This window comes from Falco punctatus (genome assembly GCF_963210335.1).
Source record: "Falco punctatus genome assembly, chromosome: 4".
NCBI lineage: Eukaryota > Metazoa > Chordata > Aves > Falconiformes > Falconidae > Falco > Falco punctatus.
Genome location: NC_137583.1, coordinates 69,061,659 through 69,317,076, shown reverse-complemented (window position 1 = coordinate 69,317,076; position 255,418 = coordinate 69,061,659). Strand labels below are relative to the sequence as shown.

Here is a 255,418-nt window from a genome sequence, read left to right as displayed (position 1 = left end):
TTCTGTTGCTTTGTGGAACCCAGCAGCAGATGCTTTTTGGTGGGACCGTCTTGAATGAATCTCTCACCATGTGGAAACGTACATATGAGTGAGTCGTCTTTGGACCCTTGTATGGTCAATGGAGATTTATTCAGTATGCTCACTGGAGTCGATGGCGTAATTCGTTTCACACTAAGACAATGCCTACAGATGGTCTTTTAAATGGCACCCTAAAGCTGCCATCTTTCCATTTTCCAAGGGAGATTAGGATGACTAGCTCAGATCTAGAAGTAACCAAGATGTGTCATCCTAGGTGAGATGTGGGATCCCACATAGGACATGATTCATCCAGAATTGTACATATTGGCACTGACAATGCCTTAGCCTTCTTTCCAGCCTCCCAACTTTTCATCTGGCAAGGATCATTCAAATAGATGATCTTACAGTACTGGTGACTGTCTCAGTAAGGCAGAGCAGACAAGGCTAGACAAAAAAAAATCTTTTAGAACAGAATACATAGTACTCCTTAGTGTTCAGTATAGAGTGGTAATGCATACAGAAATAATATACTCCTTATCGCTAAGAGGTAGCTGATCTGTTTTGATCTCTCCCAGGAGCTGAGTAGGGATTTCATTAAACTGAAGTGTCTCCATTTGGTTATTCATCACTGTTTATTGCACACTTCGTATCGTTGCATGTTGCATGTATACTCTCACGCAATCCCTTGCACCCAGCAAATGAATAACAGCCTACCACTGGGGGGTCAACAAACCCTGATCCAACCAAGTCCAAACAATAATTATTCCATGGTTTCTGCAGTGGGGAAATTCTGTGCTTTCTGCAGTAAGAGACATCTGAAGGAATAAAATGTAATTACAGTTCCACCTAGAGCTTGGTCAAACTCCATCTGTTTTGCTGAGATGAACGTTGCAGCTACGAACTGTGCCAGAAGCTGATATGTAGGAGTCTGCCCAAGTTATCAGCCTGTTGTCTGCTCCTTTCATGAGTGTGGTTCTGTTATTTAGTGGCAGTCTGATATGAAGCCCAGTGAAGCCACAGGGAGTTTTTCCACTGACTTAAGTAGGTTTAAATCAGGCCCCAAAATAAAAATTCTCTCTTTAGAAGACAGGATGTAACAGAATGATGAGGAGCTGTGAGTGGCTTAATCATTACATTTACTCAGCTTTATGACTAATGCCTGTGTCAGTTAACAAGTTTTATTAACAATATAGTGACCTTGAAAACTCTGCATCTGACTAACTCATTCTCTTTTATGAGTAAGTGCTCTATATATTGAGCAAGGATGTAATTGAAATGATGTCATATAAAGTGACTTGAGGCTTAAAATGACTTAAATAATATATGGATTGTAATTTCACTTGAAACCGATGTAGTTTTTAAACATTGAAAGAATACCTTAAATTACTGAAATTAAGGATGGCAGCATAGTATCAGTATCAGGTAAAATATATGTGTATTGTGAGGTGCATATTAAGGCTATTAATCAGAGAGGTATGAAGTGCTTAGGTAGTAAAGGATTATTCCAGCACTGGAAACTATTAAATGTGGATATGATGAATTTGGGGTCTATAATTTGCCAAGTTTGAATATTTGTTTTGACAGTGAAAATGGGTATCTATGAAGTGTATGGATCATAATGTTAATGTTGTGGCAGGTCACGCTGAACATGAAGTGAGGGTTAGAAGATGCTTCATACACAAGCAAGTGCAGAGAGCTGGACAATTACTGTATAGTTGCAGGGCATGGCTGAGATTCACTGTATCAATGGTGAGGGTGCAAATGGTACATCACACTCCAACCCACTCAGAAATCTAACCACCCCTTCTTTCTGGCCCCAAAATGTCACTTATCACTGAGCTAAATCAGCACATCTACTTAGCCATTTAAGTTCTTTCTCTTCCTCAAAAATTTATATGCCGTAGCACAGGTATGATATATGCAGTGTAATCACACCTCCTGAGATACATAGCTGGCCTGCCTGCTGTTGAAGCCAATCTTTTACACCACCCAGCTAGATATCATACCCTTTCTCTGAGAAATGAATATCCATACATTCCTCTGCGCATGCATGTTGTGTTTTGCCCTGCATTATAAATCTGCAGCCCATAGCAACCATCAGTGTAATAAACTATATGCATCAGTAATGCACCGTGGTTGAGCACCATGACTTCATATTCCCCTTGATGGCCTCATTCATGCAAGAAACAGATACCAGGACCCACGTGCAGGTGAGACCTGACCTCCTTCCAAATGCTTTCTTAGTTAAACCCTTTATTGAACCCTGCTTAAATGTGCAAGGACAGTACTCCTGTGTCAGTTCCCTCATTCAGGAGCGCAGTCACGGCACAGCCTTTCCAAATGACAACATGACTCTACCTCCTTGAGGCACGCTTTTTCACCACAGTGCCCAGCTGCATCTGCCCAGGCTCCTCTCATCTCTTTCAGAGATCTAGCACAGGCCTGTTGACATCATGTCGTGGTGAAAGGGCTGAGCCCAGTGTAGGCAAATAGTCCCTGTGAGTACCGGAGCCTTCTGTCAAACCTGCTGTGCAGATCACAGTGGTCTACCAAGATGACCGCCCTTCACACCACGTTCCAGCCAAATCCTATATTGGGAACCAAGAGGAGCCATGATTCTCCTGTGCTGCAGCAGTTGGGGGGAAAAGCAGCAAGAGAGAGAATTCCACCATGGAAGGTGTGTGGGAGGGATGAGTGAGGGAACTGAGGAAACCTGGGAAGTACCAGCAGCTTTCTTTACAAAGACTACCCAAAATAGTATCTGCCTGAGTAAGAGGCAGTGTCTCTATCTGTAAGACTCCTTGGGTCCCCTTTATAAACAGAGATTGAATCAATATAGTTGAGGGAGTCTGGGACACAATTATTCTCCTGCTGAACTCCGCATCTAAGAGATCAATTAAAACACACCCCAAAATATCTTGCAAAGCACTGGAACAGGCTGCCCAGGGAAGTGGTTGAGTCACCAGCCCTGGAGGTATTTGAAAGACATGTAGATGTGGTGCTTAGGGACATGGTTTAGTGGTGGACTTGGCAGTGCTAGGTTGATGGTTGGACTGAATGATCTTAAAGCTGTTTTCCAACCTAAATGATGATTCTGAGATAGTGTGATTCTGTACTGATTCTCTCTCTTGAACATGAAGGAAGTTAAGGTTCAAGTTCAAACATCAGTGTTGACCATATACGTGTCTAAAATATAACCAGGGTAAGAGCCACCACTTTTGTCTTTACTAGGTGTGCTGGTTTGGGTCAGGAGAGTTCATTTTCTCCACAGTAGCTGGTACGGGGCTGTGCTTTGGATCCGTGCTGAGAGCAGCGCTGATAACGCGGGGCTGTTCTCGTTCCTGCCGAGCAGGGCTTGCGCAGCCCCAAGGGCTTTTCTGCCTCTCACCCCCCACCAGCGAGCGGGCTGGGGGGGCACACGGGGCTGGGAGGGGGCACAGCCGGGACAGCTGACCCCATCTGACCGGAGGGACATTCCGTACCACATGGCATCATGCTCAGCATGTAAAGCTGGGGGAAGAAGGAACGGAGGGGTGTTTGGAGTCGTGATGTTTGTCTTCCCAAGTAACCATTACATGTGATGGAACCCAGGTTCCCTGGAGAAGGCTGCCCATGGGAAATGGTGAATGAATTCCTTGGTTTGCTTTGCTTGTGTGCACAGATTTTGCTTTACCTATTAAACTCCTTATCTTAACCCATGAGTTGTCTCACTTTTACTCTTCTGATTCTCTCCCGCATCCCACCAGGGGTGACTGAGTGACTGTGAGGTGCTCAGCTGCCAGCTGAGAAAGCTACATTTCCTTCCCAGAATACTGTTAAGCACGATTACTAATTATGAGTAACAAAGCCCGTGTATGTCAGGTATGTCGATAAATGTAATCGTTAAGCATTCATTTAACTTCTTCTGAGTATACTGTAATTTTTTTCCTCCTAATATTCCATAATTATAGATCTCCTTTTTAATCTTCTTATCTTGAATAGTCTTGAAACACTTCACTAAAAGTTTGGGAGAATCTTATGTTTGCACCAATTCAGTTTGCTGTCAGGAGGCAGGTGAAGTCTTTACTCTGAAGTCTGTCCCTGTGCCTACAGTTCCTGCAGCTGCCTGCCGGCCGCCCTTGGCTCTTCACTGACAACGTGCATTCTTGCTCCATGAAGGCTGCTCTGACTTCAGCCAGAATCCCTTTGGGAGCATCAACAGTAGGTAGGAAGCAACATGCCACGAGTCTTCAAAATCCCTCTTGTACCATTCTTTCATGAATAGCCAACCAAAGTAATTTCTGTAGAAAAATAGTTTATGCGTGTGTATGTACATATATAATGTATATTTGTATATATATATATACATGTATGTATGTATATATCTCTGGAGGGAGGGTGTGTGTTGGTGTGTGTATACATATATAATGCATGTAAATACACACATAGGCACACATACACAGGTATATCCAGCTATTCCTGATTTGTCTCCTAGGTGCTGCATAAAGACCCTGACATATAAAAGTAGTTATTTACAAATACAAACAAAAGCTCTAAAAGCAGGAGGCTGGTACTGTATGTTAACTTTATTGTTATGCATATATATTCCATCACCACTGCAGCTGCAAATCCATTAGGCTATACCTTCCCTCCAGTAATGTTTATGCAATGCTCCAGAGTTTAATTGATCAAGTAAGATGACAGTCAGTCCACGTACATTGAATAGATGCTACTTCAGAGAAATGTGACTCAGAATACAAGTGCCGTTGGGGAGATTTTCTGTGTTATAGCTACTGAAGTGAGTCACTATGGAGTGAACTGCTACTTTTTGCAGGCAGACCTTTAGACAAGAGACTGTGAAACATCAAGAAGCTCTGCAACATCAGCCTTGTTCTAGAAATCCTTTAATGTAAAAAAATATCCAATCTACTCCAGCCTACTCTGACATGAGATGCCAATCCAAGTCTTCTTCTGTCTCAGTTTATTGGGGTTTACTATCTGGCAGTGTTTTTCCCAGAGTGCAGGAATGCTCTGGTGGTGTTAACATTCCCATTCAGAGGTGTCCAATGTACAAAATGCTTCTGCTTTCTGTACCTGAGTGTTATAGATGACTAGGCTGTTGCAGCTGTAGTCCTGATTGTTGCTGGCAATATACAATATCCTTAATATCTTATTGAACACAGTTAAAGTTCATCATATACAGCAGCAGCCTGAAGAGAACTAAAATGTTTATGTTACCAGAAAACGTGTAGCAACTTATGAATTCAGCCACAATTTAAAATCTAAAAGAAATTATGAGCATTTTTGAAAGTAAGGAAATGCATAGCTTAAATACCTTGGAAACCCCAGCTCTGCCGCTCTAACAACATCAATCCAACTTCCTCCTGGCAGAGCTTCTCCGAGACTTATGTTCTTTGAGCCAACATACAGTGTGTTGCCATTAGGGGAGGACTAAGGAAATCTGGAAAAATGAAACTGTTCTGTGGAGAGTGTCATTGCTTGCTTACGTGGTTCTTTTAAGTTTAATAAAAAAATCTAGGAAGCGTGATGGTAGCTTGGAGGTCATGGCGACATTGGTGCATCATGGAGAATTATCTTCTCTTTGTTTGACTAGCTGTACGTTATGAAATAAAGAAGCTATTGCTGGGTAAAGGTACATCACTACATTGCCATGAAAAGTTTCAATGGGAGGGCACATTTTCTGACAGCAATATGAAAGGCTTCATGAAAAAAAAGATCTTAACCAGCTCCAGTGAGGGTATCTGTGCTATTGTCCTGGCACAATAAGTGTCCTCTGTAGTTTACGTTGCTTTCAGAAGGGCTTAAAAAAATCTTCCTGTAGCTATTGCTGCTATCTCCCACTAAGCCAGACCACTGTATGGTGTTACTTCTCTTCCTCAAAGTTATTGCTGAGGAAGTCAACAATAAGATGAAACAGTGATCTTAAGCTGCATCTAAGAGCATTGTTTGCTAGGAAGGGAGCTGCAGAAGTGGCTTCATTCATGGTTTGCACATCTGTGGATGAATCAGAAATGCATTCTTCTCTTTCCCCCTCCTCCTACACCCTTAAATAATAATGCAGGAAAACATCTGAAATAAAGAGCTAGTCCTTTGATAAAAATGTGTATCTTTAGTTTCCTTACTTAAACACAGGGACTTTATTAGGTAGAGAAAATCAGCTTTCATTTATATGAATTTATATGAATTAAATAGCTGCAAAGAGGATCATAAAAACATGAATCCTAAAGACTCAAACATCAGAAGGCAATTAAACCTTAAAGCTTTGCACATACTGAGAGAAAGAGCGGCTATACAAAAATAACTTTGAGGAGGATACTTCCATGGCAGAGGAGCAGCTAACTCCTACATGCAGCAACACATACATGCAGCCTACTTTTTGTTAGGAATGGATTCAAAGGTCCCCAGGGGTCCTGTGTGAATACTGTCACTCTGCATTCACAGCTTCAGGCACAAGAAAACCCACTGCAATGTGCACTTAATCCTTCAGAGGAGCCTGGGAAACCCAGCCTGGACTTTGTTACACTCTTCATGTCAGAAATCTTCTTACAAATCCATACCTGCCCCACTTCAAGTTTCATGGAGAGCCCTTTCCTGGGCAGGTGAGTTAATTCTTCTCATTTCCTCCTCCTTTACCAGCAGCCACTGGTCTCTGGGAGTAAGGATGCAGGCAACCATCACGATCTTGGGTGGACATACTTGGGTGAGTATGTAGGCCACCTAGCAATATGAAACTGCACTGCATTCTCCCAGTCCTTTCCTGCACAACTGGGCCATCACTGGCATTGGTTGCTGAGTTTCCAGGGTCCCTAAAATACTCTTTTTACAACACCAGTTTAGAAAAAAACACAATGAGCACTTCAAATTCCATGTCTGATTTAAGTATTCCTTGAACTCTATTTAAATCAGGTGCAAAACAAAACATCTCCAACATCAGTGGCCATATCAATTAGTAGAAGATGATATTTTAAGCAGAATTCTCCATGGGAGGCTCCATTTTCCCATTAGAAACTTCCTTCTCTTTCTTGATTATTTCTCCGTCATCACTGGTGTTTGCAGTTCTTCTCAATTACTGAGAACACCATTAATGTTATGCACCAGATACGTAATAACGTGACTAAGAAGGGGTAAACTAGTTCACAGTAGGAAGCCAGAAGTGTACCATGCTGTGGATTAGCCTGTGAAAAGGAGCTCCAAGTGTGAGGCCAGAACCTCACAGCTATATGGGTGGATGTATATTTCATACAACTGCCTCTTACTAATTTATTTCTTCTTCCTCTGAGCCTCAAGTAATGTTACTCCACTGGGAGGCTATGAATGCATTGTGTGGGCATGAGCTAGGAAAAAAAATTGGGCCCAGCACGTTTCCATCCAAAGATGTGGAAAACTCTGATCATTCATTAGGCAAGAAAGAGCAGTATTAAAATTGTACTAAAATTAAATCCAAAGTGCAGAAATGAGTTCTGCAGCCTGCCATCAGCCTGATCCCCCTGAGGGCTACAGTTTAGGCGAACATTGTGGCAACTGTATTTGCCTAATTCTGATAGGAGAGTGTCGGTCCATCAGGGCTTGAGAATTCAGTCTTCTTTACATACTGTTTTCTTTTTTTTCCTCTGTAAATTCATTACATTCAGGTTTGGATTGGAAAACTTTCCCTGTTTCCGTGGTTTTGTATATTTCAGGTGGTTTTGTTCAATGAACCTTCCTGGAGTACAAAGGTACTTACAGCATTACAAGGAAGCGCTTGATGCTGTAAGAAATTTGGGGTAAAAGCAGCTCCTTCTTATCCTTGGGCTTTCCACTTTGGTGTTACAGCGTTCTTCCTCCCCTGCAATGGGGAATACTGAAATCCTATGAATACCATGTTTGGGTCATGTGCTGGAGGAAGACAATCTGGAAATGCGAAGTATCTCTTTAGTGTCTGTAAGCCAAAACAAGACTGGCAAAAGATGTGAGAAACCATATCTCTGAGTAAAGGCAAATGTAAAACTTAATAACTAAGAAGGGTTTACAGACGGGAATAAAAATATAATGCATCTCTGATTTGCAATTGTCTCTTTAAGTCCTCCCAAATAAACTACCTGTATAGATAAAGTATATTGCATACATGAGGTCAGTGAAAACATACAAAACAGGCTGGTAAAGTTCATTCATGTTTTATGATTCCTTAAGAGTTAACATGGATATTATCTTCAGAAAATAGAGCATAAGGCACGTATCGGTCAAAACTGTAACAGTGGTTGGATTAATGTTGTTAAACATGTGAGTGAATCTTAATATAGAAGCGTAAGTATTGTCGTACTGGTTTCCATATGTCTCTGGCTCCCATATACCTTTCATCCAGTAGGCTGGCTCAGTAAAGAAGCATGTGGAAGATCCTCAAGGAAAGATGCAAATATTGCTTTAGTAAGTCTTTATGGAATACACAGCCTTTTGCAAGGTGGCCCACTTACTCAGAATAACTGTATCACTGATGTTCACCCTCCCATTGTTGAACCCTGCTTTGTTGTGGTGACCAGATTTTAAATCCTTTTTCTGGTCACAGACAGATTGCTGGTTTGTGATCTGCAGCAATGGACCCTCAGTGTAATCTCTTATGCCATTTCTTCTCAATCTAATTCTCCCTATGCCTTTCCCCACGGCCAGTGCGTGCTGAGTGGCAGAGAGGATGCAAGTGGTGGTTCAGCCCAACGATGCTAAGGTCCTGGGAAGTTGTGGAGCTCTGAGGGCTACTTAGAGCACACAGGAGAGGAGCTACCACAGGCCACTGACCATCCACCTCAGGCATCTGAACTACATACCTTTTTCTACCTGGCAGTATTAAATTAGACTGCCATTATCCCTAATTACTCCTGCCAGTCACCACACTGCATGCCATCTCCCACCTCACTGCTCGCCCAGCTTTGCTGCAGTAAGTCTTCCTGGACTCTTCTCCGTGTCTCATATTTAAATGCAAAAAAAAAAAAAAAAATTGGCAGCGGGGGTGGTGGGTGGGGGTGGGGGTGGTGTTACCTCCAAATTATCTCATTTTACTGGACTTTTTCCAAAGTAATTAGTAAGCAGAGTACATATTCCTGTAGTGAATACTGTAGGCTCACCTTGTGCCATGCTGAAAATGTATTTGTTCTGATTGTTTGCTTCGCTAACTGCCATTGATTCTGCTGAAGAAAAGCCTTGCATAAGAGATTAGTGAGGGACAATTTTTCTTTGGCAAAGTTACAGCAAGAACCTCATGATATCGTGACTACCCAACAGTTTTCACCATTTCACAGTTAAAATTCTTGTTAGAGCCAGCTACATACTACTGAAAATAATCCTGGGTGATGTATGCTTTTCCTGAGTTATGTCTATTAACAAGAGGGCAAACACCTATTGCTTTCTGTTTCTCTCTTAGAGCCACTGCATTTTAAGAGCTGAAAAAAACAGACAGTGGGAAGTAGGAAATCCCAACAGCATGGAGGTGTTTAAGCCAACAACTCATTGCAACCGCGTGTCCAAAGTGAGCCTATAGGAGCACATTTGGTGGAGAAGTTACAGATGATGATTCAGACCTTGGTGACGTAAGTTACAATAGTGGGTGTAACACGAGGGTATAAAGGAACTATGCAGTGCCATAGATTTACCTTACCGCTCCTCAATACAGCTTTAGGTAGCCAAAATGTAATCTTGGGCTCTTTAAAATGAGTTGGAGACACTTGATGAAAAGCATGGCAAGATTTACAAAATGGGACCTTTACGTCATTCTGTTTGTTCTGCATTTATTGCTAGTTGAATAAAGCGAGCCTAAGGCAATATCCTACAGGAAAAAGGCTTGTTTTCTTGAAGGTTAAGTTCATTAAATCAAATTATGACCTTTTAGAGTTTACTCTGGCTGAGCTTTTCTGCTCCCTGGACCTCCAAACGAAACTGTCGGTCCACAGATCTCACTTTTCCACAAATATTGCCCATCTTCCCGACTATTAAATGCCCCTCCTTGTTCTTAAAGTCTTTGCTGCCGTTCATCAAAATGCAAACAACTAAAGGCCATCTATGAAGCAACTGTTAAAACAACATGGCTTCAGTTCTAAAGGAAATACTTTGCAAAATAAAACCATTTCTGCAATCACAGCAAATCAGCACAAATGTATAGTCAGAAGAATATCTGCATGCATTTATACATGCACATACCTATTATATTTTTATAAAGATACATGTACACACATGCACAACTTAAGCAGGTAAGACACTTTTTAGCTTGCTGTGGCGGCTGTGCTGCGGCCCTCACCTGAATACATCATGTTCCTTTAACTCCAGCCAGAGATGAACAGATTGCCAGCTGAATGGAGTCTTTTTATATCGCTAGTCCATGGGGAGATTCTTCAATAAAAATGCTTTTCTGATCACATTTGCAATTCATATATGCTATGAACAGGATTCTATTAATTGAACATTGAACAAAAATCCTAATTATTGCATATATTATTAATGACTTTCATGCCTCTACAATAAGCAAAACAGTGATGTTCAGTACTGATGCACATTCTGAGAGTTTTCTCCCTGCGGTTTCTGTACAACTGCTCTTCGAATGGTTATTTTTTTCCTAAGGATTTCTACATTTAGATGACAAATCAAGCTTCTCTAATTGCCAAATTGTATCTGCTCCTTCACCAAGAGACACCTCACAGAGCTTCTGAGTCAGAGTAACCAGGCAACCCCAAGCCTCTAGACTAGGAGACAAAGAAAAACCTGTACTCCTACAGTAAGAAGAAAAATGATCATTTCAATCTCTATTCAAAATTTTGTCATAATAGATAAAATGTTTGCTATGACTCAAACATTTTAAAGGGTGTTATAAATCCTCAGGTTCCCAAGATCTCCCAGACAGAAGCTGAGGGGTTTCTTGCCAGTTGTCCCAGTGCTGCTGGGCAAACTGGAGCCCTGGCAAAGAGCTGGCCAGGCAGCACTGAGCCTCTGAGCTCTGCCATGGTAATGCCTTTTGATTTCTGTTAACTGTGTAAAGTCGTATCAGGAAGATAGGAAATGCCAATCTGTTGTCTTTCCTAGTGAGAAATCCCCTGGTGGCCTGGTCAAAGCCAAGTCTTTATAGTGCAGATTCCTGCAAACCCCAGTGGTGGCCTTCCACCAAGGGCAGCTGCGTAAGCCCAGCTGTGCTTTGAGTCTCTGGGGTTCATCCAATGACCTGAAAAAGACCACAAAATCTGAATTATTGTGGAAACCTCCACCTTATAAATAGCTATTTATACACATCTTGGACTTCTAAGCACTCTGTCATCATTTATCCTCTGTCATCTGAAAAAGCAAATCTCACAGGTCAAATGTTTGTCACACCTTCTGCTGGGACTATCTCTGTTCTCAGTTTAGCAGGTAACATTTTCTACAGCTATCCACTGCACTGTTCCAGGAACACTTTGCCCCACCAGGCCAGACCAAACTGGGTTTCCACTGCAGAGGAGCTGGGAACATATCTGCTATCGGGCCTATGGGGACATACCCTGTGGACTCTGAGAAAGCCACCTTTCCATGCCATCGTATCTGTCCCATGACTCTGCAAAAGCATGGCTCCCATGGTAAAACATGGAAGCTAAAAAATAGATAAAACGTTAAGTTAGGCATAGTTCCTGTCTGAAATACCATGTGAAAGGGTGTAAGTGAGAAACAATGTTAAAAAGAGTCAGTGATGAAAAAAAAAAAAAGAAGAGGCCAGAGGAAAGGGCCATCATCACTGGTCATGATGTGGGAGGTGGCTAAAATGGGGACTCAAGGTATGTCTCGGGGTGCTCCCCCATCCTGGGAAGTGTTGTCCTGTGCCGAGGAGTGCTGCTATGGCTTCAACAAGGAAAGCAGCAGGCTGGAGGGCCAAACATTCAATGGTGATTATGTGCTTGTCCCTCTCTCAGAGGCAGTCATCTCCCACAGCTAGGCAGGCAGGAGGCATAGATGAAATCTGCTTTCTATCGAAGTGTTGGTTTAGGCCAGCAAATCCCTGTCCTGATTGCTTTCGGTCAGCTTGGTTTCTGTATGCAGAGTGCTAAAATAGCAGCAAAGTGACAGATACTCCTCCTCCAAGCTTCTAACCTTCCCTTCTCTTAAAGGACGTGTCTGTTTGCTGATGCACAGCCTCCTCCCTACTCACTTTGTACAGCTTTTGCCCCACTTGTGGTTGTTAGTGGGTGACCTAGAGGCTAGCAAGTCTCTTTTCCATCAGTGACTATGGTTTGGAGACTTCAATCACAGTCCAAAGGGATGATCTTCTGCCTTTAAAAGACTGACATGACACCCCCAGATTAGTCAGCAGCACTCAGCCACCATGAGATGCCTCAGGTTCAACTATACAAGACCACAAAGGTGTCAGCTACACTGTGGGTACACAGTTCCCAGGGAAACAATAATTTCTGCAGGTTAGTATCAGGACTTCCTGGTATCTAACGAGGAAGAAAAAGAAAATCTAAATACTGGAATTATCTTTGCATGTATGTGTTGCATTTACTCTTCTGTTTCCAATGCTGGAGAGTTGCCTTCTGGCAGATACTTCTAACAAAATCCTCTGGGACTATACTCTTCACACATACTTGTTTCCCTGCTCTCTCCTCAGGGGCTGGAGCAGCAGGGAGCCACAGACCCCAGCTTGGCTGGTCCCTCTGGCTTCCTCCAACAAGGCTCTTTGAGAATGTTCTCAGGACCCTGGAAGAGCAGGACTCATCCTTTTTTCCTTTTCCTTTTCCTTTTCCTCCTCTTTTTCCTTTCTCATGCCAGTCCATTGGTTTCTTCCAGCCACTTGCACTTTGGGCACTGGCCCCAGGGGCTGCCACTGAGGACTCTGCACAGAACTCAACAGTCTCACAAAGAAAAATGCTTTTGCTCAGAGCACTTGCCCTTGGCCCCACTAGGTGAGACGAAAGAGGAGGAGGAGGAGAAGGAGCTAGAGGGGGACAGAGCAGCGTTCACCGGCCCCAGTTATGGACAGGAACCAGCTGCGTGCTGAACCTCAGCCATAGACTTTAGCCCCATTGATTTCACTGGGACATACCTGGACGTTTCTGTGATTTGCTGCAGTTAAAGGGATTTAGATAGTTGTTCAAATGCATAAATTAAAGCTTTAATAGTCCATTTGTATTAGCTGCTCCTGGAGTTAGATGTAGTTTGAGGCAGTAAGAGATGTGACTGGGCCCCATACTGGGTAATTTTTCATTTCTGCCATTCTTAGAAGCATATTGGATTACTGTGTTGGTGTTTTGTGAAAAATCACAGCATGAGAAATGCTATAATCCTCATATCTGAAGTGCTCTGGGCAGCCTGGCTGGAGAAGGCTGCACACACCGGCAGGCGGGTGGGAGAGAGGAGCATCCACGGGGCAAGACCGATTAATGGGCAAAAAGCACCAGGGCAGTGCTGGGTGCTTCAGCCGTGACGCGGGGACCGGTCAGCAGAGTCACCCGGCTATAAATGAGGGGCACAGGGCCTTTCCTGAGGGCCTTGTCACCTCTTTTGGAGCTCCCTGGGTGCTGCGTCTCCCAGCCCCCGGGAAACCACCAGTGCTGGCAGCTCTCCCACGGCTGGGGCTGCCGTGTGCCCACACTGGGATGGGATGGCTGGATCAGCCCACTGAAAGCATCCACTGCAGGTAATGAAAGTGTCTAATAAAACCTACGCTCCTTCAGCAAACCGCCAACAACCATCGCAGATGTCCTCCCACCTCCCACCTGGGAGCCTTCCCCAGTGCCCCTTCCCAGAAGAGCCTCCTTGCAAACTCCCCCTCCCACGGGCCCCGGACCACTCCCTGTGCATCCCCCGGATGGGCACAACAGCACCACACAGCTGCACGGTGTTATTTGGCATTGAAAATTTAATTCGAGGGATATTCCTTAAAATCTGTATTTGGTAAAACGTGCGTCCTTACATATGGAAGACGTATGGCTTTACATTTATAGGGAGGATTTTCAAGTCGAACAGAGGGGCAGAGCTCCACCTGGTGATATGCTGCTGCATCTCTACCACGCCTGGGTGGGACTAGGACACTAGTCCTGCAGCTCTTTGCTGTTGATGAAGGCTCTTGGTGCTCTTTCCAGCTTCCACTCGTAGCTTCTGCTTATGAGGACCCAAACAATATTTTAAATGAAGGAGTTTTAAGGGGAAAAAGCCTTTGTGTTGAACCATTTCTAGCATGACATTAATCTAACTGTTCAGAGTGGTTATCTTACAGCACTACAAAATCCTATTTAGCAACTAATTAACAGTTTCCTTTTTTTGTAAGTCGCAATACAGTCCAAGACTTTGGTCTTTCAGTGCCGGTTCAATGCTTAATTAGGCACTCACTCAAATCCAAATTTCCCCAAACTATACAACCAGAGTAGGGAATCTAAAGAGTGCTTTGTGTGCAAGTGTCCTAAGCATTTGACATTTCTCAGTGAAATCTGATGGATTTCTATGATATTCTGTGCTCATAAAAGCAGCTGAGTCAGATCAGTAGGTATTTGTTGCAACACAATTTCTTTATCTATAATTAACTGCAATGGAAAAAGTTCCCCCAAGTGGTTTCTAAGCCTATTGCAACACAAAGTAGAAGATGTGGATGACTGTGGAAGGAAAAATATCATGGTTACAAAATAATAGAAAAGAAAGATGCAAGGTGAGTGAATATGTAAGGATGATATGCAGTATTTATGCTTCTCCCCTTTACTATACGACCCAGTTTCTTATTTCCAGGTAGTGTTTTGGTAAACAGAATAAAAGGATACACCGGTGCTTCCAGCAAGGTGTTTTACACCTCAGTTTTAGGAGATGACCATGCAAGAGAAATGCACTGCTCCAGGCGGCTGCCCCTTGGCCCAGGCTGCAGCAGGTGGGCATGGCCACTGAGAGCCAAGGGCTCAGCCCCAGTGCAGAGCACTGCATGGGCAAGCACTTCGTCACACCCATGGGGCAGCCTCCTCTGAGCAGGCGTGGGAGGGGAAGAGCAAAGCACCACTGTGTACTGCTGGGTTTGTCAGCAATGAAGAGCAACGGATAAAGAACAGGGCAAAAAGCGAAGGTAGGGGCTTAAAAGACTCTTAATAACTGCAGCTTTGCTGCAGGTGCTGCCTGCTGCTTCTTTTGCTCCTGTGAGCAACTCCGTGGACTTCCCGAGCCCCGCACGGGTGCAAGGTGCGTGAGGCTTGAGGGAGCTCATCACACAGAACAAACCAGCAGCGTCTAAGCTCACGTCTTGGTGCTTTTTGAGTCCCTGCAAATAAAGAATGCTAGCAAAAAAAGTTTGACATCTGTGATAACATGTCTGCAAACAGACGTAAAGTCACATTAGTTGCAGGCAGTGGGAGGAAAGGCACAATTTAACTGTATCTGGGCTAATGAGCACCACATTTCCCACCCCCATAAACTCATTTTCTCAAACAAGGGCGGATGCAGAGAGAAAAGGAAAAGCATCTATCTGAGCATTGCATACAGCTCTGGGGTCTCATCATAAAAGCAAAAGCTGGTCTTTGGCAAAACACACAGAATAAAGGAATGAAAAGCAGAGCAGAGACAGTGGGAATGTCACACCTGAAGCACATCAGCTCCTCACGACTTCAATACCAAGTTATCTACCTATGCCCAGAGGCCATTTAGCCTACAAGTTAGTGAGGGCAAATGTGGGATTGAAAAATGGAGGATTTAATTTTCAACAAATAGCCAAAATTGTGATGCCAAGCTGCCGATAGCAGTAAGGTGCCAGACCCTGGAGGGGCCCACACAGTCCTCTCGGACAATGCGGGTGGTGATGTGCGACTTGTGCAGCAGAGAGGGAAGATGAGCAGGAGACAAAATCCAAGTTGCAAACATAAAACGGCCCCTGAATAAGTGAGAAAAAGGCCCCAGAGTCCTAGAAACACTTCAACCCTGTGCTTGATAGCAGCCAAAGAGGAAAACTGAATATTGAGGATTTAACAGTGGGAGAGTAGTGACTAATGCAGGCAATGCTGCATGCCTCAGCGTAAGTACTGTAGTTATTATTTGGAGCCACCTTCTTTCCCCACACTAAAAAAGCGTATTATAGGCCTGAAAAATTACTGTTTAAGATGGTCAGTGTATCTAACAGCTACTGTTTCAAGAGAGTAAACAGCCTGAAAAAATGATGACCAAAGAGACACACACTAGCAATTATTTTTAGAATAGTTTCTACACATAGTTTCTACACAGCAAGCAGTTACTTGGCATGGCTCCCCCTACAAGAGCTGGGAGTCACCCTGCAAAGTTTGTGCACAAAGGACTTAAAATAAAATTAAGGCTTTGTAAAAATCTTTTATTCACCACTGTGGGAATGGCAGCGCAGGTGAGCCGAAGAGCAGTCCTGGTTCCTTGGTTGTTCCTTCCATGGCCGAAGCCCTCAGAGCCACACACATTTTCTTCATATTTGAAATTCAGCCCCTGGATTCAGAGCTGTATTTTCCACAGCGGCTGCTGTTTCTCTCATAGCTGTTATATCCTCTTCCCATATTAGTTTCAGAAACTGCACTTTGTATGAGATTAGCAAAATCAGAATATTTTTAATGCTATATGAGATGCAGATGAGCAGGTTTGGGTGGCAGAGGTGGCCCTGGCAGAGCCACGGGGTTGCTGTCTGCTGAGCCATGCACAAAGAGCAACTGAACACTGTGGCGAATAGACATGGCGTGGGAGGCAGTGGGGAAGCCCGAGACCCTGGCGGTGCGTGTGTCAGTCCCCCAGGGAGGCACAGGGAGCTGGAGGGGTCAATGAGCCTTCAGACAGCTGGGGGAGAATATTGGTTTGGACTTCAAGGTTTTGTCTTTGAGCCAAGAGCATGAGATCATTTGCATTTTGGTCATGTTTTGAGGGGGAGACGTGGGCTTATGATAAGCACATCCAGTCACCTCTGAAGTTGGTTTTCCATGGAAAATTCATGGGGAATATTAATTTTCCTTCAGCCCGCCCTCAAAGTTATACTCCAAATCTGCTTTGTTGGAAAGCAAAATATCCTCAGCAAATCGGTTCTTCTTTCTCGGTGGGATCGCTGAGGGAAGACTTATTATTTAATGCTGGCACAGTGAGATCTGCCCTCTGCTGTGAATAAAAAATGTTTATTCCCAACCAAAGGCTTCCAAAGAGCTAGCTGCTCTGTGACACTGTCCTAATTTTTAATTTCTTCAACTCTGTTTATGAACAGCTCCAGTTCATTTGGTTTACTTCAGTGTCTGTGGTTTATTGAATAGCATTCGCAGTATGGTTTTTGTTGATTTTCCCTAAGTATCTAAATTATTATGACTTGCAGTTAATTGTGCATTACTTTCTTTTCCTTTCTGAGAACAGGCTTAAAAAATATGTTCTCTTTTTGCAAAACTGGTTTATTAACCAGTGAAGCCCACACAGTACAGAGAATTTTAGAAATTCATGGCTATGCATAGGCTGGTATTTACTCTGGGAACATTTCCACTGCTGTGTGACGGCAGGATGGAGACATGGAACAGCCTTGTTCCCTCTCCCACGGGGCAGAGGAGGAAGCAGGAAAGTACAGGTATGTGAAGAGAGGCTGTAGCACATTTTCTGCAGAGTCTCTGCCTCCAAGGGAAATTTGTACCTTTGGGAGATGCCTTGGCCGGACAGAGCCAGCAGGTTTCCTCCTCTGCTCACAGGGTCCACGGGGGCTCCAATCCAGCATACAGGTAGTAGTTCTTCATGGAGGTCACTGCCTTTCTTCATTGTGATAAATAATATTCCCTGAAGGACTAATACTTGGAAAAAGTTCTTTAGAAGGGAGAAAAAATTGGAACAGATTTCCCACAAGACTTTGAACAGGTTTTTTCAACATACTTACTGTCATCATTTACTACGGAAATAAAAACTTCTGAATTAAATGTCTTTATCTGTTGAAATGACCCAAAAGCATGTGGTATCAGCCCATTGCCTCCTGGGATGTGTAGCAGATGTGGGGCTGGCTGCTTGGCAGGCCAGCAGCTGCCATGGGGCACCCACACCTACGTCACTCTCAGCAGGTACCACAGTAGCTGAAGCCACCAAATTAGTCATGACTAATTTCTTGGTTATCTACAAACGTGTGAACTTTTCTTTTAGGAAACGGACATCTGCTGGAGCTTGCAACCAGTGGAAGTGCCTCTCTATGGAAAATTTCCCTCTATAGAGTTTTTGTAAACCATGTAATGAAAAAGAGGCACCAAAACCACTGTTAAAATTACATTAGTTATTTTCTTACGTTGGGAAAAGAGCAATGGAAATACCCAAGATATGTTAGTTTCCAGGAAGAAAGGAAAGAAGACACTAAGAGGGGCAAAGGAGGTCCCTAAATTTTCCATGCACGTATAATTTAGAATGTAACACGGTGATAAATTAAATCAAAAATACTTTTTAGATTTAATTTCAATATACATGAAAGGAAACATATTAAATGTTCTTTCCCCTTTTCCCACACAGAATGCCTCTCTTCACTCATCTCAGAAAAAGGCAGGCATAAATCTTTTACGTGACTAGAATAAAGGATGTGGGATATTTTATTCAAGGAAACTTCTATGAAAAAGAAACCTAAAAGCATCAACATACCTCAAAAGGATGTGTTGTTTAACAAATGTCCTCATTATGTGTAACTCAGTTCAAGCCGAAGAACTATGTATAAAAGCCTGTGCCTGAGCAGCTGTAAAATCAGAGCCTCACCTAGGCTGGAGGGGACCTCCAGAGGTCCAACGTGTGGTGGCTGGAGGGCCGGAGAGAGCAAATGTTGCACACTTGCAGCGCAGAAATGGAAATCACAGCACAGCTGCTGGTCTTAATTGTTTCTACCTTGTTCCCAGCATTCTAATAAGATGTTGCCAAGGCAGAAGACAGCATCTTTAAGAAAGTTTAGATAAAGATTTCACTAAGAGACATTAAGCTGAGAAGTTCAGTCAGAGGCCAGAGTGGGAATAACCGAAACCCCATTTTCTCATCTTCATCTGTCACCCTTATAAATTCTGATGCCAAACAAGAATACCTGGAAGAAAGCAGTTTTTAAAGGCCACTAAACCTCCAGGCCATAATGTAGAGGAATTATAGATGAATGAGGCAGGTTAATTAACATTGATAATATACAGCTGTGGGCTTGCTTCAGGGGTGGTGGGTTGGCTGATGTGGATAAGGTGCAGCTGTGGCTGGTTCCTACTAAGTAGTTCAATAGCTCTAAGGGGTATAAAAGAGGAGGAGTGGATGAAGAGAGACTCAGAAGGAGTAGAGAGAGTATGTGTGCTCTGGATGTAGGTGAGGCTGGAGAAGGAAGAATCTGGATGCAGCAGAGGCAAGAAGCAGGGTGGGTTGGCCTGAAGAGGATGGAGCAACAGCACGGACAGTAGATGAACTTGAAACCTTGTGGGGGTTGGTGGCTGTGCTGGGGCAGGGTGTGGGAGCTACTTGTTGGAGTTAACCTGGTGTGGGATGGTAAAAGCCTTGTTGCAGCTGGCTAGTGCTGCAACACCATAACAATTGCAGAGACAAGCAGTTACGTGACAGGGCAAGCCCTGGCAATGTGTGTGACTGCCCAGGAAGGTGTGAGCCATTTCCCTAAAGCCTCCATTGGTCTATGGGGCAAGAGATTGAGTAAAACAAGTTGTGCTCTGAAGTATATGCCAGACAGCAAATGCTGGCTGGGTGGCTAGTGCAGGTTTCCTCTCTCCTCTGGCACAGGAGAGCATCACAGGGTGTCCCCCAGGGGAAGAAGTGCGGATGCCAAGGTTAGCTCTGCTTTGGTGGCTGCTGCCTCTCCTGATTTCTCCTTTAGTTTACATTTGATGTTAGAATTGTCTCTAATCTAGATCTGGGGAGAATTATACCCCCCACAGTCATGTGCCTATCTTCTGCCCCTTCCAGTTTAGTAGTGAAGAAAAAATAGAAGTCAAATAGCAACAAATTCTACTTTAGAAGGTGAAGTCTGGCCAGATCAGATGTGGTTTTGCCATAATAACATGTGAACTTGCCTCATTCGCTCTTGTCATCACAAGATGGATGTCACTCTCATAAGGTGATGGCAACAAGCTGTGGCAGCACATCTGCCACCTTCTTTCTCCCCAGGGGAACATTAACTGTCTCCTGCTGCTGTGGATGATGCAATTTAAATGACAAAATGCCTGTCTGGGCCCCCAGACATGCCACGGCTGTGGGCTCACCATGCCAAGGTGGCTCACAGCTGAGGGGGACCAGCGGGCAGCAGCCCTCTGCCTCCCCTGGTCCCTCCCCGGATCTGCTCCTAAGGGACTAAAATTCACGTGCAATTGCCCTCTCTGGCTGCTTCTTCTTGCAAGGGGAAGATGTTTTACTCAGGAGTAGATTAGCAGAGAAAGTTGTGGAGGAGTGCATGCACCTCATTTGGACAGCGAGCAGCATCTCACCTGATGCTAGTCCTCAAAACATGGTACCTCTGTAGCAAGGAGTTAGCAACCTGTCCTCTGCAAATGCCCACCTTAGCTGGCAGTGAACTGCCTTTTTTAAGACCTGTCTTGATCCACTGATTCTTCCTTAAGTGGTTGTTTCAGAACGCAGTTGCCAAGTGAGTGTAAGTGATCCCAGCTGCAAAATATTCTATGGCACCAAATGCTCAGCAATGAAGCTGGATGCTGATGGGACGGAGGGGGAGTCCTCATGGCTTCAAAAGGGGATTGTGCTAGCTATTAAGTCATCATTTTAAAGTAGCCCCAAAGATATATTAAATTTCATTTTCTATCTTAAATATTTGCTGTGCCACCAGTAAAATGGAACCAGATTAGTCAGCTTTTCCTTTTGACAGCCCGTGCCCTTTCCTGCAAAACACAAATAGTATGGTGTGCTGTGCCTCATACAAAAATAATTTTAAAAAAGCTCCTCCTTAAATCTTTGCTCCTAAAATTGGCGCATCTCTGTAGAAGTGCAAAGTAGGTGACTAAATGTTATAGGACATGTGGTATGGTGACAGTGTAAATTAAATGCTATAATCACCAATTTGCTTATCTTTATGGGTATGCGATATAAGTGAGTCCACATCCTGAAATGTGCCAGCTGTGAACATGGGCACCTTGCAGCTCTAAAATATGGATTTCTGATGCATTTCTGTTTCATTCTTGTACTGTATCACCCAGGTGTATAATTGCCATTGCTGGCTGCCCTCTCAGCACTCTGGTACCATTTACCCATTTACTCTTTGGCTGAAGATAAATCACAGCAAACATGTCAGAGCTCTGTCAGATCATACATGTGTGTTTGGATTCCTGAGCAGGTGAAATTGGTGATAAAATTGCAGCTCTCATGAACCTCCTGTTCTTTCACCAGGCAGCATCTGCTGATATTTAAGCAGTATCTACCTGTCCACCATATCTAGGGCTATTTGCTTCAGGCTTATGTACGTAGCAGGAGGAAAGCAGAGCCATCAGCAGATGGCACTCATGAAGGTGCCGGTTCCCCTTCCCCTCTCCTGGGGAAGAGATGTGAACCGTGAGGTTCAAAAGACCAGACCCAAAGGGCAATTCCTGTGCCTCAGGCCTAGATGGGTTGATATAAACGTTATACCTCTTGTCACCTGTTTCAAGCTGGATAAAGGACGTTCTTTTGTTCAATTAAATCTGCTGTGATTGAGTTAGTTACCTAAGCCTCTCTGTGTAGACTGGTGTGTGCTTCTGAAAGGTCACCTTGGGTGGGGAGGAGCGAGGCAGGGGGTGATGGAGCAGGGTAGACAAGCAGGACCTGCTGTAGCACCCAGCAGAGCTGGCAGAGTGACACTGTCCCCCTGGCCCATGGCTGTGTCCCCTGGGGCAAAGGGCAGCACTGGCTCTGGGCAGCGGTGAGACTGCCTGGCCACCACAGAGGCACTTACAGTTACGGGATAACTTATAGTTACCTCATGGCACAGTTTTTGTAAGTTGTGCATTTCCTCTCAGCTACTGCTACAGGCTGGTCCTGACTTACTGAAAACTTCATTTCACTCCGGCTAAGAAATAAAAATTGTCAGTTATTGGTGTACTTGAGGATACTCTCGGGTTTATTACCTTCATTCGAATGCTGAATTGACTAAAGGATGTCTTCAAAATAAACAGAACTTTAGGATCATTAAAATTCGTGAAGGGAGGAAAGTTATCAATAGTATTGCAAACGTTTAGAGCAGACTACTTAGATACAGACTGATACTTACACAGGGCTGTATATGCCACCCAGAACATAAAACTCATACTTGTCATGAAAGTCAGTGTTTGAGGATTTCAGTCCTTTCTGCAGTATCAATATAATACTGTGAAAGTTAAGTATTGGAAAATATGGTGTCATCTTCCAAATTATGAGAATGCATTTCAAATATTGCACTTGAGCGGTTTTGAAATAATTTCTGGCTAAGATTTATAAAATAAAGCAGAAACTAAAATGCTGAGGATGTCCCTTACCTCCAGTGATTGAGATTTTAGAAGAACACAAAATATTAGAAGAAACTGGGAAAACTTGTGAGAGTTAAGAGTGTCCAGGTAGAGCACCATATAAACCACATAAAGCTGTACTAACCTTTTCAGGCTGAGCAAAGTGCTGTTTTGACAAGCTAAGTTGTTAAAATAAATTGCGCAAAGCAGTTGAAAATCTTTTCTTTTAGGCTGTCATATCACTTTCATGTCCTGGAAATGCAAAAATGAGGTAGTTCATTAGCTCGCCATGCACTGTGACATCAGTTTCCAGTTCCTGCCACCAGCTCCACCATCCCATACACCTCCCTGGTCAGCCTTTCACTGCTCTTGGACACTTCACTCAACAACATTTCTCATAACTACCAATTAATTATATAGTTCCCATCAAAATTTGTGCTGAAATGCCAGTTTCTGCTTTGAGATCTTGGGGGTTCAGTTTGTCCCCCTGCTCTGCAGCGATCTGGTAGCCCCCATAGGGACCTCCCAGCATCGGGTACTGTCAAAGCCAAGTACTTTGTGGAGGCAAAGCTGCTTTGATAACATGGCATCTCCCTCTGGGAAGCTTCTTTCTGGTCAGTGGTGTAAAGGAAAGCCCTGTTAGTGTCATTCCACCTGGCACACAATTTATGTATCACTTGAACAGATTCATAGTGTTAAAAGAGCTGTTTCTGTGTGTTTTGAGCAGGTGGATGTGGAAGAGAAGCTCCCACTCCGGGCTTTTGCATCTGTAAGTGGTAAGAGCAGCATAGCCCTGCTGTTGTGTGCCTGGGTGAGGGTGATGCTGATATCTTACACTTTAATTAAAAGTGTCTGACCCACTTTTCTTTGAAGGGATGCTTTGAAGACTTACTTGCACTTGGCCTGCCATTTGCTTACAGCTGTAGCTCTGTGAGGAAATTTTCCTGCATCTATATTTTTCCTAGGGGCTATTTATGACAAGTAAATCATAAGTGAATACCAAAGATGGGACAGACAGAGGCAGATTTCCTCGCAGAGTTTATGAGTAGAGAGGCCACCCATGCGGTCTCTGGTGCAGACTAAACCCAAAATTCCCCAGGCTGGCTCTGCCAGCAGGGGTGGTTCCTGGAGGCATTCAGGCAAATGACATGATAGAGAAAACATGTCCTGGGATGGAGAAACTGTGAGCTAGGATGTGACTTTGGTGGCAGTGTGCCCTGCCCAGCAACCCACCTGCTCACGATCCCCTGTCCTACACCAAGGGTGGTGGCCTGGATGGGTAAATAATGAAGCTCAGAGCATCCTCCCACCCCAAACCTACTGCTCACAACAGCTGAACTAATTTTGGCCAGAGGTGGTTGCATGAAATGTCCTTTATTTTCTGCTAATACTGCCTTAACACCCTGTGACATGAGCAAGGAGGGAACTGTATCCTTCAGCCACCTCTTTGAAATGTCTGGGAGAAGTGTGATCTCTTTAGCACTGCTTCCTTAGGACTACATAGAATGGCATGAATGTTGCTATAGCTGTGAGACCTGGCTTTACTGTGAGCTCTGTGACATGCAACATGCTTCTTCCAGCTCTTAGAGCAGTAGAATAAACAAACATCTCAGCTTTCACCTTTTAAAAAATTGCTACAGTTGTGAAGACAGGCGTGAAAACATGATGCAAGAGCTGTCTGTATATACAAAAATGAAAATACCCATCATACTTCCATTGAAAAGGGAATAAGTTAGTTCATTTTAATTTTTGTCTATTAATGAGTCAGTTTGGCAACTTGGCAGCATTTCCAGGCTTGGAAGGGCAGGGAGGAGAATCTGTTCCAGGAAAGCCTGAGCTGCTGGAATGATGCTGGTGAACTCAGTGGTGCAAATGAAGGTGAAGGTTTGCAAAATCAAACTTTCCTACCACACACAATCAAAACAAGTCAGATTTGTCATCCCTTCAGGGTCTCTCTAAGGGGTTGCCTTTTCTGTGGTGAACATCGTCTATCCTGAAATCTCCCTTCTTTCCATGAGAAACAATTGATTTTTTAACTCTTACCTTCTTCCTGCTGGCATCTGATCATACTGGTTCCTTACAGATCAGCAGCTGTGCTGTAGGTAATAGCATTCACTGCACCTCGTGTAGTTTCTGAGACAAAGACAATAATTAAAGAGAATACAGAGCATGAAGCCTATATCTCTTGGCTCTGCTGTCAAAACTGACTTCATTTTTTTTCACCTTAGTTGCATTGATTGAAATGTGAAATTGTGTTAGTAAGTGGCTCTCTCCTACCTATTTATTAGGGTTCATTTGTTCATTAAGGCAGGCGATGGCCCGTATCTAATGCTGAATCCTCTGTTGCTTCACGCAAGCTCCTCCTTTGGCAAAAGGAGGATTTTTACCCTTAGAAATCATTTTGAGAACTGAAGTAAAGCAGTGCAGTACAATGAAATATCTGATTAAGCTAATTAAATACTACAATTGGATTAACATGTTTGCCTGAATGCAGGAAGCCACCGTTGTTACCGAAATCTCGAAATGAAGAACTTATCGACACCAATGTGATGTAGATAAGCAGACACTTCTTTATTAATGGCTGGGTGCGTGAGTGAGTCTTCTCATGATCAACACACACCAAGTTTCAAAATCAGACACCATATATAGAACGTATTCATGCATACTCATTAAGTATTCATACATAATCATGATATTGCCCGAAAATCATTAACATATTCTCCTCCCATATCCGATTCTGCGCAGTAAAGGTTAGAAAGGTCCAGAAATGGGTCTGGGGTACGATTTGGGTAGGTGGTATATGAGTCGGTGGTCGCAATCTCCCCCTGCTGGAATTACCTTTTACTAAAGTTCATGGTTTCTTGGCAGGTAACTAACTACAAGCTGTTCCAGTCGACTCTCCCCAGTTCCCATTAATCCTATATTCTGACATTTCAATACCCTTTCTACATACGGAAGACTAGTTAACTACAAAGAAACCTTTCAAACCCTAAATTTATTACCTAAGTTTTAAACACTGATTCTAGCCCATCTGGCCTTGGTACGGGACTGTACAAAGGATTTCATAACAGCTTTCACTGTGCAAGTATAAGTTTCATTAAAATATATTTCTTATCCCTCTATATTTCTATTAAAAATGATTTTATAAAATCAAATAAAAAGTCAATCAATCTTAACTTATTAGCAAATCTGTAACACCGTGACTATGACATCTTGACTCTTGCACCGCTCCTGGGCCAGATTTTTCAAATTGCCAAGTTCGTTTCATGCTGTGCAAAAGGTGCAAAATTCATCTGACACCAGCTGACACGTGGACATGAGAACTTGCCTGTGCGTGTTAGGTAGTGATACAGGAGGGGAACAAGCTTATGGCAAGGGACAAAGAGCTGTATCCGTGGTAGGAATGGGAAAGAAGGCAGGTGACTTTCTACCTGGATCCATTCAGCTAAGGAAAGAGCATGCCACTGAAGACATCGTAATACAGCACCTGCTAGATAAGCCCCTGTGAGGTCCAGGAAGCCCTGAAGACACAGACCCAGGTGGCAGGCAGCAGTGGCAGCTCGATGCTGCAGCCTGTGCTGTTGCCTGAAACGAGAACAACCACTGACCACCTTGTGTCAGCAGCTAACAGCAAAACCTATGTAGAGCTGCTTTCACGTCCCACGGCTGGACCTTTGAAATAAAAGCCCTCTCATGTGTTTTCAACTACAGCTGAGAACGAGCTATGGTGGTTTCCAGAACCGGGGAGACAGAGCACTAAAAGTCTAAGCACCCAGAAGGACGCTACCAGTTTCTGTGTGTTGTGGACTTCGGGGATGTGTGGCTGCAATGACGCAGTGCTGCCAGTATAAGCAGCTGCCTGCGTCCACCAGGACTCCAAATCCAGCTTCTGAGAAACTTCAGCTCTGTGAAACAGTGGTGTGTATTTTGGGTGCCCAGCCTGCCCTGGCACTGCACATCAAAACTTCCACCCCAGCATTGCTCGTCTCTGGGTGAGTGCAGAGATGGAGTTTCTAGGTACCATAACTTTTTGGCACCAAATGTCACCTTGACTGCACTAAGCTGAAGATTACTCATTACTTCTAATGACGCTGCACATACAGACGCTTGTGATGCAGAGCAGCAGACATGCAGCTGACATGGAGGCATGGGGCTCCCACCTGCAGCAGGAGTGCCCACCTGGCATTGCCCATCCCCATAACATCCCCACCCGCCCATCGGAGCTGATGCGGTTGCAACTTTGGCTCACTCTGTACTTACAGCTCTTACTTCTAGAAAGTTATTTTGATTTTTTAGCAACTGGTTTGAAGGTGGGTTGCCTGCATTTCCATGATAATAACTACTATCAATTGTTTGTGTACTGCTGTATCCCATTTCTAATGCAGGACCCAATTATATTTATGAAAACGAATGTGTCAGAAAGTACCAGCAAATTATGCCAAAGAAATCTCAAGATGGTTTCACAAGTCGTTATTATCATCATATGAGGTCAGGAGCAAACTGGTTTGTTTAGTGACACATTGTTTGATTTAGCAGCTGAGTGACTCACACCAAATTGAAGATTTGTTGCTACACTGAATGCCTAATTGCAAAGATAAGCCATGCTGTTAGTTCAAAGATAGTGTGTAGGCTGGGACGAGCAGATGCCAAAATCATGAAGACAATTACTGAAGTTTAAATTATAAAGTCTGAATTTAAAGCTGTGATTAAATATGGACTGTTCTTCATTAATCACTGTTTAGGGTTTTTCCCTCTTTGTTTCATTCCTCACTTTGACAGAAGCAACCCTATATAGAGGACCTGAAGTGGAGCTAAATACCAGTGTCTGATTTGAATCTAGCTTACAGGGATCCTCTGTTTCCACCACTTAATTAAGACCAGTGAAGCCACCCAGGTGCAAAAGTAATCAGAATTTTTGCCTCATCCATTTTGTCTGAAATGAGGTGACAACACACAGACCTCTCCCATCACCTTTGTGCCCTGTGCTCGGCCCAAAAGGCATGTACGTGAGCCTCACATAAACTGTTCCATGTAATTACCGATGCTCACTCCTTATTCACTGTCTGGTGCAAAGCAGGGCAGCCAGCTGAGCACCTGCTGTGAGTGCAGGCTCAGAGGCAGCAGAGGGTCTGCAGGGACCAGGAAAAATGGGGTGCTGAGGGGGGTGCAGCTGGAGCCTCCCTCCCTGGGGCTGCCTGGGGCTGCGCAAGGGAGAGCTGAGAGGGGGAAGAGACACTTTTCATCTCTAAAATGTCAGTTTTAAAAGTTCTGGAAGAGGCACTCCCTGTTTCTTAACTGGGAGCTGGAAGTCTTGTCTCAGTGTCTCTGGGGGATTTAGAAGGGAGGCACCAGAGATGAAGCTCTGTCTGAGTGGGGTGTCAGCTATGTATATTTAGTTTGATAATCTTCACTTTTCATCTGGTAAATCCACAAATATCATAAACTGTGGGGGCAGGAAAAGTGTGTTTGGTTAAAACTGAAGCTCCTGGCCTTGTCGCCCCTGCAGCCAAGGGGTGACCACCAGCTGCAGCCCAGCATTGCTGCTACAACACCCCAAGAGCAGCCTCATCTCCCACCATGCGTCCCCTGTGAGGGCCACCTCCCCCGGGTCACCTGCCCACCCTCCACTTGCGATGTCTTCCCTGACTCTTCACTTCAGGACGTAGCAGCAAGACCATCACCTTGGCATCATGGTGCTTTCATTGCATGGGATGGTCGTGGTCCCCCTGGCACGTTCTGGGGTGCATTTGGGTTTGGCCCCTCTCCGGTGCAGCGGGTGGAGCACAGGGATCCCCGCAGCGGGCTGGCAGGGCAGGGCGAGGGGTCCCAACACCTCGGGGGAGCCTCGGGCACCAGGAATGGCAGGGACACCCTTGCGACACCTCCTTCCCGCGGGGGGGGGGGTATGATGGCAGAAATCCTCCCTCGCTGACGTGAGCTCGTTCGCTTAGCTCACCAGCAGATGGTGTAGTCTCCGGTACCGGCAGCCGCTCAAGGTACAGAAGAGGAAAAGCTGAATTATTCCTGCCAGAGAGCCCGTACGCTCCCCCCCCCGCCCGCCGCCTCAAGGGCTGCTGCTGGTGCTGCCTTCTCGGGCACAGGCACACGTGTTCGCTGTGCCCACACGCAGCAGAAATGACTGTGGCCGACAGAAACAAAGGTAGAAACTATGATGCAATGATGCGGTAACTCCCATCGCTGCAAGCAATGCCGTGTTTGCAGTGATGTTGCTCACGCTCATTACTGGGGCACGAAGTCCGGCATGGGGCAGTGGCTCCGCAGCCAAGCGCCTCCATCCATCCCACCGCTGCTCTTGTGTGATGGCAGTGGGATAACCCCCTCCTGTGTGTGGGGAAACGTGTCTGCCAAAGCACTGCCCACTTGCCTTTCTAGGTGGAGACCGGTGTAATAATACCCACCGCACCTTCCCCAGCCCAAGGGAGACGGTGCGAGGTGCTAATTCCCAGGGCTGCCCAAGGAGCCACAGCTGGGTGCCCGGGTGCTCTGACAGGCGGCTGGCCCGCTGAACCCCCAGCACACTCGCGCGTTTTGCTGGGGGGAAGCTGCAGGATGTATTTGAACAGGGTAAGCACGCAGCAAGAGGACCAAAACAGAAATCGTCAATAAAATAATCCCCAAAGCTGTTGGCTGAAATCCCACAAGATAGGCACGCTGAAAGGTGGAGGTGTGGGTTTGTGATGCTCTCAGCACGGCACTCTATGGGTCTTGCCATGAGCCAGGGCAATGCTCGGGGGCGGGGGGGGGGGGGGGACGGACGGGACGACAAGGTGGTGCACAGCACTTGCACAGCTTTCCTCCCTGCCACCGCAGCCCCAAACCTGCACCAAGGAGATGACAGAGCCTTTAATCTGCAGAGGGCACCCTGAGCACACCCCATTGCTCTCATCACACCCCACATTCAGAAGCCAAACAGCTGCAATAATTTTATGGAAGTTACAGAAAAAAAACAGTTATCAACACAGAGCCAATAGTCATCTTTTCTCATTGTTTTGGGGAAGATTAAATAAGAACCCAAGCAAAGCAATAATTGATTTGATTCAGAAATCATGGGCTTGGGGGGCAAGTTAATCGCAAAGCAAAGCTTTTCCCACTTCTGGGAGGGGGCACAACTGCACGGGATGAATCATCACTCCCAGGGGGAAAATAGCTGGGTAAAATCCTCCCCACTGCACCTAGTTGTTCCCGTGGAATAACAATACCAGCTGCAGGGCTTGTTCTCCCTTGCAAACAGATTAGGCTGCTGCCTCGTAAGCTTATTGGAGATACTGCCCCTGAGCGCGCAGGATTACCTTATCAGCAGCAACCAGACACAGCATATCAGGGCCGTGCCAGTCATTCCACACCTGTTGATCCTACATGGGACCCAAAAAATTAATTGCTTGGAAATGTAAAAGCAAAAGCTTAGAATAATGAAAAGAAAGATTAAAGGGAAAAAGCAGGGAGGACAGGGAACTTCTTGCTGATATTGGTATCAGTGTCAGCACATTTTGGAGAATGATTTACGTGGCATCTGATGCAGTTTGCAAATGCAAGAGAGGCGGAGACCCCAGAGAGCAGATATTTTTGGCAAGAAATACCTCTTTAGCAGCTACCAGCCATATTTAATTTGCATACATTTAACTCTTGGAGATAACAGCAAATGCAAAAAGCTTTCTGAAAGGATGCCGCACAGGCAATGCGATTAGCTTCCCGCTCCTGCTCAGGGTGTCACTCCCACCCAAAGCACCCCCAGCAGGACCAGGGCTCCCTGGCACGTGGCTCTCAGCACACGAGGAGCCGCGAGGAGGAGCCCCCGTGTCAGCGTGAGTCCTCACACCCGGGCAGGCTGTGTCTGCCTCCAAGCCTCCCTGCACTGTGGAGCATGAAGGAACAATGTTTCTCAGCTCCCTTCCCATGACAATCTCCAAGTGCCAGACCCACAAGAGTGAAGCCGATTACATCTCCACGGGCACCATGGGAATGTGTACCATGAAACAGCTTGGGAAGCAAACACATGCAAGCTCTCATGGGCAGGATCAGGCTTGTTCTATCTTCTGTGAGTCCCTAGTCATGCTGCGGATGACGGGAATAATGGCAACAAATTAGGGGAAAATGAATGTAAAGATGTGAATGAGAAAACTGACTTTTTTTAGCCTTGCCTTCTGCCCTGACACTCCCAGACCTGGGGAGGAGTTGAGGTTGTGGGGGTGTTACCCCCTGCACCCATGGGGTCTCGTGCAACCCCTGCAGCACTGGAGGAGACAGAGAGCTGTAATCTCACCCTGCCCCACACCTGGCAGCATCTCTCTGAGCGCTCTGCATGCTGCTTAGTTTTATACACATAATCCATATGCAGCCCTGCCTGTCAGGCACATGGCCTGTGGCCGGGCAGGCAGCACAGCAGCCGTGGCTTGATGGCAGCCACCAACGGGCAAGGTGCCTGTGGGGCGAGCAGCGTGCGCTCAGCTGCCTGGCCTGCCCACGGCTATAGGGGACGCTGGCTGGAGCCCTGGAACGTCACACACCTCCAAGGAGCGCCCTAGGTTGCCTGGCAGGTACAAGCCTGCTGGTGCCAATCAAAATAAGACTCAAGAAGATGCAACTAGGGTGTCTGTGCACACACCAGAGGGACAAGTTTTCTTCCTCTGTCTCTGTAGGTACCGGTAGCCCAAAGATACAGGTGATAGCAGAGGTTTGTGTTGTGGAGAAATGGGAGAATCACCTGTCACACCCCAGAGAAACCCCGCTCCAAGCAGTTACTCCAGAAAGCCTAATTTTTGGAAATGTCATACTGTTTTGATTCGCTGAGACTAATTTTGCATGATTCACACATTTTGCTGTGCCCTATTAAATGATGGCACAAAGAAAATTCCTTTATTTACAGATAAAGAATGAAAATAGCATTGCTAAACCCAACAGTGACCGAGGAGTGCTCCTATTTAATTTGCACAGCATGCATTATTGCACCTTGTGGTTTTGGCATGATTTTTAATTAAAATTGGCAAACCTCTTAGGCCAGCCTGTATTCATGACCTGTAGCCCCAAATTTGTCCTTCCTTGCTAGAATAATTAGGCTTTAATTCTCAATCCTTGCCTCTTCTTTTAGTTCTGTTCTATTAAGTGATTCAGGAAACCATCAGAAATTTCTTATTCTCCTTATTTACACTGTTCAGACTTGCCTGATCTCTTAAGAGGACCTGGATTCTGATACACACTTCTGCACAGCTGCTATCTCATTGCATGGACCATTCACGCTGGGTGAGGTCACTGAAGTTTTAAAGAAGTCCCTAACAGTGTTGCTTGAAATTCACATGGGTGTGAGGTGGAGAACAGCTAACAGAGCCAGTCTATTTACATGCAAAGAGAGGACCACTTCCTTAGCATTGTATTTCACGTCCTGCTGTAGTAACAACAGTTCTGTTTTCCTCAGTGTAAGCCTTTGGGAGCTGGGGACTGGGCTGAAACTGGGATTTATGCACCTGCCACCAACAGGAAATGTTTTTTACACCTAGACTGTAGCACTGGTAATGAAATGGCACTGGAAGACTTGCTGGGCATGGGAATGCCACTGCCCATACTGCTAAATTGTCAGATCAGCTCCTGGTGTGTTTTCGGCAGGTGCTAACGAGGGCTCTCTTGAACCACTTTCAGTCCCGGGGAAGGATAGCACAGTTGCTGGGGGTTACTTTGGGGAGGGTTATTCAGCATCATGTGCTTCTTCTGGCATGTTTAGCATTGGGGAAATATGTAGAATAGTGGAGTGAAGTTTATGTAGGAAAGATCTACACTCTGTTTCCAAAAACCCCTGCTGCAGAAGAAAGGGGTAGGATTCTGCTTGTCTGATGAGTCTACCCTGCAGCTGGTCACTGAAGGCTCCTGCAGCATCAGCTGGCCGAAATAGGTGCCTGTAAGTCTTTACCTACCTGACCTATCTGCTAGAAGTGTTCTTTCAGATGGAATGGATTGCTTTCCTGGAATTGCCTGTTTCTCTCCGTGGTCTTTAAAGAGAGTTCTATGTCTTCATTTGGCCAGCTGAATACCACCTCAGGCAACTGATGGGGGAAAAAAAAGCTCTTCCCTTTGTCAGGAATGGGGTCTGAGTTTCTCACTGCCTCATAGTACAGGAGGTGCCTGATTTCGATTTCGGGTCAGAGGCTCTGCACACTCCTCTGTAAGGGTGGAGGGACGCAGACACCTCCGGGTAACCCTGATTTACGGGCAGCGCTGCCCCCTGCAATGCCTGCCCCCCCCCCCCAGGGCTGCGGGCAGATACAGCAGATGGATGATGCCTCTCACCAGCAGCTTGCTCCTCTATGCGACCACAGCTGCAAGCAGTCCAGCTGAGGTGAGTTACAGTATTTCCCAGGAAATAATACAAATGGAAGCAAAAAAATCAAAAATACAGTTGAAATGCATTATGGCAGCCCTGCCGCATGCTACATCTACCACAGCGGAAAGCAATCCTTTACGGGAAAGATGGGCCACAAAAGGACCCATAAACACAATCGTTGTAAAATAGTTATCGAAAACGTGAGTGAGAGCTAGGGGGTTGCACAGTGGTTCTGTAATTTCGATCCTTGTGCGCAACAGTTGCGGGGGAGGGAATATAAATACGTATCTATTTATTTATTAAACATTATCTGTTAAAAAGCTGTCAGTAAGATTTTGTCTTTCATGAAACAACAGTGACATCCAGTGGTACTGTACGTGTAGCCAGGGGAAGGTAAAGCCGCCTCCCCCTGGGACGGGGTCCCTCGCCCTGGGACGGGGTCCCTGCGCCGTGGCCCCTTGGAGGACACTGGCAGGACACAGGCAGCTCCAGCTGCTCACAGCTTGGGGTAGCACTTCGGTAATGGATGAACCTGTACATGAGAAAGAGGGGTGGAAAAGGCGCGTGGAGTGAGAACACATGCATTTCAGAGGCTTTGTAACTGCACAGGGGGGAAAAAAATCAGCCTGTTTTTGAAAAACAGTATCTGCATGTCAGTGAAAGTCTACTTCTATGTAAACAAATGCATTGTAGAAAAATTATTCCTAGGCACTTAATTTCACTTGCTCTAAGACATAATTAAAATTGTCTCTTTCTTTTCTTGTACCCCCCCTTCCATTTTGCATATTGATATATAACCTTCTCAAAAATATTTTTGTTGGTCTTTCTTTTTAATCTCTTCCAATTTCCCTTTATTTCCCTATGGTTTAGATTCGGATTGGCCCAGTTAAATTTTCTTTTCTACTCTTGAATAAGCTCTCAGACAGCATCTGTCTCATTCTGCTGTCATTTTGACTTACTTCCTTAGAGTTTTCCATTTATTTTCTTGTAGGACTTAATTTTAATCCAATTTATAGTGTCGGTAATCTGGGTAGCTTCTTTTAGTTAGATTTAGATTCCAACCTATTTCCTTTCCATTGACAAGTGTCCGACTTTCTCAATTTAAATCATTGTACTCACTCTGTCTTGGCCAGGCTGTTCTCTTTCTGGCTGGGGCTTTGCTGGGTCTTGCCTGCTGCTGCCTGGAAAGCAGAGTGAGGGACCGAATGGCTGGGAGCTCAGGTGGCAGAAGACAGAGTGTCAGAGACAGGCACCCTCCTTACCGTGGGTTTCGGTTATTTAGTTGTGGCAAGAGCAAGGAGAGGGAATGCAAATATTTCCTCTGCGCCAGCGTCCCCAGCAGTCACGGTGGAGAGTCCCGCTGGATGCAGGAGTGCAGTGGCAGAGGTGATTGCTTCTGGAAGGTCCCAAGGGATGTCAAATCCAGCTTCCCAAGGACTCATGGACATTGATGGGACTCTGGCTCCATTCAGATGGTTCTGCTGGTCCCTCGGTTTGTCGAGGAAGGGTCGTTCACCAGGGGCACATGTAAAGAGACATTAACTAGCAGTGTGAAGCCAAGAGTCAGTAATCACAGCATTTGAAACCCTCCCCCTCACCCCCTGAGCACAGATGCATGGGGGGTTTTTTTCCTGCAGTAAAATGGTCAAAATCTGTTGCACTTTAATTGCCCTTTGTCAGGCATGAAGCAAGAGTGAGCTGTGAACACTCTCCTCTCCAGGATAAATCTAGGAGGTATTTGTAGCTGTATGATGCGCTTCTTTCTTTGGTTTCTTTCTTTTTCTTCTGCCTTATTTTCTTTTCTTATATGATTCACCCATCCAATTGCTTCTTTGAAATGTAAATGAAAAAGCTATTCCATCAGATCTATGTAGAAAATCATCAATGCTCTTATCTCAAATAGCCTAACCACACATTTGGGGAAGAAAACCTCACATTATAATACAAGTATATTTTTCTCTGAGAAATGTACTTTTTAATAATATTTAATTAAAAATAGAAAAATAGTCTTTCCAGTTATTTTCCAATAGATTTGCCTTTCATTTCTTCTGTAGGAACAGCGGACAGACTCTTAAAAAGGAATTAAAAAGTAGCTGTGCTTGACAGGAAAGAAGCAAAGCTGCAGTATTTTCTGCTACTTACATTGACCACCACCACAAACTCCACTGCATCTATTAGGAAACATTATGTGCTCTTTCCCTGCCATGCACCCGTCTTTTGTCCAGTTGCCAACTGGCTTGATTTTTCATCAGCAAATAATTTCCACTTAATGAGAATTTACTCTCAAGTGCCTTCTCCCTCAGGAGCATGCATTTCCCCTTTGTCCAGCACGAGTCTTTCTATGCAGATTGCAGCAGTTACTGGAGCATGATGAGACTTATTACAGGTATTGATTTGTCTTAGGCTGCTGTCTAGACAACTATTCGCATTGAACCACCACCACCACTCCCCCCCACCACCACCCCACCGCCCCCACTGATCTGCCTTAATTTTTCCGTGGCTACTGGCTGGGGGATAGGCAGGTTTACTCTGACCAGCTCAGGTGATCCTCTGAAGCTGTGCTGCTCCATAACTTGTGAGGGCACAGCGAGCAAAGGCAAGATGGAGGCTGTAATGGACTGTCACAACTCACAGACCGCACGGGTTTATTTTTAGATCAGTACATCAGACACGCATTTGAGCGATGGGAACTTGCTCTCAGCTGCTCCTTCTCTAAGTGACTTTTTGAAGTAGCTCAGTGCTCCTCCCCACAATGCCTGCTCCAGGCTCTTCACCCCTGAGAGGCAAGAGAGGGGCTGCTGGCTGAGCACTGTGGGGGGGAACAAGGGAGTACAAGAGAGGTACTGAAGACAGCGAGGGTAGCACCTCGCTATAAACACGGGCAGGGTTGAAAGTAGTTACAAATATCTTCAGGATGCCCTATAATGTTCTTACCTTTACATGGGCCCACTTCTTGCTACGCTCCTTGCACTTGCATAACTTTTAGCAAATGGAAGGTCCCTGGTGGGGGGTCTTGGAGCCCAGATTTTGTTCTCTTATAACATACAAAAGCACTTGAGGGAAGTTGCATGAGCAACATCCTATTGTTGTCTTGCATTTCTGCATTGATGCTTGCTGTGTTGCATATTGAGCATATAAACACTCACTTTCAGAGTACGTTTCGCTTCCGAGGAAAACCGCCATGATATCCTGAGTGCTGCTGCTGCACACAGGCCTAGTCCAAACTTTCCAAGGATCAATTTGCAAAAAAAAAGGGGTTATTTTCCTTCAAAGAACTTCTCTGGAAAAGATTGACCCTGTTTCTTTACTGTCTCCAGTATTATGCTGGGGCTGGTTTTCATGTACTTAGAGATCTTTACTGAAGTGCTGGGCAGCTGTTCAGTATTTATGTCCTCATTTTTTTAAGGGCCTTAGTACTATTTGCACAGTTTCCATTTGGCTGCTTCTTTTAAAGGGGAAGAACGAGCACCACAGTCTCTATTTTGTCTGGCAAAAGATGAAAGAAGGCTTGCTCTAGACCAACTTTGAATTCAAGAGGCTGTAAGTTTTTCTTTAACAAGGTATGTTAAAGCAACGATAATGTTATGCTTTATCCCCAGCTCACATCTCCTGGGCTTCTGGTCCCAGCTTCCCATTGACTGCGTGGGACCATCAATGAATGAAGAGCCAGCCAGGCTGGGAACCTGGCCCCAGCTGCCTGCGTCAGGCAGCCAGTGTCCTCCTCTGTGGGCTTCATCAGGCTACATGGCTCAAGGGTTGCCATGCAGGGGATTGCACTTAATAGAGAAGTTATTTCAGCAGTGCATCCCTTGCTCTTGAGGGTTCAACACTCTGCTAAAATATGAGAGACAATCTGATCCATCCCAAGTTAAGCAAGTCCTGCAGCCCTGAAGAAGTGCCCTAACTACCACACAGCCCTCACAAGAGGTCCAGGCAGACCAAACCCACGGGGAGTTATGGCACATACTATACCCTGCTGACTATTAGTGTTGGAATCCCCCACTGCAATGGCCTGGAGGACCCTGCGGTCCCTCAGACCTCTCCAACCAGTCGGTGCAGGGAGCAAGGCTCCCACGTGGCGTGTGCTGGGTCTCTACCTACAGCACCTTTCTCCATGCGTATACAGAAGTTAGGAAGAGTCAGCAATCCTCCTCCTCCTAAAATTCTGGGGACACAGTGCCCAAATTAAACTCCTAAAGGAAAGGCCAAGTCTGCCTCACGCTTATCCTAGAAACAGGGAGCTGCCAGATACACTTCCCCTTCTCTGCCGTGACCCATTTATTGAGTTACATTAGGCGTAATTAGTTGTACTGCTGCATTTGCAATCAATTTAAAATTAACAACTTCAGTTTGTTTGTTTGTTTGTTTTCAGTAAAACTATCTCAAGGTCTGAAAGTACGTGCAGATTGAGAAATAATTGAAGAGATTTACAGTTCAAGTCAGGCAATCTCCTTAAGGATTCGGCAGCTGTTCAGAAGATAGCTGTTGTCAGTCACCACCAGACCCTGATCCCACCAGCACTTCCATGCACGCAGTCAGCAGCTTATGTTTTTGGAAATGACTAGTGCTCATTGAAGCTTAATATGAAGGAATTGCTACCTGACTGTACACACCTATTACAGTGCCTGAAATTAGACCTCAAAAATGCAGACCTGGGAGCCCACTGCCACTTAGTAAACACAGGGCAAGGTGTGTATGTCTTTTTCAGATCTTTGGCGTATATATTTAGTTCCTTACATTTCATGGACTATTTGTAAAATAGGGTAATAGAATCATGAGTAAATCTGAGATGCAGCTGCAGCAGAAGTAGGTATCTGAGTGCTCAACCCTGAATAAAGGAGGTCTTTTTAAAGAAGTCACTTAACAGACATCATTTGTATGCATGTTTCCTTAAAAATTTTACCTTTAAGGGAAATTATCCAGAGAAAGACTATCCTGCATTGACGTAGAAACAAAAGGAGCGATTTCATGACACTTGAAATCATGGAAGCTCTTCCCATTGAACGCGATGAGAGCAGAGCCTGTGTTTCATGACTCTCACATCAGTGCGGCTCAGACAGGCTTGCAGCTCTGTTACCATAGCATCAGAGCTCCTCTTGCAGCACATTTCCCATTAAGTGCTGGTTAAGATTTTTTTCTTAAAGCCCATAATTCAAACCAAGTAACATGTTAATGAAATATTTTAAAAAGAAAATATATGGCTGTTAATATTATATTGTAATAAGGATGCTGAATCTGCAAGTTTCCCTTTGATTTTTCTGTCTCCTCTTTTGCAAGATATTGAATTATCATCTTCCATCAATATACTATGATTTCCATTGGCTAGAATGGAAATTTGCCATGAACTATGGAAAATGGGTGGGAGAATAAATGTAGGTATGCCCTCTTAACAGCACTGTGGATTTTGTTCCTTATTATTACATGTATTATAAATACTGCACAAACAGATAGATAGTAAGGAAAAATCCTTGTCCAGTCTTGGTCCAAGACGCAATTAAACAGACAAAATTAAGAAGGAAGGGTGAAATGGGAGCGATACCTCCTCATATTTTCAGCCTGTGGCTTGGATTTAGGAACTTCAGGTGCTTTTTTGGGTTGCAAAAATTAGAAGCCCAGGATCCCTCAATCCTGCCTGAAGAAATAGTCACCTTCAGAGCACTTTTGATCCCATTGCTCCAAGAGATACCCCAGGCTGATGAGGGTCAGCCAACTGTCATAATTAACTAGGATAACTTCAGTTCCATGTTCACAGTTTGTAGATATAGAGAGATTTTTTTAGTGCTCAGTTTGTGTTTCTAGGTCCAGGATGTAGTTCATCATTTACAAATATCTAAAATCATATTCTTCAGCTCCATCAAATTACTTTTGACTCAACCTGAACATTTTTTTTGGCTTCTCAGCTCTCATAAACCAGTTTGCTCTCATTAGAAGATGGGAAGGCCTACCACTGCTGCCTGCCTATAAATCTAGTACCTTTTAATCAAAGAAGGAAGCTTTGTACTGTAGCAGGCAGCTTATAAAGTGGCTTTTACCAAGCTGAGCCACTTATTTGTAAGCCTCTCTGTTAGGGAGCTACAGATAAGCCATTCGTGAACTGAGCAAGGTCTGAGAGCTGGAAACCACGGTTTGCTCTCAGAGTCACCGATGCAGATTTGCAGCAACCTCCCTGAAGTCCATAGCTGGATGTATATAAGTTGAAAAGACCTCCAGCCATACTTTTGTCCACTCCAGCGTGCAGGTGTTGCTTCTCTGGAGCTTCCAGTTGTTACTGAATGAAATATTTAATTCAGAGGGAAACAGGAACACTGGTTTGTTTTTCAGCACCCTTTTAATCTTGCAGCAGGATTAAAATGCTTTTTGGTTTAATGCTTATCATATGCCCCCTGATTTTAGAGTAGCCTGGAGTTCCTCTAAATTGTTCATGAGGCGTGATGAGGGTGTTTCTGAGAGGATTAGAGAATTGTGCATGTCATTTAAGGTCAAAAAGGCCTCCTGTTCATTTTCAAAATACCAACACTTCTTTTCTTAAAAATTCAGTTTCCCTGCAAATACAACCATATGCATAATGCTGAAAATTAAAGTATCTTTTGTCCACTTCAGAGGCCAGCCTGGTGAGGGAAGCATCCCGCATGCCATCAGCAGTGGTTACTCTGGGCTCTCACTTCCAGAGGGGATGTCCTGATGTACCCCCAACACTTGGCTGGTGAGTGAAAATCCCCTTTGGCACCCCAGTGTCACACCAGTGGGGCGTACCCCAGGCATGTGGCTGGTTTCTCACTAGACTTCTCCTCCTGCCAAGCTGGGATAGTGGTGTTTGTAGTATTACTGTTTCCTTTACATCGTTTTGCCCCTCAGGCAAGGCCACCAGGGAAGCTTGGGTTCAGGATTGCACAAACATGAATTAAAATCTCATTAAGGATCAAAATATCTGTCTGCAGATCTACTGCGCATTTTGTTTATGCAGCCTGCTAAGTTCTGATACACAGTGATAAAGGGCAGAGAGACTAAATCACCTTGGAGAATTAAATTATTTTCTTATAAATTAGCCATTGTCACTTTTCTAGTTGACAAATTTAGCAATGTTTTACAATATCTCTTCCTAAAGTTCTGTTACATTTAAGTGCAAATTTTTAGTTCGTGTAAGAGCGTGATGCAAGACATTTGAAGGTTTGGGGTCTTTGTCAGCAGAATTGATTGGCAGCCTGAGGTGAAAATAACTCATTATAGTCGGAAATATATGGAATATATTAATTTCTTATTGCATTCAAATGATTTGCGGGATGGAATTTTCTATGCTAGCTTAAACTCCTGCTTCTTTTCCTCCTGCCTCCTCTTAACGTCTCCCACACATACTTAGGTGGTTCCTGCTGACATTTTTACTTCTGCTTTATTGCAATATTTATATTTTCAAATCTTCGAGTGTTTGAATTTGTTGCAAGACCAGAGGACTAAACAGTGAAAATAATCTTAGCCATCTCAGCACTATCTGAACTGATCTCCATCTTCAAATAGTTATTCTTCTTAGGCATATTAGCTTTATTTAAAAACATTTCATTAAGTTACTTGATTTGCTAATCAGTCATTTAACATTCAAATCTTGTCTATGGGAATATATTCTGTACAAAATCAGCTTAAAGAAACGTGACTCAGGAGAGAGAAGATAGAGAAGTATAGAAAAGGTGAAAAATTAGTGACTCTTTCTCACATGCAGCAACTAAAGGGCATTAAATGACATTTCCAGTAAGTCTCAAAAAATGAAGCAATTTGACATAGAATGCATAATTAAACCGTGGAACTCGGTTGCTGCCACAAAACGCCAAATGTGGATACCCACACAAGGCTGGGTACTGGAGATAGGATAATGAGCTAACCTGAGCTTTCATCCAGCTCAGCATGTTGGGTCTTACGGTCTCAGGTTCTTGTTGTATTTCTTACCCTGCATCTAGAAAATTTAGAAATTCATCTAATTTCAGAGTATTAGATAACAAGTAAGAGCATTACTAATGCATGAATGTAGTGGGAATTCTTACCGTATACACTGAAGGCATAACTCCCTCAACCCATGGGGGCAGGACTCACGGTTCAGGATGACTTCCCGGCCCTAGCCCCATGGCCCGTTCAGCATGTGGAACAGATGCACCATTTTGTTTCTCAGCCCTCAAGGAGAGTGATCACATTCAGATGGTAGATGGCTTTTTGAAAATAAGAGAACAGAATTTGAATAGACACGACAAGCCATGATGCACCGACACTTTGGCAGGGAAAAATGTTCCCTTTCTGTGCCAGTCCCTCATTGTCCTCTCAGGTAAATACATTGCCTGCCAAGGAGATCTGCTGCTTGCATATACACAGGAATATGCAAATCTTCAACGCTGTGTTTCAAGGGAAAGCAAGAAGAATGAGGCAGCCTGGACTCAAAAAGTCTAGTCACTGTCAGGTTTCAGCTTCATGTCTTTTTCTCTTCCTTTAAAAGAGAAAGAAGACGTCTGTGTTGCTTGGAAAGTTGTGCCTGAAAGCTGCTGGCGACAAGTTTTTTGTATCATCCATGGCCACAAGCGAGCCAGAACCTTGGCCAGGGGAGCAGTGCACAGCCCTGGGATGTGGCTCAGCGCAGAAGCCAGCTCAGGGCTGCTCCTCCCCAGGCTCTCTGTGGTGGTGCTCCAGGGGTGGAGAGTTTCTGAAGCTGCAGAAGGGCATTTTTTGGAAGAGCTTGAATGCATTTAAATAACCACTGGGGGTTACCATATTTAAATAACCACTGGGGGTCAGCTACGTAAAGCACCTCAAGAGGCTCTGCACTTTTACATAACCTATGCCTTGTTTTTCTTTTGTAAACTGTGCACCTCTGGATTAGCTGAACTGAGGACCTGACCCGAACTCCCTAGTCATAAACTCCATGGTCCTGACCTCAACTCCATGATCAAGCTAGGCTAGAAAAGGTACATGGCATTTTCTGTAAAACAAGAGAGATTACGTGGCTTGGTGGCCTGTTTTAAGAGAAAGAAAGATTTGATCTAACTCTTTGAGTCCTTGTGTCCTAATGATTTAGAAATATCAGTGTTCTCAGATGGGCTCCTCTTCCTTCGGAGTCAGAGAGTACTGTGATCCTCTCCTCCCTCCTACTTACAACAGAGGTTAAAAAAAAAAAAAAGAAAAAAAGTATTGATAGCATTTTCTATGTATAACTTACTCGTGCATGTATTTTTTGCAAGGATGGAAGAGCATTTGACAGCTCACAGGATGAAGCACTTCTGTCACTATATGGTTGCCCATGTTGTCAATGCCCATTTGCACAGCAAACAGGCAGGATCCCCTTTTGCAGAAAAGAGGGTCAGACAATGCAGTGTAGAAGCTCCACAGCATTTCTCCAGCCCTTCAGCCTTTAGAACTCCCTGAAGAATCAGTATGCATCTGTTTGGTGTTACACTGGGAAAGATACAATTCTCCTTTATGGTTATCCTAACGCTGTTTTTCTAGGCTGATGCAGTATTTCAAAATCATGCAGCTTCACGTGGCAGCGCTTTGGCTCCTTTACTACTTCTGCTTGAGTTTTTTGTTTCGTCCATCTTTGCAGCTCAATAGATCAGCTCCGTTTAATTTTAAATAAGGCAATGGATCTCAGCACTGAAAATTTCCACTCTTTGAGAGGAGAAGAAGGAGTCAATAAGCAGCTGCCACGTGCACAAGCCTTCTGTGAGGGCTTTTCTCAGACTCAGCAGGGGAAATGAGATTCAGGCGGACTGTGTAATCAGTGATTCTCTCCAGCTCCTGAAAAAGGGCAAATAGACTTAAACATCCAAATTAAAAAATGCAGCTGAATGGGCCATGAAATACAGTATCTACAAAACTAGCCCTCTTTGAACGGTGCTCGCTTTGCAATGCGGCTTCTGTGTATGAGTAGCTGTGGGAATAAAAGGAAGAAAATAGAAGACAGCTGTGCAACATAAATATTACTTTACTTCTGTTTTAAGCATAAAATATCTCTAAGCTCATCAGGGTTTGTAATAGAGGGTTATTATTTTTTGTAAATGAAAATGTCAGAAGTCCAATGTACACGTTCGTGAGTTTAATAGAAATGGTCTCTGTTGTAACGGTATGCTTTATATTCTAGTCGTGATGCATCAGCAGTTTATTCTGGAGTTCATTCTGAGGAGGTAATGACTAGGAAAATGACAAAGAAAACTGTTACTGACCATTAGTGAGCAATCACTCTGTCATATTACCAAGATAATTTAGATAAATGTGGGGTTTAGCTGTCTCCAAGGGAGACAGGATGCTGATATCTTAGATAGTGCTGCTTTTTAAAGCTTTTCCATTTGATGAATATATATTTTAGCCTCAAAGACACAGACTAGTTTCCCATATCTTCCTGATGGAAATAGTAATAGCTCATTTCAGTGCTGTCATCTTTGCTTGGTTGTGTAGAACACGAAGCTACATAGTTTTGCGGCAAATATAGAAAGCTCTGTTTGGAAACATAAGGTATTTAATAAATGAATGTAGGCCATACCATGTTTTTTCTTCAATTGGCTTCCATTATTTTAGCAGCTGCTAATTATGCAGTGTTGATATTTAGAGAAAGAGTAACAGATTTATCTGTTCCGTCTGGATAGTCAGGCTTTTAGACCATGTCCTTCTACCAACATTGGACTTAGCTTTTCCTGTTTCTTTTTTCCTCCTGAGGCCATATCAGGTTAAATTAAAAGGTGCAGAATTTCATTTAGCTAGACGTTTTTTTGTTCTAGTTTTTGAAAATAATTTCACTGCAGTCATCACTGGCATAAGATGACTTACAAGGAGCTGCATTCGATCACCTTGGTGTTAATGTGCGGATTCACAGCATGGAGGCCAAAGACTTTCAAGATCCATCTGCCAACACTAGGTTTAAGCATCCTGTATAATATGGGCTTTTCCATGTTGTACAAAAAATAGCACATCCTTCTCCAAAAGTATACAGTTTTGCAGGAAGATTTTGCAGCAGTCAAATGGTTGCCCAGCTCTAAAACCTGATATGCAGGTGCAGGGTACCCAGAGAGCCACATTTACACATTGTGCATACAGTTGAGCTACACATGCACAAGGCAATCCTACAGAGCATGTGAAAGTGCTGTAAAGCCACTTCTGTGAAGAACTCAGTTATCATTGTCCCCACAATTGCCGTATGTCCATGAACAGCCCTTAAATGGATGTGCACCTACTCATCTTGTTTGGCAGGAGCCACTCAGCTGTTGTTCCACAGCCCGAGCTTTCACCTTTAAATTGGCTTCACATTCTTTAAATTGATGCTCCACAGGACAAGAGGCAATGGGCATGAACTGCAGCACAAGAAATTCTATCTGAATATGGGGAAAAACTTCTTTACCTTGAGGGTGACAGAGCACTGGAACAGGCTGCCCAGAGAGGCTGTGGGGTCTCCTTCTCTGGAGACATTCAAAACCCACCTGGATGTGACTCTGTGCAATTTATATCTACAACTTCAGTAATCTTTGAACTAGGGATCAAACTAAACAAAAGGAGGGCTATTATAGTGTCAAAAACTGATGTTGTAATAGCGTTAGGATTAGACTTTGTTACTCCTGAACTTGTGGTCAGTTTTTGCAGTACAGCAGGATACTTTTGCCTCAATTTAAGTGGCATAGCAGCTGAATATTAGAAGGCCAACATTAAGTGCATGGTTGGAATGTGGGGGAGCAAAAAAGGCAAAACTGGTGCAGTGGGCTTGTCAATGGGTGGGCTGGAGACGCAGGCTACAATGTCTTTGACTTTGATGGGATAGAAATGGTACCTGGACAGTGCATTCAGATTAATTTGGCGTGCAAAATAAACTGCCATAGGCTTTCTGTGGGGCTGAGATTTTGTTGGGCTGATGTTTTGTGGGGCCCTGCCAGTCTGTGAGAATAATCAGCAGCCCTGACTGCAGCCTGCATGCATGCAGTCCCCTGGAGCAGGCTGCCTTTGCTCTCCAAAAGCTACTTAATTTTTGCAGTTAAGTCATGATTTCTCAACCCACGGTGTCAGCACCATTGGGTGAAAGCCAATACGACCACCTCAACTAAATATATACTCAGCAAAATAGTAAACTCATTTTGGGTGCTTGGGTGCAAGTATTTCCTCTCTGCTGTAATCCTCTTGCCGGGGGGGAGGGGGGGGGGGGGCAGTCCCTCTCTCTGCAGGTAAAAAAAGCCAATGAAAGCAGAATTAATAAAGGCCAAATTTTATTTTCACTATTAATGTATTGTTGATACAATTCACTCGATTGGTGTACTCTGTTGACTTGTTTTACCTGGGTCAGAGTTTTCTGGTTTTTTCAGCCTGTTTTTTAAGACAGCAGAAGTCGTATTGAGCACACGATGCTGTGGCTATTTCCATAGCAACAAGCTCTTCTAAATCTTGATAAGGATTTATTGGCCGAGCTGTTTTCTCAGTGCCTGGTTTTTGAAGGAGAAGGCTTTAGTCAAATACAAATATCTGAAGAATACATATACAAAGAAAACTTTTTATGGAAAAGCTCTTCAGAATTTGGTAGGATGTGTTTCCATAGGGTTTTTGAACCTGCAACAATTGTGAGATAAGATATATGCTACATAAATCACATGGTATGTGGTGCCAAACGATGAGTAAAAAGATCAGCCTTGGGACAACACTTGTTTCTTCATATCTAAACCATACATTTTTCCCCCCAAAAGGCATGTTGCAGCACCTCCTTTCTTTACAACAGATCTTTCTCAGTGTCAGTGTGCTGGTTCCTCTTTCAAGTCAGACATGTTTTCACCAAGGCTGCCTGGTCTTTATCTGGGGACAAAAGAGAGTCTATATGCTTTTGAAGTCACTTAGCAGGTGCTCATTTTTGTTTGTTTTCTTTTTTCCCCTAATACATCTCTACTTTTCTGAACTTTTCAGTCTCCATGTGTTTAATTCACTGAAAGTGCAGTTCCTGAAGGGGAAAAGGAAAAAATATATGCTTGTTATGTAGTCAAAAAACTCAGACCAAAGATACTGATGAACTGGCATAATCTCTCTAATACTATGTAAAGGTTTCAGGAGCTTTCTGATTAATCTGAATCAATCCTAAGAAATAACAGAAGAATAATGAAGCCCCAGTGTACTTTCTGCAAACAGTAGCATAAAGGCCAGCAATGATTTAATTTAGTAATCTTATATAAGCAAATTTTTTTTATTTATCCTAGCTGGTAAATATGAGCATGGTGGTCCTCTGGCCTCCGATCAGTTCTGTACCAGCAGAGCACGGTCACGGAGCTGGGTCAGTTATAAAATACCAATTTTGACTCCCTTTACCAGGATGACAGTGCAGGTTCACTCCCCAGAAAGTCCCTGTTTTTTCAGTCTGATCATTAGTGAAAATGTTCAAGCTTACCATAGATGGACAAAACTTATAGAAATGTATCTCCCAGGCAGACTCTACCAGAACAGCAACTACTACAGGATCCATTACTGCACTGTAAGATGTTTGTCAGTTTGCCACTTTTTCAATTATTTTTCAATATTTGTATTTAAATAATTGTAAAATGTGGAAACGTGTATTTATTGTTTGATACTTTTTCTCACAAGAGCGGTAATAACGGCCAGACCCCAACCACAGGTAGCCCAGGACTTTGCCCCGAGTAGTGCCCAGCGGCTAGAGAACAGTAAAACCACCACAAGGCAAGCTTGGAATGAGGCATCCTGGCTTTACCATTCCAGCCTCTGAAAATTTTCACCTCAGACACTTCTTGAGACAAAAATAACTTTGTATTTAATAACTGACAGTGGATTTTTCTTCCTGGAATTTGTCTCCTTGGTCCTATGGAAACAACGCTTAGAAGCCACAGTTCTGCAGCAAGGAGTATCACAGTTGTACTGTACATCATGGGAAAAACAACCTCATTTGATTTGCTTTGAGCCTATGACTTTTTTCATCTGAAGTCTGTCTACTCTTTCCTCACTATTACATCCACCCTGTCTAGGTCATTTATGCTTTTGTAGAGTACCTTTGTCATGTATTACTACTCCAAGTAAAAACATCCTAGTGTATGTAATCAGTACTTAAACGGAAGCTACGCTATATCAATAACCATCCTTCGCCCTTTCTCTGAACTTCTTCCAGTTCCAGTATGTCCCTGTGGGCTGGACTCTGAGGACCAGAACTACATAAACAAGTCAAGATGCAAATGCATCATGCATCTATACAGAAGTACAACCATGTTCCCTGAGTTGTTCTCTGTTCCTTTCCTGTAAACTCCTCGTTTGGTGCATTTCTTTGACTGCTATTGAACTTTGAGATGACAGTTTTAATGGGATACTTCTAGCCCAGGTTTTGCCCAAGTCAGTTTAAACATTTTCATTGTGCTTTACATTCAACCTTATTTCCTACTTTGTTTCCCCAGTCCCTCAGCACTTGCAGGTTCTTCTTCTGCTCTTAACAATCAGCCCTTGTCTTTTTCTCCCTGAATAACTTTGTGTCACCAGCAGGCCATGTCACCTCCCTGCTCATCCCTTTTCCAGATTGTCTATGACGGTGCTGCACCACTCAGGCCCCACTGGCAACCACCTCTACTGTTAAAACTGACCATTTATTCTCATCTCCTTTTTCCTATCTTTTCAGGCCAGAGCCATCTCTCTTCCTCCCTGACAACGGAACTACTTGACAAGCCCCTTGATAAGGAACCTTGTCAAATAACTCTTGGGTATATACATGACATCATGTGTGTTAATGTCTAGATCTATTGATGCTGGCTGGACGTCATCTGGCCTCAGCAAGCTGTTGCAGTTCCATTTGTCCATATTTCCTCCATAACTTTCCCCCCTGACCCTTCATGATTACTTTTTTCCCACGTATTTGGTACTAGATGTCTCTGGTACAGTCTGATGGTTCATAAGCAGCACCTGGAGTGCAGGCTGTACAGGGAACATGCTATACAAGAGCACTGAAGGTAAAACAGCCTGAGCATTACCAGGGCTCTCATTTCACATCTTATTTCTGCAAGTAATTCTAACACTTGTCCTTTCATGTCCAGTATGGATACACTCCCTAACGCACACTCATTCTTTGTTAACAGTTTGATATGTTGTTCAATGAATACAGCAACTGTCCTGTTGAAAAAAAAGAAAAAAAAAACAGTGTGAGGAAAATGCTACAAATCCTCCTGTCCTCCTTGGAACAGGGTAAAAAAAGGTCCAGTAATACCGTGTGTCTGCTGGTACCCCACATAAACAAAAACAATTCAACAGAACATTGGTGGGATGGAAAAACTACTCAAATGGTGCCAAAGTGAAGGTCAGCAGTGCCTTGCTGAGAGCACATCAGTGGTGGTCTCCTTGCTCCTGCTGAGACCCACCAGGCTGAACCCCACCAGGCACTGGGACACTGTCACATATGCCCCATGGACCCTGGGGCTGCAGCACACCTGTCTTACTCCTGGTTTGGAGACCTCTTCCACAGTCTCATTGCCCTTCATGCCTCTGACATCCCCAGGTGTCTGCCTCTCCACCCCCCTCTTCAGCAGCATTATGAGAGGGTGCTGACCCTCCACCTTTATTGCTCGCTGCTCTTCTTCAGCGCTGCGTGTCACAGCAGGAGCCATACAGTAACGACAGCCCCAGCGAAGGCAAACCACAGGATCCAGTGTCTGTTCCGTAGCTGGAAATGGGCTCCCCATGACTTCCCTGGTGCTTACAGAGCCACCCCTGCAGCCACCCCTGCAGCCTCTGTGTGCTCCTGCCACCCCCCCAGCCCCGCACAGCTGAACAGCCGGTCTGTTTTAACAAGGGAGGAGGAAAAACACAGGCTGAAACACCAAAGCTGCCAGCAAATCGCCTTCCAAGATGTTATGTTTCCCTGAAATGGTGATGCTCTTATACAGCCTAGGGAGATTTTTAAATTGCTGTTTCTCACAGCACCATCATTCAGGTTGTGGATACCCGATAGTATGAGGGGAAGCAAACTGTGCCACTGATGGAGGAACATGGGCTGTCCACCTGTGGCTGGGGAGAGATGTGACCTGGTGTTGCAAGGCAAAACCAGAGTCTTTGTTTCCTTCCATTTTTAATGATGAAAACGATTCTGTGTTAAATGTAGTAAGAGACACTACAATATTATTTCATTTTTCTGTCAACTCACACCCCCCCTGCAAAACCTAAATTTTCCAAAACCAGGAGGAAAAAAGTCAGCTTTCTGTCACAATTTTCTAATGTTTTGTAGTCAGCTGCTTGAGGTCACCATTAATTCCAAGCCTTTTTTTGAGCAGGGATTTCAGTTATCATAGCAAGTGGTTATAAGCTTGGGCTTGTCTATTTGGGGATAGAAAATCTATGCAAGATATATGAAGTAAAAGGATCTGGGGGAAGTAAATGAGTTCCTCTTCTTGCTGGATCGTGCATAAGATAAGGTCACAGCAAGACAAAACAGGGTCACTTTCAGATAAATTATATGTAATAATATCAGCAAGGAGTGTCTTTGATTAAAGATAACTTCTAGAGGAATTAAGTGATGTTATGAAAGTGATTTCCAAATATAGTTGCAAGATAACCTTTACTGCACTGCCTTTATGGTTATCAATTAAAATACATATTCCCATGAAATTTAATCTGTCAGTTATAATAGCTTTGTAAATCTTAATGTTCTTCCATGTGTAGTTCAAGAGGTAAATCCATGACACAAAAAGAGGACATATTCTTTACTTCAAGCAAGTATCTGGTACTCCACAGGCATACCAAGCATAAAGAAATATAAACTCTTACACATACCAGACACATGTATGCATATACATACATGAAAGTTATTTAAAACCTTGTATTTCTTTTAAATGTGCTGCATCCATGGCGCTCCATGTTGAACTGGGTGCTTAACTCCTTTATCTGGGGCAACGTGGCTTCAACATTGATCACATTGTCCTTCAGCCACTAACCAATAAAAATGAAATAATTCAGCATAAACTAGACAGACATGGACCCCTGATGTCAAGTCTGCTGGAACCAAGACAAATGAATAAATAAATAGATGTCATTCTTTGCTTAGGTTCATTCTCAGGCAGCAGAGCCCCGCGCAAGCCAAGCGGTCATTTTTGCAGTGCTGTTCAGGGCCCAACACGGTTTTGATGGTTTCAGTCTCCAGTTTCCTTTTGCCAGCCTAAGGCATTGCAGCTCTTAGGGGCTAAGCGTGGCTTCCTAGCCCCACGTGTTGCACATCAAGCTACCTTATGTCACCAGAGTTGCTTTCGTCCACCATGTTCACTAAGAGGAGGGTAGGGTGACATGGTGGCATGCTCCTGCGCTGTCTTTATAAGTCTCCCCGTCTCACACTACCCCAGGGAATTACCATCAATTTTTTCAAGCTAACAAAAGGCAATCCTAAAAAGGACCTCACTGGTAAAACCTCAGGAAAATTCAGCATACTACAGAAAATAACGCTTTGTGAGACAGACACAATGCAGCATGCTTAGCTGTATTGCTTCGCTCTCCAATAGACTCCTTTCATTATTATATTATGACAACCTGAATAGGACTACACGTCCTCTTTATGCTTAATGATCACATGCATTTAACTAATTTTGCCTTCAAGATACTGGTAGGGACCAAGAGCTGTACCATGGACATGCCATACCCTTGACTAAAGCAATATATATTACTCAAGCAAAATGAAACATGTTTTAGGTTTGGTGAGGTGCTGAACATCTCAACCATAAATTGAACGTGAACGTTTCTTCAAAATAATGTGGATACCTCAGGTAAATGTTGCCACTGTTATTACAGAACCTTTTATACTCATATAGCTATAGAAGTTTTATTATTAGGTTTTCTTCCCTCAAATCTCCTCAGCCTGCTGTAGGTGACAGGTATAAACCCAGAAGACTGACCCTCCACAAATGCCAGGCAAATATAAAACAACTGCAGTGCCTTGTACAAATGCATCAGTCACTCATATCTTAGCACACCAGTCACTCACCTCCCAAGGCTGCAAGTTTTTGATCTGAGTCATTGCAGCCTTTTTTATTTCTTGTTCTCTCTGTCCTTTGTCGGGTTCAGGATTGTCTCAAGCCCTGAGTGAGTGTGCCGTTGCTTGTCCTCCTCCAAAAATCAGCTGGTTCACTTCCAAAGGGAGAAGATTCTTTGGCTTTAGTACAGTTATCCTGCTTCCCTCAGTAGGTGCCCTGGTGCAGCCCAACGTACCTTCACTAGGCAACAGTGAACTAAGAGGGTGCATTTTTTTCCAAGTTTTGCCTACTAACCTCAGACCCCAGGTACTTCCCTTGGGAGTATGATTTTCAAAGTATTCCCTCCCATTGTAAGAACTTTCTAGTAAAAAAAAATCTCAGTAAATTATGTTCAGCCTCTGCTTTTACAGGATACCCCATTTCAGCAAGATGTTCACCGCAAAGTATCTTCTTAGTCCTAAAACTGGTCCCCTTCAGTCTGGTGGAAACATAAAGAGTTGACAGTACATTTTACAATACAACAGGGCACAAATCCGTCTGTTCAGTGCTGTGATTGACTTTTGGATCCTGATCTCTTAGATGACATTGATTACTCTGCATCCAGCAATTTAGTAGCAATCTTGCTGACATTCTGGGGTCTCCATAGATAGAGAACTCAATGCTTTAATTTATTAGACTGACATTTTGTTCTGCTATTAAACAAAAGAAAAGGAAGAGTTGAATGTTAGGGTTCATCAGAACAGTTATTTCTGATTCAGTCATTGACTAGCTGGAGCATAAATACGGTTGTTTTATGTAGGAGCAAGATGTATTGCTTTTAGCTTTGCCTTTAGGGAACAGATCATTCACTTCCCATTGCATTTAATTTTTACCATAGGGAAAAACTTAATGTGACTTATGAATAAAATCATTATAATCATGATTATTAAGCATGATGAGAAGAAAGTTTGCCAGGAACTGAGCAATTTCTGTTCCTTGGCTACATATTCTATTTACTGAATAATAATGTCATTTGGAAAACAAATGAAGACTAAGATTAGCCTTGCTAAAAAGAAGACAAGAACTGCTATTAAGCAACATTTTCTCTCAGGTTGTTAGAAATAATATTCCATATGGTTTATGTTTCAGCATTTCTACTTTTGCTGATGTAAATATTTTTCTTTTTACATAACTGACTTAAAAAATATGTCCTAGAGATCCACAAAGACACATGTCCCTCATTCAGATAGCTAGATCTTGCTTTCATGTCAAGGCTGATTAAGTCCGAGTCCATATTAAAGCATTACGCTATTGGCCATGGGAATCATAAGATGTGGCTTTTCCTGCTTCTCAAGAACGTAGAGCTGATTATTGTTATAGGCAAGGCTTCTCCTTGGCTGGGGCATTTCTGTGCCTCATTCGTGGGTGTGTGTCCACATCATCACCGTGGTTCTGACCAGGAGAGCGCTGTTTAAGCTGTCACCCCCTATCATCCAGTGTAATCTGACAGCCTGCGAAGTGTCTCCCTTTTGGGTGAAGCCAAGCAGAAGCTGGGCTCTGCAGCCACACCTCGGGTGCTTCGGCTAGCCCTGGGTGTTTGGAGGTGGCCCAAAGTGGCCCCCAGCTGCAAGTAGGGTGGACATCTTGCCCTCAGCACCAACTGCTTCTCTTATCAGCTCTGCTGCTGCCGTGCCGCTCTTCCTAACACAGACAGTGGTTAGTCATTCATGCCACATGTCAGGAAAAATGATGCTAGATGAGCAACTGAGAGGTCTGTTTGAGACGTGGCTGGTAACTGATGGGTGTCACGGGACTAACAGATCTGTCTATTGTAAGGGCAGAAAGAGGCTGCTGTGCTCTCTTTTTTATGACTGTGGATATTGCAAAGGAGAAAGATAACCCCGTCATTAATATTTGTACTACCCAGTCATAACACCTGCAACAACTGGAGGAAGCAGGACAAACATTTCAAAAAGAAACCCAACTTATTTACATTTTCAAGTGGTGGCAGCAAGGACACGATCTGTAATGGTTATTGCTCTCCCTATTTAAAAAAAAAAAAGGCCTTGTTTCAAATTGTTCAGTTTGCTGAGCTTCAGCTGCTCAGCTCCGCATGCCTGTAGCAGCCAGCCAGTGCTGGATTGCTGCAAGACTGTCTTGGTGAGGGTGCCCCCCATCCATGTCCCACCACTGCCCCATTCAGCTCCTCTCCACAGCCCCCAGCCATGTCTGTACGGCTTATGCACAGGCCATTGCTGTGCCCTGGCCTTCACCATCCCTGCCACATGCAGCACGTGAAGTTTTTGGGGAGGAAGGAAGCAGTTTGAGGACTAAGCTCTTTTCCCTGAGCACCACAGCAAGAGCAAAGGTAGCGCGTTATTTCTGAAGGCAACTAGATGGTTTCCCGGCTGTTTCACCAGTGGGGCATCCTTGTGGCATCATCTGCCTGGATGTCCAGAGCAAAACAATGTGTGTAGTTGACAAAGTGGTGCTACCACCATGCTCTGTGACATCCATATAGATGAAGACCTGTCTCTCACCCTTAGAGCTGGGGACTGCCTGTGTGAGGAGCTGCTACCTAACATGAATAACCCCTCTGGACTTCAGCATCAGTGCCCACACATATTTCTAATATAAAGCAGATGCCAGCTGTGTATTGAAGAAGTTTAAAAAAAAAAAAAAAAAAAGAAAGAAAACACAAGAGGTTAGACAGTTGTGTGTCATACTAGTTTTAAGTGTCTCTTATTTGGCATTTTCTCCCATAAAGTGGCCTTTGGGTGAGGGGTGGAGGGGTGTGTGTCTATATGGAGGGAGAAGAATGGCTTTTTTATGCTCAAAAAACTTGTAGCCAGATAAGATAAAATTTAATAATCTCACCCAGCACAATTACTTGGATTCTAATAAAACATGTAAATATAGTAAAGATTAAAATCCTCCTGTCAACAAAGAACATGAATCTTTAAAAGTTCACTCTGAACCAGAGGGAATGTCTCCTGACAAAAGCCTGTCAGTTCAGCAGGATGCTGTGACTGAAGCTTTGCAGTGGAAATCTGGCCAAGAAACTACTGTTCTGCTGTTCCCCCTCCATCCTCCTGGACACACAGTAACATCAATTAGCTGAAGGGCTTGCAAGGCTTTCACTGCTTGTGTGCCCTCATTTCAGTTCTGCAGGCACATCTGGCAGTGTCACACTTCACTAAGTGGTACCATATAAATGGGTGAGAAACAAATGGAGGAATAGTATCAGCCAATATGAAACTGCATCTGTCATGTTAAGATACATTAAAGTAATAGCTAATGTAATTTTAATTAGGAGAAAATGCATACCTTTATTAGTATTTAGCAGGAAATTGTAAATAGACCATCACCAGGAATATGTTATGCCTATTGATTTTGCATGGTATCACTGAAGGTGGTTTTAACGCTTTTTGTGTGATTGTGAGAATGTGGGACATTTTACTTTCTTCGGTTAATTTTTCTGTTACAAAAGAACAAATATATTTGTCTTTTTACAAACAGGATGATGCCAATTGCTGGACAAGGACTCTGTGAAACCACGTGGTATATGGCATCTATTTTAGCTCTTGTATTGCCCTAGCACACTCAGGGTGAAAGCTTCACAAAATACAAAGCCCATAGGTCTCCACATCCAGTAGCTGCTCCTGGATTTCCACAGCCTACAGAACAGAGCTGAGTGAAGAGGCTCTTCCATGCAAACAAGCTGCTTCCCAAATTCAGGATAAAGGTGTTCCACTTCACTGCTAGGAAGGCTGAAGCTGCACAGCGTCACTGGGGTCGATGAATTGTCTCTTTATGAATGACTGCATCTTAGTGAATGGTAAAGAAGTTATTTAAGGAGAAGTTTGTCAGGGAAATGCACTGGAATTTTATTGTGATGGTCTGGCTTTGGGGGACTCACACCATTAAATCACCGAACAGGTGAGAAAATGAATCCCAACTGACTGTAAACACAAAGCAGTGGGGTGCAATCGATAGCAACCCATCCTTGGTTCTTACTGCCTTTCTCTTTCTAAGCTTTAACTAGAGTACCTGTTTCTCTACTAAAGAGAACAACATAGGAGCATAACTACTGCTACTAGTAACATACAGCTGACACCTTTTATCTTTAAAGTGTTTGCAATGATAACTAAATAATCTTCAGAACTTCCCATCATGTATAGCCAAAGTAATTTAAAGTGTTTTCTAGACCTTCAAGGCAGAATTTTCACGTATTTTGGCAAGATTTCTGGTTCTCTGCAAGCAGCTCAGATGGAGCTTTAGAAAACACTGTATTAAGAGGAGGGATTTCTCTTACACGTGAGTTCTGGTTTGATCTTGTGAACTGTCTGTGTCCTTAGGGAAGTAACTTTCAGGACCCCCAAAGACAAGGTAAGTAACTGCCTGCGTCGCTGTGAGGCTGTCAGCCAGCCATGGCCCTGCTGCCTGCTCTGCCCATGCCAAGCCCTAGGACCCAGCCTGCTAACTGCTGGCACTGAGGAAGGAAGATGTGAAGACTGGCAGAGAAGTAATTACTTTCAAAAGAGTTTTGATACATTTTCCCAAAAGCACTTACTACCCTCTTTCACGTATCAGCAGCAACAGAGCAGCTGCATTAATGACTTTTCACTGTTCCTCTTTCCTCATTCCCAAACTCAGCCATACCTTCATCCTAGTTCAGATGCTTCCCCAACACCTTCGCTAGCCCCTCTCCCTTAGAGGGGTATTAAATGTATGAACTTGCCTGTGCTGCGATTGTCAGCTATGCTGTATTTTATACTATACACCCCCTGTGCTTGTGTTGACAAGACAGAGAAATTGCACACCACAAACAGATCTTGTTTGGGAAGAAAAAGGCCACTGGCAGGACAGCAGCAGGAATGGAGCACAGGAAAAGTTCAGAGGAGAAACTGTATTTTGGTGCAGGACTCCAGGTACAGAGTTCCCTGGTCATATACTGGAGCAATGAGGGCACTGAGACATAGATCGCACATTTGTGCCTTACCTCTTTGGTAGAACAATACATTTTAAATGTATTTAATGTAATCTGAAGTAAATAAAGGGCATTTTGCAAAGGATGGAGCCATTCCATTCCCAAGTGCTCCTGAATTGCTCAGCTGTATCCTACAGCAGCTCTGAGATTGGAGATCCAAGGAGGACTACACATGAGCAACTCACATCTAGGAAGGGTACCTGTGCTGGGCTGGAGCATCCCATTTTCCAAGAAATGAGAAAGGGCAGCCAGTACTCTGCTCAGGAAGGATTCCAGAGGCTGAAATGTGAGATAATTCTAGAAAATCTCCCCAAAATCTGGAGATATTTCAAAGCAAACTAAGACAGCTGCCTTGAGTAATGGCTCTGATATCTTGACTGCAACCAGCTATCGCTCCTGCATAGCTAGTTATGAAACCAAGGGAAGGACCACTTCACTCAAGTATCTATTTAACATCAAAATTCAAGAGATGACATTTCTGCAGTGTGAAGCCAATTCAAACACGCAGAGAAGGGGACCACCCTGTACCAATGCTGTTGAACTGAACACCAGCCAGCCAGCGCCCTGGACCGATGCACCTTCACTAACTGGCCTCGTACTGCTGTAAATAGAGAGTCCTGAAAACCTGCTTTGCTGCAAAACGTTCCCTTGGGTTCAAAGTAAAACCATCTTGTTTGGGTACATATGAGAAAAAGGGAGCCTTGTGAAGGGGCAGCAGCACAGGGCAGCTGAGGGAAGAGGTGTAACATTTCTGGGTTATTAGAACAGACATGTGGCCGAGGTCAGCAAGGTTTGGTGGTCTCCTCTGCGTGGATTTAGAGACTGTTTTCTAAAGTATTTATCACTAGGGAAGGAGTGAGAGCAGGAAGCCCATTTCTTACAGATTTTTTTTTCTTAACATTTGCATTTCCTCCCACCCACACAGAAATAGACTGAGAATGATGCTCACACCTACTGAGCCATAGACCATTTTCAGTCATTTGTTTTTTGACTCAGTGAATCTTCAAGTATTTTAAAGAGGATGACAAAAGCACCTTTCACAAGGATAATTACCTAGCACACCTGCATCAGAAGAGGGCCTCATGTTTGATTGCTTTAAAGAAGAAAAAGAATCCGATGGCAAACAATAGTATTATAAATCTATTATTTGGAATCACTCCATGACAGTAAATCAATGACTGCATCCCTTAGTTCCATTTTCAGCCTCTGTAAACTTCTTGGTACCCTTAATTGGTTTGATTCTCCTATTGATTTTCACAGCTCGCAGGGTCAGCAAGGTTACGGAGAAGCTGCCTCCCTCCTTAGCCCACTCTGTGTTACCACCCACTGTATAATAAGCCTCCTGCTAACTTTTAAAATGCTAACTTACTCTCTTTCAATATTTGAAACAAAGTACCAAAAACCAGCATTAAGCATATAAAGAACTCATTGTCAGTAAAATGCTAGATTTTTATATAGTTTTGAATGTAGCAAAATATTGTAGAAGCTTATTATAAGGATTTTAGCTTGGCTGAGTTTACTTCTATATTTCAATATTTATGTCTGGAAGAGAGACAAAGAAAAGGGGGAAAAGACAGACCAAGAAAAAAAAAAAAAGGAAAAAAAAAGGAGTAATTATTCAGAACTCAGTTGCCTGAATTTCCACTCACAGTAGATACATGATGGTGTTCCTCCCCTGCATCATTGCCATCACCTGCAAAGATTGCTAATAGACATTATGAGGGTCTCTCAACTATAGAAGTGCTAATAGATGCTATTCTAATGCTGTCCATCATAACAAATTATAATCATTTACAGCATGTCCACAGAGAGGTAGGAACAAAGCAGAGATTAGTAATTGAAATAGTGCAGTGGCAATTAAAACACTTGTGGTTAGCAGCTGCTTCTAAATTGCTAGAAATGGGTATTTACATAAACAAGGGCTTTCCTTTACTGAAAGGGGCTTGTGTGTCATGTAGGGTTTGCTGTTCTCTTTTCTAGTTTCTGGGCATCTAGCAGCAAATGGAGGTATTCAGCTGCATGATCGTATTTACTCCTTCCTCCTGTAAAGAGCTGCTTTAGGGCATTTGCATGTCTGGGTGTCCCCTAGCAACAAAGCAATTAAATTACCCTGAGAAATAAAACACATTCTTAACTTGTAATCCAAATGCAGACATTTAGTTTTTCATATACTTTTTGAAAGGTCTTCCTTAGGTACTTCAAAATGCAATCCAAGACTGTCTTCTACAGAAATCTGTTTGGTCTTTGGACCTTCAAGGTAATACTGTTTGAAGGACAGGATTTGTCTGAACTCCCCCTCTGTGGAATTGCCTTTGGTCCCTGAGGATACACAGAGGGGTGGCCTTACCAGCTATACCACTGGCAAGTTTTCTTTTCTGATTGTTCTAGGTATTTTCTAAACGCAAGAAAAAATTAATAAGGAGAAGTTATTATTTTAACCCACTTAGTTACATTTGTACCTATTATTAATCAACCAAATTCCTCTCTGGTTGCAGAACCAGTAATTTCAAGAGAAATTTCAATAGCAAGTGGCCCAGGAGCAGCCTGTGCCAAGGTGTAGCAGGGGCTGGGGCCAGGGTTGGCTGTTGGTGCAGGGCACTGGGAGACAGGCAAGAAAACGGGAAGAAGGGTGATGCTGGCTGTGAAGGAAGGGATGCTTCAGCGCTCAGGTACCAGTGGGAGGGTGTGATGACAGGACAGGTATATGTAAGAGGCACGGCAGGGGCACACCTGTGCCCTGTCTGAGACAGGGCAGGCAGGGGAGGTTGGTATAGGGTCCTCCTATAAATAAGTTCTTGTGGTTGATGCTTCTAAGGAGACATGGGCAGCTTAAGGTAGAGAGTCCGTTTCAAAGATTATTTGAGAAAAAGGTAACCAGTGAGAAAATAATCAGTGAGCAAAGATGCTTGCTGGCTTGTGTGTTTGTGTCTCTAATGGAAGCAACAAGCTAGGGAGAAGGGGATGTTTCTAGGAAAAGGAAAAGGGATAGTATTAGAACATACTAGTTCACTTTATAAAGACATCCCCCCCTTTTACCCTCTCTGTATAGAGAGTGTTCTTATAACATGCATCCTAGGTAGGAAGGCTTTGCTAGTGCACAGAAATACCACCCAGAAACTTCTTGACAAAAGGCAATTTTCAATGTCTGCTGACAAGATGATGCACTAATGAGTTACCTTTACTTTCTTTTTTTTTCTATAGGCAAGTTCTGTATAGGAGGCAAAAAGAGAACTTCTATAGGAAAGAAAGAAGAAAGAAGAGAGAAAAGCAATTTTCTCTCTGGGAACTGAACACTGTCAATTAAGTTATCAGATACAACAATGTGGAACGTTATTATATTAGAGATAGGTTTTGTTACCTTTTACAGACCACTGACTATGACTTGACAGCTGTCTGTAAGCATCTGGAGGGGATGAAGATTTCTCACAGCACAAGGTTCACTTTTTTCAGAAAATAAAGATATTCAGTCAAAATGACATATTACAGATAGGCAATAGAATTTAACAGTGAGAAATTAAAACTGGACAATATCAACTTGATAAGGTATGTACCCTTCATGGTATGTGGCTGCTAATGATGCACATTAGTGCTTTAGAAAGGTAGTGGTTTCTCCATTATTTGAAGCCTTAACACTGCATGTTTTCCTAAAAAAAACCCTCTCTTGGATGAGAGTCTGTAGTTGTATTGGGCAGGAGGTCATAACAAAAGGAAGATAATGGTCCCTTTCTGCTTTTAAAACACATAATTCTATTAGCAATCTGCCATCTGGGCAGAAATATCAATTTGTTGGAAACTTCTTCACAGGTACTGGAGGATTCTGACACACACCTTTCATTCATTTCAATTCCCTTGCATGACTTTGCAAAGTCTTGACTAATATTGTTTCTTGAAAAACTAATCTTCTGAGCCATATGACATTTCAGTCATAAGCTAGCAATGATTACACTATGGAAAATATAGAACAATAGTTAATATTATAGATTTCTCTATCACTCTCTGTCACGGGTGTTATACCACTGATGCAGTCTGCACATGCTGAGAGCTTTCCACTGTTGTCTACCCAGACAGCTGTAACAGCCCCATTTGCCTGTTGCAGGAACAGTCCTTGTTCACTCCTCACAGTTTGACAGCGAGAGTCAACTGTGCTAGTATGATCCTTTTCTTTGGTTCCACACCCCCCCTTTTTTTCTATTAAGTGATATACCAGTCTTATGTGATAAAGTGTCAAAGTCATAATTCTGTTCTTTTTTGTCTTATATCCTTCCATTTCTTATCATTGATTAATGATTCTCATAGACTTTTCCTTTTGACTTCTTTTTTTTGCCATTTTTCATATATTATGATGCACACAGGTATGTGTGATAAAGACTCATCAATGTCAGCATTGTTCTACATCTGTTTCTTTTTGAAATATCACTCTATTTGCCTGGATCTGTCTGCTCCTTTCAGAGACAGACTACTCAGGCTGCCTCTCACTGATGCCCTGCTTCATGCTGGCTGTAATTTTTGTACCCAAAAAATCTAAAATGTAGCATTTGGGGGGTTGGCAGATTGTTTGTTTTGTTGGTAGGCTATGTCTCAAAATGAAGGTGAAGCGATGTCCTGTTACAGCTGACACGGCATTAAGGTTTGGAAAATTTCAGTGGAAAAAAGTTCTAAATACCTGTCTTTATTACAAATCCTTGCTGCACCTACTGGTGCTTGTGGCTTCCTCACACAGTGTCAGGGAGGCTGACTAGATGTCTCTCTAACCTGACAGCTGCCTATGTGGTACCTGCACCTCGGTCACTGGTAACTGATGGCAGCTGCTTTTCTAACTGCCTTTACATGCTGCATCTTCCAACCCTACAGTTTTCTTGGTCCATTTCGTTTCTTTTCTAGATGGCAGCTAAGATTTTCTTCTTCTCAGTGATGGCCTCCTCCGTTATGTGACTTGCCCATTACCAGTTTTGCTCATTCAGACCTATTTTGTACCTTCAATGTAATATCAACTATTACCGTGCCTGCTGTGCTGGTGTACTTGCCACTTGACAAGACCTGTATCACCAGGTGACAAAAACTTGCTCGAGGAGCCAGCCTCACCAGGGCACAGGCTTCCACCTATCAGTCCCAGCGCCTTGACAGTTTGTATTGCCTGCGTTTCTTCCCCAAAACTATGAAAGAAATTAAATTTCCATAGGTTTTGAGTAAAGATCCCTTTACAGGTGAAAAGCTGAGTAAGGAGCAAGAAGCAAGTGGTGGTTTTTAACAATCACTTTTCAGGATGGGGAGAAGTCTGCAGTGTGGACCAGACCTCGGATGAGCTTTGTTCAACATCTTCATCAGTCACAGTGAAATCTCCAGGTTTGGACAAAGCTTTACTGGGCAGTGACATACAATCTAAACCATGCCAGATGCTGGTGAATGGAAGTGGCACGTCCAACACAGGAAGGAGGTCTTCAGGTGCTCTGAAGCAAGCACAGCAGCAAGCAAGAAAGCCAATAAAATGTTGCACGTCAGCAGGAACACTGAGAACAAGATGGAGTGCTGGTGCTACATGTTTTTCATGTTAGCACATCCACATCTTCAGCAGCACATGCGGTTTGGAGTGCACATCTCAGGAGAGACATGTGGAAGGGGCAGGGGCAGCTCAGGAGTCACAGGTGTGGGACAGCTGCCCTACAAGAGAGGTGAGAACACCCACTGTTCCAACGGGGCACTGGAGAAGAGCCCAGCCTTTTAGTCTGTCCTCATGAGGCAATTGCAATTCCCCCACTGAGGGTGTGCTCAACATTTACAAGATTGTGAAGGTCATGGGAAAAATGAATGTGGGCCGTTATTCACAAAGTCCCACAATTCAAGAATTGTGAGGCTTCATGAAATGGGTAGGAGGTGAGTTTAAAGCAGAAAAAAAGCAAACACTTCCTTAACCAGTAGCAACTCAAAAGTTGCCTCCTTAAAAGTAGCAACCAGCTGCAAGAACCTGCTGCCATGGGAGGTTTCAGAGGCAAACAGTGTCAGTAGGTTCAAAAGCACTTACACCAATTTTTTAACAAGTCCATAAGGAGTTCTTAAAAGGATTAGGCTGGGATAGTCCTTCTAATATCCCTAATTCAACAGCCATGGATGCTGAGGGAGGTGTGAGAGGATGGACTGCAGAATGGGACCAGGCCCACATGTGCCCCCCAGACAGCAGCTCCAGCTGATGCTGGCAGAGACAGGAGGCAGGTCCTTGGGCTGTGACCCAGCAGGGCATCTCTTCTGTCCCCATAGGTGCATGTCTGTGACACAGTAGGGCAGCCATAGCCACTGCAGCAGCCAGGACCCTCCATCCCATCCAGCAGCAATCCTGGTCCCCCATCGCCCCGTGCCAGACACAATGGGGCAGACCCGCTGCAGAGCAAGATAAAACGTGGCTTATCTTCCATGCATGCTGCGTGCAGTAATATACCCTGGCAAACTGAAGATAGATGCTCATATCTGTCTGTTCTGAATTTCTGTTACCTGGAGAGTTAGGACAGCGATTTTTTTTTTCTTCACACAGCCAGGTCCTATCTGGCACAAGCAGAGCATGCTCGTATCTAACAGACCTTCTAGATTCAACATAATTCTCACTGAGCAACTTCAGTATCTCTCCACTGTACTCCCCCGAGCCCTAGGCTGTTGATTAATTACTCATATAATGAAGAGTTAACAGCAAAAGAATTTCCCATGAGGCTGATGTTTCAATTTCTGCGAGTCTGAGATGTGGATGATTCTGTTTAAAAAATGGAACAAATAAAGTAGCAAAAGATTTTGTATGGTCTTTATCAGAGTAGGAACATTGAAGAATGGGAAAATAAATCTCAAGGTCACAAGCACTGTTATCATACGGTCAATGCTATTTTCATTCACAATATTTCTAGTAAGAACGTACTTCACGTGATGCTGCAGGAGTGACACAGATGTTCTTCCTACCCTTGAAAATCCTGCCCTGCAGTGCTCAGAAAAGGATCAGATACCTCACCAGGAGGATGGAGTCAGGAACCGCATCAGTCAGGATGTGTCTCAGCAAGTAGAGACAGATTTGACCCAGGAGCAGTGTACCAAAGCCCTTCAGAGGCCACACTGGAAGAATGATAATAAAAGATTGCTTCCTCTTTTTTTAATAATCTGGGGAAAATATTCTGAGTCCAGATGGCTAAGGGAAAAGAGGTTAACTCCTGTAAAAAAGCCTGCAGTTTTGGTGTTCAAACACCTGTGGCTTCAGGAAGGAAGATCTCAATGCTGATTTAACTCCCAGATGTTCCAGATTTTCTCTTATGTCTCAAAATGTACATTTTTAAACCTGCCGGCAAAACCTTATGTAGTAACATGGAGCAAGAACCTGAAGGTCAGAAAGCCCAAACGTGAGCTGAACATATCTGACCGGGAAGTAAACTGGCACAGGCAGGAAAGCTGCTGTCTGCTGTGTCCACACAGGAGAAAGCAGAGGACGACATCTAATCAGAGGACAGATACCTTGAATCTTCTCTACTGTGTCCCCAGGGATCAGCTGTGGAACTTGGTAATACCTGTTCATTTAAATGCCATAATAAGCAGCTGTCATATACATGTTTCTCCCAAATGCCAATCGAGGAAATCTTGCAATTCATGGGACTCTGAGGAATAACTGCTTCCCATATTGTGAAACAGACTGGACTGGTGGTAACTCTTTTTCTTCCCTCTTTCTCTCATTGCAGCTGAATATCACATAGGGGAATCAGAAATCCGAAATTCAGCAGTGCCCTAAAAATTAAAAAAAAAAAAAAAAGCAAAAAAAAAAAGCTGGAAATGCAAAATCATTGGCATTACTTCTGCTTAAAGCCAAGCAGGCTGCCAGTTTCTACAGAAAAGGAGACTTACAGATGAGAAAATTACAAAGTTCAAAGGTAGAATACAACCACAAAACACCGAGCCCGATGACTGCCTGTGGCTAGGTCCTATGTGAAAACCGGGCAGTCGACCAGCTTCTAGCAGATAATTTAAGTATTTGACTGTATAAAACTAATGGAGGTTTCTGCCTAAATGTTTCTGTGCTTGGTGTGGTGCACTGCAGTAACTGTTCCCAGGCTGAGTGGCACTATGAAATACCCTCTGTGTTCCCTTCCCGTGGAAAGAGGGGTTCATAACAAAAGTGACACCGTCACTCAATTCAAAGCACTGAAATGCTTACTCTGCCCAAAATTGCCCCCCACTCCCCCAGTTAATTTCTTTTAATTGTTATTCTAACTTTTATCTGTATCAGATAGTACATTTCCGCACTAGATGGGAAAGTGAGTGTTTTCACTCACACCATTTCACTTACATTTCTGCCTCTCCTTTCTCCCTACAATGGTCCAAACTCACCATTCCTTGTTGTTCCCATTCTCCTTTCTGAACAGGCATCATACAGCCCACCCTCCCCAGGTTTGGACCATCCCTCCCTGATGCCAGGTACCTCTGCTCCAGTACAGATTACTTCAACTGTGGGTTGAGTCTGTGCTCAAGAGGCGGCTGCCCTGAAGGCAGAACTAGTCCATGGGGAGGAGGCATTTGCACTCGCCTTTGGATGTGATCCCAGCTGAACTGGGGTGGAGGATCTGATCTGCCTGGGTTTTGAGGACATGTGGCCCTACCAGAGGAGGTCATACTCAGAAACAAAGTGTAACGATCACCCTCTCAGCACCGGTAAGTACCCCTGTAGACACCACATGAAGAGGGGCAAGGCTTTAAGGCAGGCCACAGGAAGACCACAGAAGAGGACGGAGGTGCTGGGACTGACATGTTCTGCCCTAGATACGAGGGGCGAATCCTCAAGGGACTTTTGAGATAAGTATCAAAGATAGAGCTGTTTAAAAAATGTAAATGTGGTGTTTAGGGACATGGTTTAGTGATGGACTTGGCAGTCCTGGGTTAATGGTTGGACTTGATCTCAAAGGTCTTTTCCAACCTAAATGATTTCGTGATTCTGTGTTTGTTTGAAGGCAATTTGCCACTTAAGAGGACAAAACAGAGGGCAATGACCAAAGTTTCTTACACACTCTGTCAATGTGGACTATTGCTTCAGGCCATATTTGCTGTGAGGCCATTCCATCCATCCCTGCTGCATGGGCCACAGCTCTACCTGGCTGGTCTGGCAAAAGGGAGTACAGAGCGGTAAGCTGAGAAACCAAAGGTAGGCATAAATACAGTTTCAATCATTTTTTCTCCTGAAGGATATTTTGTGCAATAAGATGAAGTACTTCAGGGCCAACCCCTCAACCCAGCATGTCCGTCTGTATTAAAGCAGCTGAATTCTCCACTGAGAGCACCAGACACCACTCATTTCCCAGAGTCAGCACATCCACCAGACCTGTGTATTGCACGAGACACACAGGACTTGATGGCAAAGAGTTTCTTCTGTCCTGGCATGACAAGAACCACCGTCGCATGCCTCACTGTGATTAATATGAAGGAACTCAGAACACATCAGAAAACAGGAGCACTATGAACATGCTGGCCTGGGGAACAGGGCAACTGCACATGAAGAGGTGGCATGCAGGTGCCAGTCTTCAATTCTGTGAGTATACAATGGCTGGATGCAATCCAGTACATTTGTACATTTTTTTTTTTTTAAAAAGGAACATCACCTGAAAAAAAGCATTCCATATTGACCTGTAGTGGAATGAAGCTGGGTTAATTAGCATTGATAATATACAGCTGTGGGTTGGCTTCAGGGGCAGTGGGTTGGCCGATGTAGATAAGGTGTAGGTGTGGCTGGTTAAATTAAGTGGTTGAGAGCCAATGAAGAGAGAGCAGCCGAGGAAGAAGGGGAGAGAGAGCACATGCCTGGCATGAGGAGAAGGTAGTAGAGGGACTGGCATGAAGAGCATGCTAGTATGAGGTGGTGAAAGACCTTGTTGCAGCTTGATGGCTTGGAGAGTGCTGCGACATTGACCAAAAACTTTTTTTTTTTTTTTTTTTTTTTTTTTAAGTTCTTCACTTTTGCAGTGATATCAGAACAATGATTACTTTAGAAATTATAATTTTAATATAAAGAATCATGATTTGTAAATGCAAGTCTAACAGTAAAAATAATCCACCTCTGCTGTTCTCTGGAAAAAAACATGGCATTGGCAATAATCTGCCTGCTTTGAAGCTGTTCTTTGCATCCCTTTCCTTCCAATGAAAAAATGATAGTATTTCCTTCCTTGTTCTTTCAGTAGAGTGTGACAGAAAGTACCGAAATATTGGTATATATTTCCATGACTATACGTGTGGCCAAAATATTTTCTTGCTGTAATCCAAAGCCCTCAGTAAAAGTCACTGTACACCGCAAAATGGCATACACAGTGCATAACTACAAATAGTTCAAAACTGCGTGTTTGTATTATATTCATATTTCAAAATGATGCAGTCATTTCATTGTATCATTGACAACATCAGACTTTTCTTTGTGTCTCTTTTCCTAATTAGGAAAAGCCAAGATATGACACATAAAGCAAAAATATTTGTTTTGTTGGTTTATCAAAATGTTGTGAAGAAGTCTTCAAATATTTAATAGTTACATCTTGGAATAAAAATTACAGTGCAAGAGTTTACAAAACCAAGTTCCCTGTATATTTTTAATGTATTAGTAGTATTATTGATTTCTGCTATTTCTAGTAGAAATTTGATATTCATCTTTCTTTTTCTACTAATTAATTCAATAGCCAACTAATATCAAGTAAGTTCTCTAGTGATTATTTCCTTCTCTGTAGGGTTTATGAGATGGGCTTGATAATCTTATATGATTTTCTACCTCACATTAGGCTGACTGTGAAATGGAGTATTGCTGAATGAGCCTGCAAAGTGCCTAATCATGAACTCAGTTTTAAGCAATTCTTAAATCTCATTAACATTTGAATTGACTGTGCATTGATAAACATGTATCTGACATAGTGCACCAGGATGCTTAGGGAAACGATAATGAATACATACATTTTTATATATAATATGTATATCTATATATACATACATACATATTTGTAGGAGGGTTGGGGTAAGTTGTTATTTGAAGACTTGCATTTTAGTAGATTTGCTCCTAAAATGGGATGAAGAGTTCAGCAATTGCACATCTTTGTTAAGGGCTCTTGTGGATCCTACCTTATTGCTGTAGGTCAGAGGTAAAATATCAGAAGATGTACCTAAGAGAACATTGAATACTCCCTCCTGAACCTATTGGTGCTGTTGGACAAGTGATGGCCTGCATGACAAATCACACAGAAGAGATCCCTGTCCTAATGTTACAGATCTCCACTTCATGGTGCTTCCTGGAATCATCTATGCCCTGTCCAGCCTGCTTTTCTGCAGCAGCTCTTAAGGAACAGTACACAAGTCTGTGTTGCTGTTAATCACCTTTGGCTGGCCGGGAGACTGCAGACCTTACAGCATTCATCCATGACTCTGTCTCCGCCAGGTTTGTCTATTGTCGTGCAACTATTTTGAGTTGTTCACTGAGCAGTGTGCTGCTGATGGAGGGAACGCCAAATGCCTTCTTGCAAGATTACCTCAAATAGGTATGGTTTTTTTCAGTGATTTTTCTTGTATATTTATACTTCTAAAACAATTAATTTCCATTCTATATAGAAATGTGATATAGTGAGATTTGGTATTGCATGATGTCTGCGCTATCTCTGCCTTTCAGTGCTAATCAACTGCCTAGAATAACAAATACAGATGTAGATGAGCAGGAGTTTCCACACATTCCGTTGAATTATAGACAAAAAGCTTCTAAGTAGCTAATATGTTTTATGGTAAAACTGTTTGCTCGTAACAGTGTGTGGGAAACGTACGCTTAGCATACTTGGAAGTTTAGAAGGGACTCACTTCATTTAGTAGAGGAAATAAGTACCCAGAAACTGCCTGACTACTAAGCTGCTCCAGTTTTCTTTTACTTGCGAAGATTCTTCCAGGCAGACCTAAAAAAGATTTGAAGTCGTACAAGTGAGGTACACAAAAAAGAGAGATATTAACAAGGTTTAACTTACAGGCCTTCCAGGAGGAGTCTTTCCATATTCCCATGCCTGCAGAATCTGGCTGCTTTTCAGGGCTCTTCTTTCCAGCAGGGCTTGATCCCATCAATCTGTCAAAGCCCTACAAACATCAGAAAGGGGCAGAGCTCCTGAGGCCACAAGCTGACCCAAACCAGAGCACTGTGAGTAGAAAGAGGGCCATTCCCCTTGCTCCTGACATTCCTTGCTCCCAACTCCCACCCCACACTCACCCACAGGGCTGGGGCAGGCAGCAGAGGCAGGCAGCAGTGGCTGGGGCAGGCAGGGGAAGGGGTAGGCAGCTGGGACTGGTGCAGGGCTGGTGCAGGCAGGTGCAGGCAGGTGCAGGCAGCTGGGACTGGTGCAGGCAGGTGCAGGGCTGGTGCAGGCAGCTGGGACTGGTGCAGGCAGGTGCAGGGCCGGTGCAGGCAGGTGCAGGCAGGTGCAGGCAGGTGCAGGCAGGTGCAGGCAGGTGCAGGCAGCAGGGGTCACGGGCAGGTGCAAACGGCCGGGGGTGCGGTGCTCTCCCGCCTTCCCCCCCCCGGGCGCTGCCCCAGCCGGCGCGGGCTGCCGGAGCCGCTGGCCGGCGTCGCCCCCTGCTGGGCCGGGCCCTGCGGCTCCCGCGGCGGGGCGGGCTCCGGGGGCGGTCGAGCTGCTGCCCCCGGCTCGCTGCGGGCCGCAACCGCCGCGCTGGCTCGTGGTTCCGGTCTGAAAAGTGACTCCTCATGGCGCCAGCGATTCCTAAAGCAGGGCTGCCTTTCTCTGCAGGAGCGGCTCCTCAGGTCGTGTTTCTTCACCCCGCCAGTCACTGGGAAAAGAGCAGGGAGTGGGTTCGGTGCAGAGGCAGCCCAGCCACCGCAGCCTGCTATGCCCCCGGCGAAGTTCTGCTCTCATCGTGCAGAGGATGCAGGCTAAAACTGCACCCATGTCCCATGGATCTGGAAGTGCTACTGATTCAGTTGCTAATGTTCTCTAGTAGTCACCTGTCCCTGCAGCACCTTCCAGTGCAAGGGCAGACCCCACCTAGAAACTCGGCCTTAAATGGGGGAGTGGGTGGCACAGCCGTCTGCAACGCTTCCTTGGCTGTTGGGCATCCATATGTCCAGTGAAAAGGCCTGAGAGAGAGGGCAGCAGGGTGGAAGGCTGCTCTTCATCCTGATGGCTCCCTTCCTGGTCTGAGGAGACCGTGCTGTCCCTCGGAGCCATGCAGCCAGCTGAGGGGATGGTGGTGTCTCAGAGGGAGGGCATGGAGGCATAAAGGCAGAGGAGAATGAAAAAGCCCCGCAAGGAAGTACAGCATTGAGGAAAGTTGGACTCGGACACAAAAGTGTTTGTGTACCACAGGAAGCCACTGAAGGGGTGTCAGATGGAGAGCAAGCCCTTACGCATCAGACCCAGTGCTTCTGTGTCTACCACTACCCACATCTTTGGGGTTAAGAGAGTTTCATCCAGAGTGGAGTACTAAGCCAAGTGCTGCCTGATGCTCTCAGTTTAGGGGCTCAGATGCTCAGCCTGATAACTCCTGTCTTGGATACATAATATTCTTCCTTCCTTTCACTGTGGGTGAATGGAACGTGGCTTAACTTGCAGGAAACAGAAAATGGGAAGTGACCTGAGACCAATGTGTAAGAAATGAGTTTCTGGAAATTATACTATATATATATATATTGTGTGATCAGTAAGTACCTCCCAATTCTGGAGAATAATACAGCTACAAAAGGAAACAGTAGATATACAGAGAAGATTATATGCCTTTGGTGACAAGAAAACCTAAATGGTCATAGCCACTTTTTACTTAAACGTACACAAGGAAAAGGTGCCTTCAGAGACTTTATATAGTAACAATAATAATATTACTTATGAATTGTGGCATTGACTGTGCTGTGCATGCTGGGTCTCCAGACCTGCCCACATAGGCTGTGACTGTATCAGTTCTAACATAAATATGGCCAGGCTGGGCTAGTGATTGAGTGAAGGTGATCTGCATCCTGTGGAGAGGTGGCAGGTAGCATTCTACCTTCCTTACCTGTCTGATGCAGCACCTCAGAATGGTTTAGGGGCGCTATGTTACTGTCCCTTTAGTTTTATAAAACAATGAGAGGTACTCCAGGCACTGAAGAACTCTGGCTTTGCCTGTCTGTGTTTCCCACCACATATACATTTGGCATAAGAAAGGATCATTAGGCTCAACTTCCCATTTTCTCTTCGCATAATTATGCCCTAATGTAGTGAAATGCCCCATCTGGCTGTGATAATCCTCTGTGTATCTTGGTGTGCACTGTAAAATGTGGGGTGCGTCACTAATCGGCTGCCAGGAATTACACTAACAAACTCTATTTCAAATACAGCTAAAGTGATTTCTCTTGTGCGTGTGTGCATTGTAACTTGCTGTTACCCTTGCCTCGTCTGGAACGTAGACTGTTGAAGTATTTCACATAGATCTATGGGCTCATTTAGTACTTCACTTAAAAAACTATTGCGAGTGGCTAGAAATACGAGAAATCTTGAAATACAAGACACATGCTAGCCTCTGATTGTTACAGTTTCCCAGCCTGCTCACCTCATTTGCTAGGTGTTAGCTCTAACCTGACCCTAATGCAGAGCGTTTTACTGGAACAGTTTACTGCACAGAACTTCACAGTTAAGTCCCTTAGGATACTTTTCACAAAGGTTTGTGCAGTGGGCAATCTGATAGAGGTGATCAGAGCATTTGCAGTTCTCTGTATTTTATTATTGAATGGAATTTCAAGTTGAGTCTTAATAGGGGAAAGTGAATCACTGAACAAGTGTGTACATTGTCCCAGGTAGTAAACCACAAAATTCCAGGCAGCCAAGCAATGTCCAAACCAACCCAGTGACTGTTCTGAAGGACAACCTGCATACATATCAGAACACATCTACATTTGTATATGCAGGTATAATTTGGAAAACTGTACCTTTTACTCATAAGATTATTATTATTTTATTCTTTTTTTTTTATAAGCAGTAGTCAAAAAGAAGTTTTGATGCGCTCACTAAGTTACTTAGAGTCATAAGCTTTTGATTCCAGAATGGGGTTTGAGCAGACTGAAGCAAAAGTTTAGCTGGGCACTTCAAGAATAGGCAGAGCTAACAAACCCCCTGGATTTCTTCCTTTCATATCCAAACACTTCAGCAAGTAATTACAGACTAAGTATGACAGGAATCAAGAGACATACTGGTCCCTTAAATGTGATTTTTCATCCGTATGTGAAATTACTATATCCTTTCATACGTCCTCTCTTCATGAATTATTTTCTGCAAGACTTGTAGGACAAGGTCCACCGGAATTTAATCCCAGAGCGGAGGAATTATGATCCAGTGATACAAGTGCTGTGTGTGCTCTATGCAGACTTCTTACTGATGTACTGAGCTTGATTCTTCAAGCCTGTAAACCAGAATAAGAGATTTACAAATGTGTTAACAGCTCACATTTATCTTGGTTCATAAAAATGAAGGCAGAACTAATACAGAAACCCCCTTTCTTTTAAGGAAGAGAGAGATTTACAGGAGTTTTAGATTAGTTCAGTGAATATCTAATGTAGGCAAAAAAAAAGATGATTCAGCAAGACCAGGGTAAGATAAAAGCTATTGTGGTTCCTCTTGGATACAAAGACGTGTTAGCGGTGGTCAGACCTTTGACAACATATTAATGCATTGTTGAATAGCTGATACTTGGTTTCTCTCTCCTTTGGTATTCCAGAGAGCCTTGGCTTGCTCAAAGCACTCTATGGTACTTTGTTGCTCTGGAATATTTCTTCTTATAGTTCACTACATACGATTTTTCCTCAACAGGAGGTACTGCTTTGGTTCATGCCATCCGGAGTTATACACCATCTCGTAGCCATCTGCAGTATATGTACACACATGTGCATTTAAATGCAAAGTCTGGTTTAAAAAAACCACTGCATTATTATGCTTGAGATGTTAAATAAATAATATTTGGAACCCTGTCTGCAGAGGCAGCACAATGTACACACAAGTGCTGGTAAACCCCAAAGTTTTGTTTGATAGCTAGTTATCTGCAGGGATGTGGGAATGGATACCATAGGTAGATGGCTTTATCCTTGATAGGTGAGAGACTGTTCTGTATTTTTGTTGAACATCCATTAGTAGCCTGGCCACTCTTTGACTTGTAACTCATTAACACAGCTCATCAAATTTTAAAAATTTGGTAAAAATAAATTGTCTGAAAATCAGTTATTCAATCATCCAGTAATCCGACAGCACCGAGCAAAGGGGGGACACCTGTGCATATTAGGTACTGTAAAGCAGCGTACTAACAGTGGGTCTCAAGTTCAATTTTAAATACTTGTTTTTATTCACAAAACAGACCAAAGAGCTCGTTCTGCCACACGGAGCATGTTACTCCAGTGGCTACTTCACAGTCATAGACTGGCTGGCCGAGCCTGTACTGCTCCTATTAGGATATATGCATTGCCAGACAGGATCAAGCAGCTGTTTTCTGTTTCTCCTGTACCCCCAGCACTCCCTCCTGTTGTAGGTTCCGTGCAGCTCCCTGCCTTGTTTCCACAGCCCAATTTTCTTTCCTGTTTGCAGCGGGATGTCTGTTAGGCAGTCTCACAGCGGTTCCTCCTGTCTTAGTTTCCTGACATACAATGGCTCTTTTTAACTGCCCTAGGGACTATTGTCTTTCACCCAAGAAGCCCGTGAAAGTTTGGCCCTTTGCCTGTGACGATTTCAATTAAAAGTTGCCATGTGTATTTCTGACATTGCTCAGTAAATGGATCTCTCATATCTGTCCAATACCACTTTGGTCTGACTCTCTGCAGTCCTGTATGACTGCACACGGGCAGGCATAGATATAAGTTTTCAGCTGATGTAGCAAAGGAAATTGCAGTAACGAGGAGCCACAGCCACTCTGTGCTTTTCACTGATCTGGAAAGCCCTGCTGAGCGAGCGCACTGCAGTTCAAGTTCTGTCACAGCACTGGTCTGTGGTGCATGACTGTCCATACCTATGTCTCTACTCAGGAGAAGTTTCTGGTAATTCTGGAAATGTAGGTATGCTTGGACAATTCTTACACACTTTGCCTTCTGGATTTCCTCTGGATTTCATTCACGGATATCTCTACCTCTGCCAGCTATGTTTCTTTACCAGGTGATGCACACACCATGAATGTTCCAGACTCATCCCCTGGGCCAGATCCCTGGCTGCAATGCTGCACTGCCTTGGGACTCCCAAATACATTTTTCACCTAGAGTATTACCATTTCCATTCATTTTCTTGTTGATGTTCTTAAGTAGGTAAGTTGCTATTTCCTTCTAGTCCAGTGTTGCATAGAGCTCTCTGCAGGACATTGCTGAAGATGGACATGGCGCTTGTCACCACAGGGGCTGAGCCTCAGCCAAGTGCATCCTCCCGTGCTTTGCTGTTTCTTGACTTGCCTGGCTCACTTCACACTAAAGACAGAGTGCCAAAACTGGGGCAGCAGGATAAACTGGGAGGTTCGTCTCACATGCAAGTTTAAGCCCAAGGCTACTGTGACAAAATAGATCTGATTACAAAGTCCTCTTCTCATTTCTGCAGTTTGAAAGAAATTATCTTAGCAGCTCACGCTGATAAAATGGAGCTCCGAGTCAAAGTGAGAAAGTGAAGATTCTTACCTAGGTTGTGCTTGCTTAAATTCCAGACCTTCTATAGGACATAGATTAAAGGGGAAGAAAATAAATTACTGAACTTCAAGCCTGAGTGACAGACAGCTTCCTCCTTCCAAAAGCACAGGCCTGATCCTGCTAGCAGTCTGTGCAGTGCTGGTGAGGAAATCCAAAGCATCCGATGAAGCACCTAGCTGCAGCCTCTGGCTAGTGGAAAACACCTGGATTTTCCATACACAAGAAATGAACTTAGAGCTTTGTAAGGAGAGCTAATAAGGCAAACCAGACTAATGCAGCTAAGCTGCAGACATGATATTGAATCCATTTGCATGACCAGACATTTTTTATAGTGAAAAAACTCACTGAGGGCATCAGATCAGCTCCAGAAAGATAGGTGGTAGTTCATGGGTAGTTTTATGTAGCCAAAATCTAGAAATCCCATTTTGGATCTTCCAAACCAAGAAGGTAGTCTAGGAATGTAGCCCCAGAAGCTGCCTTGCTCAGGATTATGGTAAACCAAAAAATTCCCAAAGTCCTGAGATTTTACCTTGCTAGGAGAAAGATTAAGGTCTAGCAATAGAACTGCATGATGGATGCTGCTTGAATTGCCATCCAGAAGACAAACTGGGGGAGTCAAACTGGAGCCAAACAAAAAGTTCAATATAAATCACAAGAAAAATATATTTTACAGGTTTGAAAATTATAGCAAGTGAACTGGATGTAGGTAAGATGACAGATGAACTGTCATTTTGAAAGTATTTTTTGGAAGAGTTCCCAAGTGTTTCTAGTTCCTTCAATGGGGCCAGACTGGACTTTTGGGGGTTTGTATGTTAAAATGTTCAAACAGAAATACATTTCATGCAGCTGAAACAGTGACAAGAAATGGATGATTGTTAGCTTGTCCTGGTGCCTGAAGAGCTTTTTCAAGTGTGGTTGGCCAGCTCTTCCTTTCTGCAGTCTCTGCTTTCATTTCCTTGAAATGAAAATGCCTTGATTTTTCTGTCTGGGATCCTCAGCATTTTGAAAGACCTCCAAGGCATCTGTAGGCTGCATGAGATATATCCTTAAACACTGAGAAGCCATTCTGAGCTTCATCCCTATTGGCATCATTCTAAGCTCAGACAGCAGGACAGAACTCTTCAGATGCACTTCATGACTCAACACAATGCCAGCATCAAAGCAGACCACTGAGGCACTCACTGATCTCCACAGGGGTGACTTTTATTTCAGTGCACCAGAGGATGTCTTACACGTGCTCCCACTGCACTGGCAGGGAGAAACCTGAGGAGCAGCTGGTCCATACTTGCAGTGCCCTCAGCCAGTCTGGCCTCTCTGGGAGCCTGTTCAAGCCCATGTCCCATCTGTAAACAGCAAGGCATTGCCAGTGACAATCCTGGCATGACATCCTGCTCCTCTTCACTGGGCAGATATGCCTGGGAGAGGATGGCCTTCCTGAAGCCATCCAGCACTACTGCATGTGCTGCATCTCAGAGGGGTTTGTGTTGGCTCATGTTGTGCACCAGACACATTCTCATAATACAGTAATTTACTCATGAATATACAAGTGGTAGAATAGGACAATAAATCCTTTGCCTCTTTACACGAAACATTTAAACATCCATGACCCAGAATCTCATCTATCTTTGCAGCATGTTCAGATGTCTCCCAACATTTGATTTTACTGAATCTTTCCTGGTTTAGGTACCTTTGTGTCCCGTACTACCCACTTCAGAGATTTCTATCTTTCTCACAGTTGTCCCTGTGACATTCCGTTTTAGTGTTACCATCTTTCAACAGTGCAGCAAGGAATTTGAAAGGTATACTGGTAGGACTGGTTTCCAGATAACAGTAAATATGCAGGATTTCAGAAGAACCTTTGCTTTATTTGCACCAAAGGAGTGCAACTGTAAACAAACAATAATTATTGGGAAGAAGCTACGAAATCACACTGTAAGAACAGAAAATAGCTGAGGAGTAACTTGTTGAGTACTACAAATAAGCATGCCTGCATTTATGATGGAAATATCTGCTTATACTTTAAATAACGTGTAAATAAGCAAATACAAAATTTACTTGTTATACCAAAGCAAATGTAGGCAATGCTCTTATTATTTTCCTTGATTTTTTTAAATTTATTTATATTATCTTCTTTTTAGTTCTGCCCTTACAATGTGGATTTTTGAATAAATATTTATGTTACTTACTGCTGGGTTTTCTTAGAAGCTGGAATAATGCTGTTGCAATTTACCAGTATGATATAACAAAGAAAAACCCCAGCAGAGGTGCAAGAGTTGGAGGACACACTGCATTATCTTTGTACCAGTGCTGATTTTAGACTGCATGGTGCTAACAAGTCAAAAGAAGCCAGACTGTTGGTTGTTGATGTTGGTGTTACATGGTTCAGGTTTCTGTAGTCTCTCAAACATTGACAGTATTTTTATTCTGCAACTGAATGGATTTGTTCTCTCATCTGTACATGAGAGATTAATTTGTCACATTCCCATTAGCATTAATAGGAGCTACTTGCAAAAATCTCTTGATGGCTCTGAGCCAGGTCATTCAATAGCAACACAGGCCTAATTCTGCTCTGTAGGCAGCTGTACGCTGCCTACAGACCTGTGTGAAATGAACAAAAATGGTGTTGTGGACTCGGTGTGCTGTGTTGCATTCTTTGCAAGTCACTCTTGAAGAACTGAGAGCAAAGATGTCTTAGCATTGAGGAACTTTAAATAAATGAGCCTTGAGCTATGTCTTCTATATTTTTTCTTTGTTCTACTGGTTCTAAAGCAAAAAAAAAAATTAATATCCATTTATCAATATGATGATAGGTGTTTTAGATAGATAGATAGATAGGTATGGAAAAATAGTTTACTATTTACATGTTTACTATTTACATGGAGAATACAGTAAATAAAAATGTTCCTTTACCACTTTAGTGAAATCTTCTCCTTTGAGAAATGTTTCACTGGAAATAAAAAGACAGCAAAACAATAATAATACAAAAAAAATCTGTGTTATATATAACTGGACAAAGGTTGCTGCTGCCTATCTAATGAAACTTTCTTGTTTGTCTTTTTGCATAAGAAGATGCTCAAGGTAGGTTACAGAGGCAAAGTTATAAGCTATAATAAATGTCATTCAGCATCCCAATCTCCCTAGTTGGATTTAGAAACTGCAGAACATATGATACATGAGAAGAAAAAGTATTTTGAGCTATCTAAAGAATAAAATTACAGGCCCCGATCCCGCCAGCAGCCTGTGAGCTGCTGCCGAGGAAATCCAAAACAACCAACCCGAATTGCAACAGGCCTGAAAAACAAACCTAAGACTCTGACCCAGGATGATAAACATGAAGGAGAGTTGGAGAAGACTGACAGAAGCTAGAATTAATTTTTTGAGCAGCTCCAGACTGAATCTTAAGAAAGCTACTGCAGGCAAGGTTTGCCTGGAAGCCACATGAATCATGGTGACTTCCCAGAAGCTGTTTGAAGGCTGGAGGTTGGATGTAATTCTTATTTGCTGCTGTGTCTTTGTCAGCCCTTCATTCTGTTCTGGGGGGGGTTCACTACCAGATGCTTCAGCACCAGGGGTTTTCACAGACTGCCACATCACCCACTTTGCAAACTAAACAGGTTTTTTTTAGTTCTTAGATTTCTGTAGGATGAATTACACACCTCTCATACTCAGAGTATATGACTACTTCAACTAGAAAACAGACAACATGTCTGCAGTTTGATTTGAAGCTTTGAGCCCTGAATCTCATGATAAAACTGAGACTGAACCTCAGCATGTTGTGAAACAATCTTTACAGATTGGAGATGTGTCCCTCAACTAGTAAAGACAGAGCTGCCTATTTTGAAAAGAGAGGAAAAGAGATAACTCATGTGCTAAGAAGAGGCAGGACACTCGTTTATTGCTCTAACTGATCATAACTCCATGGGTTCCTTGATAAATCCATCTTGGCACACCTGCACAAGAGGACTGCGAATCAGATGCATAATCGTCCAAGCTTCGGTATAGGCCTTCCAACTGACATGATCAATAAATATGGTATAAAACAGAACTAGTTAAAAAAAGTTTTTTGAGGAGTATTAATTCAGCATTGATTCATTTTTAAATGCCCTTATGAAGAAAAATGTTATCGCTTTTAGATCAGCCAGTACCTCAATAAACCCTCTGCTTCTAAGTGAATGAAAAAATAAGACCCTCTGTCTTAAACTGTACCTGGCACCAGAGCAAGCATTGTAAGATGGTACTGCCATCTTCATTAATAAGGAACATTTGATTTATTTATTAGTTTGAAAGTGAGAAGATTCTGGGAATTCGCTGTCAAGCCAAAAGACTTTCTATTGTATTACCTGTTCTTCCAATTTGTATTAATGAAGCTGCAGAGAGAAAGAAACTACTGAGTTTTTCTTTTATAAATTCTTTCCTCAGTTATTTCCTAAGTAATCACACAAAATAATGGAGTCCTCTATATTCATATTCCCTCAGTAGTGGTTTAGGACCTAAGTGACCTGTTGCAAGTCCAGAGGAGGGGATGAAGATGATCAGGGGGCTGGAGCATCTCTCCCGTGAAGACAGGCTGGGAGAGTTGGGGTTGTTAAGCCTGGAGAAAGAAGGCTTCCAGGAGACCTTACAGCTGCCTTCCAGTACTTAAAGGGTACAAGAAAGCTGGAGAGGGACTTTTTATGAGGGCGTGTAGCGATAGGACAAGGGGGAATGGCTTTAAACTGAAAGAGGATAGATTTAGATTACATATTAGGAAGAAATACTTCACTATAAGAGTGGTAAGGCACTGAACGGCTTACCCAGAGAAGCTGTGGATGCCCCATCCCTGGAAGCTTCCAAGGCCAGGCAGGATGGGGCTTTGAGCAACCTGGTCTAGTGGAAGGTGTCCCTGCCCATGGCAGGGGGGTTGGAACTAGATGATCTTTAAGGTCCCTCTAACCCAACCCATTCTACAATTCAGCTTGTCACCTAGGTCCTAGGACACAGTCCCATGTAAGAAGTGTCTAGGAAATGAAAGTCTCCTGGCACATAGGTGCCAGGAGAAAGTGATGGAAAGGTTATTTCCTTCCTTGTTTTCTCAGGGCTGGTCACTGTAAAGAAACAGAGCAGTAAGAAATTGGTAAATACTCACCCTGTGTACCTTGTTTATCATTCTGCTCATCAGGGAGTATAGTTTAAAGGTAAGGTAGAACATTTATTTGAATAGTCCACTAGAGATGCTCTTTATGCAAGGTCTGCATCAGTTAATGACATTTTTCCAGGCTGAGAGATGGTATTTTTCTATTATATCAGAAACTGTAGACCTCCTGCAGGCTGGTGAAATTCTTTTTATTAGTCCCAAGGGCCTAGCTGTTCAATAAATTAAGAGCAGGAAATCCAAGACATGTTATCTCTTCTCTCTAACACTACCTGAATTAATTGGCAAATTGTTCTCTGTTGCATAACAGGTGCAAAACACATCATATCCTGTGCCTTACTCCTTCTGAGGTGCCCTGTTGCTTTCTGTGCAGCGGGTCTTCCGTGTCAGATTCCAAAACTGAAATCTTGTCTGTGAGCGTGGAGATCTCTACCACCTACTGCAACCCCTTTGACAACGGGATGATGATGTGTGTAGTCTGTGGCATGTGCAGAAATCCTGGGAATAAAAAGTGCCAGAAAATGTAAAGTACTGCTCCTTATTGTTGTCATATGTCTAAACAGTCAGTAATGGAAATAACTGAATTTCTTTTAAAAATACTGCATTCAAGGGTCAGTCCTTAGCCCATTCTAAACCAACACAAGTTCTACTGTTACCTTGAATGAGATCGAGTTTAGGAATGTAAATCTTAATAGATACATCCGATAATCAGAAACCCGCATCCGCTCCCCAAATAGAAAATAGTGCCATATTGAACTCCCTCGTACAAATACAGTAGTTAGACGTTCGTTACTTGCATGCAGTAGCGTTCCAAACAGTAAGCCAGATGAGGTAGCTTTTCACATAACAAATTTAGGAGTTCCTTCTTGAGTCAGACAGGTGCCAGTAGCAAGGAATCAGGGCCAGTGTCCCTTGAGCACTTACAAACAGGGGAGTCGGGAGTTTTGTATCACATGGTGAGACACGGGGATAAGATTTTGCATCTCTCCGAAGCTGCAGTCCCTTTTAAAAACAAACAAACAAACAAACAACACAAAATTGTTTGTATTTGCAGAAAGTTTGTAAGCAATTTTCCGCTTGCTACGCACAGCTCCTTTCTTTGGATTCGAGCAGAACTGAAGGTAGAAATCTGAGCTCAATTGTCAGACACAAGCAGGGGAGGCGGCGGGTGGCCCTTCTCTCTGCTGTGCCTCTGCGGTGAGCGCCAGCCTTCCCCCGCTGTTCTGATTTCTCTTTCCTTCTGTGTCCTGCAGTGCCTGCTAAGTAAGGCAGTTGCCACAATCAAAGCTAGAACCTCAGGACACAAAACCACCTCCGGGAAAACAGAACCTCTTCTGCGCTCAACAGGCTAATTGAGGCTGGCAGCGCACACAGGACAGCCGCAGCAGTCCTGGCCTCTGTGTAGCTTAGCTAAACAATCAGAAATTGCATTGTCGTCTCAGTTGTGTGTGAAAGCAATGATTAACTAGTGTGTTTGAGCAAAAAGGGGAAAAGGAGACAGTCTTGGAGTGTGCTGAGGACATTCTCCACAGGAGACCATGGCAGGCAACAACAGGGTAGGAAGACACCCTAATCCCGCGGCCAAGTGGCTGCAGTGGGAACACCGAATTTCCACAGCTGTGAACCAGACCTGTGGGCTACCCAGTCCAGCATCGGGTCTCCCGCAGCGAGCAATTTCAGCTCCATCAAAGAAAGGTACAGAAAGCACGGTAACAGGCAAAGGTGTGATAAGCCAACCCCATATAAAATGCCTTATCCTAATCCTTAACTGGGGACTGGCTTGGCAGCTGAAATGAGAGTTCATCTGGTCTTTCCAAATAGTGTGTGGGTTCACAATTGTCACAGTTGTGTAAGGACAGGTGAGGGAGGTGGAAATAGCATTAACTACTATAAGTTATTCTATGTAGTACATACAGCTTAGGTAAAGAGAACATTATTACGGTTGCAAAGTCAAGAACAGCCATTAGGACAGGCTGTGCTTAAGACTGCCTGGGAGTGAGGGCAGACCACATCTTGGGAAAAGCTGTTCTTCTCAGTGCTTAGCTTTGTAGTAGTGGGTGAAACAGCCCTACCTCTACTTCCAGCAACGCATTTCCATCCCCGTTCCCTTATCCCATGAGACACCGTGCTCTGGTGTGAAAACCAGTTCAAAGTCCAGTTCACACAAGACTCTGTAAGGGAAAACCTGTCACCTACATGGATGCTTATAATTTAAGGCGGATTGAAATTAAATCTCACTTTGCATGATCCATTTCTCAGAGGCAGTTCAGCATTAGCCACTGCAAAGGCTAATTGCAAAGGCTGAGTTTGAGGAGTAAAGTTTGCACCCCTCAATCTGTAACTTAGAGCACCTTCATAAAGACCATTTTCATCTTCAGGACTGAAAACTTCCACATGGTTAGATCCATTATGGCTCCTCTGCAGGTTTGCTTAGAAATCCTTTTTAAAAAGCAATTTTAAAAGGCCAGCTAAAGATCTAATTCTGGCACTGAAGAGCAGCTAGACACAGTAACTGATGGACCATTACACTAATTGCAACTTAAATGTTTTAAAGAACAGCCAGATAAGTTTACCTCAGCTTTGCAAAGGTATATTATTTAACAAACACAAATAGTACAGTCTTATTTGCTATCTAGAGAATGTAAAGGAGAAAACAAGCTTTTTTTGACTGCTGGCTTTTGAATGTTGGCTTTTTGATTTAATTTAAATCTTGTTTATTGAAACTTTCAATAACTTTCTTTACTCCAGAAAATTTACCTTGCCATCCTGTTGTGACTTACAGATCATATTGAACTGTCAGATACCATCTGAGGGCTAAGTGTATATAAGCCACAAAGTCAGTACTACCTGATGTAGAAATTACATATAAACTTATGAAATGCATTCTGTTACAATTATTTTATTTTTTTATAATGCCAATCATAACATAGGACAGATAAGATGCATTTGAGAACTGGGAACTGGGACTCTAGTTGGAAAAACGTGGTGGGGTTCTTAATCTTACCTTGATTGTCTTAAGAGTGTTTTTGACAGAATATATTATTAGCTACCTTCTTAAATGTGGGCCCTTGCTAACTACAGCAGCTTATATGAAATACCAGAGCCAGTCATTCTAGACAGCTTATATTAGTCCTAAGAATCTATAAAAGCAGTCAGTCACCATTGGACAGATTGGAAACTGGCTGCTTGTAGGTCTCAAAATCTATCATGAAATTAAAAACATCTTAAACCAGGTACATTTCTAATCAAAGTCTGTATCAATTGGTCTTGGTGCTAAAGATTTTTTTCCTGACAATAGCTGGGAAGCAAGAATATTTTCTGAGTTTGTAGCTAATGGGAGAAATTGGAGGAGTTATAAATAATGGAGAGAGATGGTCATGGATAGGGCAGTTGGGACCATTTAGAACACAAGCTGCCATAATCAATATGCAATTAATACTTTCAGGAACACAGAATTCTTGATGTTTTAACAGCCTTTCATTGTTTTAAATTCTTTGCCTTCATTTGAAGGTATTCTGAGATGGATAATATACTGGTGCCTTTCATATTTCACTGTTTAAACTACCCTCAGTGTTTAAAATCAGTGGTTTTATTTCAAAAAGTGCTTGTCAACTGGAAGAGTCCTAATGACAATTTGGCTTTAAAGAAAATGTCACCACAGAAATGCTGGAAGTACTCAGTGGAGAAGAATTGCCTCCATTGCTGCTAGCAGCTGAGATGACACAGCTGTCCCGTCATTCATTCAGGAGAACGAAGTGTTTGAAATGCTCCATACAGTTAACTGGTTGAGCACTGGGACACACGTATGGTAATAAAGGCAGATAAGAGGCTAAAAATCAGGATGGCACATAGCTTCCCTCTTTTTTTCTTTTCTTTTCTTTTTTTTTCAATCTGTAATTGCTCTAAATAAACATGTTATTTTCAAATGTGTTTACAATCAGCCAGAAAAGAGGAGGAGGAGCAGCTGGGAAGAGAGTAAGCTGCAGAGCAGGGAACAGGAGCTCAGCATGGCTGTGTCGCTGGCATAACCAGGCATGGGCCCCTTCGAAATGTAATCCTGTTTGTGTCACTGTTTGTTATACTCCATAACCGGATTAAAAAGAAAAAGAAGACAAATCCAGATCCTCCAAGGGCTATCTTTGGAACATCCTCAGAGCTTAACGACAGGCTCATGAATAGGAAACTGTTTACAAGACTCATTTGTGGTGTGCCTCCAAATTAGGAGGCTGAGGAATTCGTAATAGTACCAGCTGAATAATGGAGAAAAACAACTAAACAAACTTTTCAGGTTATTCTCAGATTACACTGTCATTCTTCTTTTCAGGCTAGCGTGATACAAACAACCTGTCCTTTTTTCCTGAAAGAAAAAGAGAATTTTCTAGGGTTTATCTATTTGTTTATTATTTTGCAACTGTTTGGGATTAATGAAGTGTAGATTTGTGAAGTGTGTGAAGTCTGGCACTGTGCTTGTTACCTCTGGCTCCAAGGCAAGGATGATCTACACTGACAGCAAGCTCCTGGTATGTCTGAAACAGTGTAAAATAGGAAAAAAATGAGCAGAAAAAGAACACTTGAAACTTTCTGTGTATCTTTTGGAAGTATTCTGCATATTATGAGATATTCCAAACTTGAAATTTTCCAAGAATAGTTATTTGAGTACTTCCAGCCTCAAACTTCCAAACTTCACAAGTCATATCCCTTCACAATCATTATATTGGCTTTACAAAAGTATGGTATTAAAAATGAAAGCATAGCAAAATAAAATTCATTAAATTTCTTGATTATCACACTTTTATATCTTATTCCTGAATATGTAGATTAAATTTTACAGTCCTTTATACATTATGAGGATTAGAAGCTTCATTTTTCCCAATGGTAACCTTAATGTCCAGTTAATCCACAGATTAAGGAGCTGGTGCCCTGTGACTCTTGTGAGGGCTGCTGGAACTGATTCAGTCTTGAGAGAAGTGGTCTTATGTAAACCATAATGTCTTTAGTGCCTGAAATTTAACTTTCAAGAGCTGTGATGGGTGTTTGTGGGAGGTGTGAATGTGGAGAATCTTCTGCACTAGCCAAGGCTGATTGAAACAATCAGGTCAGGTAGAAGAAAAGTGAGTGAGAGATTTGGACACCTACTGGTCAGGCAGACCCACGTGCAACTTTCTGTACAGAAATACACGTATGTGTTCTGGCTGCTGATCAAGACTAAATCTCTCTCCTTTTCACTCATACAAAATGCCATCTATCATTCCTGGCTGACACTTCCATTTGTGCGCTGTGACCCCTTCAGAGGCAGAAGAAAAGACACACTTGCTCAACACTTAGCCTTCTTTTATCACCTGATATAAAAAGACCTCTATTTGCTCCATTAATAAACATGGTTAAATGGCAGCACCTGGAATGCAATGAATGCAGAGACTGGATGCAACATGCTGCACACATATATATTATGTATGAGCCTCTACACTAAACAACTTCTAGGCTTTAGGTCTTATTTTAATTCAGGGTGGAAAAAAAGTAGAAATAATCGTACAGAAAGATTCTGCTGTATTTTTTTGTTATTTTTAGCTAAAGGTCTTTTCAGCTTTCCTTAAGTACATACCAGAGCAGTACAGACGATAACTAGATGTATACACCAAACATCAGTTTGACTGCTTGAATTATCAAGACCTTGATGCTGCTTATAGTTCACTAGTTCACAGTCCTATTTATGTAACAAAGTACATTTTGTTTAGTAATGTTAATGGTGATATTTGTTTAATGGGTATTTTTCTTAGTGCCAGTCTGATTACCTAAAACTTCAGGGGCTATGGAGAAATACAACTGTAAAGAAATACCCAGTTTATATAGAATATATTTTTGTTCACTTGGATTGTGCATAACATAGGCACTGCTACTCCAGGATATAAATAAGACCCTCCATACAACTGATTCAAAAATAATTTGCGAAAGAATATAAAGTGCCAAACCTGGAATATCTAAGCAGTTAGTAGGGAAACTGATGTATTAAGAAGATGAGCCACATGACCCATATTACCACGTGACTGGTGTTTATTGCTTAGTTTAGTTTTTCAATCCCACAATTTTCAAGCCAGCTTCAGGACTCTGATGGATCTGTTGTGCACACTTGGAAATGGCAGTAGTACAACCCCAGATCTTTATCTGCATGTTTTCAAGATTGGCACCTCACATTATACCCGGGCATGCAAAAAGCAGCACTCCTCAGATGTCCCAGCACCTTATTAGTTCACACCATTGCACGTAAGCAAAATCCTTTAAGGTCATTTTGGTGATCAGTGCATTCCAAGGAAGGGATAAGTACGCTCTCTAAGTAACTGTGGACGCTAGAAGCCATTTTGTAGCACAGATCTCTGCAGTTACCACTTGGCCCCTGACCTTCTCCTATGTGATTATTTTTTGAGCAATTGTGAAAAGTTTCATATTCCCAGTTTTCCAATACCTCTTTTCCTGATACTTTATTTAAAGAAAAAAGAAAATAACTTCAGAGCATTTTTAAAAAAATCTAGTTTGAGACATGAGTTCGAATTGGGTCTGACTTAGGACTTTCTTAGATGGAAAAAAACCCACCTGCAAACCCCTAAAACCACTGGCAAACTCCTAAAAATTTGCTACCTCAAACCCTGTCAAGTAGAAACAGCTGTGAAATTCCAACACAATGCCTTGCATATGTTTGCTTGCTTGCTTGCTTGCTTGCTTGTTTTTTTCCTACTGGGTATGACTGAGTAAGTGTGAGTTAGGCTATCGCCATTCAAAGGCAATACTTCTGTGTTAGATGTGCAGCTCCTGGGTCTGATGACAGGGACTGATACAAGGAAATTGCAGTGAACTGTCAGTTTTCTAAATCACTCCTACTTTCCAGCAATTCCTGCTTTTTGATTACTATAATCCTCGCTTGTTGAGACTATGAAGGTAGTTTTGGAGTGGGAATTTTCAAAATTCTTTTGATTGCAGTTTTAATTGGATTCATTAATTGCCACTGAGCTTTTTAATTATTTACCTGTTTGTCAAATGTTCTGTATTACATGTGCAGTTGAAAAAGCCTGAAAACCACATTCTGTAAATTTAAAATAATACATACATTTCTCCTTTAGGAACTGGGTTAGGTCACAGGAGATGAAAGAGCTGTTAAATAGTCACAACTTTTCATCTGCACTGATCTGGGTTGGATGTGAAAGGTTTTGTATCCTATTAACAATCTCCTGAGCTAACCAGCCCCTTAAATGTGATTACAAGGATCACACATCTAAGACCTTCAAAAGGGGTTACGGAGCTCTTTTGATCAACTAAAGAAAATATCTGGCAAAGCTCAGGGTTTCTTCAGAGAAATCTATGCATTCAATAAATGAAGTATGCTTTTGGGCATGCTTGGTAATTCATTGTGGTGGATGGTATTTATGATCAAAGGATTATTAAGCTAGTGGTAGACAAACTCTGTGGTGGTTTTCCTAGAGGATATTTACTCGGGTGTCGCAGGAAGTATAGTTTCTCTGTAATAAACACCAAAAGGGGAGGAGTTCCTCATATTTGCTACAGGCTGTGCTCAGTTAAGCAGCCAGAGAGGTCAAAAAGCAGTCCCCCAGAGAGGTAAGTTCTTTAATTCTTACAGTGGTTGTCTCTCTTCTGCTAGTTAAACATGTTTGTTTATTGTCTTGTTATAATTTATATATCTGCTGATCTTTTTGTGCGTCACTTGTTATTTGCATATGTACATAATTAGCCATCAAAACACCTCCTCACGGGTAGAACAGCATTAAAAGCTCAATTATAAAGGAAAGAAACAAGATTAAAAGAGGGAGCATATGCCCTAGGTCACACAAGCTCTCCACAGCTGAGCTCTGCCTAGGATTCAGAACCTAGCAGGAGCAGGAGGACCTCTTTTTGTAGGGGGGTCTGCAGTGTCCAGCACAGCAGGATTCTGACTTTATTTGGATGTGGTAAGGACTTTCACAATACAGGAAATATTTTATTAAATAAATTATAGTCTTAATTTGGTGCCTTAATCACAAGAACTTTTTTTTTTTTCTTTTTGTCATTAGAAGCTGCTAAGAACATAAAAGTCTGAGTTTTCCAGCTCTGAAGTAAAAGAGGTCCACTCTACTTATGTATGCTTCTGGTCCATTATATTACAACGAAGAGTAAGATTTATTCTATAAGCAGTTGTCTAGTGTGATCTAATGTTGCAGATGCTTTGAAAGGTTGTCTGTTCATATTGCTTTCACACTTCTTCCATAGTAATTCAAAATCAGTTTTCAGATTTACACACAGTATTTCTAATAAAGTTTAAAAGTATGTTGAAAGGCAAGGGGAGAGACTGAAACCAATCTAATCGCAATCTGTTAAAAAGGCAGCGTAGTACAGACACTCTCTCATGGCATTAAGTGCAACTTAACCTCACACAGGTACAGCTGGAGATGATCACACTTGTCTTTTAATATGTATCTAGATGTTATCAATACATAATACTTGTCCTCAATTATTTCAACTTTATTTGAGGGAAAGGGGAGCATATACCCATGTTCCCAAAGGAACTTCAAAATCTCATCTGGAAAGCTTCCTATAGAAAAGCAAAGCAGTAAATTTTTGGGAAAAAAGAGGAGCAAAAGCCAAGGCATGTTGAGATGGAGAAACAGGGAGTGAAAATGAAGGGAAAGGAGAAGTGTGGCTGGGCTGCATGACACAGAAAGTCACTTAATCACTTTGTGTCGAAGTTTTCCAGCACAGTCAGTGTCTATTTGGCATGTAGACTGTCACTCAGGGCTGAGGCTGCCTGTTTGTTTGAACAGTGCCTGCCTTTATAGGCCTCAGAGGCTGGTTGTGACTTTTACTGGTTTAAACTAGGATCCTTTCCACAACAGACTGTCATTACTTACACATCATTCAGGATCATCTAAATGAAGCAGATACTAGTTTGGGGGAATTTCACAGACCAGTTCACCTGAATAATTAATTAATGCAGGAGACAAAAGTGTGTACAACACTCCAAATGTATTCAGTTAGCTGAGTCACATCATGGATTTTTGCCTTTGAGGGCCCCTTTGACAGAAAAGGGAGAGCTCACAGGGAAATTCAGTTCTTCAGTGCTAAGGGACAGTGACTTTGGCACACAGATACTGGGAAGCAGACAAGATGGGCAGCAGTGGTTTTGTTTTAAGACAGCACTGCTAGAAGTGGAAGGGGGTATATGAACCAATCACTGAACTTACTGTCTTTTCTGGCTCCTAAGGTTGTGTCTAAGCTTTTCTCAGCTCCTTGTTCCAGGCTTGGGATGCATGCCAGCTCTGCTTGGGAAGAGAGGTGTGGGTGTCCACCATCCCATTTTTGTACCTGAGCTCCCAGAAAGGCTTCTAACCTTTTTTCACGGTGCACTCTGGTCAAGCTTCTGCATGATCAGAGGATTAGACTATCATGCTTCTGCATGTGACCTGCCATCCATCCAGACACGCTGCCTAAAGGTGCTGGGCACTCATAAGCACAACTGAAGTCAGTGAGAGCTTTGCTCACGGAGGGGGAACCTTTGCACAATGTTGCTCACGTAGCAATTCAGGCCTAAAAAATACCGATGTTTTTGCAACTGAGGCCCTATTCTGCTAGTGCTCCTAACCCCAATTAATAAAATGGGATAATAAAACTAGGAAGCTCAATTTGTATTTTTACAGGGTCTCATCCAGGGGAGGAGGAGTGGCTATAAAGAGACAGAGCAGCCAGCCATGAAAGGAGTTAATGAAGACTATATGGCATCTTAAACTTTCCCTCATAAATTCCTATGTGCGTAATGCTGTGCACAGTCTGAATATGTTAACTTTTTTTATACAGTAAATAAATAGTACTTTGAGGAAGGGAATTAAGGAGGCCTCTTGAGCTTACAAATACCTGGCTTGTGGCTGTTTACTTTGGCATTTAAGAATATAGAAATTTCTACCGATTTTCCCCTAGTGATGAATTTTCTAAGTCTTCTTACCCACATCATGTCTTTGATGTCTGGGATGGGATAAGCCGCCTTTCCCATCACAGATATATTCCCATGGAAAGGCCATCCTGGTCTCTACCTTGGCCATGAACTACCTGGTCTCTATTATGCTTTTGTGAAAGACGTAGAAAATGTATAGCTCTGAAACAACTTCCCTACTGTCAAACTTGTCTGAAAACATAAAACATTCAAATGTTACTAGGAAAATGGAAGGAGACAAACTCAACGCAACAGCAGAAGTCTTCAATGGAGGCCCAAGCTCCCTGTTGCTGATTAAGTTCAGCTTCTTTGCAGTGGCTGTGGCCCTCCAAAAAAAGCATAAATAAAGCCTGGCTCACATATCATTTAGGAGCTATACTGATAGAATTCACCCGTTTCCCAACGTCTGAGTACTTTGTCTTGCAACTTCACCCTGCTATTGTGTATTATGCTTAAGTTGCGTTGCTGCTGCATATTGGTCTCTCTGCGGTGTAATAACGTGAGCCCTGTGCACGCAGCAGATCTCAATTATTTTTAGCGGCTCAGGTTAAGTCCATTAGGTTTAGGCAGGGTGCGCGGCCGCCGGCAGCCCCGGGGCCGCCATTCACAGCTCCCGTGAGCCGAGTCCGCGGGCTCCCCGGGCGATCCCCGGGCGGCAGGTTCGTGGCGATTCCCCGGGCGGCGGGATCCCCGGGCTCACCCGACGGCGCGATCCCATCCCCGGGCGGCAGGTGCGGCGCGATCGCCGTCGGGTGGCTCAGGCGGCGGCGGCGCGGCCCCGCTCGAGACGCAGCCGGTCCGCATCGCAGGTTGGTGGCGGCCCGCGGGCCGGTGCCTCGGCTGCCCCCCCCGCAGCCCGTTGCCCCGCCGCGAGGGAGGCCGGGCCGCCCCGGCGCCCCCCGCCGCGCCCTGCCTGGGGCGGGCCGAGCCCTGACGGCTTTGCCGGCGCCTGCGGGGGATTAGCGGGGCAAAGCGCTCATCCGCCGCTGACCCCGAGGCGGGACTGCGGCCGGCCGCGGCCGTCCGGAGGAGGAGGAGGGCGGCGCACCCGAGGCGCGGTTGCCGGAGGTGGCACGGCTCTAGGCGGGGCTGGCGCTGCGAGGACCGGAGGTTTCGCTGCGGGTAATACCGGGACGGGCGGGCAGGGCAGGGCAGGACTGGGGGTCCCGGGGCCGGGTGCCTGACGGGCAGCTCCGCCGCCACCGCGCTGCGCAAGGGGCCGCGCTACCCGGCGGCCACGCCTCGCCAAGGGGCTGCGGGGCGGCCCGGCCCCGGGGGTGGCGCGGCGGGCCGGGCCGGGCCGGTGCCTCCCGTCGCCGGCAGCCCCCGTGGGCGGGCGGGGCCGGGGTGCGCGGCCTGCGAGCGGCGCTGCGCGGGGCTGGGGGCCCCGGCGCCGGGCGGCGTGTGGAGGGCGCGGGGTGGCCGGGCCCCGGCCGCTGGGCTCTCTGGTTCTGGCCCCGGGGTGAATCCGGGTTGTTTGTACTCCCCGCTCTCCCCGTCCCCTCTGGGTTTCTGTGTGAGGAAGGTGTGTAGGGCCCTGAGCAGGGGCGCCCGGGCGGCTCCGTGTGTGGTGGCACCAGCGGCGCTGGCAGCGCGGGGCAGGCACTGCCGCCCGGGGGACGCGCGGGCCTGGAGAGCCGTGGGCCTCGGCGAGGCGCGTGTGACCGCTTGCCGTGCCCACAGCATCCCAAAATACACTCGTACTCCGTCACTTTTTGCCTGCTGGAGTTCAGTGCTAGCAGATTTGCCTGTCGTCTGTGCTGCCTGCCTTGTCTTGCCATCAAATGACTATATCACCTTAATTTCAAGCCCTGTCAAAGCCCATTGGTATAGCTCCTAAATTAATTTTGAGTTGCCACTTCGCCGCTGTTAGAAGTTCTGAGAAACAGCGAGTGAGATTGCACCATATTGATTTTTATGGCCTTATAAAGTTTTACTGTGTTAAAATAGGAAAATCAAGCGATGCTTTAGCTTTGAAAGTGGAGTTCTTTGCTAATACATTGATCTAATGTGTAGTCATTGAAAAATTTTTCTCATCACTTGCAATGCCTCCCTTTCTGGGAGCAGCAAAATGAGTTAGATATGATTCAGTTCATGGTTTGCTAATGTCAGTTCATTATTTCTGATGACATGAGGTCCAAATACAAGTTGATAATGAACCGTTCCCCCTTCCATTATTAATCATGTTTTCATGGTTGTAATGCCCCTGCGTAAGTATTTTCTGTTGGATGGCCATTGCCACAGAAATTTTTAGGTCTCATTTCTTTTGAAAATTCAGAGCTTTCAGAGTTCATTACAATAATTTAATATTGTGTTCCCATGTTCTTTTCATACCCTCTTCTGATCACTAAAGGTTGGCTTCAAAAAACTGGGATCCTGTACTGATGTTATGTTTGAGCTCTGAAGGATTGTCATCCAGTAGGTAGCCCCTATGCATGGGATGAGATTGAATGGTTATAGCCACTGTTGCTTAAAAACAATCCTCCTCCAATGGAGTTTCCTGAGAACTGTAAACCTCAGCATGCAGTAGGACTCTTACTGTTGTGGGACGTGGAGGGGAATGGAAGAAAACCAAGGTGGAACCTAACACTGATGTAGATCTTTTCCAGCAGTGCCCTCTGAGAACATTCAGAGAGCAAGTAGCTGGAGCCTTCCACGAGCGGGGCTGGCCAGTTCAGTCTGCAGCAAGTCAAGATGTCAGGATTAGCTGAATAATAATCAGCAGATGAAATGTCAGTGCGGACACCCAATATGCATTTATCAATAGGAGATCAGGTGCTGATACCATACAGTACTGTTTCTCTACTGCATGTAGAAGTTTTACAGAGGTCAAGGAGTCCAGAGGCATCAAGTTTCTCTGAAAGCTGTCTTGCTTTGTTGGGAAAATTGTTGCTGGAAAACAGTCAGCAGAGGAAAAATGTTTTTAGAAACAAAAGCAGTATTTACCCAGCCCTTCAGAGAGTGAACACTAAAAAGTGCCCTCAAAAATAGATGAATTTTTTCCTTGAGCAGCCCTAAGATTAACATACATACTTTGAATTGTGCCCAGGAAATATATTATCTGTGATTAAGCTAAATTTATCACCAATCCTTGCCTCCAAATGCTTTAAAGTAACCACTTATTTCTGCATTTACATTAATTTAGGGTTTGGTCATTGGGTTCAGACTTTGCTTGGCAATGTCATTGCATGGTTCTTGCCTTTTCTGTGCGTCATCAGACTATGTCCAAGTTGCCTGCCAGCTTTCAGGTGATGAGATGTGGGTGGCTTGCAGTTTGCCTGGCTGTAGCATGGAGCTGATACTAATTTTGTCAGCTGTCAAACTGTAACTGTTTGTTTCCAGCAGTTAAGTAGGATAGGGTTCATTTCACCTAACATGTCTATACCCGAAGCTGCATGACTGGGTTCCTGTTGTAGTCAATGGAAACTTGGCCAGTATAAACAACAGTCTGGAGAGCAAGTCTTCTTATGCTAAGGTAGATGCTAACCAGGTCAGATAAATCTATTTTGGATTGCTTTGACTGACTGAAATGGGATTATAGTATCTATCTTAGGTTCCAATAGGTATATTGTACACCTATCAAGTTAGGTGAATGTAAGCGCTTTGTCGTTCTTACTTGTGTAAGCACACAACAGTGAAAGAAGTGGTCTGGCTGTTAGACAAGGTTGTTGATTTTTATTCTTCATCTACCATAGTTGGGGCTAAAGAGATTTTTTCTTTTTCCCCTCTGGGAAGTTTCTTGCAGATGAGACAGACAATTGTTCAGTTCTGGGAGAACACTGAGGGTTGCGTAGAGTAGAAAGTAGTAAGCAAACTGATATACAGTTAAAGAAGATAATTCAGATAGACACACAGATAGTACAAAAGTTAATGTAATCATGCAAACTATTATTTGTTGTTGGTTTAGAGTGAAATTATGATGTTAATTGTATTCAGCTTTTGACAAATGAAGTAAAAAAATCCAACAAACGGTTGTGTTCTAAACACTTGTTTTTAACTCATTGTCAAACTAGATAATCTGCTCACACTGAGCTTAGATTTGATTATCGTTGCCATTCAGATACAGGCTGTATCATCATCAAAATCAGAAGCCAAATATCCCCTGGAATTAAGTGGGGGTGGTAGTGGAATTTCCAGAGGAAAACTTATACTTTGAATGACGCATGAGATAGTATGCTGCATAAATGGCTCATTATAGCTACATTTATCCTAGCTCAGGAACTGTGCTGCAATCCATATTCATGGTTGAACAATCAAATTATTTGAGCGTTATCCAGAATATGCTACGTGGTAGTATGGTAACGGCATATTGTAGCCTCATGCTCTTGGCTTGTCTTAAGAATTCCATGCAGTAGCCTTTAACTTTGTTATTAAGTACTTGTCAGTGTGGCATAAAGTCATGAAATAAGAGGGAATGTGTTGTGGGATTTTATTGTGCTATTGCATTAAGTATTTCAAGACCCCACTGTGCCTTGTGATCAGTACCAGACCAAAGAGCTTCTAAACTAGATATTGGGTAAAGGCATCAGGTGGCGAAAAAGTGAGGCAAGAAGGATTTTTTTCTTTCATACAACAAGCCTCAGCAGTATCTATATGAACGTTGCCTGCAATTTCTTTTTTTTTTTTTTTTTTTTTTTTCTTTTTAGGGTGATTATTTTTCTGGCATCCATTAGGCAAGAGGTTTAAGTTTCAGTGCAAAGAAGCAGTGCAAATTTCACTTTCTTGGAGGTAACAGACCCAATAGGCAATGTAAGCTAGTGTTGCTGGCTCCTGACATTCACTTCCTGTGACACATGTGAAGATGTCTGGCAAATTACAGGGCAGTATATGTGCAGAAGCTGTCTGGTTAGTGTTTGCAATGGGAAGGAGAGAGTGGTATGGACAGATGATAGAAGAGTTCAAAGATGACCACAGTAGGTGTGTTTTGAACTGAACCAATGAGGTCCTGGTTCTGACTTTCAAGACCAGCAGATTTTGGTAGCCAGGAGACAAGATACTGGATTCATTTTAGTCACGTATGAACAGGTATCTGCTTTGCTAATCATGTAGGCTTCTTTACGGAGAAGGATGAAAGACATGAGGCAAGGTGCCTCTCTTGTTTTATCAGCTCCTTATAGAGGAAATGAATATGCTTTCATCCAAGTGAGATGATGGTCCATTCAGAAACTATTGCATGGAAAAGTTTAGAAAGAAGTTGCAAATGTAGGTAGTATGAAACAGTAATAATAATTATTGGGTTTACATGTAATGGTCCATGAGATATTCAGGTTCCTTTATACTTGCAACCCAGCCTGTTGCTTGTTTCCGCTTGACTATTGTTTGTAATGCTCTGTGGCCTTGACCATAAAGCCTTTGACTGTGCAGTTGGTATGTGTCTTAAGTTTCAGGTGTGGAAAAGTGCTTCACTGAGTTACCTTTGCAGCAATCAGGTAGTCCACAGGAGATATACGGTGTTCTTTAGTAGGCTGCCCTTTCCCCTTCTGTCTCCAAGTGAGCCAGGTACTGAAAATGATGGAGAATGCAGTGATCTACCAGCATTGATGCTGAACAGGGTGTCATAGGGACATGGTTTAGTGGCGGACCTGTGGTTGGACTTGGTGATCTTAAAGGGTTTTTCCATCCTGAATGATTCTATGATTCTCTTTCTGGGTATCTCCAGTATGCAACCTGAGGTCTGCTGCATAGGGTGTATATGTTTAATGTGACATAGGAAGCAAAAAGTCACATAGGGCAGGCTCATAAGAATTCTCACCCAGTTTGTTCTTATAACTGACACTAGATCCCCCTCTTAGAGGAATAAAACCTACAAAACAACCAAAAAACCCAACCACATTGGCTTGTTGTCTTGGGACTCCAAAACTATTTTTTTCTGTCCCACATACCCTGAATTTAATAATTGTGGCCATTGGGATCTCTCTGGTTTACAGGACAAGATGCTCTGCGCTTTATTTCCTGAGCTCTTTAAGAAATACAGCAAACAAATACAACAAACAGGAGCTCAAGCCCCTTTTGCCCAGACTGTTCTGTCACGTGAATTCACTTATTCACCATTCAAGTTGAAAGGGTTGATAACTTATGACCCATAACTCCCAAAGAGTGAGGGTGCTTAGTCCTTCCTCCTCCATCAACATGCAGGCGTCCCCTGTATCACACCAAAGAGCAGCCCAGCTGTGTCTGAATTTGCTTCAGAAGCTTTTTGGGTAAGCTGATGTTTACACCTTCCAGCTTGGAGAATTGGCCTATACCATTTCCTTAAATTAGCAGATTCTGAGGAAACTTCCAGACAAAAGATAGAGGCTGCAGGAGTCAGCAGCTTGCAGGTGGTAATAGTGCTTTAGCTCTTTCTGGCTGCCTGTCCTGCCAACCAGTTGCTTTTACTTTGACCTAAAGACGCTGCTCCCAGCGTACATCACGCCTTAGCAGGAGCAGTGTTAGCCAAAATCTGAACAGAAGTTGCGTGAGCTGGTGTGAGTTCTAGTGAGCACACTAGAAGTATTTTAAAGGGTTTTTGTAGAGGTTCAAGGGTACATTCCTAGCTCAGAAGTCTGGACTAAGTTGTAAGTTGTTTTTTTGAAGTAAATTTTTAATGGTGAGGGATATGATAAATTACCCAGTTGTTTGGGCATCCAGACTTATTCCACAGACAGCCCAATTTATTGCTGAAATATGAGGTTAAATCATTATCAGCTTTCTCAACTTCACTGAGATGTAATAAAACATTATTCATCACCCAGAACAGAACACTTGAAATCATTCTATTTAATATTTTTAATAATAGAAGTAGAAGCTAAACAATTTATCTGCAGGGGCTTGTTCTTAAACATACTGGAAGTGAGAAAATATGATGTTCAATACAGCTCATTCAAGTTATGATTTTGAAGCTGTAAATCAAAAGAGAAAGGATTAGGGTGAATAATTCATTCTGGAATAGCACTCAAATTATTGAACTGAATGCGACAGCTATTGTATGCATTATTGTTAAGTTTGTGGTGACTTTTCTTAAGACAAGATGATGTGCAACTGATGTGATTTGCAGAGGAAAATGCATGTATATGACAGTGCCTCTCTCTTTTCTGGTAGCCAAATAGTACCTGCAGGGTCATGTTTCCACAGCCCTTTTAACAGTTCTCCTTGTACCAGTCTCCAGAGACAAATAAGCAATTGATACTGGGAGTCAATGAATTTCAGCTGCGTTCTGTTAATGTTTAGAAAGTTAATGAAGCCTGGGGAGCTGTCTGAATCTGCAGGTTTTGATGTGCGTGTTCTTACAGTGTTCCACTTGCTGTAAAACCTGTGCATGGAGGTGTGGGCCTTTGCTTAAGGGTATGTTTGAAGAGTCAAGGTTATCAGTTCCCTGCTTGGCTGTGGCACGGGCTAAACATGTGAAGCTGGTCTTTGCATTCCTGCATCTTAAGTGCTCTTTGAAGGGGAGGAAATGAGTCTTCCTTTCTTTAACTTCTGAATATCTCCTGCTGTAAGCTGCCTGGGTCCCAGCCTGTTGCTTGTATTCTTGTAATGTGGGACACAGCAGGCCCTAGATTCTGATGGAAAACTACATATTCTGTAGAAAATAATTTGTACACAGACAGATCCAGTATGATTTGGACATCTGTTCTTACGAAGGCATCCATTGATCGCTCTCTACTTTGTTTTCTCCCAGTAAATCATTGGTTATGCATTGAGTATCCAGTAAAACTTTAAGCAAATGGTTAACCTCAATTCTAAAAACTAAAGCTCAGATAAAGAAATTTTTAAATGCCATCGTTGTTGAATCCCTCAAAGCAGGGGTTTGGGATTATTAATCCTAATCCTTTTATCATCCCCAGTTTGGTTATTATTTTGGATAGTCCCAATTATGAGCTAATTACAAAATATTTGTATATGTATATATACAGTGACTAAAAAAACACCACAGAACAATTGTATTTGAGCACTATATTATAGGCAGAAGAAAAAGAAAGTGAAAAAAAAAAAAAGGTTGTAACTCGCTCGTGTTCATTTTCTGAGGAAGAAATGGCCTTGCCTGGAAGTGGTGAAGCTACCAAGCTATGGATAAATACTAGGCATAAGGTGGAAAGGTAATACCTTAGGAAGAGACTGCTCGCTCTGTCCTGGCTGAGTTGTGTCTACATGAATCCCAGGGAGAGGGCTGGACAGAAGGAAAAAGCAAGTGTTAAATCTAGAATGGAAATTTGAGGAGTTACATATTACAGCTACATGTCTTTGGATCTTGATCCTCTGTCTTTTCTTTGACCTTAACCTGGGTTTGTTTTAAGGGAGATTTCATTGTAGCAGGTAAAATTGGGCCATTTTGTTCCCAGAGACCTCGAGATCAAGGTGTTGGGCCAGTACTAGTTGCAATCCTCAGTACACAACAGACTGCTGCAGATTGTAGGTTTCCTGGTGTTAGGATATTTCACCACTTGGCTGCATGAGCAGGTATAGAAGTTGGTAATAGTAATTTATATATATTTTTTTTTAAAACAAAAGGCCTTGGGGGGAGAGAGAAAAAAAACCCTGTGTTCTCACTCCTCAGTGAGCTAATCAACCAGGAGCAGAATGATGGGAAGAATCCTCAGCACTGTGTTCCCCAGGCAAGCTTGTATTATCCAGTAGAAAATTAGTCTGAATACACATCGTGTGCCAGTAGTCATGTCAGATAATTGAAGGAGCTGGTACAACGTATGTTTGTATAGCAGTCCATTTCACTTGCTTCTGGATGGTGTATGTGCTCCATGTCTAGTGGGATATGCATGGTTATACGAATAAGAGATGAGTAAAGAAAGTATGGCTAGTATGGCATGGATGAAACTGAAATTGAAGCCATTCTCTTCATTATTAAAAAAGCAGTAAGGTATCACGGTGCAATTTCTGTCACTGGAGTAATATCACATAAAATGCTTTTATGTGTGTAGATTTGTGCTGTTGGCATAAAAAAATCCAAGAATAATTACGCTGTAGTCTGTTGATAAAGTATAATATAAAATTTTTTTTAAAGGGTGTGTGAAAATTACTTGCCAAACCTGTCTCATTTACTACATATTGTGCTCAGGAAGGCCTCAAGCACTCAGTAGCTGGCTCACTTGCTTACAGCTTGCTTACTTGGTAAGGGCTTAAGTCTATCCTCTTCCCAGCCCCTTCTCTTTTTCAGTCTTGGCTCTACAATTAAGAATATGAGAATGTATTATTTAACACATTTCTACAGTGGTTTGGGATGTTTTTAACAATGGGTAAAGGTGGGGTTTCTGTTTTGTTGTTGTCTGTGTGTGGTTTCTTTTCACCACTGTAGCTGCTGGATAGTTAGTCACTATGAAGGCGTGTATCTATAAGTGAATTGTATCCAGCATTAACCAGGGCATAGGTGTAACCTGGTCAGCCATGGATACAATTCCATCATTGTAAAAGGTGTTTCCTTTACAATATGTAAAGCAGTTGTTAATGAATGTACATCAGTAAACATGTTTTCCATGACTCTGAATGCTTGGTCGCCAGCAGACTGTGATACTGTGAAAAGATCTGCCACTTTGATGTGCTTGGCCTTACAAAATCTGTATAAAAGACCAAATGGTAAAAGTAGGATTATAAAATTGAGCACTTGCTGCAAAAGTTTGAATGAGCTTAATGCTGCTATTTAACGTGTCTTGTTTTGAGGATATATATTTTTTTTTTTCCTTTCTTGCTTGATTCCTGGTAATGGAGCCAAATTCTTTTGGATTTTATGAACTTTACTCCCGTTCCCCTGCCCCTCAAAAAATCTGAGTGACATTATAGTTTCATTGGAGTGCATGGGAAAGTTTCTACTGATTTCACTCAAGCCTGAAATTAGGTCAAATTATTATTTGGATTTCCTTTCTTTTGATACTGTGTCGGCTGCAGATACCTGTATTAAGTGGAGGATTTCTTGTTCATTATGCTTTCAGTGCATGCACACTACATGCAAGAACATTTCTAGTGCTTGAGACTGGTATGTGTGTCTCTCTTGTGTTTGTAGGAAACCAATTGCTGTTAGCCACTTGTTGAGCAAACGTTGAAATCTCTTTTTTTCTAGGAGCCATCATTTGAGATGCTTCCGTTGACTGGGAAAACAATAATATTTGATAGCTTTCCTGATCCTTCAGATACCTGGGAAATAATTGAGACTATTGGGAAAGGAACATATGGAAAAGTGTTCAAGGTGTTAAATAAGAAAAATGGCAGCAGAGCAGCAGTCAAAATTTTGGATCCTGTTCACGTAAGCTACTTAAATTACTTTGTGCTAATTTAATTGTAAGTGAATTTATGTAGTATTTATTTTCTTTTAATCTTGGTAGAACATTAGAAGTGATAGTGAAATAAGCTGCTTCAACCTGCTAAGTATCAGGCTAGCTATCAATGCATTTTTCATACTGTAAGGGATCTTGGAAGTGGTTGCATATGGTAGAAGTCAGAAGTATACCTCAACTTTGTTACTTTTACTTCTAGTTACCCCTTGTTTATCTCGTACTTTCAGAAGCAGAGCTGATTATTTTCCTTTTCAGTACCAGGAGTCCTAGCTTCTATTTTTACTGTTGTTCTTTTCCTTTTCTTTTTTAATGTAATAGCCAGTAAGAAAGTTATATACTTGTAAGTACTTTAGATGTACCTTCAAGCATCTATTTTGAGTACATGCTTTTAGCTGAGTTACATGCTATGAATGATACTTTAAAAATAAAATAGCACACTTTATTGTTGGTTCTGTGTTTTCAGAATGTGCCAAAATACATAGATATCACAGAGGAATCCATCTTTTCAAATGGAAAATGCAAAGGCAATAGCTCCTACACACACAGCACCAGGTGTCTGGGAGGTGGAATTATTATGTTGTAGAGTATGCTTTTGTTCTCTAACTGACATTTGTTGGGTGGCAGATTAATGGTCAGAGAGTAAGGAGGAACATTAGTCTGGTTTGTAAAGGCTACCCCGCTGACTTCAGTGGTGCTGCATGTGGCTTGGGATTTTTCTTGAGAACAGTAACCTGCAAAACGTGGACAAGGAGCTCTTCTTGTTTCAGGTAGCTCCTTTGAGCTCATCTTTTTTCACTCCCGGTATAGGATTGTGAGGCACGTGCTTCCATTCCCAGACCTCTGGGCAGGAATGGAAGGGAATGCTGTGCTGTGTGAAACGTTGCAGGTCTGGAGCTGCACAGCCACGCAGGGCTCTGTATACCCCTGTGTGTCACCTAGTCTCAAATTATGATTCCATGGTCTGTAAATCCATGAAATGTGTTTGTGAAAATATTTTTTGCATTACCTTTGCTGTGTTTCTTGCTGATCTGCTTTTTATTTCAGCATTCTTTCAAAGCAACAAAAGGAGGCTCATCTCAGTACCTCTCTCAAAATAAACATGATTTGCAGCCAACTGATAAGGATCTTGATGAATTCAAATGCATTGGAAACTCTGTTTTTGACTCTGCTCTGTAAACAAGGTTCTTGTGCTTACAATGAATAGGCAGGACTTCCATGCAGTTGGTGTATGTCTAAATGCCTGTGTGGCAGGAAAAGCTTCTGCTTTCATCTGTTTCACAAGTGTTCGGGAATGATTCTTAAGTGGCAGCTGACTATGGCAGGGATTATTGAAGGCATCAGGGAAACTTTTAACGTTGTGTACACTTTGGAAGTTGTAGGAAGAGGTAAAAGGGTGATGACAGGAAGAAAGAAGAGGTACTAAAGCTGATGCTAGAGGAAAGAGAAATAGTTTCAAGTAGGAGATAAGGGAGTAGAATGTAAAGACAGAAGAAATACTATGGATAAAGATGCAACATAAGAAACTGAAGAAGGGAAAAGGTATAACTGATGAAAACAGATAAATTATTTTAATGAAAAAATGGAAGTTATACAGTCAACACCACACTCCAAGACTTAAATCTTTTTAACTAATTATATTCTTCTTTTTGTTCTAAGAATACTGTTCTTTTCCCCCTGCTATTTACAGGACGTCTGGAGTAGCTGCTGTGCCTTCACGTTACTGTTAAAATGGCAACCCTCTATTAGAAATAGGGTGAAAGCAATAAACGAGTTCTTTTTGTTTAAACTGAAAGTATTATTGATGGCTGCAGAGGGAGCCATTGCAATGAAGAAAACGATACTGTGTTTTCTTCTTTATTTTATTTTTTTTTTCTTTGAAGATGGTTTCAGAATTGTGCCACCTGAGAGGTGGACTGAAAAAAGAAGCAGAAAAATGCGGGTTTATATCACTTGATTTAACTGGGAAACTACATAATCATGGGTGGTGTGAGACTGAAATAAGCATTTCATGTTTAATCCTTTAGAGCTCTTAGATGCTTTGTGTTGAATAACAGCTCAGCTTTTTGAAACTGCAACAGGAAAGTGAAGGTGTTGAGATGAGAATGTATGAAGCTGGAACTGAGAATGTGCTCAGTCTTGTCCTCAGGGCTGTAAGTAAATACCACTGTAATTTAGGGTTCTTAGCCAAGTTATCTTGTGTCTAAGTTCACATGAAAATATTCCCTCTACCATTTCTAGAAGAGGTACTGTTATGCAGATAAATATGTTAAATTCAAACAAATATTTCAAGTTTTCTTCTTTTATAAAATACAGAGGAATATAATTTTATTTTTTTAGTATACACAGAATGAATATTCTATTCATTTCATTCTCTCTCTTTTCATTTCTCCTTAAATAGTAAAAATCTCATAAAATCTGAGTACCCCTCAGGAGATGGAAGCCTCTATTAAATCACAGTAGGACAGTGGGCTAATTCCCTTCCAGTTTCCCCAAGGCAGTCAACGCTATTGTACATTTTGTGTATAGTTTTTTGGCTTTCAACTCTCTGGGGTTTGGTTGGTTTTTTGTTTGTTTTGTTTTTTTTCCCTTTTGATCTGTCCTTTTGTTTTTGCCAGATGCATTTTCTCTCTTCATCACTTCTTATCTTCCACTCTTTCCCTTTCGTTCCTCTGCCACCCTCAGTACATTGGTTCTTTCTTCCTTCTTTGCATCTCTTTGTTTATTGGCTGTATTCTGCATTGTGCTTATGGGAAAATTAACTTAAAGTGACTTCCTCATTTTTTTGAAAGAGGAGGAAAACTTCTACTATTTTTTGGCTACTTCAATTAAAAAGTCTCTAAAGCCCTTCCTTGGGAGAAGACTTATTCTTGTAATCTCAGTATGAGAGTTTGATGGCCCAGTTCCTGACAGGCAGAGTTCTTTGACACCAGTCAGGCTGACCTCAAGGCAAAAGGCTAATATGGGGAACATGATTTAGTGTTGGAGATACCTGTATAAGAAACAAGTAAGCAAAGGCCTCTTAGGGGCAGATGACTGGTGAACAAAATGAGGAGTGACATTCATTGGGAATACAAAGCATCCCTTTTCTCTGCCAGGGTCACTTCTGTTTGCAGTGGTGAGACAGGTTTTCAGCACTGAGTAGGTGCTTTTCACTGATAAGAAATGCATTCATATGGATAGCAGACTTCATAGGTAGCCTTCCTCTAGAATTAATTTTTCATTTCTATTTCTTCTTGGGTGCGTGTAAATAGCAAATTGTATTAAAAATGTTTAAATCTGGAAACAAATATGTTAACATGTGGTCAGGATGGATTGAATATTTTCTCAGCATGGCTGAAACGCAGTTTGATGGAGTCCCTCAGTGAGCAATACCGTGCATATGTGGAAAGGGTTACCCGAGTCATTGAGTGCCCACTGTTGCTACCATCCATGTTTGATCTGAGAGGGTTTACATGGCTCCTGGTACATGTGTTGGCAAAATTTGCCTTCTCACCTCCAAATGGATTTCCCTCGCTGTGTAGGAAACCCAAAGTCTGTAATGAAAGACTGACAAAAAGCCATAACTCATAGCTCGGTAGGAGAAGCCAGAGAGATCATGGATGTCACCAATTTCTATGATAGAAAATGAGAAAAAAATCCAAATGATTCTAGAAAGTAAGATGATAAATGAGTAAGATGTGGTTGCAGTTGTACTCGTTCGTGCACAGAGGGGTAGACAGGTAATTCCAGCTGCACCATCTCTAGCTGGGGATACCCTTGAGATTAGAGAAGTAACATGTGACATCCCGAGGCATCTGCATACCTACCCACTTGTGGATTGCACTGGCTTTGCCTTGAAATGCTTCTTCCCCATTCTCCTCAGGGCTACTCTGTCATACCCCTTGTGTTCATCAGCTGAAACTGGTGAAGACCAAGTAAAAAACAGATGACTGTTTTGTATTGAGTAATGAGAATCAAGTTTTGTAGCCCTGCAGATGGTACATTCGTGTTCTGGTTTTTTACTTTTTATTTTTTCAAACGACATTTGAATAGCCAGAAAATGCTATGTGTTGGGTTTTTTAAATGGTTATCATTATTTATTAACTGCTATGTATTCCTCATTTGTGACACTAGGATATTGATGAAGAAATTGAAGCAGAGTATAACATTTTGAAAGCACTCTCTGATCATCCTAATGTAGTCAAATTCTACGGCATGTACTATAAGAAAGATGTGAAAAACGGAGACCAGCTTTGGCTAGTTCTTGAAGTAAGTAATTCAGAAAAATAAACTTTTCTTCCAGTTGGCATTGCTGTGTTGAGAATTAACTCAGTGAATGAGATGCAAGTAATTTGTTTGATGTTTTTTTTAGAGTGGTTGTATGTGAAGTGATAAATGCTGTTGCTTAGTCTTCTCAGCGTTCTGAATTAATGGTCTGCTCATGAGTTCAGCATTCTTATTTTGATATTATACTGATAGAGCTATGCCTTCAGAATTAAGATATAAATTCTAATAGGACTGACTTAATGGGATTTGTGACCTAAAATCTTTCTCTGCTGATAAGCTTGTTATGGGAATCTTCCTTTGGTAGCATTTCTTTAAATATGACTAAGATATGACATAACAGTTAAAGAAATCACTGTGATGATTTTTTTTTCCTAAATGAAATTATAGAAATTAATTGAATTGCTTTTTTTTGTGCAAGTAAATGCATAAATAGATAAATAAGCCAATAAAAATAGGCTACTGCTCAAATACTGTTGAAAGCAGCAGAATTTCCTCGGAGTCAGAGCAAGGTGAGGCCTGTAATTCATGTGTTTCAGTCTTCAGTTTTGACTAATCTAAGAGTAAAGAGCTTGATTGCAGGGCTCTTACTGATGTTTGATCAGTGTTTGATAAGGTTGAGATTGAAGCATTGGTTGTATTTTATGATTTTTTAGCTAAGTGAACACAAATCTCATGCCAAATATCTCAATGATACAATGTTAATCCTGGAAATAAGCTCTAAAAATGCTTAAATTCTAAAAGCTTTTCCACATTCTTCTGACTTGCGTTGGGAAGATGTTTTTAAGAATATTTTGCATTGGAATTCCATGATAAATTATTAGGTTAGACTGACATCAAAAGATGTCAGCTCTTTGTGCAGTGAGCATCTTTGAAAATATAGCTTCTGTTGTGTCTGCTGGGCATTTAAAACTCCATCTGTGAAACTTCTGGCCTCTAAAGGGTGGGTGCCAAACAGCCAGGATGGAACAGACAATGAGGAAAACAGTCAAATGTTTATATTTTAATTTTTATATTTCACATAGATTTGTTTTCTAAAGTGAAAAATACAAGCCTACATCTGGAATACAAGTTTTATATTTACTCTTTGCATATCAAGCTGTATGTGTGCAAGTGCTAGTATGGAGTGTGTGTCTTGGATGCTTTCTGTCACTGCACATGTAGATCCATGAATGCAGTGGATTGGAGTGTGTATGAATAGATACACATAAGAAAAATAAACTCCAATGGTGAGTTTGGTAAAGCTTTCCTTATAATAAAAGTATCTGAGAAAGAAAACTTGTGGAACAGGTTCCTCTGTTGAAGTATCACCTTCCTTTCAACTTGTATGCAGCTTTACTGTTGGGGGAGGGGGGGCGGGGGGGAGTTCCACAGTAGCTGTTTAGGTGTCCTACAGTTTATAAGAACGAAGATATCTTCATCATCTTCCTTCTGTTTTGTTGTTGGTTGTCGTGTGTTTTCTTTTTTTAACAATATATTTGTGTCTTAACCTCATGAAGGTGGTGATGAGTCTTTAGCTTACAGAGACCTCTGTTTCCATTGCTTTGGGTTTTAGGCTTTTTATTTATTTTGTCATAAAAGAGCATTTTGACTTCGGAACTGTTGCATTCCCTGAAGAGGGGAGTCCAGTCTTGAAATTTAGATTTGCAGAGTTTGATACTAAGGAGGAGATCTTTCTCATCTCCTTCTCACAAAACAGTTACCAACTAATCCCTGCAATTTCTGTGTAATCCTCTGAAATGAAAGATGGACCTTTTGCAGTCAGCACCTAGCCTATAGATAAGTTCCCAAAGATGGGAAGAATGAACAGGGTAGACCACTGAAGTTTGCGTAATACGAAGCAGCTTCTGCAGTATCTGAATCCAAAATGATGTCAAGGAGGAAAAGTAGAGAATCAAATGTAGGCTATTGTGTACTGTAGTGTTCTGGATTCCTGCAAAGCTGCAGCTACTAGGAAGAGCTCACAGGAGCCATGGGGCATTGAAGGCAGAACTTACTGCTTTACTCTGCTTTTGTGTTCTGTGATGGGATCTGTGGGCAGGAGGTTTTGAAGGGAAAGTTTCTCAAATTCCACTAGGAATGGCTTGTGATAGATGGCAAAACTCAGCAATGGGCTTAGAGCCACCACTGAAGTTTTCTGACAAAGTTACTCTCTGGAGTGTTTGAATCAATACATGTAGATGTTATTAAATATTTTTTTTCCTAGAAGAAAAAAATCCTCAGCTCTTTAAGACATGTCCCATGGAGTATATCAACAGCAAACCAGTCTGGAAAGAAAGATTGTTGCCAGGTTTCTTTTCTCCTAATTTTGTCATCTGCATTGGTTATATGAACCATATTGTTCAATTCTTACACCTTTGTTAGTATATACAGTGTGATGATTTTTGATGTATCCCATAGTTTTCTTTCAGTAGCTGTTTTGTATTGCACTTGATCATGTTTGTGTTTTGGGGAAAAGAGGCTAATCAGATTTGAACTAGGTTCAGGTAAGTGGCTGAGATATAATTTTGATGCTAAAACTAACCAAGTAGCTAAAAAGACTACACTACAATACTGTAAAAGGTTCTTGACAGATTTTAGTCCCGAATACTTGAATTATCATAAAATTGTCAGACCTCATAACTTACCACCCGTTCTGAATACTGGAAAAATACCTTGGATGGGTTTATGATGAGATTATTGCAGTCTTGGTGTGAAATATTCCACTTCACCTTCCATCTGTTTTCCAAAATGAATCTATTCTTATGTGACTTGGTACCCGTTGAAGCTACTCTCAAATTCTAGGATAAGATAGTTGGACATTCCATTTTTAACTGAAATTGGCATTTCATTTACTTCTTGCTGTAAGGTGTATGTCAATAATGAGGCACTAGATGTTCATGATCCATGTTGAAGCTATTGTCCTCTGACTAGAAATCATTAAACCGGATGACTATCAAGAAGTATTTACCTACAACTAAATTGAATTTGGAGCTGACCTGTTGCTGTGGGTCATCTGACAGGTTCCATGTCTGTAAAAGCCAAAACTAGTTGCTTCAGAATAACGGAAATAAACTGTTACAGAATAGTCCTGGGTAAACATGACATTTCTTCTGAATCTCCTCACTTAAGTGCCTAATAGCATGTGCCTTCGTAGAAAGTCTTTTTTTCACTTTGAAGTAAAATTCCTCAACGTTCGGATTTCATTTTCTCTGTTGTATTTCTCTATCTCTGTGCTAATGTGCATGTTACCTAACTGATCTTGTAAAGCATTTTGAAGTTGCAGTGCTGTGAGCTGGAAATATGTTTCTGAGAGAATAGGAGCTATTCTTCATTATTTTTTTCTTTTAAAAGAAACAAATACTTTTTTTATATAATAAATTTTCAAGAGAGATATAGTCAACTTCTTACTTTGATTTAACCTTTCAATGTAGATCTAATCCGTTAAAAATGTGCATAATGCTTACTTGGAAAAATAAACAACCTTTTTGTGTAACACTAGTTCTGCATGTGACACTAGTACAGTATTTATAGAAGTGTAAAGTTACTGTGTTGTGTTCATCTTAACACAAGGACCTAAATTTGAGACTAGTGTAGAATGTAAATTTTAACAATTAAAAAGTAGAGGAAAACTAGTAATATGAGAGCTTTTAGCATCACTAGCATTTTTTGGTAATAAAGCAACCTAACTTTCTCGGTTCAGCATTTCTAAGGAAACCACCTACGGGAATGAAAATGAAACAGGAATACATCTGTATGGAATAACAGTACTCTTGACTCTCAGTTCAGAAATGCCCTTCTCTCTGTAGGCTGTACTCAGACAGGCTGAACATCTGCTCCTGTGTGGATACTGTTCTAATCACAGTTGTGATAAAGAATATTGCTGGAAGGAGGATTCTTGTCAGGTGTATTAAGCTTTGTCACATGTGTCCAGAGATGGAGGCAGAAAGAAACTGGCCTATTGAGTCTGTGTTGAAAAGAAAACACTTGAGTTTTATACTTGGGATGAATCAGCTTAGCAGTTTCATGTTAGCAGACGTCAGCATGGTGACACTGCTAAGGCAGAGCACGCTATAGTCCATTTCTTTCAGCTCTGGATGTTAGTTCAGAAGGGAATAGATCTGAGGTAGTTGGAAATAAGCTGATGGAAGATGGAGCAGAGAGGTAAATCATATCAGGCCCTACAGGTGAGCAGGTAGGTCAAGGGCAGGTAGGGTCAACAAGTGGCACAGCCCTTGCCTGAGATCTGGTGCAAAGAACAACTTAGTTAAGACTGAATGAAGGCTGAAAATACCACAGCAAGGTAAATGGTAGGTGTCACACAGCTTTTACTTGCTACCATAAGCCAGAGGCCAAGAATCATCATGCAACATATTTCTGTAGTTCATTTCCTACACAGATAAGGTAGAACTTTAAGCATCTCAGTCCATTTTCAAAAGACACGTAGTTATACGTGCCATGTTTGAGATGGATTTGGGTTTGTGAGTCACATAAGTGTGTTTTATCATTCTCTGTGTATTTTTATAGGAAATAGTGGGTACGTGAATTATTTTTATAGTAAAAAAAAAAAATCATTTAATGAGTTAAAACTTAGCTTGATAGGGGGAAAAGTTTGGATGGAGTGACTTCCCACTCCAAAATACAGTTTCATAGTATTAAAGCATTTTGCAGAAACCTCTCATTTCTAGAGAGGTGAAATGCCAAGAAATTACAGAAATACACTCCTTTGTGCTGAATGTCAAGAAGACTGACAAAGCAGGTTTTTTAGGTTTTTTTGTTCTAATGTGTAGGTGAACATTTCGAACATTTGCAGTGCCTTGTTGAGCTGGACCAGTGCTCCATGTAGTGCAGCATTCTGTCTCCTGTGGTGGCACTAGAAGATGCTGTTTAGGAGTCTGTCCAATTTTTGCAGTCCATTTCCCTCATGCTCTCCAGCAACCATGATTGTTGTATTAAGGATGTCCCAGACTATTCTGTTTAGTATCTGTTTACGGACACACAAATCCTGATTATGACACTGCCATGCTGTACAGTCACCTCTTAGAGCATGCAGGTTTAATTTTTGTTCCATCAATATACTTATTTCTATATATAATATTGCACATAGTAGAATATAATGTCTTTGTAACGTTATTCATTCTGACATTATGAAAACATTTCCAAATCTAAATATTTTTTTTTAGCAATTCACCATTACTGTTATCAAAATGTGCCTGGGCACAGCACAGTATGATAAGCAGTACAGCAGGCACCGAAAGCAAAAAGCAGCCACTAACAAGCACTAGACTCTAATGTACAGTAAGGCAAGCAAGCCCCATGGCAAGCACAGAAACTTGCCAATTAATAGCTAAACACCAATAAGAGCTATAAATTAGAACTAGCATGTTCTAATAAAATCTGTTGTTATCTTGAACCCTTTGAGCCCCACGTTTGGTGCCAAAAAGTGCTGTCGTGGTTTAACCCCAGCTGGCAACTAAGCCCCACGCAGCCGCTCGCTCACTCCCCCCACAGTGGGATGGGGAAGGTGATCAGAAGAGTAAAAATCAGACAGGTCGTTGGTTGAGATAAAGACAGTTTAATAGGTAAAGCAAAGCAAAACAAGGAATTCATTCACTGCTTCCCATGGGCAGGCAGGTGTTCAGCCACCTCTAGGAAAGCTGGGTTCCGTCAGATGTAACGGTTCGGGAAGACAAAAGCCATAATGCCAGATGTCCCCCCTTCCTTCTTCCTCACCCAGTTTATACACTCAGCATGACGTCATATGGTATGGAATATCCCTTTGGCTACTTTGGCTCACATGCCCTGACTGTGTCCCCTCCCAGCTTCCCGTGCCTCTCCAGCCCTCTCACTGGCAGGGCCCAAGGAACTGAAAAGTCCTTGACTTGCTATAAACATCACCCAGCAACACCCAAAAACATAGGTGTGCTATCAGTGTTGTTCTCACACCAAATCCAAAACACAGCACTGCACCAGCTACTAGGAAGAAAATTAACCCTATCCCAGCTGGAACCAGGACACCAGCTCTCACGTTAAGAAGTACTTTCACAAACAGTATTCCGGTAGCTAGTGCAGTCTGTACATGTGCTGGCTGTGCACAGTCCAGGCTGAAATGAACCTGATTCATCTTTGTTCTCTTGTAGAACCTTTTCTTATTCTAGTGTAATCTTCATCAGATGTGTCACATGGGAGTGTAGAATAGCTTGGAACCAGCTTCTCTGAAGCCTTTTTCATTCCCTCAACCTTTTAACATAGGAAAATAAATGCATTAAATAAATCAGTAACTTGTGTCATTCTGCATTGTTGCAGGCAAAGCGGTATGCTTTGAGTTTGATCTTCTGGGTGTTTCTTGATGTTAATTGAACCTGCTAACCAGATACTGATAACTCAAAAGAATTGCAGAAAGATTATCGTGGAGGTTTATTGTGATTCAGCTGGCAGCTGTTTGCTAATATAAAATTTGACTGAAGTGATTCAAATTTGCTACTTCAATCTTCTGAAGTTAAGAAGAGGAAAAAATTTAAATGTACAAATATCTAAATTGTGGTTTTTAAATCCTTGGCACTCTTCTATTTTTGTCACTTTTTTTCAGAAAGAACTGTATCATTAAACCCAGTAAACAGAAGCTCTCAGGAGTCTGAATTAAACTACAACACAGAGAATTGTAGTGCATCAGTTCACCTGGTACTCTTTTGGCAAGCACAGATTAAGTACAAACCTATAGCGTGGATTCCATTTAATCAGTGAGGACACTGTAATGTATAGGTAGCTCCATACAGAAAAAAAAAAAAAAAAGGTATGAAGTGCCAGTATACCGAACTGCCAACCTGCTGTACCAGGGTAATGACAGTCCATTGCTACTAGATTACATCTGTTGGCTTGCCTGACCTGGAAAAGTTTGCACACCTAGCCAAAAGGGTTTGTAACAGGATAAAGAACTGAGAGAGAACCTGTCTAATGGAGGCTGTTGCTGTGTGATGAGCACAGAGAGCAAACCAGTGTAGTTCCCACTCAGATACCAATTACAAGGGCAATTGCAATTGTCTGGTGAGTCACTTACATAAAATGAATGTATAACAAGCTGAGATCCCCTGATACGCTCTGTTCTGATTTTGTGCAGATCATTTAGAATTACCATTCTTGAATTTGCACAGATATGGAAAGCCCAGCACAATGTGTGGGGTATCAGTTACTCACTCCTTTCCAGTTCTAAAAGTGAGCCTTCATAGGAGAGAGTTACATCAAAGCTTTAAGCCAAACAGAACAGATTTTCAAATGGAGGACCAAGGGGATAACAGAAGTCAGTTGTGATCTCAAGCAGTTGCAAGCATTTGTCAGCGTTGTAGCACAGGAGAGTTACTAAGGAGGATTTGAAGGAAGATAGTGCTGTGGTTTGCTCCTTCAGAGCAGAAAGGAAAACATGTTGTGCCTAGAGTTACCCAGTGATGGATGCCAGCACTGTGAGCTGATCAGGGGTAGGAGAAGATCTGTTGCTGCCTAAGGAAAGATACTAGGACAGCTGTGGGTTTTGACAGTAGAAGCAACTAGTTCATGTTTGATGTGATTGGGAAGGGGCAGCCAACACAAGGGTTCAGGGGAAGAATGGCGTGGTCAGAGGTGGCCGGTTAGGGATAATTGCTCATAAGGCCCAGAGAAGAAGGTGTTACAGTAACTCCTGGGTAGAATGAATAATGCTGAACAACAAACACAGCTGCGCTGCTGTATCTGGCCTGGAGTGCATTTGCTGTGCTGTATCTTCTGTTTGAAGAGAGAAGTTTAGCAAATCAGATGCTTCCAGATGTTCGCAAATGCTAACTGGTTGTAAAGAGAGCCCTACAATTCATGAAATATGTATACGTTTTCCTCACAGACTCATAAATGAAAAGTGACAGCAAATTTACATATGTGTCAGGTAGAGAAAAATTAGTATAATTAATGCCCAAGTCTTGTGTGGCTAATAATCTTGGATCCTTCACTGACCTACTATACATGGAAGAGTTTCTGATCATGTTGCCTATTCGACATCACATGTAATTCTAATATATGGTGAAACTCACTGGAGTGCATCCTTCTTCTTTAAACAACAAAAATTAAAAATAAATCCTTTTTATGTGATGTCTTCTGTACAGAATATATTTATCTAAAGAACTACCGGTCTCAGCAGGTCCGGTTGCCTTGAGGAATGGAGATTCTTTTTCTGCTAGGGAGTTGAGATACTAACAGTGCAACTCTAAGTTGCAGTGTAGTTTCCTGTAAAAGGGAAGCAACCACTGTCCAAAGATATGTATTGGTATTTTCCTTTTTAAAAAAGGAGGCTGAAATAGCCAGAAGCACAATATGGATTTCAAGGATCAGGACAACTGTAACACCCCCGCATGGTCAACAGAATGAGACTTTTCACAAGACACTGCTCCTTTTGTGCATCCAGACACAGACTACCACTTCAGAGTGCTGTTTCTGCCAAAGCAGGCTGGGCACGGAAAAGAAAAGCTCAGAGCAAGGTGGGTGGGTCTGTCCTTGTCTCTTGCTGAGTTTTCCAGTGCCATGTAAGACTTCTGATGGCCAGCAGAAAAGCATGTTTGTCTCCATTAGCTTGACCCCTTTCCTTTCTCAGATAACAGTGTTGTCACTATGGCATCCCTTGGTGCATGGAAGAGGGAGAGAGGAGTTGCTGTCAGTGTTGCAGAGCAGCTAAATGCTTGTTTTTGATGTGGAAAGGCATTTGGCTGTAAAAATCTGCAGCCTGCAGGAAGGCTCAGAGCCTGGGGAGAAGCTGATCATGCGATCTTGTTGGGACATTGCATGGTGGGAGTGACTTAGACTAGCGTATCTAAAGTTTAGCAGGCAATTTTCTGTCATTGAGGCTGTTGGGACTTCAATTGTTGGACTCTATTCGAGTGAAGTTTTTTGTCTTTAAAAAGTAATAAAATTGTAAGAAATAGGTAGGAGTATGGAAACTGGAGTTGTTCTTATGCTGTGATAGTTTTGGCAAGAGCGGGAAAATCCAAATTCAGTGACATACATTTTTCTCTGAGGCCTCTCTGAGTTACAAGCACTGGCTGAAGTGAGTCCCACAGGAATCTGTGGGAATGCCTAGAAGCAGGACCCAACAGTCTCATTCTGGCTTTCAAAGAGATGAGCCTACCTGAGATAAACTAGAGACATCGCTATCTCAGTTACTTCTCTTTTACATAAAATAGAGGATCTTGTGGTATGTACAGATGAATAATTTATTTAGGATTTTCCTTTGGCATGTTTACAGTATGGTTTTGTTAGATACAGCAGGATACATTTCCATCTAAGGGTATAAAGGCAAATTTGTGGAGTTTAAAAAAGCTTTGGATGGAAGTTGTTCTATATAAAAGAATATATGATAAGAGTTATAATAAGAAAGCAGATATGCACCTTTTTTTTATATGGGAGATTTACTGTAGAACAATAATCTTTCAGGAAACTAGCATAGTGGAAAATAACTAGTCCATTTGGGTTTTATGGAGCTGGGGTGGGGGGAAGGGAGTTGCCATTTGTCTGAGTATTATCAGGTATTTCCAAATGACATATATAGAAGAAAAATGAAACAATTGAAAATTACTTTTTCATATTTCTTAACATGGGTCATTTTTCAGTAATGTCTGGTTATGAGTGCTCCATCCAGACTAACACTGAATATTTTGATCCATTACATGCCAGAATCAGCCTTGATTTCTCCATTTCTAATGTGCCCCTCTTTGCTTCCTAATTATAGTAGTTTTTCACTCTTGAATTTTTCACTCTGTTTTCTCAAGATCAAAGATGTGTGGCTATCATTTGATGCTTCAAACTTTTAGTAAATACTCGTAATTTCTCTGCTTGATCAGTATTTCGTATTACATTGTGGTTTGCACAGTCCGCATCTTTGAAACAACTGGTGAGCATATGTTATGGCCCCACCTTCCCAGAGAATACTGCACATAAAAAAAGCTGGTTCGGAATAACCTCTAACAATTTTGGCACCATGAAGTAAAGCAAAGCCAAGAAAAAAAAGCCCAGAGTTTTACCACTCTACTGTGTAATTAAATAACATGTGAATACTATGCCTCTTACATTCTAATATTTAACATCCTTTGCTTTCTGTATGTTTTATTTTTGATCACATCTTTACTAAAGATGTGAGGTTACTTAAAAAAAAAAAACAAAACACCAAAATTAAACACCAAAACCAAACCCCACATTTGCATAGCTTTTAGTTAAATCCCAGATTACCAAACCTCCTTTAGCTTTATTGTGGGGTGGCATCAATCATTGTAAGAATGCTTAGGCTGAGGCTTGTCTCTTTTTACTTCAGACATCTGAGAGTTAAATGCTTAAGTTCAGGTGTGATAGACAACATAATTGTGCTGTGTGTGTTCTCAGTTTTCATGTTGGGTCCCTTTTTAAAGAGGGTGACTGGAGCAAATGGACTTGTCTGTAGGGAGAACGGTTTCCTCATCCTTCTTTGTTTGGCAGAGAGGGCTGGAGGCTGCAGGCTATGGGAGAAGAGTACTATAGCAAGGAACAAGAAGCCGAGACATGCAGAAAGCAGCCAGCCAGGTGTCAGCAATAACAAAAACATAAGTTTCCTGGGCTCCAGAAAAGAGGTCAGTGTGTTGCAGTTCAGAAAGCTGCTGACTTTGCTAAAACCAAACCCTGGAATCAAGGAACTACCTTGCACAGATGCAGTGAGCAGGGAGAGATTGGTTTACGGGGCACTTAAGTTTCAGTTCTGTCAGGTCTAGTCTTTCTGAATTAATCATTCCACTAGTTTATTGAAAGAAAAAAAAAAAGTCTTTTGAGTTTAGCATCCTTTTGGTTCTTCCAAAATTATCTTTAAGAATGTCGTGGAATGTCCTTCAGGATGTTCTTGCTGTGATAGGGTCCCATGACGGTTACAGAGATGCCATAGCTCCTTTTACAGTCACCAGAGAGAGACAGGCAGCTCCGTGAGCAGTGAAGCTGACCTGTCCTGCGCACTCCTGTGACAAGTGGAGTTGCTTTTTGGCTGTGTGTTTCAGCTTCACTCCTGTAAAAGGAGCCTTTAGAGAACCCCATTGTTTGGATCTGTGCTTCCCCAACCGTGCTTTCAAACTCAGTAGGGAAGATTTCTATTGCAGTAACTTAAATCACAGTGAATTATATTAAATTGTCTTCATGTAGGAGCACAGACATAAAATGAATTATGCGTAGTGTGGACATGATAGTACTCGGAACTACTGTCTGAGCCCCAAATCATATAGAAATAATTCTATAAAAGAGGAAGGTGCTTTGAAATATTTCTTAATTGGTGGAGTCATCAAAACCAACATGGTTGTGAGCAGGCAATAAATGCTGTGAAGGGCTCGCTGTTACCACAGGCTGCCCTGTTTGCTTACAAGATTCTGTGTGTTTTCCAGCACCTCAGCTAAGTTTGCAGCAGTCAAGAGAAATACTTCTGTTGACATTGTTGATCCCAAACTTAGGCCCTACTTTTTCTCCCTAGCCAAGTGAACGGTTTTGTGCTGTAAATGCTATTTTTACCACTGCTTCTTGTGTATAATGATGAATTGCACTAAGTTTTCTGTATCAAAATGTTCTGTCTTGTTAAGCTGCCTCTTGCATTTGCTCAGAAAGTGCTGGGCTCTTCTGCTGACCAGTGCCTTTTAGTTTTGTAGTTAGGTTAGCTCTGATTTTGAAAAATTATCCTTCCATTTATTTGATTTTTTAAAAATTACAGCTGTCTTATGCTGTTGCTGGGCTGTGAAGCTGTAGTTGAAGCCCCTTCAGAATTTCTGTTTGTATTTGAATTATCTGGTGGTTTAGATCTCAGTTGCTTTACACAGCACTAAAAGCACTTCAGCTGTATACTTTTTTAGGGAGATGTGGACAGGTGATACATTAATTTCTTCATTAGCAACTTTGTAAATGTATTGTATCATAACATAAATACTGTGAATTATGGGGTGGTGCAATATGAAGTTTGTGTCAGGAACAGCTAGCAGGGGGATTCAGCTGGGCTTTGCCTGGTAAACCTCTTGTATAGCACTGTCACCTATTTCCTTTTTTTTTTTTGTTTTGCTAGAGACAAAACAATATTAACAATATTACAAATGTTTTAGAACAGAAACAATCATCCTTTGAGGGAATGACTTCTTTTTCTTTTTGTCTATGTAAAGCCTAATGCCTTCATTCAATTATGCTGAGTTTGAAAGAAGAAATCTCAAAGAATACAATATTGGCATAGATGTGGCTTTTCCATTTTGACAGTGGTGTGGGGTAGACATATCTATGTCCTGACTGAGAAAGATAAGAGGCTGTGAAGGCCAGCACTGCGTAAGATAGAATAGGCAAACTTCTTCTGGCTGGCTGTCTTGTCAGCATGTGTACGTGACAGAAAATAAGAAGTTAAAAGCCAAACTGAAAGTAAAGAAATCAGAAGCAACAAACAAACGCCCGTGAGGCTGTGACTAACACAGCCCTGGAGGTGCTAGATGATGTAAGAGAGCAAAATTATAAATACCACATGATTTGTGATCACTGAAACTAAATAACTCAGGAAGGATGTCTGTTTCAGTGATGCGTTTCATTCACGCTAAACCGAAAGCATGAATCAACTTTACCTAAAACCACAGAGCATTCCAATGGTTTCTTTTGGTTATGGGTTATCTTGTACTGTTGTTAGGAAAATAGGAGCCACAGTGCACATCTTTGTTCCATTTGAGGTGAAATCAAAACTGTGCTGCACAGACAGGAGTGGTGTATTGAACCACTTGGTCTGTTGAAGAAGCTGATGTAATTCCCTGTAAGTCTTCACAAGGATCTTCAAGTGCTTGTGGTAGGCGTTAGGTGCTGTCAGTGGAACGTGCTCTTTGGCGGTAGTATTTGTGAAGACATGTCACACCATAGGCAGAAAATAGGAGTTAATCTGGTCAAAGGTGGCCCTGTGTGACAGCCAGGATTGTGAGATGGACAGTCCATCAAGTTCTATTTTGGAGACAGATGGCAAAGAAAGTGATTCTTGAAATGGCTCTATCAGATTGATTCTGTTCTGATAGAGAAGATAAGATGGAAGGAAATTTGAGGGAAAAAGTCCCCAAAATAATTGTGGTCACTTTCCTGAGGAAAGGAAGGACAGTGGAGCAGCAGAGTAAGGATAGTGGGTTTTAGAAGAGTATGCTTCACCCAGCTTGGGGAACTGGTAGGTACCTGTGCTAAGGAAAAATAGTGTAAAAAATGAAGGAAAGCAGGGTAGCTGGCAGTTGTTGAAAGACATTAAACACACAACAGCAAATTAGCTGATGCAGAGAAAATATAAAAGCACAGCAAGAGACAAATAAGAGTGCATCAGGGTTTGCTTCTTTTAATATTTCAGAATGCCTTCAAATAGGAGAAACAAAAATGCGCAGCTAAGGCACAGGCATGTAAGGGTAAGCTCAGAGAGGCTAATGTGGAGAGTGGTAAAGACAAGATTATGTTACTAATACAAGAGAGAAATGAGATACAAGAATCTCTAATGCATGTCTTTACGAAGTGAGGAAAAACAATGACCTAGGGAAATACAGACCGGTCTGTTTAACTTTGTTACCCACAATTATTACAGAACAAATTAATAGAAACCTCTGTAGAAATACCCAGAACACAGTAATGTGGTAAGTGGTTGATTGGATTGGGCCAGAACAAATATTAATAAAATCTCATCTTTTAACAGGGTAACTGGTGTTACCTTGTTAACCTTGTTAAAGCAAGGAGAAAGCAATAGATGAGATGTGTCTTTTGTAGGGATTTGATGTGGTGCCATGTGACATTCTTGTGAGGAAAATGTGGAAATACAGAAACTTCACATAAACAACAAAGTGGATAACCTCTTTTTTGTAAAACTGGACTCAGTAGTTCACTTTTGGTCAGGGAGACTCTCAAGTAGGCATCTGCTTGTGGTCTGTTTCTCTTCATTAGTAACTTGAGTGATGAAATAAAGTCCACATTAAAAAGCTGGGAGTGGACACCTAGTTTAATTACAGGCATATTGGAGAACAGGATTATATTCACAGTTGTGAATACCAGAGATATTTTTTTGATCAGAGGGGGAAAAAAAAAATCAGTAGATACATGCAAAGTACAGCTATCCGTAGGAAAAAATGGGACATAGCTGATCAGGCAATGGGACTGCAGAAAGGGATTCTCTGCAATGTGGAGAGTGTTCTGTTCTGTTAAGCTTTTCCAGCTAAGGCTTCCATAGGAATCCTGTATGCAGTTTGAGGCAAAATGTGTCACAAACATCAGTGGCAAATTGCAGGCAGTCTAAATTTAGAAAACATGGATGATTTGAAAAGGTTACAGCAACTAACTGTACAGCCTAAAAAAGAGAAAAATCATATATCATGACAGTAGTCTGACAGAGATGATGTTAAATAGAGAATAATGATAATTTATTATCAAAGCCTACTGTAGGGAATGGCAAAGCTAAAGCAGTTTTATTGGAAGCAAAAATGATTCAGGCTGGATAGTGGGAAAAATGCTTTAACTATTGGGCTAGTGAAACACGGGAACAGGCTACTTGGAAAGACTAGTCTCCCTCACTGGGAGATTTTTAGGAGCAGATTAGACAAATATCTGTCAAGGACCACCTGAAAGTACCAGATCTCTACACAATGCAAATGCAGTGAACTAATTTCTTGAGGTCCCTTTTATGTTTCTGTAGTTCTATGGCAACACAACAGCAACAAATAAGAATCTTTTGCTTTTACAGCAGTTAGTACTAAAAGGAAGGTACAGTTAGCTCAGAGGCTGGCAGTGCTGCTGTACAGCATGCTCACTGGAACAGGTCAGATTATTGATCTATTCTAAGAACAGAAAAAAGTAGGGATTAGTGCCTGAGATGCTTTTAGCATTCTTATGTGCGGTAACATTAAAGCAAGGTTGGACAATGCAACTTTTTCATAACTATCATTCATGCATGCCATAAGTTGTGCACATGTGATGTGCTACCCAGTCATTTATGTCTGTGCAGCCTGTGAAGATGGGCAACGTAGTAATTGTAGTTGCCCTGCTGTTTGCATCCAAGCTACTGAAATAAGATGAAAGCACCTTGACAACTGCAGGATGCAAGCAAATGTTACCTGACAGCTTAGTACTGATGCATGAATCAGGAGCAGTTGGATGATTAAAAGCTGTAATAGCCCTAATAAAAATGCAACTGATAGTTTTCTTAAAAGCAAAGCTGATACTGAATCCTTATTCAGTGGCCATCAGCATCGTGAAGAGCTGAAGAGAGAAATGTATCAGCCGGGGCAGGTGAAGAGTAAGACCCACAAAGAACACCTGCATGACTGTGATGTGATGGCAATCTCAACTGATATTTCATGTGTTAAGGTCATGCGGTTTTATAAATCTCTTGCTGAAGATCGCTTTGCAGTAGCACAGGGTTGTGGCAGATGGGTGGGTGGGGGAGTGTGTGTCATCCCTGTATGAGTCTTTGCCTTTTGAGTGCCAGAAAGCCATAAAAGAGGAGCTCTTTGCTACCACTGTAGAACAGTCATAAGCACCTCTTCTGATACAGCTATGTATGGCCATCAGAGCTGCAGCCCTTTCAGGCAGATTTTTCACATGGATCAAGCCTTCTATCAAATTATTCTTTCCCTTGATCTGAGTACGCAAGATTTTCTTTCAGGCAGGTTTTCAACATGGATGGATCAAGCCTTTCAAATTATTCTTTTCCTTGGTCCGAGTGTGCAAGATTTCCATAGTCCTTTCACCCTGTTTCTGCTATATAAATATCCAAACTAGGGACTGAATATTTTAAAATCCAAATATTATGAATCATAGAAAATTATATCTTGGAAGGAAACTTGGGAGGTTATTTGCTTCAGCCCCCTGCTCAAAGATGATTAAATTCAGTGTTACAGGTTTGCATGGGGTCTTTTCCATTCAAGTTTTGAGTACGGAGATAACACAGACTTGCAGGGTAATCTGTTCCAGTGCTTAACTACTCTTGTTGGAAGATTTTTCCTTTATGTCCAGTAGAAATCTACTGTCTTGCAGTTGGGGATTGTTGCTTCTCATCTTTAGCTGTGTGCCTCTGGGAAGCATCTGTCTCTGTCTTCTCCACCCCTTTTTAGGTATCCTGAAGGGTTCTCTTTACCTCCCTTTTAGTTGCTTGTGTTTGCAGATAATATTTGCATTCTATCAGCACAGGCACCAAAAATACTGCCAGTAAAGAAAATTCCTGTAAATCACAAGGGAACAATAGAAGAAGTGACTAACATTAAATTGATGAAAATTGCTTATGTACAAAGTTATCAAGGTGGCATTTCGAAATAACGTCCTTGTGGGAGGTTCACTAATATCTTCCTTTATTGTGCCTCATAGGCTGGGTATTTATAAGAGTCTCTCTTTCTACATTAAGTTTATTCAAAGCTTAAAAGACTATTTTTATCCTTTGTTGGGGAATTGCAGCCTTTGGAGACTTCAAAAAACAGTTCAAACTCAAGGGCTTTGGTTTTACATGTATTTCACATACCAAAGTATGTGGTATAAGAACCAAACTGAGAAAGTCCATTCAGTTTACACCTTCCACTACTTGTGCTGCCAAACTTGAGCTAACATGCCATCAGCACTTCTCCCATACCAGATTTTTCTCCTGGGATTACTAGTTGCTTATAATAGGTATTATAAAACTGATACGAACCACAAGAAATGTGTCTGTGTATACAAGAGAGAATGTTGGTGTGTGTTTTGAGTGTGAGAGGGAGAAACAGAATTATTACTCTCTCCTCCCAGAAGGGCTCATGTCTCATGACAGGTTGAAGGACATTTGATTTGGTGAGTTACTTTGACATTTAGGGTAGGAAGCAGCCTGGTGGCACAGCTCGGGTAGACACATAGCTTCTACTGTATGTCATGTCTGTGTCCTGAGTTCTCCACATGTTTATTGTTTTCTGCTTATAGTACCCCTCATCAAGGTATTCTGAGGAGATTTTACCAAATGATGTGAAGTAATGACACAGACTGGTTAGCTATTTGACCATGTGTGTTCACAATGCTTGCAACAAAATAATAGCTGCTAGCACCTTTCTTCTCTAGATGTTTCACTGGAAACTAGAAAGATCTTTTTAAAAAGTTATCTCTGTTGCCTTCATGATTTCTTGTCATCAGAGCATCACAGTTAGCTTAACTTAAACACAGTAACTTTGGTAAGAGGCTACACAAGTTTTTTACTGTGGACAGCATACTGCTAAGAAGCAGCAGAGATCATGATTGTAAGCTGCAATATTTAACAACACCCAAGGACACTTCCAGTCTGGGATTACTGCTAAATAACGTATATCCCATAATCTCTCATTGAAGGGCTGTATGAGTTAAGGAAATGTGATTTTATTTTTTTTTTTTATGGTTTGACGTTTTTTTCCCTTTTAAGTTTTTATGTCATGAAGTAGATCCTGGTCTACGTCCCCAAGTATAATTTATCTTCCTGTCTACTCAGATTCCCAAGCCAGCATGGTCAAGAACTGCACTGGGCAGGAGTGCTGTAGTTTTCTGTAGCTGCTTCTTTTGAAAGGGAGGAGAAGATCCTGAGATCTTCTTGTTATGAGAGGGACTTTTTATGTGTTTATGATAAGCTTGCATTGAACACATAGGCAATTTGATAGCCTGAGTCAGAAGAAAGAATCACCGTTTGAACTTTAGTTATGTGTATGGTTATAGGGACATGTGACAGCTTCATCTGCAAAAACCAGGCAGTAGGAAGGTGAGTGCAACATTTTACCCATAAGGACTTGCTTAGCCTGTAGAAAAATAGAACAAGATTAATACTAAAGTGTGTCGTCATTGTCGTCATCATTCCCCGCCTCCTGCCCCAGGCAGCACAGAGCACACACAGTGTCTGCTGTAATCTCCTTTTCTAATTGTAGGTGTATTCCAATAATCCCTTTTCCTCCTTATAGCTGCTTACATTCTAATACTTAGCCTTTTTTCGCCTCTTACTCCTGTGCTGGTGGTCTCAGAAAAATACAAGTTGTCTGATATACGTAAAAGTAGAAATCTTTGAGACAGAAGTAGCAAAAGCGAAGTTGCCCTGTGTGGACAACAACCAGCAGGTATGAAATCCTCAGCTGAACTCTGCCTAAGCAGTCACCATGCCTTGGGACTCAGTGGAGGATTTCCATGGTGGTGTGGGTGATTTCTGTTTTTTTTTTTTTTTCTTCAAGACCTGCTTAGCTGACCTTTTACATATCCAGGTTCAGTTTTGATTTGATCTAAAATAACCACAGTTTTAGTATCTTACTTTACCTGATATTTTAGAGAAGTTTTATCTTATAATACAGGTATTTATCTTGTAATAGGGTTTTATATCTTATGAAAGGGATAAAGCAGCATGTTTAAGAAAGCAAAAATTAACATTGTAGACCCAGGCAAATACATTCAGTCTTGCCTTTCCTGCCTAAACATTGAAAAAGGTGATTTCTGAGGTATAGTTTCTTCCTTCTGCCCCGTACAAAAAGAATATATTCTTTTCTGGATTAGTTTTCTTTACCTTGAAGAGAAATACTAGCAGATACCCAGCTCTGTAAAGAAAACAGGAAAAGATCCGTCCATAAGAAGCAAAAACTTACTACTAGATAATGAAGAAAAATAGTTTGAAGAGTATCATATGTGTAATCTATTTCACAGTTGATTTGTCACTTGTCAGACAGTTTTAGTGCCCTGAAATGCAAGTGCATTAAATCAACCAGAATTGTTATCATCCATTTGGTTTGATTAAACATGTCAGTGATGTGGCAAAGTTAAGACAATAGAGTCCCTGGAAAGATAATGTCATGGTAAAAAAAAACAAACCACAAACAAACAAAAAAACCCCACCCAAAACCAAAAACAAAAACCCCAACAACTAGAAAAAGTCAATGGAGAAGGCAGACCAGCATGGCTAAAGACAGTAAATTAAATCCTGCTTGGAAAACTGACCCTGATCCAGCAAAGGGCTTAATCTTGTAATTTAAACATGAGTTCTTCCTTCTCCAAGCATGCTTGTAATCCCACTGAAGTAAGGGTAAGACTGAGTTCCAAGATTGTGGCCGTAGAGCTCAGCATCTGTCAGACCAGAGCTTTCATTGACCTGATGGGGGACACATCTTGCAATAAGATGAATGGTATTTGTATAGACATTCATGTTGTGCAAGTTCACTGCAACCCAGTGGTTCCAAAGGTAGTCAGAAAATTACTGTTATGTTTGGGTGCAAAGAGCTATAAAATGTCTTATACTGTAAGGTACAAATCTTTTTGTAATTGTACCACAGAAAAAATGTAGAGGTATAGAAGAACAGATTTAAAAATCATATACAAAAGTATCTCATGTGTGGAGTTCTGAGTTGAAAGGTTTTATTGATAAATTATGCCATTGGTTTGAATAGACTTCAAAATCTGTAGTCAAAAGGAATTCCTGTTTTGTGCTACATTGGTAAAACGTCTTATATGGGTATTTTTTTTCATATGAAAAGCTACTGGATGATGCAGTATAAAACTTAAAATTTGTTTCATTATTCTGTTGGAAGCAGCTACGCCTTGACAGGCAATGGCTCTTCAATCAATGAATATTGTTAGGTGCATTATGGATAGTTTAAGGGCTTAAGTACCAGTTTCACCTTTGTGGGGATGTAACTGCTACAGTTAGCCACTAAAGTTAGATTGCTGCTCCTTCCTGCGGAAAAATTGTAAGTGGTAAAAACGAACATATGAAATATTACAGATTTAAACTAATCTGCTGGTAATGTGTGCTCACTAATCTTTTTAGAGAGCAAGGCCAAACTGCTTCCCATGTATATGGGACTGGTTGCGGGAGTCTAAGGACCGTCCAGTGTAGATTGTGGCTCTGCATCTGGAACAAGAAGCTGACAGGGTTGATGCTACAAGGGCTACAATTAGTCTTACACCTGTGGCCCACCTTGTTTCAGTGGGAGATGAAACCTTTCTTTCCACAGTGCTTCCATAATCTTCCATGATGCCCATCCTTTGTGTATAACATCCTTGAACACTAGGAATTAAGTGTTGCTTGGCAAAGAGGGCAGCTTTCCTCTTGGAAGATTTTCTTGTTGGCGGAATTTCTCTGCTGCCTGTCTTCTGATGCCTTAAATCATTCTATGTTGTATGTAGCTTTTGTACCTGAGAATTGATGCTGTAATAATCTGCATTGCTGGTGAGTTGCACATGATGAATACAAGAAGCAATTAGCGTGACCCACAGAACATGCCTTCACAGCACATTTATTGCACTATAAGCTAATTCTGTTTCAGTGAAAAGCAATCGTGTATATAGGTAAACAGACTGCTGTACTTGTGTTTGGGCAAGAAGAATTAAATGCAGAAAGTACTGAAAAAAATTGGCAAAAGTTGCTGTGTATGTTGTTTGTAAAAATGGTAGACATAAGGACAAATTTGTGGTTTGCCACTTCAATAGGAGCTGATTTGGCTATAAATATGAGAACTACTGAAAACTAAAACCAGATGGCCACTCCAACACTTAATTTCTTTTCATATTCCCCCGATGTTTTGTAGCTGTGCAACGGTGGATCTGTGACTGATCTCGTAAAAGGATTTCTGAAAAGAGGCGAAAGGATGAATGAACTTATAATTGCTTACATTTTACATGAAGCTCTGATGGTAAGATAACCTCTCAGTGAAAGGACAGTCAACATTCAGCTCATATTTTTTTCTTTGAATGTCCCCACTAACATGGCTCACTAGCTTGTATTGTAGCAGTGTTTAATGAAATCAAGGTAATGTGTAATTTAGATGGTTCTTTTTGAACAAGCAAGGTAAAGAGCAATTAATCTGTTTGTTTCATTATTAAAAGAATTAATTTGAATTTCTGACCATTGATTAATTTCCTTAGTAAATACAGTTCTGCATCACAATCGCTTTTCTTTTGAGAAATAGCAGAAATATATCTTCAATTTCTTACGACTAGCTCCAAAATATTTTTATAGCAAGATGATCAACAGATCTAGTGAATTCAAACACTGCTACAAGAATATTTTTGTGGGTAGTCAGGCTCAAGTATCTTTATTTTTCATTTTTTTTTTAACTGGAATTTGACGTTCTGCAGTGAAATTTAGGCCTTAGTAGTTTTCTTTGAGTTTATACTCTAAAGGCATAATATATAGTGTAGATTTATAGTGCTTTTTTCTGCTTTTATCTTAAAATTTCTATTTGACATAAATTGAAGCAATTAAAAAATACCTATTGGTCATGGTATTCCAAGTGTTTTTCTAGTAAGAATGACATCTCTGTGGATTTGGGTTAAAAAAAAAATAATATCTGGTTTAAGTTTTTTCATACTTTTCTGCTACCTTTTTGTTTCTGCAAATGTAATACAGAGGACAGAGCTGTTAGTAAAAAGTTCTTGTTTACATCCCACCTTCCAGGGACTTCAACATTTGCATGAAAACAAAACTATCCACCGTGATATTAAGGGAAATAATATCCTTTTGACCACTGAAGGAGGAGTCAAGCTTGTGGATTTTGGTATGTTATGTTTCCTTATATATACAAAATAAAATAGAGTAAACAAATTGGAAAAGATTAATTATATTAATTTTTTATGAAGTTTTAATTAAAATTCACTTGGATAACCAAAGTTACTTTTTGACTTGATAGAAATAAAATATTCACAGACTTGGTGTTTTTACAACTTTGGAAATTCTGGCATGGCTAACAAATTGAAGTTATAATGTGGGTAGTAACTACCAAATGCTTTGGGGCAGACATGGTAAGTGAAGTGGGAAGGCGGGTTAATAGGGTTCAACATCAGGTTGGTGTTTAGTTCCTCCAGGACCATGTGCTGATTCAGTGAAATTAGAAGCTGATAGGCAAAAGCTTCATGTTGTATATGAGAGGACTTAGAACTTACTAGGTATTGTGAAGAATGGGAGAGCTCCACCTCGATCACATACGCTTCAGTAGTTTGATTTGAAATGAAACAAGAGATACTACCTGAAGACAGTAGCGGGGGAGATGCTATACAGGTAATCCCTGCTTTCTGAAGTCTGGGAACACTAACAGTTTTGGCAAGCCTGAACATAAGAACTGACATTAATTGAGAAGGGTCTGTTCAAGGCTGTTAGGCCTAAAGTGATTCTTGAATGCTGTCATCTGGTTTTACCACATAAAGGAAAAAGCAAAGACACAGCTAAGTGGATGCAACCTGTTGTTTATTGGCCATACCACAGGGATTTGCCTTAAAAGTGTATTGACTGGTTTTTATGTAAGGAGGGGTATAAAAATTTGCAATGCTTGTTATTATGAACTGTTATCCTCTGGTAGCACGCTGTCTTCTGATGTTTAAATTCAATTTATTGGTCACTACTTCACAGCATAGCAGACAAGTGTAAATATCATGTTTCCATTCAATAGATGGAAAATATTTTTCCTTTACCCTCCTGTTTTGTTAATTGGAATTACTCAATTAATACATAACAATTGCTTAATCTAATCATGAGTTTTTAACTCCCGTTAGTGTAGTGTCTTCCTGCCAGTAGATTGCATTTATGCAACTCTCATTACTTCACACACAGCCCCCCCCCCCCTCCCAACTACTAAAAAGCTAGGGTTGCTAGCTTTTCAGAAAATTCATGTATCTATGTTCATTATTTCATGCCTCAGATAAAATCTTCCATTGAAAAGTCTCCAGACTTCCTAAATTATCTGCCATACACCTACTAGTATTTTCTGATAGTCTGGAAGTTTAATGTAAGGCAAGATCAATATCTTTGCCCACAGGTTTTTCAATGTGTTGTGGATACTAATTTTTTTAAGGTGCTGAAGGCAATTAGAGTCATAGAGGATCAATGCTCCTGAAAATTAATTCACTTATGCAGATGTCAAAACACAGAAGCTGTAGTGATGAGGATGTGAATTCTTTATTCCCTAGTTACTGCAATCTACTGATAAGGCTGTAATTGAAAAATAATCTTAAAATCTTGTAGGAAAAACTGTGATGCTGAAGCACAGATGAGAATGTGCACGAGAAACATACATAGATATTTATGTGGGTTGAAGAGGGGCCTATAATATCTGCAGTCCACCCTTTCAAAGGATGACTTTATATATATATATAAAGAATATATAGGAACCGCACCTTAACTTAGGAAGAGATCAAAAGTTTCTCTGCCCCCCGCACCCCCCCACCCCCCCCAAAGCCAATCTGAAGCCAATAATGAGTAGTTTCAGATGGGGAAAATGTATTTAGACTTCACAAAATCATCAGGGAAGTCATGCCATTCACTCTTCAGGCTGATGTTTAAGGTATTCAGGTAGAATTTGGGAGATTTGTGTCTTCTACGTAGGAGGATTTAAATCCGCATTAATCAGATTCCAGGAGTATTTTTTTAGCCAGGAATGTAAGTTGATCAAAATCTCTCATGTTGGTGCTGCTACAGACTGTTGTACATAAAATTTGTTGGATCAAGGACCGAAACTCATAGCCATCTTTTATTATATAAGCCTCTGAATCTGCGGGCTACAGAATGAGATAGACATGCAGGCACAATCTCCTTTTCTCCCAATAAATACTGAGTGGAAGCAAAATTTTTGGTTTAGGTTGAACCATTTATTACATTGTGCCAAACAAACAAACAGAAATAACCCAAATAATCACACAGCTCTTTCCAGCATGCACAGCTTTTCTGTTGTGGAGAGGGGAGCAGAAACACTGGATCAAGGAATACATCAACCACCAAACATCAAACTTGACAGAGGCAGTGGGCCCTTTCCAAAATAATTTTGTGTGTGCCATTCTCCTGTATGCTGGTTGATGATGAGATGTTCCTGAAGAGTGCTTTGCTCTTCTCCGCTGATACTCTTTATGGTGGTTTTCATGTAAACAGGTGCATAAAGCCTGTATCTGAAAGATGGACCTGTGAAGTGCCTTATGGAGCACAGTACTCAAAAAGGACCTATTATCAGTCTGTATGTGTTGTGTGGTTGTGTAACTGGAACTGTGTCTTCCCTGCCCCCCCCCCCCCCCCCCGCTTTTTTTTTTTTTCACTACAGTTAGGAACTTTTTAAGACTCATAAGCGAAAAAAATAGTTAACTTTCAGTGGATTAAATCACCTTTGAGAATGGCTTTTCTTTCCTTTGTTCTTTTTGTAGTCTCTGTGCTTGGTGTATAGTGTACCGCCATTGTGAGTCCTTTCTTGCACAGCAGTACTGACTTTCCAGAAGCTTCATTTTGTGTCACAATTGATACACATTGCCTTATGGCTGTTGTTTCATGGGTATTTATGTATGCTGTGACCATAGTTTCTGAACACTGCACAGTCTGTAATGCATGACCTTCAGAACACTTATGTGGAAGTATATTACTATAATTCCCAGTTAACAGCTGGGGATCTGAAACTTTGAGAGACTGACTTGCTAGAGGTGACACAAAAAGTGTGTGGAAAAGCTCTCCCAAAATCCAAGCTAACAGGCTGTTTGCCTTTCGTAAGGTATTGATAGTTAAAGAGATGAGAAAGACTTCGAAAGAATAGCATGGCAGTGCAGTACCTCACCCGGATTGCTTTGAAGATTAAAATCCTTGTTTTCCCTTAATATTTTGCTGTAATATTGTTTAATTACTCCAGTAATATCCTTGTACCTAAGAAACATCTGATCCCAGTTGATAGATTAACGATCAGATCAAGTAAATGAGTTTAGAACATCTCTGCAGCAATGCTTCTGAAGCCCAGTTGCTTATCAAGGAGCTTCCAGACAGAAGTTTCAGCTTAAACTGTCCAAGCCACAAGAAGTTTAAAATACCATTACCGGGGAAGCATCCTTTCTGCTCACATACATACAGTGCGATAATTGAGATCGGCAGAGACAAACAAAATCATTCTTCTTTACTACAGATAGTAAGTAGCAGCCAAGGGGATCTACTCTAAGCACATCCCATGATCACAGATTCAGTTGCTGAATTCAGAGAAGAAGGTTGACTGAAGGCAGTTTTGCTACCTGAACATTTGTGGGAATTAGCTGTAAAAGGTAGAAAACCTTTGGAGAAGGATGTTATGCCTGAGAATCTCAGCAATTATATTCCAAGCAAGGAGCATCCTCTACTGCATCAATAGAAACAATAAATAGCTGCACTACATTCAAGTGTAGCTGCTATGTTTTCAATATCAGATGTGTTGATATACATTTACATTAAAGTGAATTCCCTGCAGCACTTTAAAGGGTGACAGCTATATAATGTATCATATAAAAAGAGTTGGAGGCAAGCAAGGTGTGAACCAAATTCCCTTTTTATAAATATTCTTAATTATATTCGCAGTTGCTTATTAGTGTTCTGGAAAGGAAATCTTTTACATCTGTTTCTCAGAACTCTGGTTGTATGCAGTGGATTAATGTTAAAAAGCCAGATTTCAGAAGAAATTCTAGCCACTAAAGGTGCAGAAAAAATTCTGGAATTTCTAGCATGTAAATCCAAATTAATTTAATGAGAGATACCTTTTGAAAGTCTTGTGACAAATTTATCTGCAGCCTTTTCAGCCTAAATATCTTTCAGTGTCTGACCTTGTTTCATCAGTTAAAAAATGGCCTGAAGTCACTTGCACACATAGCACACTTCATCTGTAATAAAAATTCATATATTCATCTGCCTTTTACAATATGTAACTAATTTCATAGGGAACTGAGTGTTTAACACCTGCTTATGCTGACAAATACTTGCTTCTTTTAATATTCCCTCTCAGTTAAATTTCTTTTCTTGAAATCAGGATGCTGCATAGGGCCTTTCATGTATTAAATAATGTTAGTCGAAGACATAGTTCCTATTTGGCAATTCTGAGATGTCAAGTAATGTGCAGTTCCAAAATGGGAGAAGAGAAATTGAGCTGTATTGATATTGTTATTATTTTAACTTTGGTCTGAAAAAGTCCAAATGACATTTCATTTTGAAAGACTGGACATGTTTCTGAAATCCCCAGCTATTGCAGTGAGCCTGGGAGCTTGAAAGCCAGAGCTTTTCGTGCTTATTGAAAGAAGAGGATCCTAGAGGATGCAATTCCCTATCAGCAAACTAGACAGGTTGCTGATGGGCAGGGAGTCATGGAGCAAAGAATAATTTTTTCCACTAAAAGTTTTGAAACATCAACAGTCACATGGCAAGTGATTATTTTAGCTAAAAAGAGGAGAGTGTAATGCTGATGGAAAATTCCTCCTCAGCTATGTTTTTGAGGGTTGACCTTGTAGGTTGATAGTCTTGAACAGGAGCAACGTAGCTCATACTTCTATGGGACTGCTAAAGCCTGCTGTCACAGACTAGAAGTATCTCGAGATGCACAGCTGTTGCCTTGGAAATGTCCAGAAAAAATGTAAGTCTAAATTGTACTTCACCACTTAGGCAAATGCAGAGTTTTCCAGCAGCACTGTTCCTTGCTGAAGGCCATGTCTTTCTGTGCATCAAATGAAAACATACTTTCTAACCACATGTAATTAGAATGTTGACATTATTACCATGAAAGGTCATTGGAGGAAAAAAAGGTCAGACATCTAGATGGATATTAAAAATATTCAAGTTCCCATAATGAAAATAAGAAGTTGGAGGACTCATTAAATCTTTGGAATTCAAGCTTATTTTTAACTACAAGAGATCTCATGATTCCCCCAGGTTGGCCCAGTAATTTTTCTGTGGGAAAGGGATATTGAAAAGAATTGGCACTGTCCGTTCTCAGTTTCTTCTTAAGCATTTCATTAACGGTATCTAAAACTCTCCATCATTATAGAGTCTCTGGATAAGCAATACGTAGGAAAGATCTAAGTTTTTTTTATAGGTAAAACAGGTTCCAGTGGAAGACGTGGAAACAAGGTAGTGTAATCTCACTGCTGCTGGCAGATGGTGGAAAATTACAAACTGTTCTGCATGCAGTTAATAGAATAATGACTTCAAGGGTTCCTTTAGTACTGTGGATAAAGTGATTGCATAATTAAAACATGCATTGTAATATGGAATATATAGTGAAGAGATGGTGATTTTTGTACTTCAAACATGCTTAGTTTGCATTTTTCTGCTTTTGTTTCAAATGTTAGAAGTGTTGGATTTAAAAGTGGTATGTGAATATTGTCTTGACATTCTAAATGCAGTTTCAGACATCACACTTTGCACGTAGCTAGCACAATTTTATCGTGGATGTATAGTAGACTGAGTCAACTACAGATTTAATCTGAGTATGACTTATTGGGAAAAAAACAGAATAGGGAAGGAATACTGTACTGTTCTATTTAGACATACTGAAAACTGCCATTACTTTGTTTAATACTTGAACTATCTCTTCTATGTATTTGGGAAACTGCAGGTAGACAGAGGTCAGCCTTTGTGTTTGGAATGTAATAGGGTTATTATTTTGTTATGGAGAAGACGATCTTCTTCTTTTAAAGCTATTTGAAGTCATCCAAAGTTAAAAGCCAAGGACATCTTAATGCTGGCATTTCTGGATGGCTGCCTGATTATTCAAAATTGCAATTTGGTGAAACAAGACAATTGCAAGACGCTTTTTGGTAGTGTATTTTTATATTAACTCTATTTTTACTTTGAAATGCATAAATAGTTTCATTTAGGCAATAGTAAATGAGAGTATTAAGTTCATGTCATAATTCATTTGAGTTCATAAAATAAATTTCTTTGAGTTTTTTCCCCCTAGAAAGACTGTGTAGTAGTTCTCTCAGCATTCTCTGTTGTGACTCCAGTACTGGTGTGCTACTTCTTCTTTACAAATTATTGAGTGTTAGTAATGCTTTACCACTGCTAGTGATCAGTAACAATTGATCAACATAAGTTAGAATGCATAGGTGGTTTTGTTATGTTTTATTGCATCATATTCATGCCAATTCAGATACAGAAATACAGGCCAAAATATTTAAAATTCTGTGACTATGCTAAACAAGTTGAGTTTTTGAAGTGTAGATGAGCCAGCAGCTGCTATAATAACAAAGCAAGAGTAGTAAAATCAGTTATACTGTACAGTATACTGCCCAAAATAATAGGAACAGTCTCAAAGTAATTAATGAGCCCATGGTAGGATTCCATCCTAATAGTTCCATCTGCTTAATTGCTCACCTCTCCTGGTTTTCTGATGCGTGAGAGAGCTTTCTGCTGGTTTTGTGGGGAAAGCATCTGAAATCTTGGGTCAGAGATTGGGGAGGGAACCACAACACTGAGCTTCATCCTTTCATCATGACTGCTCACTAACTCTTGTGTTACCTTGCTGTGATACAGTACTATGGCTTCTCCCTACCATGAACAGGCTTGATAGATGCAGTTGTTGACTGATCACAGATCAGTCTAGCAAACCCTGTGTGGCACATGGCGTGGCAGAGGGAGAGAAAGCTCACAGAACTGTGCTGCAAATGCACACAGTACAGGTTGGGCTGCAATGGATTGGGAGTCTGGAGCCACCTTGTGCTCAGTGGGTAGGTTGAAAAGTCAACTGTGAGTGATCCAAGTTTGAGTATTGGGGCATTTGGGGGAAGGATATTTTAATCTCTGTCCCTTTTAATATATACGGTGGTTCCCAGCCTCACATGTCCTGCTGACATTGAAGAGGAGCTCAGCGTGACCTTGAGTAGTTTTCCAAACTTTTGTAGATTACTTATTCTGGAGTAGTCAGAATATCCTATTGTGTCTCTTTCGTCGTGCCCTGCATTAGCTAGAAATGCTGTCTGAATCATTCTGCAAAAATGAAACAATTAATTAAAATAATTTAATTTGAAAGTATCCAAAACTAAATTAATCTTTCTGCCCTTAGCTTACTTTAGGCAGTGAATCATAGCAAGACTTGTATTTGCCTTAGTCATTCTAGCATGTATCCATAATAAAGCTGTCTGCTTCACTGATTCAGATCAAAACCAGACTGTTATAGTGTTGTCATTTCTGCATACCATATAGCATGACATTCATATGTTGCTTCTAAAAAGCGTAACTAGGGGACAGTGGCAGAATCCAATAAAAGTAAAGGACTTTGAAGAAGGCTTTCTTCGTGAGCAGCTTGTCAAACTGCTTTGAACCCAATCAGAGTAATAATTCTGATTTTTTCAGACCAGGGTTAGCAGGGATAAGATGGATTGCATTGACTTGAGCTGTGGAACATTTTCATTGTTGAATGTTTAATTCTTTGTTGAAGGCTTAGTCCTTAAAAACTTATTTTATGGGCCATGTGTGAATGAAAGCCTTTGTGCTGTCCAGTAACACAAAAAAAGTAATCACGTGGCCAAATGCTGTATCCAGGATAAGCTGTTCACTTGGTCTTTCAAATATTTTCTTCTACTAATTCACATAAAGATGTCACTGATGGCTTAAACATTAAAGAAGCTTGATACAGAAAGCTGGTGTCATATGCCAGAGACACATGAAGCAAGAAAACAGCCCTTTGTGGCCAGCAAACGCTTGCTTTGGGTTTTCTCATGGGTCACAAAATAGTCATCTTGTGAGGTTATTAGAAACCTTCTGGTCTCACCTGTGTATACTGAAACCTATTCATTTTTACCTGAACTTTGAACCCAATCAGTCATTTGTACTGAAGTATTCCGGTCGTTAGGTATTCTAAATATTCTGTCCCATCGCCATAGATGTTACAGTAACCCAGATAATCTTGACAGGAAAACCATGTCATATAACAAGGAGAAAAATCTCCAGGGTTTTCCCAGTCATACAGGGAAAAAATTCCTTTTTGGATCTCAGAAATGGCAGTCACTTTGAAATCTGTTATTTAAGGAAGGCAGCGTCTAAGAAGGAAGGCTTTCTCCACCAGCATACTGCAGCAGATTGTGTGTAGCTGCACAGATCCCCGAGGCTCCAGAGAAGACTAGTTCTCCTATCTAAATACATCTGGCCAATTGTGCATCCCTTTCAGGAAACCAGCTGAAGCCCCGAAGCATGAGATTTGATTAGAAGCATTGGCCTTGTGCTGCACTGAACAGTCAGGAGCATGTGGAGAGCAGCCCATGGTCACCTGCTCTACTGGCAGCCATGGAGAGAGGGTGCAATCAGAATTGTAGACCAAGGGAAGCTAGAGTACATTGCCACACCATCCTGCCCAATCTCCTGTAATATGAAAGTTCTCCGATTTCTTAAAGAAAGAAGCTGTATTAAAACCTTTTGTTTAAAAAAAATTATGTATTGTATAGATGTAGTGAATGTTCTGCCTTTTTTTAAGTCACTATTTGCTATTTTATTATCAGTATGTACCTTGTAATGATTCTGTATCTGGTTTAGTATTTCCATTTTGTTCTTTACATACCTAAAAATGCCTTTTCTTTGTCCTTAATCCTTGTGGTGAGTTTACTATGAAAGTCACTGGACTTCAATGCCTCTAGTTTCCATTTATATCACTCTATATTTTTTAGTACGGATTAACTATTTTATCCCCTTTTGCTCCATGCCTCTTGGTTTTATAGTGAACACTATGGATTTTTCATCTCCCAGGTAGTTCATGTATGTGGTCTTGGATACTAAGCTTTTGATCTGTCTGGAGTTGTAAAGCGCCATTTGGTTATCTTTTGGATATACCCTGTTTCAGTTAAAGATTTGCATCCGCAGCAGATGTTTTCCTGAGTGTTTGGGGAAACTGTAGTTTTCATCATTAAAACAGTAGGTGCATTAAAATAATGCATAAAGGCAGGGAATGTGGTGACAAAGGGCATGGAAAAGGCTGAGGCACTCAATGTCGTCTTTCCCGTGGTCTTTACTTCTAAGACTGGCTTACAGGAATCCCAGATCCCTGTGATGGCTGGGAAAGTCTGGAGCAAGGCAAAGTTACCCTTGGTAGAGAGGATTGGTTTAGGGAGCATGTAACAAAACTGGACATAAATAAGTTCATGGGACCTGGTGAGATGCACCCAAGAGTGCTGACTGAGGTAGCTGGCAAATGTCGCTGCAAGGTCAATGAGGTTGGGGGAGGTTCCTGAGAAGTGGAAGAAAGCTATTGTCACTTCTATCTTCAAGAAGGTCAGGAAGGAGGATTCAGAGAACTACAGGCTGGTCAGCCCTACTTTGATCCCTCGGAAGGTGATGGAGCAAATAATCCTGGAAATAATTTCTAAACATATGAAAGACAAGAAGGTGATTGGAAGTAGGTAGCATGGATTTATGAAGAGGAAGTCATCCTTCATAAGATAATGTTAACACTTTCCAACTTAAAATGCTGCTGAAAATTCTACTTTTTTGGCTCCTCATTTTAGCTTTGTTTCCTACTTCTTTATTTCCATTTTACTGATTAGAACCCAATTTTAGTTCTAAATTTAATGTGACCACTTATCACTGAGCAGAAGTTCTGAAGCATGCTTTTCTGTCAATAGGTCACCCAAGGAAACAGTATCGCCTCTGCACTCTTCATTTAAAAAAGTTTGCTTTTAAAGTCAGTTAAAAGTCTATAAGGAATTCTAATTATTGACATTGTTTCAAAAGGGTTCTGAAACATCTCTTGTGAAGTCATCAAATCAACCACTTGTGTCTTTATGGCCTTTTAGTAACATTTTCTATTAAATATCTTTATGCTTTCTATCCGTGCTAAATAATTAGACCTGGAGAAGCTCTGTGATCTCCCTTTACATCCCTTTAGTGGGGGTGCCACCATACTTGCAATACGGTTGCCTGTGGTTACGCATCTGGTGTGTTGTGATGTTTGACATTTGGACTATCAGAATTGCTTTGTTTTAATCGTGCTTTTTCCTTGTTGTCATTATGGAGTTCAAAGGAACTATGTATATTACTTTTTTAGCATGTTTTGTGCATTTGCGATGATCTGTCCGAAATTATCCTGTCTGGATATGTACCATTAGCCCAATACAACCTGCAGCAAGCAATGAGACGATGTCAAAGATATTTTTGCAATTATAGAAGAGTTGAGTTATGATCCCACCATTGTTGAATAGGAGGTAGCTACTTCCCTGTCTGCATCCTGATAAGAATGTTGGCTGCTTCTCAAAGTAAAGCTTAGGATGCTAAAGGAAAACCTTAAGCTGTTAGGATCTGTCACCTCCAGATCTAGTGAAAAGGTGGAGCGGAGTGATGTATGAGGGACTGCCTTCACACCCTTGGACAGAGAGCCAAGGAAGGAGAGGCCACTTTTTGCAGCAAACAGCATGGAACAGGAATGCCAAAACCTATCTGCCAGCAGGCTTAAGGGGAATGCAGTGGAAGGTGCTGCTGCTATTTTACATCTCTTTTCTCTAAGGAGGTTAAAAAAATGTTGGGAAATAACTCAAAGCGTATCAGCCTGCTTAGATCTGCAAAGTTAACAGTGTGTGCAGGTTTTGCTTGGAGAATGATTGAGTTGCAGAGTCTTAATCCAGAGAAGGTCACAATGAGGATGCTTTGGTAAGGAAGTGGACACTGAAGGCACAAATGAAGAAGGGTTATGGAAGAGGCAGCCAGAGGCAGTGTGGTAGCTTGAGGCTATCACGGTGTGATGGCTTTGGCATAGGGTTTGTGGTTTTCTGTATAAATACAGTAGCTAGCATGTTGGGAATGCAGTCTCCCTGCTGTGTGCCAAATGTGAATTCAGTACAGTTTTTTAGGGCTCACCATTCCCCCATTAGCATCAGCCAGTAAATTGTGCATACCTCTGTCACAGGACATAATCATAAAATGATGTTGTACAGCCTCCCAGTTTAGATCAGAACAGTGTCTACTCAGATTGGGTGCTACTATGAGACAAATCTTTCCTAATAATAGGGAGCTCATTTCTGCACTGTTTGACTTATTATTGAGTGCTAAGGTCATAACTAGGTGGCTTTACTTTCAACGTTATTTCAATATGCCAGTTCTTGCATTAATAAGCTTGTATAATACTCATGGTATAAGTCTGCTAATTTCCAGTTTTTATTAGTAAACTAATGCCTAAAAAAAGAAAAAGAAGAAAAGCTTTTTTCCAACTATATGCACAATATTTCCTTTTGGATATTGTGTGCATTGGTACTATTAATGCACTTACTCAGCTCTTCACTTTCATAAGATTTTATATTTGTGTGTAATAGAATACTATGTTGTGACCTATTTTTAGATTTTATTAGGAGAATATTTGACTTGTTTTGCAACAAAGCAGTAGTAAAGGGGAAGGGGGAGGAGCAAGATGTTTTTTTTAGGAAATATACAAGTTAAAAAAAGCTGGCCAGCTATATGCTTGACTGGTTACTGAAATGCTGGAAGAAATGTTACTAAGTGTGGAATTACAGCATCTTTCCTCTATACACAGAGAAGGCCCAAGGAAATAGCATTTGTCATAAGACCTACACTCCATAATCTGAAATGCCACTTTACTGCTAAGAGCAAAAGGATAAAAAAAACAACCAAACAAAAAGCACACAAAAACCCCAAGAGCCTAAAAAATTTAGTGGTGAACAATTCAAATTAAATCAGCATTTTACTGAAGTAAAAAAAGAGAGAGGAGGAAAAAATCCTTCAGTTTATTTAATAATTACAGTTCAAAAAGAAAAAAAGCCAACAGTGCAAAGACAGAGAGGACTGTGCACATTAATGCTTCTTTTATATTTTGTTCCTTATCTCCACGGAAAGTTACTATTTATAAAATCTGACACTGGAATCATAAAAATCTAGTTGGTGCCTTTCTTTGCCTGCAGCTTTGAATCCTGTTTCCTCCTCCAAGGCTGCAAAACAGAGCTTAGCACAGGGGACTCCCACAACAGGTAGAAGGGGAGAGGGAAGCATAGCCTCCTCCTCCTCCAAAACCAAGGGTCACATAATGATGTCCATTGGCATCACTGCAACGGTGGCAGACCCGTGGTGATGCGTGCTTACTGCTTGCTTTCTGAATAATGTGTCTTGCCAAGGGCACGGGACAGCCACAGACTCCATGAGCCGGAAGCTGGATCTCAGACAGCATCTTGAGAGAGCAAAAACAAAGCCCCTGCTTAGCCGAGCTGAAGTAGGATTGATGGACTTTGCGCTAAGACTCACATTGTCCTGCTTTCCGTGGTGCAAATACTGTGTATTGGCCTTTCTGCAGGCACGAGGAGAGAAGGAGATACAACTTTCTCAAGCTTGGAGTAGACTAGAGGGAGGCAGCCACAAAAGCAATTGGTTGCATTTGTCTCAAAGGAACAGGCAGGATCTTTCTTGCTGCCTTATTTTCAGCTGTTATACACATTTCTGTGACAGACAAATGCAAATATTTTGTGAATCAGAGCTGAACACATGGCTTTAGAGTAAAAAAACAGATCAAGCCCTCTATGGTTTCTTGACCCCCACTGAAAAAAAAACCCAAAACAGTCAAATTCTGTCTAGGCAAAGTTTTAGTTAGTATTTCCACTGGGCAGGTAATGTGAATTGCTTTTGTTAAGAACCATCTACAGAGTTTCAGGAAGATAAGGTCAAGTGTGTTCAAACCAGATGATACAGAGTTGAAATCGGCCAGTGGCGCTCACTGGAGGGTCATGTATTTCAGAATAATGAAATGGCATTCACAGGGTGAAACCGAGTCTTTTTACTTTTTTAAAGAGAAAGCAGATATATGTATGAAGGCAAAATAAGTGAGCTTTAGTGTCAACCAGAGTGAGGCTGGAAGAATTGCAGAACACAGCACCTTTGTTGCCATCCATGATAATCAGCACTTCCAAATACGCCTCTGGTGGACCTCACAGTTGACTTACTCAAATCCATAATAGTTCAGGACTTGCTAGCTGAGGGGCTTTTTTTCTCCGTGCATGGACCTCACAGTTGATTGTGACTCATAAATCCCTAACAGTCTGGGACATGCAAGCTGAGGGGCTGTTTTTCTCCATGTGTTGTACTCTTCTCTTTGCACACACTAGATATTTCCAACCAACATACCCTTGTTTTGTAAGAAAGGAAATTGGTGGCAGGCTGGTCAGAAGTGTGCTGCAGCCTACTCCAATTCCTAATATTTCAGTGTCTTTTACTTTAAAACCATAAGGAATCTTTGGACTTCACTTTAGAGTTCACTTTCCAGCTCTTGGCCTGAAATAGTTAATTCCTTAAAGTACAGCTCATGTTACAAAGCTGATTTACAGGCATTTGATGTTGCTTTGAGAATGTGCTTTGAACATGGAGGGACTTCTGTTTTTGTAAGAATTTTTGAGGTTTTGCTCTCTTGTTTCTTTTTTATGGCAAAGCAGCTGAGGGATGAGGATAAGTATCTTTTATAGTGTTCAACCTGGAATATATAAATAATGAAACAAGAAGTCTAGTATCAGTACTGAGCATTAAAAGAAAAAAAGAATCTGTGGAAGGTACAATACTTCCCCCCCCAACGGAAAGGGCTTTATTGCTTCCTAAAACAGGATATAGAAAAAACTGGAATTAGCCAGTCAAAATATGTGGAGTCAGATTACTAATGAAATGCTCATTTGGGACTGAATCCTGGTCCTGCTGAAGACACTGGAAACAAAGTATGCGGAGAACCTCAGCTGAAATGCTGGGTACCTTTGAGGACTGGGCCTCGCTTTCCAGGGAGCTGGGAAAATGCACTTGAGATTCACCTGCAGAGGAAGTAATAGCATGACAAGACAAGGATGTCACCGTTCAGAAGGGCTGTCTTGGATGGAAATAGCAATTGCTCTGGTTATAGCTTCCCTTCGTTCTTCCAGGTGTGTCTGCTCAGCTGACCAGCACTCGACTCCGTCGGAACACCTCCGTGGGCACCCCATTCTGGATGGCTCCAGAGGTTAGATTCATGTTTCAAAACATTTTGTCACGGGTATTCAAGCTGATGCATTCTGCATTTCTGCTCTTTCTTTGTCTTTCTTCCTGACTACTGGTACTTTCGCCAAATGAAATAGTAATGTCATTTTTTAAAGTGTTTTAAACCTTCTTTCCTACATGTTTGCAAAGATTAAGTTAAAATGGGATTTATTTTTGAAATTACAAGGTTAGAGCCAGAGAGCAAGATGTTGAATTGCTTACGAAAGTGTTAAAGAAGGCAGAATACTATCACTGATCCTTTCCAGCCTTCCAGACTCTGAAACTATGGCTGTCACATTTCCCCATGGATGGAAAGAGCCCAGGGTGGTACTGTAATACATTATAGCTTTTATTTTTTGATTTCTACACCTGAAAAGTTTTTAATACTATATATCCGTAGCTGACAGCAAGAAATGGACAAAGCTATTATCAGTGAATAAGATGTACTACATATCTTTGGAGATTTTTCCAGCCTGAAATTGAAGCATATAAAGATATATTTTAAACTGAGGCAGGAAAAATATTTCGTTATAAATAAACCTATGTACTTACATTACTTGTGTGCACATACATGCGTATACATATGTTTGTAGCACTTGAAACGACTCTGTACACATGTATTTTTATAAACATATTCTGTTTATACACAGTGGTCTAGCCACATAGCTAACAGCATACGTGTTAGTTTAGACCAACTAATGTGTTGAAAAATGGGAGGAAAAATTCTAGATTCATCCAGCACTGTGGATGAGCTGAGATATATATGACGCTAAATACATTTGCAATAATCCAGTGGCAAACACATTGTTGAGAAATTAACTTGATCTTGAAATTGGCTGATTTGGCTGAATAAAGACACAGCAGGAAACAGTGAATTCAGCTTCTGCTTTCCTGCTTTTTTCACTTCATAGAGAGAGCAATAGAGCTCCATTAGTTACTTTTCAGGAATAATCCACAGAAAAGAGATTTAGGGTTGCTGAGTTTCCTTCTTCCCTCAGGCAAGGGTTGCAGTTTACTACCTTCAGCTGAAAAAGCCAAGGATTTGCACCATTTTGTCAGATCAGGGAACATCTGGTCAGAGAACCTGGTGTTCATGGACATCTGCTTTCTCTAGTTTAAGCATTGCTTTTTTTTGGCAACAGAATGCTTTAGCTTGCTAAATATGTGCAAACCTGTTTATTTCACCAAGTATCTCCATCCTGTAAGGGGTTCCCCTAGCTGTGGGTGTACTCCTAAATTTGGACATTTGACCATTAAATGACCATCCCAGTCTTTTACTCCAACAGGTGATTGCCTGTGAGCAGCAGCTAGATAGCTCCTATGATGCCAGATGTGATGCATGGTCACTGGGTATTACTGCAATAGAGTTGGGAGATGGAGATCCACCCCTTGCTGATTTGCACCCTATGAGGGCACTTTTCAAAATACCAAGGTAATATCTTGATGTGTTTATTTCCTGCCGGGTTAGGCTGAACTTTTCCCTTAACTGTTACTTTCTTCAAACTTAGACTGTATAAGTTGGTGAAGTTTCTTCATATTATTTATGCTAGGAGGAGGTTAGAAAAACTTTATCCAGCTGTATTTTCTGCAGACTGTACTTCAGATGTGTTCACATTGAGAAGTTCATAGCTGTCCGTGGCTATGTTTGAGAAGAAACCATAAGGCCTTCTCCTGAGTGGACTGATGCCCAATGTACGTGAACACAGGACTTAGCTGGGTCCCGTATATTCTGTTACAAAGAGTGACTAATGATGGCAATACAGAGCCTGAGTGTGCCACTGTGGTGAACAGACCCCATACCTGTCCTCAAGAGTTAGCTCATGTCCTTTGAAGCAAAGTATTTTTCCACCACTCACATACATTTAAACTGCCACTTTTCATTAGTTTGTGCTGCTCCTGGCAGTTCCAGTGTTGCTGTCCTCAGACAGTGCAAATAGCAGCTTCATTCATGTTTTCTTTGAAGCTGGAGATAAAAGTACCCAAAGTGCCACTTACAGTGTTTCAAAGAACATCAATCTCAAAGTCTGTAGAGGATGATTGCACAACAGTTCATGGATTTCACTCTTAACAGTTGGAGCAATACCACAATATTTGAGACCACATAGTACACATGAGTTCTTCAAGTCCTCATCCAAGTCACCCAAACAAGTTTAAATTACCTTCAGGTTTAAGAAATCTTGGCTGACTTGGAAGAGAATGAATGCTCTTCTTACCTTTACTTGCTATGAGAAAAGCAGTTACAAACTGCTGCGGTCAGTCATTTCAGCTAGGCCTTCAGAAAAACATCTGGCTTATGCCCTTATAAATACTGGGCACCTTCCTGCCCTGGAGCACATATAAGATCAACATCCTTTCATTCCATTAAGTAAAACCTGAAGGTGATAGAGTAAACGTTAAGCGTCACTTAAAGAAAAGCAGTTATGATGATTGAGAATAGAAAAATCACCTTGTCTATAGGTCATTCCTTTTGTCTTTATGATTATACTCAGTGAAAATGGCACCTCTGAATGGAAGACTATTGAAACAATTTGAACCAAATTAACACCTAGAATAAACAGCTCTAACAACAGAAAAGAAAGTAGTAGTATTTATTTACAATAGATCTGTACTTAGTCCTTCAATTCTAATTTTCGTCTGATAAATGAGAAGCAGTTAATAAAGAGCTAGTTCCTTCTGACACTCTCTTCAGCAAGTTGATTAATTCAGTCCTTCTGGGAAAACTTAAAATAGATATAATTTTTTTTTTAATTCTCTTAAGAAGGTGTATTGTTTCAGGCTTGAAAAGAGAAACTTGCCATTACAAGTGAATAGTGATTAATGGGTTGTTAGTTTCATTTCCGTTTATTGATTTGATTGAAAAAATTACAGTGATTCTTAGTTAGTTATGCTTGGTAGCTCATCTCCATGCTATTTCTCCTTGTTAGTTATGTAAAGTAGGAGAACCAGTGAGGCATTGTATCATCTGTCCATGCTCATTTTACCAGTGGAAATCAATATCTTTTTTCAGTGGCCTTCTAAAACTCATTACTCAGCCTGCCTTCATGCATTCTTTTTGTCAAGTGAGTAGCTTATTAACTTACCATCAAACTGACCTTTGCAGGAATCCTCCTCCAACACTACAGCAGCCTGAACTGTGGTCACCTGAATTCAATGACTTCATTAACAAGTGAGTAACAACTGAGACCACTGTAGCTGAATATGGAACATATATAAATGTCATGTGTAAAATATCTTTGCATTCTCTGTGGAAATCTATTGCTACTAATACTTTTCCTTAAAAACCTGATTTGAGAACCCAGTTTGACTTCCAAGTGAGGCTCCAGATTTAAAACATGAAATAACGACATCTTAACACACTTGATGTTTCTGTTTTTCTTAATTATAAAGAATATTTAGTTTTGAAAGTGCAGTAATTTACTTCTTGGACTCATCAATTCTGTGAAATCTTAACAATTTTCAGTACAGAGCTGTTGTGATTAAGATGGATATATTTATTATAGAGGCATGAACAAACTACAGACAAGCATTTCAGAATTTAACAGCAATCCTTCAGCAATCATATGCTTTTTCTGCCAGCACAGGTGCTTGACTAAAGATTATGAGAAGCGTCCGACCGTATCTAGTCTTTTACAGCATGATTTTATTAAGCAAATTGAAGGAAAAGAAAACATGCTACAAAGGCAACTCATGGAATTTATTGATGTTCATCAACAGATGGGAGTCACTGAAAAGGCAAGGTAAAAGTAGCTATAAAGCAGACCAGCTGGACAATTTTGATACTTCCACTGTTTCAGAATGGCTCGTGCTCAAAGATTCACCTCTCATAACTTTAGCCGGCCAAAACCAGAGAGCTTAATCTTTGAGGTCCACTATGGAGCCAATGGAAAGGGGGAGTGGGTGGGGGTGTGGGGCATCGTGCTTCACACGAGGTGAAACAACCTTTAGAAGTGCCTCCCCTTTCTCCTGTGACTCAAGATGCAGATTAGGATCCTAGCTTTCAGAAAGCTAAGGTTAGGTGAAATCAGTGTTTGGCACTTTCTTACATTTGCATGGTCAGCTAATGTTTAGTTCGAGTATGCTAAAAATAACTGGTCGGGTTCTTGCAAGAATTGGATGCTACCAACTGAAAGGACTGATAGTAGTACCAGTAGTACCTTGTTTTGCAAACTTAAAAATCTACATACTTTCTTTCTTCCAATAGTATTTACTAATATCAGTTCTGAATGGCTTTTATTTAAAACAACTGAAAATGGCTTGGCTCAATTTTACAATTTAAAAAACCCCACCCAGTATGCTGAAGTAACATCTCAAATGTGAAATGTTGTAGATTAGTATTGATGTACTACTGGTGCGAGTGCTCCTGTGCTTCAAGGTAAAGCATGACAATTTTTTCTTGTTTTTTTAAGTGGAACATAAAATTTAAAAGACATTTTGGCATTATCATCTGTATTGAAAAAGCTTACACATTTCCTTTCACAATATATACAGCAATCTTCAGTTACAATTATGGAGAATTTTCTTTCACTCTGTGCTTTGAACATAATAAAAAATACATTTCTAAACGTATTTTATATTATAATTTTCAAGTTTTCTTGGACTTTTAAGTGGATGTGGGGTGAGCAGTAGTTTCCCTTCTCTGGCATTTCAGTAAAAAAACTAGGCAGTTGGCTTAAATTCAGGCCTCAGGCTGGATTTGTATGTTCTGAATGGTGCAGACTTCACATTTGCTTAATCCAGAAAGAATCTGGAGTTGAAATAAGCTTATCGGATGTCAGTGCTGTGCCCTAAACCAGCAACATATTCCAGACTTTTTAAAGTATTTATAAAACACAGAGAAAAGATATGTGGTAAATCAAGTCCAAACTACTGAATTACATGAATTGAGATTGTGGTAGTGCTTGTGACGCTGGTCCTTTCAAATCTTAAATAATTTTTGAAAATCAAATTTCTTAATCAATTAAGTATTTTGAGCTTTTTTACCCATTTTATAGAACTTACATGTTTATTTTCTTTCAAGTCCTATTCTTTTTTTCAAAATTCTTTCATTTTTTTCATGTTAATACTGCATTAAAGCAAATTACATTAACTTTCTTTTCCTATACAATACAAGCACAGAGTAACCCAATTTGCATGTGCATAGAGCAGTCAAATGGCACAGGAACAGGATGATCTATTGGTACTTTCTCCATCTTGTTAGACTGATTTGTTAACCAATCTTCACGTGAACCAGAGTTTAAGGGAATGTATTACTATGTGATGAAGTTATTCTATGCTTTTACAGTTAATCAAGTGTAATTTCTACATACATTTTCCCAAAGGAAGACAGAATTTTCTCTCTGAAAATTATAATTTATTATCTGAAATGGTGCAAAAAAATTTACTTATTTAACTAATGATGTAATTTAAATGGGATGGTTAAGCTAATGGCTTGGTCCATACTTGAGTTTAGCAATTTAAAATATCAACATGTAGGCTGATAGTAGTTTAAATCTCATTTGCATTGATTTAACCAAATCTTTTAATATCTGAGATCAGTGAAGGCAGTGTGAAATATTGCAAGTAAAAATCACATTTTACAGTCACTGTACCTATAATCACTTCAGCTTTAACATGTTTATTGACTATATTTGCTGGAAGATTGTCTTTCATAGCAGTGCCTGCAAAAAAGATTAGCTTTCTCCTAGAAACAGTAAGAATATCCATCTTAATATCTGTTGCTGTCTCTGTACAAGCAAGAAAAGCAGACATTATTTTCCAGTAGCTGAAAATGTAGTAGAGTATGTACATGATTTCACTTAAGAAGAAATTGGAATTCCAGACTTGTAAAGGACATTACTACAGAATAGCATGGGTTCTTTCTGCTGTTGAGTGATAAAAAGATTATACAAAGATCTTTGAATTCAGTAACCATACCTTTTAAAATTCTTTCAATATTAATCATATGTGTCTTCTGACCTTCAATCTGCACAGAAGAAATGGTGTAAAAAGCAGTGTCTGTACAGAAGTACCATGTCAATCCATCTGATTCAGAGTCAAGACATAGGCTGTGTGATGACAAGTCACCTGGAAGTCTGATCTTAAAATCTTGTGGCTTTCTTTTCTTGATTATCCTGTTCTGGGACTGATTTTACACTGGTGTGTTAGGGCCCTGCTGCAGAATTCCTGAACCTTCACCAGTTGCTGGCAACTTCCCTTGTCAAGCTCCCTCCTGATCTCCAGCTCCCTCTCTCTCGGTCCGTAATTTGAAGGCATAACTCTCCTGCTTCTTGGCACTGGGAAGCAAGTAGTTTAAAGGAGTAAAGAACTCTTCCTTGTACCAAGGCAAGAAATCCTCCTACTTGTGTCATGTTGTTTAAATTGGCATGGCATATAAACTCAAGAAATTTGGTATCATTGACTTAAAGTTGAAATTAAGGAATCCAGTTATTTTTCAGTATGTGTTTCGTTTGCTCTCCTCTTCAAATTCAACTCTATTAATAAATTTTCTATTTCAAAAGAAAAATGCCTGGAAGTAAATAGCTGAGGTCCAGCCACTGGGTTTTCCTGTATGCACGATTCCTGTTTTCACTCAAAATCAAATCACCCTCTTTGTCCAGCATGCTGAAGAGTAATTAGGTTCTGCCTGCCTTCTGCAGTGGTAATCTGTTAATGTGCTTGTGATTTTATCTTGTTGTTTGCTGAACGGGTAGTTGATATAGTTCAAAAAAGAAGAGATTGTGTTAGGTTTTGTCACATTCTTAAAAGGTTTTTGCAGAAGGCCACATCCTCAGATCCAGTCTTTGTGCACTGTGTCTGCTCAGGAACAGTGTGTGATCTCTAGGCACGGAGTGGAGCTACCCTACAGTCACTCCCATTAGCACCACTGTTCCTGAGGTATTTTCTAACATAGAGTCACCAAGTCATTAGGGCATTGCACTGGGCCCTCTGAACCTTCCCATTATTGTTATTCTAGTGAAGAGGAACCTAGTTCTATGTTCTGCATTGTATTGCATCCTTTCTAGACGCCTAGCAAGAGGAACAGAGCCCACCAACCTCCTGAGTAACTAGAGAAATCTCAACATACACTGATAAACCTTTAAATAGCAATGTGCTGTAGACCTGCTCCAGATTTAATGAAGATGATATAAGATTTTATTGTTTCTTCAGTAGCTTCTGAAAAGTCTGTTATAGTATTTTTTGTGCTACTCAAGGCTCAAAACAGCATGAATACTAGCAATGATTCAGGACAAATCCCACTTTTTTACTTTGAGTAACTTTCCAATACATTTTTCTCTGAAGTCATCACTTCTTTATGCTAAAAATATCTGCAACTTAACCTTTCCTAGCTCAGATCTCAGGCTGAAATTACAACGGGAAAGCCATGAGAAAATATCCCTGGAAACTCTAATGTTTCATCTTGACTGAAACATCTCCAAAATCTGCTCTTTGGAATGATGAAGTAAGCTATAGGAGATACATTCATGTTAGGGAGGAGGTGAGGCAGGCAAAGTTGCATACTAAGAGCAATTAGTTTTGGCGGTTTTGTTTAGTTCTCTCTAATTTGTGAATTCCTGATGAGGACAGTGCCTTGGGCTTCTGCAAGAGTTGACTTTGCCATGGCGGTGGCAAGAAAAGCCTATTTCATTGGGCAACTTCATAAGGTGGTATTTGCCTCTTTTCAGAGGAGTTCATGACTCCTAATCATCCTGATATTTCTTTTCCCTAAGTCTTTTCAAACTGATAAACTTTCAACCACCAGAAAAATTCTGTGACATCCTAGTAGTATGATCTTGAGGTTTTAAATAAACTCTATCTTGTATCTGTTACTCCAGTCCTCAGGACCACCTAGCTCTTTAAATACTGTATTCCAATTCTTTTCTGTGTTGATAGTGACACAAAAAGCATTATAATGGAATTTATTGCACAATCTTTAATGGAAACAAGAAAAATTCCCTAATGAAGAAACAATAATGTCATTTGAGCCTGATCACTCACCTTTGGACACTGCTCAAGTCTCCCCTCATTTTTAGTGAATCCTTTGATCACGTACTTGCATTCTTGTAAGTCACATTACAGCTGTTAAAATGTACAATTAGTGAAGAAAATAATTATTGAAATCAGTGCTGCAGCATATACCCCAAAATTGTTCTAAAAATACACTTCTTGCTAAGCTGAATGAGGGGGAAAAACTGCATTGTAAAGAGTCTTACTTTGCAACAGAAATAGCTGTCTTTGAAACGACCTTCAGAACTGTCGCATACTACACCTGACAGGCTTGTAAAGACTTATCTTGAATTGTTTGGCTGTCTTAATCTTGACTGCTTTTACAATAATCTCTGCAGAAATATGCAATGATTAGTACAGTGTGTATTTTCTGGGAATTATGACTCATTCCAGAATGAGCTGCATATGTGAGGGATATTCACTGCACCTAGATTTCAGGAACTGACTCTGGTCCCCAAGTTAAGAGCCTCATCTTTATATGCCCTCTGAATAAATATGGGTAAGAGACCTATTCTACTGCAACATGATTCAGAGAAAGGGATTTTGGGTGAAATGAGTTACTCTCCTAAGATTTTGTCCTGTATCAGCCATGTAGGGGTAGCACTGAAATCCAGTGACAGGGTGCTAAACAATTTCTCTCTTTAACTATTTGGAAGGTTCAGGGGGTAAGTTCATGTACAACATGCACAAAGCTGGTTGTCAGTTTATTCACCCCGGTTAAAAACAAGGAGTACCATATAGTTTCCTTCCATGACTTCGCTTGATTGTGCAGACTTGTGTCAATTATTTTCTGGGTGTTCACTCTCTCTCTGACTCATCCTGCTAGGGGAAAGCAGCTGACAGAAATCCTTCAAGTTCATTTCTGCTGGACAGGCTGTAGTGGAGGGTAGGACATCACTACACTAGCTTGACAAAGTCAGTTTGAGGAGCAGAGTAAGGTAGCTCACAGAGTCCAGTGCTGACTTGGTCAAGGTCTGCAGATGAAATATGTATCAGAGTAGGGGCTTAAACCTGAGGCTTTGGAGTTCTAGGCTAAACCTTGAGTATTTTGAGCCATTTCTTCCTCTCCTGTGACTAACTCAGTGTGGGCTTTGTTGTACCAACAAGAAGTTGTAATTCCTGCACTGAGGATACTCCTGTATAGGATGGCTGTGCTGCAAACTGCTCTCAAGCCATAGAAGCAATAAATTGTTTCTGGCAACGCAGGCCTTAGAATAAGCAGATCTCCAGTCTCCTACACTTCTAGCTAGTACACATCTTTACAGCAGGTTAAGAATATGCTTCCATATAATACAATGGACAGCAGCAACGCCTGAATGAAGAATAGTTTACCTCCTGAAGCAAAACAAGAGAAAGAAGTTCTTCCTGCATTCAGGTCTCCGTGGCAGTAATGCTCTGCAACTGCTGCTTTACTGTTGTGTCAGTTCACTTGCTCAGCAACTCATTTCTCCTGAAGGGGGAATACCTCACCAGGCATTGCTTACATTTGGAGCTTCGTCCTTCATCTTCTCAGTATGATCCTGACCGTAGAGCATGTGCTTGACTCATGAGGGCAATAAAGAACCAATCCCAATGAGCCTTTTAGAGATCTCTTATTTGCTCGGTTAAGAACAAATATTTTCCCCCGAAATTTGTCAGGGATGCAGCCATTTCTCGAGGCTGTTCTGAAGTACCAATAACGAGCTTTTTTGCAGGGCATGGTAAACCAGCACAGACTTTGGCAAACAGATCATGCAGAGCAGGACATGACCCAATTAGCTAGATGTGGGCCATCTCTGAATCAAAAGCCCCGTAGCTCTGCTGAGGAGCACTGTGCTCTCAGCAACATTGCATGAGCTTGAGCACAGCTCTCTGAGACTGCAGCCAGTGCTGTACAATCATTTAAGCATAGAGGGAGCGCAGGTTTGTCTGCAAAGCGTTGTGCACAGCTGGAGTCTTATCAATACATTTGTCTAAATTCAGCTACAGCTTTTGCGTAGATGTAAGACTATGGTTTTATTTAAGCATATTTCACCAGATACATCTGTCAAAGACAAAACTTTGCTTTTAAGTGTGAATTAATATTGCTGTATGCAGCCTCCAGAGAAATACAATCACTAGCAATGACAGATCCTGTACAGGTTTCTCTGTGTTAGTGCTTTTCTGTTTGTCACTTTAAATGCTATTTGTAACTGCTGGGAGGTGTACAGCTGTTCCCATGTTCACCTTACAGCAAATTTGATTACGTTTAGTTTCTTCTTTTCATCCTGAGTAAGGCTAGCACTTTTCCTGTCACTTTTTAGTCTATAGATGATTCTCCAACCAGCTTAGGCAGAGAGTTCAACAGGGCATCATGAGTCACACTTCCCTTTTTGTGGTATTTTTGGAACTATCAAAAATCTTTTAAATACGTTCTGACAATTTGAAGAAGAAAAAGCTGCAGTTGCCTCATCTTGATTTAACTGAATCTTGAAAGATAAGTGGGGGGAGGGGGGGTGGGATGGATGTGTAGGATGGATGTGTAGGGCATGAAGGAGAATGCCCAGAAACAATGTTGCATTGACTCATTTTCTTGTCCATACTGAGTTGATTTTTCTGGCCTTTAGCTGCTTGAATTGCTTGTTGAGAATGGCTGTGAGATCTAATGCCTCCAACAAATAATTTCTGAACAGAACAGAGAAACATGGTCATTTCAGTTCACAATGTCTATGTGCATGATGATAATGAAATTTCAGCATTGATGCCAACAGCACTGATGTGGGGGGTTTTAAGTGGCTGGAGTTTTAGGAAGTGAAGCAGTATAACTGCCCTTGAGGGGTCTGTGCCCTTTGACAGCAAAGCAGAAAAATACTGTGTTCTGCAAAACTGCTGTTCTGCTGTACTCTGGAGAATAGAGAATATAATCTGGTTTAACAAGCACTAGTGTTCTTATAATGTCAGCTGAAGAAGATTACAGGAGAATCAATTTTATGTAATTAAACTTCCCTGGCATAAATAGAGATTGTTTCCTTCAAAGGAAAAAAAACCCACCAAACAAATGTCTCCATGACTGGAGTGTTTTCCTCCCTTCCTGCAAGGCAGTTTTTAGCTTCCTACATCAAATGAAAGATGGTAATTGAAACAAATCAATTGGGAAATATCACTCTCTCACTGATATGCAGTAACATTTAAAAAAAAATGTGTTCAATGTGTAACAATTCCACTAGAAATGGAAAACACAACTTGACAGATGTCTTGTTTTGTGTCTTCCTTTGGCAATGGAAAAAACAGAGCAGAGCTTGACATAGTCTTGCACTTCCCTCATCTTTCCCTCATGTACATGTTGATAGGTCTTTCTCAAAGTCATACTGGTATTAGATGCATCCTCTGGACACAAAATTACCTTCATGCAGGAAGAAAGGATAAATTGTTTCAACTGTCCAAATTTAAATTTTCAACTGAAACTGTTAAGAAGAGGCAGAAATAGGAGTGTGAGTTATAGTGGGGACAGATTGCTGTTGAGGGGGTAGGATTTTGCCTGCATCTCTGGCTTTGAATGCGCAAATACCTGTTATCTGGTGAATGCAAATCAAGCAGCAGCAGACCATGCAAGGCTGAAAAGTTAATTTGAATCTTAAATATTACCTTTTATATTAATTTTCATATTTAATACCACCTGGGTGTACATATAACCAAAAATTGCCTCACAGTGTTGTTCCAAGGACAGTACTACCAGGGCAGCTCTCGTGGTATAAATGAGTTCCAAAAGAAAGGGAAGAAGAGGTTGAACCTAGGAGATGTGTGGTTCCTTTACACGTGGCCCATCCCTTTTGATGCTGCCTGCTTGTTTTCCTGTGTGTTTTCTGCTTCAGCGTATCTAAATACATACCAAATTACAGCCCAGTTATGGGTTTATTGCAGCAAAAGCTGCCTTTCTTCCCCCACAGACATGTGCTCCTCCTGCATCTTTTTTTGTCTATTTGCACTGTTCATGATGGAATAGGTCCACGTGCTGCATGTTCTGTGCTGCATGGCAGTAGCAAGGCTCTGAGACTGTGCTGCGTAGTATTCCCATTGCTATTCACTTCCATGTAATTCAGCCTCACCATCATCCTTACAACTATATCTACAACAGTCTTTTTTGTCCTGTATTAAATACTGAAAGAAACATTTGGAAGTGGGTTGCTTTCCCATGCAGCTCCAGGGCCCTAACAACAGTTTGACAGTAGTCTGCCTGCAAAGCAGCTGGGTGTAAAACTGGCAAGGCTTGGTCCCTGTCTTCTATCAGGGCAATGTAGATACTGTTGATCCATTCTGTTCATCGTGCTTCCTGGTCGTTTGGCCTCCACACTGAATATTGTGCTGCGATACTGGCACAGAGACCGTGAAACTGGGCTGGCTTTTGAAATGAAGTCTTACATGTTTGTGTCTTCATATTAAGGTTGCAGGATTAGTCAGCTGTGGGTGTGAAATTCCTGCCTTTGCACTCTGAACAATGGGAAGACCCCAGTGGTACCTGGCATCTACATAAGGGAGGAAGAAACTGCGCCATTACTGGCACCTGGGTGAGGACATGCCATTCTGTCACCCTCACAGAACAATAGTGAGAGACAAGAAAAACTGAAAGAAGTGCTAGATGAAGTGCACTCATGCCTGCACTTCCATCTTTCAGATCTTGATTGCACTCAGTTTGGAAGGGCATCATTTGCCCATTTCACACAACACGGTTTCCCTGCTGTCTGCATTTACAGCTGCCTCAGGTGTATGTTCCATGTGTTTGAGAGGTGCCTTCCTACATATAGTATCAAGGGGAGTGAGGCCATATCAGATTTACTTGATAATCTTTCCGTGCTTGTGCCATATTATACATCAGAGCTTGATTCAATTTGTGAACTCTGCTGTTACATACCCAGTTTCCCTTTCCCTGATTTTCCCCCATCTCATAAAGCAAGTGAAATAACATGAATTGTAAACCTTGCATTCGCTGCTTTTGCTTTTGCTTTTTTTAGCAATGCCTTTACTCTTGGATAGAGAACAATCCAAGTCTCCGGGAACGTTCTTGCTATTCTCTGTAACATTGCATAAAATTTTCTTTGGTTTGATTAAAAGACAAAAATAATTCCACTTTAAGACAAATTTAATTGAAGTTTACCCCAATAAGAAAAAATCTGATTTTTTTTTTCCTTATTTTGTATTATTTTTTTCCTGTAGAGTCCAAGAAAATTCTTCTTGGTCAGGATGTATTTCACATACCCTAGTGGTTCTGTAGCACTTTGCTCTACAATGTGGTCATTGCCAGGCTTTAGAGCATTGTCATTACTAAGCTAGAAGTGTTTCCATCCTGAGTGCTTTGTCTGCATCATTCTTGTCATATTGTTTCATCATACACCCCTGGATCTTTCATATATATAATCTTTATCTGGATCATTTTTCTTTTCTCAGGTAGGTGCCAGAATTTGACTGTTACATGCTTTATACATGTGTTCTTTCTTACCCTGTACTGCATAGCTCTAGACTTCGAGTGATCAAGCAGGGATCTGTACAGTGGAAAATTTCTTCATGGTATCAGTTGTGGGATCAAACCATAGATTTTGAATTGTCAAGTACGAGTGTGTTGCACTGAGTTCTGTCCTGTCCTGTTATTCATTCATTCATGTGTTTGAATTTGGAAAAGTGCAAAGCTGGAATGTTTTGGCTGAATTGCCTTCAAGATGGTTACAGTTGCAAAATCTTCTCTGTTTTCTTACATTAGGAAATCACATGTCTGTCTTTTCTAGATTTGAACGTATTCATACAAAGAAAGGGAACTACAGTAAGTCACTAGTTTCAAACCAGGAAGAAGTAGATGATTTAGCAACCCTGGAAGTACTGGATGAGGTAAGAGCCTCCTTTTTCACACTTCCCTGAAGAGGGGTAATCACATATTGAAACACAATAGTTGATTTTCAACTGTTGATTTTCAAGTTCAACTATATTGTCAAACTTCAATTGTGTAAGTGTACAATGGCATTTTACCAGTTTATGGAAAACATTTTAGATGAGATGTACTGTGTCAGGAGTGAGTCCAACTCAAAGCTAAAACATGCTCTGCAGTTACAGCCTTAGACCAAGCAGTATTGTAGCACCATTTGCTTGACAGGATTTATGTTGCTGGATTTTATTACACCTAAATATCTAGTTTGCAATTATATGTTAACCTGAAATTGGTTCAGGTCCAAGTACAAGCACCTTCTTCCCTGTTGCTTGGACATCTAGAGTTGTCTTAAACTAGGTTACCATACTTTCCTAGGCTGGATCCCCACTGACTTACTTTGGTGTGGAGGTGCATTGAGATCAATGCATATCTGCTGAGGCTCTATCCTGTCAATGTCTTCTGTTGAACTTTTGACGAAATTACTGGTTACAAATCTCACTGGTTTGTCAAAGTTCAAAAATCAGTCCACTGGGAACATGCATAAGAGAGGGGGGAAATCTGTTGTGTTTATGCTTTAACCTTCAAAACCAGAAAGAGGAATTGGGCCACAGCACTTTATCTGCAGGTCTTAGAGGCCATCAGTGGTTGTAAAGAAACTGTCATTCTTCCTCTACCGGGCTGTGCATAGAATGTAATTCACATTCTCTTATCTGTAAAACTTCTCTGGTATATTGTATCTTTGTCAGTCCAGAATACTAAATGTGGCTCTTGAGCTGGTAAACTGCATAATGTTAACAGCCCACAGAACATCTTCCATCTTCCAAGAGTTGGGTTATAGTAGCTTAGTGTTTAGTTAATATTTACTGAGCTAATCCAAACTTTGTCTATCTCACAAAACTCAAATTTAAGCATTTTTTAAAAATTGGGAATAGCCATATGCTAGCAAAACTGGTTTTTGTCTTTTGCCATGAAGCATATAAAAAATCTGAGCTAAAGAGAAGACACACAAAAAAACAAGACAAGCTGGAAGATTATCCCATCTCTTCAGAGGTAGAGCATTCTCAGGAAAGTCCTCAGGAATCCTCCACCTAAAGGCATTATTTGACTATGTGATATGTTACTAAATCAAATACAGTTTCAAACCTCTTTTACATATTAATAGCAGCTTCTCAGAACTGTTCCATGCAAACTTTTCTTGCAGTTTATATAACCTCATCAGAAGAGCAAACCAGGAGACCTTCTACTGGTGCAAGAAATAATTTCAAAAAGGGCAGAAATTCCCCTAAAAAATTCTGTTAATGGGAATCTAGTTATGGCCAAAACTATGTGGCATTGAAACCCAAAAAAGGGAAGAGTTATCAAGGCAATGGAAAACCCAGGTTTTCTCCTTAGGTTTTCCTGTGAAGGAAATTTAACCTCTTCAGTTGTTGAGAAATCAGGTTTTAAGTGCACTGGAAAGAACATAGTGCACAACACTGGGAACAGATAGATGAGGAGGGAAAGCAATCCTTCTGTAGTCCTCTGTAGCTGCCAGTCATTCTGTTCCAGTGGAAATAGGGCCTGGATATTTTCACATGTACCTCAGAACAGTCTTGAGGCTGGTTTGAATGTCTTCATCCAGTTCTCACGTTGACTGGAAACCTAACCAGGCACTTTACATACCCAGCTCTGTATGCAGAAGCAGCTGAGGGAAGTTATGTCAAGAAACTGGGTACCTTGTTTTTCTTGGTTCAGGGGGAACTGGCTCGCAACAGCAACGAACAATCACAGCAGAGGCTGGTTATTTATATAGAAAGATGCCCGATTGTTTACATGAATAGGATCCAAACAGTTGAACATTTGTGTCTTATCATAAATGACAGTAATGTTAAGAGCAGCTGTAATGGCAGTTATGAATTCAAGCATATGGCTCTAGCTTGATGGGCTAGATGAAGCCATAGTGTTAGAAATGAAGACAGGACTGTCTCATGGAAACCTTTGATTAATTGAATTAAAGCAGTACTTCTTAACTCATTTTTCTACAGCCCCTTGGGGATCTATAAGTATATATTGTTCAAAGTGAGTTTGGACACAAGCATTTAGGAATACCAGTGTGTTTGAAAGTGTTACTCATTTATGATCATGAACAGTTGTATTCCTAACTATCAATACCTTCTCTATCTGTCCTCACTCATTATAACTATATAAATAATTTCTGCATTTTCTAATGTTTTTTTTTTCCCTCTGTGATTCAATGTTCCTATTCTTTCTCCATCAGAATACAGTAACAGAGCAGCTGCAGAAGGGTTACGCCAAGGATCAGATCTACACATATGTTGGGGACATTCTCATTGCTGTCAATCCATTTCGGAACATAGATATTTATTCTTCACAGGTGTGAAAATCTAGGTTTGGTTCTTTTGTAACACAAGTTTCCATTAAAATACGGGTATTTGTGTTATGACTACAGAAAATGTGGGTGGGGTGCTGAATGAGGTGGGTGCCCTGGTGACAAAGGACACAGAGTAGGCAGAGTGACTGGGTACTGCCTTTGCTTCAGTCTTCACTGCTAAGGCCAGCCCTCAGGACTTCCAGACCCTGGAGGCAAGAGAGAAAGTATGGAGAAAGGAGGACTTTCCCTTAGTTTAGGAAGACCAAATTGTGAGATCATTTAGGCAAACTTGACACCCACAAATCCATGGGCCTTGAGGAGATGCACCTCTGAGTGCTGAGGGAGCTGGCAGATGTTATTGCTAAGCCACTCTCCATCATCTTTGGAAGATCATAGAGAACAGGAGAGGTGCCTGAGAACTGGAGGAAAGCCAATGTCACTTCAGTCTTCAGAAAGGGCAGGAAGGAGGACCCAGGAAACTACAGGCTGGTCAGCCTCACCTCCATCCCTGGAAAGGTGATGGAACAGCCCATCCTGGAGGTCATCTGTAAGCATGTGAAGGAAAAGAAGGTTATCAGTAGTCAACATGGATTCACGCAGGGGAGATCATGCCTGACCAATCTGATAGCTTTCTATGATGGAATGACTGGCTGGGTAGGTGAGGGGAGACCAGTGGATGTTGTCTACCTTGACTTCAGCAAGGCTTTTGACACCATCTCCCATAACATCCTCACAGGCAAGCTCAGGAGTGTGGGTTAGATGGGGAGACAGTGAGGTGGGCTGAGAGCTCGGAGGGTTGTGATCAGCGGCGCAGAGTCCAGCTGGAGGCCTGTAGCCAGCGGTGTTCCCCAGGGCCCGTACTGGGTCCAGTCCTGTTCAGCTTATCCACCAACGACCTGGATGAAGGGGCAGAGTGTGCCCTCAGCAAGGTTGCTGATGATGCCAAACTGGGAGGAGCGGCTGGTAGCCCAGAGGCTGCGCTGCCATTCAGCGAGACCCGGGCAGGCCAGAGAGCTGGGCAGAGAGGAACCTCCTGAAGCTCAACAAGGGCAGGTGTAGGGTCCTGCACGTGGGGAGCAGTAACCCCACGCACCAGCGCAGGCTGGGGCTGACCTGCTGGAAGGCAGCTCTGTGGGGAAGGGCCTGGCAGCCCTGTTGGACACCAAGGTGCCCGTCAGCCAGCAGTGTGCCCGTGGGGCCGAGAAGGCCAGTGGTACCCTGGGGGGCATCAGGGGCAACGTGGCCAGCAGGTCGAGGGAGGTGACCCCCCCTCTGCTGTGCCCTGGTGAGGCTGCATCTGGAGTGCTGTGTCCGGTTCTGGGCTCCCCAGTACAAGAGAGACAGGGAACTGCTGGAGAGGGTCCAGCCGAGGGCTGCAAAGATGATGAGGGGACTGGAACGTGTCCCTGATGAGGAAAGGCTGAGAGAGCTGGGCCGGTTCAGCCTGGAGAAGAGAAGACCAAGAGGGGATCTCACCGATGCACACAAATACCTTAGGGGCAGGTGTCCAGGGGCTGGGGCCAGGCTCCTTCAGTGGTGCCCAGCGACAGGACAAGGGGCAACGGGCACAAACCGCAACAGAGGGAGTTCCGTCTGCATATGGGGAGGGACTTGTTTAGCTTGAGGGTGACAGAGCACCGGAACAGGCTGCCCAGAGAGGCTGTGGGGTCTCCTTCTCTGGAGACATTCAAAACCTGCCTGTGTGTGATCCTGTGCAAGCTGCTTTAGGTGAACCTGCTTTAGCAGGGGGTTGGACCAGATGGTCTCCTGTGGTCACTTCCAACCCTCGCCCCTCTGTGATTCTATGGTAAGTTGGTCCTTGATGTCTGGCAACGTTAAATTCTCTTCTAATAATTTGAGTTTCATAGCATAATCAGGGCTGACATCATACCAAAGTATGTTTCGTCTTTTTTAGCAGTTCTTGTAGTACTGACTATATACAGATTAATGGTATAGTGAGCATGGTAACAGCTCACTCAGAAAGGATTACTGCTGGTAACCTCAGCATGCTATACACTAATCTGAAAATAAAACTAAGTTCTGATTTAAAAAAAAAAAAAAAAGTTGTTAAGGGGCACTGATAACATTTTCATTTTTCTTACACTTAGCATTCCAAACTGTATATTGGAGCCAAACGGACTGCCAACCCTCCTCATATTTTTGCTGTTGCTGACATAGGTTATCAGTCCATGGTGACATACAACTCTGATCAGGTATATATGAGGTGTCTTAATTATTTATATTGTCAGGCTGAGAGATACGTAATGAGCTCAGAATCATGCTCTTGTTCTCTGTAGTGTATCGTTATTTCTGGAGAAAGTGGAGCTGGCAAGACACAAAGTGCCCATCTTCTGGTCCAGCAGCTCACTGTCCTGGGCAAGGTATGTTTCAAAGGGGATGCTTCTGTAAGGCTTTGGATCTTATGCTTAGTTGACTGAACCTATGGACGGGGCACTGGCAAGGGGGCAAGACTGTAATACATTTTCCAAAGGACTTCTGTAAAGTTAGATTGGAATGTGATGCAGATCTGTCTACCCCTTCCTCCCTCCTGAACTAGGGTCACTTGAAAATGTGTTGGGGATTCCGCAAGGAAATACCCACTGCAGTGAGGGCTGTGACTTTGTCCCTTGTTTAATTGTCTTCAAATCACCCTAACGGTACTTTTGTAGCTTTTCACCTCCTTCTACAACCACATTGCTGTCAGTGGGACATGCTCATTCTGGGAAGCGGTCACCATAATTGTCTAAATAAAATGCCATTTTTGCATGTCCCAGGTGAGATACAAGCAAACTGATCTGTTGGTAAGGTGCCGTGCAGCAGTAAGCAGATGCTAACAAGGATCCTGAAAGCAGGCTGGCCATTGCAGAGTGCTGGACCACAGAAACTGATTAGTTCTGGTGGTGTCATTGTCATTATGTGTGTGATCTCTTCCAGCCAGCCATTAGTTCTGCAGATTGCTGTATTCTGAGAGTTTTCATGATATATACGTCTTTCTTTCCATATGAGTCACATGGGAATGGCTGCTCTGATGACATCACACTTTACAATAACAACTAGAAGAGGAAAGAAACACTTAAAAATGAACATATTTGAGTGATTACTGGTAATTTGAAGTAATATCTTTCATATCCAGGCTAATAACAGGACTCTACAGGAAAAGATCCTCCAGGTTAATAACCTTGTAGAAGCATTTGGGAATGCAGGCACTATCATCAATGATAACTCGAGCAGATTTGGAAAATATTTGGAAATGAAATTCACTTGTGGTGGCACTGTAGTAGGAGCCCAGATTTCAGAGTATCTCCTTGAAAAATCCAGAGTTGTTCACCAGGCAGTGTAAGTATAAAAATTACATTTTACCTCAGTTGGGTGTTACAGAGTAGGCCTACAATGCAGGAAATTATCTTTGATCAAAACATGAAAATTAATAAGGTACTGGGATTTTTTCTCATAAATGATATATGAATAGTTTATAAATCTGTAAATTAGCTGAAAACTACTCCTGATTTTTTTTTCATTGCCTCCTGGGTTATTTAAACAAATCTCATGAAAATATATATATGATATATAAAGTGTATCAGAATGTGTAAAGAATTAAAAACTTTCTAATAGTTTAGTTATAAATGTCTTTGTGGAATTTTGAAGTATTATGTCAAGTATATCATTTGGATTTATTTCTTCTGCGTTTCCTCAAATATTGTAGCTTGTTTGTTTGATTGTTTGCTTGCAACATGCTTGTGTTCCATTTTGGTTAGAAAGGGTTATGGACGAAATGCAGAACAGATCCATCTGTCATGTGTGTATCTCATAACATAAATTGACAGTAAAATTAAATGGCATTTCCAGTTATTTTAAAATATTGACATGTATTTTCTATCCAAAAATATAGGACATCCAAGTAAAAAATATTTTGGCAACTCTATTTCTGCCATAATAACAATATGAAAAACCAAATTTGAGACAAGGAATGTTATCACTGACTTAAATTTTTCTGCTTGCTGATCTAAGTATCTAAGTATCACTTTGAATGTTTCACTAAATTTAAAGTTAGAGGCAATTTTATGAAATTGTGGGTTTTTCCCTGGTTGAACATAAGCACAGAAACTGCTTTTTCAGAATAAAATCAGCTTTTTTCTCAAAATACCACTTTTTTCATCGCTTTTCATGTGTTTGTTCTGTGACTGTCAGTTTATATTTTGCCACACACGGAGACAGGAAGATAGTGAAGAATTTACATGCCTCAAATGCTATTTAGGTAGCTGTTTAGATGTGTGGATTCACAAGAAAATGCCACCAAACAGTTTAATGTGAGAGCCACTGTAGGAGGTTAAATTTTAAGGTGTGAACTTGCAAGGGCAGCTGAAGCTGGTTGTGGGAGCATGTTAGCCTCTTCCCTGAGGTCTCTGTGTGGCTGGTCCCTGTGGCTGTGCCAGGGCAGCGAACGGGCGTTCAGGTACCTGCATTGCAAGGGCAGTCTGTTCTGCTGTTTGGGAGAACCTGACTCCCAGACTCACGTGGAGAGCTAGGAATGACTTTTTGCAGAAAAGTGGTGACTGATTACCCAGAAAAGGGAGACCCAAGTTCCAGACTTATGTCAAGCCAAGAGATTTTGAACCTACAGGTTCTCCTACCTTTCCAAGAGAATGCACAAACCATCAGGACACAGTGAGGTTTCAGAGAGTGTGCAAAGCATGGCTCTGCAACCTAATGGTTAAGTTGCAAAGGGGGAAGATAAGAGATCTGCTTCTACTCCTTAAATTGATTTTGGTTTCTATTACTGACTGTCCACAGTAAAATATGCAAACTAAGTTGGCCCTGGACTCTGATCTTGGCACCCCCCATGTAGAGAGGAGTGTATTGGGCTCTGATCCTGTTTCAAAGACGCACGTAATGGTGCTCCTGAAACACACCTCAGTTTATGCAGAAAGCAGGGCTTTGAACACAATTCCTTTTTGCCGTTTCATAGTGACTGACTTGGCTATCTCAAGGTTCAGTGGTGGTTGCAAATTTCCATCTAAGCATCTAGTTCTTCCTCCTAAGTTGCACAGGAACCTTGGATGTGCAATAAACCTCCTGTCCTGCGTTTGGGCACCTAATTGTTAGGCAAAGGATGCCAAGTCATAAGGCCTTTTGCTGAATGTCTGCTTATGTGCTTGGTTTAGGGCTAAAGGGCACAGCAAACATACTGGATTCATTGAAACAGGAGTGTATAGCTCTCCCATGGTCAGAAGATTTTTTAAAAATAACTGGAGGTTAAGCAGCCCATTTAATGCTAGTGGTGAGCAACATGCCGTATCTCACCCAGCATCTACCAATTGCATCAAAGGCAGAGCAGCATTTAGCTGGTTGTAGCTCTGAGCAGCCACCCTGGCAGCTTCGAAACAAGTATACAGTGGCACAGAAAGGGTGTTCACTTCACAGGAACTTGTCTAATAAAGCTTCTTTCAGAGTCCTCTGTCAGTTTGCATGAGCCTTGCCTGTTACTAAAATAGCTATTTAATAATAGCATGTATGTCATCATTAAGTGTAACAGTTATGTTACTAAAGCAGTTCGTTGTTTCTGTTGTTTCAGAGGAGAGAAAAATTTCCATATTTTTTATTATATTTATGCTGGTCTGGCGGAAAAGAAAAAACTGGCACATTATAAACTGTCAGAATATAGACCTCCCAGGTAATGCAGTTTATTTTTACTTAAATTTATTACTAAGGAATGCGGTGTTGAATTCACAACTTCATTTGCATTCTAACTCTGTATCTATCAACTCTTTCAGATATCTGCAGAATGATCATTTCAGAATAGTGCAAGATTTCATGAACAATAGCTTTTATAAGTCTCAGTTTGAATCAATTGAACAGTGCTTTAAAGTCATAGGTTTTACACTGGAGGTGAGTGCTGATAACCCTTTTTTATTATTTTTTGTTTTGTAAACTTTAATAGCTACCTTGATCAGGAAAAGCTTGTATAAAGCATTCAAATAATATCCCTTGTTAATTTATTCATTTAGCAGTAGTGTGTTTATGTTTTAGGATATTGCATGATCAACTTACTGTTATATTACCGCATTTAAATTTTTAAGGTTTCATGGCATTGATAAACTAATAAAATTATATTAGTCAACAAGACTTTGAAATCAATGAACACAGCATAGCTTAGTAATTGGGAAAAAAAGGCTTTTACAAATTAAATGCATAGAAAATTATGTTGTAACTATTTATTAGCCTATAATTTTAGGCCTGTGAATATGAGTCTCATCTCTGTTTTAAGATTAAGTCCATGGTGAGAGTCCTAAAAATTCATTGAGTTGATCTGAGTTTTGATGAACTCATTACATTTTCACAACTCCAGGGGTAAAGTAAAATGAAGTTTTTACATCCCATTGGAGTGAATCTCATCACTAAACATTAACTGGTCATATCATTGTTCTGCTGGCCATTAAACCCCCTCTCCTCAGGCTGTCTTTGGTGTAATTAAAATAAAAACAGGCCTCTGGATTTATGGAGTAGGATGCAAGGGAAGGAAACCTCATCCTGCACCCTAGTTCTCTCTTCCTGGGAGAAGTGGTGCATCATGGCTGTAGTTTACCACTGACTAACTTTATCACAAATGATAGTAGGACTATGATCCATATAGCATCTGTGAAATATAGCACTAGCGCTGCAAAGTGGATGTATTTTTTAATTTCTTCGACAAAACTGCATGTTTTAAGGAGCTTTTCACAGAAGATTACTCACTTCAGTTGAATATTTCTGGCTTCCCTCAATGTAAATATTTGAATAGCTAGCAGAATAGATTTATTAATCTATTCTGTTCCTCCATACTCGTTTTGCATTAAGTCATAGTAGCGGTGGCATTCACAGTCTCTTTCTCCTCTACATGCTTATTTGCAACTGCAGTTAGTAATATCACACCTGTACTAGCACATCCTTTCACACCTGTACTTTCATCTTTCCAGAAGCAGCATGGCAGGATATGCACAGCTCAGCACTGACAGCAGTTTTGTCACAGCACCAGAGACCTTGATAAGTCCTAATTTATACCATGAAAAGCAGCAAGTCTGTTTTTGTTCCCAGTTCTTTTGTTCACTTGGATGAATGAAGACAATAATCCTGACCATCCAAAAGAGACCTTCCTTACATATTGAAGATCCACTTAGAACTAGGTCACTAGCTGCATTGTGCAGTTCTAGCATGGATCTTCACTTGATTAATTCAGCAAGCCACTGTGAGCTGAATCTCTAAAGAATTATCTACCTGTAGAACCCCCACAGTTTCAGAAGCAGGTTGAGTACCATAGGAACCAACTGTGTTTACATGTGAGCCCCATCTGCATTAGCCTGCCTTACATTCTCCACAGGGTGAATTAGCCTGTCTGAGGCTGTGTTTGCAAGACTGAAGGAACAGAGAAGTCTTCTTCCCCCACTGAGGTTCTGATATAGGATACATGTGCCGAGACAATTTATTTTCAGTGACAAAAAGATACTGTAAGACAATGAGTTCCTTTTCTAAGATCACTTTTTAGTAACACAGCCTTAAGCTTTGACATGCATCCCAGTGCACAGAGGAAGTTCTATAGAAGCATGTTCCATGTTTTATTGGCAGAAAACCTTGGACAGAGTATCTTCTCCACTTTAACTAAAACTGAGAACTAAACAAAGCTTTATTTCTTTTATTTTTAATGGATTGGCAGGCTTTAATAGAAACTGCTGTCACCACTCCCCATCTTAAAATCACACTGTTTTAATTTCAGTCTGCATGGCAAAATTAATAGGAAAAGACTGTCTGAGGTGGACAGTAATCATGCTGTATGAGACAGATCAAACCAGATTTCAAACACACTGGAAAAGGCTATACATACTGTACACAGCATAACAGCAGACGTTAAGCTATGTATTTCTTTGCATTTCATCTCTGTCCCTAAGCTTAAAACCCAGGTAAATTGTGTGCCAATTATTCTGAGCATAATTTTTTAGAGTGAGCTTATCTAGTTTGTCTTGCTGTCACTGGACTAATTAATTTATTAACTGCTAGATTAAGTTCTGAAAGTGTTGAAAACAAGATCAAGAATTCTAAAGCAATTAAGGATTTTATCTGAGTAAATGATGCCTGACATGATACCAGCAAACTATTGAATATGAGGGAATAAAATGCTGTGCAATTATGAAAAGTCCATCATTATAAAATACCAATCAAATTTACAGAACTGTTTCTTATAAAACTACTGTAAAGCTTGTAAACCTGCTATTTAAAAAATACACTATTACTGCGTGCCTCAAAATATATAGTATCACAGATTCCAAGCTTCAAACCTTGTCTGCTTTACAGGAACACCTCAGCATTTCTGAGTAGAAAATACTCAGATCATCAAGTATACAGATGTCCACAGTTCAGATGAAAATTCAGTTCAAAACTAAGTCAAACCTGCAATGACATCATTATTTCATTAATTGCAAATATGATTTTATTTGCCATATATAAGTACTTAAAATAATGTACTGTCTGTATCTCTTCACTGTCCAGGCTAATATTAGCCTTTTTCAAGGCAGAATCCCCTTCAGAACCTACTAAATAATTTGGAATTTAAATATGTTAAAGTCCATACTAAAGTGCTTTGATGAGTACACAGTTTCTAAATGACATTTTGAGGGGTAAAGTGCTTTGCCAAATCAGAGATGTGAGGTCTCACTCTTCCCCCAGTCAAACTTTTCCTGATGACATCAGTGGGAGCTGTTGCAGACCTATTATTTGGAGTACCTTGTTTCCAAGAAACACAGATGCAGATTTTTTTACGGTTTTGTTGATCTGGGTATTAATTTTTAGACATGGTTGTACCTGCAGACATGGTCAAGGGTGGATATAAATAACCTCCGAGTTCTTTCTGTGTAAGAGGATTATGTTCACCACTGTTTTGTGCTTCCCCTGCTCCATGTCAATCATGTCCTGTTGACAAGTATGGAAGAAAGATTAGGTTATAGTTTGCCTTGCCCTCTTTGGTGTCTTAGACTTGAAAGACTATGTGGAGTACAGAACAGCGAATAACTGCTGAGAACAGTATTCCTAAAAGTAGGAAGCATGTGGCAGACAACAGGAAACAACACGCACACATGCCCATTGCACAAAACAAAGTGACAAATCTATCTGGCTGTTAACTATTGCATCTTTTTTAATATACTTTTCAGGAACTTGGAAGTGTGTACAGTGTCCTGGCTGCCATTTTAAATGTGGGTAACATTGAATTTTCTGCAGTAGTATCTGAACATATGATTGACAAGAGCAACATTTCCAATCCAGTAGCCCTTGAGAATTGTGAGTGTTTTTTCTTGATTTAAGATTGGTTTCCATTAGTGTTTTGGTAGTGAATTTCTTTTGTTGCAGGAGAGTTATCCATGAAAACTGTATTCACATTGAAATTTTGCAAGAATAATTAAATGCTGAAGATAGATTAATTCCAAGCCCACCTGAATTCAAATGCAAAGAGAAAACATCTTCCATGTTATGCAGCTTATTTGACTAACCAGTTCACTGGTATTCAGGAAACATGACTAATACTGCAGATGCTTGAAAAGAAAATCTTTGGATTTTTTCCAAGGTTATTTGAACATTTGATGGAGAACCTCATTAACACATTGAATAGGGTTTTTTCCCAGTTTCTTTCTCAGATAGTCATTGCTTGTTCCCCACTTGTGCCTGTTGAAATATGGCTCACTAATTCTTTGGAAGGGAAACCTTACACTGTAGGCTGCCAGGATACAGAGGAGGGAAAGGGGCAAAGATTATTAAGAAAGTTACTACTCTTTCTCAGTAACTACAAGTGGGGAGATAATGAAGTCCTCATGCTATCTTCTTGCATGTTTTCCTACCATAGATAGAAAAATATTGTGGAACTGGGAAAGAAGAACCCCTATTTTGGAGCAGAAGGAGGACAGCAGTGGCTTATATGGATGGATTATAACTGAGAGGGATAGTCACACCTCACAATTTACATACTCCTGACATAGTCACCTAGATTCCCTAGCATTTCTCTGTAGACAGTTTGGAGAAATAACCTCCTTGATAAAGCAATTTAGAAGCCTCCTTAATAAAGCAATTTACAACCTACAGGCCTCTGCTTTGAATGACTTAATGACTGCAGTGGAAGCTAGGAAGGTTGGTGACTAGATTAAATACTGACAGTTGTTTGGCATGAACGCCCGCATTAGTCATAGTTCAAGACTTTGATTTGGCCCTTATTCATAATACGTTGCACTTCCAGCTTTGATTGCAGATATGCGTATTTTCACTTCCAAAATCTGCCTCTGAGCTGTGCCTGTGACCTTCCTTCCTAGGTGCATCCTTGCTGTGTATTCAGGCAGATGAACTGCAAGAGGCCCTCACCTCTCACTGTGTAGTGACTCGAGGAGAAACAATTATTCGTCCCAACACTGTGGAAAAAGCCACTGATGTCAGAGATGCCATGGCCAAAGCACTCTACGGGCGCCTTTTTAGCTGGATAGTCAATCGCATCAACACTTTACTCAAACCTGACAAACATTTAAGGTAAAAAAAGCTTTTCCAGAATAAAGATTTTCTGTGGGAATAATATTGTCTACACTAGAGCATTTGGTGTTCTCATCTACTTTTTGTCTGCTACCTTTTGTTCATGACATCTCCATGTTAAAAAAAAAAAAAGAAGTTTTTATTCTATTCATAGTATGCAGTGAAGATACAGTGGATATGGATAGCACAAGCATCTGGCGTTTTCATGTTTGACCTTTGCTTATTTAACCTTTTGAAAATTACATACTAACTGTTTTTCCTTTATACTTTTCCAGGGTCAACTTTTGACATTCATCTGTTGATTACATAGGTCAAATTTGCTCGTATTTGTGCTGGTGCCAATGCTTTTGTCATTTTTGTTATGAGCATGGTTTCATATATTTGTGAGAGTAGTTTCCAAACACAACGTCAGTTTGATATAAAATTATATCCTCTTAAATTTTTGTTTCAGCAAATAAATACAAATATTAAAGCTTTTTTCCAGTTGCAGAAATGACCATGTACCTCTCAGAATGCCTTAAGTAAAATTTCAAACAAGTTTTTACTAATAGTACTTCTTTAGACCTTAATTGGTAATTTAAATTCATGCCACACCCTGGTCCTTAAAGTTGTTATTTAGATGCATAAAAGATTTAGCTTTTCATTCTTTCAAATTTCATGTGAAAATAGGCAGTTTTAATTGTTGTGAAAAAGTAGTATGAAGAAATAATATTTGATGACAGCAATCTTTAATTTCAAGATGCTTGTAAGAAAAGCCTGTTTTATTACAAGAGAAACAAAAATAACTACATCTTGTTTCTGTACTGTAGTCAGCTTTTTACAGTAGAATAATAACTAGCAAATACTAGTTTAAAAATAAATTTGTAAATCCTCTATACACGTATCAATTGAGTCGGTCATTATGTGATTCAGTGTATCTGGTCTGCAAATACAGGCATCTTTGAATTGATATGCATTTATTGTATTTTTTTTAAAAAATATTGTTATTTTAAGAGATATCTAATGTAGCAAAAATTACCCTGTTTAACTGGTGTACAGATTTGGCCCTTTATTTCCTTTTGTGAAATAATAACGAAGCTAGTTAGTGTAAAATAAGATGCAACAATAGAAAGTTTATTTAATCTTTGCAGTGGAAATGATGATGGTTTAAACATTGGAATTCTTGATATCTTTGGCTTTGAGAATTTCAAAAAAAATTCTTTTGAACAACTTTGTATCAACATTGCCAATGAACAAATTCAGTTCTACTTCAATCAACATGTCTTTGCCTGGGAACAGGTATGTGTTGAATATTTTGATAAAGCTTTAATATTTCTGAACATATAAAACCTTGTCTCAAGAAACTACATTGCTCCTTCTCCATAATAGGTTGTAAACTGCAGATTATAACAAATGTTTTCTGAGTGTGTGTTCTGTGAAGCTGTGCTTGCTATTTGCAAGTGAAATGCTTACATAAAATGCATTAAACTTGAAATTTACAGTATCTAAGCAACATAACACAGTGATAGTTGGTTTGATGCAAATGCAGTTGTTTTCTTGAGGAAAAACATAAGTGATGTAATGTTTGATTTTACAATAAAAAAATGAATGAGCAGTAACATAATTTTTAAAGTGCAGTGTTCATAATAGCTTGCTAATAACCTTAATGAACACTGAAATTCCATTATTAAAACTGAAAATCTCAACATTATTTTGTTCTTATTCAGGAACTAGTTCATCTAAGCTAAATAATGATGCATTAAATCTAAATAATTTGATGTAAAACAGAGAAAAGAAATAGGGTTGTAATTATAAAAGTTTATGAAATTGAAGATAATACTGAAAAACCTCAAAAAAGATCACCTCAAATTTTTAAATAATTCCATAGTAATTAGCTATCTTTAAATCTTTATTCAATATTTTTATTTGAAAAAAATAACGTATTTGGGAAAAAATATTAATCTTGCTGAAAATAGAAATATTTCAGAATTCTGCATGAGCAGAACATTCAACATTCAAATTTTAGGTGAAATAATACTTTCTGTGGTTTATTGAAATTATTGGGGTTTATGATACATAGATGAAAATCTGTCTGAATACTGATTTTAATTATTAGTAGAAAAAGTGCTTCATTAGTGTTAATCACTGCTTGTTTTAAGGAAGAGACAGATAAAAGTTTGGAATGTGTCTATGTATGCAAGTGTCTACATGCATGTGTCAGTCTAGAGGTGTATATATCTATGTGTAAAATGATATTTTTTTTCTATGATCAATGTTTTATCCTGTTTCCAGCTATTTCAGGAAATGCTGTCTTGCAGTCTTAGACCTTGTAGTTGTTTTTATAATTTATGTGCGAGATTCTGAGTCACAGGTATTTTCTTGTCTTTAATACCATCTAAAAGTCAGAGAGAAATTAGCCAGAACTACCGTAATTACTTAGGCATCTTCTTTCCAAAGTGCATGAATTCACACTAGAAAAAGAGTGCTTGGCTACTGCTGTTTCTTACAGCTGGAAGATGGAAATAGTACAGGCTGCAGCACCGCTATTTATTCCTGTCAAATCCAGGCACTGACCAGGTCCCATGGACTTGTGTACATCTACTTTGCTCAAATGTTCCCTAATTGATCCTATAGCACTGAGGGCGTCTTCCTTGCTTCAGACTTTCGCTTTGGTCTCAGGGACCTGGGATTATCAGTCAAGACCAAGGCAAAGAAGGCATCAAGTATCTCAGCCTTTTCTGTGTCATCCACACTCGTTCAGCAGCAGGCCCGCATTTTCCCTGGTTGCCTTTTTGCTGCTGATGGATGCGCCTTGGCTTTCCTGACCCTATCCCTGTACACGCAAATATTGTTTTAATATTCCTTCTCTTTTTGAATTAGACTTTGGTCCTGTTCAGTGTGATCTGCCTCTACTTGTTTCTAGATATCCTAATACAGAACATTTTGGCCAGACCTATATTCATGCAGAGGTTTGTGGTGTCACCATCTAGCAGCAACAGTTTGCTCTCCTGCACGCGCCCTGCTGCAGAGAGGTCAGGGTGGTTATTTTGCTACTGAAGAGATGAGGGAAAAAATGAACTTCTGATTTTGGCAACATACAGCTTACTCATTTCTCCCTGTATGAAATTAGTATGACAATTACAGACCTTATGGCCGGCAAAGGTGACCTTTATTTACACGATCTCTAAGTATGTCAATTTTACCTGCTCCCACTCATTCTCTCATAGATTTCATTGACTCACACCCAGGAAAGCACTGGGATGTGTGTGTTTAAGTGGTGTGACCAGGATCATTTGTGAGCAACACAGAGAACAAAGGACACCAGCTGGCAAGTCTTCATCATGTCTCTTAGGTTCTTCTTGCTGAAATAGTTTTTGGACAGATCTTTTATGCCCTTTAGCAATCACCAGTTTTTATGGGATGGTTCTTTGCCTCAGAACCTTATTTACTTCAGCCTCCATAATCTTTAGGCAAGGTTATTATCTGGTTTTCCTTGTTTGGAACATGTACACCTTTATGCCTACAGTCAGTTTCCTTGGTGGTCTCGTAGGAAAAGGAAAGGCGTATGTGATGTGCTGTTAACCTTGCGGCCATCCTCCTGTTGTCAGATTTGGAGGGTCTTCCGTTCTGCTCGCAGTCTTTATGTGAGTGAAGGCCTTCTGATCTTGATGTAAGCAACACTTCCCTCGATTTCATCGCTGTGAACAAACGTTCTTCATTCAAATCACAGGCCATTCTTCTAAGACTCTTCTGGTACTTACACACTCATTTCCATTCATATCCCATTTACAGCAATCCTAATATTCCTAATACAAGTGTCCACATTCTGTCTGTAATGCCAATTGAGGAAGATGTCTACTTTAATTTACATGACACCACTACACCAGTTTATATCAAACTTCGTTATATTATCTTGTAGCAGTCTCCAAAGATAGTAGTACAGCAGTGAAGAATGAACAATATAGATTAAGTTTGTGCAAGCGTGGGTGTAAATTCCCTTCCTTTCAGAGCCAGGAAATGACAAATGTATTGTTCTGCCTTACAGCCCAATGGCACGGGATGATTTGCAGTATGATTCATAGTCATTATAGGACATCAATGTTCACTTATGTATAATGGGATGGTTCCAGTTTTACATCACAAGAAAGCAGCCTTCGAGAAGGCAGGTGGCTTCAGAATCTTTTCTGTTCACTGTAAGGACTCACCTGTGTTAGCACCAGTAATGTACTTTAATTGTAAGTACAAGCCTTCCCTGCAGACAAATAAGAGAAAACTATTTGCAGGGAAATATAAAGTATAATTACTAAATTTTCTATTCATGGGAAAAAAGGAAATACTTTCAAAATCACGTGACTGAAATTATTCTTGTTAATGATACAAAGTATCACTTAGGTAAAAGCCGAACAGTAGGATGGCTGCTGCCCTTTGCTGTGCGTCTGCCTGACTTCAATACTAGAAGGCAGGAGTTATGTTTAGAAGGCGGCTGATGCCAGCAGTCACAGAGACCTTCGCGCTGACTTCCATTAGCCCAAGCTGGCTGCCACACTGATGGAGCTGTCCTGATGCTGGGCTCCCAGGCTAGTATCTCTCCACACCCCTGTGCAATGTGAGACAGATGTGTGGGATCGTTCTGTGCCATCTCAGAAATCTCTGACATGACACTGCATTGCACCCTGTAGTTCTACCCAAGGAATACTGCAGTTTAATTTCTTTCACACCTCCCTCAAGAGAGGTAAAACTTACAGGTACATTATTTCTTCATTTCTTTCCTAGTTTTGCCCTGTTCAATTCCATGACACACGCAATTAGATGAAATTTGACGTATCTAATGGGAAGTCAAGGCCTAAATCACTTGATTATAGTCTTGTTCTCGATTAACCAATGTCAACCTAACAAGCAGTGATTATGGATCCAGGGTAGGTGAATCATTTTCTGGCAACTTGAGCAGTGAAGCCAAATAGTAAATGAACTCGCAAGGCTGAATTGGGCTTTTGGTGTTTCAGGTGATGTGTTTTTAGCATTATCAGTGGTTTCTTTTCTGAGAAGTGTTGATAGTTTTGCCTTCCTGGGAAGTGTGGCCTGCAAAAATACGGCCTCAGAAGTGGTAGGAAAGAACAGTGGTACTGTCACTGCCCAAGGCTCACGGTGTCCGCTAGAGCAGAGTGTCTGCGTGCCAATGTGGAGAAGACAAGTCAAAACTGAGGGAACTTATTCTTTATTGTTGACTTAATGCTTGAATTTAAGAATGAAGGCTTTTAGCCCTGAATGCAATATCCTTTCCCCAATTTAACAGAAAGGCTGAAGTGGAGGAGTATAGTTTAAGGTAAAAGTAGTTTAGATTCCCAATAGTCACTAGGGACAAATAGATACATCTCTGTCTCCACGGATGGGGGAGGAAATACAGGCTCTCCACTGCGCCACTTCTTTTATGTGTCTACAGTTAAGTGGAATGAACGCCAGCACAAGACTTTTTTAGGTTGATATGAAGCAAAGCATAACTTTTTCACCTTCAGTCCTGTCCTTCAAGGTGTCTCCCTTACATGTAAGGTACCGATGTAAGTTAATGCTGTCAGCTCCGTGATCTGCAGGTAACACTGTCTAGTAAGGCAGCCTTCCCATTTCTTTCTTGCTTGTGATTATTTCATAAAAAGTAAAAGCCGTAACGTCAAATACCTAAAATATTTTGGAAAGGGGCAAGTTTACTGTCAGTTGGAAGGATGCTACTTTTTGCACTAAATGTATTTTACATTCATATGATGATTTAATTTTCTAGTTTAAACTGGAAAAGGTTCATCCTGAATAAGTTGCTGGTGTTCCCGTTTGTATCAAAATATCATGATACCATGTTCTCAGTAAAATGCCATTACTTTTTTTTTTTAATTAAACATGGAGACCATTTCCTAATGTATTTAATCATTCTTTTGTTATTAAGTAAAAACAGGTTGCACAAGCTAATATTACCTAGTTTTGATAACAGAAAAGATACCATGTAATATGAAGATGAGATAGGAGCCCAAGTATTAGTGTAACTAACTCAGTCATTCCTTTTGACATCCCATCCACAGGAATACTTTCTAGTGGATTATGTTTTAGAATTTCAATGAGCAGCTGCTGTTTTAAGAAGCTTTCTTGTCATAAAACATTATGGGGGATTACAGAATCCTGTAGCTGATTCAACGTATTAATTCAAATAGGATCCATTTCATTACAGTTTTATGATGTGCATCATTAGGCTTTTATCCTTGCTGCTTGTATCCTAATAATATGGTTGAAGACCAGCATTGCATAAGAAAATGTGATGTGATATCTCATTTCTGAGCCATCTGTCACACTGGTGCCTGGAAGACTTGCTTATCAGCCATCCTCCAGGAGCCCATGGGAAGTGATGGAGTGAAGTCCTTCCATATTCTGCTGGGCAGACGGCAGCATTACCGAAACCGTCAGTGCTGACACTCATTCAGTTGTTAAGGTGCACACACAAAAGACTGAACGGTCACAAAAGCTGCAGGCATGGAGGTCAGGCCCCGGGCACTGGCCAGGCAGGGAGGAGAGCAGACATTTCTGTTACAGTGTAGTAGTACAGCTATTACAGACCTCCTTTCAGTTTCCAGGAGAACTCTTTTACCAGCTCTCTAAACCAGCCTCTCTCACAACATTTGAAGTTGGAAAAAGTTAATCATTATAGATAGGCTGTTTTTGAGAGCTTGTTTGAGGATGTCTGAGTGTCACAGAAACACTCTTCTCTGATAGATTCATCCTAAGCAATCTCTTCCCTTTTGCCCCTGAATAAGTGTACTCTTGGTAATCCTAAGCAGTAACAGCTGGTTTCACGAACATAACATCTGTGTGTCAGTACAGCAGCAGCCCTTGGTTAAGGTGCCCCTACTCCAGTGCTCTGTTTAGGAGATAACACAGACTCATTCCCTTCTGCCACTGGCTCCTACAGGTATGTAATTAACTTCTTTCCTATATCAGTGATACATTTATTATTCTCCTATATTCTGCTACTACTCAGGTCATTGATTAAAATAAAAAGCAAAACTCCACCTGCCCACTGCTCCAGGGGAGACATGAATGAAGTTAATGTTATGAGCTGAGGAGCCTTCATGGGGCTGTAGCAGAGATTCTTACTTACACCATTATACAGGATATAAACTGAGCCATAACCTATCCTTAGAGTTAAAAGTGTCTTGCAAAATTAGATCAGTCTGGATACTGGAAGGGTTTAGGTATATATTCTGTGTTCTCTTTCAAATGAATCAGCAGATTTATTTATTTTGGTGTGTATTTCCAGGATGGTGTTATTGATTTTATTCATTTCATTGTTTATCTCTGACTTAAGAGATTAAGAGGTATGAAGTCAAATAATGTGCTTTTCTGGTGTATATGGCAGTTAACTCCTTTTCAAACTGCTCAATATATTGCCTTCTTCATTCATTCAGACTGAAGTAAATGACACATAAGGAGAGGTCTTTCAGGGTTAGAGGTCTTTGAACTCATTAATATTAGCCATCATTCATGTTTATGACATTCTTCTCACAATGAATTCAGGATAGCACAACTATGTTGTTAACACCATGCATTAATGTAACACTTCTATAGAGTCCTATCTTTTGGAAGAGGCATAATTTTTAAAGTAGATCAAATGGCCTAATTATGTGTTTCATAGTATAGCCTACAGAGGACTGAAGGCAGCCTTGGTGTATGTGGGAGCACTGTGCAGTGGATAACTGCTACTGCATTATGTAATGCAGGTGACAGTAGCGGAGGGGTGGCGATCCCCAGAGCATTCTTCTCTTGGTAAATGTAAATCTGTCCTCTGCCTTGATGAAGGATTAAAGAAAGTAATTCTTGTATTCTTCAGATATAATTTATATTATTTTCAATATAAAAGCTTGGCATCACACTGTGGACACAGCATTTGTTACCAGGTTTTTCTAAGTCTGGTAGAAATCCAAAGATACTTGCAGTTTTCAGGAGAAAAAACAAACAAACAAACAAACAAATAAACCACAGAAGACCCACTAGTTTTTCTATTGTTTCTTAATCTTGCTGAATACCTTTCCCTAGTTCCTTAAAAGGAGTGAAAATGTTGTAGAGGCCAACCTGAGACAATTTATTTCATTTTTAGTAAGTATGTACACCATTCTTTAATTATTATAAACTGTGTGCACCATTCTTCTCCATATAAGAACTTTTGCAGGTGTCTGAGGAGAGGGATCACACAAGTGAGGCTTCTGTAATCTGTAGTCACTTTTGTAAATCTTGGCCGCTGTACATCATATAGATCTGAGCAACAAATTGGGAAAGTAAAGGTAGCTCTAAAAGATTAAGAGATCATTTTTTACGTTGGAGACCTGGGAAGTAAATATACACTGAGATCTCCATCTGCAAACATTCAGTCTTCTTCAACTGTTTCTTTAATTCTTGTGTATTCCCGGAAAGTATCTTGCTTTACCAACTGTACCATAGGAAGCACTTACATATCCAAAGAGAAATTAAAATCTATAGCCTGACAGTGTGATAAATCCCTACCGACATTTGTTCCTGTAAAACCTTGATGTCTTTAGCCCTGGAGCACACTTTTTCAATGTAGTTTTCATTTGCTACAATTAAGTCTGTGAATTACTTTCTGAAGTGTTTCTGTCTACGTAGACAAAACTTGCCTTCTGATGCTTGTTGCAGAATGAATACCTATATGAAGGTGTTGATGCAAGAGTTATAGAATACGAGGACAACAGGCCCCTCTTAGATATGTTCCTGCAGAAACCAATGGGTTTATTGTCCTTGCTGGATGAGGAAAGTCGATTCCCACAAGCAACAGATCAGACACTTGTAGGTAAGTATATGGCTTATTTTATTATGGTTTTATGGTATGTGCAAAGTGTCAGATGAGAGTTTTAACCAGCAGCAAACAAAACCTGATAACATCCAGTAACAATGCCCATGCTATAGCAATTATATGAGCTTGTTGTCCTCATACTTTTTAGTCTACAACACAGAGGCCCTCAATCAGTTAGTGTTCCCTCACAATTCCCCAAGGAATCCTTAGGAAGGATTACTACATTGTTTCATATATGAAGATCCAAAGCTTAGAAAGGCAAACAATTTTCTGAGGTCACACAGAAAAAAATTGGTACAAGTAAGTAACTGATCCAAGAGCTCCCATATTCTCTATCTAGTTCCTTTTATTACAAGACCATTATAGTATGTTTTTCCTTAAAAACATCAGAGTTCATTTTGTGCCTCAGTGTTGTCTGAGAAGTCAGGCAATATCCTTAGAGGAATGCAGCTTCAGAAGACAATATTGTGCAGTAACTCCAGTAAGATAAGTTATGTGTTTCCTTTCAGAAAAATTTGAAGATAATTTGAAGTCAAAATATTTTTGGAGGCCCAAAAGAGTAGATCTAACCTTTGGGATTTACCATTATGCAGGAAAGGTAAGCGCCCTAATGATTTTAGTTGGGGATTGTGAAATGGTAGGGCTGGAAGGAAGCAGAAGAGGTCATCTGGGTTGGTTCTCAATGTTCATGTATTCAGGCCTGACATGGAAATGTTGGCAGTGCCTTACAGATCAAAAGTAAATTGAAAAGTTATTTTCCCTCAAAAAAAAAGCAATAGCAGGAGTGTATTTTTTGTAAATGTCACCAGGTAAATGAACTGACTGTATTATAGAAGAAATGAAACGTAGCCATTATGTAATGCAGCTCTGCTCTTCCTCTTCGTTCTTCAAAGTCCTGTGCCGTGCTTGTTCCCACTGCTTTGTGGATCTACCTCCATTCTTTCTACTACCCCCTACATCCCATCAGCCTTACTTAGTTCTGTACTTTTCATCAGCCAGATAGATAGTGCAGGCCCTGCTTTCTGACTCATTTGATGAGCAGTGTCTTGCCCTCCTGTACAAGGTGACTTGCTGCATGTGTCTTTCAAACTCAGGAGTTGCTGACGCACTGCAGCAAGATGCCACTGGTCACCTAAACCTTGCCTTATGAAAGCAGGACTTCCCACCTCCTTTTGAGCTCCTTTAAAGGGTATGGAGTAGGCATTGCTGTCTCACATAGGAAACTATATTGGGTCTGTGCAGTGCTGGAGCAGCTGTCATGGAAGGAGGCAACATACTGCCCATCAGCTGATGGAAGATAACTTGCCCCGTGCAAGACAGCCAGCTACAAAAGGCCTGCAGTAACTCATCTGAACTACACTTCACCAGCTGAGGTGAAGTGTATCACTGCTGAGGAGCAGAGAGCCAGCTCTTCCTGTACCATTCCTGATATCAGCCACTGAAGACAGAGGTTCCACCAGTGCCCCATCAGCCCTTTCCAGTGTTCAACAAGCTTTTTCATTAGGAAGTTTCTCCTACTGTCTAACACATCTCCATTGCTGTGATGCAAGTTCATTACTCCTGGTTCTTTTTAGTGTGGAACTGGAGAAAATTATATTTCCTCTTCCTTTACAAGCCTTTTTTGTAATTTATGACTGTTACTGGGTTGTTTTGTGAAGGTTTTTTCTAAATCAAATATGCCAGTATCTTTTACCCTTCTTCACAGGCCAGGGTTTAGGGGGTTTTGTGGGGGTTTTTTTACAGCATCAGTGAGATAGAGCCTTGGAGCTACATTTCGAGTTAGGTACACCATTCCTGGAATTTTTAGAGAGATTTGATTTGTCAATATGCAGTTTGTGATTTTGCAGATGACTTCTACAATTAATTCAGAGATCTCTAGAAAGAATGGTAAGTCCTGGATCCAGTACAGCATTATATGAAAGGGACAGAAAGATTGTAGTCATATGGATAATCCTGCATAATATGGTTGAAATCAAGTGCATTGTTAATTGGGCATTTACATGTACTGGCATAAAGGAGGACTGCAATACACTTGTCCTAGTGATAAATCCACACTAGCTAAAACTAATATTAACACAACTGCATTAGGGAAAATAAATGCTTCAAGCTACTTTGGAATGATGGATTTGCTTTCAGTGATCTGCATCATAATGGTTCTCAGTATTGAAAAGTTAGAACTTTCAGTGATCAAAAGACTGTCAGCAAGAGCGAGCCTGATGGCTGAAAAACTATTTGTGTATCTTGATATATCAGAAGCCACATGCCAGAGTGCTTAAATCTACAATTACTTTTCAAAAGCTCAGAAGATGCATAAATGCACTTTTTAAACAGGTTCTATATAATGCAAGTGGATTCCTAGCCAAAAACAGAGATACTCTGCCAGCTGATATTGTGCTGCTACTGCGATCATCTGAAAACAATCTGACACGACAGTTGGTAACCCATCCTCTTACAAAAACAGGTATTGTTATTGTGGTAATCTTATTCTTCTGTAGCCTTCATGATGACCACTGCTAGGTTTCATATGACCACTTGTTGATGACGTTATACACTTTGTGGCTTAACTTTCCAACCCTAGAATCTATACAGAATGGAGCCCCAACCATCTCAAGCTGCAGGGGAGGGATTGGTCTGGTCAAGTGCCAAGGAATTGGTAGAGGCTTCTTTCAGGGTCCTCTCTTCAGGGTAGGGGAGCAAGACAGGGAGTGGAGTGCATCCCTTGAGTTGAGGACTGAACAGAAAGGATCAGGTAAGTCACCAGCCTTTTTTGGACAGGGCATATATAAATTGCCTGTTTTGTCTCAGTGCAATTTTTCTTTGAAGTAGTAGAGAACCAAGGTTGGGGCTCCTAACATCTGCTGCAAAGAGTGAGGAGACACTCCTCTGTTTCCCCAGTCTTTTAGTCCTTTACAATAGGTAACTGATGGGGTCCTAGTAGTGAGCACTTCCTCGGGGAGTTCATAAGTCGGGGTGGAGGACTATGACTGGCTCTACAGAAATTACTCCTGAGTTGCACCTTAGTTGAACCAGGTCCTTGCACAGTGTCCTACCTGACATTTTAGGATGATGGGTAAGTCTTACAACCGGTTTGCTATTGTGTTGTATTACTCCCTGTGTGATGGCATTGATGCCATACAATCAGTACTTTACATTGCTTTCTTGTACAACTACATGGAAGATATAATTGTAGTAAAACAGCAAAGCTAAATTGGAAGAGCCTAATGGAAATTTCTCTAAAATGTTATCATAGCTTACAGAAACTAAGGTTTTGGTAAGGTTTCTATTCTTCCCAAAGGGAGCTTTGCTGGTGGAATGCAAGATTTGGTTTTGAAGGTCTGTTTTCCAGTGTTCCTAGGAAAACACTGAGTTCAGTGTCCTTGCCTGAGCTTTTTGACTTGTTGATATCTGCTAAGATAGTAAACTATAATTTCTGTAGAGCCAAAGTTAGGGCCCAGATGGTCCCAAGAACAGATCCCACGTCTTATGTAATGTTTTGCAAGATAATTTTGAAGGTTGTTTTAGTCTCTTTGTTAAATGTTATGAAACAGTGCGTGTAGCCTTTCAAAACTGACCCAAACCATCCAGCTATACTCAATTAAAAGTTAGATTTCTGATCTAAGTTACTAATCTAGAAACAGTGGGAATGTAGAGGTTTACCCAGAGTCCAACCCATCTTGCCTATCTCAGGTGTTTCTCATAGGATGGGATGAATCTCCTCTGAAGGTGGCACTCTCACTGAATGCAGCGGGGATCTTGTAGACACCCCACTTTCAGATAGCTAAAGTTAGATGTGAGTAATCCTGTCTCTTTCCTTCCCACCCTGTAATACTCAGCTAAGCCCAAGAGAGGTTTAATACTTGATATCATCACGAAATACATGACGCATTAACTTAGCATGCCAAATATTTGCAGCTGTTTATCCAACTCTTATCCACCTCTTACCGGTAGTAGCAGAGCACAGAGAGATTACAGGCTCTCCCAGTGAAGAGTGAGATTTCAGAGGTGTTATTAGCAGAAGCAATGGCAGCATGCAGCAGTGGGTGGTGTTTATCAACATAGAGTGACATGGTGGAAAGCTCAGCAGAACTTTCATTATTCCTTTAGAAGACTCATGTCTGTGTAAACCACTGCAATGCACCTAGCCCTTCAAGTCATCATAATAAAGGTATTACTTGAATAAGAACTCCAAGGTTAGAGTCTTAAGACTATAACTGTGCTAGTAAAACAAACAGGGCCAGTGAACAGTAGCTGAAACACTCCCACGGGATTGCCCATTCTGATTAATTGTTAGCTACCTCCCTGGGACAAGTTTGGACCATGTCAGCTAGCAGTCTCCCAGAAATACCCAGGCACACTTGAAGAGAAAGCACAGGCCAACGATGGTTTCCAACAAGCTCTATGGAAAGATACAACCTTATTTTTACCAGGAGGTTAAAAGAGCAGTGAAGTATAGAGTGTAGCTGTGTGGATTGGAGTCATGCAATGTCACTTGCCCTTAGGGCCGGAGAAGGGTAGTAGTGTTATTTTATTTTTTAACTAATATATATGTAGCCTTAGAACTAGAATAGTACAATAACATCCTTAGGGTAAAACCACATGGAAGCTCTCAGATGTATCTTCTTACCTTCTGCAGCAGTCTGTTTATTTTTTTGCTCTAGTAGATGACGTAAGTGCTGAAGGAGGAAAATTCAGCCCATGTTCCATCTTCATCTTCTTCAGAGCTTGTTCCAACCCAAGGGTGAAAGGGGAAATGAGGACATACTCCGAAAAAGTCAACAACCTTTAGAAAGAACCATGTGGTTGCACTGGGGGCATGAATAAGGTGGTTCAGCATAGTTTTTAGTTTAGATGAGATGTAAGCATCTTGGTAGGTTGCTTTCTTTCATTTTCCCATAGGTAACCTGGCACACACTAAAAGCAAAACTACAATCAGTTACCAGATGTGGACCCCCCAGAAATCAATCAGTCATACAAAGGTAAGAAAACTGATTTCATGGTTCTGCACTGAACCTTAAACTAAAAAGGCAATACTGTTACTGGTACTAAAAGTAAGCAAGTAACCCCTTCCTTGGTTTTTCTCCCTCTCCTATTTTCTTTTCTGTTTAGCTGGATATCTTTGTGTTGTGCAATTCATATTCCTTCCGTGAGGTAAAACCTAACATTTCCCTTCTTTCTGGCTATAGTTTTATAACAACTGCAGGGGGAAGAAAATGTTTCCTAACTGCATTGTAGCAAAAAAAGAAGTTAAAATATTGGTGTGGAGTATAGTCAAGTTCCTTAGAGAACTACCAAAATAACAGTGGTGATGAAATAACAGACAGGACCTCAGACACTGTCAGGTTATTTGTGGCAGTTATTTAGATGCTGCATTGTCAAATTGTGTCCTCTGTGTGTGAACGTTTGTGTATTGTGTAGCAAAGTAATGTAATGTACTGGTGTAACTGATTTGTGCTGGTGATCATGCTGTAACCTTTTCTATTTAGAATACTTTTTTTTTAATTAATTATGATCTCTGAGGGTTGCTTTATTGTGGCATTGGAAAGTGTGCTACAGACTCAACAGAGATAAAGAGTGTCATTTCCTTTCTTCATCTTTATAGAATGAAGCAGGAGATACTGGACATCACCCGAGAGAGACAACCAGCATGAAAACACAAACAGTCGCTTCTTATTTTAGAGTAAGATATCAGATCTTTTAATACATTTTTCTAGAGTAGAATGAATGTTTATTCTTTCACCTTTTGAAATACGCCTGTTGAGTTAGAGTCAACAGGGATCCATTTAGAGTTTGTGGACTGTATTTATGGTGTAGCAGAGGAGATTGTGATGTTCATCTTCAATTGTACCTCATTACACAGCTACATTTCTGTCATGGTGATATATGATGATCAATATTGATTTTTCACTTGCCTATTCTTCCACCAAGGGAGACAAAGGGAGCCTGGACATTAGTGATACAGCATTTCTTTTAAGAGTTTAAGAAGCAAGAGGGGAAAGTTAATTTGAAGCAGGAGCTCCCGAGAAAGATCTTGATGGTCACTGCTCAGAGGCTGTCCTGAGTCCATCCTTGTGGCTCCTTCAGCAGTGCTCTTGACCTCCCCAAGCACTGGGTGTGCTGCTGGTCTTGCAATAGAAAATAGCTGTGGAGAGTATTCTGTCCTCCAAAGTGGTGCACAGGGTTGGTTGACCTGGGCTCAGCTCTGAATTTCCAACTCTTAGTCATCTCTCCCAGAAGAAACATAAAGATGGCTGAGGTGATGTTCGTGACCTGTAAGAGTTTATTTACACCTATGACAGAGAACAGTAAGAAGAAAGTGTAGTAAAAACAATTGCACAGCTTTGTGGACTGTGAAGCATAATTTCGGCCTAGGTATCATGGTGGTCCAAAGCTGCATGGTGTTTTAAAGTTCTAGCTGGAAAACTTTATTGAATCTCTTTCAAACCTAGTGTCTGTGCTACATTACCAACACATCTAGCATCAGAGGCTGCAAATGAATTAATTATATTTACACTTCTCTCTTATTATTTTCTGTAGTGGAAATCCCTGCTCAGATCATGCTAGCTAATGCTCTTAAAGGAAGATTCAGCTTCAGCCCCAGTGGTTTACTCATACATAGAATTCTATGGGTGATTGCGAAAAGCATCTGCCACCTCAGACTGAGTGGAAAAAAAAATTATCCATTAGTGTGTCCTACTTGTTTGTGTTCTGTTGGCACACTAGTGATGAAGCTAATTAAGCACTTTGCTGCATGGTGCAGCGTCTGTCCAGAATGGAATTGCACATTTTAATAGGAAACATATGGCTCTTGATGTCCTACACTAGTTTCATGCATCCAGCCTACTGCTGAACTGCATTACCTCCTGGATGCCTCTTTCTGTTGCATCAGGTTGAATCTTGAGGAATAAGCCCCTTCATTTGTGTTTTAATAAGATCCTCCCGTGAAGCAATTTTACAAAACACCAGTCAAGGTTGTTTACAGCCAGATGAGGTGACTCAGTTAGCGTGGGGAGCTACAAACTGCATCCCCTCTGCTAGCCTGGTACCCTGGTGAGGTGGAGACATGCAACTTTGGAATTGTGATTTTGTGTACTTGTAGTTTTGCCGTCCTCAAAATTTCCTCTTGGCAGGGCAGCTGTAGTATCACCATCAGCCTATACAATGAATGGCACATGCTAGGTCAGAGCAGTCTAAACAGCCCCTCTTCTGGGGTGGCCTTAGTTACCTCCGGTCTAATGAAGGGATGACAATATTTACTGGCTTGCTGTGCACTTCCACTTCCCATCTGTACATGGATGATTTACTTTCTGGGTGAATAAGGATTTCAAGTAGGTGACAACAGGAAAAAGAAGTGGGTTGTAATTACCTAACAACGCTCCAGGAGAAGCTAACAAGTGTAAGGCAAGTTTCTGTTGTATGTGAGATATTATGGCAGTTTGTGAGAATGTTCTGGGTAAAATTTAGTACATCCATTTGGAATCAATGTTTCTCTCAAGTAGTATATGCTAGTAACTTAAAGATCTTATCAAAGCTAGAATTGTACCCTTAAAGTACCAGCTTACTGAAACGTAAATGGGTTTGGACATGATTCTGATCATGTGGAATAAAATTTTAGCTACACATGGGCCTATATACAAGTTTTATGAATATGAAAATGTGGCAGACATCTTGTTACTTTCTTGCAGTATTCTCTGATGGATTTGTTATCCAAAATGGTCGTCGGCCAGCCTCATTTTGTCAGGTGCATCAAGCCAAACAACGACCGCCAGGCAAACAAGTTTGATAAAGAAAAAGTGTTGGTTCAGCTGCGTTACACAGGAATTCTGGAGACAGCAAGAATTCGAAGACAGGGTTATTCACACCGTATACTGTTTGCTAACTTCATAAAACGGTAACATTAATGTGCAGAAGCCTTTTTCTCTCCTATCATTACTGCCGTGTTTGCTAAGCATCAGCAGTGTCTTTGGCATAGTCTTTAAAGAAAAAATGCAAAGCCATTTGCTGTGACAAAGAAGATTACAGACTGGATGACAGTAGTTCAGGCACAAGATTAGTGACCTGTTTTGGATTGGTGGGGGGAGATGATGCACCTCATCTCCCTGGTGGGGAATGATGCATCTCATCAACAGGGTGACTGTTGCAGGCTCCCTGTGCGTTTTGGTAAAAATTGTCTTGCTTATAATCTGCAAGTTTTCCTCAAAGATTTGAGGTTTAGAAATGTAATGCTTCAAATTAAAGCCAAGAATTTGGAGCAATAGCATCCAAGGAGCACAACAGTTTCTCTAGCTCCTGACATTCAGCATTGTGAAGCATCTGCTTCTGCAGGGTGGATGATAATGTGGTATGGCTAATCTAGGGCTGAGAAGTTCATTAAGTGCATATTTTTGTTTAAAATGTAATTTCTAAGTATTAGTCACTTGTTAAGAAGAAGAGTAATGAACTTACTATGATTTTTTAATTCCTTCATTTCTTCCTCCGCCCCAAAAAATTAATCCTTAGCACTTAATCTGTGCTTCTCTCTTACAAATAAAGAACCTGAGTATTTGCCTCAATCAGAACTGAGATCTGTGAAATGGATATCAAAACTGGGAAGAAGCAAGCAGCACCCATTCAAACAGAAGCACTTAAAAGTAGTAGTGCACTAGAAACAGAGAGCTAGCAGCAGACTGTTGCAGGTGAACAAGCAGAGAGAGGGAGGACAAAGTGATGTTTTTAAAGCACCGTTTCTGGAAAGAATCCTGGGACTCTTACTGATTTGGAAGAGCTCATCATGGGAAAGGGTAGTTATCACTGCACCAAGATGTGCTGTGGCTTTTGGTCACTGCTTTTTATAAAATTTTACCATTCAGGTAAAAGAGCAAAAAGCAGTGAACATAATGGGGCAGCTCTCCAGAGAGAGCGCCCCTGACTGCAGTGAGGCTGTGCAGATCTCTGGCACTGAGAATATGGCCCTCAAACTAAAATGGGTTTTTATTAAGTATCTATCTCCTTGTCATTTTTTTTTCTTTTTAATAGTTGAGAGTTACAGGCAGACCTGGGATAACGGCAAAATTACTTTATTAGAATAAACATAAGCCAATTCATTGTGTAGTAAAAAGAAGTAAAAAAAAAAAAAAAAAGAAGCTGTAGAAATTGGTGATAAGGCAGGAATCAACATTGTCTCTTTTTTATTATTCCATGAGGAAATTGTTACTGTTATTTAAAGCTGGTACAACCCAAGCTTTGTGTATAAAGGCTGAATAACAAGAAAAAAGCAGAATGTACTGTCTGGAAGCACACATAATTCATGTAATTTTCTTGAATTAAAAAACCACAAGATAGGTATGGTTCACTTTGTTACAGAGCATTTTGGAAAGTCCTGGAACACACAAGAACTTTCCTACCTAGCAGCTGAGCTGGTAATTACCAGGGTAATCTTTATGCGTGAACATCCTGACCTCTTTTCCTAGTCAAAATTAATTCTGAGTAATGAATTTGCCAGATTAAGTGCTTACATATGATATGTCATAACAGCATGTATATGTTCCCAAAGGATCTGCAAAGCTGAATCCAAGGAGGTAACAAGAGATGTGGTGCATCTCACATCATGTTAACTACCTCAAGGGTAGATGGTCTAGCACATGAGATAAGATATGAAATTTTCATGACATTTCTAGATATGAAGTAAGTTAATTTAGGCAGAAAAGCTTTAAAAATATTTTTATTTTGCCACTGAAATCACTTCCAGGGAATGCAGAGAGCCAGAGCAGCAATGAGCTGCTGCACTACTTTACTTGGGTTGCACACTTCTTAAAAGCCTTCTGGTGTTGCTATAGAATTAAACAACCCACCAGGATGTGCAATATGCCACTCATCCACTTTTGATTGAGTTCTCAGCACTGCATATCAATCAAAGCGATTTCTTTCATATGCTGTCTTGGTTTTTTCAGTGTTACATTTTCTTTCATGCACCTGTTTTTATTATTTATACAAATGGTTTAAATGTATTTGCATCTATTGCTTGCTATTAATGGAATAACGAATCATATATTTGTCTTTAGGTATTACCTCATCTGTTACAAAACAAATGATGATCCTCCAGTCAGCCCAGAAACCTGTGCTGCCATCTTGGAAAAAGCCCGCCTTGACAACTGGGTTCTTGGAAAAACTAAAGTAATTCTTTAATATACTGTATCTGCATTATTGCAGTATGTCAATGTTAACTTATTAAGCAGTTTGTTTTCTCACCCATTTGGTTGGGGTACCTCTCATTCTAAATTGGTTTAAAAAAAACCCACCGTTTGCTGGGTACTGGTATCTGGCTGAAATCCTGACCCTGCAAAGTGTTAAAATTGTGATCAGCTTTAGTGAGGCCACAGTGCAAAGCAGAACATGACAACGACACTGCTTGCATTTTCTTCCAAAAAATGTAGTCGTAAGGATCCCAGTGAGCTTAGTCCAAGCTTTCTTAAGGAAAATAAGTTATACTGCTTCCCAAAAGCAATCAGACTCACAAAGGGAAAGGGAAATGGCTTGGCTTTCCAGCCTGAGGCCTCTGTGGCACTTTGCTGAGCACTGGGGGAAGAGGGAGCTGATGGTCCCATATATGTGAAGTAGGGAGAAGCCATTATTGTAAAAGGAACACATGCCTGTTCCCATACTCTTGTTTTTGGTTCTAGTTCAGTAGTCTTCCCGGTGTGCCACAGAGGGACACACCACTCACACACCCTCCCCCAGTTAACAGATCTCAGGAGGTCTGCCAGAGAAAAGCAGCGTCAGACAAGTACTGCACCACATCTCTTTGTTAACGTAACAGAAGTGCCCAGGAAGGAGATGGAGAGAGAGAGATATGGATCCCAACCTATTTGAAATCACCTCAGTGTAGAAGAAAACTGTTCTTCTGAGACATCTTCCTGGATAGGTGGGACAGAAGCCATGAAGTTACCTCCTCCTCAACCTTTATTTCCCTCTGCTGTCTTAGTGAGGCTAATAGACAACATGCAGCCAAAGGAAGCGTATCTGGAGATGTGAGATCTTGTTGTGACTCAACAGGCTTCCCACCTGCTACCCAGGCTGGGGAATCCACTTACCAGCTATAGACCTGGGCTGTGCAACCAAACACTAGGACTCACCGTGTGATTAATGTGATTAATAAAACACCATAAATCGCTGCTCACAAGCAAACCACTATCCCTGTTGATATAATGGAAGTAGTGATCATATGTTGATCACCTATGATAGTATTATAATAAACAACACACAGAAAGGTAAAGAAATAGACTACAAAGTTGATCGACCCATTATAGTAAGTGGACAAAGTAAATAGACACACGACCTGCTCGGAGGAGAAGTGCTCTGTGACAATGATAAGGGGTCTCGGGCCAGCTGAGAGGGAGCTTCACAGAGCACTTTCTGAGTTAAGATTTTATACCTGTACAGTCATGAAGGCAGTTTGTATGGATAACTTTGACAGGCAAGCCTTTTTTATCAGTTTAGACACAGCATGGAGGTGTTACAACATCAGGTGGGTGCTCCCCCTTAGCCGATAGGTAGTTTTTATCTTTGGGCTTTATTCCCCTTGAGATGGAGGGTGTGAGCGAGGTACTGTTATCACATACGCACAGTAGGGATGGAGGGGTTCAGAAAGGAGAAACTACCCGGCCTATGCCTGGTCCTGCTCCTTTCTTTGTGGCTTCAATGGCTGTTTCCCTTCTTCAGCACACTACTTCTTTGTTGGTGGTGTTTTCCAAATAACAGCCTGAAGCTCACATATCTGTAGCTTACATTTACTTTAATTAGGGTTAACCTGTATCTGTACCAATTAGTGATCAAAGATCAGGGGAATTCTGCAAAATAAGAATAATTAATGTAATTGCACAAGCTCTTTCTACACATTTTATTTTATACACCAGGAAGGTATTTGTATCCCTTGTGCTGGACTAGTTTTTCAGGGGTTATATCAGCTTCACACTTGATAAAAACAATTCAGTAAATAAACAATGCCTTAGATTTAAATTGGGAAGCAGAGAGGTTGAAGGTTCCAGATTTCATCACATTTATGTAACACACATCAGATTTGCGAGGTTAGCAAAACTGTCAGCCTCATAGTTTTGCAAACAGATTTACAGTCACAGACTGAATTTTTGCACTTTAAAACATCCTCCCATGAAAGCACGAATAAACAGGGACTGACAAAAGATGTTGAAGGGGAGAGTAAGGTAAACTAATACCCCAAACAGTGAAAATGCTATATTTTATAAGAATGACCCTTTAGGTACTACAGCTGAAGAGTCTGTTCATCATTTGAAAGCAACGTGTAACTCTTGTTGATGTTAAATGAATTGAGTGAATACAAGGCCTGGGAGGGTAACTAAAACTTTTGCATGTCTGCATCCTCTTTTTAAGGTATTCCTCAAATACTATCATGTGGAGCAGCTAAATTTAATGCGGAAGGAGACAGTTGACATGATTATTTTGATTCAAGCTTGTGTCAGAGGGTGGCTGGGTTCAAGAAGATACAAAAAGATAAAGGAGCAAAGGGAACAAAGTGCTATTAAAATACAGTCAGGTAATAGCTTTAAAACATTTAACATTTTGCTTAAAGCTAATGCATGTGTACAGTTGATGGATGTGCATGCTGGGTGTGGATTTTGCTGTTTTCCCGCTGTTGCATATGACAAAATAACTTCTACTTGGTGATAACTGTTCTTATGAAGAAAAATTTCTTTTAACCAGTTATGACAATCTCTTTACTGAAGTTATGTTTATCAATGTTACATTTAAAAGGCAATTTTAACAATGGAAGGACATGATTGCACAGATGATACCGTTATTAATAATATTCTGACATGCACTGACAAGTTAGATAATATAATAATGAAAATAAAATGTATTAACTGTCCTGGGTAATAAGACCAATTACTGTTGATGGAGACATCAACTGAAATTTTTAATACAATTCAAACTTAATCTTATTTTACATTCTGATTCTCTTATGTTTTGTATTCATTTCTTTCACAATATCTTTACTCACCGGAAGTTGTAGGTTTTATGTAGATTTACTTGTGCTTGTTTGCTTTTTCTTTTTGAAAGATAAAGCCTGCAAAATATTTATGAATATTTCAATGGAGGTCTGTAATTCTTTCCAGACTTTTTTTATTCTTACAGCCTTTTGTGTAACTAATGGATTATTTCATTTTTGACATCTCTTTTCAGCTTACAGGGGGTTTGTTGCTCGTAAAGAATACACAAACGCAAAACGTAATAAAAAAGTGGAAGAATATATTACTAGATTTCAAGCAAGTAAGGACTGTTTGCTTTCATGGCTTTCAAATGTGCTATTCATACACAATATGTTAATCCAGATTCTTTGCTATTACCTAGCTACACTGATTGACTATGCTCATTTACATATTCTGAGGTATAATTTATCTATTATGTATCTATATGCAGTGGTTGAAATGGGTCGGTGTATTGCATTACCTGTAGCTCAAAGTGGCATAGAAGTACTTTGCACAGCTGTGAAGGGGGCTGGTTAAATGCCATAGCAAAGCCTTTTCACTCCTTGTCCAATATAAGTGTTACAGCCGTTGTTGTTGAAGCCCCATATGACACTGCGTATAATGTGTGTGCGTGCTGCTCTATTAGGAATAGGATTTGTTACATATCAGTAATAGTTATGTTTGACAAGACTACAACCTGTAATTTCACTCATGGTTTTTGCCATCACTCAATCCAGCCTAGCAAAATATTTCTTCTTTTCTGCACCAATTATCACCTTGGGCCCAGATGTATATTATGTGACAACCCTTTTTCCTCCCTATATTTCTGTCTCCCCTGTGCCTGCAGAGATGTCCCCAAGCCAGATGTAGTGTGGGCAGCTCTGAAAGCAGCAGCAGTACAACTAGAGAAGCACAGGTCTGAAAACAGCTGGCACAAATCTGTGCAGCACTTTCAGTAATTGCAAAGGCAGCAACCCCAAGTATAAGGTAGTGCTGCCAGTACCCAGGCTAATCTAGATTTAAACTACCTCAGATATGCGTTCACGAGTGTATACCAACACCAATGCTGGTTTTAATCATTGTCTGATGGCATCAGTTAATTGCACTGAGCCAATGTTAGTGTGTACTGATGAGCGTGTTCTGCAGTTGGATGCAGAACTTCATCAGTGTAGAAAACAAATGAAAACCAGAATAAAATCCAGTGACATGCCAAAAATAATGACACCTCTGAAAGTTGTCAATTATATCAGGATTTTGAGCAAATGCAAAAGTATGAATTTACCACTTTGCTTTATTTGTTGATTTCCCCAATGTTTCTTCTTGTCCACTTTGTCCTGTGTGCAGTTTCATTTCAACTTCTTTCGGTTTACAAGAAGCCAGAACAAAATAGAAGCCCATTTATACTTAGCTCTCTCAGGTTCCCACCCCACTCCTGCCGTGTATTTCTATAGCAATACAAAATTCCTCTTTCAGTTTGAAAACAAAGCTTAGACAGTTACTATCTCCTAACTGAGTTCTCGGGAAGCTTCAGAGGTGGTCCAGAATAAGTCTAAAAAGCCCAGAATTAGCTTATATTGGCATGTCCATTGACATTGTAACTTGATTTATTTCAAAATAACTCCTGTTGAGTAGCTTTTGTATGCAAATGAAATGAGGATTGGCTCAGAAGTCCAAGAAACTCTAGAAGTGTTCCAAGTACTTTACAATTTGCACTTTCCTAAGGCCCTGTCAGACTACAGTATAAAAACCAGTTGTACTACTCCTAGTAAGTATTTGGGTTCCTTTACCTTGCATCTAATTATCAAGATGTCATTTATGTCCCTTTTATATAGTGCTTCTTACACAGAACCACTGCATCTAGTGGATCCCAAGCTGTCTAAATTATGAGGAGTATACTAAAGCAAAGAAACCCTAGCACCAAGTTATATGAATGTGTTAGAACAAACTGCTTGTGCTCCCTTCCCATTCTTAAGTGAGCTTGACCCTTTCCCTCTGATACAAACCACTGTCAGCAGAGCTGGAGTAAGAGCTCCCATATCTACCATCTCCTCAGGGTATTTAAATCACCTGAATCCTTAAATCACCTAAACCGCCCAAGTCACGGCACTGCATTTGGAATTAAGAGTTTAACAGAATGCTATGCTCTTTTTAATTTGCCAGGGATTAGCAGATTTGTGCTGAATTCCTGGAACTGCAGACTTGTCCAAATCAAGCACTGTGGAGACTGTGCCAGTTCCCATTAGGAAATTATTTGCAAGTTCAGGAATTTTTGAAGCAACATTTCTGAATGCAATTCAATTTCTGATTAAGACACTTCAGTGTAGATGTCTACAACTGACCTAAGTGTCTAAACAACTCTTACAGTCAGCAGAGCCTATAGTTTGATTTATTTTATTCAAAACCACCAAATGCACAGCTCATTTGCCCCCATATTGGTATCTAGTGTCATCTGAGATGCCCTAGGTTATCTTGCTGGCTTCCACAGCTTTATTTCATGTGTTATACCCAGCTTTCTCTCTCTAGAAAGTCCTGTCTGTCTTACTTTTTCTGCCAGCTCTACGTAGATGCCTCTGCTATGGCAGTAGATACCTAGATGCCAGCAGCTGTATCAAGCCCCGAGTCACTAGTCAGTGCCTACACATCTTACAGAAGACCCAAGTCCTTATTCATCCTTGTTCACACCAGAAACTTGAACTTTTACCTCCCACAAAGCACAAGTAGCAAGTACCCTTGCACCCAGCTATCTTTCATGCTGAGCTTTTTCATTCTGACTGATGAGTCTTTGCAAAAAGGAGCATGAGCTAAGTATTCTCTAACTGCTGAGCTATCAAATTTTCCAGTTTTCTCTATCTATTGAATGTTCAGCTAATTCCATGCGTGTGCCAGAAGAGAGCCTGGTAATCTCTGTAGCCTTATAATCAGGCATTTCCCAGGGAAATGAAAGACTGAGTCAAATAATTGCCTGAATCAGGCAGAGCAGGTACATGAAGCTGCGAGCACTGTGTTCCAGAGGCATTTATATAGCACTATGCTTCTGCTTCATTCTGCATCTTCCTGTATTTTCTTAAGTCAAATAAAATACAAAGAAAAAGCTTGTATGTATCCTCATGTAGAATGGGTACAGCTTTCTTAAATCTCAAAAAAAATTTTGTGGGACAGAATAATTCCAGATGAAATGTAATCATAATAACCACCCCTGTCCATATTTCCTTATTTGTTGTTTAATGCTGTTATCATTTGACTCTCTGAAATGTGTGGGACACCCATTGCTTGTTGCCTAAGCTTGTTTTGTATTACAATTTGTGTCAGTTGCCAGAGGGTACTTACTCAGGAAGAAGAGAAAAGAACTAACTGAGACCAGAAACAAAGCAGCCATAACAATTCAGTCTCACTACAGGGGATATAAGGAGAGGATGATCTTCAAAAGGAGCAGGTAGTAGTATTTTCTATCTCTTATGTCACTGAAATGTGTCACTGAAGAACAGTGGTAAAAGATAAAAGTTAAGTGAATTAGGATTAATCTAGACATGTATGCAAAGGTAATGTACATTTATGTGGAGATTTTTAATGTCAGTAGCCAATCTTCTCATACTTTTAAGACCAGAGAATAAAGGCATATTTAGGGGAAAGATCAACAATATTGTGCTTACCTGTAATGTTAATGTGATCTGTAGACGAGTCTTTTTCTAGAACTAGCTCATCATAAAAAAAATGCTCAGGCAAGGGTGAGAAATAGCCATGTGCAAGGATCTGTTCTCAAGTCACTGTTTCAGACAAGCATAGGTGATAACAGCGGGAACCTGGATGTCTTGCTCAAATCAAACAGCTAGAAATTAGGTGAGGCGAATCACATCCTAAATCTCTCTGCAATGTGCAGTCCCAGTCTCTGAAATGGAGCTAGTAGCACTTTGCTCATCGCCGTTGTTTTTTCAGTGATAGCATTTAGGTAGGTGGAGACTAGTCCAGAGAGGTGGAAAACAGCTGTGAAGGAGTGCAGAGTCTTTCGGAGGGAAAGAAGAGGGTGGTAGATTTCACCTGGCACTGAAATTTTATTCATAGTAACAAAGACAGTTTAGGGAATAGGCCTTTTCAATGTGACCTGGACGTATGCCCAGCATCATTCTTTTTTTCATTCCTAGTATGTCTTGAGACAGTTTACTTTCATGAATGCATTTAGGATTTTGTGCATTTATACATATTTGAGGTGCTAAAGTGTTTCTGCCTTCTTTTTTTGTTAGCATTTAAATTAATTCTTTACTACTTTATCAGCCCTCATGCACCCTAAATTTTCCCCCTAGCAATTTTCTGTGAAGAGTTTAAATTATGTTCCTTTTCACTTTAAGAAATAATGATAATAATCAGAAAGACAGAAATTGTTTTGTTTTCTTTAATCCCACGAAATCTTTCCCATGTTGCAATGTATCTAATTGCCATTTAGTACACAAACTCACCAAAGGTAGTTATAAAGTTGTTGCTATCCTTCATCTCCTTCAGCTATAATTTTTGCCCAAAACTCTGTTCCATTCAGGGAATTACTTAGTAAGGAACAAACTGAAAATGCAGCATCCATTAGCGAAAAGGAAAAGGATGAAGAACTTCAAGATTATGAGGGGAGTCCAGCTGGAGTGAAGAGTGCCCTTCCTAAAAATGAAGACGAAGCAGCTGTCATTGTTCAGAGCCATTACAGAAGCTACAGAGTCCATGTAAAAATAAAGGAACAGTGTGAAAAAATAGCAGAGGAAGAATTATCTGCTGTGGAATTCCTTGAGGCGCAACTGCAGCCAGCTCAAAATGATACACTGGAAGAAGTAGCAAATGAGGAGACTGAAGATGAAGCTGATGCTGTTACTGACAATGAGTGCTCAGGGTACAGTGACACAGGGAATGTATGGGAGCAACAGAGGACATCTGCTGAAGGAGAGGGAGCTTCTGTGAAGCAGAACCCTGTAGCAGAAAGTTTTGGTGAAGGTGAAGAACAGACCTCTTTGGAAGAGTTTTTGAGCAAATCTTCAGTCAAAGTCACAGCTGAACCTAAGCCCCAGCAAGAGCAAGGTAATCCAGAGACACTCGGTGCAGATGGGCAGAATCACGAATCTGCTGTTGTCCAGCCCAGGACTGAAAGGGATGTGGAAAGAAACCACCTGAAACATGAAGCAGTGATGCCTAGAGGAGGTAAAGGAATTATAAGAAGGGTGTCACTAAGAGGCTCACGGAAGCAAGTTGAAGCAGAAAAACAAGGTTCAGAAGACAAAGAGAAGGCAGCAGTGGTTATACAGAGCAGTTACAGATGTTACAGAAGGAGGGGACAACTCAGAAAAGAAGGGAAACTGCCTTGCAAAAGTCAAGAGAAAACTATAAAGGAGCCAACAGAAGCAGTATGCGTTCAGAATAATGATCCTCAAATAAGAAAAGATAGGGAAAGCACCAGTACAGAAGCTGAAGTCTCTAAGACACTGAAGGGAAACTCAGAGAAAGAGGCTTGTGATTTGGCAGCCTTTTCACGGCAGGTAAGAAGCTTGTAAGCCACATATGTTGAGCATAATATTCTGAGCAGTGACGGGATGGCAAAGTTACTTCACTGGCTTCAGTGGCACCAAGGTTTTACTCTCCAAGACTGAGATTTTGGAATGGGTGTTCTATAAAAATGCACATTTTGGGCTGCAAGAGAAAATACCCTTTTCAGGAAGGAGGGAAAGACAAAGAGCAGTGGCAAAAATTATGTTGTCTTAACCTAGTTTATGTTAAATGCAGAAGCTTTGCCTTTGTTGAAATGTGCATTTGCCAGGCAAGACCCTTAATTCAGTAACCTCATGAAATATCTCTGTAAATAAAACTAGAAGTTGCTGTGTCAATGTCAGAGACTCACACATGTGCAGAGAAGTGTGCCTACAGCTGTAGAAGCTATTTTGCATCAGCAAGGTACCGTCTGCTCACATGTGAACCAATATGAAGCAGCTCCAGGGCTGAGCTGCAGTGTGGACTTTCTGGTGTGTGGTTTTTTTTCCTTCTTCCTCCCCCGCCCCACCCCCCCCTTTTTTTTCCTTCTGTTTTAAGGGAGATGGGGAGGTAAATGTGGTAGGGGTCTACACTGCAGTCAGTGGAGCAATACCTTTTGAATTCATTCTCTAGTCCACTATTTGACCTTCGATTACTTTGGAACATGTATACTTCTGTAATTATGTAAACCCCTGTGTTATATTTTTTAGATATCAAAATTATCTGAAGACTACTTAGCACTGCAGCAAAAATTGAATGAAATGATACTGTCACATCAGCTGAGACCCGTGATGCTGTCCAAAGATAAGCAAGCTAATGGCCAACTTTCTTCTCATGTTTGTCAGCCAGGTAATGTTGAACCTTACTGTTAGCAGAATTTTCATTTGTAAACAGGACTGTCAAGAAGTGACTCCTAGTCATGTTTTTAAAGGCCAGGGAACAGTGTAAGAGTTAGCTCTGGCTTTTCATATAATTCAGGTTGTACATTTTTGCACTAAACCCCATATCAGTACATGTCTGGAACATAGTTTTCATAGAAAAATCCAAGCCTGGTTGGAATTTATTTATTTACCATTTTTCTTGGTATTTCATTTCAGTGCTGCTTAAGATTGGTGAATGAATCATTGTAAGACCTAGACATAGCATCTCTAGGAATACTTTTATTTGGTAAAAATTCCACATTGGCTCTTTTTTACTTATAAGTTGCTGAACTGTGTGTGCTATTGGTAAGATACGGGACTATGTGTTAAAAACAAAAATTTTTTAGGTACTATGTCAAACAGTTTACTAGAGTTTGTCACATATGTGCTGAGTAAAGTTTTAGCTAGCCACAAAAGCTACTGAGGCTATAAAAATTTAAAACTTCTACCCATGTTCATAGGTAAGTCCTTAAAATTATAAATGAAGTTTTATTAATAATTGGACTCCATTTAACTGGCACACTTAAGAGGACATTACCTCTGAAAATATACTCCAAAATTATTTATATTCCAGTTAATGTGGGCAGTGGGGGCTCCTAAAATGCAGGCACACTTGGAGCAGGTTAGGTGGCAGTGGGGAGGAATACTGGTAGAATAAAGGTGGAAGATATGGAATTCAGAGCATGCAGATCATGAAGATCTGTGCCCCGTGGAGAGGTCCACAAAGAGCTGACTGAGCAGCTCAAGCCCCTTCACTTGGAATAGATGTAACATGGGATTTCCTCAGTCTGTGTCTTGGGGCTGCAGTTGTGGAGGAAAATGAGGATAAACATGGCAGATGACGGGGTGGGTCTCCATTTCTGCAGCGGGGTTTTGCCAGCTCATGCCACTGCACTGCCTCTGGGGAAGATTTCTGCTTGCTCCTGCACAGCAGAGATCAGATGCAGGGCTGTCCCTTGCTGCCCAGAGCTAGTTGTACTATTTTCACAATAATGTGTGGATTCAGCTGTCACGTATGCTGAAACTTCCTTGTGTTCCCATGGCTACACTGAAGAGATCCTAAAAGTACTTCACCCCCGCCATACCGCCCTCTCAAGTGGGCAAGCTGCTAAAAGGAGGGCTTGGTGTTTACGAAAGCTAAACCTTGAATTGTAAACTGGCTGCTGGTAGATACTTCACATAGTTCAGGCTCTTTCAAAGACCAGTCTGCAAGAGAAAACAAATGTGAAGTGGAAAACTAAGTGCCATGATCTTTCATTAAAGACAGAGCAATGTTTCTGATTGCCATCAATGTACAGAGTTCTCTATCAAATGTTGCTGACTTTGACAAGATAAATCTGAGGAACTAAAAATGCATGCTTTGGAAAGTAACTCTTGGTTCTCACACATTTTCCTACAGAAGCTAGAGAGGAGAGGTAGATAGAGGGAAAGGGAATACACAAATCCCTGTTTTATCAGTTAAAGATCTCATTACATATAGAAGTGAACGAGGTGAAAATGTACCAGTATGTTCATGCCATGTGCAAAACACAACGAAGTCTACCCTTCACATTGCTATAAATTTAAGTAGCATTGCAGGAGGTAAAAGGATGCCAGGATTAGCCACCTCTGCAGGCAACCCTGTAGAGTGGTCATCAGTCAGACACTTAGCTACCCTTTATCTCTGAAAATGTCCCAGTGCTTTAAAAATCTGTGGTGTCGTAATGCAGAGGTTTTCCAATGGTAAAGTGTGTGAAAGTGCTGAGTTGTAGCCTTTTGAACATTGACACGAAAAATGTCATACATCTTTTTGAACCAAGTCACAATGCTTTTTAAGACAGCACTGAAACAGTTGTTGAGTTGCACAAGAGACCACGTCTTTGGCCTCATTTTAATGAATAAATGGAAATAAGAACAAGCTAACGTTGTGTGGTCTTAACAAAAGGAGTATTTATTTTCTTTGTTTTCTCCTGACAAATGTCTGCATGTGTGACATGACAGCACTTAGCTCTTTTGTGCATCAGGCAAAATCTTTAAGAAAATTCTGATTAATTACAAGCTCACCCTTTTCTTCTCTTTATCTTATGGGTGCAAAATTTAACTATTTGATATTTTGACTTATTGGCTTTTGTATAAAGGAAGTCAGCAATAGCAATCATAACTGTAAAACAGTAGGAAGCATCAGAAAGAGTCCTGAATGCTCAGATTCATATAGATTAAAACATACTTTGTAGTCAAGGCATACTCATTTCACTATGGCTTATTGTTGTAGTTTAACCCCAGCTGGGAAGTAAGCACCACACAGCCACTGGCTCACTTCCTCCCCACCCACCAGTGGGATGGGGGAGAGAATCAAAAGAGTAAAAATCAGACACTCATGGGCTGAGAAAAAGACAGTTTAATAAGTACAGCAAAAGCCACACAAGCAAAGCAAATCAAGGAATTCATTCATTACTTTCCATCAGCAGGCAGGTGCTCAGCCATCCCCAGGAAAGCTGGGTTCCATCACGTGTAACAGTTACTTGAGCAGACAAACGCCATCACTCTGAATGTCCCCCCCTTCCTCCTTCTTCCCCCAGCTTTACATGCTGAGCATGATGCCATGTGGGATGGAATGTCCCTCCGGTCAGCTGGGGTCAGCTGTCCCGGCTGTGCCCCCTCCCAGCCCCGTGTGCCCCCCCAGCCCGCTCGCTGGTGGGGGTGAGAGGCAGAAAAGCCCTTGGGGCTGCGCAAGCCCTGCTCGGCAGGAACGAGAACAGCCCCGCGTTATCAGCGCTGCTCTCAGCACAGATCCAAAGCACAGCCCCGTACCAGCTACTGTGAAGAAAATTAACTCTATCCCAGCCCAAACCAGCACACTTGTGCGGAATTTTAGCAACATATTTTTATCAAAATAAATATGGTGGACACATGCTTTTGGTTTTGATTAAATTGCTTTAAGTTGGCAAATAGACAAGGTGAGTACAGAGCTCAGGAGGAGTTACTCTTTTCAAAGCTGAAATGGGTGCCACTCAACTAAGAAGCAATGACAGAACTCACTACAGAGAAATTTGCCACTAAAGCACAAGCCAGCTAAAGTTGTCCTACCAGCCCTTAAACACTGTAAAGCATGAGTTGGTGCCTTCTATCTCAAACCAACCTATCCCTCCCAGCCTGTTTACTGCTGTCCAGCTCGTCACTTAGCGAATGCTCTGCTCCAGTAAGTCAAACCACCCCAAAACCAGCCCTCCTAGAGTTCTTGACAGAACTCTTGTTCCCAGTCTTTCTGTAGCCATCTTTCCCTTTATACAAGAGGCAGTTATTATCCTTTGAGCTGGGTCTGGCTCCTTGGCCCTTCCTGTCCGGCTGGTCTGAGCTGGGCAGCCGTAGTTTGTGTTCGCAGTGTTCTGTTGTTGACTTAAGTGTAGCTACTCACGATAGATGTCGTGAAGGTGAGTTTTGCCAGACACTGAACTTCAAAAAAGTGTAAAGGAAAGCCAGCCAGGTTCTAGTCAGGCTCTGTGTTCTGCTAGCCTTGCTGGCCATGATGTGAAACTTCACTCCCTGCAACACAGTGGGTTTGACAGTGGGTACCAGGCTCAGCCGCCCACCTGGGGTATGGAGTGATGCAAGCCTTGACTTCTCACATCCCTGTGGCCGTATTTATAACTGCCAATCAGTCCACTGAGAGACCTTTCTAGGTGTGGAATGTGAAATTTCTTTTTCTGCATTTGAGCATAATTCACACAACGGGAAAACTGTTTCCTTTCCAGCTATGACCAATGGGCAGGATATTGAAATAAGTGTAACATATAACTTACAAGGGTAACGCTGCAGTAATTCCCCAGCTTGCCTGTGAGCCGATTGGAGCCTAAGCATTACAAAGCTCAATAACAAAACTGCATTGTCTAAAGTAGACTTTTATTATAGCAAACATGATCTAACTAGTGGAGGGAATATTTAAGTAAAAATATGCTGTGTTTAGTTCATTTAGGTTGTACTGTGTACGACACAGGAGTTACCAGCATTCTGGATATTGTGCTTTCTTCCTGTATGCAATACAGCAAGATAACTACATAAAACAAAGACTTGCGGTAGCGTGCTGCAGGTTGTCATGCTGAAGTGAAGCAGACAGACGTGGTGAGTGATCCACTGTCTATTAAACAGGGAGGAGCCTTCCTGTCTTCTTGCCTACATGGTGTGTTACAGTACAATTTATATGCACACATTTACAGATGGATATGCTTTTAATGCAGGTTTCCCTCTAGGGCTACCTTTGCTGTCCTGCCCTTATGAAGGCAAGGATTGTTGAGCTTTAGCTGTTCTTTAAATCATGTAGTATTTACCTATTTGTAATTACTTTGGTCATTTACATTTATTTACACTTCTTCCTCAGCTTCACTAGTTTTATATGTCATTTTACAGCTATAACACACGAATTGTATTTTATAGCTGTATGCCAGATAGGAATACTTGTCTGTCTTCATCTGTGGGCAGGTGGCCATTGTTCAGTTTGAGAACTTCCCGACTCCTCTGATAAAATATTTTATTACATTGCTACCCACAGAAGGGGAGGAACTGTGGGGCAGCTGGGTGGTGTGCTGTGACACATTCAGATTTTCAAAACTGTTTATTTTAATAAAAACACAAAGCCTGCAATTTAAAGAACATATGAGGAAAAAGGTTGAATTAGTCTTAAATCCACAAGGTTAAGTTGTTCTTAAGTGAATGTGTTTTTATAAAAATGCATAAAGCAAGCTGCACAAGGTTCCTGGAATAAACAATATTCTCTGTGGCTCAGATTTCTTGAGTGGGTTATATTTGCTTGCCAAATGTTTTCAGCTAAATGTAATGACTGCATCCCAGGACAGCACCTTTGGACTGCTAGTGAGCCTTGGGTTACTGTGGTGTCAGAATAGATGCACAAATGGCCACTGTCAAGTTTTTTGAAGTCAAAGCTTGAAGTGAGGGGAATTTGACCATTAGGGGAGCAATTTTTTTCTTTTTTTCTCCAGATGAATAATGGTGCCCATCCTTCTAAGTATTAAATGACAGTTCAAGTACAAAATCTCAGGAAGATAATTTTCTATATTTAGAATAAAATTCACACAGTACGAGGAACTCCAGTACAGCTGAGGACCTTTTCAGCTACAAGAAGTGGTGAGACAGTCAGGGTTTTCATCCAGGATTTTTTACACAGCACTATTTATGGGGGCTTCATGGGCAGCCTTTGCAAGGAAAAGGGAGCCTGTGTGGCACTGGGTGAGCAGAGTAGTATTCTCTGGCTGCTCTTTCTTCTTTGCAAGGCAGGGAGCACTGAGGCGTGGGACTGGAGAAAAGCAGGGTAGTCAAGTGCTTCTGCTTTCTGATTGTTCTCGGCTACTAGAGTCACCCTTTGGACACCATACAGCCAGGACGTACAAGGAGTGTTGGGAGTTGGTCAGATCTGTGGCAGAGCATAAGATCTGGGAGGTCACGGAAGTGGAGTACAGCATTTTCTTTAAACGTCCTCTCTTAAATAGCAATAATCTCCAGTCACCATACTCCAGAAATGAGAGTATTAGTGTCAGCCAGAGACTGAAACTGCTTCCCTCAGTGTGATTGGTAGGACTTAGACCAAGAGATCAAACTGAACTCCTGCTGCATGCAATCGGAAAGTTCTCAGTCTCTTGCAGTTGCTAGTTCTAGGTCTGTGCCAGAATAATTGCTCTGTTTTTTTCCAGATTGCTAAGAATTTGCACCCATCAACTGTAATTTCCAAATCTGGCCATGGTAAACATTCCATGAATAAACAATACCTAACAATCACTAACCAGAATATTACAGAGCAGTGCTTTTCTATGTGCACATGCCAAACTTGAATAATTACATCCTCACACTGCGTACAATTAGGACAGTGAAAAGGAATGTACATAAACGTTGTAAGCAGTAATACCTGTTAACTTCTCATTATCAAGCCCTGGAATTCCAGTTACTATATTTGCATTTTTCTGATTATTCCCAACCCTCTCTACAAAACCCATACAATTACTGCTTTTACTCGTTATTCTTCCTGCTTTATTCTGAACTACGCTTTATACTTCTGTCCCTGTAAGATGTGGAACAGTGCTGAATCAAACATGTAACATTACACTTAAATGACCTGAAGATGGGCTTATCTGTTTCTCCAGGTGTCCTAATAAAAGAGACCTTTCATCACTTAGATGCATATCGCAGCTGTAACCACACTATTTCTCTAGTCTTCTGTATAAGATCTGTTGTTAAGTCATACATTAATTTACATTAGCATCCATGGATGTTGATTCCTTGAGATTGTTGTCTTCTAAGCTTATCATTGTGTGTCAGAATGTGCAGACATAGTTCAGCCTAAAGAGCTGTTGATACTGACTTATCTTTATTCAAGCATTTCTTGCACATACTTGGATGTTTCAAGCACATGCAGCTCTCCACAATTTCCATAGTTTGTGCTGGTGTTCAGGATACACATAAATTAAATGAGCTTGTCCTAAATTTCATTGTCCCTCTTCTTATTTTTTCAGTGTATTTGGAGCTTTCAGTGAGGTGTGAGTATGAAAGTAGTAATACCTTGTAACTGAACACCATAGAGTCAAAGAGTGTGTGTGCAACTTAAGTAGGAACCTCTGAGGTAGTGTTAAATGAGCTAGCTGAGGTACTGATAGGAATAAGGAATTTTCCTTAGATTTGCTAAACCTTCTTTAATGGTGCCTGGCAGCCACACTATTCACATGCCTTCGCTGACCCTTACCTCTGTAATTCATTCATTCTCAGGCAGAATGACCTTAACTTTTATTAAACCTTCCATCATCATTTGATCAAATATGTTTTGACAGTCTGCTTCAGGTTTGGGCAGGAGAGAGATTTAACTTCCTAGGCATAGATTACAGCATGTTTGACATTCACTGCCGAGGTTCAGAAGCAAAGCATCCAGGTCACAAGAGCAAAATCTCTTTCTTTTGACTGAGTACTCACTGCGTGTTTGTTCAGCCTGTCTTCCTCTTGCTAAAACCTTTAAAAAGGAATGTCTGTGGAGCATCAAATGTTTTTGTTTCCGGTTTCTCCTACATGTTCCTTCTAAGGCATGTGTGGCAGCACAGACGGCACCTGTTCAGGTAGATACAACCGCAAGGCATGGGCTGGCTGCAGGGAGGGGAGTCTTGGCACAGTCCTTCAGTCCAGCTCCTTCGCTGTGTTAATGACTAACTGGGACATAACCTTAAGCAAGTCTCGGTGTGTCTTGCTTTGTGTATCTCGTTTACACTGCTAGTAGGATAGGGATAATAATAGTGCCAGCCTGACATTTCCAAAGCACTTGGACAGCTAATGTTGTGAATGGGTTTCGTATCGATGTTGTAACAGATCTGTTTAGATGTTCGTTAGATAGAAAGCATCAGTTTTCCTTTTACATATGAAGCACATGGCCAGATCTTGCTAGAGATTCTTGAAGTCTTAAGGAAAACTAGGCTATAAGATATTTTACTATGGAGAGACTGGGCTTCAGTAAAAACCTGTTCTTTGTAATGGACTCTAGAAGCAACATAATTGGCCCATTAATAAGTGAATTTACTCCTCCTTTCTGTTTCATTGGCTACTGCAGAAAGGTATAGTCCATCTGGAAAACAAACTCATCAAACTCACCATTTATCAGGTTTGGGTATTTAATTTGCCTTCCACCTTTAATTCTGCTAAGTAAATGATTTCTGGAATGATCAGCAACTAATAAAAAAGCAAATTTTACCTTGTGCAGTGAGTTATCCAATACAGGCAACTATCATGTCAGCTGTATTTCAGTAGCAATGAACACACAAATCTAAGGGCAGAAGGGAATCACAGGTTCACTTTCCAGTGAAACAAAGCAAGCTAAACCCATCAAACTATTTTTTACTTACTGTGTAATTTGGAGACAAAATGCAGAATTGCATTTTCAGCCCTATATTTAATTTTAAAAAGCAACAATGGAGGTCCAGACTTAGAAGACTGCCTGCCCCAACATAGTATTTCTGTCCCCTCAGTTCTTTTGCATAGCTCATACATATAGTACAATGCATGAGCCAAGATGAAAACCTATTTTTTATTGAAATCATTATCACTGTCATAATGATGGTTTTTGAATGTAAAAGAAGTCATCTTTGCAAAGCACATACACAAGAAGTATACAAGTAATTTCACTGGAATAATTGTAATCTAGAATATGATAATGCTTTGTGTGTCTGACAGTGATGAATTAAATAATGTAACAGCATACATAATGTTGAGTTCTTAGGGGACAATAAAAAATCTTTAGGTATTATGAGAGTCTTTTCCCTGGGATTTTCCTAAAGCCCCGATTTTGGCTTCATTTTTTTGCAGATTTTCATGCAGTCATGGTCTTTGACACAGTTTTTGAAAACATCCTACAGACAAGAGCTTAGGTGTTTCTATTCAACTACATTGAATTTTAAGTTTTTGGGTTTTTTTTAAGGTATTGTTTCCAGTTTAGGCTCCTGTTGTGTTTAAAAATAAAATAGAGAAGATACGCCTCTACTCTCTCATAAATGGAAACCCAGATAACTCCAGGTGGCCCATTTGAAACACAGCAAGCTAACAACAGCCCATGTAAGAGCACAGTCAGGCCTGCTATACCTATTAAAATCAAATAATATAATTTATGTTTAATACAGATTACTGAAATGAATTTATTGCATCTAAATTTCATTGTTTAACATAAATTATCTGTACCCTGGCTTAGAATAACAACATTGTTCTCTTAAGTGCAAAATGTTAAAAGATACTTGTTCATTCATTACATGAGAAGCAGTCTGCATTTCAGATAAGAAACTAAAACAACAAATGTAATCATTATCCAACTGCAATTTAAATTAACATTATTCATTCTGGCTCCTCTGTATATCCATGACCTTTACAAGCCTTTATTTATCACACATAACAAAAAACTTACACAGCTAATTTTGCTGGAGTCAACACTGATGTATTACTGTTCATTTCCCATTTTAAATGATTGTGCTACCTCCTTAATTAAAAAGAGATCTGAGGTACACGGGAGAGATCTTATTTTTATCATGTAGAACCGTTTCTGATGGTCATTAGAGAACAAAATACATTCTTCCTTCTAAGACTCAATCGCATGTAGTTAGCACATCTGGATTAAGGAGTTAAAGTTGCTTCATGTGAACAGATTAGATCAGCAGAACACACTTCAGTGATTCATTGAGAGCTAGATCGGCATTCCACCCTCACACTACATTTACAAGTAAGGAGATGTTTCTTCTCATGGACAGTCCTATGAATACTTCTGTGATGGGACAAGGGCAATATAAAACCTCACTGGATAATGCAGTATACCGGGACACATGGTTCATTGTGCCTAAACCTTATGCAGTGACTTCATTCATCACCCTGTATGTGTCCCTATGTCCCACCTCTATCATCGGTGTTCTGCTGCCACACAACTCCCTCCTCCTTCATCATGAAGGAATTGTAGCCCCCTATTAGCTTTTCCTGTGGCTGAAGCTGAATGTAACATGACCATGCTCACCATGCTGTATGTTTGTGGTCCTTCAGCCCCCCAGAGTCAGTTCTGTGGTTTCCAAGAATCAGTAATTAGGAACCTATGCACTTATGTCACTCTGTGACAAGCAGCCTGTGAACCCTTAGCAGCCCTGCATCTTAGCACTGACAGAATTGTGTACAGATTTTTAACAAGCAAATATGCAAGACATTTTGCTAGTTCCCCACGTGCCAACAGTGTAATCCACAAGTCAGTGTCTAGCTCTGAGATGGAGACTGCCAGAGGACAGCAGTTCCATTTTGTGTTAAAATCTTGATTTCGTTTCCATTAGAATGAAGCTTGCAGGAAGATTTTGTAGAAATAGAGACCAGAAGTTGAGTACACTCAACTAGATTACACTGGATGCGATGGACATGGTCACACTGTGTTGCCCAGTGATACATGATTTGGCTTGAACCAAGCAGCCTCAGCGGGAGTCCTTGGGGAAAGCCTACACCACGATAGAGGACCAGCCTCTGAATCAGAGATCTAATGCTAGTTCCCGTATTCGGCACCTTAACGATTGAACTGAGTCTGAAAAAAATATCATCCCTGCTGCCCAGGTGCCTGTTACAAGATGATGGCCTTCCAGTAGCCATTACTCTTCAGACCCCTTTTCTGAGTGTGGAGCACTGGCCCTTTTCAGGAGGAGACGCCTGTACCAGGCAGCTTGTGGGCTGTTCCAGCCTGCCATTCACTACATGGCACGTGTCCCTGTGGGCAGTCAGGGCTCAAATGGATAAACCCATTCCCCTTTCCAGCCTGGTGGTGGAAGTGCCCCAAACAGTTGCTTTCTTGAGTTCCTGCAAGCAGAAGTGCCTACATGCTTTTGCTCTCTTTGGTGAAATTCTCTCCTGTTTTCATAAAAGCTTCCTGTTCTGTGAAGAAATAAGCATTGCTGTCTTCTGCTTTTTTACAGTTGCAGCCAAAGTAGAAGGCTCTCGCCCAATGCAGAGACCCCCAAGGAGGCCACGGAAGCCCAAGACATTAAATAATCCAGAAGACTCCACGTACTACACTCTAATACATGTGAGTTTAGCAAGCTTTTGTGGGCTAAAACTGCCAGATGATTCCCCACCTGAACTTTCTAATTGGCCAATTCCCTATATTCCTTTCTAATGCAGCATAAAAGTGGCGTCCTGCTGAAAGGAGGCAGGCCACAAACTGCACATTTCAAACTAGGCTTGAAATTGAAGTTCAAAGTTAACCTGATTGGGGACCTAGGTCAGACTAATTTTTACTTCTGTACCTAAACATGCATACATTCATTTGCACTTTCAATACCCAAAATAAGTGCCCAGTCTCCATAGTTTCTTTGTAAGTCATGCAAGAGAAACAGGTTCATTCGGAGAGCTATTTTGAGTGTCTAAATTAGTGCTTGATCTTGCAGAGAAAGCAAATACTAAAATAGGCTGTATTAGTATGCGCACTGTGACTTCCTTTACAAATGTGTCAGATTGTGATTATGAAGGAATTGGCAAATACCAACAGCTCAGGAGACTAATGGATTTGAGTGTCTCTATATATAGCCTTTGGTCCAAGTTCAGATACCAAGTGCTGCTTTCCACCCTTGACTTCAGTGCACTTAGATATAGAAAAAAAAAAAAACACAACAAAAACACAAGAAAGCAAGCAGAAAGAGAGAAAATGTAAAAGCAGCTCAGAAAGCAGTTCCAACAAAAAAAGCAATTAAACTCATTTGCTCGAGGTGCCTGTATCTTAGTGACCTATTTTAACAGCCGGTGAGAGCCCAGCTAATAAACTAACCGTAGCAATTGCTTCTCCTTTCAACAGAAGGTGTCACCAGGGCCTTTAGGGAGAGTTGTGTCTGGCATACCAAAAAAGACAAATACGGCTATGTTTTATGATGGGGGCTTTGAAATAATACAGCTTTGGAACAGTGATATTCTGAAAAGAAATTATATTCTAAAAAATAAATTCATATATAAGAATAAGATTTGTTTTGTGAAAGCGAGATTGGTGAGATAAAGGATTGAAATGAAAGGCATGACACTGAATTCTGTATTAGGAAATTACTGAGAAGGGTAATTCTGAAGTAAATGCATATTTAGAAAGCCAAAACTATACAATCAGGAACATAGTATTTTCTGAAAGTATTTTTTCCATATCAGAAAACAGTCATCACATCAGTGCAAACAAAAACTGCAGTAATGCTGGGGAATTTTTAGACACATTTTTAACAGCAGTTTTTCAAGGTATTAATCAATATTACCTTCAATTAGTTGTATTTTTCAAGAAGCTGTGAAAAAGAAAAGCCTGTCTTGCTGACATTAATTTCACTGGTAAGTGAAGGGTTCAGAATAAGTATCTATACACTGAGGCTTAGAAGGAAGACCTACTAGTTCTTAAATTCTTAGACCTTGGGTAAGGCCTTGAGCTCTAACTTGAGATACTTGAAGCTAGTCAGCTTTCCCAGCTGTCATGGGTTTTCCACCCTATTAAAAATCTCTGTGACCTGCAGGTATTCGCAGATGATTATCAAGCCCAGATCACCTGAAAATGAAGGCAAACAATAAGTGCATTTTGTGAAAAATTTTCTCTATCTTCTGCAAAATCAGATATTTCTCTCGCATCCTGTTACAGATATTAATTGGACACCTTCTATTCTCACTCATCTCTTTGCATATCAGATGAGCTGAAGGGGTACACACGTATAAATGAAGCCTGACAATAGCTCATTGTTCATGCAAGGCACTGAAAGTTTATTTTGGGGTATATTTCTTTAAATCAGCCTATCTTTTTGAAAGACTTGCCAGTCACTAATTCTAGTAAGTTTTCACTCATTTGCCAGAAACACAATTAAGACCAAAATTAGGAGCATCTGCACTTAAAATACTGCTTTTGCAGTATGATGCATTAGGTGCTGCAACACAGCATTGTTTTGGCTGCAGGGACAGAAATCTATTATAGATAAGAAATTATTCACATTCCCTGTGAATCTTCTTTCCTCTGCATTTCTAGATGTCTTGTATCCTAAAGGTGCTTTTGCCACTGAGTATATACTGCTTTTTAAATGGGGCATTTGTCCCTTTTATTCTACTAAAACCTGCAACAAGACTGCATGGACTTTAATGAGAACAGGATTATGCCTGCTCCCACTGCGTTGCCTGTATTCATGGAAATTCTCATGGCATCACAGTAAATTTGCCTCAGTGGGATACTGTTGTTAACGTCATTAAAACAGCTATAGATATTTGAAAGTTTTTTGTTCTGATAGCAATTACTTTAGTTTTTTTTTCACATTATGGTAACTGAAATGTGAGAGTAACAATGCTAATCCCATTCTCAGTTTCAAAGATTCTGAAAAGAGATTTTTCTGGGGCAGTTGCTCAGCAAACTAGATTCTCTGTGTTTTCTTTTAATGAAAACTGTACGGCACTCTCCTATCTAACATATTGATGAATTGTACGTTTCCATAAGTTTTTCTTTTAGTATTTTTTAATTGCTTTGTATTTTCTTAGAAATCGATACAAGACGAAAAACGGAAACCAAGAAAAGAAAGGTAATTTTTTTCATTATCTCACTATTGTCGTTTTAGTACTCCGGAAATAGTTCTTAGCTGTGCTTCAACCAGGAGAACAAAGCAATAAAAAAAGGCATGGTAATTTGGTGATTCACAGGAAGGACATCATATGCAAAGTTAAAATATGCAATTTTCAGCAACAAAAATCCATCATAGAATTCAGTCATTCGGCTTTACTACAGCATGGCCCTTCACCATGGCAACACAAGCATAATAATAAGTTAAGATAAGGTCCACATCAAAGATAGTTCTGACACAGAAAATAATTGAAGGTGCTTAAAATTCCAGTCAAAGCAAATGAGCAGCCAGTTCCTTTTTGTTAGCAAAAATACAAAGACTGTTAAAATTCTCTCCTAAAAATACATGGCTGTTTGGAAATAGATCATAAAAATTAAAACAATAATTATTAAGAACTGGTAAAGAAGAGTAGCCCTTGAAATTTCAAACAAAAATATTTTCTTCACAGTGTAACTAATGTATTTTGATGAAACCCTGCAGAAATAAAGCAAGCAATAGATAGATTCAGCCCTTCTGTATCTTAGATCCTTATGTATGCTATAGACCTGGTTCACAGCTCCTGACAGACATCATAGCTTTATTGTATTTGTGTTTCTATACTGAAACTTTTTTGCTGCTCCTCAGTGACATTGCTATGGTACCACAGCTTGAGTGTCAAGGTAGGCTGTTCATAGATGCAAGATGAATGGGCCTTTAGCACTATCCTCGGCTGAGGTTGCAGAATACAAACTCTGTATCTAAAATATGTATCTTAAAGGAAGTTACATGACATTATGTGCACGTAATATGTGTTCACAGCATCTAGCTTCATTCAACCACAGTTTAAATTGCACTTGATTATGCCACTGCTTAAAGGATTCACTTAATGTCCATGTCCCCCGTGTCTGGTCCGTTACAGCTCTTTTTCCAATGTCATTTGGATCCTGAAAAAAATTCCCACCTATTTCCTGTTGTTGCCTCCTGTTTAGTAATTTAAAATAAAAATAAAAATAAAAATCTAGCTTTTTCTTTCATTTGGTCTCAGTTAAGTTTCACTTATCTTAAATCTAGTTAACCAGTTCCATCTTCTTTCATGTGCTGACTCAGTATTAGTAGAACATAGCAATTGAAATCAATGAGTTATTTCTGGGTTCTACCAATATGAGAATTGAATTCTGAACTTTTTCCAGGTTGCTTTTAGGATATTATTTTTTTCCCTAGCCATTCTAAACTGGATGTTTGGATTTTTTTTTCCTGTACATATGATACTCGGATACATATGATAGCATTCATCTAACAAAATAAGAGACATCTGCATTATTGACACCAATATCTGAACTAGTTGCTTTAGACAGTCTTGTACTCAGAGAAAAAAAATAGTCATCTTTAGAGAAATGATTCAAATTTTCCTCAAAGAGATATCTAAAATAGGTCAGATGAATAATACCATAAAAATGCCTGTCCATTGAGTATAATGGCAAACTCAAACAATTTCAGTCATATATGTCTGCTTTATGAACATGGGAAAATATTTAGCATTTCAAAATTCTCAATATCTACATTGTACAGCAGTCACATTTCAGAGACTGACTTCTTGTGCTTACACACACACACACACACACACATATATATAGATATATATATATCCTTAGATCCTCAACACATAAACACAATTAATAATATTTGGTTGCCTTATTTTTGAGTGTTTAATATAATATTGGAAAGTTAAACTGTTAACTTAGTGTACTTATTTATTTACAGTCTGAGCAAAGTACTAGATTTAGATATCTACTACCAAGAAATTTCATCTACTGATTCCACCTCAAAGGACAGCAGTTCTACCACAAGAAGGAAGAGGTACCCAGCTGAGCGCAGGACTTCAATTTTAAGAGCCACTGAGCGGTAATTCATACAAAATAATAATAAGAAAAAATAAATGTTGCATATCCTTGTTGAGATACTCAAAAGATTCATAAAAAGACAGATACACTTTCAAATTACATATAAAACTTTTTTATTGTTATTCATGGAATCTTGCCAAATTAACTTGTAAAATGTATAGCTGAAAATTTCCCATTTCTTTATGCAGCCGGGACAAATGCTAGTATGATTGGTGTTCAGCCTACCTGCTAGTTTTTGGCTTCCCAAGTGCCAGATGAGATAGACAGACATAGATCTCTGATCTAAAATCAAATTAAACTAAAGCAGAAGGTGAAAATTGTATTTCTGATCAGTTAGGTTTAAAACAGGGTGGATGTGCCCCAAAAACGAAATTTCTGCCTGCTTTCTGCAGTAAGACACCAGCTTGACTGCCTCCTTTTCCTGCTGTCCTGTAGGAGCATATGTGTTTATATAGCCTGTGGTGGACTACACCAAGGTGGACAGCCAGGAGGAAAACCCCAGAGGGAGGGTTTGCCTCACCTTCTCTCTTCCCACGTAGACTTCACAGAGGGTGACGTCTGCTGGGCTGTGGAAATTCATATTCGCACTCTTGCCAGTGAACCCGCACACATTGCATGTTCAAACACATATTAATATATCTTGATATATTTGTATCCTCATGTGTCTTCATATATGTGAGAAAAGCCTGGAAAATATCTAGGTCAAAGGCTTAAGGGAACCACTAAGCCTAGGATGATCACTGAATTTTAAAATGTTTCCATAGTAATAGAGAAAATGTTTGTAGAATATTTTGTGCCCCATGTGTATTTTATTTTTGACATTTTTTCAGGTAGGATCTAAATTATTTTTAGGAAGGCATTGTGAAGGCATGGAATTAAAAATACTCATATCAGGGAATTACCATATAATTTACATCCCTTAGAAGATGTTGCATTTCTAGGGTGGTTAATTACACCAAATCTGTCACCCTGAGGTGTGGGTTTAGGTGAATGAGAATTTTGCCACCGAGCTTACTAAAAGGAGTGTCTTACTTTTTACTGTGTGCTGCTCTCATTGCATCCTAACTAGCAACAGTGAAAAAAATATGCATAACTTTTAAACTTACACTATTGCCTCTGAGGGCAGATGAATGCAATTGATAAACATTTCTGCACTTCAGAATCTCCGGAATGGGGTCACCTGGATCTGAAGACTATACAGTCAGTTCAATCTGCAGAAGTGAAGCACAGAGTATTTTTTATTTGGCAGTTTACCTTCAACACTGGCGTAGGACCAGTGGCAGGGTACACCTTTAGCGCAGAACACTACAAATTGTTGTAATTATTTCAGAGTAATATACTTTTTAAATAACTGAGGTTTATTTTTGATCTTGCTCCATGGTAACACCTGGTGCCAGTTCACCATTCCAGCCTGTCAGAGGTGGCTTCCAAAATGCACCTTGCTGTTGGGGCCTGCAGCAGGTCTGCAGATGAGTTAGTTGACTTTAAAGACTTAAGTCATGCACCTTTAAGCTAGCCACAAAAATGTCAAGCACGTAAACAGGATGTGAGAAACCAGAACTTAAAACCGCAGCATAGGGGCACATACAGCAACAGCAAATAGCAAGCAAGAAGAAGAAGACAGAAAGCCTATCAGCGTCTGACACATGTACTATCTAAGATATATAAGCAATATGTAAAAGTAATAAACACTATTTTGTTTGAACCCAGCCATGGGGATATAGTGTTTTTTGCATCCCTCTAGACTTGCATCATCACACCTTGCCATCTGAAAAAAAAAAAAACCAACCAAAAAAAAACCTAACAACAAAACCAATGCGATGGACACTCACAGCGAGCTCTGCAGGAGGGTTAAACACTGAGTAAACAAATTTATGCCAACTGAAAGTCTGGTTCAATAACCATCAGGTAAACACTACTGCAAAGCACCCCCATGTTCTCAACGGTTTTATTTCCTTTTATTATGACCCCTTTGTAGAAGAACATGTTGTTCTTCTGTGTTCATCTGCTTTTAGTGTATAATGTGTTTGTTCCGCGGTGCCTGCTTTATGCAGCACAGGAAGAGGCCTAGCAAAGTCAGTTGCTTATTTTTCTTTCTCCTTTTATTTTTTCCTCCGAGGGTGAAGGTTAAGCAGTCGGTTAGGAGTGTTTGCCAAGGTAAATGTTTTTACTTTAATTTCTAAAACACCTCTGCGTTTAATCCCTAGGTCGAGGGTTGCAGAAAGCCCCCTAGAAGAGAGTAAAACCGAAGATAATCCCTATGACTACAGACGACTGCTGCGGAAGACCTCACAGCGCCGGCGCCTTATCCAGCAGTTCTAGCTGCTGCTGCTGTTCCAGCTGCCATTTGGCTTTTATTAGCATAATCTTTTTTATCATTTTATACCATGTGCTTCCTTTTTTAAAAAGAAAATCTCCAATGTTTCAAGTTTACAATGTGTGTGTTCATGTGAATGTGAATTATTGTGGTTTACAGCCCAACACTGTTGCAAAGGGACACTGTCAGTCTACCATACCATATCCTTTAAAAAAAACTAATATGAAAATCAGCTTTCTTTCAGATACCACTCCTACATCATAAAATTATTAGACATTAAGCAGCTTAAATTTAGTTTACTTTCCTCTGCATATGTCTTTCTTTTTTGCATTTAATCAGTCTCATCCAATTAAAATAGATCGTTTAGTTTATAGTTCCCTGGTTAAGCTTTCAAATTCCCATATGCACCTTCAGAAAACCTTAGTTATTGTTTCTAATAAACTGTTCTACAGGAAAAAAAAATTATAAGAACACCATAGGGGAATTTCTGCTTATTTTAGGTTTGCAATGCCTAAATTTTGGGATGAACTGTTTGTGGCAAGTGTCCCTCTAATGAAATCAAACATAAATGATTAATTGGCTAGTATACTATGGCAGTTTATTTCATTATTGACTTTACTGTAAAGCTAGTAGCCAGTTTTAAAGGTCAACATGGTGTGTATAATCTTTATTTTGGAGATGTCCATTCATGGGAAGTGTATCCAGCCCTCTGCTCTGCCTCTGAGGTCTGTGACTAAGTGATGAACTTTTAAATCGTGTTTGCTTTGTTCTCCTTTGCATTAGATTTTTAGGAATCTTAATCTCTGGGGTGCCAAGAAAGGAATAGAAATGCGCTCTCTGGTTGATTGCTGCCTAAATGTAATGATCATTCTTAATCAGTTCCACTAGAAATTAAGTGGAAATAAAAGCAATATCCATCGTGTTCAAATTCCTCCCCCCCCCCCCCCCCCCCCAATTCCTTATTCAAAAGACCTTGTTTTACAGAAACCACACAGATAATTGCTGTGTTTCCTTTCTGGATTCATAATTGCATATTCCCAGCTGCAAAGCAAGAGAAGGCAAATTTCATGATGCCAGTATAAAGGCCTGATCCTGCTCCCTTGCTTAGCTCTCCCGAACGCCACAATTGGCAGCAGCAGCCAGCCACAGGGGTAGGGGTTTTATCTGTTCCCCACACAGGCTTTGGCCCTTTCCCCAGGGACAGGTAACCATTGCTTCTTCTTCTGCAACTAGTTAGAAGGCTGTGTACCAGTTTAAAATCTGCTGCAATGTAAAATTTGCAATCGTTTAAATTTCAAAATCCATTTTGAAGTTGCTTTCTCCTGTATTATTAAAACAGTAAAGTAAATAAAGACGCACAAAGCAGCGACACCGTTGCCTGTGTCTGAATTACAGCCGGACCTGACGGAAGGCAGCGGACTGGGGCAGGAGCGAGCCAGGCAGGGGAGAGCTGACAGCAGCACCGAGCCGTGGCGAGTCCTTAAAGCTGGTGTGATGCGGGAGCTGGCACAGAGCCGTGATTTCACCCGAAGGGATGCTTGGGCTGGTCTGCTGTTACTGTCCCACCAGAGCAGTGTTTTAAAACAGCCAGATACTTCCGTGAGATTTCACGGGAGGGACACACAGTCGCGGTAACGCTGTGGGCGCCTGCCGGACCGGGAGGGAGATGCCCTGGGCTGCACACGGGCGGGGAGCCCGGGGCCTGGCTGCGAGGCGCGGCGGGGGCTGCGGACCCGTGCTCGCGGCAGGGCCGCATCCTGCCCCCGGCACCGTCCTGCCTGCATCCCACCCTGGCTCAGGCTTGAAATCCCTCCTGTGCGGGAGGAGAGGCAGCCACGGCGAGGAAGGGCTCCGTGCTCCCGCGGAGAGCTGGCTGGGGGGAAGGGGGAGGTTTGGTTGCCTTCAGGAGCGACGTCGGGGAGAGAAAAGGAGCGCTGTTTTCCTCCTTTACAGTCTCGCCCGCGGGACCTGCTGCTTCCCTGGGGCTGCTGCGGGTGGGGGGCGGCTCCGCCGGGCTCCGCATCCCTGCGGCGCTACGGAGGGGCGCCGAGAGCGGCCCGGGGACCCCAGCAGCGATGCCGGGGCGGGTCAGGCGCCGGAGCCAGGGACCGGACCCCTCCCGTCACCCCCGCGGGAGCGCAGCCGGGACCACTGCCCAACTCGGGGGCGGGAGGGGGCAGCGGGAGCCGGCCCCGCACCGGCCCCTCCACAAGCGCCTTCGCCGCTGCCGTCCTGCCCGACGGGGCCCCCGCCGGTCACTGCGGCCGGGGCGGGCCGGGGAGGCGGTGGGGGCTCGGCAGGGCTGTCCCTTCCCCGCCCGGGGACCGCTGCTCGCCGCCTGGGGCGGCGGCTGTCCCGGCCTCGGCGCCGCCGACCGGGAGTTCCCTGCTCGCAGCCGCAGGTGTGCCCGATGCAGGGGGCGAGGGGCGGGGGTGGGATGGGGTGTGATTTCTCGGCGCTTTGCCGCTCACGGGGTTACGGACGCTTCCCCGTAGCCCCAGGCCCGCTGTCCCACCCCTCCCCTCGGGGCACCGGGCTAGACCGCCACGGCCGCCAGCACCGAGGCCCGCAAAGCCAACCTCCCCATCCGCTCGGCGCTCGGCGGCTTCGGGGGGGGTCGAACCCCACTCCCACCTCGCCGGGCAGCGGCCGCAGGGGCCGCGGGGCCGCCTGTGGGGTGGGGGCGGCACAAGGCACCTCACTCGTCTCCACCCCCCGAGGCAGCGGCAGCCCCACCGCCGGCTGCCCCCACCGCTCGGCTTTGCCCCGAGCATCCCCCGCCCCGCCCCTTCGGAGCAGGGTGCGGGGGACCCGTCACGGCCCGCCTCGGCGGGGCACCACCCCGCCCCCGCGGCGCCGCCCGCCCCGTCGCAGGCAGGGGGCAGCGGCAGCGCGCCCCGGGGGCGCCCACGGGAGACGCTCCCACCCACGCGTGCCCGGGGCGCCCCCGCCCCTTCGCCTGCCGCCGCCTGGCGCAGACGCGCGCACTTACACACCCGCACACTCACACTCACGCACACTCGCTCAGGCCGCCTGGGCTTGCAGCTCGCCGCTCCTCGCCCGCCCCGCCGGTTCGCCTCCGCCATGGCAAGCCCCGGCTCCGGCTTCTGGCCCTTCGGGGCCGAAGAGGGCTCCGCGGCCGCCGAGAGCCCCGGCACAGGTAGGGGGGGCGCCGAGCAGCCGGGCGGGACCGGCCCGACGGAGCCGCGGAGCCGCCGCGCCAGCGCTGCCCGGTCGCCGGAGACCCCTTTGCGGCAGCTCGACCGGCGGGACGGAGCGGCGGGGACCGGCGGGGGCTCCAGCCCGGCGCAGCGCGGCTGGGCTGGGCAGGGGGTTCCTGGGGAGCAGTGCTGGGTGTCGGACGGGGCGCCCCCAGCCCGCGCCCGTCCCCACGCACCCCCCGCTCCATTTTCTCTTGCAGCCAGAGCCTGGTGTCAGGTCGCTCAGAAGTTCACGGGAGGGATCGGCAACAAACTCTGCGGTAAGGGCGGGGAGGCCCGGCAGCCCGCGGCGGGGAAGGCTGCGCGCCCGCAGAGCGCTGCCGGGCGGCCGCGGGCCCTGCCCCGGGGCGAGTAGGCGGGGGGCCGGGGGGTGATGCCGCGGTGCTGAGGCCGTGTGTCCGTGTCGCTGTCAAGCCCTGCTCTACGGAGACGCCGAGAAGCCCGTGGAAACCGGCGCCAGGGCAGCCCCGGGGGCAGCGGAGCCGCGGCCGGCCTGTACCTGCGACAAAAAGCCCTGCGGCTGCCAGAAAGCGGAGGTGAATTACGCCTTTCTGCACTCAACAGGTAACGGCGCTCCCGGGCCACGCCGCGTCTCTAAAACGAACCAAAACCAGCCGCTCGGTCGGGAAACGGCCCCCCCGGCGGTGCGCGGCGGCCGGTGGGCCCGACGGTGCGCGGCTGCTGCTCCGCGGAGCTCCGCGCCCCCGCCTCGGCCCGCTCCTGCCGCCCGCGGGTGCCGGGCACCTCCTAGACCCGGAAAATAAGCCAGCCCCGAACCACAACAAACAAAAAGACCCCAAACCCAAGGCAGTAAAATGCCGGCGTGCTGGAGCCTGCCGGCCGCTCTGCCTAAGGAGCACTGGCAGCCGCGACCTTCTCGTTGAAGTACCTGCGATGTAATTAAGGTTTGAGGGGAGGAGGGGGAAGGAGCGCTCTCCAACAGATTTGTTTTAATTCGAGGTCTTTTTGCACTTCATCTTCTCTGACCTTGGAGGTGGCGTCTCCGCTGCTCCATAGGTCCCCGCTCCCGCAGAACGGCGCGGGCCAGCCACGCTGCCCGCCCGGCCCGGCCCGGTCCGGCGCTGCAGCTGCTGCCGGTGCCGCTGCTGCGCTGCCCCAGCTCGGGGGGTTCCACCGCGGCTCGGCTCTGCCCGAGCCACCACACTTAAACAACAGATGTCAGGGTGTGCGCTGAGCCACCGTGCAGCATCGCCTCGGAAAAAGGCATTAAATTATCAACAAGTTACCTGCATTGGAGACTCACCGTGAAGCTATTTTATCCCAAGGCAAACGGCAGTTTTTAGAGCGCTTCTTGGAGCGTTTGTTTCCCATCTTTTATTTTTCCTGAGAATCGTTTTCCCTTTTTTCTTGTTTCCCCGCTCACTCTCATTGTCTTAAAAATTGGTCCGAAATATTGCAGTGGAAAAATGTGCTGGGTTAGATACGATATTAAAACCTAACTATTATCTCTCAGAACATTCCTTAAAATACAGTCTTGCCAATTTGCTTATTAAATGAAAACAAAGTCTGTTTGTATGGAATACAGTGAAAAGCTTTCCTAAACGTAAATGGGAGAAGCCGTTGTTCAAAATCTGTGTCTGGTTGTAAAACGAAGTTAGCTTTTCATTCCTCCGTTCCCAGATCTTCTGCCGGCATGCAATGGAGAAATAACAACGATGTCTTTCCTGCAAGACGTTGTGGACATTTTACTTCAGTACGTGGTGAAAAGTTTTGATAGATCAACGAAAGTTATTGATTTCCATTACCCAAATGAGCTGCTCCAGGAATATAACTGGGAACTGGCAGACCAGCCACAGACCCTGGAAGAAATTTTATTGAACTGCAGAACAACTCTGAAGTATGCAATTAAAACAGGTAACGGCCATGCTCATTTTCTACCCTATAGGATCTCATCCATTGATTAAAGGTGTCATTTTATTTTATCTTGAAACGTTAGAGATTGAAGCAGCGACTCTATTTTGTCAGTTCCAAGCAATTTCTAGCAGAGACAGAAATCGTTTTCCCGAATGATAAAATCCTCCAGCAGCCCCGTCTCGTAGCTGTCCGTGCAGCGTCGCACACCCTTTCCGATGTCAAATTAATGATTGTGTGCCACGGAGTTGCCGAGTGTGCCACTGAGCAGCCTTGTCACCGCCTTTGCGACTTTCCTCCTTTGCTGTTCGTCCATTTCACGGGTTCTGGCCCGGGGGTTGCGCCCCCCCGGCCCGGGGATGCGGCGGGCGCGGGGCTCGGAGGCAGCCGGGGCAGGGGGGGGCTGTCCCTTTAGGGGGACAGCGGGGACCGACCCATTTAACAGCCAAAACCGCAATAAACATCCTGTAAATGGGAGCTTTCCGCGGCCATTTGCCGTGTCTCTCCCTTTAACCTGCAGGACATAAAAATACTAGAATTTGGCAGAACTGTGCGCTGGGATGGTGAGGGTTTTTTTTCGACTTTAGGCTTAAGCAATAAAAACAAGCCCCGAATTGTTTTAGTGGCCTTTTGTTGTTGTTGTTTTCCACTGGGGAGGGCAGGGGTGGGTTCACTGCTGCCTGCCCGGGACCACCGTCAGCCCTGCCCCGGTGCGGGCTGCCTGGCGCGGGGCTCGGCCAGGCATGGGGCACCCCCGGCCCCGCACCCGGGGCCACCTGAAGTAAACTGCGGCGCAGCGGGCAAAACCCACAGTAGCTACAATTACGGCTTTGAGAAATCCTGTGAAGTGCGGGGAGCTCTTGGTGGGAATTTGAGTTACCGAGAAATTGCTTAAAAATAAATGTGGAGCAATTACTGAGGGAGACAAAGGCTGATCTGTGAATAGAGGCTGAGGGGAAACAAAACCCAGGTTTTGTCGCCTTTGGGGAACAGGACAAACTGATCCCGGTAAAGATTGTGGGGGATCTGTGTAATCATCCTCGTTTAGAGGAGGAAATGTCCAGCTGGATGTTTTTAATGCATGAGTCGGGTACTGTCAAAACGTCTGAAAAATATGGGAACAAACAGATAAATGATGTCCACGGAAACAAAGTCGATCAGTCCAGTGATCCATGTGATGCATCTGCGTAGGGCATAGGAAACATATTTGCACAGAATGCTGTGAAACACAGCATCTGTGAATTTGGGAAATCAAAGAATAGGGTTTCTTAAGCGATTTTCGTTAATCTTTTTTTGTTATAGCCAGTTTCACATAATGGACCTGTTCCATTTTGTGCATCCAAAAAAGACCTTTTAAAACGGTGTTTCCATTTCTCTTCCTCCCTGTAAATATGTGAGGCTTTCCCTGCTTTGCATTTTTTAATTTGCTTTAATGGAAATAATGTTTTCAAGGTCCAGGGACTGGTGCTGGGGGGGTTGTGTGAGATGCGGTGGTGTGGCAGGGTTTGGCCAGGGAGTGCAGAGCCATCTCCGCTCCTCAGCGTCCTGGGGCGGCTGCCACAGCCGTGGGGGGGGCTTACAGAACGTGCGGGATTTATACCCGGAGCCCTTCAGCATGTGCTTCGGCGTGAATTACCCTCAGAGGAAGGACAAAGGGGTGAGGTTTCTGGCAGCGGGGGTCTGCCTCTGCTCCCACTGCAGGAGCCCTTTGGAGCGGCCCCTCCTGGGCTAGTGGGGGCGCCCGGCCTGCGTTTGGCTGCAGGGCCAGGAGGGCTGATTGGAAAATAAATTGTATTGCTTAGATTAGCCTCGTAGCTGGATCCCCGAGTCCCAGCAGTGATCTCGTGTTGGGATTCAAGGAGCCAGATGGCTGATTTTTCCACTGTGGGGCAGGTGTGGGATGCTCCCAGGTGTGGCCTGTGTGCCACGGCGCGCTGGGATGCCCAGGGGAGCCACGTGCGGCTTTCTGCCCCCTTACCAGCTACCAGCATCCACCCCCAGCAACAACTCTGAGAGACTGCGAAAGGCAGCGTCTGCAAATGCGGGGAAAGATGGATGTGAAATCTGGTTCCTGTGCAGTGCTTGCCAGGGGAATTGAAATGCGAGCGTTCCGAAATGGCTTGGGAGCCCCAGGAAGGGAGCGAGGAGCTGGTGCTGGTCCAGCCTTGCTCCCTGGCAGGCCCTGGTCCGGTAGCAGGCCATGCATGTGGTGGGGCCAGGAGCAAGGCCGATCCCGGAGCTGCCAGCTGTGCCTTTATCTGTGCTGCCTGGCTTTGCCCGGCCCTTCCCGTCACGTCCCTGTTGAGGCTGCGTGTTCGTGCTAGGGGATGTCTGTGCTGGGCAAGTGCAGGTGGGAGCATGTCTGAGAGGAGGGTGCATGGGGCAAAGGCATGTTCTTGGCAGGGAGAGCCCAGCCCTGGCTGTCGCAGCGCCTCAGCCCCAGTTCTTACCCATCATCTCCCAGTTTAGTCTAGGATTTGTGTAAATCCGTCGTGTATTACCAAACCAACCGGTAAGCAGTAATCTCCTATTTTCACATCTCTCCCCCTTCCTGCACCCTGTCGCTCTCTTTGCCAGTCACCTCTTTGTTTGGTAACAACCACCAGAAAGGATGTGCGTTTCAGGCAGATGGCACTGGGGTGGTGATTTTTGAGTCTCTCTGACAAACTCTTCTCACCTGGCTGGTGCAGCCTATATTCTAAGCAAAGCCACAAGTTCCTGGGGCTGTCTAGCGGAGGGAAGAGAGCTTGCTTATGTATTGGGGTGACAATGGCACATGGACGGACAAACCCTTGCAGCTGAGGTTGGGGTCAGATTGGGGCAGCACATTCTCTGCTGCTGTGTGTTAAAGGGAAGGGCGCCGCGTTACAGGTGTAGGTACTGGGGGCTCTTCCAGCACCCACGCCAGCAGCAGCAGCTCGTGCTGTCCCTGTCCTAACGCCTCTGCAGGAGCACAGCACCGCTCCCCCCACGCGCGCTCCAGAGTATGGCTGCCCCCACGCCAGCATGCAGCCGCCCTGTCCCCACGCCGGTTCCAAAGCAGGAGGTGTGCCGAGAGGTCTCCTTGAAGAAACAAGCAGTGACAACAAGGCTGTTGCCTGGGGGTGGGTACGGGGCTGATGGAGAGCCACTGAGACACTGCAGCTGCAAATATGAATTCTGCTATTCCCCAGCTTTTCAGTGGGGATTTATTTCCAAAGCAGGAGCTTTTCTGGCCTTTTCGAGCCTTCCTATGGCACAGGTTTACCAAAAGCTTTCAGCTCCTGATTTTCTGTTTCTGGTGGAATTTGGGAACCCACGTGGAACCTGGCTGTGATATTGAACCCAGGCTGTAAATACCGAAATCTCTCTCCAAATCCCATCTGCAAGGGAGCTGCAAGGAGAGCCCAGGGGGGCGGGATTGCTGTGGCTTTGGTGGCAGTGGTGGGTTGCCCCGGGACCACCTAGCACCTCACTCGGGAGCATGCAGGGCAGGGGATGGGTCCTGTTCGTCCTGGTGGATCTGGGCAGCATCCCTCGGTGCCTGACAGGCTTTGGCTCTCTGTCCTGGGCAGCGTGGACCGGGGGAAGGTGGCAGTCCCTGTCTCCACTGGAGAGGGCTCAGTGCAAGATGCAGTTGGGCTGGATGGCAGCAGTGTGGGGGGCTGGATGGCAGCAGTGTGGGGCTTGTCTCAAGTTAAGGGCTCAGGGAGCTGGATTTTGCATGTATGCCCAACCCCCCCCCCCACACACACACACACACACCCACCCCTCGGCCCTTGTCCCCTGCTCTGGTCTGCCTGCACAGCCTGATATCTGTCTTTGTGTGCTGCAAGGTGGAAGCTGGGGAGCAATTCCCCATGCTGTTCTGCCAGCCATGTGTCCGTGCCTGATAAGAGACCACCAGGGACCGAAGATCAGTTTTCTCTTGGTGCTGTGTCTGCATTTCCTCAAGCGTCTTGCTCGCTCTTTTGTTTTCCATGATGGCAATAATAGTATGTCGTCTGTGGGTCAGGACAGGTGTTTTCCAAGCAGAGGCTGCCTTCCTTTGAGTCAGACGGCATTTTAAGTAATTGTGAAGCATCCGTAATTTGTATGGGTAATTATGCCACTTAACAGGGGCTTGCAGGGAACAACTCGTAAAAATGGAGTTTTAATGGTTCCTGGCTTTAATGGCTCTGGGCAGTTTTTAAGAAAAATCTCTAGCAGGATTTTAGAAAAAAATCAGGAGCCAATTAGATTAACCAGGTGAATGGACTACCAGCTCTTGGAGTATATTCTTGTGCATCATTCTGCTGGGGCAGCGGTGCTGGTTTTCATGAGGTTTCTTTAAAATCATAATTGCAAACAGCCAGGCTATTTGTAATTGCACTCTGACAGGGAAGAAACGACAAGGACCGCCACCTTCCCTGCCATCTTCATACAATCATCAGCCATTGAGTTATGTGCAAAGCAGTCACCAAAATGTTCCATTTTCTCATTTCGCCCTGTCTATTATAATCATTAGCCATTCATCACTGATGTTATATGTACTGGCAAGCTCTTCAGATGGTGTCTCGTGCGTGGCTTTCAAACCTAGCCAGGCAAAACCACATCCAGTGACAACATGTGACACGCTAACGGGAGCAAACAGCTATTTTTGTGAGGCAGCGATGTGCAAATTTTCAAGGCATATTGAGAGGATAATAGGGAATGTTGGAATTCATTACTCTGCGTTCAGTGTCTAATTACTCTGATTTTACTGAGTTTGGAATGAGGAAGAAAAGAAATCCTGCCTTTTCCAGGAAGTGTATTTATTGCTGTTTGCTTTGTTTCATACCTTGAAAGCACTTCCTTCTCTATAAAAATCCAGAGGTAAATACACTGTTCAGCACTGAATAGTTTCATTCAGAGTCATCAGCCTTTTGGTAACGTTTTCCATTTTATGCAGGGCACCCTAGATATTTTAATCAACTTTCAACTGGATTGGACATGGTTGGATTGGCAGCAGACTGGCTGACATCAGCAGCAAATACTAATATGTAAGTAGCAGATTTTTTTCCATAGTAATATTTAATCTAATTTTACAGTTATACTCTAAAATATTAGCTGCTGTAGCTGAATGAAAGAAAGAATACATTTAATGTTAAGGTTGCTGGAAAAAAATTATCTGCTTTTTAAATGGTTGCTGCAGCTATTTACGTAAAGACTTTCAACATTGCCCTGTAGGCTGTCTTCTATAAAATTTCAACAGACTAACATGATACTGGTTTTGCTACTCACCCACCCTCAAAAAAAAAAAAACCAGAAAAAATATTTTAGCATTTTACATGCATAAATATGTAAAATTAAAGGTGTGCTAAGTGAACAGTTGCATTCATGTAGAGGGGTTTGGTACTTCCCATACTCAGAGCAGTTAGAGCCATTGCTTTCTGTAAGAAGGGGGTGCAGAATTTAAAGTGTGAGAGTTTTTTCACTTTGGGACTAGGAGGCATTTTGTGCACTTCCTTAGCTTCATGCACTGTCTTGTCATCGTGAACAGGATTGCTGACATGTATGCTTCCAGCCATGCACACAGGTTTTTGCAAGATGAAGGTCTGGCTCTGTCCAGCAGCTCTTGATTATAGGGCAAAGCCTTGAGCCTGGAAGAGGTGGGCAAGATTTGTTTCACTGAAATGGGTGGGAATGGAGTCTCAAGCACTCTCAGCATTTCTCCTTCTAGACATTTGATGTCAGGTCAGAAGGAGGATTATCCAGGTATTGTAAAACAGAACTCTTCCCAGTGCAAGATAGAGTATATTGTGGCTATAATGTAATGTAATATTGGAAAAAGATGTTAGTGTTATAGATGAAAGCATTAAATATGGACATTACTACGTTTCAGGTTCACCTATGAAATTGCTCCAGTGTTTGTACTTTTGGAATATGTCACACTAAGGAAAATGAGAGAGATGGTTGGCTGGCCAGGGGGCTGTGGCGATGGGATATTTTCACCTGGTACATGACATTTCAAGCTTTCTTTATTTTTCAGACTATGCTGTATGACATCCCCTGTAGTTAAAGAGTAAACATAATTAAATATGCATGTTCTAGAGGACACTTGCTAATAACCACCAGTGGCCTCTTTGAGATGAAGTATTGCATGTTTATGAATTTCAGGGATGTGATTATGAGGGTCTGTTTGAGCAAATTGCACTGCATTATGAGCAGCTGTAATGGCACATGGGAAACATAATCGGAAGAGACAGTTGCCTTGCAGTTTTCCTTTGCCCCCAGTTTTTATGGATTACATGAAATAGAAAGACTGTTGTAATGGAGGGAAGACACACAACAATGCACTGCAGGGGAAATTGGAGCAAAGAGGGAAAGACGTAGCATCCCTTTAAGTAATTTTACTGGAGTCTGCAAGATCCTGCCAACATTAAGTTTGTGGTTAGCTTTCCATGTGTGAGCTGGCCTGTTGGGCTCAGTGGGGTGCTTGGGTGGCTAGTTAATCTGAGCACCTAAAGGCTCAGAAACCTGGTTTCTTCAGGGAAAATCAATAAGGCAAAAAGTTAGGATTTTTTGATTATTATGGAGAAATCATTGACTCTGACAAACACTATGTTATTAAGACTTTTTTTTTTTTTTTGTCATTCCACTTAGTCTTTTGATTTATACTCTTTGTCACCTCTCGTCTTACTCTGGAATTCCATTGCTAAAAATTTTGGCCTATCTATCTCACCAAATTGCAAAAAAATGGATTGACATTGGGCATAGCATCTTGGCTTGTCAAAAGAGAACAGACTGAGAGCTGGTGGGGAAGGAGCCCTTCTGGGAAGAAGGTCCATTGAGTTGATGGAGCAGAAAAGAGTGTTTGGACTGTTGAGCAAAGGAAGGGCCTCACTGATATAGCCTAGGATGTTCAGCTCTCTGAGGGCACGAAGGGTAAAGTTCATGCTGTGCAGAAGATCAGCCCAGGTTCATCTTCAGCTTCTTGTATCTGAATGCACACATGGGAAGTGGTACAGGAGTTTTGTCCTGGGCCTTTCCACAAAGGTGGAGAAAAAGGAGGATTTACATTACCTTTTTGAGTCCTTATTTAAAAAGCATTGAAAACAAAAGCTGTGACAGCTTTACTGTAGTACTTAGAGGTCCTGAGCCCTAGAGGCTTCCACCTCACAGGGCAGCATCTAAACATGTATCAGAAGCCCAAGACCTTAGCCAAGGTTTTTGGAAACTGGGAAGTGATTGGTAACTGTTCAGTCCTTGGCCTGGTTCAGTACAGCTGGTCTTCAGTTCCTCACCTTGCAGGCTTGAGCTGCAGTAGCCCCACCAGGCTGGTCAGAGACCTAACTGGGGAGAGGAGAGCGACAGCAATGCTGCTCAGCCAGACCTGGTGGGCAGGGGCTGGGCACAGGCAGCAGGCAGGGGTGAAAGGCTCAGTGCATGTGCTACATCTGCCCAAGTCAGGCAAACTGCTTGAGATAGTGTGAGTCAGGAAAGATGTGTGCTTCAGGAGGAGCTGCTGTCCCTCCCCGGTCTGTGAGAGGTCCCTGCCTGACCTGAGGGGCCAGGGTGTTGCTAGTGTGTCAGATGCGGGAGCTCACTTCATCGAGCTGAAACCTGCATGGGGGTGGGCTCTTTGGCAGGCGTGTACCTGTGCTGGCCGTTTGCATTGCTGCCCCATCTCGTCCTTTCTTTCTCTGCCATTTCTGGTTTGTGCAAAGTGCATCTTCCTAATTCGTTCTCTTAAGGCAGCAAAACCCAGTGTACACGTTCTGCTTTTTTAGGCAATACTCAAAATCATCTCTATGCTGTCTTCATGTTGTCATGTCTTCAACTGTCAAAAAGGCTTCAGCTGAAGACCTTATGGTTGCAAAGAAAAGATTCTAGCTACTGCCTTCTCTGGAATGAAATACACAGTATCAGTACGTGCAAAGCATAAAGGCCTGATTAGGTTCTCTAAATTCTGTAGGTGTGTTTTGTTGCCTGCTTGCAGTTAACTGGGTGTAAACACAGCTGCAAAGTTAAAAGGCAGAATGCGGGCTTATTAGTAAGGTTAAGGTTAAATGGCTAGGTAATAAATACTAATAGGAAAGCCTGGTATTAAAGAAGCTTCATGTTTCAGTCTTGATTCTTTTGATACTGAGCCAATGACTTTGGACAAGATAGGCCAAATTTCTTCAACTTGGTCACCTTAGTTCAGTCACCTAAATCATCAACAGCAGCTGTTACATGACATCTGCATTTCTTTAGGGACAGGTACCCCAGCATTGACTCTTAATCTCTCCATTTCTTGCTTTGTTGTTTGTGAAAAGAGGTGCAGAAATACGTTCATACCTCTCAAGGTAGATGAAAGGGGAAGAAAAAGTCCAGTTTGTGCTCACCCCCATGCTAGCATTGCCATCCCACTCTGGCATTTTCCCTTGGATGTACAGGAGAGCCAGTGACAAGAGGGAAAGCCGAGACCAGGGGCAGCTTCACTGCAAGAGCAGAGCTAGGACACTGATGAGAAACGAAGGGCACAGTTTCTGTGGGCGGTGGAACAGTGTATATATATCTCCAATTGGATAAATACAAATCTTATAAAAGTCAAAATTAAGTTAAATGTGCCAGCACATAGACCCTGCTGGTGTAACGTGGTATAACGTCATTGCTTTCAGCAGAGCTACGTTGGTCTGCTTAAAGGGTGGACTTTTATCTTCTCTCGCTTTGGGTGTCTACCCTGGGCTAGTTACAGCAGCAGCAGCTCCCATAAATTCAAGGGAGAAGGGTGGATGTGTCCGCAGGGCCAGTCATCCCACCTACTGTGAACAGTTACCTTAGGATGAGCTGGACCATCTTCTGGAAGTTCATGTCTTGTGCTCTTCACTCCATTTTTAGATAGATAAAAGTTGGGTTAGTTGAACTGTACCTCAGCTGCACTCTGACCTATGCATTTAAAAGCCTAGACTCATGATCAATACACACCTTTGCTTTACATAAATATATGTGCATAAACATCAATATATAATTAAACTGTATATATATAGTATATATACAGGATAAAACTGATGGATTTTTTTTGTATACGTGTCTATGTCTGTGTGCACGTGTGTCTTTGTGTGCATACATACATAAAAGTACTCGGACTCTGCCTCAGGTTCTGCATTATATTCCCATAGTGCTCATGCAGCATTCTTGTATCATGCCGCTGTGGGCACAGAGGCTCCCTTTGTAAAAATCTCTCAAAGGGGAAACAAAGTGCTCATTTTTGATACGTGGACTGACAATTGGAACAGAACACTGCAGAGCTGTCATCTGATACCCAGCTTCAAGTGGGCAAAATACCCATCTCAAAATGGGTATTTTAAGTCAATGTGTGCCAGTGATTGTAAGGCTAGTATTGGGGTCAGCTAACCTTTTCCCCTTGGTCCCATCAGAGGACAAATAAAAATAAAAATATTTGTTAGAATGACCCTTTTTCCTTTCTCTTCCCTCTCCGCACTCCAGTTACCCAGATGTAGTGTCTGTTGGGACTCACTGTGTGGGTTTCCTCAGAGCTGGGGCATGAAATGCCACCCTGACTGGGGAGGGGAGAGCCCAGGTTAGGTTGCACTTGGAAGCCCCTTAGGAAGTTTACTTGTGGTGGCACCTGCTTGGGAGGTGGAACACAGTGGGGATTGTGCATTGACGGCGTATGAAAAGATAAGATTGGGGACTAAAGGAAAAATGGTAGCAAAAATGGGGATGCAAGGAAGCCTCGATAATTTTTTACAGTAGTACTTTTTGCATAAATTGTTATTTGGGTGCAGTAGATCCTGTTATTACACAACTCAGCTGTAAGGGGCATCAGGAAAAGAATCCATGTTTCTGCCTCATGGTAGAAACATTAAGATTGGAGTTAGAAAAACTGTAGCAACACTTGTCGTTTGTTCTGCAATGATATTACAATGCATAGAAAAAGTAACAGTATATTACTGTGGACTCCAGGTGGTGCCATATCTAACATGTATGCTATGTTGATTGCACGTTTCAAGATGTTCCCAGAAGTTAAGGAAAAAGGAATGGCAGCTATTCCCAGACTGGTTGCCTTCACATCAGAACATGTATGTGTTTCTGTTTTTTTCCTACCTGTTGCATCTGCTTGTATGAATTTATGATGAAGAAAATAGCTGAATGGGAATTTGTAGCCAACTGTCTTCATTTCTGTTATTCCTTCACTGGGAATAAAAAAATGGGAAAGGACTGGCTTTTTGGTATAGAGGAGGATGAGCTGTGTGGTTATCTGTGGCTGAAGCCCAGGGAGAGCAGGCTCTGCAAGCCCCTGCCATTTTTTGCTCTCACTTGTGTCTGAATAGCTGTTGATGTGAATGGTAAGGACCGCATGAAATGATGAGAGTTCATCATGGGGCTTCAGCACTTTTTGCCAGGCATGTCTTTTGTCCGGGTCACTCTGGGGAACCGAAGACCACTTTCGAGTCACAATGTTTCTAGCTGAAACCACTCATGCTGTTACTTAATGAGAGGGAGATAACATATATGAAGACAGTAGTATGGAAATATGTGTGTGTACAGCAGAGCAGCTGCAGTGTGTGGTGGGAACTGGGCTTTGCTGTGGGTTTCTGCCTGTGAGCAAAAACTTCAGCACATGGGGGATTGTCACAGGCACCAGCAGGATCTGGCAGTGCAAGAGGTGTGGGGAGGTGGGCACAGGAGGAATCAGAGTGGTCCTTGTGGGAGAAACACAGGGTTTTTTGCTCTTTGAACAGCCATACAGAAGCAGTATTTCTGTCTGTATAGGGGGGGTGTGGGTATTTCGGCTTCATGGCCATCTAAAACTTCACAGCTTATAGTGGAGAATGTGTGTGCAGGAGGAAGGAACAAAGGAAGGGTTATACCCAGGAGGGGCTGTGAGCTCTCTTCAGGCTTCATGGTCCCCTTCGAAATGTCTCCCCAGCTGTGTGGGCTCAGCCAGAAAGGACTCTTCCATGGCTGAGGCTCAGCAAGATAATGTCCCTGTTCGGTAAAATCATCTTCCTGGCTGCCTTCTTTGATACATCGGAGAACGCGTTTCATTCTGTGCAAGCGCAAATTGCGAAGTGTCCTAAAAACCAGCCAGAAACGTCTAGGAGGAAATCCCTCTGAGGATGCCTTTCAATGGCAACAGGGTGTGATCCAATACAAAACTGAGGGCTCTATGTTGCTGAATAATTGTCCCCAGAGCAAAGAGAAGGGTATTCTACAAATGAGCAGCAACTCTCCAAAGTTGGCTGTGCAGCTAGAGATGCATTATTCATATGAAAGTTACAGACCTAATAAGTCTTGCAAATAAGGTTCAGTGTGATCATTTAAAATAACAAATCCTATTAATCATCAGAGAATTTCAGTGTATTCATCACGATGGAATGTTGAACAATGAACCAAATTGTGCTATCAAGCTCAAAATAATGAAATGAACTTTAATAATTGTGTTTTCATGCCAGGGAAGAAGCAGTTCCCTTAGCAAATTAAACATTCCAAAATAAAATATAGTAGAGAACCCATAGAACAGCATTTAAAGTTACAATTTAAAAGTATCTTAAAATTGTAGTTTTGTTCCTTCCTCAATCAAATTTTTTGTAAAGTATGTATTCGCACATCTTCTAGGGAAGTTAAGAAACCATGCTAGGTGAAGACAGGACCCTGTAACCCTTAATCACCTAAAGGATTTGGCATTGGGGTTTAACCCTCAAAATAGCAGAGGCTGTTCCAGGAATTGCAGAGGCCTGGATGCACAAGCCCTTTTTTAGGTAGGAAGTGTCATGCAGAACCTGAATAGACACTTAAGATATGAGAATGTAGTTTGTCTCATTTATCACATCATGCTGATCTTCTACTTACTTCTGGGCTCCCCAGCCTGGTTCTGGTTTCTCTCTGCTACAGTTGGATGCTCTGGTAAGATGATGGCCATGGAACAAGCAGACTATAAGTGGGATACTATAATTTCCCTATGCTCTGCACATGTGGCATGATAGTAAACAAAGCTAAAAGTTACTGTGTGTGTTTAGAAACTTGGAAGATTTTTGTCTCAAAATTTTCGGTCAGAAGAAAAAATTCCTATAGTGGCAATTCTCAGACAAGAATTGCAGCATAACAGATCAGACTCCATTTTCATTTCTACCAGTCTAGAGCTTCTATTACTATACATGAATGAAGTTATGCTGCAATTGCTGCCAGTATTACTGCATCAGAATTTGGCCTCAGTTTGATGCCATGATGATAGGTTCAGCTGCCAGCGCGGGAGGAGTAACTCCTAGCTCCTAAGTGATTCCTTTCCTAATTTAGGAGTGCATCGTGTTCCTAAATTAGGAGCCTCGCTGTCTGCACAACCAGTGAAGAGAGGCACCTCTGGAGAGAAACTTGAAGCATCCAAATTAGGAACCTAAATATTCCTTAATTTAGGTGTTCTAAATCACCTTTGGCAGGGGTTCACCTAATTCTGTGTATTGACCATACAGAGAGATCAGCCTCCTGACATACACAACCTACATTAGGTGCCTGACATAGGTTATGTGACTATTCCAGCCATGCATGTTCCCAGTAAGCAGATCTTCCCTAAGCTGTTCAGCAGGACCGTGACGTATCTCTCACTCTGCTTCTGTTTATTTATTTTTCACCAGTGACAGTGAAGCACAATACTTGGGTCAGTCTTGGCCCAGGTATGATTTCAGATGCATTGGTGCTCAGGACTTAATTAGTCCTCTGTATTCACCAGCATCATCAGCGGTTCTTTCATCTGCACTGGTGTGGGAGCAGAGTGATGTCCTTCAGGGCAGCCGTTCTGGACTGCACGTGATGCTAAAGACCTTGACTCAGGGGTGTAAAAGTGATGGATGCTAGCTGTAAAAAACTATTTTATTCCATAGTTTCAAACACAATGAAAAATCTAAGGTGAAGGCCTCCTCCTGTGTCCCAGCACATCAGCTGAAGGCTGCTGTGAGTGTTCAGCTGAGCACAGCCCCTTTTCAGGGTGAAGAAAGTGGATGAAAGGAGAGCTGCCTTCTCAGAATATTTTAGTTGATCCATTTGTCTATAAGGCAAGTCCTGTTGAATTTTAACCTGTTCCCTATTGTGATTTTGACCTGGCCAGCTAGCACTGTCTTACAAACAGCATCCAACGGTAGCTGGGAATAGTATGGAGCAGGGATCGCCCCTAGTAGACAAAAGACAAAGTCATCTTACCCTGAGGAGGAAAGAGGTGCAGAGAGGAAAAGTTTAGCTGCAGAGAATAGTTGGGTGCAGGTTACAGGACAGCCTTTGGCCTTTTTATTGGTAGAACAAAAGTAGCTTAAGAGACTTCAAGCTTTTCCATGGACTTGATGTTTAATTTGGGGCTGTATAGACTCAATCCACAGTTCAGAGAATGAAAAAAAAACCCTGGGCATAACTGGAAAGACATGAAAAAAATTTCTATCTCCTCTCTTCTCCAACCCAGCGAGACTGTACTCATGCAGCCCACATCAGCTTTCCTCGTTTCCCACCCCTCTAGAACCCCCCTGACATGACGACAAGGAATGCCTTGTCAGGTGCTCAGAAAGGACATAGCAATTCAGCTGTGTTCGTAGTTTTGGAGAAGAAAGTGCAGAGGAAGAACTGGCAGGTGATGAGTCTGAGCTGACAATAAGGGACCTCTTCAACCCGTTAGAGACCCAAGGAACACAGGGAGGCTCTCTGCCTCTGGCATCCTCCTGCCTGCACTGCTGTTGGGGTGAACTAGTGCCTGCCCAAGGCTTCACTGGGAGCAGCTCTGGCACCCACTAACTGTGAAGGGAAGGTCTCTTGGCTGCTCAGGCGTAAAGTGTCAGCACTGTAAACAGCCGCATGTTCTCGGGGGGACCTCACCCTCTTGGGGAGCCCTAGGAGTGCCTCTGAGAGGTGGCCTGTCTGTGGTTGTAGGGGAGCACCCTCACAGCAATGACACACGCAGCATCCACATGGCAACTAGATCAGAGGAGGTAATTAGCAATAAATCACTGCTTCAGCTTCTTGCATGTTGATTTCTCCTTGTGGACACGCCCCATTACTTGCAGGGAGTACAGCAATCTACATCGATAGCTGTGGGAGAAGAGTGGCTTTGGCAAAATTTTTGTATGTGGGAACAGTTTCTGAAACCTAATATGGAGGTTCTTGGTGCTGAGGCAGAACGAAATTAAAAAGCGACTTCTGTCCCAAAGCAGACAGCTCGATAGACCACCGTTTCACACAGCCTGCGGAAGATTTGGGTTTGGTTTCTGTGTAGAATGAAAAGCAGATCTCTAGTCCCACCACTTCCATGGCATGTAGCATTGCCTTCTGGCCAGGCAACTTAGGAGACAGTTTGCAGCACTTCCACCTGCAAGAAGCAGTCCAAGGGGTGACCTATGAGGTGGGACTTCCAGGAAAAGATTTGGGGAGCCTGGAGATCACATCTTCTGTTGGGTAGCATGAATTACAAACCTGAAAGTTACACTTCTGAGCGTACAGAGTATGTAGGGAATAGTTCTGATTTCACCTAAGGAAACTAAAAATCAAACTTAAATATTCATGCATTCTTTCTTTGCATTACTTAATACATAATAACTAGAAAAGTGTATTTTGGTGGTATTTGAAGCCAGGGGGAAACAGTGAAAATTTGGTCATATTTGAGGAGCAACTTAATTCAAGTAACACCATTCAAATCAAAGTAAAACCATTTTTCCAGAAAAATAGTCCTCTAGGCCCAAAGGAGACATTTGTCATTTGGGTCTAACCCTTCATCTGGTCAGTATCTTGTGGCTTTTACACTGTCACAGGATCCTCCTGAACTCAGTGCGACATTTCTTATCAACAGATAATTCTGTAAAACTATCCACACTGGAGAAAAGCAAGTGAGTCTTCCTGGATTAGAAGAGCAGTGTGAAGTTAAATATTTCAAAATTGCCAAAGATGGAAATATTAGTATGTTGTACAGAAACACAAGTTTAAAAACTAAATAGCAGGAGCTAAAGGAAACAATAGCAAACATATACATCATTACCCTGTGTTTAAAAATGTGATGGGACTCAGTATATTCTTTATGTAGATAATTGAAGGAAAAGCTATACCTTAAAATTAGATGTTAAAGATAGGATTCATGTCACTTAACCTTAATCACCTAAAATGTAAACATTTCATCTGAGTTAGTCTATACACTTCTTTACAGCCATTAAAAAGGAGAGCAACTTCTGCAGCAGACAGCTCATCCTAGTCTAAAACGGATGCCACAGCCTTGGGGATGAGGTGCCTTCTAGAAGTACCTTTTCTTCCCCACTACCGAGGGAGCCCAAACAGCCAGTCTACACCAGCCACACATTTCTAGATTATTAAAGTTAAGAGAAGAGTAGCCCAGCCTACCCGTCCAGGGATCCCACATTGTTTAAAGCCCAGGAGAGGTGGAGAGGAATGCGTGTTCACCTCCTTTCCTGGCATGTGGCTGATGGAGTGAGGCTGGGGGTCCAGGTCTGCTGGGTACCAGGCTGCCAGTGACCAAACCTCGGAGAGGATTCAGCTGCTGCATGGCTCGACTTGCACAGCATTTGGGCACTCACTCCTGATGAGCTCCTTCTGCAGAGCTTGTGCCACTCTGGATTTACATGAGCAAGGAGAAACTGCAATCTGAAAATTCAGCCGTGGTCTTTGGGGCTCATGGCGTTAAGATGGTTCTTCCTGACAGCTTCAACCATGCCAGATTATGAGCACGTAATTTAGCAAGCTATAAAAATAGAAGCATCTGTATATATTGAAGCACTGTTCTTTTAAGATAACAGTGTCATACTTTTCAGCATCATAACATTTTTAATTATTCTAATTATTTCGTTTTCCAAAAGGCCTATTCATCATTACACCTGTAATAAATTTACACTGGTTTTATGTTGCAAAGCTAACTATGAAAAAATGACAATCAAGCAGACAAACCTATGCCTAACAGCATTTGAAATTTTGGACAAGGAAAATTCCCCTGGCTCAAAATGACCAATTTTTTTTCTGACCGGTAATATGCTTTTATTACTAATACTGGCTAATACTCTATACCTTCTCCTTCACCACTCAATTTTAACCACATTTCTTTTTAGAGAGGAATTGTGGTTCCTCTCTGCTGGGGATGTATTTGTAGCCTTCCATGCACCCTTTTGTAGTGCTTGAAGGGAGGGAGAGAGAAAGCCTCAGTGACAGCCCACTGCCACTTGGGTGTTCTCCTGCCTCTGGCAAGTGCAGGACACTGGTGAAACTCTGAACCTGACAGCTTTTCCCGGCCTGTTTTTTTCTTTCAGTGCTGGCATCAGGCAGTCTGCCTTTGTCCTCCCTTTTTGACCCTGGTTCTCCCACCATAAGACTTAAGATCTGTGTAATTCCTGCATGGCTGTGTCGTGAAAGATGGTGTTCAAGCTCACTTCCTTGCATGGCTGAACAGACTGTAGCCCCTGTACCCCCAAAGAGGTCACAATTAATGTCCTTCTTCCCCATTAACCCAGCTGAATGTGTCAGTAGTTCTCTCTAACCGGGCTTATTTCTGCAAACCTTTCCTTCTCTTTGACCTTTACATTTTCCTATGTTTACCTTTATATTACACAGGCAATCAAATTTTCAGCACCATACCGGGAATATTAAAACAATGTTTAATATCCATCATCATTAGGAAAGCTTTCTTTGTTCTTAAAACTATATTTTTTGCATTTTCATTTTCATCATGGCTCTTTTAGAGCCTCTCAGGCAGTCGGGGTAATTCCTTTGATGCTACCCTGAGACAGAAAAACGTAACAGCAGACATATATCTGTGACTGTATACACAGATTGAGCAATTTCATACTGAAAGTTTGGTTAGAAATTGTAAATGCATTTGCCTTTCTGTGCACAGACTTCTGTATTTCTTCCTAATTTGTCCCTAAACTTGTTTTGGTTCCTGACCGCTGAATTCCCCTCAGTCTGTAAAAAGTCTTCAGGCAACGAAGCTATCAACACTACATTCATTTTTTTTCCCCAGTGCTGTTTTAGCAGAGACTTCTCAATGAGGCAGCTGAGCTTGGCCATATTCCAGTGGATGCCTCTGAGCACATGGGCATAATTTTCTTCCTCATAGTAAACCATTCAAATCTGTATTTTCTTTTTTAAGGCACTTTGAATACTTCTATTTTTTATTAGAACAACAAATGGCAATAGTAAATCTATTTTAACTAGTATGGAATGAGGAGCAACATTTATCAATGTAATGCCATTGACTCAAAACCCAGTGAAATATGTCTGACTTTTCACTCCTACATCTCTGCTTGTATTTATATATTACACTATCCAGTATGTGCACATCAGTTTGTGTAGTACTTGAATAAAAAAATAGATTAAATTTTTTTAACATACATAATTCGGTTGTAGCTTCACATGGCATATCAGTGAACTGTCGTAATATTGGTGGTATTCTAGCTCTGTTCCATTTTTTGCAAAGCTCAAAGTTACCTTCCTAAACTTGGGAATTTTTTACAAGCCTCCTCATGGCCGTTCTTCCTTGCTGCTCTCATAAAGTTGCAGCGCTGCACCATGGGGCTCAGCGAGACAGGGAGACCTGCAAGGCTAGTAAGAGACTCCAGTGTCTTCCACGTGTAGAGGTTTGTGGATTGGTCACAGTCTACAGTGCATTTGTACTTGGGAAAAGTCCACGGACTGCAGTGGAACTGATGACGCTCATGGAAATGTGTTTGTTCAAAAAGGCGCTTTCATGAAATAAAGGAACATGCCATGAAAAATACTGGTGTGATGGCTGAGCAGGCCTGTGACGTTCAATATATAAATACTTCCTAGCACCCTGTGACTCCAACTAGAAAAACAACAGGGAAACTCCATATCTAATCCGAGCATACCACTAACCTGTGGTTTTAATAGAGCAGATAATAACTGTGTGTTAAAATCAAACACCTGCCATTTTCCAGAGCACTGGTACCTGCAGGTGCCGTGCTTTCCACTCTCACAGACAGCAGATACCACAGGGCTTGGTCCATAGGGAACGGGTAGAAATCTCCTCACCTGATGTTGTTCAGGGCCCACTCCAAACCAGTAGCCCTCATGCTGGATGAATCCTTCCCCAGAGGTGCCCGTTTCCCCCCCGAACACAGAGGGACCGACTTGGATGACTGAAGCGTGATGAGGCTAGTGGCAGCGAACCCGCTCTAATTCAGCACAACGCTGAAGCACAGGCAGAAATCCCTCGTTGCTCATCTAAGCGCGTGGGTATGCGTTTCATTTGATCATCAGCTTGTGCAGAAGTCAGTCCAACGTGCTTATGTTTACATTTCAGAATTTGCTTAGTTCAGGGGCTAGGATGGTTTACTGTACCAGGGCCTTAAAAGCTGATTTTAGGCCTAGGCGACGTGATCAATGGCTGCTCAATACACACTGATGGCATAGTGCAGCCATGCTCCATGGGGGAAAGCTATACCCACCCTCTGCATTAAAAATAATCAATGTAGTATGAAAAATTTTACCTAAAGAAGTGTTTTCAAATTTTTCACGTATCATCAGTGAATCATGGCTCAAGCAACCTGAACTTCTTCAAAATGTCTGAACATTGGAAGAGTCAGTGGGCATCATGAAAACTTGAAGCATTTCAGCCAAAATGGTGAGAGAGAGGCATATTGAAAAAGGAGCTTGGAGTGAAAACTCTTCCACAACCTCAACCATAGCTGTCAGGACTCAAAGAAAACTTACCTCCAGAGCAGTTTTTAAAACACAGGGGCTTTTTCACTTGTTAAGTTGAATGTACGTGTTGCATTTCTACTTTCCTTCCTCTCTCTTCCATAAATTTCGTTTGGAATTGGTTGGCATTTCCCGAAGTGTTCGTTATGTATGGAGTCCTTTAGTATGCAGTGAAATTCCACCGGCTTCACGGCCTTTAATTGAAGTAGATGTGTGTAACCATCATGTCCATCTCTTTCCCTACAGCTCTGTGCTGCTAGCATTACCGCTGAAGCCAAACACTCCCTTGACAGAGCAGTAGTGATTACTTCTCTGCTTTGCGGTCTTCTGCAGACTCTGTGTCTTCCTTTAATGTTGCAGACACTTAAAAAGCCCTGTTAGATTGTTATCTCCTTGATCTTCTTTGTAGTGTTATCCTAAGCTAATGGTACTGTAGTATACATAAAGAATTTCCTTTTTTTTTTTTTAAGTTTAATAATCTGTGGTTAAAATTACTTAGGACAATATTGTTACAGCTGGGTTTGAGTTAATACAAAATCAGATTCTTGGTGGTATAATTTGATATAAAACGATTTCATTACTGTAATCACTAGGATTTAAGTTGGAATTATAAACCAACACTGGCTCAGGAGTTAAGTCCTATGAGCTAGAGAAAATTAGGCTGACGTACTCTAGTGTAGAACTTCCACATTTTATTCTGTACATACAGATTAACTAATAGCCTTACTAATAGCCCAGTTCTGATTTTAAACTGTAGTAGCTCTACTTGATAATGGGAGTTATTACTAGCTTTCTCTGGCATGAGATCACAATTAGGCTTCCTATCTTAACTTCTCTCCGTATATTATTTGTCCACAAGTTACATAGCAGAAGCACATCGCTCTGGACGCCAAAACAAAATGAAATCTCTTGGGTGGAAATTTTTGTTTCAGTAAATCAAGTTCATAGCTGAATCCATACAAGCAATAGAAGCTGCAGGTATGCATCAAGGACAGAATTTGAGTCCATCATCAGCCACAGTTGTGTATTTAGTATTCCAGGAGTGAATCCAGACTAGTGATTGTTGTTTCTCTAATTGACTGTAGTGACCTGATACGATAGCACCTCAAATTACAGTGATCAGTTTCCAAAAAGGCTGTGAAAAGAATTACTGCCTGTGTGTGACTGCTTGCTGAAGGGCTTGCAAGAGTGTAGTATGTTGTGTTAAATTAGATAAGAAATAATAATAAAAATGATAAATAATAATAAATGTATTTTTTCAGAGTCACTTTTCTGTGAAGAAAGGAGCTGCAGCCTTGGGTATTGGTACAGATAGTGTGATTTTGATTAGATGCGATGAGAGGTAAGTAAAGGTGCCAAATACAGCTCTGTTCATCGGTACGTAGAAGAGGTGCTCAGCTCAGAGAGAGCATATAGGATGCAGTCAGCAGTTGGTATAATTCATTGTAGCGCTGTCGTCTTCAGCCACCTTATGCTGATTTACCCTGCCTGAGGAACTGGCTCTGTCAGTAGCTTCTTCACGAGTCAGTTTTTGGGGCTCATCAGAAATCCTGGAAATTCCCTTCCGCAGGGATTTCTTATGCTGCTTTGATGCCAAAGTGAAACAAAACATCAAACTAATAACCATTCTTTACACATTCTTCTAAGAAACCAGGAAGAAGCTTGTTTTGGTCCAAATAGAGCATTTAGGGACTCTCACATTTTGATCCATTAAAATGAGCTGAAGTGGGCCTTTTGTAGGAGTGAAATGTCGAGGAGCGTTTGCTGATGTAATTCTGACACTTCATGCCCCCACCATCTTTCTCAGCTGTTTCCCACATTTCCCGCAGTGCCCTTCATGGGGATTGCAGTGGGATGTGGAGAGAAGGGTTTTGGCAGCGTTGTGGGCAGCAAGGCCAGGGAGAAGGATGGCCTGCAGAAGGGAGTGCCACAGCAGGCACCTGACCTGCAGGTCCCGTGGGCCAGGGGTAGGTAACTTCTTGCTTAACTCAACTAAAAGGTTTTGATATTCTGTGAAAACCCATTTTGAGAAAGAGAGGTATATTAACAAAATCAACGTGTTCTGATGAAGACTTTCAATTTTAGGGAAAAAAAAACTTTCTATGGGATAAAAATTAATAGAACAATCCTTAGTGATTCTACTGAGAACCTTTTCAACAGAAAATGCTCTTACTATGAGTCCCAACTATCACTATTACAAGGTATTGAATTATTTATGGCTCTGGCATAAATGGAAGGTTTTACTGCCATCAAAATACTCTGCTCCCACATTAAAAGAAGAGCACCAGCTAAGCAATTTACAGTGCTAATCACAGCGTCTGCATATTGACTTATGAGCTTATTATCTCTTTATTAACAAAAGACTGAGCACACTCTGAAGAGGAATTAATGGCGACATCAACACAACCAACACACAATAAAATAAACCTCCGATTGTTTCTCTTCACTAAAGACAGGCATGGACCAATGAAGTCGTGTCTTCCTTTTCTTCTTGTGCAAATTCAGCATGATGATTTTCTGTGAAGACCACAATGCTTACCCTGCCCACCCTGAAGTAATCAGCAGGATTACTGTGTCTCTCCCCAAATCCCAGCAGATGCCACCAGGACAAAGCAGGTTGTTTGCACAGGATGTGGGCTGGTGTGGTGGAGATGAACCTCTGTGAAGATGGGGACCTGTGGAGGGATGAAGGAACACCATGAGATCTTTCTGATGTTTTCAGCGTGACCAAGCATACTTCCTGGTGGCTCTTGCCCACCCTGACCCACACCCACCAAGTGTGCCTGGTTTTGCTGTCTGTGTAAATGTGTGGTCAATTTTAAGCATGGAGAACATGCAGAAAGTCATGTTCTTCTTGCTCATGCTCCAGACTGGACAACATACATCTCCGATGTCTGTTTTACTTCCATGCGGACATACTGGTAGCAGTAGTGTATTAGTTGCCGGTCTGGGGTCAAAGCACTTCAGGCTGGTGGGGCAGCAGTGAAGCCTGTGTGCAGATGTGGGTGATAGGAGAAGACGTTGACACCAGCACTCACTCTATCCTCAGTGCCCTTTAGCTGCTGAGTCTCTTCTGCCTCACCCAGCAGCCCTCCTGCCTCTGATGCTGCCTAGCCCATATCTTGCAACCCCCTGCCCCATTCCCTGGGCGAGGTTTGTCTAAGCACAAGCCTGTTCATTTTGCAGTGCATCTTAAGTGTTGCATATGAGCTCAGGTGATAACACATAAAAATGCTGTGCAAGTAAGCAGGGCTGTTGGCTAATTTACTAGATTTGGAGCAGGGGGGTGTTGTGCTCCAGCATGTGTTTAGACCACGCTCAAAGCCACCCTGCTGCATGCTCCTTGATAAAGGTTGACATTGCTTGGACATTGCCTCTCCTGGCCATGAATGCCTGCACGTACTCAGTGTGGCCACGGGCTGGATAATCACTTGTCTTGGTAAAAAAATGTGGGCAACATAGGGATCTGCCCAGCTCTGTGTGTGTTTTATGCACAAGGTCAATAAATTAGGAACTATTAAAGATCAACATCAAAACTATGTTTGGAGGAGGAACTCATTGCCTTGTTTGGCACATTGTTGTTTTTTTCTTTATTTCTCTGATGATCCCAGGAACAGTTTTTGAAGATAAGACAACTACTGCTTTTCTCTTAACATGTACATGTAAATGGGGGGAACTCACAGTGAGCTGAATACTCTTCAGACCATTCTTGAAATTCGCAAGAACCAGGACTAATTTTTAGACTTGTAGAGATTTTTATTTTCAGTTACTCTTTTAGTGTTTTAGTGTTTTGAATAAGTAAAATGCAGGACAGATTTTGCAGAAAACTCAGCAGTACAAACCCATTTCTACTGAAATAATTATTGTCTTATTGTGAGCTCTGTAAGGATGACAACTTTAAAAAACGTAGCAGTATCTTATTATGATATATTTGTAATTTTTTTTTTACATCCATCCAAATGTCATGAAAACACTTCAGTTTTTTTAAATGCAAAATCAGAACTAAAACTAATGTTTCTTAATTTCCCTGAAACTACTGTTTTGAGCTTTAGTGAAGGTTGTTCTTTTTTTACAGCAGTAGGAAATCAGTGCTTAGTGAAAGAAAATTCTGAAAAAGTCTTAAAAAATATTCATCTAAATGGACAACATTCAAAGCCAGTGAAGCCTTTTTTTCCTGTAATGTGGGGAGCTGTTGTGTTTGCATTGCTGTTACGTGTACTGTCTCTTCTTAGGTAGGCTTGCTTGTGGCTAAACAAAGAAAACCTTAACCTCATTACTCAGTGTCAGCACTGTTTTTGTCTTGTGCATAATTCATTTACAGGATTTCATAAATTAGCCTTTAAGCCTTATACCACTAAGTCTCAGTCTCAGGTAAATTGTTCATACTAAAGGTGTTGCAAATACAGTGTACAGTCAATACAAGGGGTCTCACAGTGGATTTAATAAGTCTAGACTGGTAGCTTCTTCTCATATCCTGCTTCAAGCAAATGCGAACGTGTAATGCACCAATCCATGAAATAATTGCCCTCAAATGAGTGTCCTTGGGATGGAAGCACAGAGGTGACTGCTTAACACCAGAGCTGAGTCACATTGCTCAGCACTGTGCAGCTCAGCTGGCATTTTCTGTGCCTGCTGAAAGGGGACGGTGAGATTTGGCACCCAGTGAGCTTCTTGAGACTCTGGGCTGAGCTTCTCCCTGGGAGCCTGGAGCATATTCCTGGGGCTGTAACATCAAACAGGACCAGGAGGCTCCATGGAGTAGCATCAGTCTTTAATGGGGGTGGCCATGAGGTAGCTTCTCTGTTACCATCACCATATTGATGCAGACTGGTTGGCAAAATAATTAGGGTGAAAACTCAGACTAATGGACAGAGTCTTTCTGTGCTCTTCCATGCTGCATAACCCTTGGGCAAAAAAGTCACTTTGTTCCTTCTTTGATTTTCCTATAAAGTGAAGAAATAGCAGCAAGAGCTGATTTCAAGACCAAATTATTGATATAACTCTCTCTTGCTCCAGAGGGAAAATGATCCCATCAGACCTTGAAAGAAGAATTCTTGAAGCCAAACAAAAAGTAAGTTTATTAGCTTTTCTGCTTCCAAAAAGGAAAAAAAAAACCAAGAATGATACAGCTAGTTGTTTTGCTTTCCTTGGTAAAACAACACAGACTTGCCCATTAACTTTTTCTTTCTTTCTCAGAAATGTAGCCTGGCAATTGGTGAGGCAAGGGTTGCTGAGAAAAACAGCTTTAGAGCTACTTTATAATATCCATGAGCTGTTTGGCTTTTTGTTTTAATATGTTGCCCTACATAACATCCTCCTTTTTTACATTATCCACCTATGATACGGTTTCTCAGCTGAATATTAAAAAAGCCAGAGTAATCATTTGGGGAATTGCTGTGTTTTAATGCATTGAAAGTGCTCCTCATAGACTCGCCAAATCAATGGAAGATAAACTAAAATCCACAAAACTCTAAAAAATTCACTGCTTTTGTATGTGTTCATTAACAGAAGCTAGAATTAAAACATCAGATTAAAATATGCAGTGGATTCAGCCCAGTGCCTTCAATGTTTATATAAATAGTCATTAGACACACAGCATTCAAAGCTCATTAATAACACAAATCTTCATTAAAAGCTCCCTTTTTATAAGGAAAACAATACAGTAGATAAAAAATAAGGCAAAATGACAGTAGAGTGCCACTCAAACCCACTGACCGTTGCCGAAGGAAGTTTGGACCTTTTTGATAGCTTAAACCCCAGTTCTGCAAAAAATTAGCTAGTTTTTACCTTTGTTGCACTGAGTAATCGTTATGAAATCAACAGAACTACAAGTGAATTTAAAATGAGACACTGGTATGAATTGCAGCAGACCCAAGACCTCATAGTGCCAAAAGCTGTGTGATGGACAGTGAGTGCTCCTCTGTGAGGCACGGCGTTTAGCGGAGGGAATCCAAGAGATGGCCCCTGGCCTCCGTGGAGGTGGCTGTCTTGCTTCAGAAGAGCTGTCTCCCTGCCCTGCACAAGGGATGGGGCTGGAGGTGAGCCCCACACCTCCCCTGTGTGCTACCCCCAGGAGACACTCCTAGACAAGATGCTCCCACTGACGGGACTGGGCCACCACACGTTCAGGCACCTGTTGGCATGACGACAGTGCAGCGCAGGGCGCAGTCCATCAGAGATGCTTTTTGCACTGTGGTGCCTGGGTGAGGTTTGGTTTACGTGGCGTCACGAAGAGCAGACCTTTTTGTTTCAGGCAGGTGGCGTGGAGCAGAATTGTTTTGAGTCCTTGCCTGTGTCATACATCCTAATAAATGGAGGACGCTGGTTTGGAAGTTTGCTGCCACCTTAAGGTAGAACTTGTAATATCACCAGCATCTAAACTGGGAGAAAACCAGTGTAATGTAGCAGGGGTGTCCTCTAGGAGACACTTCTAGGCTCACTGTGGAGGCAGCACAAGAGAAGTTGGGGCTGCTGCAGACTGAGGGGCTGCAGCCATCTGACCTTGCCAAATACCTCTGGGCTTTCTTGCAGGGATTTGTTCCTTTTCTGGTGAGTGCCACAGCTGGGACAACAGTGTACGGGGCGTTTGATCCTCTCATAGCCATTGCAGACATCTGCAAGAAATACAAAATCTGGATGCACGTAGATGTAAGTATCATCTTATGCGGGGGGCTGTTCACTTTGAACAGCGTCATCTTACATAAACCCCATTGTATTTGGCTCCTGTAATTAATTTTAACATCCAAGCGCTGACTTCCCACTCCTCTGAAAGCTCGGGTCAGGGGGACGCTTCAGGAGCTGTGACGCTGTGGTACTTTGGCAGCTGGGACGCTGTAGGTGACCTGGTTTGAGTGCTTTTGGCCTTCAGCGTTCTCTCTTAATGCTGTTAGTACAAGAAATACATAAGAACCATACTGAGCACTGGCCTAGCTTCTGCAGCAGCTGCAAAATAAATACGTACAGAAAAGGCTATGTTTGTCTGGAGTAAAGTGCCGCAAATTGCTGAACAGGTTAATGCGAACGATTGAGAAATTTATCAGATTGGCTACTTAGCCTTATCTGGGCTTTTGCCAATAAATCTTCCTGAAGGATCATCTTTCAGCCCTAGAGTGGCTTTTGTGTCATTTTTGCAAATCCTTTCTCCAAAAAGGCTTGGTAATTGAATTTCCGTAGAGCTGGGTATCTTGCTTTTGGATTACTGCGTCAGCCAAAATCAGTCCAATTCAAAGGAAGAATTAGTATTTACCTTAAACTACTTCTCAGTCACATGAAATGCCTGCTTGTCCCACATCTCTGTCAGCGAAAGCAAACAAGTAGGGGGCAAGCAGTAGTCGTCTGAAATGTGATGAAAACTCTACCAGAGTAGCTGAGATCCCAGTCTGGTTTATCATCACTTAGTCCCTAAAAAAGAAAAGGCAGCTTACCCAGGAGCAGCTCTGCAAGTCATTAATTCCAGCAGGGGGTAGCCCCGTGTGTCAGTGTCACAGGGGGTGGCGAGGGGGGGATTAGCAGACCATAAGGGTGGGCGCTCAGGCTGTGGGCTGTAAACTGCTGCCTCCAAGCTACTGGAAGAAAATTGTTAGCACAGCTAATGCCTCAGGCCCCATCTGCCTGGTCATTTTGGAACGTGCCACATCAGCAAGAAAAAATGAAGGGGCCCCAAACTGATGTGAACGCACAGATGTCATCACAGAGAAAAGCAGAGTTCTCATTAAGATAATGTGTGTTGCTTTTCTAGGGAGCGTGGGGTGGCGGGCTCCTGATGTCAAGAAAACACAAATGGAAGTTAAATGGCGTTGAAAGGTATGATTTATTAATGTTAATTGAACACATTTATTAAATGTATTTTAACACACTTGTGATCACCGTAGCGATGTCTGTAAATAAAATAAAAATCAATGTTGTCTCCAAGATACAGCAAGAAGAAATTATGCAAACTGTCCTTGTTGAAGTAGCATTGCTAAGTGCCTTTGTTCAGTGCTACAGTAGCGTGGCACTTTTTTTTGTAGTACAAACAGCAGGCATTTCTTGTTTGTTTTTCCATTCCAGCGTACATTCGCAGATCCAGAGTGTTTTCTGCAGCATTCTCTGATTTAGCGTCCAGCGTGAATTAGCAGTTGCATTTCTCTAAGAAATGAATCTTGGAGGTTTTGTGTGCTGAAGTCTTAAGTATAAAAGGTGGATGCACCTGCAGTTTGTACAGGTGTCCTGGCAGTCACTGACCACTGCTCTGTCACTTCTGGAGAGAATACCCCCCTCCAGGCTGTGCTAATGACATCTTCTTAGTAAATCTGTGCCTGCATGTATACACAGTTGTAGTCAGAAGCTCACCGATATTACAGATACATACAGAAGAAAGTAAGGGATGCCAATCCTGTTCAGAGTCTGGAAGGACTGAGCTTAAACTTAAAACCAGCTGCTTATTCAGAAACTTTTAGTTAAGTTGTGTAACTCCTTGCCATAGGATTTTAAGATTTACCTGCAGTCAAGGAAAGACAAAAACTGTTTGGGACTCTGTGAACCACAAACGAGTGGGAGCTCAGGGAGTATTTAGAGGAAATTTTGTATATGTTTGCCCTGTTTTGTATTCTTCCCAGGCACCTTATTTAGGCCACTTGCTAGATACGGTATACTGCATCACTCTCACATTTGTGTATTTTCTGAAGCTCATGCTGTTTGAGAGTAAATCATTACTCCTTTCCACCTTTTTTATCTCTAAATCAAATTGCTGTTCCTTGCCAATTAAAATTACAAACAACTTCCTCATCCTGTTCCTGAAGATTAGGAGAATACCTTGATGATTCAGTTTCTTTCTCATACATATCTCATCCAAAATTTGGAAAGCAGCCAACAGTTCTGTGAATTTGATTTAGTTAAATTAAGACTGCCTCCAGCACTCCACACTTATATAGTGTGCGTGAAAAGGACATACATCCAAATATCCAGCAAGTTAGAAAAATCTACCCAATTGCCTATGAGGACAGAGTATGAAAAATGGAGTTTGCCTCTCACACTGCTCTCCAGGTTCTGCTGGAATGAGACATTCGGGTTGAATCTATATTGGAGAATTTTCCAAAGAACACACTTTAGATCCAGAACTCCACTGGATTTTATCTAGTGCTTTGATAAGAACCATCTCCATACGTTTGGCAGTGAATTAATGAAATTTGTCATTTCCAGTGCTGTTCCTCTGCTTCATGGGCAGAGTGGCTCGTTTCAGTTTGTCCAGATTTTAAATGTGAGTGCCTTTAGAGCAGACCTACCAGACCTAACTTTTATGGACGTTCCTGTTTCATGGTAGATATTCGAGTACAACCCAGTCATTACAGGTCTGGATAGAAGCGAACTGGAGCTGATACTCATATTTGATAGGGAGGAAAGGTACAAGGAGGGAGCATTAAATGGTGCAATCACTCAGTGCTCTAAGTACTTGCATCCTTCTGGTGACAGGCAGTCCAGCAAAAATAGCCTGTCAAAGGTAGGAGGAGTTGCAGGGCCATCCTTACCGTGCCCTCCAGTCCCCACGTGGCACGTTTCAAGCTGCTCCAAGGCATCAGAAGAAAGCATGTCCCCTGGTGTCTGGAACAGATAGGTCTGGCCACCATCAGGAGTTCCAGGCTCTCTGGTGCCCCTCACCCAGAGGCTGGGGCAAGGGGTGATGGCTATGTGAGAAAAGCGTGTTTGCAACTGAATGAGCTCTGCCATACAGGGTCTGGGCATCCTTCCCAGGGCTGCAGCTGGGCTGTGAATGCACCTCAGTCTGTTTTTAATGATGGCTGAGGACCAAATTCTGCCAGTCTTGAACCTCTCTTGTCATCCATTTGAAACCTCCAAAGGGAAAATTTTCCTTTGTTTTTTTCTTTGTGACCCACAGCCAGAAAATGATATAGGTGCTTGGTGCTCAGTTATTTGGGCAAACATGTTTTAAAAAAACATCTGTGGATCCGTGTAGCTTTTTTACTTTACTGTTTGTCTCAGTCAGCAGCTTCTTCAAGCACATACTGATGACTGAAGCCCAGAATAACTGATAACAAATGAAAAATGGTAAATTTTTATTTTACATAATTATTTTTTTTCTCTGTGCAGTTGGGATGTAATTGGGGGAATAAGTAACCTTAGGATAAATTAAATGTTTCAGGCAGATAATTAAAATCTGGCTTTTGTCACTAAAATAATCCTTTTGCTTGAGAAAACACATACCACTACTACTACTACTAGGAGTCTTTTGAAGAATTTCTCTCTGGTTCTGCACAGGCACAGATAAAAATTAAGAGGTATCATATCAAAGGAAATTCATAGACCTGAATGCATGTTCAGAATCATTAGCTTTAGTGTTGTAATCAGATGACTGACTCTGAGCTGGTTAAAAGCTGCCAAATACTCAAAAAGCCAAGCCAAGTGGCCAGATGTTGCCTGTGGAAGACTGTTCCCTACAGATTTTGCATCAGGCACTTGCGCAGGCCCATTTAAATAGCAAAGAAGAAAGCACAGAAGTGCTGCTCGATGTCCATGTGAGTTTTGGATTTGCTTGCTTTGAAGGAGTGGAAGCAATTTTGGCAGGAAATTATGAGGATATGCATAAACCTATAGTGCTATTTCCAGTTCCTGCAAAGGAAAATACTGCCAGATTCTAACACGCTTACCTATGTTCACATCAATGTTACCTGCAAGTGTGTCCCGAGTCCCTTGAATTTTTACATGGCCCAGTTGACTGATTTATCCCAATTTATACCATCAGAACTCAAATCATTGCACTACATGAAATCCTGTGCACAATGCATCCTTGACAGCCTGCCAAATAGAATGCAAATGTATACATCTATCAGCTAATCATCATACTTAATAATAGTAATTAAAAAATAGCCAGTCGAGCATAACACAACATTAAAAAAATAAACAACTGGACAATCTTCCATTCAGCCCTTGCCACAGTCCTAAATGCCCCTTCTCTAGGCTGTGCTGTGACAGCACCCTGTTTGTTCACAAGATCTAGAGTGACAGCTGTTTTCGCAATGAATGTGTCCTGAAGGGAGGCAGGATTAGACTCTTCTGAAAGGGTGGATCAGTTCTGTGTTTATTACTGTGGTAATTTTGGACCCAGTCCTCCCGTTGTGTGAATTACCATAGCCAAGCTACAATTAAGGAGCCATGAAAATTTACCATCAGCAGAGCAATGAGAAAAATTACTTTGGGCCAGGTTTTCCAAGTTAGACAGAGACTTCAAGGCACCCAGAAGTATTTAAAGGAATTTTTACAAATGCCTATGTGAGCTGCTTACTAAAATCTTGCTGAAAGTGGAATCAATAGGAGGGATTCTGCTAGTCTGCCAGCTTTCTATGTGTGTCTTTAATCAGCTGTGTGACTTCAGAAAGTCAAGTGAGTGTTTTTAGGAAGTTTGCCCTATGCTTATAAAGTATAGGTGACTCCCCAGAAAGTTTATTCTCGATTAAGTTGAGTAGATAAAGCAGTTATCCTGTAGTTAATTGCCAGGATTGTAATCCAAAAACCAATGAGAGTGGATTAGGTCCCTTATGAAGGCATTCCTTTCCTGGTATCAGCCATTATTATTTTAGTTTTGCTTGCTCAGAAAAGAGAAAGTTGTGCCTTGCTACATGTTCATTATTATTCTGATTATTTCTAAGTGTCTCCATGGTTTCACCACCGTAGTACAATGTCTGAGTTTCATGTGGTTTGCTGTTCCAGGGCCAATTCAGTAACGTGGAACCCTCACAAGATGATGGGCGTCCCGCTGCAGTGTTCAGCCCTGCTAGTAAGAGAAGAGGTATGTCCCATACACTTGCTTCTCTGATCTTTTCTGACATTTTGCTTCTGAAAATCCTGGATATTTTCTTCCTTACTGTGTCATAGCTAATATTTGCTGATGTGACGGAAGACGATAAAAGAAACTGAGAAATATACCTCTAGTTACATGCTTAAGCTGTGACTGCAAAAGAAATTGAAGCAGTTGTCTAGCAGAAATGATAGATAAGTCAATGGCAGTACAGCGTTTTGTGGCTTTCCATTCAAAATGTCCGTAGTTAATTTGTGGGTGCATAGCTGTGTAACCCCACTAGTTGCTGTGTAGCATAAAATGTAACTAGGAAAAACTCTAATTGTCTTGGGATGAATGGTATAGTACACATGCAGTAGAATGTTTGATCCAGAATCTAGGCATCATTATGCTTTCTAGACTTTTATGACAGATATTTCTACATAGCTTTGATCCATATATCCACTTTGGGGCACATGGGAGTAAAAATGGAACACTAAGTTTGCTTGGAATAAAAAGTAGACATTTCATTTAGTACAAGAATTTGAATTACCCTTCAAGCCTATAATTTTCATATAACCATCAGTTACTGGGACAGCTGCTATACAACCACCACTTACTAGAGCAGCTATCAAAAACCTGGTTGCTGTTTTGCTAACAGCTGTACAACAGATTGTATACAAAGTGATTGCACTTAGGAGGAGAGAATCTGGCTTTTATTTGCCCTCTGGGTCAGTTCCCTGAGACAAATCCTGCCTGGCTGAAGTCAGTACCATCCTTGACCTCTAGTGAGAACAGATGGCTCAGATTAGGAGAAAGCAGAGTTTTTTTTCTGTCTCATTTTACTATCTCAGTTTTGAGTTTACACATCGAGATTAGATTTGATGATAAGCAGCCATGTTTTGATTCTTCTTGGACTGGAAATTGCAGTTTTAGGCAACAGTCCTAAACTTGGTTGAGGACTTAACTAGAGCCAGAGCATGACTCTCTGCATTTCGCTTAAAAAGCTAAAAAGGAAACCTCATGCTTTCGTGAGCCAGGTTTCTTCACCTTGTTGGCTTCTGGCTCTCCCACAAAGCTGCCTCTCAGAACGGTGTCTTGCAGCCCAGAAATAGCTCTAGCTGGCTGTTTAAAGGCCATATGCTCTTCTGTCTGTTCAAAGCTTTCTATACCCCTACCACTTAAGCATCCAATCTGCAGCTGAGGGTTTGCAGAAAAGAATGGTGTCTACAAAGAAAGAAAACAAAGAAAATGAGGATTTTAGAAACCAAAGCGATTAGAAAAGTGGTTTGATATTATTTAGATAGTCACCAAATTGGCTTGGTCTGACAACCAGAAAAGATGCCTTCCAAGGAAAGGGAGCAAAGGAACTAGAACAAAGAAGAAAAAGAGAGATCCAAAAATGAACTTACCCATAATGATGCTAGGAAGCACAATGTCCAGCTGTTTTTTTAAAAAATGCCTTGGCTCTGAGAGTGGGTTACACATTGCTGGATCAGATACCAAGGTGTCCTAGGCACTGAATGGGATATGAAAAACTTGGTCCACTGAGCAGCTAGGTCTGGTTTTGTCCTTTTTTGTTGATCTTTTTGCACTTGGACACATATTCCATGAATTTGGGTGTTCATAATTTCTCACGTAAAGCAACCCTCAAAACAGTAGTCAGTCACATCTGTGCCAACATCACTTTTTTGTCTTTGTTTCTGTAAGGGATTGATGCAGAGTTGCAATCAAATGCATGCTTCCTACCTCTTTCAACAAGACAAACACTATGACCTGTCTTACGACACAGGAGACAAGGCTTTGCAATGTGGGCGGCATGTTGATGTTTTCAAGCTATGGCTGATGTGGAGAGCAAAGGTAGGAGTGCCTGTAATATATTTGTTAGCATTAAAATAATGCACACCAGATACAGTTGTGGGTTTTTTTCTGTAATCATCATTCTAGAAAAAATCTGACCGGCATTTCCCATATATAACATGAAAGAAAGAACATTATTATTTTCTGGGTTTTTTATACTTTTAACAATATAGCTTCAAAGCAGCACACATGATTTTGAAACTTGAACTCCATGGCTTTGCATAGCATTTGCTTTCTGTAACTGTAGGAGTCTAACAGCATAAATCATATACCTTGGAATGTTGTTATGAAGATTTCTGGAAATAAGAAGTTTTAATGACATTCAGAAATTAAACATGACAAATCAAGACTGGAATACTTAGTTTCATTGCACGCAGTAGATATAAAGTCATCTTTTGAAGGAGCAGAGGAAGACTCATCAAAATCTGTTCTCTGGGAAATCTGAAAACACCAGCGTTAATGATTAATTCATCTGTATTTGTAGAATGTTGCTAAATAAGTTCTTCCATGTATTTATCCAATTAATTATGTCAAGCTGCCTCAGGTTTGTTCAGAGGAGATGACATCACTCTTTCAACTTCCAGAAAGCCTTGAGGATCCTCATGTGCTTCATTAGAACTCTGAAAACAATTCTGAGGCAGGCATCATGTAGCTGGAGGTGTGGGAGTCTGCGAAGGAGGATGCAGGTTTCTGTGGTTGCAGGAGCTGTTGTGCTAACCGAGGTCTCCAGTGTGGCAGGCAGTTTCAGCCACACGTCTCTCTTTCACCCCAAGCCTTTCTCCTTGGGCTGTGCTAGCTCTAGCCTGTTCTGAAATCTCTATACACAGAGGGATAATGACATGGGCTTTTAAGTCAGTTCTGCGTTGCCAGAACAGATTTAGCAGGGACGTGCACTCAGAGTCATTTCTTCTTCTAAACCCCATTTTTTCAATATGCGTGGTACTGCTTTTTCTCTTCTCACACCCTGCTTGTAATATTAGCGTTACAAAATAGGATGTGTGTTTCTTAAACAGTTTATCTGTTCCAGCTGTTTATTCCTCTTCCTCCTTAGTGAAGCTGGATCCTTTGTTTGTGGCATCACAGTTGGTGATTGCAGGAGCAATTATGATGTCACAGAGAGAAGATTACGACTTCTGCCAGAGAAGAAAAAGCAGGATTTGCTGCAGCTCTTAAAAACACAGCTTCTGAGCTTATATGGTGTCTGTTAGAAAAGAAGAGAGAAAAACACTGCAGAGGCAGGACAGCATCTAAACAAAATGTTCATTTTCACAGGCTGGACTCTAAAAGCCTATCAGTCCATTCTGTGTTAACTAAAAAAGAAACATTATTCTTGGCAAAGCCCCCAGCACATCACCCCTAGAAGATTAAAATCCCCTATTCTGAAAATAGCAGGAGACTCCTCATGTCTTGAGGTCAAGACCTTCTAGAGACCTGTTTCTGTCCCCGTCCAGGCTGTCCAAAACTGTGCTCAGCCTCTTTGCAAAATGTACCGAGGGCACCCTTCCTTGGAGGTTTGCAGTATTTTGCCGAGAGCCAGGCGAGTTCCCAGTGCTTATTTTGTAGAGATGGCTGTAGCGTAGTCACTGGGAAGAGCTGGAAACAAATGAGCTCTGCTTAGCAAAGTGGCCTTCATCTTGTAGAATCCCACAGAGGCTTCTGAAAAGTGACTTGTGCTGATGCTTTGGCAAGTGCCACATAGTCCTGTCACCCTTTCAGTTCACAGAACAGATAGTCACATAACTTCTTGTCTCCCTCTCTCTGTACAGGGAACCACAGGATTTGAAGCACAAATTGATAAGTGCTTGGAACTTGCAGAATACCTGTACAATAAAATAAAGAACAGAGAAGGGTATGAAATGGTGTTTGATGGAAAGGTATGTATTGCAACTTCTTTTTCCAAGTTGGACAATAGCACTTGCTTTAGTCACCTGTTGGGATGCTACCAACAGGTCAAACCAAACAGCACATGACAGAAAGCCATGTCCCTTGTAACAAAACCTGTTGTTTTGCCAGTAACTCTTTTTTTTTCCTTATGGGATCCAGGCACAAGGGAGATGAGGCAGTTGTTTTATGAGTGCATGAGTGTACAGTTTGCTCAGTTTCTGAAACTAAACACTGGCATCTTGGGCTAACATTATGCACACACAATTAGAACCAGCTCTTAAGTAATAACAAGTTGCAGTTTCCTAATAGCAGGATCTGTTACGAGTGGGTGTTACAGTGCCCCACACAGTTCTGAAGGGGTGGCTGTGCAAAGTGCTTTTATCAGTGTTCTCAGGTGGGCAGTCACAGGAGACCTGGAGAGACCTGGAGAGACCGTCTGCACTGCAGTCCCTGCTGCATTGGGGTGCAGCACAGTGGGGCAGGGGCTAGTGTTGCTCAGGATCCCAGCTGGCTCACGGGGCAGAGGCGACACCACTGTGTGTGTTGTGAATATCCCTAGGCATGTTGGTTCTGTTGGGGGGGAGGGAGTCCAGCTGAGATGGGACCCCTGGGTGCCACGTGCTGAGCTGGAGCATAGTGCCCAGGGCAAGGCAGTGCAGCCTGGGTTGTGTGGCTGTACCTCTGAACTGCGCTGGACTGTCCAGTGTCTGGGCATCTCTCTGTGGGCAGCCCTCTCCAGCTGGGGTGGCTGGGGACAGGCCTGGTAGAGACCTCTGTTACAAAGTTAACTGGTATTTTGCCTGAAAAAAAGAAGAAAAGAAAAAAAAAAGATGTAATTTTAGCTTTGTTCCTCCTCCTTGTGATGGCTTTTGCTCTCTGTACTTGCCCTGGGAGGTTTTGTCTCAGAATGTTGCTCTCCGGTAGTGATCACTTCGTGCGTGCCTAAGGTGAAACATCACTACGTTTCTTCAAACAGAGATCACAGGCTCATACTCACAGGCCACGATGTGATCTGTTTCCCCTACCTCACACATCATCACTGAATTTGGTCTGCTGGATCTGATGATGAGTAAAGGAACTGGCAGCAGTAGGAGTTGCTGTAACCCATACATTTAGCACGTAAATGCTAAGAGGAACATAGCAAGGCAGGCAACTGTTGGGAAACTGCAAAAGTACACAAAATGTCAACTAGTTCTTACTTTATGCCTTTCTACTTGGTGCTCCCATGTAAGTTAAACTAGCTAAGATGCTGTGGTGCATGCATATTAGTACAACAGCTAGGTGAATCGAACTGAGAAGAAATAATTTCATTGAATGTAAGAAAATCTTACACTGTCTCATGCACCACCTGTGACTCCTGTTTACAGAACCAGATTCTGTATTCCTCTGTCAGGTGATAAAAGTAAATGACACTGTCCTCACCTCTGAATGATCTGTAGTAGACTCACAGCCACACGATCCCTTCAGCCTCTGGAGGGGATGGCACCTACAAAATCTAGATGCCTCTCAGTGGGCCATAAATATATTTGCTTAGCTGGATGATGTGTTTCCACATCACATCCACCCCGGGAATAAATCGCCTAAAATTATTTTTTCTGCATTAATAATGATGATGATTCTCAGTGGACCACAATAATGAAAACCATTGACGGCTGTCACAACGTGATGTATGAGAGGGAGGGAAGGCATGAACGTAATTGCAGTTGAGATATTATGAGCACTTGTTACAGTGTAAACCATTATTTTTCTGTGTTTAGCCTCAGCACACAAATGTTTGCTTCTGGTATATACCTCCCAGCTTGCGCAGTATGGAAGACAATGAAGAAAGAATGAGCCGCCTTATGAAGGTAAGCAGCACCCTCCAGGGCATCATGCAGTGAACGGTGAAACCCTTGCAGGCAGGGCATCCACGAAATGACCTCCAAGGGCACAGGGCAAAGTCACCTCATGATATTCTGGCAAATGGCACTTCTGTGGTCATTGTACTAGAGGTTTGTCTGGCACCACATTTGCCTCATCCCTGTGGCACTTACCTGCCCTGCGTGTGTGTACTGAAGTTACGGTGAACCTGTGCAGGTGCTAAACCTAGCAAGTGCCACAGAAGCTCAGTAATCCCGTGGTACTCTAGCATATGAAAACAAGATGGAAAACGATTGAACAGTATGTTTTGAGCACTGCAAAAAACAGCTACTGTCCCTGTCAGCAACGCTGAGAAAGTAGGGGGGGAAAGTTCCCCCAGTGATTTTAAAAGCAGGACAAAGAAACAGGATAAACCCAGCGTCTCTTCAATAAGACATTTATTCCTTATCGGAGGTTAATGGTTTTATCAATATTGGATGTAATTTCAATTTAACTGCTTCTTGTAGCTGTTCATCTTTTTTTAAAAAAGAGAAAACATACTCTTGTGTTTGTGATAATAAGGATGATACTAATAATGAAAATAATGATGATGGTCAGCATCCTCCTCCTCCTCCTCCGCTTTTTGTTACGCTGCAGGTGGCACCAGTGATAAAAGCCAGGATGATGGAGTATGGCACAACCATGGTGAGCTATCAGCCCCTGGGAGACAAAGTAAACTTCTTCCGGATGGTAATCTCAAACCCCGCAGCAACTCACCAAGACATTGATTTCCTGATTGATGAAATAGAACGCCTGGGACAAGATTTATAATAATTGGGTGTGAAAGTTGGTTCCTGGACCTCTAAGTAGACAATTAAGTTGTCACAAACTGTGCGAATGTATTTGTAGTTTGTTCCAAAGTAAATCTATTTCTATATTGTGGCATTGGAGTAGAGTACAGTTTAAAATCAAGAAACATGGCTCCTTTAAAGTCCTTTCCTGAGTTTTAGAATACCTCCTTAATAATTAGCTGCACAAAAAGCTGCATTGAAACAAACAAGGAAGAACAGAAGATACCTAAAATTTTATCCCCAATTTTAACATAGAAATTACTTTAAATTAAAAGCAATTGGACTGAATTATGCCAAATTTGCCCAAAATTAGGACAAAATCAAATTGGGGGAAGTGGGAGGGGGTGGTGAGAAGCAGAGTATACAAGCTGTATGTTGAAAAGTGAAAGTATTTTGCCTTTTTCGTAGTATTAGAACAGAATTTCTAATTTACCTATAGCAACATTTCAAATGTATTTAAATAGGTATAGTTTTACAAAAGGAAATATATATATATTAAAAAATCCTATTTTGTAAACTATATATTTTTATTTTATATGGGTTATAAAACTGCAAGGACAGAAGCTGAAAATTAACTAGGGTTCTTTTTCTTTTGATGGAGGTGCCTCAAATATTTATTACTGCTTATTTTAAAATACAAGCCCACATACTACATTCCTTAGAGGTACCAATACCTCATTTCTCCATGTCATACGGATTGTACATCTCCAGGGTTGATTACTGAAAAACCTCAAGAGTACTGCAGCTCTTAAAACCACTTAAGATCAATTACAGTACAATAAGATGCTATTGTTCCTAATTATGTTTCCCACTTGGCCTAACTAAGCAGACGCACAATCAATATACAGTGCTAACCAAGACTGAAATAAGGTTGTATTTGGATGGTTTCTGTGTTCTGTGATAAAAAAGCCTATCCCCCAAAAAAGTCACATGTCTGAATAAATGCTTAGCCCATAACCAGTTCTGCTATGAGCAGTTCAAAACTACGTTGAAAACCAAGGTGGACTTGAAGTCTTACTACTAAAGAAATAGCGCAAAACCTCACTGCTAGAGTAAAGACCTTCTTACAGATGTACATGTCTGCAAGACAAGGCCTGAATTAATGTGACTGTAATCTGAGTGACAGGGATGGGGTCTAAGTAACAGACTACTTTGTCAAAGATTTCTCCCCGTGCTGGACTCTATCCTTGTCTGCAGCAGCTTTTGAAATTGCAGAAAAAATTGCGATAAGGCTACATCTGCCTAAAACAGCCCACACAGAGCCTCACAGCCTTTTTTAGAAACCATGGGCACAACTCCTGCAGAATTCATGTGCTGCATCATTCCTTAACATTAGAGGTGACTCTGGCATGGAAACTGAAATTTACCCTCTTTCCCCCCAACATCTGGAAGTGTTGGTAAGAGTTCTGCAGCTCAGGCCTGTCTACTTATAACCCTACTAAAGTTTTGGTTTTGACTTTGCCTAAATGGCCAGCTTTTGTTTGTAAAGCAATATTGTTCTGCTGTCTCTAAAATACTTGAAGAGGGGGAAAAAAAAAAGTGCAATGTGGTTTTAATTTCATCAAAAATAGCTAAATGGAGTATTGATTCAATGTAATGTCACAAGGACAAGAAGTAAGAGGAAATAATTGTGTCTGTAATTGTGTTGCCTTTATTATATTGATAGTACTGTTTTGTCACCTCAGATTGAGGCTGTGCACTTTAGATTTAAACTGTACAATGTTGCAAATCAACATGTGTTGCTGTATAAGCTTGTACAATATATTATTGATATGTCATTATTTGTGTGGTAGTAGTATTGACACTTGATATTGTTAAGAACTGCATTCACAGCGGCCCCTCTACTGTATCTTTGCTTGGTACCAACCTCTCCTCGTGAGCTTTTGGGCAGACCTCTCACCTCACGTCGGTGGACTCCCATTGCTACCTGTGATGCATAGTGTTGCAAGTCAAGCTACAGAGGAGATACCAATTCTGTTAGGAGGGCCTTCAATGTGACCTTGGCTAAACGTCTCAAAATCAGCAGAAATCACTGAAATACTGAGTAGAGCAGCAAATTATATTCTTTTTTTCTTGCTGGGAAAAAAAGCAAGCAGAGAGTTTAAAAAGTAAAAACAGTGCAGGGACAATGATGAAGGTGATCAGTAGCCTGGTTACATCTTGCATGTGCAATTCCGTTTTAAAGTGCTAAGTGCAAACAACATATTTATTAGCTGTATGTGCCAATCCAAGTTTTACATTTGGTGTTCCAGGAAAACCAGCATTTTTTTTTCCACGTTACTGTATTTATTGCAGCCAGAAAAGAGCGGCATAGCAATCTGTTCTTGTGTTTGACCAAAGTATCTTATCTGTGGTGTTGATCTAAATCCAAATAAAAAGTGTAAAACGTGACTCTGGGTCTTTTCATTAGCAGCACTGACGGGCACTCTGAGCATTTATCATGTGTGCCATTTCAGAGCAAGGCCCCAATAAAAAGAATGTTTAATTGTAACTTTCTGTGTCTTCTGGATTTTTTCCTGGTGAGATGCATTCTGTTAGCTATCGTAGCATTAAAAAAAACCACCTCTTCCATCACCAGGCCCTTTTTGAGGTGATACTCGGCACCAGCATAGAAATGTGAACCTGCCATCTGGTATTCCTTTACCTTATCTTTACAAGGTGGTGTTAGTCAGACAGGCTGAACAATTTTTTCTGTTTTGCTTTGTCTTTTTATTCCACAAGCG

At 41.8% G+C, this 255,418-nt stretch overlaps 2 protein-coding genes across 15 annotated transcripts; both read left to right on the top strand.

Annotated features, from left to right (window-relative positions):
- Positions 1-68,589: 68,589 nt before the first annotated feature.
- Positions 68,590-213,597, top strand: MYO3A (myosin IIIA). 14 transcript variants are annotated; one of them, XM_080386051.1, is made up of 36 exons: positions 68,590-85,967; positions 98,378-98,560; positions 102,705-102,839; positions 123,365-123,469; positions 124,234-124,333; positions 138,411-138,487; positions 139,791-139,936; positions 141,605-141,670; positions 142,086-142,241; positions 152,223-152,322; positions 154,617-154,733; positions 156,839-156,943; positions 157,028-157,111; positions 157,864-158,066; positions 160,303-160,401; positions 160,502-160,616; positions 163,907-164,033; positions 165,053-165,263; positions 166,394-166,541; positions 173,928-174,081; positions 174,594-174,682; positions 176,416-176,545; positions 178,981-179,060; positions 179,191-179,232; positions 179,684-179,761; positions 181,767-181,972; positions 184,122-184,233; positions 186,466-186,628; positions 187,276-187,362; positions 190,371-190,494; positions 191,590-192,568; positions 193,268-193,406; positions 203,920-204,029; positions 206,483-206,523; positions 208,303-208,443; positions 210,650-213,597. In XM_080386051.1, the coding sequence occupies exons 2-36, from the start codon at positions 98,393-98,395 to the stop codon at positions 210,762-210,764; spliced, it is 5,052 nt and encodes a 1,683-aa protein (XP_080242177.1). In that variant the 5' UTR covers positions 68,590-85,967; positions 98,378-98,392; the 3' UTR covers positions 210,765-213,597. The 14 variants fall into 14 exon arrangements, 13 of the variants coding, with proteins under 13 accessions (XP_080242177.1, XP_080242176.1, XP_080242175.1 ...); XM_080386050.1 differs by having other exon boundaries at positions 68,590-88,988; XM_080386049.1 differs by having other exon boundaries at positions 68,590-89,060.
- A 14-nt stretch (positions 213,598-213,611) lies between these two features.
- GAD2 (glutamate decarboxylase 2) lies at positions 213,612-255,086 on the top strand. The gene is made up of 16 exons (XM_080386024.1): positions 213,612-213,919; positions 214,181-214,240; positions 214,395-214,544; positions 215,622-215,855; positions 220,762-220,852; positions 221,695-221,807; positions 225,765-225,880; positions 235,754-235,833; positions 239,508-239,562; positions 241,023-241,139; positions 242,230-242,294; positions 246,195-246,273; positions 247,972-248,121; positions 249,888-249,995; positions 251,763-251,852; positions 252,502-255,086. Exons 1-16 carry the CDS (start codon positions 213,844-213,846, stop codon positions 252,673-252,675), a joined length of 1,758 nt encoding a protein of 585 aa, XP_080242150.1. The 5' UTR covers positions 213,612-213,843; the 3' UTR covers positions 252,676-255,086.
- Positions 255,087-255,418: the final 332 nt, after the last annotated feature.

Bases quoted from the DNA above. Each gene is read 5' to 3' on its own strand.
- MYO3A (XM_080386051.1), top strand. From the start codon at position 98,393: ATGCTTCCGTTGACTGGGAAAACAATAATATTTGATAGCTTTCCTGAT. The intron at 164,034-165,052 runs GTGAGTGTTTTT...CTTCCTTCCTAG, and splicing joins TCCAGTAGCCCTTGAGAATT to GTGCATCCTTGCTGTGTATT. The intron at 184,234-186,465 runs GTAATTCTTTAA...CCTCTTTTTAAG, and splicing joins GGGTTCTTGGAAAAACTAAA to GTATTCCTCAAATACTATCA.
- GAD2 (XM_080386024.1), top strand. From the start codon at position 213,844: ATGGCAAGCCCCGGCTCCGGCTTCTGGCCCTTCGGGGCCGAAGAGGGC. The intron at 213,920-214,180 runs GTAGGGGGGGCG...TTTCTCTTGCAG, and splicing joins CGCCGAGAGCCCCGGCACAG to CCAGAGCCTGGTGTCAGGTC. The intron at 249,996-251,762 runs GTATGTATTGCA...TTCTGTGTTTAG, and splicing joins AAATGGTGTTTGATGGAAAG to CCTCAGCACACAAATGTTTG.